The sequence below is a fragment of the Mobula hypostoma genome, chromosome 23 (assembly GCF_963921235.1).
Source record: "Mobula hypostoma chromosome 23, sMobHyp1.1, whole genome shotgun sequence".
In the NCBI taxonomy this organism is placed as follows: domain Eukaryota; kingdom Metazoa; phylum Chordata; class Chondrichthyes; order Myliobatiformes; family Myliobatidae; genus Mobula; species Mobula hypostoma.
The window spans coordinates 14,269,751-14,480,141 of record NC_086119.1 but is presented as its reverse complement, the minus strand read 5'-3'; the positions used below and the strand labels follow the sequence as shown (position 1 = coordinate 14,480,141).

General features: G+C 44.2%; 1 protein-coding gene across 1 annotated transcript; it reads left to right on the top strand.

Annotated features, from left to right (window-relative positions):
• The first annotated feature begins 24,095 nt into the window (after window positions 1-24,095).
• mnta (MAX network transcriptional repressor a) lies at window positions 24,096-197,479 on the top strand. Its single transcript, XM_063031597.1, has 6 exons — window positions 24,096-25,059; window positions 44,902-45,385; window positions 58,094-58,135; window positions 58,248-58,359; window positions 182,516-182,708; window positions 196,297-197,479. The coding sequence occupies exons 1-6, from the start codon at window positions 24,990-24,992 to the stop codon at window positions 196,998-197,000; spliced, it is 1,605 nt and encodes a 534-aa protein (XP_062887667.1). The 5' UTR covers window positions 24,096-24,989; the 3' UTR covers window positions 197,001-197,479.
• Window positions 197,480-210,391: the final 12,912 nt, after the last annotated feature.

Genomic DNA, 210,391 nt, shown 5'->3' with positions numbered 1-210,391 from the left:
GATGGAAATGGCTAATATGAGGTGGCACAATTTTAAGATGATTGGAGGAGAGTTTCGGGAGTGGGGGTTAGAGGTAGTTGTTTTCTAACGCGAAAAAAAAACTGGTAAATGGGTGGAACACACTGTCTTGGTGGTAGAGGTAGATACATTAGGGACGTTTAAGAATCTCTTGGGTAGGTGTGTGAATGAAAGAAAACTGGAGGGCTATGTGGGAAAGAAGTGTTAGATTGTCTTAGAACAGCTTAAAAGGTTGGCACAACATTATAATCCGAGAGGCCTGTGTTATTTTCTGTTCTAACATAACGTGCGGTAATTTATTGCAGGGCTCCAATGGGCTCCTGTGTTTTATCAGGTCTAGGATCTAAAGACAGTAGAAGATTAAACACATTGGCTGAATGTTTTCTGATGAGAAGTTGTTTTGTAACAAGACTGCTGTTAATGGCTTTAGCAGTATAAAAGGTGCTTGTAAAACTGTGGGATCACAAAAGTAATTATAACTAAAATTAGCTGAATTTAATGGAAAGGAAGATTGGCAAATATATAACTGAAGGTAGATCTAATACCGCTAGTGTTGACGTTGCCAGAACTGGAAATTATTTCGACATAGATGTGTCAGCACAATCATTTCTAGTAATAGCCAGATGGTGGCGCCATATCCTCAAGTTTCAAGCCTGCAGAATGCTGCAGTTTTCAAAGAAATTTCTTCTCTGCCTTCATCGTGAGATTAAACAGAAGAACAAAACACATCAGCAGGAAAATGCGAAGTGAGTAAACACAGACAGCACTGCAAGCACACCCTGCCTAAACTCAGGAGCAATTTTGTTGCATAATAAGTGCTTCCACAGTCTAAATTAAGTTTGCCCAATTGGTCTCCGCTTTCTCTGCAGGGAAGCCAATTCCAACCACTTTGAAGAGCCTCAGACGAGGTTCATTTTTAGCTCTCGATAACCAGAATCTCGGTACTTTAGTCATTTTATAGACCAATGACACTGGTTTCATAGCTCCCTGTGTAGAAGGCTGGACCTGGACACAGACTCAGGAGATCGAGTCAGTCCTAACAGATCCCGCACTCAGGCAGACGAGGACGTGTCAAGTCCTACCTTGGGTCTTCATCCACTTTGACTGGAGTATCGTGTTCAGTTCTGGTTGCCTCATTACATGTAGGATGTGGAAGCACCAGGATTCTGCTTGGATTGGAGACCATGTCTTATGAGCAAAGGTTCAGTGAACTAGAGCTTTTCTCTTTGGAGAGGAGGAGGAGGAGGAGAGGTGACTTGATAGAGGTGTATAAGATAATAAGAGCCATAGATAGAGTGGACATTCTTGTGGGCATACAAAGAAATACAATGGAATCAATGTAAAGTTATACACAAAGATAGACAGACAACCAATATGCAAAAGGAGACAAACTCTGCAAACATTAAATAAATAGATAATCTGAACACGAGTTATGCTTGTATCCCCCAGCTGACATGGTGGGATTTGAATTCATGTCTCAGGATCCATGGTTGAGAACTTTTGCATACTGGGCTAACCACCCAGTCACCACGTTAAACACACCCACATGCTTCCCCAAAGACATCGCAGGCTGCACCTTTAAATGGTATCCTCAGGATTCCTAGAGATTATTGGCAAGTCTACAGCTGGAGCTGTTAGCAGGGAGTGCAGCCAAATGGAATGGAGCTGGGGCTGTGAGCAGGGCGACTGGAAGGGAGACAACCATATCCAGACCAGATGTTGAGCGCCACGGTCTTAGCACACTGTTTTCAGGTACAGTGACATTCTATAGGGGCTTCTATTGTTATAGAAGTGTGGAAAGCCCTGGGGAGGAGAAGGGCGTGGGTCCACATTGACTGACTCAAACATAGTCGCTGCCCTGGTGCATTTCTGTGAATAGGGATTAAGCTGCCTTAAAACTCTCATCATCTTGCTGGGATCTGCCGTTTGAAGCTGGTATATGTTGTGCCACCTTCTGCCCTTTGGTATCATTGACCCTTCCCCGACCCTCCTTCCCCCACCCCCCCCCACCCCAGCTCCCTTTTACTGCCTTGCATTTCTCTATGGAAATGTCAGAATATGGACTGAAAAGGGGAAAAAAGTGTTTGAAAATCAAGATTCAGATTTATCATGTGTACATCAAAACATATATGTGCTAACTGGCAGAACCTATGAATGTGCTGGGGACAGCCCATGAATGTTTTGCCACACATTCTAGTGCCCACGATGCTCGGCAGAACACAACAAGCCGCAAAATGATGACAGCAAAACAGGCCCTGATCCTCCCTCCATTCTCCGGACAAGGCTGTTTTCAGCCTCCAACCTCCAGCAGTCACGGCCTCAGACTCATAGGCATTGGGCCTTCCAGTTTCCAGCAGACTCGCAGAGATTCACAAACGTGGACTCCAGCCAACAAGCCTTGACTTCCAGGCGTCCAATTCGACCATCAAGCTTCAAGCCTCAATCCTCAACATCAACCCCAGAACCTGCCAATCATTGAACTCTAGGCCTCAAACTCCAGACTTACCAATGACAGGATCCCCCAACACTAGGCCTCAAATTTTGGTTAAACCCAGCTCAAAATCCATCGTCTGCTGGGCTGCTATGATCCCTACTCTTCTGAATGCTACTGACTTTAGATTATGAGGACACTCAGTGCTCGTTTATTGTCATTTAGAAATGCATGTATTAAAAAATGATACAATGTTCCTCCAGCAAGATATCACAGAAACACAGGACAAACCAAGACTAAAACTGACAAAACCACATAATTATAACATATAGTTACAACAGTGCAAAGCAATACCATAATTTGATAAAGAGCAGACCATGGGCATAGTAAAAAAAAAGTCTCAAGTCCCGATAGCCCCATCATCTCACGCAGACAGTAGAAGCAAGAAACTCTCCCTGCCATGAACCTCCAAGCACTGCAAACTTGCCGATGCAGCACCATTAGAAGCACCCAACCGCAGTGGACTCTGAGTCTGTCTGAAAACTTCGAGCCTCCAAGTACCATCCTCTGCCAAGCACTTCGACCCCGTCCCGGCCGCCGAGCAAAAAGCAAAGCCGAGGACTCGGGGCCTTCCCCTCCGGAGATTCTGGATTACACAGTAGCAGCGGCAGTGAAGCAGGCATTTCAGAAGTTTCACCAGATGTTCCTCCATGCTCTCACGTCTATCTCCATCAAATCAGGATTGTGCACGGCACCCTACTTGACAAATAACAGACATCACCACCGGAGTGGCTGCTGCGAGCTGCATTGCACTGCCATCTTCTCCTCCTGCCGTTGTTGTATACGACTGTAGAAAACATCTCAAAGCACTGGACAAACACCACCAAGGGACTGCACAAAATCCTCCCAATTCACTGGCAGGATATGCAAGCCAACTTCAGATCTCTCTGCTAGATTAGCATCACCAACAAACAGGTTCTAATCACACTCAATTGTCTCCACATCTTCGACTACAAATGTTCCCCTAAACGGACACCACAAGCTCCATGGTGGCAAAATTCCAATATCCTTCTCAAAGCCACCTTCTTTGAGAACGTCTTCCTAGCATGTTCTCAAAGCTTCCTTTAAAAAGTGTAAGATCCCCACCAATTGTGGGAGTCCTGACACATTGACATTCAAAATGCTGAAGCAGCCATGGCGTTCTACTGAGAACTTCAGAGTAGAAGCCCAATTGTAAATGGCAGAAGCATCACCCCACTTACAAACTGCACACTGACCTGCTACCTCAAGCACCTCCCACTCTATTTATTAGCGACACAGTAGTGTAGCAGTTAGCTCAAATCTTTACAGCGCCAGTGATATGAGGTTCAGTTCCTACTGCTGTCTATAAGGAGTTTGTACGTTCTCCCTGTGACCATGTGGTTTTCCTCCACATGTTCCAGTTTCCTCTCACAGTCCAAAGACGTATGGATTGGTGAGGGTTAGTAAGTTGGCCCTGGAAGTCTGGCAACAACTGCAGGCTGCCCCCAGCACATCCTCAATTTGTATTGGTCGTTGACACAAACAAAAACTTTCACTATGTTTCGATGTGCACGTGACAAATAGAACTAAACAATCTTCTTTAGCAGCATGCAGGATCCTTCAGTGACCCTAAAACCCACAGAAATGGAGTGGGAGAAAGTCGTCTTCAACACCAAGGGATGATATAAGAAGAAGAGAAGACTAAGAAATGTACCGACAAAGGTGTAATCCAGATGTAGTGTAATCTTAGAGAGACAAGAGACGGCAGACACTGGAACAAGGAGCAACAAACAATCTGCTGGAGGAATTCTGTGGGTTAAGTGCCTTCTATAAAAAAAATTATTTTTTGTCTCAGGTTGGAAACCCTTCATCCATGTTTGGTTTTTAAACCTGAAATGTTGACAAATTGTTTTCCTTCCACGGGTACTGCTTGACCCACAGAATTCCCTGGCAGATTGTTCAATGCTGCAGGTAGTATAATCTTAGATTGTCTGCCAGCTGCAAAATTCCCAAGTTTCCTTTTCATTGAAGTTATTTCATTATTGTTGTGGTTTAAAAAGGTCAAAATCAGAACATTAGTAAACTCACACATTATGGTTCCTCTCTCCTTGCCTTCTGCTTTTATTTGTGGAATAAAGGGACTGAGCAAATGCCTATTGTTTCTCATAATGAGTATTTTCTGAAATGATTAATTGGAATATTGGGTTACCATCACATGTTTTGATGCAGATTTCATCAACACTCTGTAAACCACCTGAAGAAGGCTTTCCCACATTAGGATCAGGTTTAATATCACAGGTATATGTCGTGAAATTTGTTGTTTTGCGACTACAGTACATTGCAATACATAGCAATAAAAACTATAAATTACAATAAGAACCATAATAAAAAATAGGTAGTGCAAAAACAAAGGGGAAAAAATACTGAGGAAGTGTTCATTGTCTATTCGGAAATCCGATGGTGGAGGGGAGGAAGCTGTTCCTGAAACATTCAGTGTGTGTCTTCAGGCTCCTGTAGCTCCTCCGTGATGGTAGCAAAGAGAAGAGGGCATGTCCTGGTTGATGGGGGTGCTTAATAATGGATGCCACCTTTTTCAGGCATCGCCTTTTGAAGGTTTCCTGGATGCTGGGGAGGTTAGTGCCCATGCCAGAGTTGGCTGAGTTTACAACTTCCTGCAGCTTTTTCCCGATCCTGTGCGGTGGCCCCTCCGTACCAGACGGTGATGCAACCAGTTAGAATGCTCTCCATGCTACATCTGTAGAAATTTACGAGTGTCTTTGGTGATGTATCAAATCTCCTCAAACTCCTAATGAAATATAGCTGCTGTAGTGCCTTCTTTGTAATTGCATCAATATGTTGGGGCCCAGGATAGATCCTGAGAGATGTTGGCACCCAGGAACTTGAACATTAACAAGACATTGCAGTGCATTGCTGCCTGCAAAATTCCAGAGCCCTGGCATTTTTCCCAACACTACCCCTCGTCTGACTGCTTCTTGTGAGGCTTAATGAATAAAATGGGAAAACCTTTATAACTTGGATCCATTTGCTCAACTTTCCAATAGGTTCCTAACAGGAAGTATGAAAACAGAACTAGAATATGTTTGTTCATTACTTTGCCATGTCACATTTCCCTATTATACATGCAGTGGTCACTTTACCTCCTGTACCTAATAAACTGGCACTGAGTGTACGTCTGTGGTCTTCTGCTGCTATGTCCCGTCCACTTTGGCATGATGTGCATTCAGAGTTGCTTTTCTGCATACCACTGGTTGTAATGCGTGGTTATTTGAGATACTGTCGTCGTCTTGTTGGCTCAGACCAGTCAAACCATTCTCCTCTGAGCTCTCTCATTAACAAGGTGTTTTTTTGCCCACAGAGCTGCCGCTCACTGGATGGGTTATGTGTCTCGCACCATCCTTTGTAAACTCTGGGGACTGTTGTGCGTGAAAATCCCAGAAGATAAATTTCTGAGATTATCAAACCACCCAATCTGACACCATCAAGTCACTTAGATCACATTTCTTCCCCTTTATGGTGTTTGGTCTGAACAACAACTGAACCTCTTGACCATGTCTGCATGCTTTTATGCATTGAGTTGCTGCCACATGATTGGCTGATTAGAAATTTGTATTAATGAGCAGGTATACCTACCACTGTGGGTAAGTTTCCTGTTGATTCAGATTGTAGAAGATCTACATTTGACTTCACTATTTTGTATTCTTGCTGTTTCCATGCTATAACAGTCAATGACTTAAACTTCCCTGGTCAGGTTTGAATTAGTTTCTGCGAATCAATAGTCTTAGTGTCTTAATGTGGATCAGGAACTTAACTAATCACTATGCTATATTATAATAACCATAAGACATAGGAGCAGAATCAAGCCATTGGGCACATCAACTCTGCTATTCCATCATGGCTGATGTATTATCCATCTTAACCCCATTCTCCTGCCTTCTCCCCGTAATCTCTGATGCTTTTGCTAATCAAAAACTTACCAACCTGATGACTTGTCCTCCACAGCCATCTGTGGTAATGAAGTCCATAGCCTTACCACCCACTGGCTAAAATACCTCCACATCTCTGTTCTAAAGGGAAGTTGTTCTAATCTGAGGCTGTGCTCTGTGGTACTAAACTCTCGTGCTATTGGAAGCATCCTCTCCACTTTCTTCTAAACTCCACCAAGTACACACTCAGAGCCATCAAACGCTCCCCCTACATTAACCCATTCATTCCTGTGATAATTCTTGTGAACCTCTCGTGGACCCTCTCCAATGCCAGCACGTATGTTCAAGTTGCTGGATGAGTCATCCTTGTTAAGAAATTAAATAAACTTTAATTTTTAGAAGTAAAAGAAGGCAAGACATTGGAATAATTAAACATGCAAATAGATGCTTAAGTGTGTTGCAGGTTTTGAAAGGCTGAAATTTGTCACCTTGGAACAGCCTGTGCTATTCCAGATTTCCTTTGAGAGGCTTCTGGTCATCTATCAGGGGGGTAGATTTGGCAGAGAAACACATACACAAAATGCTGGAGGAACTCAGCAGGTCAGGCAGCATCTATGGAGGGGAATAAACAGTCAATATTTTGGATCGAGACTCCTCATCAGCACTGCAAAGAAAGGGGGAAAGAAGCCAGAATAAGAGGTGGGGGGTGGGAAAGAAGTACAAGATGGATGGAGATAGATGAAGCCGGGTGAGGGGGCGGGGGATGAAGTGAGAAGGTAGGAAGGGATAGGTGGAAGAGGTAAAGGCAGAAGAAGGAGGAATCTGACAGGAGAGGAGAGGAGGGTGGACAGTGGGAGAAAGGGAAGGAGGAGGGGCACCAGATCGAGTTGACTGACAGGTGAGGAGAAGAGAAGGGGTGAGAGGGGAGTCAAAATGGGGAATGGCAGAAGAGAGAAGGGATGGTGGGGAGACATTGTTTTGTAGCTATTGATCCACAGTGTTGTGTCTTCTGGTAAAATGGCAGCATGCTCGATCACACCGACTTCTAATGGGGTGAACCAAAGGTGTTATTATCTTTTTTAAACATACTTTTCATGATTGCAAGACCCAGCTAGACATTAAGAACTTGAAGTACTGCAGGTCTACCCCCATCAGTGAATTGCTCGTCAACAGAAAAACTGAAAGAGCTGGACTCGGTGCAGATCGTGCTGCTTCCTGCCTCGGAGGAGTTGGTGCATGAACGCGGTGCGCAGTTTAGAAGAGCGAGTCATCGTCTTCATTGTCGTCCTTGGAATTGCAAGACTCTGTTGGACGTTGTTAATGTTGAATGTTTCAAGTCCACTTCACTGATTTACTGGCAGATTTGGGGGGGTGGGGGGTGGATGGCGCGGGGGAGTTGCTTAGCCTCAGTCATAGCGAGGACCAGGCCTCAAGCCGCAGTGCCGCTTGTTTACAGCTGCCCGGAAGAGAGGTGTTGAAGTCGGTGCTCTGAACCAGAGGCGGTGTGCCATGGCATCCGTGCTGAAGTCAGTGCGGCTCCCCAGTGTTCACTTGGCAGAAGACAAGACATATTGCATTGGACTGCAGATTGCTGCCATGTCTATGGACTCAGGGTCTTGGACTATGTTTTTTTCTGTGATACTGTATTTTACTAATGTATCATATGTGCTTGCTTTCTTTATTGTGCCTTGTGCTGTGTGTCAATACTGGTAATGTGTTTTGCATCTTAGCCCCAGAGTAACTCTGTTTCATTTGGCTGCATTCGTGTATGGTTGAATGACAATTAAATGCTGTGAGACGGGGACAACTCTTTTTCCCTCAGGGGGAGAGAGAGAGCCTATGGTATGTCAAGTTACCGGGTGAATGAGTCGTCTTTGGGGTACTACAAATCTGTGTCTTCACTGATGCTTTGCTGCATGCTTGAGTGCTCGGTGGAGGGCGCTGATGCTTTTTTGCTGATGAGGAAGGGGGGCATTGTTGACTTGCTACTGCTTGTGTGTGGGGGGGAGCTGGGGGGGACTTTGGGGGTGTAACGTTTAACTAATTCATTCATTCTTTGGGCACTCCTGTTTTCATGGATGTTTGTGAAGAGCGAGAATTTGAGGATGTATATTGTATACATTTCTCTGACATTAAATGTATCAATTGAAGTTGAACTTGACTTCAGGAGATTTAGGTCATTGAGAGAAATGAGTGAGTAAAACAGATTTTATTTTTGGCACAACATTTCAGAATTACTCCACTGGTTACGTAGTGCAGGGGGAGAAAAAACAGGTCATTAACAACATTCCACATGATAGGTAAATCATCAAACACCGACTATAAATCAATACCGTGTGGTGAAGGAACAATTCCTGTCAGATTATTCCTTCCATATGGTTTCAGTCAATGATAGCTCAATGGCATTCTTAGATAATACTCAGGAACATTTGACAGAGCCCAGTGAGAGAATGAAGTCAAGAGCTAACAGCAAATCTTCAGACCTAGAGACTGATGTTGCTGTGTTTGCACAGTGATGTCTGACAGTATAATCCTTTTATCCTGGAGTTGAACCACAAGCTGATTCTGCTGCTAAAATTGACGTTTGCATAAATACTTGTTTTGTGGTCAGTTGAGATGCCCACTCTGTGATAATCCTGACCTGTGGAACAAATCAGTTCATTCATCAGAGTAGGATTTATTTTTGTTGAACTGCCCATTGAACAAAATTGAGCCATTAAAGATCAAAATACTCTCTGGCTCAATTTCCAGTTTATGTTGTATGGTATTAACTGATCTCCTGGCTAAGACATTGGCAGCAATATTGAAATTAACCTGAGAAGCTAGTATTGGCAAAAGGTCCATTCTGATGCAAACAGACAAATTGTGTTACCTAAAATGGTTGAACTTGACATTGAGGCCAGAGGGTGCAACATATCTCCATATTCAACTCCTCACCTGGATTCCCATTATAATTCTACACTTCACGGTTCAAATCATCTTCTTCTTGGGCCTTTAGCTCTCATTGATGACCTGCCATCTGCATCATCCAAAGTTGATGGTATAGGTGGAGTTTATCAATGTCTCTGCAATTCATTGCATCCACTGTACAGGGGGTTGGCCTGTACAGCTTCACCAGAGCCCTGTTGGCCAGCTTTGGCTGTTCCCACCTCTCATGATGGGGATGTAAGATTGGACTTTGAGAAGCAGAATTCAAATCTAAGACAGGTTTATGCGAACAGTTCTGTGTTCTCAGTCGGCGCACACAAAATGCTGGAGGAGCTCAGCAGGTTAGGCAGCACCAATGGAGAAAGGGGAAGATGGCGGCGCGACGCAGCTCGCAGCGGCCACTCCGGTGGTGATGTCTGTTATCTGTCAAGTAGGGGGCCGTGCACAATCCTGATTTGATGGAGACGGACGTTAGAGCACGGAGGAACATCTGGTGAAACTTCTGAAATGCCTGCTTCGCTGCTGCTGCTACTGTGTGGTCCAGAATCTCCACAGGGGAAGGCCCCGAGTCCTCGGCTTTGCTTGTTGCTCGGCAGCTGGGGCAGGGTCGAAGCGCTCGGCAGAGGATGGTGCTCGGAGAGGCTGTGTCGGAGGGGCTGGTCGGAGGCTCGAAGTTTTCGGACGGACTCAGAGTCCGCTGCGGTCGGCTGCTTCCAATGGTGCTGCATTGGCAAGTTGGCGGCGCTTGGAGGTTCATGGCAGGGAGAGTTCCTCCCTTTTGCTGCCTGCGTGAGATGATGAGTCTATTGGGACTTTGAGACTTTTTTTTACCGTGCCCATGGTTTGCTCTTTATCAAATTATGGTATTGCTTTGTACTGTTGTGACTATATGTTATAATTATGTGGTTTTGTCAGTTTTAGTCTTGGTTTGTCCTGTGTTTTCTTGTGATATCATTCTGGAGGAACGTTGTATCATTTTTTTAATGCATGCATTTCTAAATGACAATAAATGAGGACTGAGTGTCCTCATAATCTAATCTAATCTAATAATGAACTGGCGATTCGGGCCGAGACCTTTCATTAGTGTTCTCAAGTCACTGTTCGCATTAGACCCTAATCTATGCTTAATGCCAACCAACAGCACATGCACACTAGTGATCTTTCCAGCATCTGCAATTTTGTTTTTGATTTTCATTTGCTTTTGGCTATTGACCTGGAAGGATAACCACAATGCCAGATTAACCCTATGTTACATGTCCAAGAAATGTTCCACTTATGAAAAACAATACCTGTCCCAACAAAAAAGTGCATGTGCTTCAAAGCAGATGCATCATCAGAATCATGGAGTTTTGCCTCAACTGGTTATGCCGATCAAGAATCCCATCTGAGCTAGTCCCACTTGCCTGTGTTTGGCCCATCTCCATCAAAACCTTTCCAGTCCATGTGCCAGTCCAAGTACCTTTTAAATGTTGTTAATGTACGTGCCTCAACCCACTTGCTCTGGCAGCTCGTTCCAGGTAGCAACCACCCTTCTGAGTGAAAAAGTGACCCTTCAGAATTCTATTGAATCTCTTTCCTCTCCCCTCTGCCTTTAGTCCTCGGTGAGTACAGCCTAGTCCATCACAGGCAAAGCAACCCTGAGCACATCTATAAGGAGTGCTGTCACAAGAAAGCAACATCCATCATCCAGGCCATGCTCTCTTCTTGCTGCTATCATTAGGCCAAGGGTAGAGGAGCCTTAGGATTCCACACTACTAGGTTCAGGAACAGTTACTACCCTACAACCACCAGGCTCCTGAACCAGCGTGAATAATTTCACTCACCTCAATAATGAACTGACTCCACAACCTACAAACTCACTTTCGAGGACTGCATCTCGGTATTATTTGTTTTATTGTTTCATTATTTGCACAATTTGTCTTCTTTTGCACATTGGTTGTTTGTCAGTTTTTCATAAATTTAATTGTACTTCTTTATTGTCTTGTAAGTGCCTGGAAAAAAAAAGATCTTAAAGGTAGTATACAGTGACAGATATGTACTTTGATAATACATTTACTTTGAACTTTGATTCCTGAACCTGAGGAAAAAGATTGTGTGCCTTCACCCTATCTACACCCTCATAGATATATACAAACGTACATCTCTATAAGATCACTTTCATTCTCCTTTGCTCCAAAGAAAAAAGTCCCAACCCGCTCAACCTCTCTCAATACCCCAATTCTTTGCATCGTGTCAAGATCCTCCTAAGTCTCTTCTGCACTCTTACCAGCTTTCCTCAGCACCTTTCCTATACCAGCTTGACTGAAACGGAACATAATATTCCAAATGTGACCTCACCAATGTCTTGTACAACTGCAACATTACATCTCAATTTTGGCAGGACAAGAGTCTTGGCCGGAAACGTCGACTGTACTTTTTTCCATTGATGCTGTCTGGCCTGCTGAGTTCCTCCAGCATTTTGTGTGTGTTGCTTAGATTTCCAGCATCTGCAGATTGTCTCTTGTTTGTGATCTCAATTTCTATAATTAAGTTCCTCACTGATGAAGGCCAGTGTGTCAGAAACTCTCTTCACCACCTTGTCTACTTGTGACAGCACTTTCAGAGGAACGTGTACTTCCAGGTATCTCTGCTCTAAGCACTCCCTAGGGTGCTACCATTCATTGTGAAAGTCCTACCCTCATTTATTTCTCAAAGTGGAAAACCTGAATTAAAAATCACTTGCCGTTCCTCAGCCCACTTACACAGCTGATCTGGATTTCTCTGTATATCGCAATAATTATCTTCACTTATTTCCATGTCATCTACAAACCTGCTAACCGTCCTTCCAGTTACATTGATTTGATTTATTGAGAGCACAATTGAAAGAATTATGTAGATTTACCTGCCTCTTCCTCCCTCAATGATATGACACTCTATACATCTACAGTTAAATTAGTTAACTCACTCTAACTCAGATCCAGTTTTAAATCCAATTCAATATTATTGCCAATGTATATAACACATTGGTGGCAGTATTATCCAAGAAGGGCTGCCAAAATAATTGTGTTTAGCCTTGGACACTTCTGACAATCATGAAGTTGTTTTTGTTAAATATCCTCAGTGGCTACTTTATTATACAGGAGTGGCCTCCTGTTCATAATAAGGTGGATGCTGAGTGTATGTTCATGGTCTTCTGCTGCTGTAGCCCATCCACTTCAAGGTTTGACGTGCTGTGCATTCAGAGATGCTCTTCTGCACACCACTGTTGTAATCCATAGTTATTTGAGTTACCGTTGCCTTCCTGTCAGCTTCAACCAATCTGGCCATTCTCCTCTGACCTCACTCATTAACTAGACATTTTTGCCCACAGATCTGCCACTCACCAGATGTTTTTTTTTTGTTTTTTTGGAGACTGTTGCATGTGAGAATTGCAGGACATCAGCGGTTTCTGAGATACTCAAACCGCCCTGTCTGCACCACAGTCATCCCACAGCCAAAGTCACATTTCTTCCCCGTACTTGTATTTGGTCTGAACAACAACTTTTGATCATGTCTGCATGCTTTTGTACGTTGAGTAACTGCCAGATGATTGGCTGATTAGGTATTTGCACTAATGAGCAGGTGTACCTAATAAAGTGGCCACTGAATGTCTATTACTAATGTTTCAGTGTCAGTGCGTGAACTGCTTAGAATTTTCATGCCAATCTTCTGATGTGAAGGAAAATCAAGGTTAATATAACCAATTTTTATACAATTTTTTTTTCATTGGATCATATTTTTAGAACAAAATTATCCTCATTTTTGTAATTTTCTCCCTATTTTTCTTTGTTCATTTCATCTGAATTCTACCATTTAGCATGATCACTCAGGTTAAAGATTCCAAGGCCCCTCAAACCAAGTACCTCCTGAGTATAAATCTTCTTTAGCCTTCTAGTCCCTGCTGAGAATATCGTTTAGATTCCCAACCTTGTTGGGTTCCTGTTAGCAAAAAATAGCACTGTGGATATGTGATGAGTTGATCTACATCTCCAAGCTAAGAAGAAAGCTAAGAGGAGACCTATACATGTACATTCTTGTGATAGTAGTATAGCGTGATTACTCAAGTTGGGTATGATGTTCTCCTGAGGGGTTCTTTTCCAAGATGTTAGGGTGGATTCCCGTAATAGAGAATGGAGAACGCCTGTGTTTGATTTTGTTTAATGTGGGGAAGCTGATGCACAGACAGCCATCACATGTTCCTTGACAGATCTGGGTCAGGGTCCAGTGCCATGGAATGCAAAACAACTGGGGACCCTTCACTGCTGCAGCTTTCCTCCATCTTCACCACTGTTGTGATGTGTCATCATCTTCTGCCAGTTCCATCGCTGAGGTGTTGGTTGGATCACTCTTTGTCTGAAACCTCACCCTTGACCTTACCACAATGGACCTTACCATGAGCCCTTGACCTTACCACCATGGACCCTACCATGAGCCCTTGACCTTACCAACATGGACCCTACCATGAGCCCTTGACCTTACCACTATGGACCCTACCATGTGCCCTTGACCTTATCACCATGGACCCTACCATGAGCCCTTGACCTTACCACCATGGACGCTACCATGAGCTAAGTTCTAGATGGCATCACTCTCAGGGTCGGAGGATCTCACAAGCTTCTCCACTACTCAAGGTGAAGATCCTTGGAGAAGGATTCCTGGGGTATATTGTTCCAATGTACCATTTTCTCTCTCAACTACTGAATCAACTTGCAGTTACACTTGATAAATAAATATGAATAAAGATGAGTCCACTTCCCTGTTTCTAAACTCCAACCCTCTCACAATAAATGCCAACACACCATTTGCCTTCCTAACCACCTGCCTGCTAACTTTTATATTTCATCAAAGGAACACCTACAACACTGTAGTTCACTCCTCTGCAATTTTTCTCTACTTAAATAATAGTCTGTCAGCAGATTCTTCTCACCAAAGTAGAGAAGCCTCACACTTTCCCACATTAAACTCCAACGTGTGACTATGATTTCACTGCCCCATAGGAAGGTGCTTGACTTTGTTTTGAGAAAACAACTTTGCTTATTATATTAATGAACATAATGTAGGAACCAGCTCCTGAGTGTTGCAGCTACTGACAGGATGTGATTCTGCAAGGTAATCCCTTCTAATGAAAGAAAAATTGAAGTGTTTGCACATACTAAAATCCTGAGTATAGTCACCCCACCAATTTCTGTGTAAAAATCATACCTTAGAACATTTCATATCATTATGTGCCGTGTCATATGACATGGGCGGTCATGGTCTTTGACCATGATTGTTCTTGGCAAATTTTTCTGTCAAAGTGGTTTGCCATTGCCTTCTTCTGGGCAGTGTCTTTACAAGACGGGTGACCCCGGCCATTATCAATATTCTTGAGAGACTGTCTGCCTGGCATCGATGGTCATATAACCAGGACTTATGATATGCACCAGCTGCTCATTCGACCATCCACCACCTGTCCTCGTGGCTTCATGTGACCCCGATCGGGGGGAAAGCGGGTGTTACATCTTGTCCAAGGGTGACCTGCAGGCTAGCGGAGGGAAGGAGTGCCTTACACCTGCTTTGGTGAAGACTTATCTCCATCCCACCACCCAATTATAACATTTGGGAATGTGGAAAAAATTATTTTCAGTATAACATTGTTCCATATTGCAAACGCTACACAATCTCTTGAGCATTTTTTTTTCAGGCATTAGATTCGGATTTATTTCAAGATTCAAGATTGTTTATTGCTACAAGAGTAAAGGAGAAGAAATGATTGTTATTCTGGATCTGATGCAGCATTAAAAAAAGTATAAAGAATACAATAAAAACACACACATTAAATATAAATATGAAAGCAATCCTATAAAACCCAAAGTATAACGGGATACATAGAGTGATCACATAGAATTCTATTTGCATGACTTAATATGTTGCAACACAACAGGCGCTGGAGTCATAAATATTCTAAATTAAATTTCTATGAGTAAAGGGTTTGAATATTTTAATAAACAAGGAACGGTGGTGGTTGGGAGGGGTGTAACACCTGAAAGCCATAAGACCATAAGGAATATGAGCAGAATTAGCCTATTTGGCCCATTGAGTCTGTTCCGCCATTCCAACATGGCTGTTTTATTATCCCTCAATCTCGTTCTCCTGCCTTCTCCCTGTAACCATTGATGCCACTTACTAATCAAGAACCTATTAACCTCTGCTTTAAATACACCCAATAACTTGGCCTCCGCAGCTGCCTATGGCAATGAATTCCACAGTTTCACCACCCTCTGACTAAAGAAATTCTTCCTCATCTCTGACCTGTGGAGACAACCTTCTATTTTGAGGCTGTACCATCCGGTCCTAGATGCCCCCAGTGTAGGAAATATTCTCTCCACATCCACTCCAACCAGACCTTACAATATTCGATAGGATTCAATGAGATCCCCCCTCTTTCTTCTAAACTCCAGTGAGTACAGGCACAGAACTATCAAATGCTCCTCGTATGTTAACCCTTTCATTCCTGGAATTATTCTCGTGAAACCATCCTTCGGACCCTTGTTTGAAATAATATTTTCATCCATGGAGGAGTTACGTTTTCATTCATTTTTCTTTGATGCCATGCCTGGCTTTCCCAACGTCCATAGACTACCTGCCCCATTCCATCTGCACATGGGATACACTAGGCAGTGAAGTGACTGACAGTGGTGTATAATATCAGAGGTGCAAATGCACTGAGGGAATGGGGTGAAAGTCAAAAAGAGTTTCTGATTGCAAAGAAGAAAATGATGATTTTTTTTCAAAGAAATAACTTACAAGGTCAACAAATTTCTCATCATATAAGTCAGTGGTAATAAATCTCGTTGTGATTCTGAACTACTCCATGATTGTTATTGGTATTGATTCCAATTTAACAATTCCAATTCAATGATTCAAGAACAGCTTCTTATCCTCCGCCATCAGATTTCTTAATGGTCCATGAACTTCATTATTTCTGTTTTCTTTGCACTATTTGTTTTTGTAATTTGTAGTAATTTTATGTATTTACATTGTACTGCTGCTGTAAAACAGCAAACTTCACATCATGTACTGTAAGTTGATGATAACAGACCCGGCTCTGATATAGTTTTATAGAGACTGAAAGATGATTCAACGTGAGTATTTTTTTAAAGAATCTAAAAATACACTATTTTGTCAAACACTTAAAAAAAACAGAAAACAACCATGAACACATCTAAAATGAGAAAATAAGAATATTGCAGCCTTTTCTGCATGGTATAAATTGGGCAAGAAGTTAATATGTGTCATGATATTACTAAGGACGGGTTATTTAACTGATGTAGACAGACTTGTAAGATTTCTGACAAACTTTGCTTGAAATCCTACTTGCCAAGCAATTTCAGTATTCTAATTCTCTGCATTTTACAGCTGGGACTGTAAAGGTAGTTGTTTTGACCTGTTAATTCAGTGTTTGCTGTACAACATTTACTACTAGCTGCAGTGAGTATAAGGAGGTCACATGGGGTTGCATGAAAGGGAGTGTCTTTCTACAGTAGCCAAAAAAAAAAGATGCAGATTGTAGAGCATAATTCACTTCTGGAAGCTGTTACATAGAATTACAGTACAGCATGGAAACATGTCATTAGACGCAACATGTTGGCATTCCTGTTTCAGATGAACCTCCTCCCACTCTGCAACATCCTACTCAATTTACATAAACCATTCCTTTCTCTTTATCTCATTATCCAGGGATCCTTTCAATGCAAAATGCTCTATGGCACTCTGTGCAGAGTCAGCCCTATGTTCTACCTACCCTGATAATAGCATTTCTCCTGATTCTTTATCCATGGGCATGGCTTCCATTTGTGGATGACTCCTATCTTCTCTATGTCTACTATAAGATCATAAGACATAGGAGCAGAATTAGGCCATTTGGCCCATCAAGTCTGCTCCACCATTCCATCATGGCTGATTTATTAGCCCTCTCAATCCCATTCTCCTGCCCTCTTCCCATAACCATTGACACCTTTACTAATCAAGAACCTATCAGCCTCCACTTCAAATATACCCGATGACAGCCGTCTGTGGCAATGTATTCCATAGATTCACCACCCTTGGGCTAATCAAATCCCATTCATAACATTGACCTCTGAAGGTTGACCCCCTCGGCCTTCTCTTAAGAGAAAATGCCTTCTGTCTGGTCATCCTTCCCAACAAATACAACCTCTCATTTGTTGCATCATTCTCAGAAGTTAATTTCTGCTTCTTCTCCAGGACCTTATGGTTAGAAGCTCTTCTAATATCTTGACTCATGAAAAAATGATCATATGGTCAATGTTGCTTGTGGGAAAGAACTCACAGTGTGACCAGCCAATTCATCCGTTGCAGGTACATTTCCAACACTCAAGTGGGTTTGGGGCCATGGCTGTGGATGGTTGGTGTCTCTCAGCTGCAACTGATAACATGGAATGAGAATTGGGGTTCCACAGTGGAATTGGAGGGTGTATCAAAAAAATCAGACAGTGCAGGAGGTATGATAATACCCATTTGAGCTTAGACTGAGCTATTAAATTAGTGATATACCTACAGGAAAGTTATCAAGAAGAATACAGAGATAACTTACAAGGGTGCCACCAGGACTCGAGGATCTGAGTTACTGGGAAAGACTGAATAACTTAGGACTTTATTCCCTGGAGCCCAGGAGAATGAGGGGAGATTTGACAGACGTATGCTAAATTATGAGGGGTATAGATAGGATAAGTGCAAGTAGGCTTTTTCCACTGAGGTTGAGTGAGGCTAGAACTAGAGGTCATTGGTTAAGGGTGAAAGGTGAAATGTTTAAGGGGGAACATTAGGGGTAATTTCTTCTTCACTCAGAGGGTGGAATGAGCTGCCAGCAGAAGTGGCGAATGTGGGCTCGATTTCAACATGTAAGGGAAATCAAGGTACGTGGATGGGAGAGGTGTGGGGACAATGCAGAATAATAGCAACACACACAAAATGCTGATGGAACGCAACAGGCCAGAGGAAGAGGTACAGTCGACGTTTCGGGCCGAGACCCTTCGTCAGGACTAACTGAAAGAAGAGCTAGTAAGAGATTTGAAAGTGGGAGGGGGAGGGGGAGATCCAAAATGATAGAAGAAGACAGGAGGGGCAGGGATGAAGCTAAGGGTTGGAAAGTTGATTGGCAAAAGGGATACAAGGCTGGAGAAGGGAGAGGATCATGGGATGGGAGGCCTAGGGAGAAAGAAAGGGGGAGGGGAGCACCAGAGGAAGATGGAGAGCAGGCAAGGGGTTATTGTGAGAGGGACAGAAAGAGAAAAAAGAGAGAGGGGAAAAAAAAAGGGGGGGAATTAATTAATTAATTAAGGGATGGGATAAGAAGGGGAGGAGGGGCATTCTGCAGATTTCCTTGTGTAGGCAGAATAATAGTTTGGCACAGAGCAGATAGGCCAAAGGGCCTATTTCTGTGCTGTAGTGTTCTACGTATAACTCTAGTCCTCTCCAGTATGCCAACCAAGAATGACCAGCTTACCTGTCAAACCAATCATCTTTCACGCATGCAATGCTGTCTCAAGCAACCCTAACCTTATACAGAGATAGAGCCGCACAGAAATTTAAAATGGTATTGGGGAAATTCTATTTCAGTATTTCGTTCTCTCAGCTTGCAACTCAAATTTCTGGTCGTGTATGAGGTTAGCTTTATTTGTCACCTGTACATTGAAACACCGGAAGATGCAGTGAGATGCGTTATTTGCGTCAGCAGCCATCACAGTCTGATGATTGTGCTGGGGGCAGCCCGCAAGTACCACTGTGCTTCCGGCACCAAAGTGACATGCCCACATTTCGCCAGCCCTCACCTGTTACTTTTTACTGGAGGGTGTGACCGAACTGGAGCACCCAGAGGAAACCCACGCGGTCACGGGGAGGACGTCACAGACAGCAGCAGGAACTGAACCCTGATGGCTAGTGCTGAAACGCATTACGCTACTGTGCAATGCCGGCCCTAACCCTCAGCAAGTATCGTGTCTTGAAAGTGGTTATTGCTGACACATCAGATAGCATCAGCAAGTTGTGTAAAATCAAGGCTCTACCTATCACTTTACAGCCTCCGCCACACCCGCAAGAGAATCGGCAGATGCTGGAAATCAAGACTAACACACACACACACAAAATGCTGGAGGAACTCAGCATGTCAGGCAACAGCTATGGAGAGGAATAAACAGTCAACGTTTCGGGTCGAGACCCTTCATCAGAACTCAGACTCCACCACGCTCCATCTTTCCCTCCATCTGTCCATCAACCCCCCTCATCACCAATCACCCACTAGATACTGCACCACCCCTCCCCCTCACTTCTTTTTAATTGGATATCTCCCCTCTACCTGGACCTGAAACATGGTCTCAACACACATCAAAGTTGCTGGTGAACGCAGCAGGCCAAGCAGCATCTGTAGGAAGAGGTGCAGTTGACGTTTCAGGCCGAGACCCTTTGTCAGGACTAACTGAAGGAAGAGTGAGTAAGAGATTTGAAAGTGGGAGGGGGAGGGGGAGATACAAAATGATAGGAGAAGACAGGAGGGGGAGGGATGGAGCCAAGAGCTGCTCAGTTGATTGGCAAAAGGGATATGAGAGGATCATGGGACATGGTCTGTTCAATTTCCTCCACACCTGCTGTCTCATCCATTGAGTTACTCCAGCAGCTCATTTTATTTTTACTGCCAGATTCCAGCATCTGCAGTCTTTTATGTGTCTCTATGGAAATTAAGTGAATGGTTTGATTCAGAAGGCCAATTGTTACTTTGCCAAACTACAACATAAATCCAAAAAATAAAGTCTGGAAATACTTGGGTCCGAGAGCCTCTGTAGAGAAGCCGTTTATATTTCAGGTTGTTGACCTTTCATTAGAACAGTGAAAGGATAGAGATCAAAGCAACACACACAAAATGCTGGAGGAACTCAGCAAGACAGGCAGCATCTATGGAAAAGAGTACAGTCGACATTTCAAACCAAGACCCTTCAGCAGGACTGGAGAAAAAAAGCTGGAGAGGAGTAGATTTAAAAGGTGGGGAGGAGGGGAGAGAGAAAGACAATATGATTGGTGAAATTGGGAGGGGGAGGGGTGAAGTAAAGAGCTGGGATGTTGATTGGTGAACGAGATACAGGGCTGGAGACGGAGGGATCTGTTAGGAGGGGACAGAAGGAAAGAGGGGAGGAGCACCAGAGGGAGGTGATGGGTAGGCAAGGAGATGAGGTGAGAGAGGGAATAGATAGAAATCAAGTTTGAGCCACACTGGAGGAACTCAGCAGGCCAGGGTGCAGTAAACAGTCAACCTTTTGGGTGGAGACCCTTCATCAGGATTGGAAAGGAAGGGGGCAGAAACCAGAATGAGGAGATACGGTGCAGGGAAGGAGTACAGCTGGCAGGTGATAGGTGGCTGGGGAGCAGGGGTTGAAGTGAGGAGCTGAGAGGTGATAGGTAGAAAAGGTAAAGGGTTGAAGAAGAAGGAATCTGATAGGACAGGAGAGTGGACAATGGGAGAAAGGCAAGGTGGGGCACCAGGGGAAGGCGATAGGCAGAAGGGAAGGACTAAGAGGGGAGCCAAAGAGGGGAATGGAAAAAGAGTGAAGGAGGAGGGAGAGGAATTACCAGAAGTGTGAGAAATCGATAGTCATGCTGTCAAAATCAAACTTGCTTTTTGGTTGTGGAGAAGTGGGTGAAGAGAAAAGGGAAATGTCTGTGATAGGTCGCAGACCAAGAGAGACTGAATGATGTGAAAGGTAGTGTGGTCGCTGGAGTGGCAAAGGCTTGTTCAATGCATGTGACCTGACTGAGAAGCTGTAAATATAAGGAAATCAATGTCCAAAGAACAGAGGGAGGCAGAGAGAGAAGAAATACTGGATCTGTGGGTTTACTAGAAAAACTTTTATCAGAATTCCAAGCCAATTACCTCTTTCACATCCCCATCCCAATGGCACTGCATTGTTTTCAGACCCTTAATTCTCCCTCTTCCATTGCCAATGAACTTTTCTTTCTGTATTACTGCAGTTTCCTCCACTGTACTTCACACAATTCCCTGCTTTGCACACCTTGTTCTATTTATTTTCACTGTGTACAGTCCACACTCACACACATATACACACAGTGGATTCTGGTTAACTGGGGAAGCTGCTTATTTGGGAAAAAGCTTAAGGAACAAAAACTAAATTGAGAAAACAGCCAGGATTCCCTTCATTTATTTGAGTCACTGTGCCATTTTATTGGGACAGGAGACTGTTGCTGAACAGCTTCCAACTAGTGTCAGCCACGTGCACTTGTGTGGTCTTTAGACACTACGTAGTGCTCAGAGCAATCAGTTTTTAAATACAGTAGTATCAGTTGCACGTGCTTATGTACAAAAAGCAGTCAGTTTGGTCACTGATAGTTGATGAGACAGGTATATGGAGGAATTTAAGGTGGGGGCTTATATGGGAGGCAGGGTTTGAGGGTCGGCACAACATTGTGGGCCGAAGGGCCTGTACTGTGCTGTACTGTTCTATGTTCTAGAAATAAGCAGTAGATAATTTGGAATAGTTTTATTCACCTCAGTTTCAATTATTCAGATGCCAGAAATGGCCGGGAGTGAAAATGAAACGATTTCACTTCTTCAGCAAATTAGGAATTACGAAGGCATTAACAATTATCTTGAATGTTACAATGAAAATAAAGATTTGGAGGATGCAATCGTCTAACCTATTTCATTGAAGTCCCTAAGTTGTTACACAGTTAAATGGTAAGTTGTCTTTTTTTAAGCTTTTTAACTATTTCCATGAAACTGTGGTTAACTGGAGCACACACTTAATTGGGCTAAAATGTGCTGGGCCTGATCTGTCCCAATTAATCAGAATTGTGTGTGTGTGTGTGTGTCCCCACTGGGTTCCTCTCCCGTACCTAATGAAGCTACACACACACAGCACTGAGCAAAAGCCTTAGGCACATATACTGTATATAGCGAGGGTGCCTCAGACTTTTCCACAGTACTGTATTTGCACAGACAATGTGCAGCAGACAGCGAGTCTGTAAATCTGGCAGGGGCAAGGGATGTTGAGAATGGTGAGGGTGGAGTGCCACAGTAGGGGAGTCGGGTGGGTGACAGAGAAGGAACTGCCAGGGGCAGAGATTGTACTGGTGCAGGCACACCCAGCACTGAGACACCAGGCAAAGTCACTTTATTCCAAAGAGTTGGTTTATTGATCAATACAGAATGTCTCTTTGGTGCTTCCTGCTCCCTCCCCTCTCCCTTCCCCCTTTCCCAGGCTCAGTCCACGAGAGAGACCCAGATCAGACTCGGGTTTAACATCACTCGCATATGTCATGATTTTTTTTTGTGGCAGCAGTACAGTGCAATACGTAAAATTATTACAGAACTATGCAAAAGTCTTAGGCACCCTACCTATATCTATGTGTCTAAGATTCTTTGCACAGTACTGTATAAAAAAGATTGACAAACTTCCAGTGTACACAAATCACATCAATAATATATTTAAAAAGTAACTAAATAATATTAAGAACATGAGTTGTAGAGTCCTTGAAAGCTTTTGCACAGTACTGTATATAAATATACATTCATGGCCACTTTATTAGGATGGGATACAGCAGCAAAAGACCACACTGGGTCCCACCCCGTTCCTAATAAAGTGGCCACTGTGTGTGTATATACATATACTGTATACACATAGACACGTTGTATATACAATATATACTATGCATACTATACATAATGTATTTGTCCGTGTATGTGTAAACAGAAACTTCACGTTAGCAAGGAATTCCATTGTATCCTAAACTACCCAAAACGCTGCAGATACTGGAAATTGATATAAAAACAGAATGCTGGAAATACCTATCAAATTAGACAGCCGCTACAGAAGGAGACAAACAATGTTACAATTCGACATTCCTGCTTTAACTCTGGTAGTTCCCACGCAAACTGCTTAGCGTGTTCATCTAAGGCTGTGAAGCTCAATTTTCGATTATCATTACGCCATCACCGTCGCAAGATTTTGGTTCCTCGGTAACCCTCTTTCAGCTGAGGGAGCTCTGGAATTTCCGGAAGCGGCTGAAATAATCCTCTCGCCACTTATTGAACCCAGGGTTCTTCCTGGGGCGAACCATATTTGGATGCAAAACAGGGCATTTTTGCTCAAACCTGCAATCTGACTCACCGCAAACTATAATTTATCGCGATCACTCCCCTTTAAGAATCAGTCGTGCCTGGCCCTTTGCCATATTTAGATATTGTGAGGTGTGTGTTGATCGCGGGGCAGCAATGAACACTACGCTGGGTGGAAATGTTTCTTTTCCTCGTTCTAAACATCCTATACTACAGCGTCTAAACGTGGAGAGGTGGAGTTTGAGACGGCTGGTTTAAAATCATCCCTTTCGTTCTGAGCTTTTATCCTTTCGCAGTCATGTATTTAGTAAAACTCACATCACATAAAAAAAAACACTGTGGCATGGCCGAGCAAATCGTTAGAAGCCGGCAAAAACTTGAAGTCGAGCCGACCCGTAATTGTCCATGGCCGCAAGCCAGACCCAGAACCCGCCCCTTTAAATATCACGCGTCCCGTTTCACCCAAGCCCCGCCTTCACCACGTTGTTCCGTTTCTGTTTTGTCCAAACACTATTTTACTCTCTTCCGCAACCTCTGTCTCCTGATCACCACACCCTCCCTAGCCCGAGTCGCCACCATTTTGTACGTTTCCTACAAAAATATTGCACCTAGCGTCGTAATCCCCGTGCACAAACCAGCCTCGGGAAATAGCCTTCCTCGACCTGTGGCACGGAGGGAGTAACGTGCCGATTGCAGAACGTACAGCGGAAATAACATTTTAAAAACCGCTACAATAAAATCTACAATAAACATCCAGCAAAAGATTTCACTAGAACTCATAAAGGTTCGCAATCGTTCTGTATTTTCGTTGACCGTGTTGCTTTATTTTAATGGAAACCTCCCCCAGATTAACGCAGATGGGCGTCCATGTGAAAATACTACTGTTAAGCCTTCTCCAGCCCGATTGGTGTGATTGTCAGGGCGGATCGAATGAGATGCAAATGAGCACGGCGATCAGTGCCGTGTCGGTTGTTTGCAAAGACTGGTGAATTTCCACCGAACGTTGTAGCTCAGTTGGATACATTTTAGCCTCCGGATTGTTACATAGTGTTCGATTGTGGAATTCGATCGCGGATTGTTTCCATGTGGCGCTGCAACCCGGTTCTATGAAAAGAGGCGCCAGCAATCAGGGAGCTTTTGTGTTGAATCGGAATTGTACTGAAACATCGCCCGCCTGGCAGGAAGATCTGGGACGTGGTTTGCATCGGACTGTTAGTGGGCAGTGTTACCGCTTGTTGTGATTGCTGGATTTTGGGGCTGTGTACTGCGCCATCTTGAGACTTTCCCCCCCACCCCCCTCTTTTCCCTCCCTCCCCCCTCCCTCCCTCATCTGGAAGATTCCGGGGGCTTAAAGGATATTTCGTTGTCCTCTTGATCTGGTCTAGTGGGCCTGTTTAAGGCAACCAAATTAAAACTTAACGCATTTGCCCCCCTGTGCTGGTGTCTCACTGCAAGAGAAGAAAAATCGCCCAGTGTTTTTTTTTTCAAGTGATTGATAGGATCGAGTATGAGTATCGAAACACTGCTGGAAGCTGCGAGGTTTTTGGAAATGCAGGCGCAACAACAGAAAACACGTGGTAAGCGAGCGCGTGGATGTAACATTTCTCTTTCCTCTGACCAATGCGGATGCTTGTCTCTTGCACTGACTCGAGCCCAGACAATCCATGTAGCCTTTCATATATTGCACGAGCCGCTTTAAGTGTAGCAGGGCGAATGTTACATTTTATTGTTACAAATGATAATGCTATTACAATTTGAAATAATGTTTCGGAGACCACAGAACGCGTTTAATTTAAATCATTTTATACGATATGTAGCTATTGCAGTAAAAACCCTACAACTACTCGAGATAAATTACTACTCGATATTATTTAAGGAATTGTTGCATACGACAGGCAAATGTATTTTTACATGCAAGACCGCATACATTAAAATTGACACGTGGAGATGTTCTGATGTTGGGCAACGCCGACAGACCCAAGTACTACAAAACAGCAATTTGAGGGTGTTTGAGGGGTTTTTTTTCGGAGACAGGGCGGAGACAGACGTGCGAAAATACTGTAGTCTGTTTGCATAATGACGCATGGTGGCGAGGGGAGGAGGATGTCATTCGATAGTTTTTTTTATAATAAATTGTCGCTGCGATGTTCCTCTGTCGTGATTTTTTTTTGGAAATGGAGCGGGACCGGGTGTGATTGTTAGATTGCGCGCACGGCGAGAGGCGCAGAGTTGCGAGGTCGGGGTACATGGCAGTCGGCGGTGCCGCAGAGCAGAGGCTCTGGCAGCCCGGAGCCGTGTCTCCACGAGCTTTTGTTAATAATAGTATCAGTGGTGACGTGTCTGACTCCGCCCCGCTACCACGTGCGCCGGGGCAAGCCTGTCTCCCGTACATTTCAGCCCAGTTACCCCGTCTGACGATTATATATTTACATGTGGCGGCAGGATTTGTTCCAACTGCCGATTGATTCCGTTTAAAGACCCTCCCTCCCTTCCCTCTCCCGGCATTTAAACACGCTGCCATCTTCTTCTTTGAAATTCCAGCTTTCTGTCATTGCATTTCCTTCTCTAGGAGGGCAGTGATTAGATTGGTCAAATCTCTTTGCAAATGCCACTCCACCCCCCCCAAATAAGAAACAACGGTTACATCTAATCCTAAAATGGAATTATTAATGAAGGCTGTAAAATTGTAGATAATTCCTCTTAAAGGCTTAAAATAAGTGACGTGCTCCCTGTTTGAAGTCAATTCATGGATTTTTCCCTCTAAATTTTTGCTATACTGAATGCACGGAGGTTCCTGCTTCTTGTAACATCAAAAACCTGAAGTGATTTTGTTTTCCCCATTTGTTATTCTAAGTAGTCCTCTTGTTATTGATAGCAATTTGTTCTATTCTAGTAGTTTTCCAGATCGGGTGGATGATAAGAGAAGAGGTCATTGAGGTTCAGTATTTTGATAGATGACTAACCGAATCAATAATTGAAAACACCTTTCAGAGAGCAGGGACATGCCCCAGCCAGACATGCGATTGCACTTACACACACACACACACACACACACACACACAAACTCGGCAGGTCAGGCAGCATCTACAGAGAAGGATAAAGAGCCAATGTTTCGGGCTGAGACCCTTCATCAGGACTGGAAAGGAAGGGAGAAGAAGGTGGGGGCTTGGGGGAGAAAGGAGTTCAAGCTGGAAAATGATAGGTGAAAGCAGGTGAGGGGAAAGGTAGGTGGTTAGGAGAGGGGGGATGAAGTGAAAGTGTTACCCCCTTCTTCCCCTCCACCCCTCCTCCCCCCAGTTGACTGCAGTGTTAATAAGCAGGGGTCAAAAACTGAGTTACTTTCAGGTATTGTACCAGATCAAAGAGCCTGGACTGTGATCCAGAAATCTGGGGCAACAAACTGGCAAATGTTAGTTCAAATCCCACCCAGGGGAGAAATATCAAATGATTAAACAAATCTGGAATAAAAAGATGGTGTTATTAATAGTTATTGAAACTATGACAGCTGACTGGTTCACTAATTAGTGGAAGCCAATTGTCGGTGTCTTTCAGCAATGTTATTGTTACCAATGCACTCAGTTGTACAGTAATGTGGTTGATTTAGCAGTTTCCTTAAATAGCCACCAAGTCACTTACCTCCGGCAATTCAGGAGAATCGATAGGTGCTGGCCTTAACAGCAACTCCTAAACGTGATGAGTATAAGAGAATTTTCTCTTGTCTTTTTTGGAAAGATTATAAAGAGATTGGCTTTCGTCATCACGTGTACGTCAAAACATACAATGAGACGTGCCATTTGCGCCAGTGACCAGCACGGTCTAAAGATGTGCGGTAGCGCAGTGGTCAGCGCTTCGCTTTACTGTATCAGCGACCTGGGCTCAGTTCCTGGGGCTGTCTGTAAGGAGTTTGCACGTTCTCCCGGTGACCCCGTGGCATTCATCTGGGTGCTCCCGTCTCCTCCCGCGTTCCAGAGACGCACCGGTCGGTGGGTCATTGGAAGTTGTCCCATGGTTAGGCTAGGATTGAATTTGGGGTTGCCAGGTGGTGCGGCTTGAAGGGCTGGGGGAGCCTGTCCCGTGCTGTTTCTCACTAAATAAATAGATGTTCCGTGGGGGGCGGGGGGGGGCAGCGTGCAGCCTTCCCACACTTCTGGTGGCAACGTAGCACGCTCACAACTTACTCACCTCAACTCGTATGTCTTTGGACTATGGGAGGAAACCGGTGCGTCCGGAGGAAACCCACGCGGACACAGGGAGAGCTTGCAAACTCCTTACAGACAGCGGTGGGAGTTGGGCTCTGGTTGCTGGCGCTCGCTGTAAAGTATTAAGCTAGCTGCTGAGCGAGTGGTACTGTCTTCAAAGGAGGAGACATGACGTGTAATCGGTGTTAGCTTGCTCTCTTTGCTGGTCGTCGTCAGTGAGGAGCTAGATTGGAGGAATGGTCAATCAAAGTTTATTTATTTACTGAGAGATACAGAGTGGATCTGGCCCTTTCAGCCCAATGAGCCGCACCACACAGCAACCCACTTATCTTAACACCAGCATAATCCCAGGATCATTAACCTACTATCCCCCTCCGTCTTTGGAATGTGGGAGGAAACAGGAGCATCCGGAGGAAACCCATGTGCTTCACAGGGAGAATGTACGCACACTCCTTGCAGGTGGCACCGGAACTGAACTCCGGAATGCCCTGAGATGTTAGTGCACTGCTCTCACCGCTACACTCCCACGGCGTTACATTCGCACGTCTGAAGAGGCAGTGAGACACTCAGATTTGCACGCCCTCGTATATCAAACGTAAGCACAGTCGAGGTGGTGCTAAAGGGAAAACAATAACAGACTGCAGAATAGTGTGTTACAGGCACAGAGAAAATGCAGGACAGGCAGACAACAAGGTAAAAGGCCACAGTAAGGGAGATTGCGAGAACAAGAGTTTATTTTATAACAGGAGGGTGGAAGATGCCCTTGACCCTGGTGGTGTATGTTTTCCAGTCTCTTGTATCCTCTGCCTGATGGAAGGGGGTAGGAGAGAGATGGGAGGGGTCTTTCATTATTTTGGCTGAGATAGCGGGAGGTGTAGACGGAGACGGTGGATGGGAGGGCTGGTTTTCCTGACAGACTGAACTGTGCCCACAACCCCTTTTGGTCCAGGGTCGAGCGGGTTGTCCTACCAAGCTGTGTACTGTATCAGGACAGAATGTTTTCAGTGGCACCATCTGTAAAAAATGGTGAAGGTCATTGGGGATGTACCGAATTTCCTTAGTTTTCTAAAGAAGTAGAGGCGTTCAAGTGCTTTCTTGGCCGTAGCGTCTGTGTGGTTGTGCCAGGACCAGCTGTTGGTGATGTTTACATCCAGACCCGCTGTGTACCATCGGTCCACACAGAAATGCCCTGCTTCTGAAGTTAATAGTGACCACGTCTTTAATTTTGCTGACTGTTAGGGGAAGGCTGCTGTTTTGCTACCACTCTATCTCCTCCCTGTACTCTGCCTCGACGCCGCTCACTATGGTGGTGTCATTGTAAACGTGGAAGTGGAGCTGGGGCACGACCTGGCCGCGCTTTGTGAGAGCATGGGGCATAAAGTGAGAGGTCGAGGGCACACCAGTGAAATGCGTGGTTTTGCGTCAATGACCGGCACGTTTTGAGGATGCGCTGGGGTCAGTCTGCAGGTGTGGCCACGCTCCTGGTGCCAACAAAGCATGTCCACAACCTCACTACCCCTAACCCTAATCCATGCATCTTCAGAGTGTGGGAGGGAGCCGGAACACCCAGCGGAAACACGCGCCGTCACGGGGAGAACATACAAGCTCCTTACAGACAGCAGCGGGAATTGAATCCTGATTTAAACCTGACACTTCAAAGCACTGCGCTAACTGTTACTCTGCTGTCCTGTCCTGGTTGTGGTCTGTCGGTCAGGAAGTCGAGGGTCCTGCTGCAGAGGAATGTGCTGAGCCCGATGTCGAGGAGTTAGGGGGTGGAGAGTGATGACTATTTTGCATAAACATTTCAACCATGATAAACATCTATCTGACAAAGAATACCTCAGCCCCAAAGAGTAAAAGAAGAAATAAGTTTCGAAAACAGCTACTTCCCCCCAAGCTGTCAGGCTGACCAACACCCTCACCCATTAACCCATCCCACGACTTCCCACCACCGCTATGTACACATCACCAAGCAGCATTTATCTACATACATTCAGTCTATGTATAGAACGGTTACTTGCGTTTTATAGGATTGCTTTCAGATTTTTTTTATTATGTTCTTTATGCTAATTGTGGTTTTTTTGTGCTGCATTGGACCTGGGGTAACAATCGTGTACTGAAGAATGACAGTCAACAATCTTGAATCTTGCAGAACGTTCTTGCCATGTAATAGAGGATATGAAACACAGCCTACTTGCTGCCTGAGTGGATGTTACTTTGACACAAGCCAGGGCCTGATCAACCCCGGGAGGGTCGCCTGGGCGAGGGGCCCCGATGTTGAAAGACCCAAACACACCCGATGACCCCAGGTTACATCACTGCTGATGTGCCCCGGTGCATCTTGGGATGCATCTCAACATCATAACTGAAACAATGCTAACTGTTGACTTACATGAAATAGTGTCAACTTACAAGAGTTTGGCCTGTGGTACTCTAAACTTCTCCTATCCTTGCATTTACTTAGATGGCTCTTAACTGTCACCTACATACCCATCTCAACCACTATTTTTGGCCGCTCATTCCAAATTCGCACCTCCCTTTGTGTGAAGAAGCTGCCCCAGTTTCCATTTTAAATCACTTTCCTTTGATCTTAAACCTACATCCTCTTGTTTCTATCAGCCCCTCACTGGGGGAAAAACACTATATGCTCTCACCCTGTCTATACGCCTCATGATCTTATATACCTCTATCGGGTCACCCCTCAATCCCCTACATGACAGGCAATAAAGACGTGGTCCACACAACCTCTCCTTGTGAATCAAGGCCCCAAGTCCAAGGCAAATCATTTCTGCATTGGTGCATTCTTCAGTACACGATTGTTACCCCAGGTCCAATGCAGCACAAAAAAAACCACAAGAAGCGTAAAGAATATAATTTTAAAAAATCCGAAAGCAATCCTATAAAATGCAATGAACAAGTAACCGTTCTATACATAGACTGAATGTATGTAGATAAATGCTGCTTGGTGATGTGTACGTAGTGGTGGTGGGAAGTCGTGGGGTGGGTTAATGGGTGAAGGTGTTGGTCAGCCTGACAGCATGGGGGGGGGGAAGTAGCTGTTTTCAAAACTTATTTCTTCTTTGGAGCTGAAGTATTCTTTGTCAGATAGTCTAATAGCATCTTTCCAAAGCTTTACATGAAAAGGAATTGTGCTGCAAATATTTGTTAGATATGGGGGTTATGACCCAAGGGGAAAAAATGGCTAGAGTCGCTTAGCACTTTAGTGCAAGGGTATTTATTAGGTACGTCAAAATCAATTTTACAAAAATTAGTGAAAATACTGAAAAGGGAACTGCCAATATTTGCAAAAAGACACCTATCAGAAAACAGAATGATAGCTCTGTACTATTTTGTCCAGTGTGAACGCTGGCAGTGCCAATCTCCCTCCTGCTGAGGGCAAAGAGCCCTGTTTTATTAGGCACAGGACGTACAATTTTCAATTACCCACAAAGTTAATTAAAAAATGCACACAAATTAGAACATGATGCACCGCAGAATGTAGATAAAATCATATTACAAATAAATAGAAGTATTTACCTAAACACAGTATACAAACAATATACTCACATCTCCATTACTGAAGAAGTGGAATATTCTGCTGTGTACGGTGGGAAAGGCACCAGAAAGCCAATCTGATTGCATCAGCTCAGTGTAGAACCCATTATGAGAATATCCCGGGGAAGACATTGAATTGCATGCAGTCAGCGCAATGACGTCTGTGTGTGTGTGTGTGTGTGTGTGTGTGGAATGCATTTACCGAAAGTTGTCCATCATAATATTCAAGGCCCAATAGCAGAGAGAGGGAAGTGACAAGTTCAAAGTGATGTATTTTCGAAGGTCAACTAAGGTGAAATAAAGGTAGAGCAACAGAGCAATGGACACAGTAATGTACATAGCTAACATTGAAAGTAAAAGCAACACACATCAAAGTTGCTGGTGAACGCAGCAGGCCAGGCAGCATCTCTAGGAAGAGGTGCAGTCGACGTTTCAGGCCGAGACCCTTCGTCAGGTAAAAAGTAAAATGGCATTTTTGAAGAAAGGGTGTGATATACGCCCTGTGGCCACTTTATTAGGTACACCTGTACTCCTGCTCATTAATGCAAGTATCTAATCAGCCAAGAGTTTATGGAGAATGGTGGGAGAATGGGTTACTCCCTAGATAAATCTGTCAAAGGTTCTTTGAATTTCTTTCTTTTGTTTGCTTTGTAAGGTGTGAAGTATCACTTTTCCTTAAATCTCCTTTGGTCAAGATACAGATTTCTTAGAGCGAGATGCTGTGTGGTAAGAATGAGAATAGGCGGAGGCCATTGGCTCCTTGGATTTGCTCTTTCATCCATTAGATCAAGGTAGACCATGGGTTCTGTCTACCTTCGTGTCTGGTTCCCATCTTCAGAATTCCTCTGTGTGCAAAAAACAAAGTGATTAAAGACTTTGGGGATCCCACAGGTTTCCAGCTCCTTCTCCATTCTAAATAGGTCCCTCATTCTCATTGTGCTCCTATTTTGGGGGGAGGAGTGTGGGGGTGGGGGAGCACACTCCAGCGAGAGGAAGAAAACTCCATCCTGTCAGTTGCTCACAGAAATTTGCAACTCATCACTTTGGCTGGTGTGAAACACGCTGTTTTGATTCACATCCTGCGAGAACAAAAGCTGACTGTCTCCCCATTCTCCCTCCCCCTCACTGCCCCTCCCCCTCAATGCCCTTCTCCCCTCAACAGACCCCTCCCCCTCTCCAGCCCCTCACCCCTCAACACACCCCTCCCCCTCCCCATCCCCTCTCCCATTCACAGTCTCTCTCTCTCTGTCTCTCTCTCTCTCTCTCTCTCTCTCTCACACACACTTGTTTCAAAATTAGAAATTACCTGAGTGGGAGCGAAAACTGGTGGCAGAGGAAATAAATGATTTTTTTTTGTCATCAGTGCAACATGTTGCAGTTTGCTCTCTCCTTATTGAATGATCTGATATGACTCATTGACAAGTTGCAATTGTACACATCTCCTTTGATTGTAGGAAAGTGCGATCGGCAGAGGCAAGTGGAAAATAGACGTTGAGCCCTAGGCACTGTTAGAAGGAATAATCAAAAACAATCGAGTAAAGGATTTGGGTCTTGAAGGAATGAGTTTATTAACTGGATGGGTTCTGGTCAGCAGTTCCAAGCCACGGGCCGTTGTTGACTGAAAACTCAGCAGCCAGAGGTGGGAGCTTCTTGGCAGCCGGTGGAACAGATGAGTATGCAGAGATGTAGGAGTGGACAAAATTATAAAGGTAAAGCCGATACAGATTTAAAATAGGATATGAGAGATTCAAATTCACTATTCCTTTCTCAGACTTAGGCCCAGATTTGTGAGCACTTATTATTTGCAACATACAGTGAAATGTTTTATTCGCGTCAACGACCAACGCAGTCTGACGATTGTGCAAGGGGCAGCTGGCAAGCGTCGCCACACTTCTGACAAGCCCACAGCTCACTGACCCTAATCCATACGTCTTTGGAATGTGCGAGGAAACTGGGCAACCCTGAGGAAACCCGCACGGTCACAGGGAGAAGGTACAAGCTCTAGAAGCAACAGGAATTGAACCGGATTGGTGATTGCTGCTATATGTTATAAAAAATAATGTTTTTAAAAAGATTTATTCTTTCGTAGTAGTGGTTAAGGCAACACTTTCACCAATTGGGGTTGAATAACTTAGTGCTGCTAGTTAAATGAAAACTAAATCATAGTTGACTAGGAGCACTAACACATTTCCTATGATGTTAGTTTTTTTTAAATGTTTTTTTCTATATTCGAAATAAAAAGTTGAACGTGGGAGGTAGAAATTTATTCTTTATGCTAATGACTTGGTTTGGGTTTCTCGCTGAATCCTGTTGTTATCTGTCGAGCCATTTGGTTTATTTGCAGAGCGGTGGAAACGTTATTTTGCATCTTGAGCTGAGAGCGACCTTTAGCCATGCTTTACTCAACAGTTGATGTATAGGTGATAATGCTCTGGTTTACAGCCAAGTGGGGATATTTTATGGCGTTTTATTTGCTCTGTGCAACAACCAAGGCAGCACTGCGACCTGTTGCCACCACAGTCAGCAGTTGCTTCATCCATTCTACCAGGTGCCCATCTTTGTCCAGTTGGGGAATACAATGTATGTGAAAGTCCAGGTCAAAGTAAATATACACTGAGTGGCCACTTTATTAGATACAGGAGTGGAAACTGGTGTGGTCTTCTCTTGTTGTAGCCCAACCTCTTTGAGGTTTGACATGTTGTGCATTCAGAGATGCTTTTCTGCACGCCACTGTTGTAACGCGTGGTTATTTGAGTTACTGTTGCCTTCCTGTCAGCTTGAACCAGTCTGGTCATTCTCCTCTGACCTCTCTCATTAACAAGACACTTTCACCCACAGAACTGCTGCTCACTGGATGTTTTTGTTTCTCGCACCATTCCCTGTAACCTCCAGAGGCTGTTCTGTGTGAAAACTCCACGCAGAGGGATCCCTGCTCTTTACTATCGTCTGGTGATGGGAAGCGGGATTAGGAACGTCCCCAGGCTCAGCCATGAGGTCACGCCCTGTCGACTGTCTTGTCGCTGTCTACGATGTTCATTCAGCGATGGCCTGAAGTGTGCACAGGGGAACAGTTCACCACAGGTCAACGCTCCCGAAAAGAGAATTAAACACACAGATGACAGTGAATGAATGGATCACTTGTTTTACACCGAGCTTCAAAAACACATCCCCAATCTCTACATCCAGCTCTCATGTTGAGGGGTTTCTCATGCAGGTAGCTGGGGAGGAGATGGTAGCTGATACAAATAGTCTTAATTTCACAGGAGTAAGGAAGGGGAAATTAGCGGTGGCTGCTGATCTCTCTTGCTGGCCATTAAGCATCAATGACCTGAAGTGTTAGCTCCTTTACCTCTTCCCACATATGTGCCCTGACGAGCTGAGTATTTCTAGCATTTTCTGTTTTTATTTTGGGCTTCCAGCATGCGTAGCTCTTCGCAGTTTCCTGACAGGAATCCAAGTATCAGCTACGATATAAACTGATCTGAAAGTCAACGTTTACTGAAGTGGTAATTAGAGAGCCACCTCTGCTTCAGGAAGATCTCGAGCTACGAGTCAGAGCTGTCCTAATTGATTCATTATGATAAAGTGATACACAAAAATGAACACTCCCACCTCATTCCTGCCATTGATTTGCCCCCAACACCGTGGCTGGTCTGTGATTCTGATCCACTTTCACTTGCCTGTACATTTTCATCCAGTGACAGGCACGTTACAAGCTCCTCGTGTTTAATCGTAAGGCAGGTCTGCAGTGGCCGATAGTCATGTCATGATTGAAGGGTTGCCTCTTTAACCTTGTGCATGGCTATAACTGGATAAAAATCCATTGAAGACTAACCCAGCTGAGAGATGCGTATGGAGGTGGATACTGTGCCAACCTCCTAATTCCTGATGAAGGGTTTCAGCCCAAAGTGTCGACTGTTCATTCCTCTCCGTGGATGCTGCCTGACCTGCTGAATTCCTCCAGAATTTTGCGTGCGTTGCTCTGGGTTTCCAGCATCTGCAGATTCTGTGTTTGTGCTGTGCCAACTTTTCTAACACAGATGGTGACTGTCAGAAGAAAAGCACTACAAATCTGGTACAAAAACAGAGAGAAAAAAAAGAAAATGCACAGGGCAAAGAGAGAAATAAATGGTACAAAATGTACTTTTTGTACTTGTTTTGACTGAGCTGTCTTGCATTTTATTTTCGGTGGTGTGTTGCTTGTGGCTTATGCAGGGGAAGCAGGTGCCGTTAAGAGTTCAGAGGACCTCTGCCCATCTGATAACCAATGGAGAAAAGCTGCAGATATGGAAAGGAAATTGGAAAGATTAGTTTTTGCAGTGCAGGAGCTTTCCTGGGATTGAGTTTCGGGCGCAGAGGAGAGGGAGCCTTACTCACCATTTAGCCTGTGGACAGGAGGGGACTGACACCAATACTGCACAGTAGAAGTGTGATTGAGATTCCCCTTCTCATTTGAGGCGCCCCTCATTCACAGAAATAGAAGAATCATAGTCTGAATGAATACTATCATGTTCTTGTTTCCTCTGTTTGAATAGATGTGAAAGTTCAAAGTAAATTTATTATCAGAGTACGTATATGTCACCATATACTGCCCTGAGATTCATTTTCTTGCAGGCATTCACAGTAGATGCAAAGAAACACAATGGAACCAATGAAAAACTACACACAAACGACCACTGTGCAAATACAGAAAAAGCAAACAATAATAAATAAATAAATAAACAAATAATGTTGAGATCATGAGTCCTTGAAAGTAGGTTGTGGAATCATGGAATTTACCCATGCTAGTTCAGGAGCCTGATGGTTGTAAGGTGATAACTGTTTCTGAACCTGGTGGAACAGTTATATGGATTCTGAACACAAGGAATTCTGCAGATGCTGGAAATTCAAGCAACACACATCAAAGTTGCTGGTGAATGCAGCAGGCCAGGCAGCATCTCTAGGAAGAGGTACAGTTGACGTTTCGGGCCGAGACCCTTCGTCAGGACTAACTGAAGGAAGAGCTAGTAAGAGATTTGAAAGGGGGAGGGGGAGATCCGAAATGATAGGAGAAGGCAGGAGGGGGAGGGATGGAGCCAAGAGCTACCCCTCATACCCCATCTGTTATTTATTTATTTATATACACACATTCTTTCTCTCTCCTTTTTCTCTCTCTGTCCCTCTCACTATACCCCTTGCCCATCCTCTGGGTTTTTTTCCCCCCTCCCCCTTTTCCTTCTCCCTGGGCCTCCTGTCCCATGATCCTCTCATATCCCTTTTTGCCAATCACCTGTCCAGCTCTTGGCTCCATCCCTCCCCCTCCTGTCTTCTATCATTTCGGATCTCCCCCTCCCCCTCCCACTTTCAAATCTCTTACTATCCCTTCTTTCAGTTAGTCCTGACGAAGGGTCTTGGCCCGAAACATCAACTGTACCTCTTCCTAGAGATGCTGCCTGGCCTGCTGCGTTCACCAGCGACTTTGATGTGTGTTATATGGATACTGAAGTGTGCAACTATTTGTAGGCCAAGTGATTTTTTTTTGTTTCTGAGCATTTCACTTTTTTTGGTGGTGGGGGGGGGTGGGGTCTTTGAACCACGTCCTAAATGCATGATGAACGCACTATGGAAGGTCAGGAGAATTTCAAAACAACAGGACAGGCATTTGAGGTGACGCGGGAAAGTTTAAAGTGAATGGGTGTGGTATTTTTGCTTTAACACAGAGAGTGGTGGGTGCCTGCAATGGGCTGGTGTCTGTAGTGGTAGAAACAGGAGTAACGCAGCAGCGCGGTGGCTAACGTGATGCTCCACGCTGCCAGCGATCGGGGTTCAATTCCCGCCGTGCTCTGTAAGGAGTTTGTACATTCTCCCCATGACCGCGTGACCACCAGGTATTCCAATTTCTTCCCCCGTTCCAAAATTGTACGGGTTACAGTTAGTAGGTTGCGGGTATGCTGTCTTGGCGCTGGAAACATTGGAGCTGATCCCAGCACATATTCGGACTGTGTTGGTCATCAGCGCAAGTGACACATTCCACCTTATGTTTCAATGTACATGTGGTAAACTGAGCTAATATTTCTTACCTTTCTGTAAGTGCGTACAAGAGGCTGTTGGATATAAAGGAAATAGACAGAAAGGATCATGAAGAGGATTGGGTCGGTTTGGCATTGTGTCAGTGCAGATGCAAGGACGGGCCTGTTCTCTTTTGTTCTGTGTTCCAAGACCTACCGGTAAATTGGTTTCTAATTGTCACATGTACGAGGTAGAGTGAAAAACCATCCATATAGATCAATTTGTCACAATGGCGCGTTGAGGTGGTATGAGGCAAAACTGTACCAGGATGCATAATGGTGACACAGTCTAGAGAAAGTGAAGCGCTGGTGAAAAACGTCCAGTAGCACTCCCGCCAGCTGATCTGCGCAGGGTCGAAGGACATGGCTAGGGGCACCATCTGGACCAGTTGCTTTCTGAGGGTTCACTCTCTGGAAGACTGATCTTACATCTGCGATAGTAACTGTGGGTTCAGGTGCACTGCTGGGTGGAGACACTCTGTTCAAATTAATTACAGAACTATTCCGGGTACTTTAGTACAGACGTTCTTGGGGCTTGAATGAGACTGATAGTATTGAGTGTATGCTCTGTCTATGTGAATTCCACATTTACTTGTGCACTAGACTTGCATTATCAACCCAGTTCAGGCGCAATTGGTAATTGTCAGATCATTATAAAAAGTAGGACATACTGGTTTCTTCTGTCAATTTACAAACACCTGCTAAATTACAAACTGACAACAATTCCTCTCCAACAGCCTCCAGATGATCTGCCTTCAGTAACGAAATGTTACAGGTACAGAACTCTTTAGGCACAGTTTTAGTGAGCATAGAGGCAGAATTATGCACCTGCGTACATTCACTACTCGGCCAGCAAGTAACTTCTCTGCAAGTCGCTCTGGGAAACTGCATCCCTGGAAGGAAAAAGGAGTGATTTTATGCACAAAATTTATATCTGACTATCCTCCACTCACTGTATTTTGGTGAAGAAATCAACAAGGATCCCTTAGAAGGTATTTTGTGTGTGTGTTGCCCCAAATCAGAGGTTCCCAGCCTCTTTTATGCCATGGACCCCTACCATTAACCAAGGGGTCTGTGGACACCAGGTTGGGAACCCCTTCTCCAAATAAATGGTGCAGCAGGTTTTTCGGGGACAGATGGCCGACTCCTGCTCTTGTTTCATGTTACCTTGTCACATTAAATTCCCCGTTACATAGTGCGTTTGAACTGAAGCATTACGCTACCTTCCCATTAATAACCGCCATACCTTTGCACCCGGGGAAGATTTTTCTTCCTCTTGAGGAAGCCTGGCAAATTCAAAATTCAAAGTCACTTTACAATCAAAGTACATGTACAACCCTGAGCTTTGTTTTTTTTAACAGGAAAAAGAAATACTTCACAATTCTGTGAGAAACTACATCCCCAGGCAAAGACTGACAATCAACCAACGTAGTCAAACTGTACAAATAAAATAATACCGAGAACAAGAGCTGTAAAGGGTCTCGGAAAGCGGGTCTGCAGTTGAGGAATCAGTTACACTACTAATTCTTCTATAAAGCCATTGAGAGATCACAAGGAAGGCCAGAGAGTCACTTTGGGGATTTCCAATGGTTGGCAGCAGAAGAGATTGTGAAGCAAATTGTACTCTTAATCCTGTGACACCAGTGTTGGGTTTAAATTGAAAGCAAACTCAGACTGAGAGCAGTAAGTGAAAAAGGAAAGTTATCCTGCATCACTGTTTGCTGTCCAAAACACTCCATGGACTGCAGGGTCCTTTGGACGCCCTGAGATCATGTAGGGTGCGTTGCTTCTTTATAGTTGAAAGATTGACCTTTTTTGGGACTAAATTCAAGTTAATGAGCGGAGCTTATGCATTAAGAACAAAAACGGGGAAGTGTCTGAATGTCAGAATAACAGTGGCATAAACAAGGCAGCAGACACAAACGTAACCACATTGCCTTTCAGTTTCAGTCACATTGTCGGCTCTGTTAATGAAAAACGCCCAGAGCCACCCGTGAGATTTGATAAAGCTTTTTTGAACCCACCCGAATGAGTCTGCTCACCGGGCCTTAGAAGCTCAGTTTACAAAGGGGAAAAGGCCTGTTTTCATCATCAATTACGTAAATTAAAAAAAAACTATTTTGTTGGTCATAGACTTCTTAGTCATGTTTGTTCTCTGCTTGATTTTCTAAGTAAGAGAAACCTGGGAAAGTGCCCGGGCTCATCTTGTAGCATACCATCAAAGTTCCAAAGAGAATTAAAACAAGAAGCTGAGGTTATGTGAGTCTAGGCAGAAACTTTAAGACTGTCCATTTTGAAGAAGAATAATTTACTTCAATAGCATATCATATCATTTGAATACTGTAAAGAAACTTTAAATCCTTTGAATTGCTTTTATATACAATATATGCGCAGGGGCCACTTTATTAGGTACACCTGTACACCTGCTCGTTAATGCAAATATCTAATCAGCCAATCTTGTGGCAGCAACTCAGTGCATAAACACATACAGGCATGGTCATATTGTTGTTCAGAGCAAACATCAGAATGGGAAAGAAATGTGATCTAAGTGACTTTGACCGTGGAATGATTGTTGGTGCCAGAAGGGGTGGTTTGCGTAGTTCAGAAACTGCTGATCTCCTGGGATTTTCGCGCACAACAGTTTCTAAAGTTTACAGAGAATGGTGCAAAAACCATCCAGTGAGCAACAGTTCTGTGGGTGAAAATGCCTCGTTAATGAGAAGGGTCAGAGGAGAATGGCCAGACTGGTTCAAGCTGACAGGAAGGCGACTGTAACTCAAATAACCACGTGTTATGACAGTGGTGTTCAGAAGAGCTTCTCTGAACCATGTCAAATCTTGAAGCGGACGGACTACAGCAGCAGAAGACCATGAACATACACTCAATAGCCACTTTACTAGGTACAGGAGGCACCTAATCAAGTGGCCACTACATGTATATGTCACTGTAGTCCAACTATAATTTTTAGATTGACTGAAGGGTTAATACTGGACTATTGGACTCCTGGAAAAGTTTGCCTTTTCCTTGATTCCATTACGGCCTGGGTTCCTCTACATCCTTCAGGGAGGCTAGATGGGGCCTTGGCCGAACGACATATCTGAAAGTCAGCATCACTGAGAGTGTGTGACATTCCCCACCTCCCTCCCGTTCAGCATTGCTGTATTAGCCTGCACTTTGATGCTTAATTGGGGCTCGGGCTACAGCCTTATGATTTCCAATGCTCTCCGTTGATGCTAGAGCAGGGACGAGCTGAGTGGTGGTAGCTGAGAGGATTGAATCGGTGACCACTAGAGTCAGAGCATCAATTGCGACCAACTGCGGATGTCACAGGAATAAAGAGCTCACTCTGCTGTTTAAAGATCCAGGTAAAAAAAAGATTAAATCAAAAGATTCCTTATTTGATGGCTAAACTAGAGAGCCAATCTAAGTTATTAAATATTTAAGCTTTTTAAGTCTGAAAGTAGGACATGTATTCTGTTACAATCTGAGCTCAAGTGAAGATGCATTCAGGTCAAAGTACGTATTTGCCTAATACCCAGGATAATCTACTTAAGAGTGTACCTAATATGATTTGTATTCATGTTTTCCTAATTATTTTGAGGAAGAAGGTTATTATTAGCAACACTGTGCCATTCAGTTAGTTGATAGTTGGGCTTGGTCATTGTTGAACTTATCACTCAGAGCATTCTATGAATACAATGCCAAATTAGCCAGCAAAAAAAAGGTTTAAAGATTGGGAAGATAAACTGCAGCAGCTTCTCCTGGTAACAGAAGGATAATTATCTTTGGGAAAGGGTAATGATTGACCGATGGTGACGTATGTTATGCCTGTAAAATTATTGACTCTCAGCTAAACCATCGGTGTGAACTTGAAAGCCTGCGTGTGCTTCCCGTTTGATCTTGAATATTTGATTGCAGAAATGTCTGAAAGGTCTTTCAGTTTCATTCTGTGGACTTTACTGGATGTATTGGGAACTCGAGTTACGGCCTTGCACTTTTTTCTGTATGTAGTGTGGTAGGAGCACAGGAGGAGGCTCTTTGGCTCACAATGTCGATGTAAAGCATAGTGCCAGATTAAACTCAATCTCTCCTGCATGCACGTTCTTCCATCCCTGTATATTCGTCTGCCTATTTAAAAGCCTTTTACACATCACTGTTATATCTACTGTCAGCTGGTTACAGGCACCCACCACTCTCTGTGTTTAGAAAAAACACTTGCCCCACATATCTTCTTCAAGCTGTCCCCCCACCTTAATGCTACAGTTCCTCCCTGCGCCTTGTCTGGTGCGTCGGGCGGCAACTTTGCTGTTTCTTTAGCGCTCGTCTGGTTTACGAGGCCGAGTTGCCAGCTCGACGCTCAGCCCAGCGCAGATTGAAAGCGCGCAAGGAGCCAGTCAGATTCGAACCCGGGACCATTCGTCTCAAAGTCCAGTGGAGACGCCACTACACCACCAGCAACTATATCCACTGGCATTCAACATATCTACCTTAGGAAAGATATTCTAGGGCCGGCTGGTGGCACAACGATGTCAGCTCCGGACCCGGGAGTGGAGGTTCCCGGGTTTGAAACCAGTTGGGTCTGCTCCCGAGTACGCTCTCCGTCTGTGCCGGGTTGAGTGTCGAGATCGCAACTCAACCTCGTAAAATAAAGGGAAAATACTGCGAAAATGTCTGTGTGGGGAGTGGCGCGCCACACAGTCTCTCTCTCTCTCGCTCGCTCTCTCGTTCCGCGCCTTGTAAAAAAGCCATGAAAAAGATATCATCACGGACGCACACACACAGACTCGCACGCATGCAGGCACACGCCAAAAAAAATGGAAAGGTAATTCTATCTATCCTGTTTCTGCCTCTCATAATTTTATAAACCTCTGTCAGCTCTCTCCAGAGAAGACAGCCCAAGTTTTCCCATCGTTTCACGTCTCCAGGTAGCATCCTGGTAAACCTCTTGTGTGCCCTTTCCAAACCTCCGCTTCCTTCCTGTAGTGAGGCGGCCGGAATTGCACATGTGGCATAGGCACAGTGCCTTGTGTTGACTGCTGACTGAATTGACGGAGCAGATTTATGTCAGTTCTGAGTCTCCCACACGACGTACTGGAGGGACTGACCTGGGCAGGGAGCATGTATGGAAAGGAATAAGCAGCTGATATTTTGGGGCCAAGATGCCTTAATCAGGGTTGAAAGGAAGGAGGAAGAAGTCAGAATATGAAGGTCAGGGGAGGGGAAGGAGTACAGGCTGAAAGGTGCTAGGTGAAGACAGGTGGGTGTTGGGATGGGGCTGAAATAGGAAGCTGAGAGGGGATAGGTGGTAAAGGGCTGAAGAAGAAGGAATCAGATTGGAGAGGAGAGTGGACCATGGGAGAAAGAAGATGACGAGGACCCCTTTGGGGAGGTAATAGGCAGGTTGAGGAGAAGAGAAGAGGTAAAAGGGGAGCTAGAGTGAGGAATGGAAAGGATTTACGGGATGTTCATGTCATCAGGTTGGAGGCTACCCAGATGGAATATGAAGTCTTGCCCCTCCAACCTGAAAATATCCTCATGGTGGCTGTAGAGGAGGCCATGGACTGGATGGGAAATGCAATTAAATTGGTTGACCACCAGGAAGCCCTGCTTGTTGTGGACGGAGTGAAGGTGCTCGATGAAGCTGTCCCCCAATTCATGCCGGCTCTCACCAATCTAGAGGAGGTTGCATCGGAAGCACTGGGTACAGTAGTCGACCCCAACAGATTTGCAGGTGATGAAAGCAGAGAGTGGGGTGGGAGGTGATGATGTGTTTGGTTATTTTTATGTCAGTCCCAGTGACTCAGATTTGCTCAACATTTCTGTATTGGCCCCGGACTTTTGAATTACCCTAATGAGGGAGGTTGACGTTCCTCTCATACGGGTTGGCAGATTAAGGTGACGTCTAAAACTGGAGAATGTGGGTTTAAGGTGAGAGAGAGAAGGCTTAAATGTGTTATTTCTTGAGACAATGTGTAGTTAGTATCTGCAATGATCTGCCAGAGGAGGTGGTGGAGGGAGGAGCAAGAGTCATTTTGACAGGTACTTGAATGAGCAAGGCATAGAAGGATATGGAATTAATATAGGAAGTGGTGTTAGTTTAGATTGGCGTGACGGTTGGTATAGACACGATGGGCTGAAGGGCCTGTTTCTATGCATAATAAAACTGTTGCACATTCTACTGCATCACCCAATGCAATAAATACAAAATACTGGAGGAACTTGGGCCAGGCACCATGTACAGAAAGAAATAAACAGTTGACATTTCGGCCCGAGACACGTCACCCAATGTTGTGAGGTAGCTGTGAAACAACCACTTTTGATTTGCGCACCTGTGAGCTTGTCCGCCTGTCCTCAGATTGAGCTTGGGTGGAAATGGCATGCAGTTATTCAATTTAAACACAAAATACATCTTGTCCCATAACACGCCTCATACCTTCTTTCCTTTGAAATACATTTTCCTGGAAAATTAGTTGTGGACAGTAAACCCCGGCCGTGCCTTGGGCGCCCGTCCCTCTCCGACAGTGAAAAGGAAACGGAGATCCACTTCAATCACGTTATCAAATTTGTGAGCTTAGTTAACTTCAAATCAAACCTGCTTGTTCCTGAACTGCAAGGCTTATTGATTATCATCGCAGCTGTGGTTTGAATACATTTGCCCTCATTTTCAAGGTTCAAAGTTAATTTATTATGAAAGAACATACATGAGGCATTGAGGGAGGTCGAGCAGGTTGGGACTTTTTTCTTTGGAGCATCGGGGAATGAGAGTGATCTTCTGGAGCTGCCTGTATCTATGGGGCTTGGCTGGGGTGAAAGTGCTCCCATCTTTTTCCTAGGGTTGAGGAATCAAAGTTCAGAGTAAATTTATTATCGAAGTACATATATGTCACCATATACAACCCTGTGATTCATTTTCCTGCAGGTTATTTACAGGAAAATAAAGAAATATAATAGAACTTGTGAAAAAAAACTATACAGAAATAAAGACCGACAAGCAAGCAGTGAGGCTGTGGTGCAAAGTGGGGACCTCACCATTCAGGCCATGGTCCCTTCTCATTGCTGCCTTCGGGAAGGAAGTCCAGGAGCCCTGGGTCCCACACCACCAAGTTCAAGACAGTTATTACCCTTCAACCATCAGGCTCCTGAACCCGTGTGGATAACTCACTCACTTCCACTCTGAACTGATTGCACAACCTGCAGAGTCACTATCAAGGACTTTGCAACTCATGTTCTCTGTTGTATCTCTCGATCTTTGTATTTGCACATTGTCTCCTTTTGCAGACTGGTTATTTGTCAGTCTTTGCATGTAGATTTTTTTCAGTGATTCTATTGTGTTTCTTTGTTGTACTGTAAACGCCTGCAAGAAAATCCATATGGTGATATTTATATATTTTGTTTAACAAATTTACTTTGAACTTTGATTATCTTTAGTCAACTGATGCTAATTTTCATGTTTATTGATCTGGTAGACTGAGGACATTCAGTCAATTGAATGTTCCACCATTCAATCCTAGCTGATTTTTTAATTTCCACCCCATTCTCCCCACAAACCCTTAAGCTTTAGTCCCCTTATCAAAGTCATCTTGTGCCATGCTTTAATTTGTCTGTCTTTGATTTGCAGATGAGCATGAGAAACGGGACACCCTCCTGTTGGAGAGAGAGCCAGAGCGCAGCAAGGTCAACCACGAGGTCAAGCCCGAGCTGCGAGCTGCCCCCACGCTCCTGGTGCAGAAGCCATTGCCGCCTCCAGCCTCCGCCGCCACCACCGTCGTCGTGTCGCACGTGGTCAGCCCCTCGCTGGCTCCGTCCCCGCTCCCGCCGCAGGTCGTGCAGCATCACCAGCCGGCACAGAGCCCCACCAGCAACGCCAGAGAGGTTTCGCCGAGCCCACCTGTGCTTCACCCCTCTCCGATGCCTGCCTTCCCTGACCTCCACCCCGGTCCAACTGTGGTGAGCAGTACTCCCCAGCAGCTCCCAGGGTCGGTACTGGCAATCCCACCGCATCATCTCATCCAGCAGTCGCCCCTGCCACAGCAGCCAGGGGGGCTTAAGTCGAGCCCCCTGGACGATGGAAAGCCTCACGATCAAAAGCGAAGACCTGGGGGGTAAGTGCCGATGATACTGTAGAGTACCTCATCAATTGCCACTGGCAACCATTAACTTTCCTCTCCTACCGATCTTTCCGCTTAGCCTACACCAAACTTTAAACACTAACCTGGCTTGCTAGCAGCTAATTTCCGACAGTTTATGGGTGGAGGATGAAATGGAGTGTATTACAGGTTATCCCCACTGGGTTCTGTTCCTCAGAATCGTTTGTAAGGTGAACTGTACGTAAGTCAGAACTGAACACAATCGGTGCGTGGGAGAGGATCAGGGAAGAGCTCGCATGCCTGGGATGGGTTGGCCTTGCTCACTCAACGAGTGAGAGAGGCCATTGGGGTTCTCATCCTAGCACCCCTCTCCCCCAAATCTAGCAGGGTCCTGATAAAGGGTCTCGGCCCGAAACGGCAACTGTTTACTTTTTTCCGTAGATGCTGCCTGGCCTGCTGAGTTCCTCCAGCATTGTGTGTGTGTGTGTGTGTGTGTGTGTGTGTGTGTGTGTGTTACTTGGATTTCCAGCATCTGCAGATTTTCTCTTGTTCCCAATTGTTTTGGTTCAAAGTTCAAAGTAAAATTTATTATCAGAGTGCATACATGTCACCGCATACAACCCTGAGATTGTTTTTCCTGTGGGCATATTAGCAAATCTAAAGGAATGTAACTGTAAACAGGATCAATGAAAGAGCAAGAGCATAGGAGACAACAAACTGTGCAAATATAAATAAATAGCAATAAATAACAAGAGCATGAATTAACACGATAAAGAGTCCTTAAAATGAGATCATTGGCTATGGGAACATCTCAATAGGTGGGTGTAATTATCCTGTTTTGTTCAAGAGCCTGATGGTTGAGGGATAGTAACTGTTCTTGAATCTGGTGGTGCGAGTCCTGAGGTTCTTGTACCTTCTGCCTGACAGTAACAGCGGGAAAAGGGCATGGCCTGGGCGGTGAGGATCTCTGATGGTGGTGGATGGTTGGGGAGGGAAGGCATATAGAAACAAGGTAAAAGATACCTGCGGCAGTGGGCAAGTCCAGCCCCCATCCGTCCCACCGGTCTCCCATACGCTGCTTCGTATGTAAAGTGTGTCCATAAATTGGACTTCATGTAGCCCAGTGCCAAACCATTGTGGGTCTGTACAAGGAGCAAATCTTACAGCAGTCTGAGAAGTTTTAACTGGATTGTCCTTTACTGGTGCAGTGACATCATCAGAATCTCTGGAGTCATACGTTTAATGATGGAATCGTGGCGCAGTGGTTAGCGCAGAGCTCTATGGCACCAATGTCAGGGTTCAATTCCCGCTACTGTTTGTGAAGAGTTTGTGTATTCTCTCTGTGACCATGTGGGTTTCCTTCGGGCGCTCCAGTTTCCCCCCACATTCAAAAGTCGTACCAGTTAGGTTAGTGAGTTGTGGACGTGCAAGTTGGCACAGGAAATTGGTCAAAACTTTTAAATTGGTCAACACTTCATCATTATGTACCCATCACTCCCTCCTTCAATTTAAAGTGGTCCATAGGGCCCATATGACTAAGGATAAGTTGTCTCGTTTTTATTTAGATATATCTCTGTATTGTGATAAATGTAATAATGGACATGTCCAAGTCTTGGAAAACATTGGAAAGAAGTATTTCAAACATTTTCAATACTTTTTAAAGTAAATTTCAAGCTTAATCCTTTGACTGCTTTATTTGGTATTGTTGGAGGAAAGGATATTATTTTGGAGCCATCTGATTTGCACAGTTTGGCTGTTATTTCTCTCATGGCCAGAAGGTCACTTTTGTTTAACTGGAAAGATGTGGCCCATCCTATTCACACCCAATGGTTATGTGATGTGATGTCATGTTTAAATTTAGAGAAGATTTGATGTTCAATCTTTGAATCTAATCAAGACTTTCAAACATTGTGAGGACCTTTTCTGAATTATTTTAAAAACCTTTGATTTGCTGTTAAAGCACAGATGATGACTAACAATCTATTTTCTTTTTTTTCTACTAATCAGCTTCAGTCTTGGTAGTGGGTTAGATTTATTTTATATAATAAAATTATTATTTTTCAATGTTACGAACTAATTGACTTGTATGAATATAGGGTAAGGAGTCTTTAGATGCGATTTAGCTTAATGTATTGATATTTTTTTTCCTGTACTCTGTATTTTTATATATTAATTAATAAAAAATATTGAAAGAGAAAGTCGTACCAGTTAGGTTAGGTTAGTAAGTTGTGGACGTGCTATGTTGGCACAGGAAGCGTGGCCTCACATGTGGGCTGCCCCCAGCTCATCCTCGAACTGCGTTGGTCATTAGTGCAAACAATCCATTTCAGTGAATGTTGTGATGCTCAGTGGACATGTGGCAAATAAATCTAAATTATCTTTGATCTGTTTATCTGTCTCGAGTATAATGTATTGTTTTTGAAATTAGACCCAGGTGACTTCCATGTTCTAGCAGTTGGGGCAACAGAAATTCACCCTTATGGAACAATAAATCATTGCCAAAATGTCTGGTGTTCAGAATAAAGTTCTTCTCTTCTTCTTCTTCTTGAGCCCCATCACCCATACTGTGGCAAGGCGACCGACAGTAGCTGGCCAGAGTTCTCTGTCCTGCGCCAGTCTATCAAGTTGTCCCCTGGTGTAGCCCATCTCCATGGTGTATCCTTCCTCTCCCAGGGATGAGGTCTTTGGAGCTTCTGTTGGCATCTCTGTAGCTCTGGGTTTTTATGGGATGGGGTTACTAGCCCCATGTCCAACCCTCCTCATTTTGCAGCCGGGCTTGGGAACCATCCATGGTGGAGTTAATAAAAATTTCCTTTTACAAAATTTATGTGGGGAAAAAATACACGCACACACATAAATAACAATCACAGCATTACACTTTTTTTTCACTTCTTGACACATGCAGAAAACATTGCTTTACATAGCAGTGAATTGTGCCAGGGCCCACTTTCTAGGAATGCGACCCCCTGTAGCATGGGTAGATGAGGTCCCCCTGTGTAGGAGGTTGTTATTTCCTGGTTTTGTTTCACTGTAATTGTGTTGGTGAAGGCAGCAGTGTGGGTAGGTTTAGATTTGGATTCAGATTTATTTATCACATGTACAAAGTATATTTATTTTCAAAGTACGTTTACGTTATACAATCTTGAGATTTGTCTCCAAACAGACAGCCACCAAACAAAGAAACCCCAAAGTTCCCATGTAAAAAAAAATCACGGAACACCCAATGTGCAGAGAATAGAAAACATCATGCTAACAAGGAGAACCGTTAAAAAAGACCTTTAAAAAAAGGCTGTCGAACACCCAATGTGCAGAGAGAGAAAACACACATTATGTAGACGACAACCACAAGTAAGTAGCGCTCTGAACTGAAGCCCACAAAGAGAGTCCCACAGTTTGGCGTAGGTCAGCGCAGAGCCGAGTAAACGTCACGGAGCAGTGATCTGAACCAGACCATCCCTCACCTCGGGCCCTGACGCCCTGACCTTTTCGATCTGGTCCAGTGCCTAAATCGATGTCCAAGCATCAGGTTCCAACGCCTCTCCATGCTCTGAGGCCAGGAGCTCACCGCCTCAATTCGGTCTGTAGCTGACCTCTCCGTTACAGCCCTATGCTCAAGTCTCCGCCCAGACAAACATCAAAACATACAGTGAAACGCACCACTTGCATTAACACCCAACACACCCAAGGATTGTGCCAGGGGCAGCCTGCAAATATCACCACGCATTCCAGCCCCAGTTAAGCAGATTCTACGTTTAAGCTATTTATTGGAATGGGCAGACTGTGGAGGGTGACTTTTCAGGTAGACAGCTTGTCCTCTGAATGGTCTCCTTTCTCTACAGTTTGCAGTTTTTCCACAAACCCCTCAGTTAATGTGGGGTTCCACGGCATAAAAGAAGTTTGGGAAGCCCTGGTTTAGAAGAATAGGAAGTGATCTCATTAAAGGTTCCAGAATAGTTCAATAGGGTAGGTAGATGCAGGGAGGGTGCTTCGCTTTGCCGAGGAGGCTGGAACCAGAGGTTTTAGTCCCAGAATAAGAGAGCACTTCGGACTGAGGTGATGAGACAACTCTTCACTCAGAGAATGGAGAATCTTTGGAACTCTCTCTCCAGGTGACCGAGGAGGCCCCACCACTGTGATTGATCAGATATCTGGGTGTAAAGGAACCCAGAGACATGGTGCCCATGGGGGGAAAATGGTGCTGAGGTAGATGAGCCATGCTCAAGGGGCCAGATGTTCTACTCATCGTACATTATCACTACTGGTGTACATTCTGACGACTAGTGAACTTTCCCACTGCCTCATTTATCCAGGAACTTTAAGGCTCGGTGTTTGCCTAACTTGTAGAAAAGCTGGGTGACACAATTCTGTATTGTTGTGTTGTTATATTCAATTATTGTGTTATTTTACACATATATAAAAGGGGTGGCGGGATGGAGATACGTCTCTACCAAAGGAGGTGTGAGGTGCTCCTTCCCTCCACTAGCCTGCAGGTCACCCTTGGGCGAGGTGTAGCACCTAGTCTGCCCCCCAGTCAGGATCACGTGAAGCCATGAGAGCAGGTGGTGGCTGGTCGTACGAGCAGCCGGTGCATATCACAAGTCCTGGTTCATGCGACCACTGGCGCCAGGCAGGCCATCTCTGAAGAGTGTTGAAAATGGCTGGGGTCACCCATCTTGTAAAGACACTGCCCAGAAGAAGGCAATGGCAAACCACTTCTGTAGAAAAATTTGCCAAGAGCAATCATGGTCAAGACCATGATTACCCAATGTCATGGTCATGGAAAGACCGCGATCACCCACATCATACGACATGGCACACAACGAACAAACGATATAAAAGCAAGAATGTGGCTAGATACATTGAGGAGTTAAGAAATGGAAAAGCAAACAAAATACTCTATGTGTCAATTGTTAAAATTAACCCATTCCAGTCATATATTCTGTCAATTATCTTATACCAACCCAGGTACAGTGGCATTGTAGTTAAATTAGTGGCAAATTACAAAAAAAAAAGGATGCTGGAAATCTGGAATGTTCAAGTCATCAATGGGGCAAGAAGCAGAACTAATGTTTCAAGTCAAACACCTCTCCAACTGAGCAATTCCAACATTTTCTGTTTTGATTATAGTTGTTAAGTAACAGGGCTAGCATTTCAAATTCTAGGACTGACGATGGACTATACATTTAAATGCGGTGAATGAAATAAATCTAAATGAGGAAGCAAGTTTCCATAAGGCATAGGAGCAGAATTAGGCCATTTGGCCCATTGGGTCTGCTCCACCATTCAATCATGGATGATCCTTCCTTTTCCCCCTCTTCAGCCCCATTCCCCAGCCTTCTCCCTGTAACCTTTGATGCTGTGTCCAACCACGAACCTATCAAGCTCTGCCTTAAATACACCCAACAACCTGTCCTCCACAGCTGCCTGTGGTAATAAATTTCACAAATACACCACCCTCTGGCTAAAGAAATTCCTCTGCATCTGTTTTAAATGGCCGCCTGAGGCTGTGCCCTCTTGTCCTTGACTGTCCCACCATGGGAAACATCCTTTCCATATTGACTCTGTCTAGGCCTTTCAACATTCGAAAGGTTTCAATGAAATCCCCCCCTCATCCTTCTAAATTCCAGCAAATACAGACCCAGAACCATCAAACATTCCTCGTATGATAACCCTTTCATTTCCGGAATCATCCTTGTGAACCTCCTCTGAACCCTCTCCAATGCCAGCGCATAGTTTCTTAGATGAGGAGCCCAGAACTGTTCACAATACCCAAGGTGAGGCCTCACCAGTGCCTTATAAAGCCTCAGCATCACATCCCTGCTCTTGCATCCTAGACCTCTTGAAATAAATGCTAACATTGCATTCGCCTTCCTCACCACCGACTCAACCTGCAAGTTAACTTTTTGGGTGTTCTAATAGTTTCATGTATCTATTAGGTTGTCAGTGATGGGGTGGGCTCTACTTGTTTTAGCCTAAGAGCCTTCAGACTCACCAGTGTGACTGAGTCTTGATCCTCTTAAATGGCCCGGCAGGTAAAACTCCATCTTTAAACTGAGTGTTACCTGCTGGGTAAATATCTGATCAGCCAATCCTGTGACAGCAATTCAGTGCATTAAAGCATGCAGACATGGTCAAGAGGTTCTGTTGTTGTTCAGGCCAAACATCAGAATGGGGAAGAAATGTGACCTTAGTGACTTTGACCATGGAGTGATTGTTGGTGCCAGACCGGGTGGTTTGAGGATACTGCTGATTTTCACCACAACGGTCTCTAGCATTTACAGAGAATGGAGTGAAAAACAAAAAAAAATCCAGTGAGTGGCAGTTCAGTGGACAAAAACGCCTTTTTAATGATAGAGGTCAGAGGAGAATGGCCAGACTGGTTCTAGCTGTCAGGAAGGTGACAGTAACTCAAATAGCCAGGTATTACAACAGTGGTGTGCAGAAGAGATCTCTGAAAGCACAACACATTGAACCTAGAAGTAAATAAGCTACAGCAACGGAAGATCAGGAACATACACTCCGAGGCCACTTTATTAGGTGAAGCAGGTACATAATTAAGTGGCCACTGGGTGTATAGTACACTCATTCATTGAGTCAATCCAGCATTAACCCCATAATTTTCTTTCATTAGGAAAGAAAGCCCAAAATAACCTTTTATATTAAAGTCGGTCAGTTACATAATGATGATGAGGATTAAAGATCTGCTTTGTAGTCTTGGTCACAATTAAATCTTTGACAGCTTTGAGTATAAATAGCTGCAGGCTGCTTTAATGCTACATCTTAATAAATTAAAATGAGAAGGTTTAAGCAGTGGTTTGATCAAAGCCTGTATCCTGCCAATTGCTCTGAGTCAGGTGTATTTCTGAACGTTTGGAATTTCTCTGCTTTTGATACAGAAAGCCTTGTCGTTTTTCGATGTCTTCTGAGAAAGGGGTTAACCCTTACACTTTAGATATATTTTTTAAAAGTGTTGGGAATTTTTTTTTTGGAGTAGAGCTCACATTTTGAATGACTTCTGCAGAGTCTTAACAGTGATTTTGTTAAATGCCATAACAAAATGTTTTGCATATCCAGGAATTTAAACCATCAGCCACATGTATATATATATTTTTTAAATCTCCATTTTTCCGAATTAATTTTTATGTCTCTGGCACGAAAGGTAGCGTCACACCTTGGCCAACAGATATTTTGAGCAATTTATTGCACAAGATTTCTTCAATATGAATAGAACAAAGACCCTCTACCTGTTGGAAGCAAATATGGATCTTAATTCACAAACGAGAAAATCTGCAGATGCTGGAAATCCAAGCAACACACACAAAATGCTGGAAGAACTCAGCAGGCCAGGCAGCATCTTTGATCAAAGATGCTGCCTGGCCTGATGGATCTTTATTCATTTGGAATAAGGCAGTGGAGTGTACTGAATGAACCCCAAGGAAAATACAAAAGCAATTAGTGATTTGATGTTTTGACTGCAGCCTTTTTCCACACTACTGAGATGAAATATCATATTCCCATGACATCATTGGGAATATCAGTAGAAAGAACAGGTCAGAATTATGTTCCTGAAGAATTTGGATTTCTTCTTGTCCTTGGGAAGGCCGGAATCTTTGTTGTTATGGAATGTCTAAAGACCTTAGCTCTCTAGGTCAATACATTTTTTAGAGCAGGGTTTACCAACCTTTTATATGTCGTGGACCAATACCATTAAACAAGGGGTCCGTGGATCTCCAGTTTGGGAACCCCTGCTTTAAAGTCTTTGCATAATACGGCATGGAAACTGGCCTTTTGGCACATTTTGTCCAGGCCAATCAAAATGCCCATCGAAACCAGTCCCAATTGCCCACTTTTGGTCCATGTCCCTCTAAACCTTTCCCATCCGTGTACATGTCTAAATATCTCGTAAGTATTATTATTGCACAGCACAGTACAGGTCCTGCAGTCCATGATGCTGTGCCAACTAATATAAACCTACTTCACGCTCAATCTAACTCTTCCCTCCTACACAGCCCACAACCTGTAATTTTCCTTACATCTACTTGCCTCAGAATCTTACCAGCAGTGCAGTCGGACACCAAAATGCCTACTCTGACATTTCTTCCAAACCTTCCTCCACTCAGCAGATGTCATCTGGTGTTGGCCATTGTGGCCTTGCAGCCTAGGAGCTGGCTGTTCCCTTTACCTAGGCCTCTCATAATCTTAAAACGCCTCTAGCAAATCTGTCAACTTATTCTCCCATTGGCTCCAAATGTGTTTAGATGATAAGGCTCTAAACATGTCGGAGCAATTTTATTGCCATACGTTTCTGTCTCCCAGTTTTATTGTTGAGGCAGGTCCTGGACTATTGTGTGCAGTCACTTTGGTTACTGATGCATAGAGGCTCTGCTATTGCCTCTCTGTAAAGAACCACTTGGCTCTGCTTGGCACAGTGCATTGGGTGAACTCACATTTCACAAAGTAGTGATGTATTGTGTTTTTACAAGGGTTTATTCACCCAGAATACGCTATTCAATTAATCTGGGCTTCAGACGCCATTGGCAATTTCAAATTAAAATTCGATTATTACTCTCAGAACCCATTTCTCAGAAATCCACCCTTTTACGGATAGAGCCCGCATGCTCCTTCTCGTAGGACACCCGGGCACGGATGTAACTGTGGACGAGAAGCAGGCAAGCAGCTCGGGTAGCACCTTTGACTTCCCACCATCTGGACCCGTAACAGGCCAGGTTGGCCAAGTGATTCACTAGTCACAGCATGAAGCAATTCAACAAAGAACCGACAAGGCCAGTAACTTACATAGTTTCTTTGATTGTTCCGTTAATCAATGAACTCTTAGAATTTTTTTTTGTTTTAAAGCAACACATCGATATTCCTTTTCTATTCTTAATTAGGCTAGTTTCTTTAACATATTATCTGGAAGGTTTAGCTCTAAGTACACCCTCAGAAGAAGAATCTCAGGGTTGTATGTGCAAACACGAGGAATTCTGCAGATGCTGGAAATTCAAGCAACACACATCAAAGTTGCTGGTGAACGCAGCAGGCCAGGCAGCATCTCTAGGAAGAGGTACAGTGGACGGTTCGGGCTGAGACCCTTCGTCCCGAAGTTGCTGCGTTCACCAGCAACTTTGATGTATGTTGTCAGGGTTGTATGTGGTGGCATGTATGTACTCCGATAATAAATGTTGCTTTGAACTTCCATTCAATGTCAGTAATTACTGATGAACTATGGATCTACTTAAGCCCTGCTAGAAATAAACTGGCAGTTACAAGTAAATTTGCTATCAAAGTAAGAGTGTGTGTGTGTGTGTGTGTGTGTGTGTGTGTGTATACGTACATCCCTGAGAATTATTTTCTTGCGGGCATTCTCAATAAACCCATAGAATAATAACCATAACAGAATCAATGAAAAACTGCGCCAACAAAGACAACAAACTGTGCAAATACAAAAAGAAAGAAATAATAACAATAAATAAATAAGCAATAAATATCAAGAGCATGAGATGAAGAGTCCTTGAAAGTGAGTCGATGGGCTGTGGGAACATTTCAATGATGGGGCGAGTGAAGTTGAGTGAAGTTATCCCCTTTGGTTCAGGAGTCTGATGTTTGAGGGGTAATAACTGTTCCTGAACCTGGGTGGTGTGAGTGCTAAGGCTTCTGTATCCTGATGGCAGCAGAGAGAAGAGAGCCCATCCTGGGTGGTGCTGCTTTCCTGAGACAGCATTTTATGTAGACAGGCTCAATGGTTGGGAGGGCTTTACCCATGATGGACTGGGCTGTATCTACTACTCTTGGTAGGCTTTTCCATAGTTGGGCACTGGCGTTTCCATACCAGGCTGTGACGCAGTCAGTCAATATACTCTCCACTACACATCTATAGAAGTTCGTCAAGGTTTTAGATGACATGCTGGATCTTCATAAAGTCCTAAGGAAGCAGAGATGCTGCTATGCTTTCTTTGTAATGGCTCTTACTTGCTGGATCCAGGACAGGTCTTCCAAAATAATAACACAGAGGAATTTAAAGTTGCTGACCCTCTCCACCTCCGATGAGGACTGGCTCAGGGACCTGTGGTTCCCTTCTCCAGAAGTCAATCATCAGCTCCTCGGTCTTGCCGACATTCTGTTAATATTTGAGAATCAAAAGTGAAACCCTCACCTTTCAAAAGACAACTGTTCCAGTCATTCTAAATCTGAAAGGAAGACCCCTTACTTTCCTGACATCAATTACAATAGCCCAGTAAGTTTAGATTCTGAACTTTTATCTTGGAAATTAATTTCTGGTCACATTTATGGAGGAGGCAGATCTTTACAAAAACAATTGCCCCAGACACAATGTAGTGGGCAGCTGACGAGCTGTTCTGTTCATCACTGTACCTCAGCAGTAAAGAAGTCTCCTGTGAAGTCGATGTTTAGTTTGTGTTGAAGGTCAGATAATGATGAATACTAACATAAAGTCTGTGAATTAAAGTAAGAAAGACAGGTAACACGGGCATCCTCACTCAGTTAATTCCCTTTCCTGTCAATTTTTTTCCCCATTGATTGTGCCTTTTTTATACTAATTCCAACATTGACATTGATGGCTCTTAACAATTTCCTCGTGACTTGGAGAACCTAATAAATTTTTCATGTTTTCCTTTTCACTTCTTGCCTTAAAAAAACATCAAATCTAAGTGTTTTGTGGAATACCTTGCAATATATTCAGGCATGAATATACACTCAATGGCTGCTTTATTAAGTACCTCCTGTGCCTACTAAAATGGCCACTGAGTGTGTGTTTGTAGTCTTCTGCTGCTGTAGCCCATCCACTTCAAAGTTCAGTGTGTTGTGCGATCACAGATGCTCTTCTGCACACTACCATTGTAATGCGTCGTTGTCTGAGTTACTGTCGCCTTCCTGTCAGCTTGAACCAGTCTGGCTATTCCCCTCTGACCTCTCTCATTAGCCTCCATCTTGGAGGGGAGGAGTAGATAGCGGCGCGACACAGCGCGCGTGGCCGCTCCGAAATGATATCGGTATTTGTTAAGTAGGTACCGTGCACAATCCTGATTTGATGGAGACAGATGTGAGAAGCACGGAGGAACACCTGGAGAAACTGCTGAAATGCCTGCTTTGCTGCCGCTGCTACTGTGCGATCGAGAATCTCCAGAGGGGAAGGCCCCAAATCCTCGGCTTTGCCTATTGCCTGTTGCCGGGGCCAGGGTCGAAGCGCTCAGCAGAGATGGTGCTCGGTGCTTGGTGTCAGAGGGCTGGTCGGAGGCTTGAAGTTTTCGGACAGACTCAAAAGTCGGCTGTGGTCGGGTGCTTCCAGGGTGCTGCATCGGCAAGTTTGTGGCGCTGGAGGTTCATGGCAGGAAGAGTTTTCTTCCTTCTGCCGTCTGCGTGAGATGATGGGACTTTGGAGAGACTTTGAGACTTTTTTTTTTACCGTGCCCATGGTCTGTTCTTTATCAAATTATGGTATTGCTTTACGGTATGTTATAATTATGTGGTTTTTGTCAGTTTTTTTAGTCTTGATTTGTCTTGTGTTTCTGTGATATCATACTGGAGGAACATTGTATCATTTCTTAATGCATGCATTACTAAATGACGACAAAAGAGGACTGCGTGTCCTCATAATCTAATCTAATCTAATTAACAAGGTATTTTCACCAACAGAACTGCCGCTCACTGGATTTTGGTTTTTTGCACCATTCTCTGTAAACTCCAGAGACCGTTGTGCATGAAAATCATGGGTCAGCATTTTCTGAGATACTCAAATCACCCCGTCTGGCACCAACATCATTCCACAGTCAAAATCACTTAGATCTTCCAGACTCTGATGTTTGGTCTCATTAACAAGGCGTTTTTGCCCACAGAACTGCCACTCACTAGATGATTTTTGCTTTTCGCACCATTCTCTGTAAACTCTAGAATCACATCTGAGGAATTCATTGCCATGGACGGCTGTGGAGGCCAAGTCACTGGGTATATTTAAAGCAGAGGTTGATAGATTCTTGATTAGTAAGGACGTCAGAGGTTACGGGGAGAAGGCAGGAGGATTGGATTGGGAGGGAAAATAAATCAGCCATGATTGAATGGCGGAGCAGACTCACTGGACTAAATGGCCAAATTCTGCTCGTTTGTCTTATGGTCTTATGAACCTTAGTCTGCAAAGTGCTAGTTGAGCTAAAAGTAACTTCAGAAAAAATTATAGACTAAGGATTCCTCAAGGTTATTATTACCCAGAATCAGGTTGGTCATAATGTAACCCGTAATCAAATTGGTGGTAAAGATTTGTTGCCTTGGAATAGTTTTAAAAACAGGTACAGTGGTGGGAGGGGCTGAGGCAGGGGGCTTCCAGTACTCGTGGAGTGGCACCTCGATGTGACTCATCAAGTTTAGTGGACAGGGTTAAGATAATGAAGATACTGAGGGTACTCAGTTTTGAAACCATTGGAGTCATAATCTGCCCTAGGGCAGCACCCAATATTGATGTCAAAGTCTTCAGACTGAAATGGATTTTGCAAGAAATATTGAAGGGTGCCAGCCAATTCACAGGCCATGCAGAGAGTCAGAGTGATTGAAATGCAGAATACACCATCTCAGTGGGTTCTTGGAGCTGTTGTAACTGTGTTAGGGTGAAAATGACAGTGCGACTTTACACTTTGTCTCATTACATTCATTTTTTGTGACATTTACTTGAGTGACCAGAACAATATGTGAACAATTCGTTCTTTTTAATTTCAGGGCAGGGACGCGGGAAGTGCACAACAAACTGGAGAAGAATAGGTGAGTACTGTCTGATATCGGTGTTCTGTCTGGATGGAAGATGGCGGAAATGGCTCTTTTTTTTAAAACAGCTAGAGTTTAAACTGTTCCCTTTGCATTCCTTGATTCACAGGCGCGCTCATTTAAAAGAATGTTTCGAAACATTGAAAAAGAACATTTCCAATCTGGATGATAAGAAAACATCAAACCTAAGCGTTTTGCGGAGTGCCTTGCGATATATTCAGGTATGAATATCTAAGAAAGATTTTAGTAACTTTTATAGAGCTTCAAGGGAACTTGAGCATTCAGACTGCTGTGTCTCCTTGTATTTTGCAATGTTGTGGCATTTTTGTGGAAAGTATTTCAGAACAAGCAGTTATATTTGTAGCTAATACAATTTTCTTTGGGAAGGTTTATTTAAAACTTTCCATTTTCTGATTTCTAAAATTTCATGGTCTGGTTGAGGCTGCATTAATTTTGTTTTGTTACTCTAGAAAAGAAACTTTGTTTTGGAAAATACGTGATTAAATGAAACTCCTCAGTCTTTGTGATAAATAAATGATACTACAATTTTCCAGAAAGTAACTCAATGGCATCCATGCAGGATTTGAATAAAAGCTGAGACAGTTTTCGACATGACCAAGTAAAATATTGGAATTAAGCTCCAGGAAATCAATAACAGGAATATCAGAAAGTATACATGTGTGTAAGGTGTTACTCAAAGTTAATGAGGTTACATAATCATATTATGAAGAATTGAGATGAGTAAGTGTGCTCTTAATAAGTCTGTCATTATATTGCAAATAAATTTTAAATGGTGAAGGTCAGTAAGATTTTCAGTGAGAAAGGCACAAAGGTTGGCATGGCTGTAATGGGCCGAAGGTCCTGTTTCTGTGACTCTACTGTGTTAGGGTGATGTTACTGTTTCAAAACCTGGTATCCAGTTTATTTCTGAGATTTCTTGTGACGTCCGTTTTGGTGAACATTCTCAAACGTTCTAAGGTTCATTTTTATTGCCAAAGTATGCATGTACAATACAACTCTGATATTTGTATTCTCCAGATAGTCATGAATACACACAAAAAAGGAAAAGAAACAAAACTTGCCGATCCCAAAATCTTCCACCACTCCCCTGCAGAGAAAAAAGACCAACAATAGCAACAAATCTTCACCCTTCCCCCACAGGAAAAAAACTCTGACAATAACAATCCCCCCACCTCCTCACCCGCAGAAAGAAAGTCGGCGACAATACAACCATCAACCCCCTCACTCACAGAAAACAGCGACAGTAGCATCAAAATCCGTGAACCCTCCACTCACACACAAAGAACTAACAGATCACCCACCTGCCAATCGGCCGCAAGAAAGAAAACTCCGAAAAATTTAAGGAGACCAATATAAAGTACAGACCGATCGCATAAATCTCAGAACATCAAACTTTCTAAATTTACATTCTCAGAATATTATCTAATGCTGACTGATTTTGTTTCTGCTGTGTCATTGGGTGTCTTCTAAGTGGCTACGATGAAGGCCATTGAGTCATAAAGAACCACAGCACAGAAACAGGCCCTTTGGCCCATCTAGTCCATGCCAAACTATTATTCTGCCTAGCCCCATCATCCTGCACCTGGACCGAATTTCTCCATGCCCCTCCCATCCATCTACTGAGCCAAACTTCACTTAAGTGTTACAATCAAACTACATGCACCACTTGGAATGGTACCTCGTTCCACACTCCTAGTGAAGAATTTTCCCCCTCTGGTTCCCCTTAAATGTTTCACCTTTCACCCTTAACTGAGAGTTCTAGTCTCACCCAACCTCAGTGGGAGTGGAAAAAGACTGCTTGCATTTACCCTATCTATACCCCTCATAATTTTGTATACCTTTATCAAGTCTTCCCTTATTCTCCTGCGCTCCAAGAAATAAAGTCCTCACCTTTCCTTGTAGTTCAGGTCCAAGCTCTAGTGCCATCATGTTTAGATTGAGGTTGAGTTTAGCCAGCTCATGCTTTGTTAAACTCACCATTCAAAGAACTCAGTAACAGGGCCGGGGTATAACAATGTATCAGAGTTATATCGTGTGATGCACTGTAGTTCTCAAAGCCACCTCACCTGATTTAGGTGTACACCAGACAACCCCAATAGGCGGACCGCGAGAACCAAATGTCTGGACCGCACCGACCCATTGGCACTCACGTGAATGCACCTGTCATAACATGTAAATAAAGCGCGCGCTGCTCTAATTTATTTTAACCTCATCCCACACCGTACACTTGACCTATGCCCCCCTTAGAGCGCGTGACCTACTGCGCGCTCTCTACGGTCCTTGACTGGACAGTGGCACGCACGTATGAGGTGACTGAAGCTTTCCGGTCAAAGCAAAACCTTTTGGAGAGAGACATTCATGGGAGAAAGTTGCACTTTCCATGTCTGCGGGAGCATCACGAGAAGAACGAAATGCGGGAGGATCCAGTGATGAAGGATTTCGTAACAAGCCTGGCAGAAAACTTCAGGGAATGATTTGAAAGCTCCCCTAAACTCTCAGGTGACATCCTCCTCTTCCTGAGACAGCCATTCTCTGTTTCGGCTGACGGCCAGTGGACTGCAGAGGCCAAAAGGCTGGTGCCTTCCATAGATGAGGCAGCTCTTCAGATGGAGGTCTTGGAAATGGGAACGTCTGATTTGCTCAAAGCACAACACAAGGACGTTGGAGTGAGTGACTTTTGGATCAACGTGGTTCCCCAAGCTCAATTCAAAAACACGAGAGCTATTGCAATGCTCCTACCCACACTGTTCCCCTCCATGTACATATGTGAGTCACCGTTTCCTTCAATGAACTCTGTCAAGAACCAGGACAGAAACAGACTCTCCAATGCATATCTTGGCCAGTGCCTCAGGATTGTCACAACAGAATACAGGCCCAACATCAGAAGGATTGCCTCACCCCGTCGCTGTCACTTCTCTCACTAATTGGTGAGTGAATCAATTTATTTTTGTCCATTTGTCAATCTTATTGTGGTAAAATAATATTACAACAACAATAGTACTGATAATTTTATTTATAGCTACACTTCATACTTCAGATGCTGCATAGCTTAATTAAAAAGAACAAATAGATTAAATGAGAGAACAGAAACAGTGGAAAAGGCAGTACTGCTAAAACTCTTTGTGTGGAAGGAAAGTGGTGAAGACTACCATGTTTACAGTATGTGTGTGTGTATTTTAAGTCCCAGATGACTTCTCAGTTTGACAGCTGACAGTTGTGATAGCTAGAGTCATAATTAAATGGTTGGTTTTGGACTTATTTTGTTTCAAGAGTGCATTTTTTTTTTCTTGTGTGACCCACAACACAGGCTTTGAGAATCCCAGGCCCAAGTTATTACTACTACTTGTTTAGACATCCGTTAGTCTCGTGAGACCATGGATTTGTGCCTTGGAAGGTTTCCAGGGCGCAGGCCTGGGCAAGGTTGTATGGAATACCAGCAGTTGCCCATGCTGCAAGTCTCCTCTCTCCACACCACCGATGTTGACCAAGGGAAGGGCATTAGGACCCAAACAGCTTGGCACTGGTGTCGTCGCAGAGCAATGTGTGGTTAAGTGCCTTGCTCAAGGACACACACACTGCCTCAGCCAAGGCTCGAACTAGCGACCTTCAGATCACTAGACGAACGCCTTAACCACTTGGCCACACGCCAACACTACTACTACTACTAATAATAATGGTAATAGCAGCAACAACAACATCTGCCCATAAAACAACTTACTGGTGCAATAAAGAAAAACCCTGGACGTTTTGGCCCTTGGCTTAACGTGCTTGACATAATTTGGCCCTTGTGGAAAACTAATTGGGGAACCCTGGTGTACACAATGAAAAGAGACTCCGATTGACTAGATACGCAGAGACATTTCCCCCAAGAATGGAAGGAGTTAATAACAGGAGGGCATAATTTTAGGGTGTTCGGAGGGGAGTATAGGGGTGATGTCAGAGGTATGTTCTTTACACAGAGAGTGGTGGGTGTGTGGAACATCCTGGCAGAGCTGGTGGTAGAGACTGAGATATTAGGGACATTTAAAAAAACCTCCTACATAGAGACATAGATGAAAGAAAAATGGAGGGCTATATGGGAGGGAAGGGTTAGATTGATCTTATATATATAGGCATCCGTTAGTCTCGTGAGACCATGGATTTGTGCCTTGGAAGGTTTCCAGGGCGCAGGCCTGGGCAAGGTTGTATGGAAGGCCGGCAGTTGCCCATGCTGCAAGTCTCCCCTCTCCATGCCACTGATGTTGTCCAAGGGAAGGGCACTAGGGCCAATACAGCTTGGCACTGGTGTCGTCGCAGAGCAATGTGTGGTTAAGCGCCTTGCTCAAGGACACACACGCTGCCTCAGCTGAGGCTCGAACTAGCGACCTTCAGGTCACTGGACGAACGCCTTAACCACTTGGCCACGCGTCAACATGATTGATCTTACAGCAGATTAAAAGGTCTGTGGGCCAAATGGCCTGCACTGTGCTGTAATCTTCTATGTTCGTACATATGTTCACCACTTGCCCTTCAAATGGTACTAGAACCATATAATTAGCTTAATGATTTATGTATGTGAAACTATATAGTCAATTATTTACACATATGTGCATTTATAAGTTCAAATGGTCATCTTGATCTTAGCTTCGGAAGAGTTTTTAACTTTAGTTTTGCAAGTAACATAACATGTAGCCCACCCTATCATGGGGTGTTGTATATTTAATATTTGAGTAATCTTGTGTGTAAGCATTCTTGTTTATTTAGATAATTCATTACGAATTATATGTACAAATACATGAATTGCAGAAGTCATGCTATCATGTGATACACGGCTGCTTGCTTAAAGTAAATATGGAGTTAGATTCACATTTTGTACTCCTGTGTCTTCCTTTTGATTAGTTTAATGTTTTGAAGTTACAAAACATGACCGAGGTTATCTCCTAGAGAGGTTGTAGGGAGGGTATCAGGTTTATTATCACTGCATTATATGAGGTAAGATTCATTGTTTTGCAGCAGCAATACACTAGAAAGGCATAAAATTACTATGAATTCTAAAATAAATAGTTCACAATAGAAAAATAACAAGATACTGTTCATGGAATCTGATGGTGGGGAGAAGGAAGCTGTTTCTGAGCCAGTGAGAGCAAGTCTAGCTCCTCTACCTCCCCCTTGATGGTAGTAATGAGGAGATGGCAGGTAAACATTTCTTCTTTATTGTTTCTGTCAATATCAACATAAACATTATTCAGAGTAAACTCCTCAAGGCAGAACTAGTTTATCTATTCATTTTGGATCTCCCCCTCCCCCTCCAACTTTCAAATCCCTTACTCACTCTTCCTTCAGTTAGTCCTGACGAAGGGTCTCGGCCTGAAACGTTGACTGCACCTCTTCCTAGAGATGCTGCCTGGCCTGCTGTGTTCACCAGCAACTTTTATGTGTGTTGCTTGAATTTCCAGCATCTGCAGAATTCCTGTTGTTTATCTATTTATTGAGACTTATGGTCCTTCCAGCTGTACCTGGGCAAGTTCTTCCAGCTGTACCTTCCACCAGGTGCTCCAGCAATCCCTGATTTAACCCTAGCCTGATCACAGGACAATTTACACTGACCAATTAACCTAGCAACTGGTATGGCGATGGACTGCAGGAGAGAACTAGAGCACCTGGCGGAAACCCCGTGCGGTCATAGGGAGAATATACAAACTCCTTAAAGACAGTGGTGGGAATTGAACCTGGGTCGCTAACCACTACCCTACTGTGCATCCCCCCCCCCACTGTACATTGTATACATTATCCTCCTTGTAGAAAAACAAATAATACTTCTTCAATGTATAGACTGCCCCTGTACATTCGTTGAGTGGACTTTCATCCATCTTGGTTAGTCTCGTGTCCCTCCTGTCTGTAGTGAGCCCCAGTTGAATGGATTTAGCCACTGTCAAATTGGCTTCCAGAAGTCACTTGGTACAAAGCCCAGAAATGTCCAAATTTTAGTACAAGGAAGAAAGCCCAATGATGATTGTGAGAACTATGAGTGGTGATTGATAAGTTCGTGGCCTAAGGTAGAACCAGTCAATTTTTAGAAAACCTAGCACATTTATTTCTCAAAATCGTCCCCTCCTACATTCACACACTTAGTCCAGCAGTCGTGGAGCATACGGATCCCTTCTTTGTAGAAGTGGTCCACGGCAGGGGTGATTGATAAGTTTGTGGCCTAAGGTAGAAGGAGATGAGTTATTAACTTCGAACTCTCTGCATCATCACTTAAAGAGCTGAACTGCACGTCCATGTAATGAGAGAATCTTGGACATCCAGAAAGTGGTCCACAGCAGGGGTGATTGCTAAGTTCATGGCCTAAAGTAGAAGGAGATGAGTTATACAGCTCTCATTACATGCACATGCAGTTCAACTCTTTGACTGAAAATGCGGAAAGTCTGAAGTTAATAACTCATCTCCTTCTACCTTAGGCCACAAACTTGTCAATCACCCCTGGTGTGGACCACTACTGGAGGTCCAAGACGCCGACTTCTACAAAGAAGGGATCCGTATGCTCCACGACCGCTGGACTAAGTGTGTAAATATTGGAAAAATAAATGTGCCTAGGTTTTCTATAATTGACTCCTTCTACCTTAGGCCACGAACTTATCAATCACTGCTCCTGAAGCTAAGGGATCTAGACAATTGACCACAAGATTATTGTTATGGTAACTGTTTAGTTGGTAGCACTGTTAGCTCTCATTGAGAAGACGGTGCTTTCAACTCCTACAGAAGAGAATTGGGCACCATTTTTTATTGGCACAAAAAGCATCACTTTATCTCCAGTGCAGTACAGAGGAAAGATGCATTCTCAGAAACGTTACCTTGTAGTTGGCATGTTATCTTAATATCATCCATTCAGAAGGATACTAATGTCAAAGGACAAGGAAGTTGTTACCCTGCATCCATATATCTTCCAGCTCCAAGCCAAAGAAAACAGACTAAGCTGTTGTCACGTTGTGGTTGCCGTAAGCAAGTTGGCTGCTGTGTTTTGCACATTACCGCAGCTCCTAACAGTTGACAGTTTATGAGGGGAAAATGTTTCTGGACATCCTGAAAGTTACATGAAATATGTTGTATAACTGCAAGTCCTTTCCTTCAAGATAATTGTTTTCTTGTGCTGAGGTAACAGAGGGTCGGGGATGTGGGAAGGCAGTAATTCACGGCATCAAATCACCCACCTCGCTAAGCTTCTAAGAAAAGGAAAATTTTCTAAGGCGTCTTGCATTATTGTTAAATAAGTGCGGTAAATTGTCCAATATCAACCCAGTTTCTGCATGCAGGGGTTCAAGAATACGTAGTTTGGAAATGAATGGTCCATTTCATCAACTTAAACATAAAAAGAATGCACTGGCATTTAGAAAGTATCTATCCTCCTCCTTGGGATACCCCGAGTGCTTAGCAGTCACTACAGTACTTCTTGAATAAGTAATTGGTTTCTTATTATCACGTGTACCAGAGTACAGTGAAAAATTGTTCTCTTGTGTTATATAAAAATGTATTATTTTAGGTTGATCCAATACCACTTTGGATCGTGCTGTATTAGAAGCAGTTACACTTTTTTTGACTTTTTAAGATCTTCATTATGACCAACCTTAAGTTGTTCTTAAAATAATTTGCATCTTGAATGGTGTAATGTTTTCTAATATCCTGGTGTGCAATTTCCTTTTTTTGCTGTTTATCCATTGCTGTTCTTTTAATTAAAATATTAAAATCTTCTAAGGCAGATAAACTGGGGTTTAATTTTGAACTACAATAAGTCCCAAATTATCACAGAAGTCAAAAATGGAAATGATTTTTTCACATTTCCCATCGAAGAACTCGCAACTGGTCATTCATTATGCGCCAAGTCGTAAGACGTGGTTGATCATGGTTCTTCTATGACCATGATTGTTTCTGGCAAATTTTTCTACAGAAGTGGTTTGCCAACGCCTTCTTCTGGGCAGTGTCTTTACAAGACGGGTGACCCCAGCTATCATCAATACTCTTCAGAGATTGTCTGCCTGGTGTCAGTGGTCACATAACCAGGACTTGTGATGTGCACCAGCCGCTCATACGACCATCCACCACCTGCTCCCGTGGCTTCGCATGACCCTGATCAAAGGACTAAAGCAGGTGCTATACCTGGCCCAAGGGTGACCTGCAGACTAGCGGTGAGAAGGAGTGCCTTACACCTCCTTTGGTAGAGACGTATCTCCACCCCACCACCCCAGTGCAGTAGCTGCTGTTATGTGCAATCATGGTGGTCAATTTGCTTATGGCAAGCACAATATGACAAACCCACAATAAAACAGCAACTATTGTAATTTCTTTGTAATATTTCCTCACATTTTCTTTCGTAATCAGTGTTTTTTCGAAATCCTGAAACACTATTTCACCTTCATTTCTGATGTCATTACCCTAACTCACAATAATTTTAGCTCAACTCAGTGGTAACTTTGTTGTCTTAGAAGCTTTTGTGTTCTGGCAGCACTTTGGGGCTTCGGTATGTAATCTAGACACATTGTTGAAGGTGTCTATGATGTTACCTATGCTTCCTCCTGCACACACCTGGCCTGACTTGCACAGGGAGTATTTTTGGCACTCTCTCTTTTTATCTGTCTTCTTTTGTGCTCCACAAATGATGTACTGAGAAACACCAAAATGTGCGGAATAGAGAGCATAGGATTGAGATCAGAGGTGAGAGATTTAAAAGGGCATCACGGGCAGCTTCATTCAAAGGACGTGCTTTAGAATGAGCAGGCAGAAACAGTGGTTGCAGTTGGCACATTAACATCATTTTGAAAATCTATCATGGAGGGGAGAGGTGTCATGGACAGGAGGTGTCGTAGAGAGAAGGGGAGAGGTGTCATGGGGAGGAGAGGTGTCATAGAGAGGAGGGGAGAGGTGTCATAGAGAGGAGGGGAGAGGTGTCATGGAGAGGAGAGGTGTCGTAGAGTGGAAGGGAGAGGTGTCGTAGAGAGGAGGGGAGAGGTGTTGTAAAGAGAGGAGGGGAGAGGTGTTGTAAAGAGAGGAGGGGAGAGGTGTCATGGAGAGGAGAGGTGTCGTAGAGAGGAAGGGAGAGGTGTCATGAGGGGAGAGGTGTTGTAGAGAGGAGGGGAGAGGTGTCGTAGAAAAGAGGGGAGAGGTGTCGTAGAGAGAAGGGGAGAGGTGTCATGGAGAGGAGAGATGTAGAGAGGAGGGGAGAGTTGTCGTAAAGAGAGGGAGGTGTCATGGAGAGGAGAGATGTAGAGAGGAGGGGAGAGTTGTCGTAAAGAGAGGGGAGGTGTCATGGAGAGGAAGTGTCGTAGAGAGGAGGGGAGAGGTATCGTGGAGAGGAGGGGAGAGGTGTAGAGAGGAGGGGAGAGGTGTCATGGAGAGAAGGGGAGAGGCTTCATGGGGAGGAGGGGAGAGATTTCATGGAAAGGAGAAGAGGTTTCGTGGACGAGACAGGAGAGGAGAGGTTTCATGGATTGGCAAAGAGAGCTTTCATGATCAGAAGAAGTTTAGGGGTTATGGGTCAAACGTGGACAGATGGGACTAGCTCACTGGGCATTGACAAGATGGACCAAAGGGCCTTTTTCCATGTCCATGACCTATGACTCTGAGAATAAATTCTTTCTTTTACTTGGTTATTGCGCAGTGTAACTTTATTGTGTTATTATCCTTTATCTGCTTTACAATCTTCAGGTGCCTGACACATTGTCAGTGTGAATCATGCTAGTCAGACTAAAGATTGTAACTGTGTGCTGGTGAGTGGTGTTATTTGCAAGAGCTTGAACCAGATGTTGATAAAGTGTGCTTGGTCTTGCTTCAGAGCAAATCACAAGTTTAAATAATTTTTCAAATCAATAGTTATCTCTTAAAACCATGAAAAATGCGATTAGATTTTAATTTGTATGCTTTGGAATACATAGCTAGTGTTTATTTCACTTCCCCTTACTGCCCTCAAACTGAGGAGCTTGCTAATCATTTTCAGTCTCTGTCATGTGTATGTGTGGAGTCACGTATGGACCAGATTAGCCTGCCTAATGGACATGAATGAACCACGTATGTTCTTAATGAAAATCTGGGAGTTTCAGGGTCACCTTTGCTTATACAGTGGATTCTGGTCAATTGGGCCTTTGGTTAATTGGGGCAGCCACTTATTTGGGACAACTCTTAAAGAACAAAACCGAATTGAGAAAATAGCCAGGATTCCCTTTGTTTATTTGGGACACTATGCTACTTAACTGCTACAATTCAATGCTCGATATGTCAGCAAGGTAAACTACAAGGCAAATGGTGAACCACATTCTCGAAGCAATTGAGGAAAATCTACTCACTTTTTCAATTTTCGACAGCCGATGAGATGAGGGCAAAGGTTAACCTGTTAGAGGCAGTACAATTTGTCATTGATAGTTGTTGAAAAATAAGCAGCAAGACAATTCAGAGCAACACACACAAAATGCTGAAAGAACTCAACAGCTCAAGCAGCATTTTGTGTGTGTTGCTCTGGACTTCCAGCATTTGCAGAATCTCTTGTGTTTTAAGACAATTCAGAACTGTTCAAGCATTCAGTCTAGGAGATGCCAGAAACAGCTGGGCGTGAAAATGAAACAATTTCACTACTTCAATCACTTCGGAACTACAAAGAATTTGAGAGTATCAATAATCATCTTAAATGTTACAATGAAAATGAAGATATGGAGGATCCAATCATTGAAGCATTGTTTCAAAACACCAAGGCAGGAAATAGGAAGACGAGAAAAATGATGAAGATAACACATCTGATCTTGAGCTAGTGACTACTCAGGATGCCAGGAAATTTATTATTGGATTACAACACTACTTCATGTAGGAAGGCAATGAAGGCAGTCTGTTACAGTCAATCAAAAGAATATGGCAGCATACACTGAATGGATTCCTCCGTCAATAACTATTAGGAACTAATACATAGTTTTATAGTACTGTCATAGATTGGTATTGCTTTAATTTGTTCTATATTTCATTTAATTACATCAATTATTATTCAGTTAAACAATAGTTTGTATGTTTTTATTAATACCTCTTTAACTATTTCCTTGAAACTTTGGCCAATTGGGGCAGCCACTTAATTGGGCTAAAATGTACCGTTTCCGTGGTTTGGATGGAACCAAGTTTCCCTTCCCACAAAAGACAAGTAAACAAACATCTGACTTTGCTTTAAGTACTGGTCTTTAAGTAGTAGTTTGTTCCTTATCCAGTGTTTGATGGGCCAGTACTCTCTGGAGTTTAGAAGAATGAGGAGGTATCTCATTGAAGCCTCTCAAATATTGAAAGGCCCAGATAGATCGATGTGGAGAGGATATTTCCAGTAGTGTAGGAGTCCAGGACCAGACAGAACAATCTCAGAAGCAAGGCTGGCCCTTTAGAACAGAAATGAGGAGGAACTTGTTTAGCCAGACAGTGGTGAATCTGTGGAATTCATTGCCACGGATGGCTGTGGAGGCCAAGTTATTGGGTATATTTAAAGTGGAGGTTGTTAGTTCTTGATTAATAAGGGCATCAAAGGTTATGGGGAGAAGGCGAGAGAATGCGGCTGAGAGAGATGATAAATCGGCCATGATGGAATGGCCTAGGTATGCTCCTATGTCTTATGCAGAGACCGTTGCAAAAAGGGGGCCGATTGCATTTCAGCATGGTTATTCCATGGGTAACTGGCAGCTTTCAAACTGCATGCTCTTGGATTTTGTTTCTGTTTGTGTTTTCAATAGGACTTGGCATATTTCCTGGGATGCCTCAAGTTCGAAGATCGAAATGGAATTTTTTTAAGTTATTGTACAGTGATTCCTTTTTATTCTCATCTTCTCTTCGCCCAACCCCTTCCCCCACTAGATAAAACTTGTGTTTCAGTTTCGCTTGGCTATGTTGATCTCCTACCTTTTAACTCTTCAAATTAATTCAATTTGCTCACAGATCGGTTTGTTGGCAGACAGACAGCACCAATTTACAGATTTTATATAAATTTCATGATTGCTACAAATCCCTTTTAACATGCCAGTCTTTTGACTCCTTTGCAGTATCAAGACTGAACATTGGGTACAATATTATTATATAGAAAGAACTTCCATTTGTAAGTTCTGTTCATGACTTTGAGGGGTCCCAAGTGCATTAAAGCCAGTGAAGTAATTAATAGAAGTGTGGCCATGGCTGTGTTGATAGGAACACAGAAAACTATTTCAGAAACTGAATCAGAATGAGGTTTAGTATCACTGGTATATGTTGTGAAATTTGGTGTTTTGTGGCTGCAGTACATTGCAATATTTAATAATAAAAACTTGTAAATTACAAGAAATATATATTAAAAATTAAAGTAGTGCAAAACGAGAGTAAAAAAGAAAAAAATTAGTTCAGAAATCTGATGGTGGAACATTACTAAAAAGTAGAGTGTGTGTCTTCAGAGTCCTGTAACTCTTCCTTGAAACTGTCATAGAGAAGAGGGCATGCCTTGGGCGATGGGAGTCCTTAACGATAGACGGTGCCTTTTTGAGGCATCGCCTTTTGATGACTCAGAAAGAGCCTTTCAATGCTTTGTGATAAACTGTGCTTATGATGTGCCTGAGTGATTTAACAATCAGGCATGACTGCGATAACAGTTCAGTGAAATCCTCCTTGTCTTTCCAGCCGAGAAGCCGGGTGAGACCTTGGCTAAATATCTCATTTGAAAGACTGTGTAGAACATCCTTAGATCTGCACTAGTGCAGCTGGATGGATTCTGTGCTCAAGTCTTTGGAATAGAACTCAATGCTGTACACTTTGGACTTGGACTCTGTCTAAGCTGGGGTTCCATAAAGTCAGAGTGACATTGTACTATCTCAGTCAACAAATGCCACTATAATCTTGTCCTAACCATTGTGCAATGCAGTCATACAAGAGGCCGCAGGAATGGCTGTATGACAGACTCTATCTGAATGCTTTTCCTGTCGATTTAATTTCATTTCTAGGGCAGCAACCAATCTGTGGGTATGGGACAGAGTTCAATTCTGTTTTGAAGTGCAGTAAAAGTTGGATTAATGTTGAAATACAAAAAAAAATTGGATTAGTATTAATCCTGATAGCAATTTAGCCTACTGAGTGTTACATAACATTAGCAATACGCTGCTGTCTGTAAGAAGTTTGTACATTCTACCTGTGATCACGTGGGTTGTCTCTAGGTCCTCTGGCTTCATCCCACATTGCAAAGACATACAGATAGGATTAGTGAGTTGGGGGCATGCTTTTTTGGAACCAGAAACACGACGACACTTCCTGGATGCCCAACACAATCCTCACTGATTTGATTTGAAGCAAACAGTGCAATTCGCTGTATGCTTCAATGTACAAGGAACACATAAAGCCAATCTATCTGTCTGTCAACACAGAAACAGGCCATGTCCTGCATTTAATGTGCTTGTGATGATGGTTTCAGTTCTGTTTACACCAGAAGTTTAGACAGAAAACAGTTCTGGACAAGAATTGAACTACAAATCTCTCTCATTGCACAGGAATGGAATTTTTATTCTCTTAACACACATCAAAGTTGCTGGTGAACACAGCAGGCCAGGCAGCATCTCTAGGAAGAGGTACAGTCGATGTTTCGGGCCGAGACCCTTCGGAGTCCCGAGGAAGGGTCTCGGCCCGAAACGTCGACTGTACCTCTTCCTAGAGATGCTGCCTGGCCTGCTGCGTTCACCAGCAACTTTTATGTGTGTTGCTTGAATTTCCAGCACCTGCAGAATTCCTCGTGTTTGCTTTTTTATTCTCTTCTTTTTTTAGGTTCTTTTGTTTATTAGACAATTTGTTTGTGTGTTATTTACTTAATTGATTTGTGCCTTGAAACCATCTCCACAGCTAATTCATTATGTTGAACACCAGCACGTCAAACCCCCTACCCCCTGATTTTTGGTATTGTTAATTTCAGTTGCCTGGGTCTCGCTGTCTGGAATTTCTTATCCAATCTCATCACTGTCCTGTCTCCATTTTTGCGCGGACCTGCACTAGCGCACGGTTGCTTCATGTCTTCTTGACTTACTTTGTGTTTACTTCCTCTATAACATTTCATAACATTTCAGAATGCATTTCTGTCGCTATATCTTAAAATGATTTCTGTTGTTCCTTAGATTGAAATTTAAAGCGTCCCCTGGCTTTTCAGTTGGCAGACTACAGACTAGTCTCCGAGTTCACTGGTCGGAAGTGCGGACCAGTCTGCTGGAATACTGGCTGCACTCTGTAGAGCAGTGTGAACAGCGCTCTCTGAGGCAATACATTTTGAATAAGATTAACTTCAACCTCTGCAACATGTAATGTGGAATGTGCTTCTGAAGTCGATCGCAGTTCTGACCGCTTCGAACTCCAGTTCAGGCCTAGGTGTGTGTTATTGTTCTAGCCGCCCCGACAACCTCCGGTCTACGCTCTATTCAGCTTTCACCTTCTTCCGGTGGGGACCATGGGGCTTCTGTGGCAGAATCTCTGGCCGACCGTCACATGGGGGACGTAGAAACATTGTGAAGAATCTACTGGAGACGCAAGAGACAGCAGATGCTGGAATATGGAGCAACAATCGGCAGGAGAGACTCAGTGGGTCGAGCAGCGTCTGTGAGGGAATTGTCAACATTTTGAGTCTAAACACTCCTGTTGCAGAGAGTCAACATGGAGTCATAGAGCATTACAGCACAGAAGCAGGCCCATCTAGGCCATGCCAAATCATTAATCTGCCTAGTTCCATCGACCTGCACCCACACCATAGTTCTCCATACCCCTCACATCCACGTATCCATCCAAATGTTAAAACCGACCCTGCATCCACCACTTGAGCTGGCAGCCCGTTCCACATTCTCACCACCCTCTGAGTGAAGAAGTTCCCCCTTAGACATTTCACCTTTCACCCTTAACCCATGACCTCAAGCCGTGCTGCTGGGCCCACTGAGTTCCTCTAACAGGTTGTTTATTGCTCAGTGAAGATTCTTCTCTCAGCTCGGTGGAAATGAGCTAAGTCAGCACTGGCTCAGGGTCGAATGTGAGACTTTCCAAGTCTCTACAGCTGCGGCACAAACTTGCTGAATCATTTAGAAAGTTGCGTTATGGAAAGAGACCAGTATCGGTTGAAAATGCTGCTATTTCTAGTCAGGATGTTGCTGTGTTTTGCAGCAACAACCAGCATTAGTTTACAACTTTACTTCCAGATTGCTTCCATCAGGCAGTGTGGGTGTAGAGCTATGTGCAAAAACATGATCACCATATGAGATAACAAGTGTATTTTCCTTTTGTGTGTGGCTCTGCTAAATGAGGGACTGGTTTCTTGTAAACAGCATATAATATAGGTATGTACTAACTTCCTTTATTTCAAAAATTGATTCATTCAGATCCAGAGAATAAAATAAAGTTAGGTCAACAAGAGTTCTTCCTACCCCTAACCTCCCCCAACACAAACAAAAACACACACACACACACACACACACACACACATTATAATAATAGCTTTATTTATGTATTACCTTTCATACATTAAGATGGCCTGGCCAGTGGTGTAGTGGCATCCATACTGGGCTTGGAGCCATGTGGTCCCCGGTTCGAATCCGGCCGGCTCCTGGCACGCTTTCCATCCGTGCTGGGTTGAGCATCGAGCTCGCAACTCGGCCTCATAAAAAATGAAGATGCTTTAAAAAAAAAATGGCAAAGTTGCTGCCCAATGCACCACAGATCAGGGAGAGGAACAACAACAAATCATTACGATGCAAGCTCAAAGGGTTTAATGTAGATTATAGGGATGAATCAATACAGTCTTAAAACTACAAGACAAAATTAAATTAAAAATCATTAGTAAATACGAACATTATACAGAATAAATTGTAATCAAATATACCAAATTATATAAATGTAATCAATATCTCCAGGCAATAAGTAATTTTATAAGTATGCCAAATTTTTTTTTTAAAGTAGGTTTTTAGAAGTGGTTTTTTTTAGATGATGAAGACACGCAGTCCTCTTTTATTGTCATTTAGTAATGCATGCATTAAGAAATGATACAATATTTCCTCCGGTGTGATATCACAAAACACAGGACAGACCAAGACTGAAAAAAACTAACAAATCCACATAATTATAACATATAGTTACAACAGTGCAACAATACCATAACCTGATGAAGAAGTCCGTGAGCACAGTAAAGTTTAAAGTCTCTCAAATGTCCCACATCTCACGCAGATGGGAGGAGGAAGAAAAACTCTCCCTGCCATGCTGACCACATGTTTTTGAAACATTTCACAACACTAGCCTGGCATATCACAGTCAGTCAGATATTCCAGGATTTTGGTGCATAAGAGCAAAACGCTGCATCACCAGTTCTTATATACTGGAATCTAGGAACACTAAGCAAACCAGTATTCGCGTATCGGATCAAAGATTACGATTAAGGATGTAAGGGAATAGACACTCCAAAACATGTTGCCTTTCAACCACGAGGTGAGGTCATTTGGATAGATAGCACTGTAGAGCAGCTGTTAGCAAAACACTATTACAGCGCCAGTGACCTGGGTTCAATTCCGGCGCTGTCTTAAGGAGTCTGTACGTTCTCCCTGTGACCGCGTGGCTTTCCTTTCGGTCCTCCAGCTTCCTCCCACATTCGAAGTCGGACGGGTTAGGGTTAGTACGTTGTGGGGAGTGGAAGCATGCCAACGCTTGCAGGCGGACCCCAGCGCAATCCCAGAATGTGCTGGTCATTGACATAGACAATGCTTTTCACTTCATGCTTCGATGTACTGTAGATGTGGAACTCTATTTTATCTTTTTAAAGTTTTTCTTTATTTATTGAGATACAGCATACCCTTTGGCCCTTTGAGACTTGCACCGATTTAATCCTGGTGTTGGAAGAACCCAGAGGAAGCACACGCTGTCCCGGGAGAACCTTATAACTCCCTACAGGCAGTGGCGGGAATTGAACCAGGGTCGCCTGTAGTGTAAAGCATTGTGCTGACCACTACACTACCACGCCACCAGGCGACTCCCGATTGTTTGTGGAGTATCATGCCAAGTGCACGCACATGTTTTGTGTATATCAGTAGGTGTCCACACTCAAGTGACCAATCTCTTCAAAGCTCATGATGTGTCCTGAATGCACATGATGGCCTGGATATTGGTACTAATTAAGCATAATTAGGACATCATTGTTGGGACATTTGGCCCAGGAGAGGATTCTAATAGCTGGTTTATGAATTTGGAGGACTTTGAGGAGATCAGGTTGATGGTATCTCTCCATTAGATCTAAACAGAAAGCCAGGGATCATAGTTGCCACGTCCCAGGCCAAAAGTGTTGACCCTCAAGCCTGTGTTGGCTTACTGAGACAGCGACAATTTCATCATTGATTAGACTCCTTTACTGGGAAATTTGGCCAAGTCTCTGTCTTCCAGTATCTCATGGAACATAGAACAGTACTACACAGTATAGGCCCTTTAGCCCACAATGTTTTAACCTACTCCCAAGATCAATCTAACCCTTCCCTTCCTCGTACCCTCCATTTTTCTTTCATCCATGTGCCCATCTAAGAGTCTCTTAGATCTCCCTAATGTATCTGCCTCCATCATCACCTCTGGCAGTGCCTTCCACACACCTACCACTCTGTGAAAAAAACAAAACCTACCCCTGATAGCCCCACCCCAATAATTTTCTCTGGTCATCTTAAAATTATGCCCCTCATATTAGCCATTTCCATCCTGGGAAAATGTGTCTGGCTGTCCACTCGATATCTCTTATTATCTTGTACATCTCTATCAAGTTACCTCTCATCCTTCTTCGCTCCAAAGAGAAAAGCCCTAACTCAGACAATCTATCCCCTTAAGACATGTTCTTTAATCGAGGTAGCATCCTGGTAAATCTCCCCTGCAGGCTCTCTAAACAGCCGGCCGGCGGTGTAGTGTCTTTGCACTCTTTCTGTCCATGCTGGGTTGAGCGTCAAGCTAGCAACTCGGCCTTGTAAAAACAGACAAGTGCTAAAGGATGCACCACAAGACTTGGAGGGGAACTCAACAACACCCTCTCTAAAGCTCCCACGTGCTTCCTATACTGATGTGACCAGAAGTGCACACAGTACTCCATGTGTGGACTAACCAGGGTCTTACAACATTACCCCACAGCTCTTGAACTCAATTCCCTGAATAATGAAGACCAACACACTATACACCACCTTAACCACCCTTTCTGCTTTGAGGGATTGATGAGCGTGGTCTTGTTCTGGATCTTTTATTGTTAAGAGCGTGGTTTCTATAGAAGATTCAGCTTGCCTAAGGAACAACTTTAGCATATTTGTGTTTAAGGCCTGTTGTCTGACATGGTATTGAAACTTGTCTGATACAGTATAACCTAATTGCCAGCCAGAATTGTGTTGTGTTTTCTGAACAAAAAGTGGTGCTGTGGAGAGGCTGCACTCCTGGATCCTGGTGTCAGTGCTGATGCAAGTGTACTTTTGCAATAAGCCCTCTAAGTAAGTAATATTTAGAGTGCGCAACTTTGTTACTGGAGTGATGACGGTGCTCTTTTATGTAGAAAGAAGTAGATGTAAAATAGGAAATGAACTGTCTCTGGAGAGTGCAGACAACAGAGCTTAAGGCAATTACTTCTTTTGTGTCTTCGGGCCAGTTTTGAAAGTAGTGTTGAGTGGGGGTTGGTGCTAAGGGTACGGACTCGAGTTCCAGAGCTGGGTGAAAGTGAATTATTGATTGTTGGTGCAGCTGTAGGGCCAGCCTTTTGTGTAGTCATGATTTCAGCCCCCATTGTGCTTTCACTGTGTCAACCAGATTAACAGAGGAGGATTCTTCCAGTGGATACTCAAATTTGCAACTTAATAGGTGAAAGTCAAACATGAAGATCTGCACATTAGCTCAAGCAAGTTAAGAAAGGGGGTTGTTATCCAGGGGCAATGCTCCCCCGCCCCCCAGATACAACAAATGCTTTTGTTTTAACTTTTAAAAAAATATTTTCTGTTTTATGGTATTACACAAATACCTCTCAATATATTAGAAAAGTGCACAATTATTATGTGAAATCAGCGATTCAGTTAAGCAATATTTTTGTTAAGGGATTCCACATGTTAACAGGCCCTTCTGGACCAATGAGCTGTCTGTTTGCACTCGTGTGACCAATTGACCTACTAACCTCTCCATCTTCAGAATCTGTGAGGAAACCGGAGTGCCCAGAGGAAAACCACACAGCCACAGGGAGAATGTAAACTCCTTACTGACAGCCCAGGTGGCTGCTGCTGTAACCCTTTGCACTAACCATCACGCCGCTGTGCTGACCAAACAGTTGGCAGATGATGATTTGAAAGCATTAATTCTGTCCCTGCTATAATCTTCTTCTTATGTAGCTCTATTTTCATGCTTAAAACATCCCTGTGTAAGCACGAGGAAATCTGCAGGTGCTGGAAATTCAAGCAACACACACAAAATGCTGGTGGAACGCAGCAGACCAGGCAGTATCTATAGGAACACCTCATATACCGTCCAAGTAGTCTCCAGCCCCTTGGTATGAACATAGAATTCTCCAACTTCTGGTAATTCCCTCCCCCTCCCTTCCCCTATCCCTATTTCACTCTGCTCCCTCCCCCAGCTGCCTATCACTTCCCTCATGGTTCCTCCTCCTTCTACGACCCATTGTGTTTTCCCCTATTCTTTCTTCACCTTTCCTGCCTATCCCCTCCCTGGCTCCCCTCCCCCACCCCTTTATCTTTCCCCTTACTGGTTTTTCACCTGGAACCTACCAGCCTTCTCCTTCCCACCCTCCCCCCACCTTTATAGGGCCTCTGCCCCTTCCCTCTTCAGTCCTGATGAAGGGTTCCAGCCCGAAACGTTGACTGATCGTTTCCACGGATGCTGCCCGACCTGCTGAGTTCCTCCAGCATCTTGTTGAGTGCAGCATCTATAGGAAGAAGCACAGTCAACGTTTCGGGCCGAGACCCTTTGTCAGGACTAACCTGACGTCAGGACCATGTAATGGTGTCAGAAAAGGGTTGTGTAGCAGTTAGCATCACACCGTTAGAGCACCAGCGACCCAGGTACAAGTGCACTGCTGTCTGCAAGGAGCTTTTGTGTTACCCCCATGAATGTGTGGCTTTCCTCAATGTGCTCCTGTTTCCTCCACACTCCAATGATGTACCAACGAGGTTAATTGGTCATATGGAGTAATGATAATACCTAAATATTTAAAAGAATTCACAATTCTAAATGGAATATCGTTATATATATAAAAACAGGAGCATTTAATGGGAACAATTCACTTTTATTTAAGTTAAGTTTATATCCTGAAAATATTCCAAAATCATTTAATATTTCCAAAAGATCAGGAATAGATTCTTCAGGGTTCGAAATATAAACCAAAAGATCATCTGTGTAAAGAGAAATCGTATGTATGGTCCCATTTATAGAGATACCATGAATGTTTTTAGCTTCATGGAGTATTATAGCCAAAGGCTCCAGTACAAGATTAAATAATAAAGGACTTAATGGATATCCCTATCTAGTACCTCGTGAGAGTGGAAAAAAAAAGGGGACCTGAAATTACTAGTAATAACAGTAGCAATAGGATTCTTATAGATCATTTGAATCCACTTATTAAAATTACTAACAAAGCCAAATTTTTCTAATACATTAAACAGATATGTCCATTCAACTCTATCAAATGCCTTTTCTGCGTCAAAAGAAATAACACATTGGGGTATCTTGGGCCTGTTACTGTGCTGCATCTCTAAATAAAGAAAAATATAACAATAACATCCTTTCCTGAAGCAGAAAAAAATTAGTGATGGCGAAATCTCTCAATTACCATTCCCTAACCTTTTCTTTAAAATCTGCATGCACTTACAAATATTCACAACATTGATCTGTTTTTACTGACTAAACAGCCTTTATTAAGTTCCACAGGGGTCAATGTTGGGATTGCTCCTTTTTACGTTGTGTGTCAATGATTTGGGATGATGGAATTGATGGAAGTTTGCTGACAATATGAAGAAAGATAGGTGGAGGGCCAGGTTGCGTTGAGCAAGCAGGGGAGCTGCAGAAGGTCTTGGACAGATTAGGAGAATGGGCAAAGAATACGGTGTCAGGAAGCGTGTGGTCATGCACTTCAGTAGAAGGAATAAAAGCGTAGAGCATTTTCTAAACAGGAGAAAATTCAAAAATCCGAGGTGCAAAAAGACTTGCGGGTCCTTTTGCAGGATTCCCTAAAGGTTAATTTGAGGTTGAGTCTGGTGAGGAAGGCAAATGCAATGTCAGCAACACACACAAAATGCTGGAGGAACTCAGCAGGCCAAACAGCATCTACAGAAAAAACTACAATTGACGTTTCAGGCTGAGACCATTTGGCAGGCATTTTGAGAGGACTAGAATATAAAAGCAAAGATGTAACGCCGAGGCTTTATAAGGCATTGATCAGACTGCACTTGGAGTATTGTGAGCAGTTTTGGGCCCCTTATCTAAGAAAGGATATGCTGACATTGGAGAGGGTTCAGAGGAGGTTCACGAGAATGATTCTAGGAATAAAAGAGTTACCATATGAAGAGCGTTTGATGGCTCTGGGCCTGTACTCACTGGAATTTAGAAGAATGAGGTGGGAATCTCATTGAAACCTATTGAATGTTGAAAGGCCTGGGTAGAATGGATATGGAGAGAAAGTTTCAGAAAGTAGTGGAGCCTAGGACTAGAGGGCACAACCTCAGAAAAGGGGGGCGTACATTTAGAATGGAGATGAGGAGGAATTTCTTCAGCCAGAGAGTGGAGAATCTGTGGAAATTGTTGTCACGGATGGCAGTGGAGGTCAGGTTACTGGGTATATTTAAGGTAGAGGTTGATATGTCCCTGATTAGTCAAGGCATGAAAGGTTACAGGGAGAAGGCAGGTGAATGGAATTCAGAGGGAAATGGTGCAGCAGACTCGATGTGCAGAATGGCTTAATTCTGTTCCTACGTCTTATGGCCTTATTAGAAGAATCCACCCATGATATACACATTCAGAGCATTTTTGGACCTTTCCCCTATTTTAAATTGGGCGCAGTTGTTGAAATAAATATTTAATGAGAATGAGCTTACTTTTAATGCAATGTCATTTTATTTGTGTTATTTTTGGCAAAGGAGCACCTTAGACTTTAATTATTTGGCAAGTGTAAAGAGCCAGTACACATACTTGTCAACTGATCTCAAGAAACCAGGGCAATGTGTTTGTCATTAAATCAAAGAACATTATTTCATGATTATAATGCTCCTTTACAATTTGGTACTGTTATTTTTTTTTTAAAAATGCACCTGTTAGCATTTCTTACAACTTACTTTTACCTTTGTTCTGAATACTTAGAAGAGATTGGCATTGAATGGTTTGCATCTAAATGTGAGTTGTGCAACTGACTCAGTGGGTACTGCTATTGCCTGAGTCAGACAGGTCAAAGTCCAAAGTAAATTTAGTATCAAAGTACGTATATGTCACCATATACTACCTTGAGATTCATTTTCTTGCAGGCATTTATAGGAAAATAAATACAGTAGAACTTATAAGAACTGTAAAGACTGACAAATAATGTGAAAAAGAAGACAAATTGTGCAAATAATAAATAAAGAATTAACACTGAGAAGGTGAGTTGGAGGTCTGTTCGAGTCCCTAAGTTGAGCATTGAAGGTGTAACCTGTGATCTGTGAGTCCTGGGGTGGTCCGAAGTTGAAGGGCCGATGTCTGTGAGTTTGAGTGTCCTGGGGCTATGGACTGGAGGGACGGAGGCAGTCTGTCCTGGTTTGGAGGCCTGTCTGTGTGAGTGATGGGGTGGATGGGAAAGTGGCTTGTTTTCCTGTTTTATTCTGTTGTCGTCGCTTGAGTAGCTGTGCTGAACGTTGTGGGTATGCTGTGTTGGCACCAGGATATGTGGAGACACTTGAGGACTCCCCCCCCCCCCCACCCCCCCAGCACATCCTCGGGTGTGCCGGTTGTTAATACAAACAGCGCATTTCACCACACGTTTCGACTCACATTTGATAAGTTAATCTGAGTTGCTGAGGTCCTGTGATGAATCCTCTCCTTTCAAGATGACCGTGCATTCATGAGCTCTATGCTTCTGAGTTTTGGAACTTCACTGGGGATACCATCCACTCCCGAGGGCTTGCTGTTCTCTTAATTTGCGCATGGCCTCTCCAGCTTAGCTCAGTCAGGAATGGCAGTGAAATCTGCAGTGCTCTGGAATAAAGAACGAGTCACAATTGAGATTTTTGAACAGTTTCTTCTATTCTTGGCTCTCAGTGGGGTGTGACTTTGTATTACAGATGGCTTTGACAACTGCACAAATAACTCCTGATTAGCAAGAATTCGGGCTGAAAACCGTCATGAAGATGTAAAAGTGAAGTGAATTTATCAGCTGATTAATTTTCAGGCTAACGAATTCCCTGATCCCAATGTGCCATGATCGCAGAACAGCTACTCGCTGCTTGAAATGGATTGTGATGTGTAGGGTTTAAGATGCGGGTTTGGAACTATTATTGTGTAATGTGAGCGGCGCCTAGTATAGGATGTCAGTGCTAGTGACCCAGGTTCAGTCCCACTGCTGGGTGTGTAAGGAGCTTGTTCCTTCTCCCCGTGGTCGCGTGGGTTTCCTCCGGGTGCTCTCGTTTCCTCCCACGGTCCGAAGATGTACAGGTCCGTAGGTTAATTGGTCACTTGGGTGTGATTGGGTGGTGCAGGGCTCATTGGGTTGGAAGGGGCCTGTTACCTTACTGTATCTCCAAATAAATATGCTGGGAAAAGTCTTTGCATTTTGACAATGGTTATCCATGGACCTGAAACATTAGCTCTTTATTCCTGTTCACTGCCTGACTTGTTGAATGCTTTCAGTATTTGTTGTTCTGATATTGCGAATTTGGAATTGCCTGTAACAGGTTACAAACCGAGTGTCCCTGATTCTGTCTCTCAGCAACAGGATAACTGAACTGGCTGCTTCCAATAAAAGTCACTCCTGTCACTGCACTAATACAAAATGTTCTTGGAATGGGTTACTGTATATAATAAAGTTTATTGTCCTGAGAGTTGCCAAATGCCACTGGAGTTTCCCGACATTTCTGATACAAAAAATAACCCCCTGGATATTCTGCTAAAGGGCTTGTAGAGATTGTAACTAATTGCTTATTTTTTCCCTCTGAAACTCCAAGTGTGTATTGTTACTGTTGCAGAGAACAGCTCCATTGTAGACCGCATCTTCTTTCTTATACTCCAGTCAGTCAGAAAATGGTAAGTTAGGGTGCGACATCCAAACAGAGAAACGCCGAGTATAAATTTAGTACGCGTTCCAGACCAGAATAAAAGCGCAAAATTATCTTCCGGGAAGTAAAGCCTTTTTTTTCTGTTTGCTCCTTTTGTAATTGCCAACAAGACTGGTTCCAAGAACAAACAAAACGTTTTTTTAAGAGGAGGTTGGTTTCCAAAGTTCAAATTCTGAAGGTAAATACAGATTTTAAAAACAGAGGGGGCAGACATTCCCTCAGTTCTTTCGTACGCGTCAGCTGAAATAAAGACAGAAAGGAAAGTATTCTACCCGCACAGTCGCTAGTAGATCTTTTAAATTGCATTTGTCACGCAAGCGATGTAGTAGGCAGGCGGAGGCGGTCAGGTACCAGTCCTTCCCTTCCCTGGATCACGGCTAAATCTACCGCCATTTTGTTCCTTAACACTAGCTGTTATTTTCCATCTCCCTTTGCAAAGTTGGCTTCAAAATTGACAAACTGAGCTCTTAAAAAAAAATGTTCGAAGCAATAGCCTGTCTGGCGTTTTAATTATTATGAGGAAGGACTTCCCTGGATTGATCAATGATGCAGCTTTCAGGGGGAGATATCCACATTGCAGGTGCATGTTCTAATATTTTAATCTGTCGACAAAAAGCGTAGTAGTGAGAGCGATCTGCTCTCTCTCCCCCCGTCACCCCGCTGATCTGCTACTCCCGCGGCGAGAGCCCCAGCTGGAGCCTCCGCCACGTGAACACCGAGCACATGGCTACTCCGGCCCGTGACGTCACCGGCCCCGCCCTCCGACCACGTGACCCCCGCCGCACCAGCTGGCGGGCTGCTGACACGTCGCTCGCTCGGGGGAGCGGTGCGGGAGCGCCGTCCCGCACACTCCCGCACCCATTCCGGTTAAGCTGATTATTTACCAGGATTTCCAGTTTTCCCATAAACGGGCTTCACTGTGAGCCAGAACTATTGCTGCTATTTTTTTTTACCCCCCCGGTTTATAATGCATCATTTACGAATGAATTACATTTGCCGAGAGCGCGCTTGCATGGCATGGATCGGGAGAATTACTTCATAGAATTTTATTTCCCTGCTTCTGTCTTCTCCTCTTCAATGACGCTTGGTTGTCTGGGGATTTCCACGATTTTTACCCCCTTTCCTACCTCTTGAGCGCCCTTTCTCCCACACGGCCATTTCTCGCTTTCAAATTCAGATTTTTAGATGCGTTGGTTCGTCACGTGGACATCGAAACATTCAATTAAATTCGCCGTTTGTGTTAACACAACCTGAGGATGTGCTGGGGGAATGTGAGAACATGTCGTCTGGCAGTCCAGTGTCAACATAGCGTGCCCATCACGTTCACAGAACAATAGCAAGACAGGTCCTTTCACCCTCCCACCGTCCCACCCACACATACAGACAGTGCCCTAACCCCAAGACCTCCAGCCCTCAATGGACGCGCACAGTTGCATTATTGGGCCTTTGACTTCCCGGGTAGACATGCAGACCCAGGGGTCTCCGCAGTTGTGCCTCGTCATCTGGACTTTCGATATGCCGATGATGAGGATCCCAACCTTCAGGCCTCAAACTCTGGTCTTGCCGACTGGCGCACCTAAGGGACCACCGGCCTTTCGTGCCACCTGCCCTCGCAGAACACCTGTCCCGGGACCCTCTGACATGGCAGGGAGGGGTTTCCCAGCCCTCATCCTTATCCACAGTGCTCGCCGGCCCGACACCCACGGATGTCCTCCATGTCAATGGCCTTCGAGCACGGACCAGAGGCCTAGGCTCCTGCCTGGCCTCTAACTCCGCATAACCCTGTACCTAAATGTGAACCTAGGCCCCAACTCCCCTCTTTGGCCCCAAAACCATTCTACGAACCTAGACAATTGAGCCACAATTACAGCGGAGACTGCGGCTCATCGCCATATTGACGTGATTGAAGGCTTTCCTCGCCTTGTTCAGTGTTTGCTATCATAAGTATGCCAGCACATCACAGATGGATAATGGTGGCAAGGGTTCGGTCAGAGCCCCAGCCGAGTGCGGTGTGGGGTGGGGGGGAGGGAGGATGGAGGTTGAAGCCTGAGTCACATGTAAGACTCGCGGTAGTGGTGGTACACTGTTTTGTACCCTTCGCCTGCCTAACTCGCGTCTCCCCAAACACACCCTTTACTCCAGGTTGAAGGAAGGTCAGTGAGCGACTGGTGGGCAAAGGAAACACTTTAAAGATAACATCGAAATCAGCCTGAAGAAAGTCAACATTACGTTTAAAAACTGGGAAGACATCGCACTCAGTAGATACACCCGGAGGAATCTATTCAAGAGGGAGCTGCGCTACGTGAGAGCCTTCACGCTGTGCCGCTGAGAACAAGTGATAGTTGTGACAATCAAAAGATCCAGCCACTAATCACAGCCACTAACTCTTGCCCTCACTGCACCAGAGTATGTGGATCCTGGGTCAGCCTCTACAGACCCACCAATAGACAACCCCTGAGGAGAACGTCATACCCAACTGGAGTTATTGTACTGATACGACCCTTCTCCAGATTTCACTGAACTGACACGAACTTGCGTGACTTCCAGGTGTAAGATGCTCAAAGCGTTAAGCATAGTTGCTTGAAGTAGACGTGACATTTTCATGGTGCACTGCTTAGCTCCCCGCGGTCATGTGGTAGAGACGAACGCGGTGGGAGGGGCATGGTAGCGTAACGCTGTTACAGCACCTGCGACCCGGGTTCATTTCCCACCGCTGCCTGTAAGGAGCTTGTACATTCTCCCCGCGACCGTGCGGCTTCTGGGCACTCCCAATTTCCCTCCCACACTCCAAAGACTTTTGGGTTGGTATGCTAGATGGTCGCATGGGTATAATTGGGCGGCGTGGCCTCGCCGCACCGAAACGACTCATTACAATGCTGTCTCTCTAAATACATTTTTAAAAAAATGACAATCATCAGTCTGCAGCTTAAAACACTATTTTAAAGTTATCTAAGCACAACAGCCGGGAAAGAAGTGTCAAAAAGGAAGTGTCAAGAAATAAATGTATTTAGTTGTAATTAACCACAGGCACTTGAAGAGCTTATTTTTATATTTAATGGTGTTCGGAGAATTCTGAAACTTACTGCCTTGTTTCACATGATGATCAAAACTTGTTCAAAGTTCAAGTACACTTTATTATCAGAGTCCATGCATGTCACCACATACAACCCTGAGATTCTTTTTCTGCAGGCGTACTCAGCAAATCTATAGAACAGTAAACTGTAACCATCAGGAATTCTAATCTGTAAACAGACTGTGCAAATGCAGGTATAAATAAAAAACAATAAATGCCGAGCTTGAAATAACAATATAACAAAGTCCTTAAATGAGTGTAGTTATCCACTTTTATTCGAGAATCTGATGGTTGAAGGGTAGTAACTGTTCTGGTACCTGGTGCTGCGAGTCCTGAGGCTCCTGTACCTTTTACCTGAAGGCAGGAGTGAGAAAAGACCATGATCTGGGTGGCAAGGATCTTTGAAGATGGATTCTGCTTTTCTACAGCCCCTATCCAGGAATAGACTATGTTTTGGGTCAAGACCCTTCATTAAGACTCATGATGGGTCCCTATGAAAGGTGTCGGGCCACAACAACGCCTCTTTGTTCCTCTCCATAGATGCTGCCTGATTGGCTAAGTTCCTCTGGCATTTTGTATGTGTCTTTTACAAGTTAATTGTACCCACCCCTACCACTTCCATATACAGCTCATCCCCTCACCCACCACACTGTGAAAAATTTACCCCTCAGGTCTCTTAAATCTTTCCACTCTCATTGTAAATCTACACTCTGTTTTTTGGTTCCTATTTCCTGGGAAAAAGACTGTGTGTTCACTCTATGTCTATTTTGGGCATTTTGCAGTATGTGAAATGAAGTGTGGGATTCATAGAATGAGTAGGAATTGAAACGGTCGTAAGCTAACTAAACAAATTTATGTTGGATAACTTTAAAAGAATTTACATGTAATAATTTGGGGAAACGACAATCCACGCATGATTAAATAGCCGTAGTGTCAGAGAAAGTTTTGTCAACATAATGTGAAATTCTCACCTACACATAAGGCAATGAAGCTTGTCATTTTTTTTAGATCAAAATTGCAGATGCTGCAAATCTGAAACAAAATCAGAAAATGGCTGCAGGACCTGCTACACCTGTGGAAGCAGAAACAAGGGTCGATATGGCAGATTGGCAAGGGACAAAAGGAGTTTGTTAAGCTGGAGGGAGGATGGGGATGACCGTGGGGACCAGTTGTAAAGCAGGTCATCTGGTCAGTCAGTGAATGGGAGCAGTTAGAGAGTGAGAATATAGTTAAGAGAGTGTGGCATTTGCAAAATGCAGAGTGGGAAGATGTACCTCGAGGGTCAGGATGGACGTGCCCTGCACTCCCAGAAGAAGGGGAAAATAAAACAGGTTGAATTCAGATGGAAGCCTGATACAGACTGGAATATCAAGTTAGAACATAAGGCACAGAACATAGAGAGCATTGCAAGCCCTTCGGTCCATGATGTTTTAAACCTTCTATAACCATATAACAATAACAGCACGGAAACAGGCCATCCCGGCCCTTCTAGTCCGTGCCGAACTCTTACTCTCACCTAGTCCCACCGACCCGCACTCAGCCCATAACCCTCCATTCCTTTCCTGTCCATATAGCTGTCCAATTTAACTTTAAATGACAGCATTGAACTTGCCTCCACCACTTCTGCTGGAAGCTTGTTCCACACAGCTACCACTCTCTGAGTAAAGAAGTTCCCCCTCATGTTACTCCTAAACTTTTGCCCTTTAACTCTCAACTCATGTCCTCTTGTTTGAATCTCCCCCACTCGCAATGGAAAAAGCCTATCCACGTCAACTCTATCTATCCCCCTCATAATTTTAAATATCTCTATCAAGTCCCCCCTCAACCTTCTACGTTCCAAAGAATAAAGACCCAACTTGTTTAACCTTTCTCTGTAACTGAAGTGATGAAACCCAGGTAACATTCTAGTAAATCTTCTCTGTACTTTCTCTATTTTGTTGACATCTTTCCTGTAATTTAGTGACCAAAACTGTATGCAATACTCCAAATCTGGCCTCACCAACGTCTTGTATAATTTCAACATTACATCTCAACTCCTATACTCAGTGCTCTGATTTATAAAGGCCAGCATACCAAAAGCTTTCTTCACCACCCTATCCACATGAGATTCCACCTTCAGGGAACCATGCACCGTTACTCATAGATCCCTCTGTTCTACTGCATTCTTCATTGCCCAACCATTTACCATGTATGTCCTATTTTGATTAGTCCTACCAAAATGTAGCGCCTCACATTTATCAGCATTAAACTCCATCTGCCATCTTTCAGCTCACACTTCTAACTGGCCTAAATCTCTCTGCAAGCTTTGAAAACCTACTTCATTATCCACAACTCCACCTATCTTAGTATTATCTGCATGCTTACTCATCCAATTTACTACCCCATCATCCCGATCATTAGTCTAACCTTTCCCTCCCACATAACCCTCTATTATTATTTCAATCCATGTGCCTGTGGCCATCAAACTTTACAACTCCTCCCTTGGAGGGCTAGACACCCTGAGCCAATAGGCTGGTCCTGGACTTATTTCCTGGCATAATTTACATATTACTATTTAACTATTTATGGTTTTATTACTATTTATTTATGGTGCAACTGTAACGAAAACCAGTTCCCCCCGGGATCAATAAAGTATGACTATGACTATCAAAGAATCTCTTGTATTCTCATAAGACATGCTCTCTAATCCGGGCAGCATCTTGGTAAACCTCCTCAACGCCCTCTCTATAGCTTCTGCATTCTTCCTATGATGAGGTGACTAGAACTGAAGACAATATTCCAGTTGTGGTCTAACCAGGGCTTTATAGAGCTACAACATTGCCTCACGTCTCTTGAGCTCAATCCCCTGACTAATGAAGGACAATGCACCATACACCTCTTAACCACCTTATCAACTTGCACAGCAGCTTTGAGAGATCTAGGACATGGACCCAAAGATCCATAAGAACACAAGAAGTAGGAGCAGGAGTCGGCCATCTGGCCCGTCGAGCCTGCTCCGCCATTCAATAAGATCATGGCTGATCTGGCCATGGACTCATCTCCACCTACCTGCCTTTTCCCCATAACCCTTAATTCTTCAACTGTGCAAAACTCTATCCAGTCTTGTCTTAAATATATTTACTGAGGTAGCCTCCACTGCTTCATTGGAGCTTCATCCCTCTGCTCCAAAAGAAAATCTGCTAAGAATGTTGTCATTAACCCTGTATACTCTGCCTTCAAATTTGACCTTTCAAAGTGTGTCACTTCACACTTTTCCAGATAGAACTACACTTGGCCATTTCTCAGCCCAGCTCTGCATCCTAACAATGTTCCTTATGACCAGTGACTACCATCTACGCTGCCCACAACAGTACCAGTCTTCATGTGACCAGCTTCACATGAAATTGTTGAGTTCTGTGTGAGTACAGGAGGCAACACCAATGCAGTTGTTAGTTTACCTGAAAAAGAGTTGAGGGGCCTGGGTAGGACTGAAATTAATACTATTCCACATATCCCACCAAGAGAGAGGTGTAATGCGGGGCCCGTGTGAGGACCCCAAGCTGCATCTCTGAACCTGAGGAAGTGAGTGGAGCTAAAGGAGAAGTTGTTTAATGTGAGAACACATTCAGCCTGGCAAATGAATGCATTGGTGGAGAGGAACTGGTTGTGCCTGTTCTCGAGGAAAAAGCAGAAGGCCCCAAGGCCATCTTGCTGTCAGAGGAGATTGTATATCCAAGGTAGAGATGAGTCTGTTGGGACCAGGGAACTGGAGACAGTAAATGCGGTGGAGGGCATTGGAGGTATCATGGACACAAATGGGACGGGGACTGGACTAGAAGACAAAGGGTAGAGATGAGGTGGAAAGACATCAAGAGCAGGGTGAATCAGTTGTCTGAGTGTGGATTTAGGCCAGGAGATAGAAGTGGTTCTGTGGAGCAGGGACATTTTGTGACTGAAAGCTGTTGAAGTTAAATCTCCTGAGGAAATTAGGTGCATAGCTGTCTGGATAATCATGGCCTGACATTCTGTAGTGGGACCGTAATCTAAAGGATGGTATAAGGAGGTGACTTAGAACAGTACATTGAACCTCTAAGCGATAGAGGTCAGGTTGGCAGACCACAACAGCAACATTTATATCAGCAGGTTTGATATAATATCTTCCATTTTACCTTCTCTATCTAGTTTTGGGAGTGCAGACCATATCCAGCCTGACCTGCCGGGCTTGTCCTCATGCTCTGCCTTTTGCAACACCCACATTTTTTATCTCCTTTCTTTTGCCCCCGAGCTGCTCCCATTGGCCAGACAACCTTGACTATAGTCTATTCCTGGTTTTGTCCTATCAGAGACAGCCATTGCCCCACTCTCCCTACAGTTGACATCTTCCTTTTGTCTCCTTTACAGTTCTGAAGTAAGGTCTCCAAACTGAAATCTACATTTAATTTTAAAATCATTTAGAGGTACAGCACGGTAACAGGCCCGTGTGTCCAATTAACCTACTGACCAGTACATCAATGTGGGAGGAAACCAGAGCACCTGGAGGAAACCCATGCGGCCACAGGGAGAACATACAAACTCCTTACAGGCAGTGGCGGGAATTGAACCCAGGTTGCTGGTGCTGTCATAGCATTACGCTAACCGCAGCGCTCTAGTGCCACCCAAATGTTAACTGTTTCTCCTTCCACAGACACTGCCTGACTTACTGAGAGCTTGCAGCATTTTCTGCTTTAGTGTTACCTTGCAGGGGGAGTAGTTCGTCCCAGGTTTTGAAGTTCTGGAGAAGCTGCAGCAGTGTGCGTCGTGGGTTGAAGGGGGTGGGAAATCAGCATTTCCACTTTTAACTCTGTATACTGCCACGCGATCGGCACCTATGAATATATCGAGTCAGGATTTATAAACAAACAAGCATTTATTAAACCCTGATAAACAATGAAAAAAAAACGAAAACCCTAACCAGAAGTAAACGGCTATGCAGCCATTCAGTAAACCGCTACTCAGTACTAGCTCTTAAAGCGATAAATTCAAACACAGTTCTTCGAATGGTAAATTTTAAAGTCCAAGAGATTTATATAGTCAATTAGGAGAGACTTTCATGAAGTAGCGAATTCCTCGAAGACACAACATCACTGCCGCTCCCAGCCAAATCCTGCCTTGTCCACAGGAATCACGACAATGGAAATAAAATGGTTTTAAGGCACTGACTTTCCTCCTCCTATAGAATAGATCCTGCACAGCCTTTTGTACCACTTTTAACAGAGGCTATCTCATCCAGATCACTCTTTCTTGAATGAATTCAATAATGGTCGATCCTTTCCAAACCCGTCGAACGTTTCCTTCAGGGTCACGTCTTCACTCTCCAATGTTACTGAAAAGATACATTAACAAACCTGGCAGCGATTGGTTAAACTGCCGGCCCAGTACTTCTGTACCTTACATTAGAACATAAAACTCCGTTTAAAATCAAAACCGCGTCATAATGCAAGTACGCAGCGGAGAGGAGTATCTCATTGACGTTCTAACTACAAAACTAACTGCATCACCAGGGGTCTTCCCTTTTATACCCATGGTGAACATTTCATCACGTGACCTCACATCGGTGGGAAAATTACATCAGGTGACCTCCAAAAGACCATTACATCATTCTCACAAGAAAGTCACAAGATCTCCATGAGGTATGTAACAATACAGACTCCAGCAGTTGTGGTTACATTTACAATCTGACAGTGGATGCTGATGATTTCACACAAATCGGCAAAATCTGGATCAAGGAAGCAGTTCACCAAAGAGTTGCATTCTAAATATTCACTGGAATGTTTATAATGTTATAAAATAGGAAAAGTGCATTAAATGGACTATTGGTTTTATCACTGGATTTATTGTCCACATTCTAGCATGTTTTCTTTTTGTACAATAAAATAATATTTCTCATTCTATCTGGTTCCCACTGGTGGAGGAAGGCATTTTGACTGTAGTTTGTGGATTAAGTAACTATAAGTTGCGGTTGCCATTGCACCAGTCTCCGAGCAGAGTAATATTTCCAGAAGTGGTATTACTCAACAACAATGTGCTGGTTAGCTGACACAGGATTACTTGAGGCAAGCAGAGGAATCAGTATCAGAATCAGGTTTATTATCACTGGCACGTGATGTGAAATTTGTTAACTTGGTTCAATGCAGTACATAATATAGAAGAGGAAAAATAATTAAAATAAAAAATAATAATACTACTAATAAATAAGTAAATCAATTACAGTATAGGCATCAGTGAGTCTCATGAGACCATGGATTTGCGCCTTGGAAGGTTTCCAGGGCGCAGGCCTGGGCAAGGTTGTATGGAAGACCGGCAGTTGCCCATGCTGCAAGTCTCCTCTCTCCACGCCACCGATGTTGTCTAAGGGAAGGGCACAAGGGTCGATACAGCTTGACACCGGTGTCGTCGCAGAGCAATGTGTGGTTAAGTGCCTTGCTCAAGGACACAACACGCTGCCTCAGCTGAGGCTCGAACTAGCGACCTTCAGATCACTAGACCGACTCCTTACAGTATGCATATATTGAATAAATTTTAAAAAGTGCAAAAAACAGAAATACTGTATATTTAAAAAAAGTGAGGTAGTGTCCAGTGATTCAATGTCCATTTAGGAATCGGATGACAGAGTGGAAGAAGCCGTTCCTGAATCGCTGAGTGTGTGCCTTCAGGCTTCTGTATTTCCTACCTGATGGTAACAGTGAGAAAAGGGCATGCCCTGGGTGCTGGAGGTCCTTAATAATGGACGCTGCCTTTCTGAGACACCGCTCCCTGAAGATGTCTTGGGTACTTTGTAGGCTAGTACCCAAGATGGAGCTGACTAGATTTACAACCCTCTGCAGCTTCTTTCGGTCCATGGCAGGCTATCACAGAGCTATCTGTGGCACACATGCAAATTTGCAACTTTCCTTTTTTTCACGCTTTGCCCAATACCTCTCAATCAAAAAGAAATGATTGTAGTCAGTTCTCCCTTCACGTTGTAAACCAGTCACCTGAGAGCACCGCCTCTCTGTTCTTCTTTAAGTTAATGCCGTGTGATGATACTTTGAGGTGGCAGGGTAATGTAGTGGTTGGAGCAGTCGCTGTATAGTGCCTGCAATCTCCGACTGGGGTTCGATTCCCATAGCCGGTAAAAACAAACCGTGCAAATACAAAAAGAAAGAAAAAATATAAACCAATAAATAAATAAGCAATAAATATTGAGAACAGGAGACGAAGAGTCCTTGAAAGTGAGTCCATAGGTTGTGGGAACAATTCAGTGAAGTTACCCCCTCTGGTTCCTGCCACATTCCAAAGATGTACAGTTATGGTTGGGGTTGGTAAGTGTGGCCATGCCGTGAGGACACTGGAGGAATGATAAGCCTCGCTGATTAGATTTGACACTAACAACGCATTTCACGGTATGTTTCAATGCACATGTGACAAATAGAGCTAATCTTTATCTTTGTCTTCCCTTTGGATGCAGGTTAGGCGTGGGTTTAAGGTCTCAACTGAAAGGTAGCATTGCCAATGCTGAAGGTGTCAGCCTGCACCAAGTGACCAGGGAGGGGCTTCAAACCTCAGGCTTCTGACTCAGAGCCCACCTCTAAAGCAAGCTGACTCCAAATGATCTACAACATACTCTCAGTGGCCACTTTATTAGTGAAAGCCCCCGGTTCCTTGGGTCTGCGTAGGTCTGGGGAATACGCACTCAGTCCGGCCAAACGCATGAGATTGGGACAGCTTTCCCACCTCAAACCCTGGTTTGTGCGAAGGCTATGTAAGTTACTACCCCGTTACAACACAGTGCCAAGAAATAACAGACAGCGCACTGCGTATGATTAAAGGAATTATACTTATGAATCTTAACTGAACCAAAGGGTTATTAAAGAAAAGGAAGCAAAAACCAAAAAGGGCCCATTATAATTAAAGAGCCAAATGTGCGCAAGTTGGAGCTCAGCTCTTCCGACGGGCATATTTTCTGATCCTCAGCAGATCTCAGCACCGTGCTCCATTGAATCACCGTCCCTCACTGGGTCAAATCCTACGACCGGGTCTCTCCAGCGTCTTCTCTCTTCACCTTTCGCTGAACAAAGGGCCCCAGCTCACACCGGTGTCAGGCACTTAACTTAAAAACCTTCTCCCCGATTGGATGGCTCACATTCCAAAGCACCCGTTATCTCTAACCATAACCCAAACACTGCTTCTACAGAAAGACCATTACGTTAGCAGGGAAACTTTTTCCAGGGTGTTACATTAGGTACACCTGAACCCATGCTTGTTATTGTAAATATCTAATCAGCCAATCATGTGGCAGCAACTCTATGCGTAAAGAACGCAGACATGGTCAAGAGGTTCAGTTGTTGTTCAGACCAAACATCAGAATGGGGAAGAAATATGATCTAAGTGACTTTGACTGTTGAATGATTGTTGGTGCCAGACGGGGTAGATTGAGTATCTCAGACACTGCTGATCTCCTGGGATTTTCATATGCAACAATCTCTAGAGTTTAAAGAGAACAGTGCAAAAACAAAGAACTTCTAGTTAGTGGCAGTATGTGGGTGAAAGTGTGAGAGAGGTCAGAGGAGAATAGCCAGACTGGTTAAAGTGGACAGGAAGACTCAAATAGCCATGTGTTAAAACAGTGGCATGCAGAAGAGCATTTCTGAATGCACAGCACATCAAACGTGGAAGTGGATGGGTTACAGCAGCAGAAGACTATGATCATACAGTCAGTATTAGGAGGTGCCTAATAAACTGATCACTGAGTGTATATTCAAAAGCACAGTGCTGTCTGTGCCCCCTCGCCGCCTCTGATACTGCAAACAATCATGCCTGTTGCATTACTCACAACACGCTGGAGGAACTCAGCAGGTCGGGCAGCATCCGTTAAAACGATCAGTCAACATTTCGGGCCAGAACCCTTCGTCAAGACTGAAGAGGGAAGGGGCAGAGGCCTTATAAAGAAGGTGGGGGGAGGGTGGGAAGGAGAAGGCTGGTAGGTTCCAGGTGAAAAACCAGTAAGGGGAAAGATAAAGGGGTGGGGGAGGGGATAGGCAGGAAAGGTGAAGAAGGAATAGGGGAAAACACAATGGGTAGTAGAAGGAGGCGGAACCATGAGGGACGTGATAGGCAGCTGGGGGAGAGGGGGCAGAGTGACATAGGAATAGAGGAAGGGAGGGGGAGGGAATTACCGAAAGTTGGAGAATTCTATGTTCATACCAAGGGGCTGGAGACTACCTAGACAGTAAATGAGGTGTTGCACCTCCAGCCTGAGTTTAGCCTCATCATGGCAGTAGAGGAGGCCATATATGGACATATCTGAATGGCAGTGGGAAGCAGAGTTGAAGTGGGTGGCTACTGGGAGATCCTGTCTGTTGTGGTGGACGGAGCGGAGGTGCTCGACGAAGCGGTCCCCCAATCTGCGTCGGGTTTCACCGATGTAGAGGAGGCCGCACCGGGAGCACCGGATGCAATAGATGACCCCCAACAGACTCACAAGTGAAGTGTTGCCTCACTTGGAAGGACTGTTTGGGGCCTTGAATGGTGTTGAGGGGGGTGAGAACGCTGGTGGCTTTAACAGCTCCTTTGACGTGTTCTTGGGAGGTGCATTTTTGTCGTTTTGAGTAATTATGCAGCGGTAATCTGGAGCAGTTCAGGCGATGTAATGAATCACTTGCAAGTTGGCACTTCCTCGCTGTGGTCGATTATTGTCAGGATATCACTTCCAAACAATCAATTAATTATTATTGGTGAGTTTGTGAGAGGAGATTTGGGTGAAATCTTTAATTCTGTACCTCTTGCTTTCACTGCTTGAGGACTAACATTTAACTAACATTTAAAAAAAATATTTTGCAGGAGGTGACACGGTGATTTTATTTTGATCTTACACAGGAGGAGGCTGAAGATTGCTGGGTTTGGTCATTTGTACAGACAGTACAGGCTAAGTGATTTATTAATGTGACAGGAATATTCCAGGGCTGTTAGTTACTTAAGAAATACAGAGCAAATTGTGAGTCCTGATGAAGGGACCCAACCCGAAACATCGACTGTTAATTCCCCTCTTTCGATGCTGTCTGATCTACTGAGTTCCTCCAGCATATTGTGTGTGTTAATACAGAGCAAAGATATGTGGTTGCTGGATATACAAAATAAAATGTGAAATGCAGAAAGATAGTATCCATGGAGAGAGAACAGTTAATCTTTCTGGTTGTTGATCTTTCATCAGAACTAAGGACTTGTCCAGAGGCATCTAGAAAAGGTAACTTTCATCAGACCTAAAGACTTGTCCAATTGCATCTATAAAGGGTAACTTTCATCAGAACTAAAGACTTACCCAGATGCAGCTAGACAGGGGAACTGTCAGGGTAACTTTCAGCAGATTTAAAGATTTATCCAGTTGTATCTAGACAGGGGGACTGTAAGGGTAACTTTCATCAGAACTAAGTACTTACCCAGGTATATCTAGGTAGGGGAACTTAAACTGGGGCTCAAGGACACAAAAGTCCTTAAATGTTTCACTTGTACGTCATTGAGTTGCAATTTTCTGTATATGCTCCAGTGGATGCCTCTGCATGTGTGTGTGTGTGGATGCTTGTGTGGCTAAGCACAGCTCCAGTGCCATATTCAAGTTTGCTGATGACCCCACTCTCATAGGCCGAATCAAAGGTGGTGATGAATCAGATAGAGGAGGGAGCTTGAAAACTCGGCTGAGTGGTGCCACAACAACAACCTCTCACTCAATGTCGGCAAGGCCAAGGAGCTGATTATTGACTTCAGGAGGAGAAGAAGCCAGATGTCCATGAGCCAGTCCTCACTGGAGGATCAGAGGTGGAGAGAGTCAGCAACTTTAAATTCCTCGGTGTTATTATTTTGGAGGACTTGTGCCAGGCCCAGCATGTAAGTGCATTTACGAAGAAAGCACGGCAGTGGCTCTATTTTCCTTCGGACCTTGTGACGATCCAGCATGACATCTGAAACTATGGCAAATTTCTATAGTTGTGTAGTGAAAAGTATATTGACTGGTTGCATCACAGCCTGGAATGGAAACACCAATGCCCTTGAATGGAAAATCCTACAAATAATAGTGGATATGGGCCAGTCCATCACCATTAAAACCATCCCCATCTACACAAAGTGCTGTCACAAGAAAGCAGCATCCATCATTAGGGACCCACATCACCTAGGGTATGCTGTCTTCTTGCTGCTGTCATCAGGAAGAGGTACATGAGCCTCAGGACTCACTACCTGGTTCAGGAACAGTTATAAGCCCTCAGCCATCTTGAACCAGAGGGGATAACTTCACTCAACTGCACTTGCTCCATCATTGAAATGTTCCCACAACGAATGGACTCACTTTCAAGGACTCTTCATCTCATGTACTCGATATTCATTGCTTATTTTTTTTATCATTTCTTCCTTTTTGATTTGTACAGTTTGTTGTCTTTTGCACACACTGAATGAACACCCAAGTTGGTGCGGTCTTTCATGTTATGGTTATTACTCTTTTATGGATTTATTGAGTGTTCCTGCAAGAAAATGAATCTCCCGAGTTGTTTATGTGGACATGTATGTACTTTGGTGATACATTTACTCTGAACTCTGAGCTTTGTATAAGTTACAGTGACTGCTAAAGTGATGAGGCTTGTTCATCTGCTTTAATACACCCAATGACTTGGCCTCTGCAGCCATCTGTGGCAATGAATTCCACAGATTCACCACTCTCTGGTCAAAGAAATTCCTCCTCTGCTCGGTTCAAAAATGATGTCCTTGTATGCTGAGGCAGTGCCCTTGGTTCTAGCCTCTCCCAGGACAGGAGACATCCTCACCGTGGAGGCTTTGGAGAGGAAGCAGAAGAGGGTTACCAGGATGCTGTCTAGATTAGAGGGCCTGTGATATCTGGAGAAGTTGGAAAATTTAGGCTGTTTTCTCTGGAGTGGAGGAGACTGAGGGGATATTTGATTGAGGTTTATAAGATTATGGGTGGGAAAGATAGACAACCAGTATCTTGTTTCCAGGGTTATATGTCCTCATTTACCACAAGGTATATTCATAACACTTCTATAGATGTGAGGTGGAAGGTGTACTGACTGGCTGCATTATGGCCTGGTATGCGGACATCAATGCCTTTGTGCAGAAAATCCTACGAAAGGTAGTGGATTTGCTCCCAACCATTGAGCACATCTACATGAAACGTTGCCATAGAAAAGCAGCATCCATCATCAAAGATCCTCACCACCCAGGCCATGCTCTTTTTCTCGCTCCTGCCATCAGGTAGGAGGTACAGGACTCGCGCCACCAGGTTCAAGAACAGTTACCACCCCTCAACCATTGGTCTCTTGAACAAAAGGGGATAGCTGCACTCAATTAAGGACTCTTTTATCTTGTTATTTCATGCTTGTTATTTATTGCGATTTATTTATATCTGCATTTGCACAGTTCATTTACAGATTAGTTCCTGATGTTTACAGTTTACAGTTACTGTTCTAGAGATTTGCTAAGTATACCCACAGAAAAAGAATCTGAGGGTTGAATGTCGTGACATGTATGTACTTTGATAATAAATTTTACTTTGAACTTTGAAGTTTGAAGCATGAGGTGTTCTCTCCACATGTAAGCAACCAGTACAAAGTGGCATGAGGTGCCAACCATAATAACTTTTAAGCTTTGGCTGCTACTTAGTAAGTTATCGGAGCTAATTTTCCCTCCAAATGCCGCATACTTGTTTGATAACCCCCATTGTACTGTGCAGCTTCCATGGAAACTAAGTCTTTTTTAAGCAGTGGAGCTGGGATTGAGCATAGTTTACTGAGTTGGTCAGTCCTCAGTTTACATGGAGTGGGCTTGGAGTGATCTCAGTTTGTGCAATCCATTAATGGTGGCCGTTAATTTTGTTTTGTACATGGTGCAGCTTCGCTGTAGATGTAGATGGAACCAGCTGATTGCTTGATGCCATTCATCGACCATGTTGTCCTCATTGTGAATGGGCGTTGTCGTGCCAACATCACATAGTCCAGTTCACCTTTCCTCACTACTTATCATGCCATGAGCTCAAAGAGCAAATGAAGTGAACGTGTTTCAAAAATATGACTCATCAAATGTTGAAGAACTGTTGGCTTTAGTACAGAAAATGGCATTGTTGATTGTTTTTCTCCACACACAAGAGATTCTGCAGGTGCTGGAAATCCAGAGGAACAAACACAAAATGCTGGAGCAACTCAGCAGGTCAGGCAGCATCTATGGAGGGAAAGTTCAGACATGGCCATTCCAGGTGAAGGGTCTTGGTCTGAAACATTGACATTTCTCTCTTTAGATGCAGCCTAACCTGCTAGGTTCCTCCAGTGATTAGTGTGCCCCGATTAACTGATGGCCCAGTTAACAGAATCCGTTGTGTGTAAATTAGTGCAAAAAGAGAGCAAATTCGTGAGGTAGTGTTTATGGGTTTATGGACCATTCAGAAATCTGATGGCAGCTGTTCCTAAAACGATGAGTATGTGCCTTCATCCTCCTGTCCCTCCTCTCTGATGGTAGTAATGGTAAGAGTCACAGAAAAATATGGCCCAGAAACAGGCCCTTCGGCCCATCTAGTCCTTGCTGAAACCATTTAAACTGCAGACAAGAGGACATATCTGGGGTAGTAGGGGTCCTTAATGATGAATGTTGCCTTCTTGAGTCATCACCTTTTGAACATTTCCTCATCATTGAGGAGGCCAGTGCCCGTGATGGAGCTGGCTGCGTTATCAACCCTCTGCAGCCTTTTCTCATCCCGTACGTTGCCCCCTCCACACCAGACAGTGATGTAACCAATTAGACTGTTCTCCACAGTACATCTGTAGAAATTTGCTTGAGTCTTTGGTGATTTACCAAATCTGCTCAAACTCCTAGTGAAGTGTAGGCCCAGGTGTGCCCAGTTCGTGATTAGATCAGTACGTTGGGCCCAGGTGCTATCCTTGTCGTCCATGTTGCACAGTAGTTAGTGCTGCTGCCGCACTGCTCTGGTGGCCTGGGTTCAGTCCTGACCTCCAGTACTGTATGCCGTTTGCATGGTCTCCCTGAGACCGTGTCCATGTCACTTGGTGCGTGCCAAAGACCTGATGGGGTTGGTGGGTGAATTCCCACTCTTACCCTTGATGTAGGTGAATGGTAGAAGGATACTTACCTACTGTCCATCACACCGCTGGGGTTAAGGGTAGCAGTGAAGGTCCTCTATCTCTGGTCAACACACACAAAATGTTGGAGGAACTCAGCAGGCCAGGCAGCATCTATGGAAAAGAGTACGGTCGAGAGTTTGGGCCGAGAGTCTTCGGCAGGACAGGAGAGGAAAGGTGAGTGGATTTAAAAGGTGGGGGGAGGGGAGGGAGGAACAGGAGGTGATAGGTGAAATTGGGAGGGGGAGGAGTGAAGTAAAGAGCTGGGGGAAGTTGATTGGTGAAAGAGATACCGAGTAGGAGAAGGGGAAATCTGATGGGAGAGGTCAGAGGGCCGTGGAAGAAGGAAAAAGGAGGAGCACCAGAGAGAGGTGATGGGCAGGCAAGGAGATAAGGTGAGAGAGGGAAAAGGGGATGGCAAATGGTGAGGGGGGGTGGGGCATTATCGGAAGTTCAAGAAATCAGTTGTCATACCATCAGGTTGGAGGCTACCCAGACAGAATATAAGGTGTTGTTCCTCCACCCTGATTGTGGCTCATTGTGACAGTAGGTGAGGCCATGTATTGACACAGTATGGGAATGGGAAGTGGAATTAAAATGTGTGGCCTCTGGGAGATCCCTTTTCTTCTGGCGGTCAGAGTGTAGGTGCTCGGCGAAGCGGTCTCCCAATCTACATCAGGTCTCACTGATATACAGGAGGCCACACCGGGAGCACCGGACACAGTATACGATCCCAACAAATTCACAGGTGATGTGTTGCCTCACCTGGAAGGACTGTTTGGGGCTCTGAATGGTAGTGAGGGAGGAGGTGTAGGGCAGGTGTAGCACTTGTTCCATTTGCAAGGATAAATACCAGGAGTTAGATCAGTGGGGAGGGACAAATGGACATGGAAGTCACTTGGGGAGCAATCCCTGCGGAAAGCAGTAAGTGTTGCGGGGGTGGGGGGAGGAAATGGCACGCTTGGTGGTGGGATACTGTTGGAGGTGGTGGAAGATTCGGAGAATTATGTGCTGGACGCGGAGGCTGGTGAGATGGTAGGTGAGGACAAGAGGAACCCTATCCCTGGTAGGGTGGTGGAAGGATGGGGTGAGAGCAGACGTGCATGAAATGGAAGAGATGCGGTTAAGGGCAGCGTTGATGGTGGAGGAAGTGTTCAGGGCTTCATTCATTGTGTCAGTAGCTTATTCTCTGTTTTCACTGCTGTCACTCATCCACGCTCCTGTGGAGACTCAGGAATACCATCGCACTCAGATGTAGAAGGGTTCTCCATTGCTGTTTCCATAACATCTTTGTTTTAGGAGTCAGGCTTGTTAGCCCTGAGCTGAACCCCACAAACCTGGAGGACTGGTGGACCACCATCAGTATGACCTCTAACCTTTGACCTGCTTGGTATGGGTGACCCTTCCAAGAGCCAAAGCATAGAGCCCTGACTCCAGCCAACGTAGCTCTCTGGGTCACTGAGGCACGCCGGCCTCCAAACCACAAAAAGGTTGTGGTCCTCTTCGAGGGGTAGGAGGATAAATAGTGAGTTTATGGGCATGTGAGAAAGAACAGGTAATCAGGAAGTAAGTTAGAGAATGAGATTGATGGGATAGGCCCGAGAGCTGTCATTGAGTCAAAGGGCCAAATGGCGACATCCTATGTCACAGCGATATACGAGTATGAGAAGGCTACGATTTTGGAAAATAGCATATGTCACTACTCCAGTGATAACATCTTGTGGTTAAATTGATGAGAAGAGAGTTTGACTGCGAAATTGTTCCACTGGACATAATACAGCAATGTTCAGTGAAATGTTTTCACAGTATTCATATACTATTAAGGAACTTTATCTTTGTCCATTCTGTGGAATGTTGTTGTACAATCGTTGCATATTTGCCCACAAAGCAGCAGACGAAAGGGGCCTATGCATAACTTTGAGATGTTTGAAAATTATTAAGCCTCGTGTGCTAAGTGATTTTATTTCTTAAATAAGTCACGTTTTTTTTCCTCTCTGTATTTTTCCTCCTTTTCGTAATGAGTTGATTTGCTTCTGGGTGATGAGGTTTCTGACAAGCTACCCAAGAAAGATTTATGAGTCTGAGCTGTGACATTGTGCCAGCCGATACCACAGCTGAGCTGGATGCTGTTTGCCTACAGTGCTCTCACCCTGTTAGTGAGGTTTATTGCTCAGTGAGATGTAGCAAGAACTCTACTTAACTTCCTCCTCTTCTTCTGGACACACATAATTGAGATCAAACAGCACATATGGCCTGGGACTTTCCTACTTTTTGGTGAAGTTGTATGGGAATTCATAGAACATACTTTATACTTTATTGTCGCCAAACAATTGATACTAGAACGTACAATCATCACAGCGATATTTGGTTCTGCTCTTCATGCTCCCTGGAGTACAAATCAATAGTAAATGTTAAAAATTTAAATTATAGATCATAAATAGAAAATAGAAAAGGGAAAATAAGGTAGTGCAAAAAAACCGAGAGGCAGGTCCGGATATTTGGAGGGTACGGCCCAGATCCGGGTCAGGATCCGTTCAGCAGTCTTATCACAGTTGGAAAGAAGCTGTTCCCAAATCTGGCCGTACGAGTCTTCAAGCTCCTGAGCCTTCTCCTGGAGGGAAGAGAGACGAAAGGTGTGTTGGCTGGGTGGGTCGTGTCCTTGATTATCCTGGCAGCACTGCTCCAACAGCGTGCGGTGTGAAGTGAGTCCAAGGACGGAAGATTAGTTTGTGTGATGTGCTGGGCTATGTTTATGATCTTCTGCAGCTTCTTCCGGTCTTGAACAGGACAACTTCCATACCAGGTTGTGACGCACCCCATAAGAATGCTTTCTATGGTGCATCTATAAAAATTAGTGAGGGTTTTAGGGGACAGGCCAGATTTCCTTAGCTTCCTCAGGAGGTAAAGGCGCTGGTGGGCCTTCTTGGCAGTGAACTCTGCTTGGTTGGACCAAGTCAAACCAAGGTTGTAAATCTAGTCTGCTCCATCTTGGGCACTAGCCTACGAAGTGCCCAGGACATCTTTAGAACAATAAATGGCTCAGCTTGGTCTAGATGGGCCAAAGAGTCTGTCTTTGCTGTACTTATGACTCTAGTGCAGTACACTAGAGGCCATTCATCACACAATGTTGTTCTGACCTTTTAGACTACTCCAAGAACAATCTAACCCTTCCCTCCTGCCTAGTTGTCCATTTTTCTTCCATCCACTTGCCTATTTAAGAACCTCTTAAATGTTTCTGTTGTGGTAGTCAATGGGTAAATCCAATGCAACCAGATAGCCGCTCCCACATGGGAGTTCACAACATATTGTACAAACACTGGTATCAATAAAGTTCAGTTGGACAGCCTGCATGCTGCCATCTGGGTGTGCTGTGCACCCTCCCCCAATATCGAAAGCAACGTCTGGTATGGAGGGGCTACTGCACAGGACCGAAAGAAGTTGTAAATCTAGTCTGCTCCATCTTGGGCACTAGCCTACGAAGTGCCCAGGACATCATTAGGAAGCCGTGTTTCAGAAAGGCAGCGTCCATTATTAAAGACCTCCAGCACCCAGGGCATACCCTTTTCTGTATCTCAGGTAGGGGATACAGAAGCCTGAAGACACACACTCAGCGATTCAGGAACGGTTTCTTCCCCTCTGCTGTCCAATTCCTAAATGGACATTGATGCTTTGGACACTACCTCACTTTTTTTAAATATACAGTATTTCCATTTTTGCACGTTTTAAAAAATCTATTCAATATATGTAATTGATTTAGTTGTTTATTTATTATTATTATTATTTTTTTCCTCTACTAGATTATGTATTGCATTGAACTGCTGCTGCTAAGTTAACAAATTTTATGTCACATGCCAGTGATAATAAACCTGATTCTGATTTTAAGTTTGTAAGTTAAGCCTCAACTACCACACCTGGCAGCATACTTCATGCTCCCGTTTATGTTCACTGCATTCAAACTCAGGGATTGAGGATGCACAAGACGAGGGAGAAGGTGATTTCGCAATCAGCTTGAGCGTTGCTACTTTAGCGAGAAGATACCATAAATGGCCACTGAAGCATGCAAAATATGCGTGCATAATGTATCCAAAGTAAAAACAGAAAATGATGGAAACACCCAGCAGATTAAACAGCATCTGTGTAAAGTGAAGCAGAGTTAATGTTTCTGATCCAAGCTGCTGGAGAAAAGAAAACAAGTTAGTTTTAATATGCAAAGAGGATGGGGTGGAAAAGGTAGGAGAAAGGGAATCTCTCTGATGAGGTTAAGCCAAGGCTACCATAGGGATAAGTTGTAGAAATCATCTGGTTGAAAGACTAAAGGGAGAAATTAGGAGAATTCATGTTGGAATGTATTATGTGGATTTAATCAACTCTCTGGCCTCTAATCAAGCCGAAGTCTAAATGACATTCGTTGTAGGTTTGTCAACAGATCAGAACATAGAACAGTACTGCACAGGAGCAGGCTGTGTTCATCCCACAGTGTTGTGACAAACCAACAAAACCATAAATCAAACCCCCCCCCCCCAAAACTAATCCCTCCTACCTACACAATGTCCATATCCCTCCATCTTCCTCACATTCTTGCATATATCTAAACCCCTCTTGTAATTGCCTCTACCACCATACCAGGCAGCACATTCCAGCCATCCACCACCCTCTGAGTGAAAAAACTTACGACCCCTCACATCCCGCTCTCACCTTTAATGCACGCCCTCTGGAATTAGACATTTCTGCCCTGGAAAAATGATACTCACTGTCTATCTATGCCTCTCCTAATCTTATAAACCTCTCTCAGATCTCCCCTCGGCCCCCACCACTGCAGAGAAAACAACTCAAATTTGTCCAGCCTCTCATTGTGGTAAATGCCCTCTAATGCAGGCAGCATTCTGGTAAACCTCTTCTGCACTCTCTCTTAAAGCCTCAACATCCTTCCTATAGTAGGGTGACCAGAACTGTATTCCCTCTAACTCAATCATATTTTCACGTACCTCTCTTCCACGATTGGCTGGCTGGTGGTGTAGTGGCATCAGCACCGGAGAAGGCTCCCGAGTTCGAACCCAGCCGGCTCCCCAGCACGCTTTCCATCCGTGCTGGGATGAGCGTCGAGCTAGCAACTCGACCTCGTAAAAAAAGAAATTGCCTGCTACAGAAACATCAACAGCAAAAAGTTGATGGCCTATGCTCTCTCGTGAGTTTAGAAGGCAATATCCTTCCACAATTGGAACCATGGAGCTCCGTGGCCCACTTACTCTGTGTGGAATATTATTCTGCCTAATCTCTTTGACCCACACTTGGGCCATAGTCCTTCATACCTTTCCCGTCACGTACCTATCCAAAGGTCTCTTAAACGTTGCATTCAATCCCACATCCTCTTGTGATGGCAGCTCCATAAAATAAGGCTTTGTTTTACTTGGTGCTGTGGTTGTAATCACCGGCTGCATTGCAACTGAGGGCTGGTTCTCTCAGGAGTGTTTGATGGCTCGGGGCCTGTACTCTCTGGAGATTAGAAGAATGAGGGGGCACGGGAATCTCATTGAATCCTATCAAATATTGAAAATCTTTTAGAGAGAGTAGACGCAAGGAGGTTCTTTCCTATAGTGGGAGAGTCTAGGACCAGAAGCCACAGCCTTAGAATACAAGGATGCCACTTTAGAACAGCGAAGAGGAGGAATTTCTTCAGGAAGGGGTGGTGAATCTGTTGAATTTATTGCCACAGGCGGCTGGTGAGGCCAAGTCATTGGGATATTTACAGCGGAAGCTGATAGGTTCTTGTTTAGTTAGGGGATCAAGAATTAGGGGGAGAAGGCAGGAGAATGGAGTTGGGAGGGAAAATAAATCAGCCATAGTGGAATGGTGGAGTGGACCTGGTGTGTTGAATGCCCTAATTTTGCTCCTGTGTCTTATTAGAAAAATGCCTTCTTATCATGCAATAACATAGATTGCGTTATTGCAAGATAAGAAGAAATATTTTTTAAATAAATATTCCTTCTGATGCTATAATCAGTCATCTGGTAAGCTCATTTTTAATGAAGTGGGATAAGTGGGGTCTTCGCAATAAAGTGTGGGTGTTCATCAGCTACTTTGTAGAAATTTTTAAAATGCAGAGCTATAGAGAACGAGGAGTCAGAGCTGTTCCTCGTTAATGAACTGTGGAAAATGACGAGACAATTCCCAATGAGGCCAGAAAGGAAATCTGGAATTCTACACGTGTGGAGCAGCTTGTGTTTTCAAACGAGGTGTATCAGAAGCCAGGTTTGCAAGGCAAATGCACATTAAACTGTTGATCAGACTACTACTTTATCACACTGACAGATTCTAACATTTTAGGAGCTCTTGATTTGGAAATAATTTGCAAATTCATGGCAGTATGAGGGATTTTTTTTAGCGTCCATTATTCAATCTCATTTCATTTTACACTTGAACCCATTTTTACCCTGGAGGACTGAACCTATTTAATTAGGAATCTACTGGCATTGGGAACAGTTCAAGGAATGTCCAAGCCCCTGTTGGACATTGGTAATACAAAATACTGTATGGCCAGTTCATTAGTTCACTGACAGGGGAGCTACATGCCCTCGGAATGCCCGCATGCCGTGGCGTCACCTGTTGCAGCCAGCCAGGGGAGATGGTGCCAGAGGGTGTGTGGGAGGGGACAGAGGTGGAATCTGTGCTGGGTTGGGGGCTAGCCTCGGCAGGCAGGCTCTCACCATTGGCGCTGCCCTCCAGTGTTCGCTCCCTGGATTGCCTTCAGTCTGCAACTGACCCAGCGCGAGATGAGGGACTGCTGCATGCTTGTTCTCGTGGAAACATGGCTCTGTGCACCATCAATCTTCAGATAATGCCACTTAAGGGCTTGTGCTAATATAATTTTGTGACTGTATGTGCTGGTTAGTAACTATATGTGCCGTGTGTCACCGCATGTATTGTATGTTGTACCTTGACCGCAGAGGAATGGTGTTTCGTTTAACTGTGTATGGATGGCTGACAGTAAACTTGAAATTGATCTCTGGAATGAAGGAGTTGTCATATAAGGATCGGTTGAGAGATAGACCATCAGATAGAGGAGCAGAATTAGGCCATTCAGCCCATGGAGTCTGCTCCACCATTCCATTACGGCTGGTTTTTTAATCCTCTCAACCCCATTCTCCTGCCTTCTCCCCTTAACCCTGACCCCTTACTAATCAAGAACCTATCAACCTTTGCTTTAAATCTGTATCTTGTATCAGATTGTATCTGTACTCGCTGCTGTTTAGCGAGATCTTTCTGAAACATAACTCTTCGAACTGAGCTTGACAAGATAAAGGATGAGAATGTGCTCCCTCCCCTCCCACTATGGTTTGTATAATTACACCTTCTTAACTAAATTATCACTGTCGGCTCAGTCTGAAATTCCAGGGCCCAAGTCAGCTTGTTTTGAATGTGGTTTTGTGCACAGAAACTGGGAAAAGGAGGTAGGAGGTTGAAGAACAATGTTTTGTTCATTCATATTGTTTCACACTGGCAGCTTGCCACATTAACTCCCTCCTGTGGGACGGGTAAGTTCTCCAGCCATGCAAGTCACATGGTGGCACCTGCTGGTTTTTAACATTTGACTTTTCCCTTGGCCCGTTGACTTGTCTTTTGAATCAGAATCAGGTTTCGACCAACTCTCAACTCGTTTGCAGGAACACAAACTGGCGGTACAGAAACACGATCCATTCTCACTGATTTCGGCACTTTAACTGGGACACCATGGAGGTTCTGGCGCAGGCAAACACGGGGCAGGGAGGAGAATTTTTAGAAGCGTGGTCCTATTCTGATAACCCCGTAAACAAACATATTGAAATAGATGCCATCTATGAACCCCCTAAGAGCCAAAGAAACACAAACCAATAGAATTCAAAGGTCAACTGAGGGGTAGCCAATCAGGACTGAGGCAATCAAACGGGGGCCTGAATAAACGCAGGCACTCCCAGAGAAAAACACCAACAGCTATACACTGAGAATGTCCCTCGACTGGTGATGAAACATCTGAAAGCTAATTGCCAAGATTGGCGAATGTCACAACATCAATCATTGACATATGTTGTGAAATTTGTTGTTTTGCAGCAGCAGTACAGTGTGACATGTAATGAAAAAAGCTTTGAATTGCAATTCTTTGGAGCGTAGAAGGTTGAGGGGGGACTTGATAGAGGTATTTAAAATTATGAGGGGGATTGATAGAGTTGACGTGGATAGGCTTTTTCCATTGAGAGTGGGGGAGATTCAAACAAGAGGACATGAGTTGAGAATTAAAGGGCAAAAGTTTAGGGGTAACACGAGGGGGAACTTCTTTACTCAGAGAGTGGTGGCTGTGTGGAATGAGCTTCCAGCAGAAGTGGTTGAGGCAGGTTCGATGTTGTTATTTAAAGTAAAATTGGACAGCTATATGGACAGGAAAGGAATGGAGGGTTATGGGCTGAGTGCGGGTCGGTGGGACTAGGTGAGAGTAAGAGTTCGGCATGGACTAGAAGGGCCGAGATGGACTGTTTCTGTGCTGTAATTGTTATATGGTTAATAAGAAATATATATATTTAAATTAAATAGTGCAAAAAGAGAAGGAAAGTATTCTGAGGTAGTGTCCATTGGGTTCATTGTCCATTCAAAACTCTGATGGCAGAGGGGAAGAAGCTGTTCCTGAAACACTGAGTGTGTGTCTTCAGGCTTCCCCCTGATGGTAGTAATGAGAAAAGGGCATATCCTGAGTGATGGAGGCCATTAATGCTATCTTTTTGAGGCATTGCCTTTTTGAAGATATCCTTGTTGCTGGGGAGGCCAGCTCTGGCTGAGTTTGGAACTTTCTGTAGGTTTATCCGATCCTGTTAAACATATAGGATTTCACAGTGCAGGATGGGGTGGGAGGTGGTGGGAGTCTTGACCCTTTGTCGTGCAGAAGAGGGACAATAGTTGTACTGGGTGGCAGAAACTTCCACCACCTCTTTAAAAAGTAGCTGATAGAGGCCTTCAAAAGCCCAAATCTACATGGCGCCAACCCACTGGGAGGGGTGAGTAACCTAAATGGCCAGCATGGATGGGATGAGAAGAGGTGCAACACCCTGGGCATAATTTTTGTGTTCTTATAGCCATTGTAGTCCATCTCCAGTCTTCAAGAAAAGTGATCGAATTACTGTCAGTAACTAGAACCCTGTATGATGATTCACCTTAGCTACAGTAGAGACCAATTAAGACCATAAGACATAGGAGCAAAATCAAGCAATCTGACCCATCAAGCCTGCTCCATATGTGATCATGGCTGATTTAATATCCCTCTCAACCCCATTCTCCTGCCTTCCCCCTGTAACCTTTGACACCCTTGCTAACCAAGAACCTATCGACCTCCACTTTAAATATCCTCGACGACTTGGCCTCCACAGCCGCCTGTGCTGATTAATTCCATAGATTTACCATAATCTGGCTAAAGAAATTCCTCCTCATCTCTATTCTAAAGGGACGTCCTTCTATTTTGAGACTGTGTCCTCTGGTCTTAGACTCACCCACTGTAGGAAACATCTCTCCACGCCCGCTCTATCTAGGCCATTCAATATTCGAAAGGTTTATTCTTCATTCTTCTAAACTCCTGTGGGTACAGGCCCAGAGCCAGCAAATGCTCCTTATACATTAACCCTTTAATTCCAGGGATTATTCTCATTCAAATGTAGCATCTCAGCAGTGGACACAGTCTAGAACAACTAGTTACACACTGAAAGCGAATTAAAGCTGGACTTCTGGGGCTCTACCATTGTGACCAATCGCTTATTTCGCTCACTTAAATGAACTCATGATTTACAAAGGTGATTTACTGCATATCGTTATTTTTTTCCTCCCTACCACATTGAATATCCTGTGGTTCCAAGTTTTGTCAACACACCTCTGCCTAAAATCAAAATCAAAACCAAAAAGTTTTCCTTTTTTTTTACTAGTCAGAGATTGTACCTCTGTTCTATTTATTGTTTTGTTTGAACAAGCTGACTTTAACGTAGAGCGAATTGCTTGGGGATGAATTGGCTGCACTGCCACCCAATTGGAACATCAACTCACAAATAGGGTGGGGAATTTGGCACGTTGCTAGGAGCACGCCGGGGTGCCTGGAAGGCATGTTGAGGCTGGGCTGCGTGTTGTGAATGCAGTCCTGGCTCCTTCCTCATCTGACCTGGCAACACCTCTCCCCATCGCTCTCAGGAGTAGGGCTGTATTCAGGAGATGGCATTCACACTCTCTCTCTCTCTCTCTCTTTCTCTTCTCTCGCTCTCTTTCTCACTTACTGATACTCTCACTCTCTCACACACTGTTTCTCTTTCTCTCCCTCCCCTGTCTTTCTCTCCCTCTCTCTTTCTCTGTTTTGCTCTGACTCTTTCTTTCTCTGTCTGTCTGTCTGTCTCTCACGCTTTCTGCTGTCTGCAGCTGAAGTTGAAACCTCAATGTGGATGCTGTGGGACTGGGTCTGAGAACACTGTGCTCTGGTGTAAGATACTGTTTTGTCTTCAGTGTCTCTTTAACTTGCACCTTCCTCCTCTTGCTTTCACTTTGCACACTGCCTGTGATGTACAATGCTAACCTTCTCTTCATGGATAAGTGCAGGCATGCAACTAACTAACTGCCAGCCAGACACAGAGTGCTTGGCAACCTCCTGCCACCAGGCAGTATACAATAGTGTTTCACTTGCACCCTCAGAGAAGGGAGCTGTATTATATCAGTTCAGAAGCCCCCCGATAGGGCCTCTCACATTACTGTACTTCCCCCACCCCTCAGAGAGAGACAAAAATTCAATGGTCTAGAAAGTTCCAGGACAGTGTGAAGAGTTAACGACCTGACTGTATTTAAATATAGTATAAATCCCAAATTACAAGAATTACTAATGAAATATGGCCTAGTTCTAAATGCAGTCATTATAAAGCCTGACAGATTGTTACTGCATTCTGCCCTTTGAATTTTTGTTTTGTTTTTTAAAAATATGGTTTGAAATAGAATTTTTAGATATGGCCACTCTTTGAAGTGTCTCACATTTTGTCGCCTCTATTAAATTTCTTCTCAAATGTATAAGCATCAGACTTGCAGTATAAATTTTTGATGATCTGGTCAGTTGTTCTTTGCAACTGATTAGTATTGCCATTGTGTTTGCTTTCAACAGAGAGAAAAATTAATTTGCAGACTTGAAAGCAGCGAATTTCCTCCCTACAATTTCACAGGCAATTAGTTTTGGGGTTTTTTTTTGCATCTTCTGCAATCAGAGTGGCAGAGACTCGCTCGAACTGCAAGGTGGAATTATCTCACGCTGTTGCTGTCATATTCAATCAGCGAGACCTTGGCGTGTGGTTCCATCGCCGCAGCTACATCATAACATCACTGTGCTGTTGCCATGGTGACAGGTGCAGATGGATGCATGTACTTTAATGGGAGGAGACGGGATGAAATAGGTGCTTTCACAGTTAGATGTTTCTTTGTCAGTTCTGGTGGAAAGAAGAAACACAAGTGGGTACATTGCGAACTGTAATTTGGTTTAACGATTTTGTAAGTGGTTGAGCACTGCAAACTACACGCCTCATTCAACATGTCTAGACGAAACTTCATGGCTCAGTCATGATTGTCAACCTGTGGCTCAAAGGTAGCAGCATTCTCTCCATGGTACAAAAACCTGGGCTGGCCATTGCAATGTCTTTCTAGACATTCCAGGGACTCCCAGCCGTTGTTATGCCAATGCCCAACACCAGTAAGCAAGGGGTTCATGGACCCCAGGTTGGGAACCCCTGTTAGATCAAGATCTTCCCTCCCAAACTCGGGTGAGTGATCCTGTGGTAGTTAACAGAAGAGCAAGGACTTCTTCCAAGTATTGTGGTAAGTGCTGGTTGAAGGATTAGACCAAAAGTATCGCTATTTTGTCAGCAAAATTCGATGCCTTTTTTTTTAGATTATGAGGACACTTTTATTGTCATTTAGTAATGCATGCATTAAGAAATGATACAATGTTTTTCCAGAATGATATCACGGAACACATGACAAAACTAGCAAAACATATAATTATAACATATAGTTACAACAGTGCAAACAATACTGTAATTTGATAAGAACAGACCATGGCACGGTAATAGTCTCAAAGTCTCTCGGAAGTCCCGTCATCTCACGCAACAGTGCCTTACAAAGTCGATGGTACGGTTGGAGTTCATCAATGTTTCTGTAATCCGTTGCGTCCACTGTACGGGGCATTGGCCTGTACAGCTTCACCAGATCCCTGTTGGCCGGCCTTACCCATTTCCACCTCTCCCGACAGGGACTTTTGAGAGGCAATGGATGGGTGTTCACCGGCAGAAACAGCCATTGCTTTTCCTTCTTTGCAACAGTGATTACAGTAAATCATCCAACCTGATGGCACGAACATTGATTTCTCAAACTTCTGGTAATGCCCCCCCCCCTTCAGTATTCCCCATTGCTGTTTCCCTCTCTCACCTAATCTCCTTACCTGCCTATCACCTCCCTGTGATGCTCCTCCTCCTCCCCTTTCTTCCATGGTCTTCTATCCTTTCCTTCAGCCCTTTATCTCTTTCACCAATCAATTTCCCAGCTCTATCACCCCTTCCCCGTCTCCCAGTTCCATGTCCATGTCGTCCACTTGTCCACGCAGACTGCAGTGTCCAGCAAGCTAGTCCCATCTGCTTGATTTGGCCGTTAGATACCTTTAGATTTCTTCTATCCGCGTACCTATCTGTGTGGCTTTTAAATGCTGCTAATGTGCCGGCCTCGACTCACTATTTCTGGCAGCTCAGTTCAAATAAGCACCATCCTGTCTGTGAAGAAGCCGCCCTTGTGTCCCTTTTAAATCTCTCACCTCTGATCTTATTTTTAGCACCCCCGCCCCAGGGAAAAAGACTCCGAGCTCTCACCCTGCCTCGGTCCCTCATGATCTTATTCAGGATTCAAGACTGTTTATTATCATTCTACAGGGCATGAGTGTGAAGGAATACAAAATGATTGTTTCACCAGATCCGGTGCAGCATTTAAAAGAACACAGTAAGCATAAAAACACATTTAATATAAAAGCAATCCTATAAAACACAACGCACAAGCAGCTTTTGAGCATAGCCACTCAAAAGTTGACAGATAGTACATAAAAGTGATTCTAGGTGCAGGAGTATCTGGACATAAGATAACTCTGACAGGAAATGAGAGAGTGAGTGACAAGGTGACTCTAGGCAAGAGGAACTCTTCAAGGTAGCAGCAGGGCATGTGAAAGCACAGTAGGGCAGTGGCTGTGTCAGTGTAGATATGAGCAGTGGAGTGTAAGCATGAAGTATCAGAGTGTAGCCACTTGTTCCTCTTGTCACCCCAAATTCCAGGGAATATAGTCCTAGTCTATCAAACCTCTCTGTGTAAATCAGGCTCCAAAGTCAGTGTATCAGGTTAGGAAATGTTCTGCATGCTTTCTAGTTTAGTAGCATCTTTTCTATAACTGAGTGAACAAAACTATGCATCCAGGGTGTGATGAAAGCTGTAAGGATGTTAGCTAGTTTTGGTCAGGTTGGTGTGAAGGATTCCTCGTTTGGCTTCCAAGAGTCTGTGCCTGAAAGTGAGGAAGCGGTTAGGTTCGCACTGCATGCACTGGCCAGTTCCAACATTGTGTCCAGGAGCTCAGATAGGATGGGTATTCTGCCAGCTCTTGTCAGGTCAGTGTGGAGCTGGAGCCCAGCCTTGTGTAGGGAGGCAGAGGGTGACAGATGCACGCAGAGTTTGCACTGCGTTGTGTGTGAATGAGGTGGGCAGGAAAATAAAAACCACTCGCAGAAAGACTGTACAAAAACTTCCTTCTTTTGACGGTGAATTGTATTTGTGTTTTTTTTTAATTCCACCTATTCTAAGGCTCTTTAAATTGAAGCCAGTGCTTTTAAATGAGAACAATTTTCTTGGAGCTTTTAGCTAAAACATATATTAATATAAAATGCCTTTTAATTAAATAATTTAAGCCATTTTATGTTTAATGGATGATTTCTCTTCTTCTTGGGCCCTTAACTCCCAGTGGAGAATTGGCCTTCAATGACCTCGTATCTCCATTGTCCTTACAAAGTCGATGGTAAGGTTGGAGTTCATCAATGTTTCTGTAATCGGTTGTGTCTGCTGTACGGGGCATTGGCCTGTACAGCTTCAGCAGAGCCCTGTCGGCCGGCCTTACCCATTTCCGCCTCTCCCGATGGGGACTTTTGAGAGGCAATGGATGGGTGTTCACCGGCAGAAACAGCCATTGCTTAGCACGCAGGGTGACCTTCCAGGATTGAGGAACAACAGTTGAAGGGTCTATTAATACACTATGCATACAGTGGTGTGTTACTGAGTATGCCCTGCAGTGAAACCTGGTGCAGACCCTTGCCTTTCCCCCTGCAGATGCAGACATCCCACCTCGCCCGGAAGTTCCGGGAGTCTCCCGCATATTGATAGTGGCTTCCTGATGCCCGCAAATTATATACAATATCCCGGAAATCGATTATTTTGAGAGTGAGCGAGAGAGCTCGTGAGAGAGTGAGAGAGAGGGAGGGAAGAGAACGCTATGGCAGAGTGTTCCAAAAAATGAAAATATAAAACGTACGTCACCCCAGACTGCACTAAAGTGTACCCCTGCCTAATAGGGGTCAAAAATAATGACAGTGTTGCTCGCTGCACTGTTTGCAACAGTGACTTTTCTATAGCCCATGGTGGGTTAAGACTGTAAAAGACATGTTGAGGTGAGTTTAACAGGTGTCATTCATTCATTAGCATAGCTAATGTTATTTAAACTAGCTGGCTAGCTGCTAAGGAGCTACTCTATTGCAGACATCCCACCTCTCCTGGAAGTTCCGGGAGTCTCCCGCAAATTGATGGTGCTACCTCCCTGAAATGAGTTTTTGCAGGGCGGGATGTCTGCAGATGCAAATACGACAATGAGCCCCACCCGTCACCTCGGGGTTGCAAGCGGTTTACCTGCTCAGTATGCCTTTGCTGGGGGTTCACAATGGCTGTTCCCTGTACACCCAGATCCGATCGTTTCTTGCACCTGTAGCATGTGATGCATGCTGTTGGCATCCCCCTCATAAGTGAACTTGTTACCACGGAGAAATTCCTGAGCCAAGGAGAGTGGGCCAGCGATACCTGAAACTGTTCTGAGCACTGCAGAAGAGTTGTAGAATCATACAGCATAGACGCAGACCCTTCCAGTCCATGCTGACCAAAAAGGTGCCATTAGACTGCATTTGGTCCACATGCTTCTAGATTAGATTAGATTAGATTATGAGGACTCTTTTATTGTCATTTAGTAATGCATGCATTAAGAAATGATACAATGTTCCTCCAGAATGATATCACAGAAACACAAGACAAACCAAGACTGAAAAACTGACAAAAACCACATAATTATAACATATAGTTACAACAGTGCAAAGCAATACCGTAACTTGATAAAGAACAGACCATGGGCACGGTTAAAAAAAAGTCTCAAAGTCTCTCGAAAGTCTCATCATCTCACGCAGATGGTAGAAGGAAGAAAAACTCTTCCTGCCTTGAACCTCCAGCGCCGCAAACTTGCCGATGCAGCACCCTGGAAGCACCCGACCACAGCCGACTCTGAGTCCACCCGAAAACTTCGAGCCTCTGACCAGCCCTCCGACACCAAGCACCGAGCACCATCTCTGCCGAGCGCTTCGACCCCGGCCCCGGCAACAGGCAATAGGCAAAGCCGAGGATTTGGGGCCTTCCTCTCCGGAGATTCTCGATCGCACAGTAGCAGCGGCAGCGAAGCGGGCATTTCAGAAGTTACTCCAGGTGTTCCTCCGTGCTTCTCACGTCCGTCTCCCATCAAATCAGGACTGTGCATGGTACCTACTTAACAAATACCGATATCATTCCGGAGTGGCCGCACGCGCTGCGTCACGCTGCCATCTTCTCCTCCCCTCCTGGAGCTGGAAATTAGGGTTTCCCAGCCTGGGGTCCATGGACCCCTCAGGTAATGGTAAAGGTCCATGGCGGAAATCCCTGTTCTAAACTCATGCTGTCCATGTACCTGACTAAGTGCCTTCTGCCTCAACCACTTCCTGTGACAGCTCATTCCATATATAGACCACCCCCCGGGTGGGAAAGAAAACTCCCCCCAGGTTCCTATTAAATCTTTCCCCTCTCACCTTGAACCTGTTGCCTCTAGTTTCTTGATTCCCCGACCTAAGGAAAAAGAATGTGCACATTCACTCTGTCTGTGCCCCTCGTGAATCAGTGCCCTGTATGTCAGCACTAAGCCGGGTAGCAGTTTAGATAGTCCTCGCTTGCATTGTCCCTTTACATTGGTGATATACCTCGGCTGAGTGATTACCTCTAAATCATGCTCAGGGTAGCCAAAGAGGAACGTTTCTTATCTTTCAAGATCTGTTGTTCTTCATAAATGCTTTTAAAAATTGAGATCGCTGGTGCCAGAAAAAAACAGTGGCCATTTGTACACACCAAGATTCCATAACCAGTAAAAAAATTTACAAGAAACGGATGCCTGTATAATTTGTTTAATTATTGACCAGAGAGCCAAGGAATTTCATTTGCTTCTCCTTGAATGGTGCCTTATAATTTTTTTTGTATATTCACCTGTGGGACAGGTTTGATTAAGCAAACTACTCCAGTCCCTTCTGAAGCTACACAGCAGCTGGTGAAAGCTTGGGTGTGGCCCCACAAGTGCTCTTATTTAGTAACAATTTCCCTGCAATTAATATTGCAATGACTCAAGTATATCAGTGTCTTGTTTCTGTTTTTTAAACCAGATGTATGAAAAGAGATTAGGACACCATTCTCAAGAGTTTTGAATAGGTTATTGAATTGCCAAAAACATTGTTAGTGTTTCCTTGGTGAATTTTGGGGGCTGAGGAGGAGGGACTGAGGTTATTCAAATCTTACATCCACCCCACAACATGAGGGAGTAAAAATCTTTGCGTTATGACTGTGTTGCAACGTATAGACCTGTGAATTTATAAGTCTAATGGCTTGTAGAAAGAAGCTGTCCCGTAGCCTGTTGGTCCTGGCTTTAATGCTGTGGTAGTGTTTGCCAGACGGAAGCAACTGGAACAGTTTGTGGTTGGGGTGACTGGTGTCCCCAATGATCGTCCAGGCCTTCTTAACACACCTGCTGCTATAAATGTCCTCAGTGGAGGGAAATTCATGTCCACAGATGTGTTGGGCTGTCTGTACCACTCTCTGTAGTGCCCGGCGATCAAGGTTGGTGCAGTCCCCATACCAGGCGGCGATACAGCAGTCAGGATGCTCTCAGTTGTGCCCCTGTAGAAGATCTTGAGGATTTGGGGGCTCATGCTGAACTTCTTCAGTTGCCTGAGGTGAAAGAAAGGCTTTTGTGCTTTTTTTCTGCCACAATGCCGGAGTGTACAGTCCAGGTGAAATCATCGGTGATGTGTGCACTGAGAAACTACTCAACCTCTCGCCTGCAGACCAATTGATGTTGATGGGGCCAAGCATGTCTCTGTTCCGTAAAAGGAATTTAAAGGACTCTCCTGCCGCCCCAGCTACTTGGGATGGCATGGCAGCGTAGAGGTTAGCTTTGACACTATTACAGTTCAGGGCGTCAGAGTTTGGAGTTCAATTCGGGTGCCGCCTGCAAGGCATCTGCACATCCTCCCCGTGAATGTGTGGGTCTCCTCTGCGTGCTCCGATTTCCTCCCACGTACCAAAGACATACTGTTAGTAGGGTAATTGGTCATTGTAAATTGTCTTGTGCTTAAGTATGGTGAAATAGATATGTTGCTGGTCGGTGTGGCTTGTTGGGCTGGAAGAGCCTGTTCCTTGCTGTATTTCTAAATAAATAGATAAATACATAAATTAATGAGTGCTTACTAAATGAAAACCTCTGTTAATTGACATGTGGGAAGTGTTCATATGACAATTTAATAATCTTTGACTCAAATAAGTAATCAGTATATACCTGGCACAAAATTGTACACTGTTCTGTGCAGGCAGTAGAAGATTCTGTAATTATCAGATAATCCTACCAGCTCCGGTGGTTTGGCTGCAGCGGTAATATTAGGCAACAATTCAAAGTCAAAGTAAATTTATTATCAAACTACGTAATGTCACCATATACTACCCCGAGATTAATTTTCTTGCGGGCATTTACTGGAAAATAAAGAAATACAATCGGATTTATGAAAACTATTCCCCAACTGCTCCCATGGGAGGGGTGGGGTTGGGGGGCTAAGCAGGTGCTACACCTTGCCCAAGGGTAACCTGCAGGTTAGCAGAGGGAGGGAATGCCCTGCGCCTCCTTTGGTAGAGACATATCTCTATCCCACCACCCATACCGGATATTTAGGTATTTGGATAGACAGGAACTGATTAGGGATAGTCAACGTGGGTTTGTGCGTGACAGGTCATGTCTGACCAATCTTATAGAGCCTCTCGAGAAGTTCCTAGAAAAACTGATGAAGGCAATGCAGTGGATGTTGTCTACATGGACTTTAGCGAGGCCTTTGACAAGGTCCCTCATGGGAGCGGGTTCAAGGAAGAAGTCAGAGAGCGGTTGGAGATGGTTGCCTCTCTGACTAGAGGCCTATGACTGGTGGTGTGCTGCAGGGATCGGTGCTGGCTCCATTGTTGTTTGTCACCTATAGCAGTGGTCCCCAACCACTGGGCCGCAAAGCATGTGCCACCGGGCCGTGAGGGAACAATACGAGTCAGCTGCACCTTTCCTCATTCCCTGTCACGCACTGTTGAACTTGAACATAGGGTTGCCAACTGTCCCGTATTGCCGGGACATCCCGTATGTTGGGCTAAATTGGTTTGTCCCATACGGGACTGCCCTTGTCCCATATTTCCCCCGCTAAGGTAGAGCGTGCCTATGAAACCTTTCGTGCCGAAATGGCATAAAGCGCAGAAGTAATTACCATTAATTTATATGGGAAAAATTTTTGAGTGTTCCCAGACCCAAAAAAATACCCTACCAAATCATACCAAATAACACATAAAACCGAAAATAACACTAACATATAGTAAAAGCAGGAACGATATGATAAATACACAGCCTATGTAAAGTAGAAATAATGTATGTACAGTATAGTTGGGAGGATTAAGCCAAAACTGATTAGTGGAAAAAAAATCGGCACGTACACGCGTACGCACATAGGTGCCCACTCAAGGCTTCATGGTCGTGGTAGTCTTTCCTGGGGTAAACACAAGTGTCCTGGGTTGGGGACCCCTGATCTATATCAGGTGATCTCAATGATAACGTGGTAAACTGGATTGGCAAATTTGCGATGACATCATGATTGGGGGAGTAGTGAACAGTGAGGAAGACTGTCAAAGCTCGCAGTGGGACCTGGACCAGCTGGTGAAATGGGATGAAAGATGGCAGATGTAATTTAATGCAGACACATGTCAGGGATGCTTGGAATGCACAGTCGAGGGTGGTGACAGAGCCAGATCCATTAGGGGCATTTAACAGACTCTTGGATAGGCACATGGGTGAAAGAAAAATGGGCCAGGTGGGAGAGAAGAGTTTTGGAGTAGGTTAAAAGGTCAGCACAACATTGTGGGCTGAAGGGCCTGAACTGTGCTGTAGTGTTCGATATTCTGCGACCTAGGCTAATTCTACTGAGGCTAATTTTAGTTTTTTAAAAATTGGTCAAAATAGATCGAGAAGAAGGGATATTTGGTTGCAAAGGTGCATTTATTTTAATTTAACAACTTGTGCGTGCCTTGATTTTTTAAAAAGTAATATGCAACTTCAGATTTGCATATTTTAAATTGAGATAGTTGCTGTGCCCACGGAGTGTATTTATCCACTGAGTCATTGAGGTAAGAAGTAAGAATCATGTCCATGTGTGGGAGACTGAGTCACATAGATTAGAAGGCCTCAGGTACCCTGGTCTGCCCCGAGATGAAATCGATTCATTTGGACATAAGAATCGGTTTCAAGCTTGATCTACAGTTGTACAACACTGAAACAGAACCGTCATCCCACTGATTCCATGCCAACCGACAGGCACCTTATACTGAAAACCAGAATGATGCCTCATCTGTCTAAACTTGCTGGTTTTGCAGCAACTGAATAACCATGGATCATGGTTTATGTTTGCATTTGTGCAGCATTGTTCATAAACATGATTGCTCCAAGATTCCCTGAAGGTTAACTTGTAGGTTGAGTCGCTGGTGAGGAAGGCAAATACAATGTTAGCATTCATTTCGAGAGGACTAGAATATAAACGTGAGGATGTAATGCTGAGGCTTTATAAGGCACTGGTCATACCACACTTGCAGTATTGAGAGCAGTTTTGGGCCCCTTGTCTAAGAAGAGATATGCTGGCATTGGAGAGGGTCTACAGGAGGTTCTTGAGAATGATTCTGGGAATGAAATGGTTAATGTATGAGGAGCGTTTGATACCTCTGGGCCTATACTCACTGGAGTTTATAAGAGGGGGGAGAACCTCATTGAATCCTATTGAATATTGAAAGGCCTAGATAAAGTGGATATGCAGAGAATGATTCCTATAGTGGGGGAGTGAGTGTAGGACCAGAGGGCACAGCCTCAGAATAGATGGATACGTGTTTAGAACAGAGATTGGTTAAAGAATTTCCTCTTAGAGGGTAGTTAACCTGTGGAATTCATTGCCACAGACAGCTGTGGCTACAAGTCACTGGAAATATTTAAAGCTGAGGTTGATAGGTTCTTGATTAGTCAAAGTGTCAAAGATTATGAGGAGAATGGGGATGAGAGGGAGAATAAATCAAGCATGATAGAATGGCAGAGCAGAATTGATGGGCCGAATGTCTTAATTCTGCTCTTATGTTTTATGGTCAAAGATACTTCACAGTCAATTAGCTACTTTTGAAATCCACTTGCTCTTGTGATAAAGGGGAATTAAAACGAGGAACTATTTCACCAAGTTTACATACTATATTTTCCAGACGACTTGTTGCAGTGACACACCATCAGTAAGTGCTGGAGCTACTCAGCAGGTCAAGCCATTCTCGTGATAATTGACTGAGGGATAAATTTTGCCCAGGCCACTCCTCTGATCGTTGTGAATAACATACCATTGTTTATCTGTATCTGAGACTGCGGATAAGTTCTTGGCTTAATATTTCAGCTGTCTGCTCTGACAATGCAGTACCGCTCTGTTCCACCAATATCCCAGTGTGACCATCTGCTTAAATCTCTGGCACGGGGCTTGAACTCAACTTTCTGACCCCTGCTGACGCCTGAAATGAGCCGCGAGCTAAGTTATCTGCAATGGTCTTTTGCGGTCGCCAAAATTTAGCAAAGCACTGAAGCTGGAGTAATTGACCAGATACCACAATGCCCATAATGGAGACACCAGAGACTGCAATTGCTGTAACCTGGAGGGGAAAAGCAAACAGGGGGTCGAGCAGTATCTCTTGGGGCGATGGTGGGGAGGAGAGGGAATTGTCAGTGTTTTGGATCAAGAGATTCCATCGGTCATTTTTAGTTTGCTGCTATAGATATAATTGATAGATGCAACCAGACACTTGTCTAATGGTAGGCTGATGCAACTCTTTCAAGCGAGTGGTCCACCCCCTTGAGAAGATGGTGGTTGAACCACCACCCCAGACCGCTGCGGTCCTTCTCGTGACGGGACGCTGCCATCAGTGATGTACTTCCCAACGGTTTAAACCCTGCAGATAACAAAATGCTTCCACGTCAGAATGGTGTGCGACTTGGAGTGTGGCCATTGGACGGTGATGTTTCTGTGCATCTTCTGATGGTAGATGTCATGGATTCGAGAGATGCTTGCCCTTGAGGAAGTACAGGACATCTCCTTGATGGTACACAGTTAGCCACTATTTGATGGTGATGGAGCATAAGATGTTATTGGTGGGATCTCTTCCAAAAGTCCACCCATTATAATACACTGAGAAAAAGAGACATTACATTCAAATGGCTTTTCTTATTCTGTCGTGTTCCCCTTTCTTTCCAGTCCTGAAGAAAGGTGTTGGCCCAAAACTTCGACAGCTTATTCATTTCCATAGATGCTGCCTTTCCTGCTGAGTTCCTCCAGCATTTTGCGTTTGTTGATCTAAATGCGGGGATACGGTAGCTTATTGATTAGCATAATACTATTACAATGCCAGTGAACTGGGTACAATTCCTGACTCTGGGTGTACTTTCTCCCTTTAACCACAGGAGTTTCCTTTGGGTGTTCCAGTTTCCTCCTATAGACAGATTAGTAGGTTGGTTGATCACATGGGTACAATTGGATAGCATCAGCCCAATAGAATTTCATGTTCCTACGATTCCCAAAGTGAATTATGATCAGTAAAGTACATCCATAGTGTTGTCTCGTTCTGTCTCTTGAAATAAGGATGACTTGTTCCTCTCCAAGATGAACGGTTTTTGAAATGGGTAATGAGGCCAGTGTAGGAAATGCAGACTCCTCCACAGATGGGACAGTTGGTGGCTGAAGGGTTGGGTAGCTTAGTCCAGTCCTTCTGACACTTCCCTCCCTGTACTTTCAATGAGGGATTTGAAGTTGTCAATACCATCCTGACTTGACGATGTCATATCAGAGGATTGGTCCTGAGGTCAGTATGTAAATGCCGTCACAAAAAATACGCAACAGCACTTCTGCTTTCTTCGAAGCAGGCATAGATCCGACGTATCACCTAAATCCTTCTACAGAGGCACGTGGAGACTAACCTGACTGTTTGCATCACGACCAGGAATGGAAATTCTACAAAAAGCAGTGGATACAACCCACACAAAGCCCTCCACACCATTGAGCACATTTACAAGGAGGCAGCATCCATTGCCAAGACCCCGTATCATCCAAGCCAGGTGCACTGTTTGCTACTACCGTTGGTTACAAGAGCCTTAGGTCCCACACCACCAAGTTCAGAAAGTGTTACTACCCTACAACTATCAGGCTCCTGAACCAGTATGGATAACTTCACTCACCACAATGCTGAACTGGCTTCACAACCTACAGACTCACTTTCAAGAACCCTAAGTATTACTTATTTGTTTTTTAAAAATTAATGTATTTCCACAATTTGCCTTCTTTTGCACAATGGTTGTTTGTCAGTCTTGTTATGTATAGTCTTTCATAAATTCCACTGTATTTCTGTAAATTCCTGCAAGGAAAATGAATCTCAAGGTAGTAGATGGTGACGTATATGTACGTTAATAGTAAATTTACTTTGGTTTTCAAGATTTAAGATTGTTTAATGTCATTTCCAGGACACAAGTGTAAAAGGAGAATGAAATCATTGTTACTCCAGATCCAATGCAGCACAAACCACCCCCCCCACAAAAGATAAAGAACACAATAATAATAAAAAACACAATAATTATAGTTTATATACATAGATTGATTTATGTCCATAAAGCAATGCTAGGCACAGGAGTCTGTACAAAAGGTGACTCGAACAGGAAATGATAAAGTAGTGGTGATTGGGAGTGTGGTAGGGTGGGTCAGTGGGTGAAGATGTTGATCAGCCTTATGGCTTGGGGAAAGTAACTGTTTTTGAATCTGGTGGCCCTGTCGTGGATGTCACGTAGCCTCGTCCGTGATGGGGGTGGGACAAACAGTCCATGAGCCGGGTGGATGGGATCCTGGCCCTTTTCTGGCACCTTTCTGTATACACATAATGCCCCTGATGGTTGGTAGGCTGGTGCTGGTGATGCATTGGACAGTTTTGACTACACGTTGTTGAGCCTTCCTGTCTGTCACAGTCCAGTTGTTTGAGTTTGACTTAACTTTGACTGTGCCTTCTCCACCTTGAGAGGTCGTGGTCCAGTGGAGATGCACATTTCTTCAGCCTCTGAGTACACCTTCAATCTTTTTAAAGTGTAATTATCTTCTTAAAATGAAAGTAACCCCACAGATAGCACCCTTTGATGATCTGTTGCCAGGCAATGCCTTGAGAACTGATTTAACATACACAAAATACTGGAGGAACTCAGCAGATCAGGCAGCGTCTACAAAGAGGAATGAGCAGTCAATGTTTTCGGCTGGGACCCTTTAATAGGACTGGAAAGAAAAGGTGGGGAAGCTGGAATAAGAAGGAGGCGGGAGGGGATGCAGTACAACCCTTGTAGCATTGGAAAGCATCGGGGATCACAGAGAGGCCTCACTGAACTCCCGTCAAAGAGAAGACTTAAACATCTTCAGATAGGCATACCTTACAGAAGATACCTTACAGATTAGTTGTTAACCAATGCGAGTCTGTAAGTTAGAAAATAGATAACGTGGGAGGGCTCAAGCACCATTTGGCATTCAAAGTCAAAGTAAGTTTACTATCGAAGTACGTATATGTCACAATATACTACCCTGAGATTCTTACGGGGGTTCACTGTAGAATAAAGATATACAACAGAATCAATGAAAAACAACACACAAAGACTGAAAAAGTATCAATGTGCAAAGGACAAACTGCAAATACTTTACAGATATAAATAATAACAAATAATAGTTATTATTAAGACTTGGAGACCTTGTCCCAGAAACAAAGGGGCTCCTCGTGGTATTGCAGAAGCAGGTGGTTAACACAAAAATTTATCAAAAATATATAATAAAAGACCAAAAAGTACAAGATGATGAATGTAGAAAATGCCAAGAGAAAGCAGAAACAGTCCAGCACATTACAGGATCCTGCAGCGGTTTAACTCAATCTGATTACTTACACAGACGCAATCAAGAGGTAAACATCATTCACAAAATCTTGCTTTAAAACACAACCTCATAAAAGACACCATGCTTTAGTATAAATACAATCCTGAACCAGTTTTAGAGTCCTACAAATTATATTATGACCGATCCGTTATTACAGATAGGATAATCTACAGTAACCATCCAGATAACAATACAGGATAAACAAGCAAGAACAACTTGCTTAATAGATAAAACTATTCCAAACACATACAACATCCAGAAATCAATAAGTGAAAAACACCGGAAATATGATGAATTAAAAGGAAATTGAAATGAACATGAACATGAACAAGGTTATCATTGTCCCAATAGTAATATCTACAACTGGTATCATCCCTGAAGGCTGATTTATACTTCTGCATCAAATAGACGCCGTAACCTACGCGCGTTGTGAGCATTTATACTTGTGCGTTGGTGTGTCTGCGTCGCTCTGCAATTCGGGCATGTCGTGCATGCGCACACACCTGCCCGCGCAAGGCTTCATGGTCATGGTAGTCTTTCTCGGGGTAAACAAGTTTAAAGCGAGCGTCTTTTCTCGTAAAAGCGAAATGTGCCCTCCATAATTTCAGAGGTCTGTAAAGCTTTATGGAAAGCATTGCAGCCAGAGTTCCTTCCCTGCCTTTCAGTCAGCCAATGGGAAGCTTTTGCAGCGTAGGAGGAAATGCGATGCTACCAATCTGACCAGTCACATTTGTTGCGGTTTGTGTTGCCGCGACACGTAGTTACATTTTGGGAGAAGTGCGCGTCAGGCTACGGCGTAGGGATCTGCGTAGGATTCACAGCTACGCTGTACGTATGGCATCAATTTGACGCAAAAGTATAAATCAGCCGTAAGTCACTACACAATTGCATTAAACAATTAGGCCTACACAGCAATATTTTTGTAAATCTCCAGCAAGCCACAATGCTAAACGCTACTAGAATAATCTGAAAGTTTCTAGCAACTGAGAAATGAGTATGCCTGGCTATACCTCAGGTTTTACCAGCTTGAACTGAGAAAAGGATGCAATTTTAATAATAAATAAGTAAATAAATAATACCGGGAACATGAATTGTAGAATCCTTGAAAGTGAGTCCATAGGTTGTAGAATCAGTTCAGTGTTGGGGTGAGTGAAGTTATCCATATTGGTTCAGGAGCCTGATGGTTGTAGGGTAATAACTGTCCCTGATCCTGGTGGTGTGGGACCTAAGGCATCTCCTTCCCAATGGCGGCAGTAAGAAGAGAGCATGGCCCAGATGGTGGGGGTCCTTGATGATGGATGCTGTTTCCTTGTGGCAGGGCTCCTTATAGATGTGCTCAGTAGTTGGGATGGTTTCTCCTCTGATGGGCTGGGCTGCATCCACTATTTTTGTATTGGGCATTGGTATTTCCATTCCCGGCCATAATGCAACCAGCCAGGATATTCTCCAAGGTGCATCTATAAGGTGTTTGTCAAGGTTTTAAATGACATGCTGAATCCGTGCAAATTTCTCAGAAAAAAATAGGCGTCACCGTGCCTTCTTTACAATGGCACTTACATCCCGGTCCCAGTATAGACCCTTTGAAATGATAACGCCAAGGGATTTAAAGTTATTGACTCTCTCCACCTTCGATCTCTGCCTTGCTCTTTTACCGAGCTCTTTCACCTCTGAGGATTTCCATCAGGCAATTCTTTGGCCCTATAGATGTTGCAATGATAGACAAAGCATAAAATTATGGGGGGTGGGCTAGCTGAACAGTTGGCTAACCTGAAAATCAGCCAGTAGAGAAATAAAGTGAGAAAGGATGATATGAGCTGATCATATTGATGAATAGCAGAAAGGCAGAGTGGGAGGTTTCCTCATTTACCCGGAGTAGCACAACAGGCTTAGATAAGTATGCAGTCATCGCTTTGTTTTGGCTCGAGTGCAAGAATGCTGCAAATGGAAGCTTGTGCTATGACAGTGCGTCATGATTCAAATGCACAAATGGGACCACTGCCAATGGCAACTTTACAAGCTACACAGCGGGTAGGCAGCTAAACCCAGAGCATTACTTCAGGTTCACCTAAGTTCCAGGATTGGAGAGGATCATGGGGTCGTGGAAATGTACTACATAGAAGAGGCCGTTTGGCCCGTTGTGCTTGTAGATTGCCAGGTAATTGCTCTGGAAATTCCAGCTCATGATCTACGGGGGTGGGGGGGTGGTGTTGGGTTATATTGCACCAAATGTCTATCTAGCCACTTTTTAAACGTGACAGAGGTCTCTGTCTCCCATCAGCCTCCCAGGAAATGAGTTCCAGACCTCCACCATTCATAGAGTCATAGAGCTCTACTATACAGAAACAGGCCTTTCAGCCCGTCTAGTACTTGCTGTTTTGCCCAGTCCCATCGATCCACACTTGAACCATAGGCCTCAATATCCCTCCCATCCATGCGCCTGCCCAGACTTCTCTTAAGTGCTACATTTGAAGCTGTATCCACCGCTTCGATCTGAGTGGTTTCCCCTCAGAATCCCATTAAATATTTCTCCTTTCACCTTTAACTCATGATCTTTAGTTCTAGTTGTATCCCTCAAATATTCACCCTATACCACTCATGATTTTGTATATCTCTATAAGATTTTCCCTCATTCTCCTATGCTCCAGGGAATGAAGTCCTCACCTATTCAACCCTTATCTATAACTCTGGACTCCAAGTCCGGACAAATCCTTTTATAAATCTGCTGCTGTGTGAAATAGGTTCTTTATCTCGACCAGATTATTGCTTTGTTCATGTTAACTAAAACGTCCCTCTAATGAGGACAACCCCAGTCAAGCCAATCTTTTCACAAGTATAGTTCTTCAGACTGGGCATTGTAAATCTTTTCTCAACCTCTCCAGTCTTGTTGCATCTTCTTTGTAAAGCAGTGACCGGAACTGTACACAGTACACTGGCTTAGCATTAACTGGTGTTTTGTAACATTCTGGCAAGTCTCTCCCTGCTTTTGTATTCCACACGTTGATAGCAAAGGGAAACATTGCCGCAAGTCTTTTAAATCATACCTGCCCTACTGCATTCAGGAACATACTGTTCCCGTACACTGGCCATTATCCTTGTACTTGTGCAGATGGTTGCCTGTTTTTGCCAGGAAGTGTTTTTTCCCCACAGTGAGTAGCCATGGAGGAAAGCTGGAAAGAAGATTTGAAGGCAGAACTTTGTTCTGAATATTCCTTTAAATTGTTAGTTTTTTTCAAGATTGTTTAATGTCATTTCCTGTACACAGGTATAAAGGAGAACGAAATAATTGTTACCCAAATTTGATGCAGCACGAATAACACAATAAGATAAAGAACGTAATAATAAAAAACCGATAAGGGTTAATACATAAGAATGCTTAAATACGTACGTTGATTGTATGTCCATTAAGTGACACTAGGTACAGTAGTGTCCATACAAAGGTGACTAAAAAGAAATGATGAAGTATTGGTGGTGTGTGGTGTGGAGCGGTGCATTACCTGGTGGACATGTTGATCAGTCTTACTACTTGGGGAAAGTACTGTTTTTGAGTCTGGTGGTCCTGGTGTGGATCCTACATAGCCTGCTCCCTGATGGGATTGGGACAAACAGTCCATGAGTGGGGTGGGGGCAGGGGAATCTTTCACGATGGCTCTGGCCCTTTTCTGTTTGACATCTTTAACGTTGTCCTGAGTTTAAACATTGAGTTTCGCACAGCTCAGTTCTCTGAAATTAAATATTATGTTAAGTCTTATAGAGTATATTTTAGTAAGGTCATGGTTTGATCAGGACCTCTATTCAAAGACAAAGCTGTATCTAGGGATGGACCATGGAACTGTAGTGTGTAGTTTGTGACTGTGCGTCCACCCTGATCATTGGGGATTTGGGAATAGATGAATGTGGCTTTTCGTTTTAGTTGTGGCTTTTCAGTGGAAGGACTCTATACAGCAAATATCAAAGATTTGTTTTGTTTTATTTCATAGGAAAGTTGACATGTATTGGATGGAATTTCATTAACTGTCGATTACATCACACACTTCTGATTTGCAAATAGATGAAATGCCTTTTTCCTCTCGCTCTCAGATATCATCTTTCTGGTTTGGTATTTACATCTATAAGCCTCACTCAATGGCCACTTTATTAGATTGTTGTTCCTTTCCGCTTTGTGGTGCATCAGGCAACAGCCTTGGCTGTTTCTTTAGCATTATGACTGGTTTTTTTTTACGAGGCCGAGTTGCTAGCTCGACACTCAACCCAGCACGGATGGAAAGCGTGCAAGGAGCCAGCCGGACTTGAACCCGGGACCTCTTGCCTCGAAGTCCAGTGTGGATGCTGCTACACCACCAGCCAATTAACTTCATTAGGTACAGGAGTGGAACTCAGTCTGCTGCTGCAGCTCATCACTTCAAGGTTTGACATGTTGTGCATTCAGAGATGCCCTTCTGTACACCACTGTTGTAACGCGTGGTTATTTGAGTTACTGTCATCTTCCTGTCAGCTTAAACCAGTCTGGCCATTCTCCTCTGACCTCTCTCATTAACAAGGCAATTTCGCCCACAGAACTACCACTCACTGGATTTTTTTTCCCTGCACTGTTCTCTGTAAACTCTAGAGACAGTTGTGTGTGAAAACCCCAGGAGGTCGGCAGTTTCTGAGATACTCAAACCACCCTGTCTGGCACTTACAATCAGTCCGCAGTCAAAGTCACTTAGGTTCTGATGTTTGGTCTGAACAACAACTGAGCCTTTTGACCATGCCCGCATGCTTTTATCGTGCTGCCACATGATTGGCTGATCAGATATTTGCATTACGGGTAGGTGTACAATGCACCAAATAAAGTGATCAATGACTGCAGATTCTGTTTAAGGAATTTAATGGATTTTCTTTTACCGTTCGATCCTAAAACTTCACCAGGCTCTTGGGCAGCAAGTATCCCTCCTTGGAGGGGAATGAACAAGTGATGTTTTGGGCCAATACCCTTCATCTGGACCCGATGAAGGGTCTCGGCTTGAAACATTGACTCTTTATTCCCCTCCATAGATGCCGCCTGACCTGCTGAGTTCCTCCAGCATTTAGTGTGTGCTGCTTTGGATTTCCAGTATCTGCAGAATCACTTGTGTTTATAAGCATCTCATCTTCCGGCCCCCAACAGTGGCTTGCTACGCCATACTTCTGACTTTTAAAAGAAAATCAAAAAACACAGGTGCTAGTAATTTGAAATGAAAATATAGAATGCTGAAAAATATAAAGTCAATTGAAAAGAAGGGGAGTGAACATCTCAGGATCACAAACATAAGAGGGAGGAGAAGATGGCGGCGCGATGCAGCGCGCGCGGCCTCTCTGGTGAAATTATATCGTATTTGTTAAATAGGGGCTGAGCACAATCCTGATTTGATGGAGACAGCCGGGAGAAGGCACAGAGGAACATCTGGAGAAACTTCTGAAATGCCCGGTTCGCTGCCGCTGCTACTGTGCGATCGAGAATCTCCAGAAGGAAGGCCCCAAATCCTCGGCTTTGGCTGTTGCTTGGCGGCTGGTGCTGGGGTCGAAGCGCTCGGCAGAGATGGTGCTCAGTGCTTGGTGTCGGAGGGCTGGTTGGAGGCTCGAAGTTTTTGGACGGAGTGAGAGTCAGACTGTGGTCAGGTGCTTCCAGGATGCTGTATTGGCAAGTTGGCGGCGCTGGAAGTTCATGGCAGGGGGAGTTTTCTTCCTTCTACCGTCTGCGTGTGATGTTGGGACTTTCGAGAGACTTTGAGACTTTTTTTTACCGTGCCCATGGTCTGTTCTTTATCAAATTACAGTATTGCTTGCACTGTTGTAACTATATGTTATAATTATGTGTTTTTTGTCAGTTTTTCAGTCTCGGTCTGTCCTGTGTTTCTGTGATATCACACTGGAGGAACATTGTATCATTTTTTAATGCGTGCATTACTAAATGACAATAAAAGAGGACTGCGTGTCCTCATAATCTAAAAAAAAGCGAGGTTCTGCAGATGCTGGAAATCCAGAGAAACGCACACAAAATGCTGGAGGAGCTCAGCAGGTCGGGCGGCATTGGTGGAAATGAATAAACAGTCAGCATATTGGGCTGAAACCCTTCATCAGGTCTGGAAAGCACGGAGGAAGAAACTAGAATAAGAAGGTGGGGGGGCGGGGAGGGGGAGGAGAAGAGGTGAGAAGTGAAACCAGGGTGGGTGGGGGAGAGGAGGGGGCGATGAAGTAAGAGGCTGGGAGGTGATAGTTGGAAAGGGCAAAGGGCTGGAGAAGAAGGAATCTGATAGGAGAGGAGAGTGGGCCATGGGAGAAAGGGAAGGAGGAGGGGCGCCAGAGGGAGGTGATGGGCGGGTGAGGAGAAGAGAAGGAGTAAAAGGGGAGCCAGAATGGGAAATGGGAGCCGGAAGGAGGTGATAGACAGGTGAGGAGAAGAGACCAGAGTGGAAATAGAAGAAGAGGGAAGGGGGAGGGAAGAAAATTACTGGAAGTTGGAGAAATCGATGTTCATGCCATTAGGTTGGAGACTACCTAGAAAGGGGGAAAGAAGCCAGAATATGAAATAACATTTTAGACTGCAGACCCTTTGACAGAGCTGGGAATGAGTGAAAACGTTAGTTTTCACTGTTAATGCTTAAAAACGTGATTTATCTCTTTCCCAACTCTAAAGTCATCTTTGACCTGGACCATTACCTCAGATTCTCTATCCAGAGATGCTGACTGGCCTGCTGAGTGTTTCCAACCTTCCTTGTTTTGAATTCCATCTTTTAAGCCATGGAAGTCCTTGACATCGACTTTGAACGCCTATCTCCTGTCGTTTGTCTTCCAGAGGAAGAGTTGTGATCACGTCAGCCCCAGGTGTCGCCAAGCTCTTCTTTGGTTGCATGTTTTACTTCCTGTGTCTTCACTTTAATGTGGCAATTCGCAGATGCATGTTGAGTGTTTGAAGAGGGGGGGAAATTGCACAAGAGGAGAAGCGAATAGGAGCAGGAGATTGGGCCCCTCAAACATGCCAGGCCATTCAGTGTGATCATGGCTGATCTGCCCAGGCCTCAGCCTCTGTGACAACCCCCTCATGGCATTATTGTGTCAATCAATAGACTGAAGCTGGGGGATAACTTACGGCAACGGCTTTTCGATTATGTAGCACTTTATTAAAGCAAAGTGCCGAGAAACGGGGGAGGTTTATTTTATTTATTTAGAGCTACAGTACGGTAACAGACCCTTTCAGCCCAACGAGCCTGTGTTGCCCACGTGACCAATTGGTCTACAAACCCGAATGCCTTTTGAAGGTAGGAGGAAACCGGACCGCCTGGATCAGACCCATGTGGTGATGAAGTGAGGATGCAAACTCCTTACAGAGGGAGGCAGGGATTGAACCGGGGTCGTTGGCGCTGTGATAGGGTTATGCTAACCGCTTTGCTCCCGTGCCACCCCTTTTCTACCTCGTCTGTAAATGCTTGCACTGATCTCGCCTTCGCTGCTGTCCAGGGTTAAGAATTCCAAAGATTCACTACCTGCGGTTCTGTGGGACAAATACAGAATGAAAGAACCAAACTCAAGTTTGTGGTCATGTCCACAAGTACACGGTACACACCAGCTGTGAAGCAGAAAAAGCATAACAGCATCTCTTCCACCTCAGGCAACTGAAGAAGTTTGGCATGAGCCCCCAAATCCTCAAGACCTTCTACAGGGGCACCATTGAGAGCATCCTGACCGGCTATATCACCACCTGGTGTGGGAACTGCACCAACCTTGGTCGCTGGGCACTGCAGAGAGTGGGACGGACAGCCCAGTGCATCTGTGGATGTGATCTTCCCTCCACTGAGGACATTTACAACAGCAGGTTCAGAAAGAAGGCCTGGAAGATCACCGGGGGCACCAGTCACCCCAACCATAAATTGTTTCAGCTGGTTCCGTCTGGCGGACTCTACCGCAGCATAACAGCCAGGACCAACAGGCTACTGGACAGCTTCCTCCACTGGAAGACAAACGGCAGGAGATAGGCCATTAGATTTATAAGTTCACATATCTGTTCATTGTGATGGAGACATAACTCTGAAAGATGTTTACTCCCTCGTGTTGCGGGATGGCTGTAAAATTTAAATCAATTCAATTCAATTGAGATGCAGTGAGAAGCTTATTTGCGGTGGCATCACAGGAACAATATTCACAAGACAAAAAACATAGATTACATACACACTATTTTTACAGCTAGAACAAAAAGAACCAAAGTCCCATTGTAATGCAAAGTGTTGCTATCCTGAGACAGTGATTAGGATTAAGCAGGTTGATGGAAGAACCAAATGGTTGAAAGGAAGTAACTGCTCTTGAACCTGGTGGTGTGGGACTTCAGGCTTCTGCACCTCCTACCCCCTGGTGTGGCCTGGATGTTTGATAGATGTTGCCTTCCACAAGTGAGCATGGTTAGTAGTAAAGAGGCAACATAGACACAGGAGAGGCTAATTGGCCTCCTTCCTTCGCTGTGATGCAGTGATTAATTAGCTATGGCACGTCATAATCTTGAAGATGACCTGATGTGAGATGGAGAATAAATTGGGGTGATAAGGCTGTGTAAACCGGACAGAGTTATTAAATGTTCAACCCTGTATTTGGATAACGTGCGGAACTTTTCTTTGGAGGAACTGAGCTCACTCTAACAGCTGTAGATGAAAAGGGTGCTTTACAGATGAAAAGCAGTCTTTTCAGGAATTTCAAACCGTGCTGTCTGTGCTCGTGACTAAGTGGGAGAGGAAGGGCTGTCTGTATGTAATTAATGAACCCATCAACCTTTCAATTCTTATTACATGAAATCAAAGCCAGTACCTGCCACTTGGCCCATAAATCTCCCATACAGGTTAAAACTTGTTTCACTAATCTAAGATCAAACCAAGAAACATTAGAACATCTTGAAAGTTGTTTTGATTAAAACTCCTCAAAAGAAAGCAGCTGTGTTGTTTATTAATTCAGGATGTTTAATCTGAAAGCTGAAATGAAGAGGGAGAGCAGCTTAATTTCTCGCCAGAGTGGAAGTTATGATGTTACAGTAAAGTTGTGTTGTCTGACAGCATCCAAAACCTGCCACAAAGTTCAAGCATTCTGAACTCCATCTGAAACCCGAGAAGGTGCTGAACTAACGCTCCAGACGATAATGATTTTCTGTTAACTTGCAGATTTGTTTATGCTACAGAGAACCAATTCTTCAAACGGCAGCAGTTCGATAACCACAGTTATAGAATTTGCAGAGGTACCCTAGGAAACCTTTACAAGTGTTAGCCTTGCATCGAGTTGCACTGTTCTGTTTAATTGCCACCGTCTTTCGTCTAATTCTTCCTCTCTCCCAATTGAAAAGACTTTGCAGCCCAGCCATGCTGTACGTTGAGACGGGACAGTTAGGTAGCGTTGCCCTATTACAGTGGCAACAATCCGGATTCAATTCCTGCTGCCGTCTGTAAGGAGTTTGTACGTTCTCCCTGTGACCGTGGGTTTCCTCTGGGTGTTCCGGTTCCTCCCACATTCCAAAGACGTACAGGTTAGGAGGTTAATTGGTCACATGGGTGTAATTGGGCAGCGTGGATTTGTTGACTTGTTACCATGCTGTATCTCTTAAAAAAAAGTTTTACTTCACCTTTGAGTAGAAGAAACAAGAGAATCTGCAGATGCTGGAAATCTGGAGCAACACACACAAAACGCTGGAAGACCTGGGCGGGTCAGGCAGTGTCCCGTGAAGGTATGGGCTTCAGATGGTTTGGATTGCTCAACTCTAGTTCGTGGAGCTAAATTGCAAACCGGCTTGCCCGTCAGAGACTGTGCTTGTGTAGTTCCCCAGCCAACTTTTGATGGGGCTGAGTGCACTGTCGAATCCGTGACCTTGCCCTCTGACCTGCCTGCCTGTCTGCACCTGTGTGTGTATGTGAAATCATACGTTCTACCTATGACCACTTGGGTGCACGTTCCAAAGACCTATGGGTCAGAGCGTGTAAGCTGTGGGCATATCATGTTGGCAGCATAAGCACGGCAAAAACGGGTGGGGGGGCTGTTCGCAGTACGATCCTCAGAATGTGTTGATTGTTGACGCAAATGACACGTTTCTTGATGTACGTGTGACAAAGCTAATCTTAATCTTTTAAGTGACTTTGAGTGAATATTGGCTACAACACCAGGGATAACCCCCTTGTCCTGCTTTGAGGTAATGGTTCATAGTGAGAAAGCAAAGGCAAGATTGACTTTAGCATGAGAAAGGTACCTCCAGTCAGACTACACCACACTAAGGGGTGAGTGAGGCTCTCAGTAACTGTGTCTGTCACCTAGTATGCACTGTGGTTTAAAATAAGTTCAAGTTTATTGTCGCTCCGCCACACACATCTATACAGCTAAATGAAACAATATTCCCTCTAATTTTTTTTCAAACAGCTGCGCGGAACAATCATTTCCCTGGGCAGGAAATTTTCACGTGGCCTACAAGCTGCATGGCACTTCAAGAGTTTGTTTATATAAAAGGAAATTCCAGCTGTGCAGCAACAAGAGCTATGTGCGCGGGAGCATTTCAGTTACTGTGCGGCCGCGCACCTGCGCAGCTTAGGCAGAAGTGTCTGGGACCAAGGCGCAGAAAAAAGTACGTATATCACATGCAGCACATAAAATAATATTAACACAATAATATTGACAGATAATTAAAAATTTTACAGATGTACAAGTTGACATAAAGTGCACATATGATATATATTTAATATACAACTACTGGCTAGTTGTATATTTAACTACGTCGTATATGTCTATTGGCCCAGTCATAAGTAGTAAAGTGTACTGGATGGTCAAAACCTTATGCTTGAAGACAGTTAGATATTTGTTTGGTTTGAAGATAAAGGGGTTTTTTTGTAAAAAGCCACATGGAGATTTTTCTCCCTTCTATCTCACTGTACGGACAACCTCAGGGTGATGCAAGCCAATATCGCAGCGTTGTGGTGATTGCACGTTAATGTCATTCAACATGACACATTTATGGCCACAGAGAGCCATACTCCTAGCCATTTATACTCGGCAGCTTTCATTAGCTGCCGTTTCCAAGTGAGATTTGCAGGAAAGTCTCTTAAGAAATTTCTTTCTGATATCTAATTGCAATCATCCTCCATAATGCAGTTGTACAGCTTACCAGTTGATAAATGGGAGTCAGCTGAAGATTGTGGTCTTGTGCATAACCATGATTCAGTGCATTGTTTGTCTTTGCTGTTTGCAATCATTGCCTGAAGCATTTTGTAGTTAGCAAAACTGAAAATGACTGCGTGTAATTTACTGTGACCTGCCTTTGTAGATTAACAGAATCTTCTATTTACAATGTTAAACTGAAGCCAACTGCAATATGTGACAATCAGATGGGGCCATTCCTGCTGTAATCTCTCAACAGTTTTAAGGAGATTGTTGCAAGAAATCTTAATTACTTTAGGCAAAAGTTCCACCCTGTTCAGTATGAATGGGACTTTTTGTGTGGTTTTATTGAACTGTGGTGCTTTTATGCATTTTCCCAAAATTCGATTGACATAATTTGGTCAAAATTGTTAGAAGCTGAGATGTTGCTGAAATTGCTTATTTTTAAAGAGAATCAATAATTTTTTTATAATTCATTGTGTCATTGCAGGAAAAGGTTTCTATAAAAAGTATCAGATTGAAAGTTTAGGTTTCAGTTTCACTGTCTCTGTATTGGGCATGGTAGTGCTGATTCCTATCTGAATTCTGTAGATGTTAGGGTCTACCAAGCTAGTAGCTTACTAGCGTAATAATCAAGATGTTGACTGTTATACAGATCCTGATTAAGTGTCTCAGCCTGAAACGTTGACTGTTTGTTCCCCTCCACTGATGCTGCCTGACCTGCTGAGTTCCTCCAGCATTTTGTGTGTGTGTGTGTGTGTGTGTGTGTGTGTGTGTTGCTTTAGATTTCCAGCACCTGCAGTATCTCCTGTTTCTTCTACAGATGGTGCTGACTTTATTGCACCCTGTGATTCCACCCTGCTTCCACTGCAACTTTTTAAGGCACCGGGCTTGTGAGAAAGAGCAGGCTACAGGGAAAGAAGTGCGGAATCGGATTGATGGGAATGCTGTGAGAGCTAGCAGATACTTACTGGGCAGAATGGCCACGAAGGAAAAAGAATGGTGAATGTAATTCGTAATTGTTTGTTTTTGTCGCATGTACCGAGTAACAGTTTTGCATGTCATCCGGACAGATCATTTACCATATCAATACATTGAGGTAGTACAAGGGAAAGCAATGTCAGAATGCAGAATGTAGTGTTACAGTTACTGAGAAAGTGCAGAGCAGGCAGACAAATAAAGATGCAAGGACGAGGTAGATCGTGAGGTCAAAAGGTCTGATTAATACTCTTTTATCAGTGGGATAGAGGCTGTCCTTAAGCCTGGTGGTACGTGCTTTCGTGCATTTGTATCTTCTGCCCAGATTGGGGCGGGGGGGCGGGGAGAGAGAATTGCCATGTTTTGTAACTTCTAAACATTAAAGTAATTCAAAGGATAACATGGGAGACCGAAATGCGGGCCTAACTTCGAGTTTGCTTTAAGCGAGGCGTGCACGTATCACATGGTAGCATGATGATGTATGCAGTTCACGTATTTATACCTATGAGTTATTTAAACGAACAAGAATGTTTAATTCTTGGGAGTTTTGCACCTCAATCTCAGACGTTTGGTGGGGCCAGAGATTGTCTTCCCTGGACTTAAGCAGCTGACAGAACCGGAGTGATTCACAAATAATACATACAGAAGATTACACAAATATTACTAAAATATCAAATACACAACAAGACTGTCTGCGCTGGGTGGGGTATTTGATTAAGCTGGCTGCTTTTCTAGGCAGCGGGATGTGTAGACAGAATCTGTGGCACAGGGGCTGGTTTCAGTGATGTGCTGAGCCGTGTCCACAACTTCCTGTAGCTTCTTGCAGTCCTGTGCAGAGAAGTTGAGAAGCCAAATGGGACACGAAAGGCACTTTACTCTTAACACTTTGACGCCCTAAGGTTTTCTATAATCTGTCAGCACTTATTTTGACGTGTGATTATTCCTCAGTTAATTAGTTGTCTTAACTGCTGGGGAATCCCGTCCATGAAAGAGTCTGTACTGAAAGGACACTCCATTTTGAGATCTCCTTGAACCCCTTGCTTCAATTTTCATTTCTGCCTGTCACAAAGAGTCCTCTCTTAAGTAAGAGCCATGCATCCTTTGTGTATTTATCATGGAAATTTAAATGAATCTTTTTTTTTTGGGCCAAAATTTCTCCTATGTCTTCGTGAAGCATCTTCTTAAAGTGCTAAAGTCCTAGTGGTGAAGATGCTTCCACAAAGCATGAACTTCTAATACCGAGCTGTTCATACAACAGTCACAAATTTACTACAGAGAAACACCTTTGCGCCAATGGTTGCATAGCGGTTAGTACAACGGACTACAGTGCTAGCCGTAAGATCAGGGTTGGATTCTCGCCACTGTCTTTATGAAGTTTGTATGTTCTTCCTGTGATTATGTGGGTTTTGTCCAGTTCCTCCAGTTTCCTCCCAGGTTCTAACGATTACAGGTTAGGGTTAGTGCGTCGTGGGCATGCTATGTTGGTGCTGGAAGCCTGGTGACACTTGCAGACTGTCCAGCATAAACCTTACTGGATTGTTTTCATGCAAATGACACATCTCCCTGTATGCTTCGAGGTACATGTGACAAATTAAGTAAATCTGTTCTTTTTGATTCTCCTTTGACTGTGGGTTCCATCAGCATGGAATGTCCTGTAGCCCCTGTGGGAGAAGGAGATAACGGATCCTTTGGGTGCACTGTTGAAGTTATTTGGCAGAATGCCTCATTGCCAGAACTCTTCAACAACAAACATAAACTCCTTTGGTCAGTAGTAAAGGTGGCCCACCCTGTCAGATTATTCCCCCACAGCCACAGACTGCCCTCGGGATTTCTGCGGTGAGGGTGGGGAAACTTTCATATAGATGTGTGGTGAAGAGTATATATTGACTGGTTGCCATGTGGTCTCGTATGGAAACACCATTGCCCTTGAACAGAAAAGCATACATAAAGCAGTGGATATGGCCCAGTTGATCGCAGGTGAAGCCCTCCCCACCATTGAGCACATCTACATAGAGCTTTGCTACAGGATAGCAATATCCATCATCAGGGACATCCACCACCCAGGCCAAGGGTTTTGGCATGAAACGTCGACTGCACTCTCTTCCATAGATGTTTCGTGGCCTGCTGAGTTCCTCCAGCGTTTTGTAAGTGTGTTGCCCACCCAGGCCATGCTCTCTTCTCACAGCTGCTATCCGGAAGAAGGTACAAGAGCCTCAGGACTCACATCACCGGGTTCAGGAACAGTTATTACCATCAGGCTCTTGAACCAAAGGGGATAACTTCACTCGACTTCACTTGCCCCATCATTGACATGTTTCCACCACCCATGGACTCACTTCCAAGGACTCTTCATCTCATGTTCGCAATATCTATTGCTTATTTATTCATTATTATTATTTATGTTTTTCTTCTATATTTGCAGTTTGTTGTCTTTTGCACACTGGTTGTCTGTCCTGTTGGGTGTGGTCTTTCATTGATTCTATTATGGTTCTTGGATTTACTGAGTATTTCTGCACAAGAAGATGAATCTCAGGGTTGTATATGGTGCCATCTATGTACTTTGTAATAAGTTTACTTTGAACTGGTCGCTCACCTCTTACGGTATGTATTATCATTAAAGTCTATACTTAGTGGTCACTTTACTAAGTACCTGCTCAATAATGCAAATATCTAATCAGCCGATCATGTGGCAGCAACTCAGTGCATAAAAGCATGCAGACATGGTCAAGAGGTTCAGCTGTTGTTTAATCATAATACATACAGGAAGTTATACCCCTCAACCATCAGCCTCTTGAAACAAAGGGGATAACTTCGTTCACCCCATCACTGAACTGATGGACTCCCTTTCAAAGACTCTTCATCTCATGTTCTCGATATTTGTTGTTTATTTATTCATTATTATTATTTGTACTTTTCTTTTGTATTTGCAGTTTGTTGTCTTTTGCACATCGGTTGTTGCTGTTGGGTATGGTCTTTCATTGATTCTATTATGACCAAACATCAGAAGGGGGAAGAATTGTGATCTAAGTGACTTTGATCATAGAATGATTGTTGGTGCCAGACGGGATGATTTGAGTATCTCAGAAGCTGCTGAACTCCTGGGATTTTCATGCATAACAGTCTACAGAGAATGGTGCGAGAAACAAAACTCATCCGGTGACCGGCCACTCTGTGGGTGTAAATGCCTTATTAATGAGAGATGCCAGAGGAGAATGGCCTGATTGGTTCAAGATGACAGGAAGACAATAGAAACCAAATAAGCATACGCTATAACAGTGGTGTTAGCTGGCCTGTGGTGTAGTGGCTGGGTTGACCATCAAGCTAGCAACTCTGTCTCATAGAAACAGTCAAGTGCTACGGAAATGGCAAAAATGCCACCCATTGCGCCACAAGGCATGAAAAAGAACAACAACAGTGATGTGTAGAAGAGCATCTCTGAACACAGAGCATGTTGAACCTTGAAGTGAGTGGGGCAACAGCAGCAGAAGGGCACCAACGTACACACAGTGCCACTTTGTTAGAGACAGGTACAGCCACTGAGTGTATTTCGGAAGTATAAAAATAAAAGAGCCATTCACATTGTAAACAGTGGAACTGCAGCACTGAAAGGCCAATTCAAGCTGTCTCTCACAGCGCTCTGCAGACGGTCTGACAAACTGCTATCATACACTCTTCTGCTGTTTGTACACTTGAAGGAGTAACCTGTGCCCAGTTCAAACGTCACATTTCTGAAAGCTGAGATTGCTTCATCTCCCTTTGGGTGGTAGAATGGAGGATGTCAATGGAAGTAGGAGAGACAAGGCATTCAATTCTGGCATCTAGACTGCCATGAATTAAAATTGTAGTGAAACCATCGTGTTGGTGCGTGGCCAAGTGGTTAAGGAGTCGGTCTAGTGATCTGAAGGTCGCTAGTTCAAGCCTCAGCTGAGGCAGCGTGTTGTGTCCTTGAGCAAGGCATTTAACCACACATTGCTCTGCGACGACACTGGTGCCAAGCTGTATCGACCCTAGTGCCCTTCCCTTGGACAACATTGGTGGTGTGGAGAGGGCGGGACTTGCAGCATGGGCAACTGCCGGTCTTCCATACAACCTTGCCCAGGCCCAGGCCTGCACCCTGGAAATCCATGGTCTCACGAGACTAACGGATGCCTATTAGTGAAACCATTACCTTCCTATCCTCTCCCCTTAATCCATTGATTCGTTTTGATATCCAAAAGCAACTGTAACCCCAGCAGCTTCTGGTTTGGAGAATTCTAAATATTAACAATTGCAAATGGAAATATTCCTCCATGGGTCCATGCTTGGCTAAAGAAATTAATTGCATTTAAGTAGCACCTTTCCTGTGCTCTTCTCAGCTTCCCAAAGTTCCCTTCATCGAGGACCCCCAACATCCAGGCCATGCTCTCTTCTCGCTGCTGGCATCAGGAAGGTAGTACAAGAGCCTTCCCATGTCACCAGGTTCAGGAACAGGTATTAACCCTCCTGAACTAGTGCGAGTAAGCTCATTCACCTCAACTCTCAGCCGAACTCCAGATTCTGTGGGCTCACTTTCAAGGACTCTACATGTCCTCAATATTATTTGTTACTTATTTATCAATTATTATTATTTTACTTTTCTTTTTGTATTTGCACAACCTGTTGTCTTTTGCACATTGGCTGTTTAGCCATCTTTGTGGGGTGTAGTTTTTCAATGATTCCATTGTGTTTCTTTGTATTTTCTATGAATGCCCACAAGAAAATGAATCTCAGGGTAGGGATATAGTGATGTAAATGTACCTTTACTTTGATTTTGAAAGCGGTTTACAGACGGTGCAGTGTTTCTGAAGCGTATTTACAGCTGTAATTTAGTAGATGTAACAGCAAATGCACACTGCAAGCTCCCACAGAGAGCAATGTGATAGAAATCAAATAAAGTTTTCAGTAATATTGATTGTAAGGGTATGTTTCTAGGTTCACACTATAGATATAATTTGAAGGGTTTATTAAGTATAGTTGTCTCCTTGGAGTTGAAGAACTGGAATAATAATGAAAGACAAACACAGAAATTTGTGCAGTAATTTCTTTACCCCAGTGTTCATAAAACACTGAAATAGGCCATTCAGCCCAACTGTTCCATGCTGGCTGAGATTCCCATTTAAGATAGTCCTATTTACCTGCATTTGGTCAATTTCCCTGTAAATCTTTCCCATCCATGTACTTGTCCAAGTATTTTTTAAATGTTGTTAATGTACCTGTTTCAAACAATTCCTCTGGCAACTCATTCTATATACTGGCCACTCTGTAGGACTAAAGGTTACCATTAAATCTTAGACTCCCATTAAATCTCTCCCCTCTCACTTTAAACCCATGGCCTCTATTTCTTGATTCCCCAACCCTGGAGAAAAAACCCCAGGAGAATTCCCCAACCCTGCCATAGTCTGGAACTCTGAATATAATAATTAAAGTGCTTTGTGGTCCTGAGGAACATTGTTTCATTTGGTTGTATATATGACAATGAACTTGAATTTGAATCTGAAAGTTCAAGACCAAAGTCATCCATGCCAGGGAAATTAATTTGCTGCAGTCTGACAAACTGTGGTAAATCCCGTTAATTTCCACACATGGGGTATACAATATTATGAGTAACTTCACAATTAAAACGTCAGCATTTATTTGACGAATTGTTGTAAGTCCCAAGCTTCACTCAGTACAACAGACTCTCAAAGTTACGCTACCGGATATGAAGTGCTTCAGGATGTTTTGAAAGGGATGTGAAAGGTGCTATATAAGTGGAAACCTTGTGTTTTTGTCAATAAAGCAGTTGTGTGTTTTGAGCGTGCTGGGAATCTGATACTTCCAGTGCCATGCTCTTGATTTCTGAATGGCACTGCAAGAACTACTTCACAAAGAAATTATATGATTCATATCGAAGGTTGATTGTTCTCCTTCGCTCCCTGGTGGTACTGAAAAGAAATGGCTTCTTCCACTTCAATTCACAATGTTTTTTTATCACTGCCAAAGATGCCATTGAGCTGGCAGCAAAACCTGTGTCTTAAAGGGAGTCGCTTATCCTGTATTGACAGAGAAGAGGCATCATCGGAGGTTGAATTTTGTCCAGAAGCTCTAGTCACAGAGGGTATTGAAGGAGGACGAGTAGAGGGCAGCTGTAAACTGGTCAAACTTGGTGTTAAAAACATACACTTAGTGACCACATTATTAGGTACTGGGTGTATCTAATAAAGTGGCAACTGAGTGTATGTTCATGGTCTTCTGCACACCACTGTTGTCACACCTTCCTGTCAGCTTGAACCAGTCTGGCCATTCTCCTCTGACCTCCCTCATTAACAAGGTCTTTTCTCCCACAGAATTGCTGCTCACTGGATTTTTTGGGGTTTTTTTTGCACCATTCTCTGTAAACTCCAGAGACTGTTGTGTGTGAAAATCCCACGAGATCTGCAGCTTCTGAGATACTCAAACCAACCCTGTGGGGCCCCAACAATCATTCCATGATCAAAGTCACTTAGATCACAGTTCTTCCCTATTCTGAACAACTAAACCCCTTGACCATGCCTCCAAAAGGCGTCGTCCATCATTAAGGACCACCATCACCCAGGACATGCCCTCTTCTTATTGCTACTGGTAGGAGATGGATGTGCCTGAAGGCATACATTCAACAATTCAGGAATAGCTTCTATCCCCTTGCCATCAGATTTCTGAATGGACATTGAACCCTTGAACACAACCTCACTACTTTTTTTTTCTCTCTTTTTGCAGTCTCTCTTTTTAGTTTAACTTTTTAACTGCATATATACTTACTGTAATTGACAGATTGTATTATTATGCATTGCAATGTATTGTGAAAATTCTGTGGTACAGTCTTGATGGCATATTGTACAAAATCTGCCGAGTGTAAATACAAACCTCAAGTTTTCTGCAAAACAGTTGACTCATGCTGGTATGTGATTAGCTGATTAACTATAAATCTGCTGGATACTTCGAAAATAGTACATGCAGTTTCAGAGCTTCCCTGGAATCCTTGAAAGTCTTGTGAGACTGCTTAATAACCAGGAACTTTCCATTATTGTACAGTGAAAGATTTTTCAAAAAATATGGTGGTCCTTCCTTTTAGACAGCAGAGTCTGTACAGTTTGTCCACACAATTGACCTGGTATTGGCAGGGCACCCCCAGTCTTTAACGATACAAGATGTCTGAGCATGCACAAAACATTTCAGGAAGTCAGGAAGTTCAAAATTAGGATCAGGTTTATTTTCACTGACATACACTTAAATAATTCTTACTTTCCTAAGTTATTGTGTGTTATGTGTACAACACCCTGGTCCAGAGAAACGTCTCATTTAGCGGTATACATGACAGTAAACTTGATGTGACAATGAAGTGTATTATTTTTCAACAGCAGAACAGTGCAACACATAAAATTTACTATAAATTACAAATTAACATTTATGAAAAAGAGCAAAAAGGGAACAAAATAGTGAGGCAGTGTTCATAGGTTCCAGGACTGTTCAGAAATCTGATGGGGGAGGGGAAGAAGCTCCTCCTCAAACACTGAGTGTGGGTCTTCAGGCTCCTGTACCTGCTCCTCGATGGTTGTAATGAGCAGGTTTAGAGGGCTGATTTAGCTGATCTTGGTCAGATCACCAATGTTTCCTTTTGCTGACTGCAGCTATGGAGTGTGCTGTGACTGTGTGCACAGGTCTGGTGAGATGTGGGTTGGTTGGTGTTAACCCACATGGTTATTGAGACCGTCTGACCTCTGAATGAACAAGTTACACAACAAGGAAATAGGCCATTTGGCCCAACTCGGTCATGCTGACCACTGTGCCTGCCTAAGCTAGACCTACTTTTATTTTTGACTGCTATCCTCTAAACCTTTTCTCTAGGTTTAATAATAGTTACATGTGAAAAGTTGCTAAGGACTCTCTGCCAATTACTGTGGATAAATGTATACATAGATGTCAGTGCCTTAACTTCCCAGCAGCTGTGAATCCTGGAAGAATATTCCTTAAAAAGAATTTGCAATTAGCCACACAAATGCTTACCAATGAAAATTAATTTCTGCCTGCAAACATATTGGAATTGTAACCAACTGGAATGAGTGTGTACCTTTGCTATTGAATGAGATTATGTCTCCATGTTCTCCATGCGATTGGGTCTCCGATGTTGTCTGGCAACATTAGTGAATGAACATTATGTTTAATTTAATTATAATTGCCCCCAAAATTCAAAGCTCAAAGTTAATTTATTATTAAAGCACATACTGTATATTCACCATATACAACCCTGAGATTCGTTTTCTTGCAGGCATACACAGTAAAGAAACACAATAGGACCAATGAAAGACTGCACCCACAGGACGGACAAACAAGCAATGTGCAAAAGACAACAGACTGTGCAGATACTAGAGAAAAATAAGTAATAATAAGTGATAAATTAATAAGCGACAAGTATCAAGAACACAAGATGAAGAGTCCATAGGTTGTGGGAACAGTTCAGTGATGGAGTGAGTGAAGTTACCCACTCTGGTTCAAGACCCTGATGGTTGAAGGCTAATAACGGTTCCTGAACCTGATCGTAGGGTCCTGAGAGACTCCTGTACCTTCTTCCTGATGTCAGCAATAAGAAGAGAGCGTGGCCTGGATGGTGGGAGTCCTTGATGATGGATGTTGCTGTATGTTGATGTGCTCAGTAGTGGGGAAGGTTCTACCTGTGATGGGCTGGGCCATATCCACTACCTTTTGTAGGATTTTCCGTTCAAGGGCATTGGTGTTTCCATACCAGGCCATGATGCGACAAATCAATATACTCTCAACCATCTATAGGAGTTTTTCAAAGTTTTAGATATCATGCTGAATCTTGGCAAATTTGTAAGGAAGTAGAGCTGGCTGCCATGCTGTCTTCATAACAGCACTTATGTATTTACAGATCCTCTGAAGTGATAACACCGAATAATTTAAAGTTGCTGATCCTCTCCACCTCTGATCCCCTGACGAGGACTAGCTCATGGACCTCTGGTTTCCTCCTTGTGAAGTCAATAATCAGCTCCTTGGTCTTGCTGATATTTGTATCCCACCAACCTCCATAACTTCCGCCATCTCCAGTGGGATCCCACTGCCAAGCACACCTCCCCCTGCCCGTCCCCACTTTCTGCTTTCTGCACAACTACACAACTCCCTTGTCCATTTGTCCCTCTCCATTGATCTCCCTCCTGGTGCTTTTCCCTTGCAAGCGGAACAAGTGCTACACCTGCCCCTACACCTCCGCCCCTCACTACCATCCAGAACCCCAAAACAGGCCTCCCAGGTGAGGCGACACTTCACCTGTGAGTCTGTTGGGGTTGTATTCAGTGCTCCCAGTGCAGCCTCCTGTATATCGGTGAGACCCGACGTCGAGTGGGAGACCCAGCTTCATCGGGCACCTACGCTTTGTCTGCCAGAAGAAGCAGGATCTCCCAGTGGCCACCCATTTTAATTCCACTTCCCATTCCCATTCTAGTATGTCTATCCACGGCCTCCTCCACTGTCGTGATGAGGCCACACTTAGGTTGGAGGAACAACACCTTGTATTCCATCTGGTAGCCTTCAACCTGATGGCATGAACATTGACTTCTCGAACTTCTGGTAATGCCCCTCCCCCTTCACCATTCCTCATCCCCTTTTCCCTCTCTCACATCTCCTTGCCTGCCCACTACCTCCCTCTGGTGCTCCTCCCCCTCCCCCTTTTCTTTCTTCCATGGCCTTCTGTCCTCTCCCATCAGACTTCCCTTTTTCCAGCCCTAAATGTCTTTCACCAGTCAACTTCCCAGCTTTTTGCTTCATCCCTCCCCCTCCCGGTTTTGCCTACCACCTGGTGTTTCTCTCTCCCCTCCCCCACCTTTTAAGTCAACTCATCTTTTTTCCCTTCAGTCCTGCCGACGGCTCTTGCCGCTAAAAGTCGACTGTGCTCTTTTCCACAGATGCTGCCTGGCCTGCTGAGTGCCTCCAGCATTTTGTGTGCGTTGCTCGGATTTCCAGCGTCGGCAGATTTTCTCTTGTTTTTGTTGAGTGAGAGGTGGTTGTTGTGGCACCCCTTAGCCAGATTTTCAATTCCCCTCCTATATGCTAAGTGCCATGGAATCAGTTCTGCATTGAGGGTGAGTGGTTCAGAAGTCTGACGTTTGAAGGGTAATAGTTGTCCCTGAACCTGGTAGTGTGGACCCAAATTAAAGCAATGGGTTGATGTCTGATGCTACTGGTAGGGCATAGTGCCAAATCCTCGCCCCATGTCCGAGAGCTTGGTTGCATTGTGAGTCCTGCTAAGTCTTTTTTATGGGCACCATTGGGTGTGAAACCTTTGAAGCCACTTCAGCCGTCTTGAGAGTTTTTTAGGGGCCTGTTGTGCTCAGCCAGTGACAACTTGGACTTCAACCCAGAGTAAGTTGGTTGTGAGGTGGTGTCATGACAATGCAATGCTGTCTAATCAGTCAGCCACTCTGTACATTTTTATATGTGTGCGTGTGTGTGTGTGTGTGTGTGTGTGTGTGTGTGTGTGTGTGTGCATATGATATGGGCAGGCTGTGTGTCACTCTGCCAGGAATATGATGCTTGGCACTTACACTGGCATCTTGAAGTCATTATGAAGGCAAGCTGCTTGTTCTGAATAGGAGTGCCACTTACTTGTGAGACCTGGCCGTGCAGGTAGATGGTCAGTAGCCCTGTTGTACTGGGGAGCTGATAAAATTAATAAAAGGAATTGTGAGAGAAAATCTAGTGTACTGCTGGACAAAAGAAATGCAGGGGCGTGTGTGCTATTGCAGGGAGAAGTCTATATTTTTATGAAAAACAATTCTTGTTATTTTCCCCCCTCCCCCTTTCTTTCTCCCTAGGCCTCCCGTCCGTCCCATGATCCTCTCATATCCCTTTTGGCAATCAACCTTCCAGCTCTTGGCTCCATCCCTCCCCCCTCCTGTCTTCTCCTATCATTTTGGATCTCCCCCTCCCACTTTCAAATCTCTTACTAACTCTTCCTTCAGTTAGTCCTGACGAAGGGTCTCGGCCCGAAACGTCGACTGTATCTCTTCCTAGAGATGCTGCCTGGCCTGCTGCATTCACCAGCAATTTTTATGTGTGTCGCTTGTTATTTTTCTAGCAAGTTGAGTTCTTAGTATGACAAAGTTATCAGCTTTTTAATTGCGCTATAATTATCCTTGGAACTGGGGAGATTGGATAAGCTCAGTCAGACATTCTCTGAAAAGAAAACCAGAAGTTTCATAGACGATGACTCAGAATTCTGTCTTTACAAGCAGCCTCTCTCAGAATGCTCTTCAGGGGCACCTGTATGCCTAGTGGTTGCTGTGCTGTGTGCAGTTGAAGCGTGCTCAGGAACGCACGTTTAAATGCAGAAAATTCACAGACATCGGCAAAGTTTTAAAAAACGGCTTCAAGGGTTGATGCTTTCGATTTGAGATTTAGATTTAGAGATACAAACATGGTAACAGACCCTCCCTTCCAAATGAGCCCAGGCTGCCCAATTGCACGTGACCAATTAACCTACCAACCCCTATGACTTTGGGATGTGGGAGGAAACCAGAGCACCCGGAGGAAACCCACGCGGTCACAGGGAGAATGTATAACCTCCTTAGAGACAGTAGCGGGAATTGAACCTGGGTCGTGGATTCTGTAATAGCGTTATACTAACTGCAACCATGCCAGCTGTTTATGAAATTAAAGGTAAACCACCTGAAAATGCTGAATACTCCCATTCTATTGAACATCTGTTAATGTAGTCCCTGTGGGGAGTAGGTTCGTTTGCAGATCCACAAGGAAAAATAAGTTTGGGAGGTTGTTTGCCCATCCTGGTACGTGAATCTAGCTGTTTCTGACGTGCACTGCTTATTATTTCAATTTATGTGATGTGTGGGATTTACTCCGGCATGAGATCATGAAGCTGTGACCTTTGCAAGTTGTAAAAAACCACAAAAAGACAGCAGGCTTACACGAGCAGTTTTAACAGAGGGCAGATGGTTTAGTCATGTCATATGATACCAATGGCAAGAGGTCAGAATTACTAGCTTAGCAAAAATTTGGAAAAATTAGTCAGCTCCATCATGGGTACTAGCTTCCGCAGTATCCCAGATTATCTTCAAGGAGCCACAGAAAGGCGGCATCCATTATTAAGGACCTCCACTACCCAGGACATGCCTTCTTCGCTTTGTAACCGTCAGGAAGGAGGTACAGAAGCCCAAAGACGCACACTCAGCAATTCAGGAACAGTTTCTTCCCCTCTGCCATCCGATTCCTAAATGGACATTGAATCCTCAAACACTCACTACTTTTTAATTTCTGTTTTTGCACTAATTATTTATTTTTTCTATTTGTTATATTTTTTAACTGTAATTGACTTTTTAAATATATTATTTCTGTTTTGCATTATTTTTCATTTAACTATTTAATATACATATTTATACTTCTTGTAATTGGTTTATTTATTTTTTCTACATTGTCATGTATTTCATTGTACTGCTGCTGCTACGTTAACAAATTTCACGACACATGCCGTTGATGTTAAACCTAATTCTGATTCTGAATAACCAAGCAGCCGTTGGGGAAAAGAAGTTGACGATGATCTGGAAGTTTGCTGATCTCTTGAAGAGACTGAACTCAGTTTCTGAGCTGTGAGTCATTGGTTGCCACGCTATTGAGCAGGATAATGCCTGGTCACCTTGCATGACCCCGCAAAGTGCAAACAGCCATAAATTAAGAAGTCGCAGAGAATATAAGGCATTACTTGTGCTAAAATGGCTGTAGCCAGTAGGGAAGCATTTCAATTGACTGGGGCAGCACGGTACTGCTAGGGGCGTAGAATTTGGAGTTCAATTCTAGCTCTGTCTGCAAGGAGTTTGTATGTTCTCCCCATGACCGCGTGGATTTGCTTCACGTGCTCCTGTTTCTTCCCACAACCCAAAGACAAACTGCTTGGTAGCTTAATTGGTCATTGTAAATTGTCCCGTGATTAGGCCAGGAGGACAGACAACTTGGGTACATTTCCCGTTGCTGCCTTTAAGGAGTTTGTACGTTCTCACCGTGACGCGTGGGTTTTCTCCGGGTGCTCTGGTTTCCTCCCACAGTCTAAAGACATACTGGTTGGTGGGTTAATTGGTCATTGTAAACTGTCCCGTGATTAGGCTAGGGTTAAACTGGGGGATTGCTGGGTGGTGTGGCTCATTTGTCTGGAAGGGCCTGGTCCACATTGTATCTCTAAATAAATAAATATCCCAGTTTTCAATACTTTCTTTTTGTTTTCCTGAGATACAGAGCAGAATAGGCTCTTACGGCCCTTCAAGCTGCCCCACCCTACAACCCCTGATTTAATCCTAACCTAATCACAGGACAATTTACAATGACCGGTTAACCCACCAACCAGTGGGATGGTGTGGGAGGAAACCAGAGCCACCAGCAGAAACCCACACTCCTTACAGGAAGCGGCGGGAATTGAACCCGGGTCGCTGGTACTGTGAAGCGTTGTGCTGGCCACTACACCACCGTAATTTGTTTTTATGTTTCTTTGGTGGCATCAGAATCAGGTTTACTATCACCGGCATGTGACGTGAAATTTGTTAACTTGGCAGCAGCAGTTCAATGCAATACATAATCTAGCAGAGAGAAAAAAAGTAATAAATACAATAAAAATAATAAATAAACAAGTAAATCAATTACAGTATATATATATTGAATAGATTTTTAAAAACGTGCAAAAACATAAATACTGTGTATTAAAAAATGTGAGGTAGTGTCAGGAGTCGCTTGGCAGAGGGGAAGAAACTGTTCCCCATGGCTGAACTTGTGCAGATTGCCTGTAGTAACTACCCTGCTGATGTATCTGACCCCCTGTTCCTGTAGACATTTCAGCTCACCTGATGTTTGGAGGCTACAAGGATCAAAGTTAAAGGATTTTTTTCCCGTCGCTCCCGGAGCTCGGGATTACACTGAATAACAGGATGGGACTGAGGAGTAGGATTTGTTACGGCAGCAGAATTTCGCCTGCTTCTGTTTAGATTGACGCAGCAGCAACCGAGATAAATGGCTATTAGCCGAAACTTGAAAGGAGTAAGCCTGCGTAAAGGCACTTAATTAGCAGGCTGGTCTGGCTGGGAGGCTGGTTTTCAGAGACGTTGTAAACATGCAATGGTCTCTGTCTCCTTGAATGCAGCTAGTAACTGCATAACATTCTTCAGCTAGAAGGACTTCCCCTTGGACAGGACGCAGGCTGCAGATTAAGCCTGGTCACGCAATGTTGGTTTGCAAGCAGCCTGCCTCTGATACAGGAGGTAAATTCTCAAGTAATTGAAGTCTTTGTGTTTTTTCCCCCTCCTCTGACCTGATCCCTGGGGTTCAGTTAAAATGAAGATACAATGTTTGGTTGTGGCGGTCCAATCAGAAGCTGAGTAAATTAATTTACTTGAGGGTAATTAATTAATTGCCTGATGAAGGTGGGAGGGGGTTGGGGGAGAATCATAAACTAGATATTCCCTGCTTTATACTTGTCCTTATTATGCATAGCAGCCCCTTTTCAAATGCTCAAGGACACAGTGAGCTTGGTGCTATTTTCCCTGTTCATCTCAATTTCCATAAGATGTTGTCCTCACTTTTACTGTGACCCTGACAAATGTTGCACAAACGCACAAGATTCTGGAATTAAAATCAAGTGGAGACATGACCTTCAGCCATTCAAGTGGCACAAGTTTATCATCATAACGAGAAGAAATTTGGAAATGGGTTCCCTCAGACCTATCTTGCCATCGTAAGGTGGTTGTCACTTATTCATTAGGTTTTACTTAGAGATGCAGTGCGGAGGTAGAACAGGTCCTTCCAGCTCGACAACCGCACTGCCCGGCTACCCACCTACTTAAACCTAGCCTAATCGCCGGGCAATTTACAAAGACCAATTAAGCTACTAATTCATATGCCTTTGGAATGTGGGAGGAAACCCAGGCATCTCATGGGGAGAACGCACAAACACCTTACAGACAGTGTCGGAATTGAACTAACTCTGACACCCTGAGCTGTAAGAACGTCGGGCCAACCGCTATGCTACCGTGGTGCCCTCGGTTGATCGGATTTTGTCCTCAACTATACTACCCTGTTCTATATCCACAACCTTTGCTTATACTCCAAAAATGTATCTACCTCCACCTGGAACCTGCTCAGCAGCTCAGCATATAGAACTCCCCAGGGCTGAGAATTTAAATATTCACAGCTTTCTGAGATGAGAAATTCTTCCTTATGTAATTCAGCCTGGCCGTCAGAAGAATTATCCCCACAGTAGCTTGTAATATCATCTCAGAATTTTATTTTTCTTTGTAATCACCTCTTACGTTCTGGATCTATACAGTGCGCAGGCTCAATCTGCTGATCACTCATCACAGGTGGCCCATTCATCCCAGGAACCTTCACTACACCGCGTCCAACCTAGTGAGCCTTCACTACACCGCATCCAACCTAGTGAGCCTTCACTACACCGCGTCCAACCTAGTGAACCTTCACTACACCGCGTCCAACCTAGTGAGCCTTCACTACACCGCGTCCAACCTAGTGAACCTTCACTACACCGCGTCCAACCTAGTGAACCTTCAATGCACCGCGTCCAACCTAGTGAGCCTTCACTACACCGCGTCCAACCTAGTGAGCTTTCACTACACCGTGTCCAACCTAGTGAACCTTCACTGCACCACGTCCAACCTAGTGAGCTTTCACTACACCGCGTCCAACCTAGTGAACCTTCACTACACCGCGTCCAACCTAGTGAGCCTTCACTACACCGCGTCCAATCTAGTGAGCCTTCACTACACCGCGTCCAACCTAGTGAACCTTCACTACATCGCGTCCAATCTAGTGAACCTTCAATGCACCGTGTCCAACCTAGTGAACCTTCACTACACCGCGTCCAACCTAGTGAACCTTCACTACACCACGTCCAACCTAGTGAACCTTCACTACACCGCGTCCAACCTAGTGAACCTTCAATGCACCGCGTCCAACCTAGTGAACCTTCACTACACCGCGTCCAACCTAGTGAACCTTCACTACACCGCGTCCAACCTAGTGAACCTTCAATGCACCGCGTCCAACCTAGTGAACCTTCACTACACCGCGTCCAACCTAGTGAACCTTCAATGCACTGCGTCCAACCTAGTGAACCTTCAATGCACTGCATCCAACCTAGTGAACCTTCACTACACCACGTCCAACCTAGTGAACCTTCAATGCACCGCGTCCAACCTAGTGAACCTTCACTACATCGCGTCCAACCTAGTGAGCCTTCACTACACCGCGTCCAATCTAGTGAACCTTCAATTCACCGCGTCCAACTGAGTGAACCCTCACTACACTGCGTCCGAGACAATTATCTGTCTGTCTGTCTAGGGACCATATCCGATGCGGACGTTGGTGACCATGGTTTTCCATATAGATCTATCCTTCGTTTTTTGGATGACTTCCATTTCCTCGATGTGTAGCCACCTGGCTATGCTTTTGATGTACATAAGCCAAGACAATTATATACTTCCTAAATAAGCAGATCAGAACTGGTCACACTAAATCCCTGTGCAGTTGTAGTAAGGGTTTTGTACTTTTACTATGCTCAGTGTCTGATAAATGCCAACACTCTGTTGGCTGATTTTATTATTGTCTAAAACTTCATGCTTTCTGCTGTTTTAATAACTTTCTCTTCTAAGACGGCACAGTAGGGTAGTGGTTAGCACATCACTTTATAGTACAGGCCATCCGGGTTCAATTCCCACCGCTGCCTGTAAGGAGTCTGTACGTTCTCCCCGTGGTGACCATGTGGGTTTCCTCCCACAATCCAAAGATGTACTGGTTGGTAGGTAAATTGGTCATTGCATGATTAGGCTAGGGTTAAATTGAGAGTTGCTGGGCGGCGTGCTTGAAGGGCCTGTTTAATGTTGTATCTCAATAAATGTATAAATAAATATTTGCCAAACTGGACGATCTCACTCTTCACCGTATTATACATATGCATATGCTATTTTTATGTCCACTCCCTTAATACAGGTCTTCCCCCGACTTACAGAACGTAGCACGGCACAGAACAGGCCCTTCGGCCCACAATGTTGTACTGACTTTATAACTTACTCTAAGATCAATCTAACCCATCCCTCTTACATAGCCCTCCTTATTTTTTTATATACTACTCATTGATAAACATGTGCTTTGGAGACTGGTGGGACAAATTTGCAGGCTGCTACAGAGCTGTAGGCATTTTCTGTTGTATGGGGATTTGGTGTGTGGCCCCACACTTCTGATTGGATTGCTGACAGTTCACAGAAATGGAACTCTGCCATAACTTTGGGAAGAACCTGTCTGTTTCTATTCTCTAATTAGTTATTTAAATGAATCCAGTGTTTTGAATATGCGCTTCCTTTTGATATTTGGTTTGTTCTTGCAGTGAGGAGGGAACCCACTCTGTGTTTGTCCTTATGCTAGTGTGAAACTTAGTGTCTATGTCTTAGTCCTGCAAACACAAACTGAAATACAAGAGATTCTGCAAATTTTGGAAATCCAGAGGAAATAATGCAAAATGCTAGAGGGACTCAGCAGCTCAGGCAGCATCGATGGAGAGGAGCAAACAGGTAACGTTTCAGAGTGAGACCCTTCATCGGGACTGGAAAGGAAGGGGTTAGAAGCAAGAATGAGAAGGTGGGAGGAGGGAAGGGAAGGAGTAGAAGCTGGCAGGTGATAGGTGAAGCCAGGTGAAGGGTCAAGTCAGTTGGTGAGAGGAAGTGAGAAACTGGGAGGTGACAGGTAGAAGAGGTAAAGAGTTGATGAAGAAGAAATGGAATTTAATGCAGAGAAATGTGAGGTTTTGCAATTGGGTTGGTCTTACACAGTGAACGGTAGGGCACTGAGGAGTGCGGTAGAACAAAAGTATCTGGGAATACAGGTCCCATAATTCGTTGAAAGTGGTGTCACAGATAGATAGGGTCATAAAGAAGGCTTTTGGCACATTGGCCTTCATAAATCAATCTACTGCATACAAGAGATGTAATACTTTTTTGAAGTTGTGTAAGACATTGGTGAGACCTAATTTGGAGTATTGTGTGCAGTTTTGGTCACCTACCTTAAAGAAAGATGTAAATAAGGTTTAAAATGTAAAGAGAAAATTTACAAGGATGTTGCCAAGTCTGGAGGACTTGAGTTATAAGGAAAGATTGAATTGGTTAGGACCGTATTTCTTAGAATGTAGAAGATTGAGAGGAGCTTCGATAGAGATATACAGAATTATGAAGGCATACATAGTGTAAATGCAAGCAGGCTTTTTCCACTGAGGTTGGGTGGGACTACAACCAGAGGTCATGGGTTAAGGGTAAAAGGTGAAAAACTTAAGGGGAATATGAGAGGAAAATTTTTTTTACTCAGATGGTCATGAGAGTGTGGAATGAGCTGCCAGCACAAGTGGTGCATGCGAGGACGATTTCATCGTTTAAGAGAAGTTTGGATAGGTATATGGATGGCGGGAGTATGGAGGGCTATGGTCCGGGGTGCAGGTGGATGGGAGTAGGCAGTTTAAATGACTTTGACATGGACTAGATGGGCTGAAGGGTCTGTTTCTGTGCTGGTATTCTCTATGACTCTCAGGGATCTGATAGGAAAGTGGAAATTCGGAGAAAAGGAAGGAGGAGGGGCACCAGGGGGAGGTAATGGGTGGGTGAGGAATATTTGTTCTTGGAATGTGAGTGTTGTAATCTCCTCACGTGCATGTTGAAGGACGGTTGTATATCGTTATAGAGGTAGAAGTTTATATGTAAGGCAGAACATTTAACCTCTGTACAAACTGAGCCGTCGGGCTGCAGCTGCAGACTGAGTCAGTGCTGCGTTGTGACACAACATGAACCTCCTGCCCAATGGGTTCGCAGTGTGAAACAGCCACGCTTTAGTTCCTAATATCCCTCTGCAGCAGCGTGGACACGCTCTGTCGCAAAGCTGTCCACACCTGCAGTTCCAATTTGTCCATTTACCACATTCGGCGCTTCAGCTAAAGCCTTCCTTTTGAGCCATCTAATATCACCACCTCTTCAGTTCGCCTGATCCCTCTCTCTTTTCACCTTCTTACAGTCTTGTCTCCTCCCCCAGTCCCATTCCTTGCTTCACTTTCACTATCTCTTCCCTGGAAGAGATCAAGGACAGAAACTGCCCTTGATCCCAGTGGTACGTGCTTCCTGGCATTTTTATCTGCTGCCCGATGGGACAGGAGAGAAGGGGTGGGTTGTGCTGGCTGCTTTACTGAGGCAGAGAGGTGTAGCCAGAGTCCACAGAGAAGAGGCTGGAGGCACGACCCACTTGTTAGCTAAGCACTTCTGTACAGTAATTAAAAGTCACACTTAGTCCAGAACAGATAGACACAGCAGATTCTCTGAAAGACATTTTTGAATTATTCAGGTTTATCTGACAAACATTGTTATTATTAAGGATGGCATGTATTTCATTCAGTTTTTCAGCATCCCTGGTTGGATTTGAACGTGCTCACCTGCTCCAAATAGACACATATGGCAGTGAGAGAGCGTTGCCAGAAGAGGCTTTCATCTCAATCAGACTTTAGCTGGACTCTCCATTTGTCCTCTAATATGAATGTCAGTGATCCCAGGACATTGGGTGAAGAAGCGTAGCAGTTATCCCCAGTGCTTTGACACGTGTTTATCCTCCAATCATTATTTCTAAAACAATACCTGGTTAAAAAAGGACCTAGTACTCTCCCAGCATATATGATGAATGAACGGGTTTCTAGCCGGGTACAGGTATCGATTTTAACCAACATTTCGATGACAGACTCTGCCATCTTCATCAAGGATGATGCCTGGACATGTCTAGTCCGGTGGTATTTATACCCCTGTTGTCCGCCCCTTTTGATTGGTTAGTCCTCAACCAATTAGGTTTCCGCTCTCCCACCTTGTTAACAATCGAATTCCAGTTCTTACTTAGAGCGAGACCTTTGCCTTTGTTAAACTTATTTTCCTCTAGTTTTATTTCCATGGCTCTTTCACCAAGCAGACCTAAAAGCCATTTGTTGTTGTTCAGTTGTTAAGTTGAGTCCAACTCCTCATGACCTCATGGACTCCTGCACACCAAGCCTTCATGTTGGAAACTGCCTCTCTAAGATCCCCCAAGGTCATTGTCTGAGTGATATTATCTATCCATCATAGCCTCTGTCGTCCTCTCCTTCTTTTTCCTTCTGTTTTACCCAACAAAAGCCGTAATACCTGGTTATTATAATGATGTACACTGCCATGCACTCTGAGGTGGAGCACTTGGGCAAACATCAGCATTAGAAGAATGCAACGTCTAGAAAGGGTTGCGGTGGGGACTTTGCACATTCCTCTGTCTACATCAGTGGCATTGAGGTTGAGAGGGCTGTGAGCTTCATGTTCCTAGGTGTGAACGTCAACAACAGTCTGTCCTTGTCCAACCACAGCCAGGAAAGCTCACCAACACCTCCATTTCCTCAAGAGGTTAAAGAACTACAGCACATTTCCATCGACTCTTACCAGTTTTTACTGATGTGCATTCTGTCTGGATGCACAATGGCTTGGTACGGCAACTCTTCTGCACCTTCACCGCAGGAAACTGCAGAGAGTTGTGGACGCGGTTCTGCGCATCCCGTGAACCAGCCTCCTCCTCCGTGATCTCTGTCGATACTTCTCCTCAGTAAAGCAGCCAGAGTAATCAAAGAGCCCTCCAATCCGTGGCATTCTCTCTTCTCCCTCTTCCCATCGGGCATGCGACACTGAAATCACATACCACCAGGCTCAAGGACAGATTCTGTCCCAGTGCTTTCAGTCTCTTGTACAATAAGATGGAGTCTTGGCCTCCCAGTTATGATGTTGCAGTTTATTGTTTACCTGCACTGCACTTTTTCAGCAGCTTTTACACTTTTTTCTGTATTGTTATTGTTTTACCGTATTCCAGCTCAATGTACTGTGTAATGATTTGATCAGTGTGCAAGACAAGCTTTTCACTGTACCTTGGTGATGTGACAGTAACAAACTAATACCAATACCTACTGCAGGTGAATGGGATCGGTGTAGATTGGCAAAAGGGCTAGGATTGATGCAGTGGGCCGAAGCGCTCACTTCTGTGCTGTGTGATTCGGTGATTTTAAGGCTACTGGCAAGTGAATGTCTTCCTTTCAGTCTGGACAGATTGGAGGCAGGAGTCACTGAGGAATGTCCACCAGTGGGATCTTCACTACCTTTGTTCTCTTTCTTTCTATTCCTGAGAGAGTATCAGCAGGTAATCCCCCAAGACGTTTGCAGAATTAGATTAGATTATGAGGACATGCAGTCCTCTTTTATTGTCATTTAGTAATGCATGCATTAAGAAATGATGAAATATTCCTCCGGTGACCAAGACTGAAAAAACTAACGAAACCACATAATTATAACATATAGTTACAACAGTGCAACAATGCCATAACTTGGCACAGTAAAAGTTCAAAGTCTCTCGAATGTCCCACATCTCATGCAGACGGGAGAAGGAAGAAAACTCTCCCTGCCATGCCCGACCACAGTCCGACTCTGAGTCGTCCGAAAACTTCGAGCGTCCGACACCGAGTACCGAGCACCATCTCTATCCGAGCGATTCGACCTCAGTCTCGGTCGTCAGCAGCAGGCAAAGCCGGGGATTTTGAGGCCTTCCCTCCAGAAGATTCTCGATCGCCCAGTAACAGCGGCAGTGAACTGGCGTTTCAGAAATTTCTCCAGGATATTCCTCTGTGCTTTCACGTCTGTCTCCAACAAATCAGAATTGTCCACAGCCCCTATTTAACGGATACGATATCATTTTCACTGGAGAGCGCGCGCGTGGCACACTGCTATCTCCTCCTCCTCATACCATTTTAGAATGATGTCTAAAATAGAGGGCCATATTTTAGACAGGGTGTGTTGTAAGATAGAACACTTCATTGTTGATGATGGAATTGTCAGTATTTTGCTGGAAGCCAGATTTGGAGCAACAAATGATCCGCAGGTGGAACCCAGCGGGTTGAACAGCATCTTCAGGAGGAAGGGAGTTGTCAGGGCTTCGGGTCAAAGCCATGCACTTGGAGTTCCGGGTGGGACAGTAGTGTAGGGGCTAGCGCGACACTTTCCAGTGCCAGCGATCACTGATCCGGGTTCAGTTCCTCTGCGTTCTTCCTGTGTGGGTTTCCCCCAGGTGCTCTGGTTTCAACCGGCACTCCGAAGACGTACAGGTTAGGTTCAGTAAGCTGTGGGCCAGCTAGGCTGGCGTCGGAGGCATGACAACACTTGCGGGCTGCCCCCCCCCCCCAGCAGATTCTCAGACTGTGTTTGATGTCGGCGCAAACAGCACATTTCACTCTACACCTCGATGTACATGGAACAAATAAAGCTAGTCTTTAAATCTCCGTAGCTGGACAATACGAGCTGAAACAAGGAGCAACGATTTGCTGCAAGGAATTCCCTTGACGTGTGCAAAATTCTTTCTGGAATCCAGTACGTTGCCCCTTTAATCTGGAGGCCTGGTGTGCCTATAACTTTCTGATCCCAGAAGCAAGCCTGGTACCTTTGCAAAGTGCAGCCACAGACTGTACACACTTCTCTGGTTAAATAGTGCAGACAGTATAATTGACCTTTCCCAGACGAGGCTGAAAACCCTTTTAGCGCTCAGCATTAGATTTCTGATCGAGGATGGCATGGCAACCGAGAACGACAGTGGGTCGCGGTGTGCTTCTGGAAGCCAGGGAGTACTTGCTGTTTATTGATTAGCACCATGGCAACATTTTTGTTTCCCCGAAGCCCAGCTCTTGAAAACAAAGTGCATAGGTGGAATGGTCGCTTCTTAAAGCAGGCGGCTCGTACTGCTGTCCGCAGCTCAGTAAATAACAACTTGTTCTGCTTGGCTTGGGGGAGGGGGGGTTTTGTGGAGGAAATGGATGTGGGGCACAAACAGTCCATGAGCACGGTGTGTGGGATCCTTCATGATGTTTCCGGCTCCTTTCTGTATACATGTCCTCGATGGTAGGTAGGCTGGTGCCAGTGATGCATTGGGCAGCCTTGACTACCTCTTGTAGAGCTTTCTTGTCCACCGCAGTGCAGTTTCCGTACCAAGCAGTGATGCGGTTTGTTAGGATGCTCTCTACTGTGAATTTGTAGGAGGACGTGAGTATTGATGTGCATTGCTTGGCTCTCTTCAGCACCTCAGAAATTAAAGGCACTGGTGAGCTTTCTGGACTGTGTAGGTTGTGTTCTGGGACCCCGAGAGGTTGTGTGTAGTGTGCACTGTCAGGAGCTTGGAACTGCCCTCAGTTTCTACTGCTGTGCCGCTGATGGAAAGAGGGATGTGAGTGGTACGAGTTCTCCTGAAGTTGATAACCATCTCCTTTGTCTTGTTGACGTTAAAGAAGAGGTTACTTGCCCGGCACCAGGCCTCGAGCTCATCCACCTCCTCTCTGTAGGCCCTCTTGTCATTGTTGGTGATGTATCATGTCATCGGCGAACTTAACAATGTGATTGCCTGGGTGTATGACCATGCAGTCACGTGTGAGCAGGGTGTACTGCAATAGGCTCAGCACACAGCCCTGGGGGTCGGGGGGGGAGCCCATGTTGAGGATGATGGGAAGGAAGGAGCCATTGTGCATCCTGACTGTCTGAGATCTGTTGGTTAGGAAGTCCAACACCCATCAGCGCCGGCCCTGGGAGCGGAGGTTCCCGGGTTCGAAACCAGTCGGGTCCGCTCCCAAGTACGCTTTCCATCCGTGCCGGGTTGAGTGTCGAGATCGCAACTTGACCTTGTAAAATAAAGGGAAAATACTGTGAAAATGTCCGTGTGAGGAGTGACGTGTCACACAGTCTCTCTCTCGCTCCGCGCCTTGTAAAACCCATGAAAAAGACATCATCACGGACGCACGCATGCAGGCACACGCCAGAAAAAAGGAAGTCCAACACCCAGTTTCACAGTGGTGTGTTCAGACCGAGGAGTAGGAGTTCGTTCACCGAGGTCTGTGGGGCGATAGTGTTGAATGCCGAACTGAAGTCCAGAAACAGCATACTGACATAAAAGTGTCCTTGTTTTCTAGGTGTGTCAGGGCCAGGTGAATGGCATTTGAAATAGATCAGTTTTGTCGGTAAGCCAGTGTGGCAGGAATGGTGTTTGTGATGTGTTATTACCAGTGGTTCAGAGCACTGAACCACTGCCGCTGGGCAGTAGTCGTTAAGTTGTGAAGGTGTAGTTCTTTGGTACAGGGATGATGGTGGCTGATTTGAAGCAGTCTCGCAAAAGTATGCATACCAATGAACGGAGGACAGGAGACTGCAGAAGCTGGAATCTGGAATTAAAAAGAAACACCGTTGGAGATATTCAGGTCAGACAGCATCTGTGGACAGCCAGTGTTTCAGGTTGGGATCTTTCATCTGGATTGAGAGCACATATAAAATGCTGGAAAGGAATAAAGTCAACTTTTCGGGTCCCGAAGAAGGAGTCTCGGCCCGAAACGTCGACTATATCTTCATTTCCGTAGATGTTGCCTGACCTGCTGAGTTGCTCCAGCATTTTGGGTGTGTGTGTGTATGTCACTCTGGATTTCCAGCATCTCTCGTGCCTAACATTAGAGGGAAGGCAGCCGGCATAAAGAGGTGAGGGAAAGGGGCCGGAGCAAAAGCTGGCAAGCGATAGGTGGATCCAGGTGAGAATGAGTGATAGGCAGGTGGAGAAGGGAAGAGTGGAAATAGCCACAGAGGCTGGGGAGGGGGCAACAGAGTGGTGCAGGTGATGGAATCCAATAGATGATCAGTAGCAGTTTCCTAGGGCCTGCACATTTGTACAACATAGCATGCATTACATTAAGGATAAAATTCCCAGCATTTTTTTTTAGATTATGAGGACACACAGTCCTCTTTCATTGTCATTTAGTAATGCATGCATTAAGAAATAATACAATATTTCCTCCAGTGTGATATCACAAAACACAGGACAGACAAAGACTGAAAAAACTAACAGAACCACATAAATATAACATATAGTTACAACAGTGCAACAATACCATAACTTGCCAATTTGCCAATTAATCGTTCTCACTAAGCTGTCACGTTTCCTGACCATCATTTTATTCTGAAGCACTATGTTGTCACTGTTACGGCAGTCCAAATGATCCCTAGTCCACAAATTAGTTATCCGCAGAAGACTGTCTAATAAACCAGAGATTAAGATTTAAAATCAAAATCCCACCATTGTGAATTATGAAATTGAATTTAATAAAACCGGTAATGGATCGTTTGGCTTCTGAAGAATGACCATGAAAGCCACAGGGATGTTTAATTGTATGACTGGGCTATGATAACATAATAGGCCTGGATTGTCCCAGAGGTGTGAGATTTGAATCCGGTCACAAGCAGCAAAATGTAACTATATAATTAAATAAATCAGGAATGAAAAGCTAATATCAATACTGGGGACTATGAGACGACCAGAATATCACTAATGGTTAGTAAAGTTGATTAGTGTCTGTAAGGGAAGAAAATTTACCATTTTTACCTGATGAGGTCTCTGTGTGATTCCAGACAATCCAAGGTTGTTGACTTTTATTGGCCTGCGAGATAGGCCAATCAGCTGGGAGAGTGAGTGCCAGCCTTGCTGTGAGGGGAACAGGCCTCTAATAAATAATTCTGAGAATGACCCATCAATGTTATTTATGTGTCTGCCTGAATGCCTCTTAAACACTCACTGGCTTTCCTCTGGCAGTCTGTTCTCTGTGTTAAAATAAAACAAAACTCTTATTTTTGATTCCACAACCATGGGATAAAATTTTATATACTGCCACAGGTTCGAGGACAGTTGGACAGGTACATGGATAACTCTCCTCTCTTATCAGATTCCTTCTTCTCCAACAACACACATAAAAGTTGCTGGTGAACGCAGCAGGCCAGGCAGCATCTCTAGGAAGAGGTACGGTCGACGTTTCGGGCCGAGACCCTTCGTCAGGACTAACTGAAAGAAGAGCTAGTAAGAGATTTGAAAGTGCGAGGGGGAGGGGGAGATTCGAAATGATGGGAGAAGACAGGAGGGGGAGGGATGGAGCCAAGAGCTGGGCAGGTGATTGGCAAAAGGGATATGAGAGGATCATGGGACAGGAGTCCTAGGGAGAAAGAAAAGGGGGAGGGGGAAAGCCCAGAGGATGGGCAAGGGGTATAGTGAGAGAGATAGAGGGAGAAAAAGGAGAGAGAGAGAAAAAGAATATATAAATAAATAACGGATGGGGTACGAGGTTCTCCAACTCTTTTCCCACCCACCTGGCTTCCCCAATTACCTTCCAGCTAGCCTCCTTCCCCTCCCCCCCACCTTCTTATTCTGGCATCTTCCCCCTTCCTTCTCGGCCCCGAAGAAGAGTCTCGGCCTGAAATGTCGATTGTTTATTCACTTCTCGTAAATGCTGCCTGACCTGCTGAGTTCCTCCAGCATTTTGTGTGTGGTGCTTTGGATTTCCAACATCTGCAGATTTTCTCATGTTTGAGGTACAGGTGTCCCTCGCTTTTCGAACGTTCGCTTTATGAAACCTCGCTATTACGAAAGACCTACATTAGTTACCTGTTTTCGCTAACAGGTGTTTTCATGTTACGAAAAAAGGCAGCACGCGCCCCGAGCAGCCAAGCTCCTCCCCCGGAACTGCATTCTAGCCGGCATTGCTTAAACATATGCCTGTGAGCAGCCGTTAGCAAGATGAGTTCTAATGTATTGGAAAAGCCTAAAAGAGCTCATAAAGGTGTTACACTTAGCGTAAAACTGGACATAATTAAGCGTTTCGATCGTGGTGAATGAAGTAAGGACAAAGTAAGTTTGGCTTGTGGAAGTTGACGAAGATGATGTTGAAGAGGTTTTTGCATCCCATGACCAAGAACTGATCGATGGAGCTGATGCAATTGGAAGAGGAAAGGATAACTATCAAAACCGAATGCAGTAGCGAACGGACCGAAAGTGAAGTCGTCCAGGAACTGCACATGAAGCAGCTGAGTGGGATTTTCACTGCAATGATTGTAGAAAAGTACGACTTCAATTTTGAAAGGGTACCTCGGTTTAGGGTATATTTGCAGGATGGTTTGAGTGCGTACAAAGAACTGTATGATAGAAAAATGCGTGAGGCTAAGCAGTCAAGCATACTGTCGTTTTTCAAGCCTTCCACATCAGCCACAGCAGACGACGAACCTTGACCTCGACATCGAGGCAGGCAGACATAGAAGAAGGTGACCTACCTGCCCTGATGGAAACAGACAATGGTGAGATGACACCCCCGTGTCCCACCACCCCAACCCCCGGGCCGCGGACCGATACAATGCTGCGGAGAATGGGGCTGTAGCCAGGACACACCCAACACATCTTTAATTTAAAAAAAGCTGAAATAAACAAGCTAATTAATTAGGTGCCACCTGGCACGTAAATGTCGGCCCAGATCAGAGGCGATTGCCGATTGCGTCGCCTCTGATCTGGGCCGATATTTACGTGCTGGGCGGCATCTAATTAATTAGCTTGTTTATTTCGGCTTTTTTCTTAAAGATGTGCTGGGTGTGTCCCGGCTACCGCTGCACCCCTTCATGCTTCGCGGATCAGTATCGGTCGGCAGCCCAGAGGTTGGGGACCACTGCACCACCCCAGCCTCCGACAACTCAGCCTAACACACCATCATCAGTGTGCTCAGTCTTCCCGATTCCGGTAAGTGATACTACACTGTACATACATTATTTCTACTTTATATAGGCTGTGTATTTTTATGTGTTATTTGGTATGATTTGGCAGCTTCATAGCTTAAAGGTTACTGGAGAGAGTGTTTCTGCCGAGAGCGCTTGCGTGAGATTTTCGCTACGGTGGACAGTGCGGCAATGATTGTAGAAAAGTATTTCTACTTTATATAGGCTGTGTATTTATCATATCATTCCTGCTTTTACTATATGTTAGTGTTATTTTAGGTTTTATGTGTTATATTTGGCATGACTTGGAGGTTTTTTTGGGTCTGCGAACGCTCACAAATTTTTCCCATATAAATAAATGGTAATTGCTTCTTCGCTTTACGATATTCTGGCTTACGAATTGTTTCATAGGAATGCTCTACCTTCGGATGGTGGGGGAAACCTGTATTTAATTTATTTATTTTTGCGTTTGCACATTTGGTTGTCTTTTGCACTCCAGTTGTCTGCCCAGTTAATGCAGCCTTTCATTGATTCCATTATGGTTTTGGATTTACTGTGTGTGCCCACAAGATGAATCTCAGGGCTGTATATGGTGACAATTATGTGCTTTGATAATAAATTTACTTTGAAACATGAGCTAATGGGGCTAGCTTAGACGGGCATCTTGGTCAGTATGGACTAGTTGGGCTGAAGGGCCTGTTTCTAAGGAAGAATGAGCATAAAACAGAACAGTACAGCATAATACAGGCCGTTCGGCCCATAATATTGTGCCAGCTTTCCAACTTACTCCAAAATCAGTCCAACCCTTCGCTCCAACGTAGCCCTTTATTTTTCTATCATCCATGTGCCCATCCAAGAGTCTCTTAAATGTCCCTAATGTATCTGCCTCGATCACTACCTTTGGCAGGGCATTCAACGCATCCACCACACTCTGTGTAAAAAAAACTTACCTCAGAAATCACCTTAACATTATGCCCCTTCATGCTATCCATTTCTGTCTAGGGAGAAAGTGTCTGGATGTCCACTCTGTCTGTGCCTCTATCTTGTACACCAATATCAAGTCACCTCTCATCCTCCTTTGCTCACTAAGCCTATCCTCATGAGATATAATCCAGCTAGCATTCTAAAGGTAGGGAGGTATAGTTTCTTGCCTAAACTTAGGTCCCACTCAACATCATTATAACATGGCTGGATTGCTGGTAACAGAAATTTACTTTTTCTAAATATCCTGGTGACTATTCTGAGATGTATCTCCCAGCCTGTGAAGTGCACTGGTATGCCATGTAAAGGTGCTGCAGTAATGGAAGTCTGGCTTTCTTGTCGGAGGCCCCATGGGCACATCCAGCGTTGTGAGGAGCTAAATCTGAAAGTTTGCCGAGCGAGGGAAGGCGTACAGCTTCTCCTGCCGTCAGTCTGGAGAACCCACCAAGCCAGTAAGGTGACATTCTTGTGAAGAACCAGGACTCGCTACCTTGTACTGTGAAGTAGGTGCGCTTTCTGTGTTCAAAGTGCAGCAGCGTGGTCGGGTGACAGAGGAAATCCGCAGTCCAGGCCTCCGCTCTGCACGAAGGCCGGCAGGCAGGAGGCACGAGGGCCGGCCAGTAGGCGTGCCTGGAGCTCAGCCTTGGAGGCTGGGGTCTTATCATTGGCTAGTCCAGCGTCGATCCCGAAGATTGGACACCGAAGGTGGATCGGATGTCTGGGAGTTGAAGCCCAAACATCATGGAGTTGGAGGACTGTTTGTGTGGGTGGGAGGAAAGAGGCGTGTTTTGTTGCTTGCTGTGTCCTGTTTTGTTGTGTTATGGGTTGGTCTGCCGGGCGATGCGAGCATGCTACATTGGAGTCAGTATGCGTGGTGACGTTTGTGGGCTGCCCCCAACGCATCCCTAGGCCGCGTTCGTCATTGATGCCAACAGCTCATTTCACAGTATTTTTCTATGCTCACATGATAAATAAATCAAGACCTGAATCTGATTTTCCTAGTTTGCTCAGGTCATGGCTTTCCTAAGGACACTCAAACTCACATTGGCACCATGCCCAGAGAGTAGATATATGTGTGCACAGCGCCCCAGTGATTTCCTCGTTTCTGGCTTTGTGTGAAAGTTTAACTTCTGGCAACCCCTCGGTAACAGCCACTGTGGAACCTCAGGGCAGCCAAGGGCAGAAAGGAACTTATACCCCCACTGGGGAAGCTGTTGTACCTAGGCACTACTACAGTTGGCAAATGCAGCTTCTCTTCACTGGCTCTGCGAACATGCTAGTGCAGGAATGGATGTTGTAGTAATGTGTGCAGGCTTGCTGGAGGAGTGTAAAGTCATTGTGCGCTGGCAGCTGGCCAAGTGGTTTCCTGTAAGAGCCGATCTGAACGGCTGCCACATGTGTTGTAAGCTCTCGCAGCCCGTGGGAGGGAGGGGAGGGGAGGAACTCCAGTCATTACTGTGTGTGTCATATTGAAAGTGCAAGAGGTTCTTGGCATCTCGTGGACCAGGACGAGGGCCAGTGCAACTTGCGGAAAAAAAAGGAAATGCTGCCTATCGGAAAGACTTCGCTGTCACTTTGTGCTTTGGCTTAAATTTTCTCTTCCTGGCCAGAGTGGATATAGAGAGTCTAGGATCTGAGGGCACAACTGCAGAATAAAGGGACGTCCTTTTGGAACTGAAATAAGGAGCAATTTCTTCAGCCACAGGGTGTTGAATCTGTGAAATTCACTGCCACAGAGGGCTGTGGAGGTCATGTCACTGGGTATATTTAAGACAGAGATTGATAGGTTCTTGATTGGTAAGGGAGTTAAGGTTTCCAGGGAGAGTGGAGTTGAATTTTTTTTAAAAATCAGCCACGATTAAAGGACAGATTTAATGGGCCGAGTAGCCTGATTTTGCTCTTAAATCTTACAGTCTTCCTTTCATAATAGGCATATCAATTCCCACATGCTGTCCTGTTTACTTCCTGTCCATAGTGCTGTCGCCTGTTGTTGACAGGAATTTTGCTGATAGTTGGTACCTCGGACAAGTAACTGCTGTGTGAAGGCTGGGCGGTGAACCGTGGTGACCTGGCCGTGTACGTACGCTTGTCTGCACACTGCAATGAAAGTAAAACAGCTGTTTTCCCAACGACCGCGTGACACTGAAGGGCACAGCACGGATTAACTCTTCGAGAGCTGCGTCGCATGGCCGTTTGTCCCCAGCCCCAAAGAAAAACCCTATTTTGATTTAAGACCCAAGAAATGCAGGTGGTGGAGATCTGAAATAAAAGCAAAAGTTTTTGGAGATGCTCAGTGAGTCAGGTGGCAGCTGTGGAGACAGAAACAGTTAATGCTTCAGGACTTTAGTTTTATTTGTCTCTAATCAATAAAGTGAGTGCCAGGTTCTCCCTGCCCTTTGTCTTGAAAATTAATTTATATTCATAGGTTACAGACATTACTAACAAGGCTGGCGTTTATTTGCAGGCACTGATAACCCCTTGAAATGACATTACTTGCTCTGGCAATTCTGAGGAATTTAAGGGACAACCTAGAGCTAGTGTTGAAGGACTGTTAGCCGATTTACTTCCCAGGGAGACGCTAATGTTTGGATTTTTTTCTTAATGACAATCGATTATTACTACTATTTTTTTCATTGCAGGTTTCTTTAGTTTATGGAGGTTATATTTTAAACTCTTGCGTGAGTCAAAAAGCAAAGCGTGTACATACCAGCCCATCCCAAAGTGATGCAAAATCTAAAACAATAAAAGCTCAGGCATTAACAGAGAGCTTTGATAGAACTCATATCCTGAATATTATTAAATAGTTATTTATTTATTATATTTGCACAGTTTGTCATCTTTTGCATGTTGGCTTTATTTATTAGGCAATAAAGCACAGGGTCCATCCTTCTGGCCCATTGAGCCACAGCCCCCCAACAACCCAATTTAACCCTAACCTACGCACGGGACAGTTAATCTACCTGATGCGTCTTTGGACTGTGGGAGGAAACTGGAGCACTGGGGAAAACCCACACGTTCCACAGGAAGAGACTGCTCACAGGGGATGCGAAGATCGAACTCCGAGCTCCAGTGCCCCCAGCTTTGATAGTGTCGCGCTAACACTACGCTACCATTGCAATCAATTTTGACCGTTGTGTTTGTGTGTAGTCTTTTTTCATTGATTCAATTGTGCTTCTTTCCATGTACTGTGAACGCCTGCAAGAAACAGAATCTCAGGGCTGTATCTGGTGACATATACGTACTTGGATAACAAAATTACTTCGAACTTTGAAACAAGATGGCACAACAAGCAATAGCCCGTTCTACAACATAAGGAAAAGCAGCAGGAGTGGGTCTGTTAAGCTCCTTAAATCCGCTCTGTCATTCACCAAGATTATGATTGATCTGATCTTTTCTATACTCCATTCTCCTGGCTGACACCCGTTTCCCTGTTGTCGAAAAAAAAACATTAATCTATATAGCCTTAACTTATTGAACAAGTCAGCTCCCATAGTTCTCTGGCAGGAGGGAATTTCAGCTGGTTGCTACCCTGTAAGAAATACTTTATCATCTTGTTCTTAAGCAGCTGATCCCTTAAATTGAGATCACCTCCCATCATCTGCCCTGTCAGGTCTCCTCAGAGACCCTTAGATTGGAAATACCTCCCATTCGTCCAAACCCCAGAGTCTCAAACGCTATGTGCTGCAAGTAAGTTTTCCATTGCACCTGTGCGTACATGTACTTGTGCATGTAACAATAAACTTGACTTGAGTGCAGGCCGTTTCTAAAGATTAGCGTTATTTGTTACATGGGCCTGGAACCGTACAGTGAAATGCAACGTTTCCTGTGCCAACGACCAACACAGTCCAAGGATTGTGCAGGGAGGATCCCGCAAGTGTTGTAACTCCCCCCCCCCATGAAAATATCGTGTGCCATTCATTCGGTTGATTGGAGATGGTGGGGGGGTGTGAATCACACATTTTTTATAGATCAGGGCTTCCCGACCTGAATCCATGTAACCCTTGCTGAGTGGTATTGGTCCATGGCATAATAAAACTTGGGAACTCCTGCTCTAGATAGTGTTAAGAAACCTTTAAGGTTTTAGTGTACAAACAATATCTTAACTTAATATTCCATCCAGATTGTTGTAGCAACTGCTTCATACTTCTTCTTGCAGAAACGTGGCTCCAGGACAACATCCATGTAACATCAATTATCAGGTCATGTCACTCAGGGACTTCTGCTAATATTATTATTTTGTGACTGTATGCACAATAGTAACAATATATATTGTGTACGGCTGTAAGTACCGTGCTTTGCACCACATCCCAGAGGAACAATGCTTTGTTTAGCTGTATACATGTTTGAATGACGACTAAACTTGAACTTGGCAATAGAACTCCATACATCACTGAAATACCTGCTGAAGGGTTGGACTCACAGCTTTGCGTCTTTGAAACGTGATTGGCTGAACCGTCGAAGGATTACCTTATGAGGATCCGTTCTCTTGAACTTGGTAGTCTGTGGTCTCCAGGTTGGATTGGTGGGGACCAGTGCTTGAAAGTAAGGGTGGGGGTGGGGGAATGCATTAATTATCATCACTACCATTGGGGGGCAGTATAACAATTGAATGTACCCATTTTTCAGGTGGTTGAAACAGCGTCTACCCCTTGGCTAATTCACCTGCTCTATTAGTCAGAAGACCATAAGACATAGAAGCACAGTTGGCCATTTGGACCACCGAGTCCACCATTTCAGCATGGCCAGTTTATTTCCCCTCTCAACCCCATTCTCCTGCCTTCTCCCCGTAACCTTTGACCCACCAACCTCCACTTTAAATATACCCTTTATATAGAGCTTACCTCTCTTCAGTTGATTGGTATGAGTCTAAACCCTGATGCTTCTAATTGGTCCAGAAATTCTGTTACTCATACACTGAAGCACTATGTACCTGAATCTCCACCACTCAATGGCCTGTCTCCCTCTGTGAGTGACTTTTGTTCCCAGTCGTTCTTTTCCTTTGATCTGCTAAAGGTTCCACTGCTGATTTTAATTCACAAGCTGATCCTTCTCCGGGCACACTTTGTGACTGTGTGCTGTGTGACCTGAGTGAAGGCACGCAGTATATTTGCATGGGATGGCAGTCTGCAGAATATATATGTGCGGGCCTCGCTAGCAAATGTTTGTCATCTGCTCTCTTAAAGACCAAAGGATTCAAAAAAAAATTGATCCCTGGCATCTCTCAGCCCACAGGAGGATTGCACATATGTGGTGTCTTTCATGTTCTTTCAGGCTGTTGAAATCCTTTTGAACTCCAGTTGCTGTTCTGTATTAGAAATGTCATTTAATGTCATTCAGATTTATTTATCACATGTACTTTGAAATATACAGTGAAATGCGTCATTGGTGTTAACAACAAACACGGCTAAGGGTGTGCAAGGGGGCAGCCCACAGGTGTTGGCACATACCCCAAGATAGCATGTCCACAACGCTCAGTGGACAACACCAAACACAAGCATCAAAACGTTAACAGCAAAGCAAGCTGCCTTTCTCCCTTCCACCTTGCGTCTAACCAACCCGCACAGACAGACCTCCCGTCTGCAGGCTTGAGCCACTGGGATTCGAACCGACCTTTCAGTGAGAGGCCCCGGATTAGCTGATGACAGCAGCCTGGATTCCAGGCTCAAACTCCGGGCCTGCCAACTGACCGGCCCTCGTGCCTCCTGTGCGCACAGACATCCGATGTCAGGAACACACGCAAATTGTTGGAGGAACTCAGCAGGCCAGGCAGCATCTAGGAAAAGAGTACACAGTCAACGTTTCGGGCCGTAGGGTTTCGACTCGAAACGTCGACTCCACTCTTTTCCTAGATGCTGCCTGGCCTGCTGAGTTCCTCCAGCATTTTGCACGCGTTGCTCGGATTTCCACCATCTGCAGACTTTCTCTTGTTTGAGGACTCACCAATCTGGGACTGCTGGACATCCACTGATGCCCTTCGTCGCCAGTCCATGCATTCCTTTGAATAAAGACATCTGGTGTGATCGCAAAGCAAGGTGCCTTGCAAGGGAGTCAAAACTTCAGGTCATATTAAACCAATTTCTGCTTTCCCAGGCTTATGTCACAGCCTTGAAATTGCCTTGTGTGTCTTGCAGGTCTAATGTATCCTCTCCTCGTTAGAAGAGTGGGTTAATTTAGTTTCAATGCCTACTCTGCTGCTCTCAAGTGTTCTTTTGGCATCATTACACCACATGAACTTCTCCATTGTATGAAGCCGATCCTCAGGAAGTTCAAAGTTCAAAACAGGTTTTTTATTTATCTGAGAGACCGCAAAGGGCCCTTCGAGCCGCGCCACACAGCACCCCCCCGATTTAACGCGAGCCTCATCACAGGACAATTTACGATGACCAATGAACCTACCACGCTGGCCGGTGGTGTAGTGGCACCCGCGCTGGACTTAGAGGCGAGTGGTCCCTGGGTTCGAATCCAGCCGGCTCCTGCACGCTTTCCATCCCCGCTGGGTTGAGCGCCGAGCTAGCGACACGGCCTTGTAAAAAAAAAACAGGCATAATGCTAAAGAAGCAGCAACATTCCCGCCCAATGCACCACAAGGCGTGGAGAGGAATAACAACGACAGTTAACCTACCAATCTGTACGTCTTTGGACTGCGGGAAGGACTGTTATTAAAGTATACATATGTCTCCAGACACTGAGATTCATTTTTTTGCAGGCATTCATGAGAACAGAGATGCGGTAGAGTCAGTGAAAACCTTCACCCAAAGTCTTAACGAGCAACAACAAAGTTTGACGATCAAGTTGAGAAGGTATTTGGATCAGGTCTGTTTCCTGAGACCATCAGAAAGAAATGTTGAACTTGGTGATTTTACTCTGCCGTTTGTTATACTATGTTGGTGCGGGATTGTGTGGTAACACTTGCAGGCTGCAAATGGCACATTTCACTGTATGTTTCGTTATTTCAATGAATCTGAAAATAATTCTTTAGAATCAGCATTTGGAACTGCGTAGAAGTTATCCCAGTTTCAAATTAGTTCCACTCTCCTTCCTGGCCTTTCTTTCAAGTACAAGTCCCGTTGTTCTGTGGAAAGTTGTTATTGAATCCGCTTTCACTCTTTCCAGTTCTTAGGCAACTCCCCCAGGATCGAAGGTGACTCGCTTCCACTCTGGTTTAGTCAGTCCTGGGATGAAGAACAAGTAATTTGCAATGTCGTGTGCACCTTCTGACATCTGCACCGAGCTTCTGTGTCCTCCCAAGGTGCTGACTTGAATTTTTCAGTGGCATCCTGGATGCTCCTTCTCCACTTGGATCCGTCGTGGGTCAGGGATTCCCAGGAGGCTGAGGGGATGTTGCTTTTTTTTTTCCCACAGGGAAGCTTTGAGCCTGTTCTTCCATTTGCCCGGTAACACCTTTCTGGGATGGGGCTTGGAATAGAGTGCGCGTTTTTGGGAGTCTGATTTTGGGCATGTGAGACTCCTGGAGCCAAAGGAGAATGCAGATGCTGGGATCTGAGCAGGAAGCAATATATTGGAGGAAAAGCTGCCACCATAATCAAAGACCCCATCCACCCTAGACATTGTCTCTTCTTGTCTCTGTCACTGGGCAGAAGATATAAAACCCTAAAATCACTTATTGCCAGGCTCAAGAACTGCTTCTAGCCTGCTGTTGAATGAAGACTATCGAATGGATTTTTTGTAGGATAACAAGAGCACACCAAAGTTCCGAAGGCATCAGCTTCCAGACTCTCGACCACTACCAGCTAGAGGGACGAGAACAGCAGATACCTGGGAACACCTCCACTTGGAAATCCCCCTCCAAGTCACTTACCAACCTGACTTCGAAACATATCACCGATCCTTCATTGTCGCTGGGTCAAAATCATGGAATTCCCTCCCTAACAGCACTGTGGGTGTACCTACACCTCAGGGACTGCAGTGGTTCCAGAAGGCAGCTCATCACCACCTCCTCGAGGGCAACTAGGGATGGGCAACAAATGCTGACTTAGCTGGCGACGCCCACGTCCTGTAAAAGAGTAAATAAAAAGAAAATAAGATGATCTCTTGACCTCATAATCTATCTCATCATTGTCTTGAACCCTACTGTCTACCTAAACTGAACTTTCTCTGTAACACTCCCTTGATGCAGAGATGCGTGTAAGATGATCTGCATGGATAGCGTGCAGATATAAGTTTTTTACTGTACCTTGCTGCATATGACATAATAAACCAAAGACCAAGTCCCAGTACAACAGAAATAAAAGTACACTGTGAATCCATCGGAGTGGCCATCTGTGAGATATCTCTGGGTGGTAGGGTTAGCGCAACGCTTTACAGCAAGTTCAGGATTCAATTCCCGCTGCTGTCCGTGGGGAGTTTCTATGCTCTCCCCGTGACCATGTGGGTTTCCTCCGGGTGCTCCGGTTTCCTCCCACAGTCCAAAGACGTACCAGTTGTGGTTAGCGAGCTGTCGGCTTGCTAAGTCAGCGCTGGAAGCATGGCGGCACTTGCAGGCTGCCCCAGCACAGCCTCGAACCGTGCTGGTCGTTGGCGCAAACACTGCGTTTCACTGTATGTTTCAATGTACACATGATAAGTAAAGATAATCTCTTTAAAAAAAAATGAGTGGCAAGTGGGTCCTCCTTGCATTCTACGTTTGCAAATAGGTTTTGTCTTTCCATAAATGAACAGATAGCCAAACAGTGGCTGTTCCATTTGAAATGCGTGTAGCCGTATAACCATCATGAGGCTTGAACATGTTTATTCCCGGTGCAAACTGTACCTCTCATCATAAACTCCATGTTGAGCCAAGTCACTTGCGTGAAAGTGACTATAATGGATGTTTGAGATCACTTCCAAAAACTCACAGAAGTAGGTGCTTATTTTTACAGTTGTCACTCCTTAATTTTCAGGAATAAGTAGTTAATACTTCCCCTTGGCAGCTTTAAACACCATTTCCACTCTTTGCAAACTAAGCCCTAATACAGTGAGAGCTCTCCTCACTGCTCAATCAGTTTTTGCACGTGCTGTTGTGTGTATTAGTAAGCAGGGAGAATTAAGTCACCTTTGGCTTTCTTTTAGAAGGATCTTATGCACTTTTTGTATATGGTGAAAGCTACTCTATGTAATACAAAACCATCATACGTGCATCCCCAGTGACACCAAGTTCAGGAACTGTTAATTTCCCTCAATCATCAGGCTCTTGAACCAAAGGGGATAACTTCACTCAACTTCTCTTGCTCCATCATTGAAATATTCCCACCATCTATGGGCTCGCTTTTAAGGATTCTTCATCTCATGTTCTATCTATCTATCCTATCTATTTATTTATTTATTTTTCTTTCTTTCTTTTTGTATTTGCATAGTTTATTGCCTTTTGTGCACTGGTTGAATGCCCAAGTTGGTGCAGCCTGTCATTGATTCTGTTATGGATTTATTGAGTGTGCCTGCAAGAAAATTAATGTCAGGGTTGTATACGTATGTACTTTTAACTTTTGCACTTTAAATTGTGCCACCTAGTCCAAGAATACATCAGGCACAATCCCAGGACAGCAGATTCGATGAATAGGGATACCAGTAAATTGTAAGGGGAGCAAATTGGCCAACACTCCCCTTCTAATTGCATCAGGTTACTGCCGCTGGGGAGAATTAGATGCTGCATCTGTGCACAATGATGCTTATCTTTGTGACTGACCAAAACTGAGCCGCAAGGAAATACACAAGTTTTCATGCAGCGTTTTATACAATGTTTTATACTTCTTCAACACAAAGATAACAAACGATTAACTACAGATTTCAATTGCTAACATTTTGAATACGGTGGATTGTGGTTAATTGGGCCATCAGTCAATCAGAGCAGTAACTTCTTTGGGGCAACTGTCAACTCATTGAGAAAATTGCTGGGATTCCCTTCATTTATTTGGGACACTATGTTGCTTAATTGGGACAGGAGACTGTCGCCAAACAGGTTCTAACTAGCATCATTTGTGTGCACTTATTAGCCAGTTGATGCTACACTGTGCTGAGAGCGAAAAGTTTTTAAATAGTGCCAGTTGCATGTGCTTTTGTTCAAAAAGCAGTGATTGTTGTCACAGATAGTGGTGAGAAATAAATAATAAGACAATTCAGAACTGTTTTGCTCACTGCAATTTCAAGCATTCTGGCTTGGAGATGCCAGAATTGGCCAAGAGTGAACATGAAATGATTTCACTACTTCATCAAGTTACGACCTTCGAAGAATTTGAAGGTATTGACAATCTCCTTGAATGTTATAATGAAAATGAAGATTTGGAGGATGCAATAATCAATAGCATTGTATGAAGGCAGTCCATATCTACACTAGATGTCTCTGCTGATTTTGTTCACTGTGTACACTGGATGAATTCCTCTGTCAACAACTACCAAAAATTAATACTCAGTTTTATGGTACTCTAGTACTGTTGGTAGTGTAGTAATTTGTTCTGTATTTTATTTAAATACCTAATTTGTTACTCAGTTTTATACTTTTCTAACTATTTCTATGAAACTTTGGCTGATTGGGGTAGCCATTTAAGTGGGCCAAAATGGACTGCTCCCAGTGTGGCCCAATTAACCAGAATCCACTGTATTGTCAAGTACGTTTACAGAATTACATATTTACAGTGGTAGCACATCCCAACTAGTAGAACCTCTTTGAATATTCAATACTGGTGTCTGTTTGAAAAGCCTCTGAGTACAAATTCCACACATCGAGAATGTATCTCTTGTGTGACAGTGTTGAATTATGGCTCCATGAATATATAACTAACCAGATGATTAAGTGACAAAATGGATCTGTCTGAACTGTAGCTTCTGTGTCAGGGATGCACCTTTAATAATATACTAACAGCAGGAACATTCATCTATTGTCTTTCATAGAGTTCTGGAATACTACGGCACAGAAACAGGCCCTTCGGCCCATCTTGTCCATACTGAAATATCATGCTGCTAGGTAGTTTCAATGGGACAGAATCAGAATATCCCACAGCCAATGATTGGTTTCACTAGCTACAGAGTATCGGTTGACAATTAAATTGTGTGCTGGTTTTATTTCTTGAAGTCTGGTTCTCATTTTAGTTAATGTATAATTATGTTACCCATGATGTCGTAACTCCAAACTTATCCATAGCATTCTTTGTTAATTCAAATTGCTGTCAAATTTCCTACAGTAAATGGTGATTACTCTTCTAAATTACATCATTGTTTGGATGTCCTTTGGATGTCCGGAGGTCATGAAAAGTATTTACTAAATACAAGGCCACTGTTGTCTGTTCGATCCATTTGCTGTGGTAACTCTCCTGACTATTATTCACAGTCCCACCGGTGTTTATGACAGTCTCCGCAGGACCCTAAAGCCCAATCTGGCTGCCAGGTTGCACCAACCAATGGGAGGCCAACGAGGAGTAGTTCTTCCTCTCACACTGTGCAAAAGGCATCTGTTTACATTTTTGTTGCATCCTGGTATTGCTGGTTACCCGTCCACCACCCTAAACTTTCATTTCCTCCAGCAGCATCGTGTGTCTATATTTACACCACCGTTGCCTCCCTGGACTACTTCAGCAGCATCTACCAAACCCACAGGCTCAACGATCAAGCAGGTAGATGCGTGAAAACACCATCCAGTGTAGGTGACTCTCCAAGATGCACGCCAACTTGACTTGGAAAATGCATCGTAAGGACTGCAGCAATTCCTCAAGGAATATCAGCCTCCCTGAAGAAAACCAACATCCCATTGGCTCCTGGGAACTTTTGGCCCTTGCCCCTCAAAATGGAGGAAAAGCATTAAGGATGGTATCAATGTCAAGGTCAAATTAAACTTATCATCAAAGTACTTAAATTTCACCACTTGCTACCTTGAGTTTCACTTTCTTGCAGGCATTTACTGGAAAATAAATAAATACAATAGAGTTTATGGGAAAACTATACATGAAGACTGACAACCAATGTGTGAAAGATAAATTGTGCAAATAAAAGAATGATACTGAGAACATGAGTTGTAAAGAGTCCTTGAAAGTGAGTCCGTAGGTTGTGAAATAATTTCAGTGTTGAGATGAGTGACGTTATCCACACTAGTTCAGGAGCCTGATGATTGAAAGGTACTAACTGCTCCTGAACCTGGTGGCATGTGACCTAAGGCTCTTGTGCCTCCCACCAGATGTTAGCAGAGAGGAGCAAGCATGGCCTGGCTGGTGGGGGTCCTTAATGATGGATGCTGCTTTCTCGTGGCAATGCCCCACGTACAGTTCCTATAAAAAGCATTCACCCCCCGGGAAGTTTTCATGTTTTATTATTTTACAACATTGAATCAGAATGGATTTAATTTGGCTTTTTTTTGACACTGATCAACAGAAAAGATGCTTTCATGTCAAAGTGAAAACAGATCTCTACAAAGTGATCTAAATTAATTACAAATATAAAACAGAAAATAATTGATTGCATAAGTATTCACCCCCTTCAAGTCAGTATTTAGTAGATGCACATTTGGCAGCATTTACAGCCTTGAGTCTGTGTGGATAGGTCTCTATCAGCTTTGCACATCTGGAAACTGCAATTTTTCCCCCATTCTTCTTTACAAAACTGCGCAAGCTCTGTTAGATTGCATGGGGATCGTGAGTGAACAGCCCTTTTCAAGTCCAGCCACAAATTCTCAATTGGATTGAGGTCTGGACTCTGACTTGGCCACTCCAGGTTGTTAACTTTGTTGTTTTTAAGCTTTGGCTTTATGCTTGGGGTCATTGTCTTGCAGGAAAACAAATCTCTTCCCAAGTTGCAATTCTCTTGCAGACTGCATCAGGTTTTCCTCCAGGAATTCCCTGTATTTTGCCCTCTATCTTCCAGAGCCTACTGCAGTGAAGCATCCCCACAGCATGATGCAGTCACCGCCATGCTTCCCTCCTGGTGACCTCCCTCACTAGTCCCCTTCTAGCACGGATGGAGGATGGAGGATGGCCTGCTCTGGGCGGATTTACAACTGTGTCATATTCTTTCCATTTCTTGATGATTGACTTAACTGCACTCCGAGGGATATTCAGTGACTTGGAAATTTTCTTCTATCCATCTCCTGACCCGTGCTTTTCAATAACCTTTTCACGGAGTTGCTTGGAGTGTTTTTTTTTGTCCCAGGATACTGACTCACCAGCAGGTGGACATTCCAGATATAGGTGTATTTTACCACTATCAATTGAAACACCTTGACTGTACATACTGATCTCTATTTAACTAATTAAGTGACTCTTAAAACCAATTGGCTGCATCAGTGATGATTTGGTGTATTAAAGGGGGTGAATACTTATGCAATCAATTATTTTGTGTTTTATATTTATAATTAATTGAGATCACGTTGTAGAGATCTGTTTTCACTTTGACACGGAAGAGTCTTTTTCTGTTAATCAGTGTCAAAAAAAAGGCAAATTAAATCCACTGTGATTCAATATTATAAAGCAATAAAACATGAAAACTTCTGGGGGTAGGGGGACTATTTTTTATAGGCTCTGTAGATGTGCTCAGTGGAGGGGAGGGGTTTGCCTGTGAGGGACTGGGCTGCATTCACCACTTTCTGTAGACTTTTCTGTTCCTGCGCATTGGTGTTTCCATATCGGGCCGTCATGCAACCAGTTAGGATACTCACCCTTGTGCATCTATAGAAGTTTGGCAAAGTTTTAAATGTCATGCCAAATCTATGCAAACTTCTTAAAAAGAAAGGGAGCTGTTGTACCTTCTTTGTAATGCCAATTTTGTGCTGGTCCCAGGACAGGCTGAGCATCTCAAGATCACACAAGGCCCTGAATAAGTGCCAGCGGGAGTTCAACTCTTGCTCATTAGGCACCTCTAGTAAAAGAACGTTGTTCCCACATTAGTCTTGTCAGCCGCCTCTGACTTCACAAAGCTGTACTGAGTTCCAGCCATCTTCATCCAGAGGCACCACTAAGAGATAAAGCTGAAGCAAGATCTTCTCACATTTGTTCTCTGACATCCTTGAAATTGGATTGGAGGTGGATCAGAATCGGGTTTAATATCACTGATGTATGGCATGAACTTTGTTGTTTTGTGACAGCAGTACAGTACAATTCATTAGATAAAAACTACTGTAAGTTATAGTAGGAAATATATAACTAAAAAATAAACAGGTAGTACAGAAAGAGAGCAAAATAGTGACGTGTCATAAACACGAGAGATTCTGCAGACACTGGAAATCCAGAGCAACTCGCACAGGATGCTGGAGGGGCTCAGCAGGTCAGGCAGCATCTGTGGCAATGTTTCAGTCCGAGACCCTGAAGTCCTGAAGAAAACTAGTGACGTGATCTTCATGGGTTCAGAATGTTGAGGGCAGTCCTGGGCTTGGAAGCCAGCCTGTCCTTGTGGGACCAGAGGGAGGGAGCAGAGGTGATGTGGTTATGTTGCTTGTGTTCTGTTTTGTTTAGCTGTGTTCTGTATTGTACTGCCCAGCTTTGTGAACATGCTGTTTTGGTGCCAGAATGTCTGATCTGAACCCCCAGCACATCCTTCGCTGTGTTGGTTGTTACTGTATTTCATTGTACAGCTTCATGTACTGTACTTGTGACAATTAAATCTGGATCTGAGTGTGTGCGTTCAGGCTCCTGTATCTGCTCCCTGATGGTAGTAATGAGAAGAGGGCATGTCCTAGGTGGTGAGGGTCATTAGTGATAGATGCTGCCTCCTGAGGCATCACCTTTGATACATTGGGATTGCATGGTCTGTATTTAATGCAAGAAGCTGTCAGAATGAGAATAGTGTGAAGGACAGTTATACGAGCACAGTGTGCTGGTATTGAAGTGGTGTGTATATATATTATCAGCTGTTATGTAATTTTCAAAAGCAGTAGATTGCATCTCCTTTAGCTGAGATTATATTCACAGCACACAGAGTGAGCATGCAAAGTGAAATAGAAGACACCAATCCATAACACAATGTAATGGCTCCATCTGTCTAAGTAGACAATGGATGCGCCCGGTTCTCTGGGTCACAGACCTGGGCGATGAATATGGAGATCCTGGGCTGCCCAGACGTCAAGATCCCCCTCTCGGCCTCGCGGATGTGATCCAAAGGAATGCGAAGCAGTACATTTGGCATCAGCTTGGCTGCAGGAGCTGCCGGGAGGTGATGTGATATGTCATCCAACCGCCTTCAGGGCTCCACTCCGGGTTTGTGTAGAGTTTACTCCTCAGCCTTCTCTTCTCCCGAAGATACCCACAAGGCAGTGGGGTCCGTAACCCTGGCTAGGGGCCAATAACAGCATCAAGAATAATTGGACAAGCAAATGAGCTGTGTGGGGCTTAGAGGAGAAGAGTCCAGTTGCTCGACTCAGTCTGCCACGTCTTTCTGTTATCAACCCAATTGGAAATAGAAATGTAGCAATTGGTGATGAGTCAACTGTACTTTGTATGGATGACATAAGTGTTCATTTTGAAGGAATTTGCTGAAGAGAGCCTAACCATGTTCAAGTGTGGGTTCATCAACCAGCAATGGGTTGGTAGTTCAGTAGGAGGTATAGGAATTGGTCCAGTCACGTACACGATTCGGAATTGGTCCAATCATGTACACAATTAGGGATTGGTCCAGTCACGTACACAGTTGAACTAATTCCTGTACTCCCCTCTCCCACCTAGCTCCAACACTTTCCGAAAATCATTGTGGAAGGGAAGGGTTTAGATCGGTGTGGGGGGGGGGGGTGGGGGGGTTCTCAAGGTTTTTTATGCTATGGGCCCCTACCATTAACCAAGGGGTGCGTGGACCCCAGATTGGAAGTCCCTGGTTTAGAGGGTATATGGGGCAGGCAAATCGGAGAAGATTTGATGGGCATCTTGTCAATATGGTTGAGTTGCACCAACAGGCTCATTTAAGAAATCGGAATCAGCTTTATTATCACTGGCATATGTTGTGAAATGTGTTGTTTTGTGGCAGCTGTATAGTGCAGGACTTAAAAATTACTGTTAAGTTACAATAAACAGTGTAAAAGAGAGATAGCGATTCAGTGTTTATGAGTTGGTTATGGACAGTTCTGAAATCCATTGCAGTGGGGAAGCAGCTGTTCCTGAAGCATCTCCAGGCTCGTGGTACCAATGTCCTGGGTGGTGAGGGTCATTAATGATGGATGCCATCTCCTTCACTTCTTCCATATGTTTTATTCTGTAAACGTGAGAAAGTCAGCAGATGCTGGAAATCCAGAGCAACTGACACAAAATGTGGAGGAACTCAGCAGGTCAGACAGCATCTATGGAAATGAATAAACAGTCGACGATGCTAGAATAAAAAGGTAGGGGGAGGGGAATCTATTCATTTCCGTATATTCATTTCCATAGATACTGCCTGACCTGCTGAATTCCTCCGGCACTTTGTGTGTTTTATTCTATGTCTCAATGCTATAAGGCTGCACCAACCCTAACCCCATTGTCGAGTCTTATTGTGCTCATGTAGAAGTGTTTGAAAATGAATGGCTTTTATCCTTCCTGTCTGCTGTTGGCTTTATTGATTCAGATATATCCAGGGTTTGAATCTTTCTGTTCTTGTTTTTTTTTTGGGGGGGGTGTGGCTTGGTTTATTCTTGAAGATTTGCAGCAAAACCAGGAATTTTGTTTGTTTAATGGATGATCAAGATGCATTGACCTTCAGACTCCAGGAAGCACGACTTAATTCGAATTGTAGAAACGAACACATACAAACCACTTCAGACTTTACCTTTAATTAAGTCTCAATTTATTCATGCAGTTGCAAACATATTTTAGTCTTTCACCCAATTTCTAGCCGCAATTTTTCTCTCCACTGTCAAAGCATTGATCACAGATTGGTAACATTGGCTAGTTGTCTCGTGTATTTAATGTTTCAGTAGTATTTGAGTAATTTTGTAAATGTATTGTTTGATTCAGCATTCTTCTTCATTTAAATAATTAATTATGGTGTTATATGTAAAAATAATGAATTGCATTCGTGATATGTGTGCTCCTCGCTTAAAGTGAACACGAAATTAGACTCACATTTCGACTCTTTTGTTTTCCTTTCAATTAGTGTAATGTTTCAGAGTTACAAAATGTAACAGGTTGTCTGTTTGGGCACTCTGAGACGTGTGCATGGCAGTCTTAAAACAAAATGCAAATTCCACATAATTGACATTTATAGTCAGTACTGTGTTTTACTGCTGGGGTAAAATAAGATCCAGTTTAAACTTTGGAAGGATACAGAGTTCTTTAGATTGTTGCTTATCAGTTAAAACTGAAAATTTAAACCCTGGGTGTAATCCAGGTTTTCTGGCCGCCCTCGTACTGAAGGAGGGTTTCTCATTCTTCCAGACTTGGCCAACGTCCCATTTCTCCCAGCTTAGAGAGGCTAATGCCGGCGCTCTGGAGTGATGAGTTCAGGTAGAGAAAAGCCACCTTCATTTGAACCCATCTCACCAGTCCTTGGCTTGTTCCATCTTGAGTAAGCACATCGTGTGACCCTTCTTATCTGATTTGTTTCTAGACTTTAAAAAGGAAAGAGAAGGAATATGAGCACGAGATGGAGCGCCTTGCAAGAGAGAAGATTGCCTACCAGCACCAATTAGCAGAATTGAAGAAGGAACTAAGCCAACGGATGGACATTCTTGAAATTGATCGCATCCTCCGCCAAACTGTGCAACTGGAGGACGACCAGGGTTCTACCTCAACCGCGTCCGGTAAGACATGGGTCAAGGGATGAAATGTCACGGTAGGCATTTCGTGTGGGCCTGCTGAGTCAACGCTGACCTCGCAAAGCTGTTATAATAGGCTTTGCTTCCAAGTTCCCGCAGTCGTACAGGGCAATTAGCTGCCAGAACGTGAATGAATGCTGGAAATCAGAAATAAGTATGGAAGGTTCTGCAGATCAAGTGGCTTCTGAGGGAAAAGATACAGCTGACATTTCAAATCCCGGGCCTGAAATCTTCTGCTTCTCTTTCCACAGATGCTGCCTGACCTGTTGAGTGTTTCCAGCGCTTTCTGTTTGTTTACTAGTTTCTGGTTTAAGGAGAGGCAGTACATGTAGCCCTTCCCCCACCCACCCATCTTCCCCTCACCCTGCCAGCTTGTACACTTTCCCCTTTCCCCACCTTCTTTTCCTGGCTTCTGTCTCCTTCCATTCCAGTCCTGATGAAGGGTCTCGGCCTGAGACGTCGACTGTTTATTCCTCTCCCTAAAGGAGCTCCTGCAGCATTTTGTGTGTGCTGCTGTACGAGCAGATAGGATGACAAAGAAGAGATGCAGCATGCCTGCCTTCATCATTTGGGGGCATTGAGTATCAATATTGGGAAGTAGGATTGCAGTTGTAGAAAGCTTTAGTCGGGCCACATTTGGAATACTACGTGCAAATCTGGTTACTACACTGCAGAGGAGATGTGGAGGCTTTGGAGAGGAGACAGAAAAGGTCCACCATGATGTTGTCTGAACTTGAGGGTATTAGTTACTGTATAAGGTTGTTACAGCCAGGGGCGGTAATGAGGACGAGCTCCCATTACCTATGAAATGCTCCCGATGGCGTGCGCCTCAAATAGCCTCTGACAACCAAGTCTAGATCCTGGCCTTCGCGTGTGGCTTAGCTACTCAGCCCAGCAGAACTGTTTCTACTGACAGGAGAAGGGCCAAAGGTGGGCTACTGGCACCTTAAAACCAGTTGCTTTGGGCAGATGGGGCTCGTCAGCTGTAGTTGGCAGCTCATCTAGGAGAAGGAAATCTCTGATCTCAAACCTCCACTGCCTTGTGGCTGTACCCACTCATGGGGAAGGCTTTGGGAGTAAACCACAAAGAAAAAATCCAGAGCAGGAGTCCCTAAAGCAGTCCTACATTGAGTTCCACACTGACTGGCAATTCTACAACGAAGCTGGTACCAAACTGTATCAGTCTCTGCCGTTCCTTTGGGTTCATCAGATGCATGTGGAGGGGGAGCTTGCTACATGGGCAACAGCTTGCTCTCCATATTGCACTGCCTTGGCTTGCATATCTAGGGAGCTAGGATACAGCATCCACGATCGACCCTGACTGACGGAGGCCTGCGGATAAACCTCGGCTACTTTCTCTGGAGTGTCAGAGTCTGAGGGGCGACCTGATAGAAGTATATGAGATTATGAAAGCTTTTCGATAGATCGATAGTCAGAATCTTTTTCCAAGGGTGGAAATGTCAGATAGTAGAGGCCATAAGTTTAAGTTAAGAGGGAAAAGATTTAAGTGGGATCTAAGAGCCAAGTTTTATCATGCAGAGGGTGATGGGTCTATGGGATGAGTTACAGAGGGTGGTGGGTCTGCAGGATGAGTTGCAGAGGGTAGTGGTTCTATGGGATGAGTTGCAGAGGGTGGTGGGTCTATGGGATGAGTTGCAGAGCGTGGTGGGTCTGCGGGATGAGTTGCAGAGGGTGGTGGTCCTATGGGATGAGTTGCAGAGGGTGGTGGGTCTATGGGATGAGTTGCAGAGGGTGGTGGTCCTATGGGATGAGTTGCAGAGGGTGGTGGGTCTATGGGATGAGTTGCAGAGGGTGGTGGGTCTATGGGATGAGTTGCAGAGGGTGGTGGGTCTATGGGATGAGTTGCAGAGGGTGGTGGGTCTATGGGATGAGTTGCAGAGGAAGTGTTAGAGTTAGGTGTGGTTGCAATGTTTAAATGACAGGTACATCGATGGGAAAGGTTTTAAACAGGAGTTCCCAACCTGGGGTCCATAGACCCCTCCGATAATGGTAGGGGTCCATGGCATGAAAAGGGTTGGGCATCCCCGGTTTAGATGGATATGGGCTAAGTGCAGGCAAATTAAGTCTCAGGGATCAGGGATCAACTTTATTTGCCATATATTTACACATATGAGGAACTAGCCAGGGTGCGTTGGTCAGGGTGTGACATGCAACAAAAAATCAACATTCAACTATTATAAAGAAGATAAAAAAATACAGGTTTAAGACAGGAATATGGAATAAAATGTGCATAAACACATAACTGCCAGCAATACCAGTATTTATAATGTCAACAGCATTATAAAAAGTGGTTTCAAGTGTTTACACAGCAGTGTAATGATGGAGTGTAAGAAGTAGAGGGGGACTAACTAGAATAGTTGATTAGATTAACTGGGGGGGGGGGTAGAAACTTTTCAGGTGGTGGGAAGTTTTTGCTTTAATAGCTCTATAGTGTTTTCCAGAAGAGAGCTTTTGGAAAAGGTAGCTTGCAGGGTGGATAGTGTCTCCAGTGATTTTTTTTTCCTGCGTGATTCTTTGTTCTGGACACACACCAGTCCTGCAATGATAGTCGATTCCAGCCAATGACCTTTTCTGCTGAGCTGACAGTTCACTGTAGTTTTCATAAATTGTGAGGGGATGCTGCGCCAAACGAGGCATTAACGGCTGATTTCAAATTTCACGACATATGCCCGTGATATTAAGCCTGTTCTGATGTGCCAATGCTCTCTATGAAGGCAGTGTAGACTTGCGCCAATATGTTTTGGGGAAGGTGGAACTTTGCCAACGGGAACGCACCTTGGTTAGCATGGATGAGTTGGACCGAAGGCCCTTTTTCCACACTCTATAATTCTGAATGCTATTTCCATGAGGGTGCAACAATAAATTCAGCATTTTCAGAATACCAGCCTTTCCTACTTGTATTAGACCTGGCCAGTTCTAATGAGTCCTCAAACTGTAGCAGTCATTGTCCATGGGTACTGCCTGACCAACTGAGTATTTTTAGCGTTCCCATTTAGATTTTCTGTGCTTTGTATCTCTCATTGCCCAGCAGCACACACACAAAATGCTGGTGGAACTCAGTAGGCCAGTCAGCATCTATAGACCATAAGACCATAAGACAAAGGAGCAGAAGTCGGCCATTCGGCCCATTGAGTCTGCTCCGCCATTTTATCATGAGCTGATCCATTCTCCCATTTAGTCCCACTCCCCCGCCTTCTCACCATAACCTTTGATGCCCTGGCTACTCAGATACCTATCAATCTCTGCCTTAAATACACCCAATGACTTGACCTCCACTGCTGCCCATGGCAACAAATTCCATAGATTCACCACCCTCTGACTAACGCATTTCTGTTCTGAATGGGCGCCCTTCAATCCTTAAGTCATGTCCTCTCGTACTAGAAAAGGGATAAACAGAAAGGGATAAACAGTCGACGTTTCTGGCTGAGACCCTTCATCGGGTCTCTGGCTACCTATCTCTGGCTCTCATAATTTTATATTCTTCTATCGGGTCACCCCTCAGCGTCTGGCACTCCAGAGGAAACTATTCAAGTTTGTCCAACCTTGCCTTGTGGCTGATGCTCTCTAATCCAGGCAACGTCGTGGTGAACCTTTGTTGTCTGTTCTCTAAAGCTATAGTGTGGCAACAAGATTTGCACGCAATACTCCAAATGTGGCCCAACGGAAGGTTTATATAGCTGCAATCTTACTTCCTAATGTTAATACTCAAATGCCCCCAAGTGCTGAAGGCAAGCATGGCATTATTTCTTCTTTACCACCCTGAATACTTCCTCTTGCTCTTTTCTGTCGCCTCTTCCTGCCTGTATCTTCCCCAGGCAGTTCGGCTATGACTAACAATCCATCGCCACCCTCTGTCAGCCCCATCACCACTTTTGTGCATCACTTGGCCTCAAGGTCTCCACCCTATTACAGACTTCCCCTCTGTTCTCTACACCACGCCCTCTCCATGTTTGTTTTCTGACTTTCAGGTGCGAGGCCATCAACCCAAAACATTAATTCTGTTTTTTTTTTGTCCACAGATGCTGAGTATTTCCAGCATTTTCTGTTTCTACCATTAGTATACTTCCACTTTCAATTACAGATAGTAAGATAAAGAACAGAAAAGAGCCTTTCGACCCACTGGGTCTGCACTAACCACTGAGCACCCACCTACACTAATCCCAGTTTTATTCCCCTCCCCCGTCCACTTCCCCATCAACTACCCATGGGTCCTACCACTTATTTACAAACTAGGGATAATATCCAGGAACCAGTTAACCTTCCCTCTTGCATTGTCTTTGGGATTGGGGGAGGAAACCAGGGCATTCGGAAGAGACACACGTAGTCACAGGGAGAATATGCACCCAAGGTCAGAACTGAACCAGGGTCACCACTGCTGTGTGAGGTGGTAACTAAACTCACTGCACCACTGAACCGGTTGTGAATGCAATTAGATTCAGTCTCTTTTGAGGAGCAATGAAGGTTACTTAAATTTAAAGAAGCACTAGTCAAGTTTGTTAGAAAGGTGGCAGGGGCCAGAACTGACATCATGTAAGTATACAAAGCTAGTTGCCTCCTTTTTTTTTATTGACATGATGTGCCTTTTGTGGAGATTGTCATGACAACCAGCTTGGATGACTTGGAAACAGCGGAAGATTTTTAAATGAGTTTTCCTGAAGGTTATTTATTAATGTATTGTGCTGCAATTGTGCTGTTCTTTATTTGCTAACAGGGTGTGGAATTTATTTTTATATCTCTTTTATTATGGAAGGGATGACTCTATGGAATGTATACACATTGCCTTTTATATTAAGCATTCAATTGTACAATTATCAATATGGTGTCTTGCAGGTACTTATTATAAAATCTTGGAAATGAATTATAATTATAATTCACATCCTTCCCTTAACCTGTGGTTTCCCTGATATGTGAGTGATGTCCACAATTCTCAGCAACTCCTTGCTGCTTTGGGCAAAGCAGTTGCCATATCAAGCTGTGAAAATGAATTATAATTTCCTTCATTCATTCCTATAATTCATAAAAATTATACTAATTTAATAATTTAATCATATAATTTGTATGATTTAAGAAAGGAATTTATATTATAAAATTTCTATATTAGGAATTTCAATAAACAATAAATATGCAAGATTTTCATAAAAAGAAATATTCAATAAACAAAAAATGAATTGTGGAATTTTTAATTTCTAATTGGGATTTTAAAATTCTGTAATTCATTTTTTAAAGCATTAGTAACTGTATATTGGATCTTAAAAAAATTATTTCTCCTTTCCTTTCATTAAGGAAAGTATTTATAGTTTATTGACATACAGAGTGGAACAGGCCCTTCTAGCTCTTCGAGCCACGTTACCCTGCAGCCCCCCAATTTAACCCAATGACCAATTAACCTACTGACCTCTGCATCTTTGGACTGTGGGAGGAAACTGGCGCACCCGGAGGAAACCCAAAGGGAGAATATTCAAACTCCTTACAGTCAGCAGCGGGAATTGAACCCAGGTCGCTGGTACTGTAAAGTGTTGTGTTAACTACTTCGCTACCGTGCCACCCTATAATTGCGGTTTTAGTCCTCACACCTGTTCATTCATTCAGTGAGATCCCGACTGATTGACGGTTAACTCTATCTTCCTATTCCACCCCTTCCCCCCTTTTTCCTTGATACCTTTCGATTATACAAAAAATGATCACCTTTCGATTTCAAATTAACAATCCCACCTATCATGAGATGTCCCAAGTTTCTGCCACATTATGTGAGTGGATATCAGAATCTGGCCACCTATGCCAGGCCCAGGGGGATCAAACTCTGTTTGTTGGGTGTGGGTTGGCTTGTGTGTATATGCTGGTCAGAGTAGATCGTGTTCTATTGAGATAGCTCAGTACGTTGTCCAGATCAGAATGCTAAATTGCATATTCAAAATGCTCATATTCATGGTGTTGAACAGGTCAGGTCAGGAAATGATCTCAAGCCCTTGGGCTGAAGTCAGGTTAGGATTGGCTAAGGTCATGTTGGGTCGGATGGTAGACTCTGCTTCCTAGTCTTGCCTATATTGCAAGAAAAGATGTGATAAAAGAAATATGAGACGGGGGAAATAATTTCCCTCATATTTCTCATTGGATATGTCCTTGCAGCGTAAAAGGAGATTTTGGAAACATTGTTCACATCCCTCTGGTTTCCATGACATGCTGAGCAATGTTCAGAGTTCTCAGCAATTTCTGGCTGCTTTGGGCAAAGCGGTTGCTGTACCTAGCTGTGATGCATCCTGATAGGATGCTTCCTGTTGTGCATCGACAAAAATTAGCAAGAGTCAACAGGGACGTGCCTGCACGGGAATAGCACAGTGCGAGGCCTTTAGGCTCAGTTGATTCCTGTTAATCCCATGAATCAGTACAACTTGCTCTCTTCCCCTGCTCCCACCAATAAACCGACCATCACATCATTGTGATGTGGGAGGGAGCCGGGGACTTGGGGGGGGGGGTACCCTCGCTGTCACTGGAACAATGTACCTACAGACAACGTGTGAAGTCGGGATTGAACCGCAGACCCCTGGAGTTGTGAGACCACAGCACCGTCTGCTGTGCCCCTTTCACAGATTGTGGATGTTCATTATTATGATTCTCTGTTCCTGATTCAACAGCACGTCAGACCAATTCCTGCAGGCAACTTGGATGGGTATTTCCATTGGAAATGTTTGAGAAGGCATGAGAAGAACATAGAGTTATAACACAGAAACAGACCCTTTGTCCCAACTCATCCATGTTGATAACCTGAGCTAGTTTTGAACCCTTCTAAACCTTTCTCATGCATGTCTTTGTCTAAATGCCTTTTAAACATTATAATTGTACCTGCCTCTCTCACTTTGTTTGGCAGCTTGTGGCACACACATACCGCCTTCTGTGTGATGTGGTGGCCCTGTTTTTCATCTGTATCTACCCCCTCAACACCTCTCATCCTTTACAACCTTTGCAGAGGAAGCTTCTCCCAGAGAGACTAACCCAAATGCAGCGCCCTGAGTTCATTTATTCATAATGTGCCCTGCCATATGATGCTGGGTAGTCATGGTCTTGGCCAAGAAAGTTCTTGACAGTTTTTTTTACAGAAGTGGTTTACCATTTCCTGCTTTACTTTATACTTTATTGTCACCAAACAATTGTTACTAGAACGTACAATCATCACAGCGATATTTGATTCTGTGCTTCCCGCTCCCTGGGTTACAAATACTAAATATTAAAAATAGTAAAAATAGTAAAAGTTAGTAAATATTAAAAATTTAAATTATAAATCATAAATAGAAAATACAAAAATAAAAAGTAAGGTAGTGCAAAAAAACCGAGAGGCAGGTCTGGATATTTGAAGGGTACAGCCCAGATCCGGGTCAGGATCCGTTCAGCAGTCTTATCACAGTTGGAAAGAAGCTGTTCCCAAATCTGGCCGTACGACTCTTCAAGCTCCAGAGCCTTCTCCCGGAGGGAAGAGGGACGGAAAGTGTGTTGGCTGGGTGGGTCGTGTCCTTGATTATCCTGGCAGCACTGCTCTGACAGCGTGCAGTGTAAGGTGAGTCCAAGGACGGAAGATTGGTTTGTGTGATGTGCTGCGCCGAGTTCTCGATCTTCTGCAGCTTCTTCCGGTCTTGGACAGGACAACTTCCATACCAGGTTGTGATGCACCCTAGGAGAATTCTTTCTACGGTGCATCTATAAAAAGTAGTGAGGGTTTTAGGGGACAGGCCAAATTTCTCTAGTTTTCTCAGGAAGTAAAGGCGCTGGTGGGCCTTCTTGGCAGTGAACTCTGCTTGGTTGGATCAAGTCAGGTCATTTGTGATATTGACCCCGAAGAACTTAAAGCTTTTGACCTGTTCCACTTGCACACCACCGATGTAAATGGGGTCGTGCGGTCCGCTACTCCTTCTGAAGTCAACAACCAATTCCTTCGTCTTGCTGACATTGAGGGATAGGTTATTGTCTTCGCACCATGCCACCAGGTTCTTAATTTCCTCTGTGTACTCAAACTCATCATTACCTGAGATACGGACTACAATTGTTGTGTCATCAGCCAATGGTGGCCAGTGCTATCATGTTTGCTGTTGTGTGCTGGGGCAGCAGGCTGAGGGTAGCAGACACCAACAGAATCAACAAACTCATTCGTAAGGCCAGTGATGTTGTGGGGATGGAATTGGACTCTCTCACGGTCTGAAAAGAGGATGCTGTCTAAGTTGCATGCCATCTTGGTCAATGTCTCCCATCCACTACATAATGTACTGGGTGGGCACAGGAGTACATTCAGCCAGAGACTCATTCCACCGAGATGCAGCACGGAGCGTCATAGGAAGTCATTCCTGCCTGTGGCCATTAAACTTTACAACTCCTCCCTTGGAGGGTCAGACACCCTGAGCCAATAGGCTGGTCCTGGACTTATTTCATAATTTACTGGCATAATTTACATATTACTATTTAACTATTTATAGAAACATAGAAACATAGAAAATAGTTGCAGGAGTAGGCCATTCGGCCCTTCGAGCCTGCACCGCCATTTATTATGATCATGGCTGATCATCCAACTCAGAACCCCGCCCCAGCCTTCCCTCCATACCCCCTGACCCCTGTAGCCACAAGCGCCATATCTAACTCCCTCTTAAACATAGCCAATGAACTGGCCTCAACAGTTTGCTGTGGCAGAGAATTCCACAGATTCACCACTCTCTGTGTGAAGAAGTTTTTCCTAATCTCGGTCCTAGAAGGCTTCCCCTCCATCCTCAAACTGTGACCCCTCGTTCTGGACTTCCCCAACATCGGGAACAATCTTCCTGCATCTAGCCTGTCCAATCCCTTTAGGATCTTATACGTTTCAATCAGATCCCCCCTCAATCTTCTAAATTCCAACGAGTACAAGCCCAGTTCATCCAGTCTTTCTTCATATGAAAGTCCTGCCATCCCAGGAATCAATCTGGTGAACCTTCTTTGTACTCCCTCTATGGCAAAGATGTCTTTCCTCAGATTAGGGGACCAAAACTGCACACAATACTCCAGGTGTGGTCTCACCAAGGCCTTGTACAACTGCAGTAGTACCTCCCTGCTCCTGTACTCGAATCCTCTCGCTATAAATGCCAGCATACCATTCGCCTTTTTCACCGCCTGCTGTACCTGCATGCCCACTTTCAATGACTGGTGTATAATGACACCCAGGTCTCGTTGCACCTCCCCTTTTCCTAATCGGCCACCATTCAGATAATAATCTGTTTTCCTATTTTTGCCACCAAAGTGGATAACTTCACATTTATCCACATTAAATTGCATCTGCCATGAGTTTGCCCACTCACCCAACCTATCCAAGTCACCCTGCATCCTCTTAGCATCCTCCTCACTGCTAACACTGCCACCCAACTTCGTGTCATCCGCAAACTTGGAGATGCTGCATTTAATTCCCTCATCCAAGTCATTAATATATATTGTAAACAACTGGGGTCCCAGCACTGAGCCTTGCGGTACCCCACTAGTCACCGCCTGCCATTCTGAAAAGGTCCCGTTTATTCCCACTCTTTGCTTCCTGTCTGCTAACCAATTCTCCACCCACACCAATACCTTACCCCCAATACCGTGTGCTTTAAGTTTGCACACTAATCTCCTGTGTGGGACCTTGTCAAAAGCCTTTTGAAAATCCAAATATACCACATCCACTGGTTCTCCCCTATCGACTCTACTAGTTACATCCTCAAAAAATTCTATGAGATTCGTCAGACATGATTTTCCTTTCACAAATCCATGCTGACTTTGTCCGATCATTTCTCCGCTTTCCAAATGTGCTGTTATCACATCCTTGATAACTGACTCCAGCAGTTTCCCCACCACCGACGTTAGGCTGACCGGTCTATAATTCCCCGGTTTCTCTCTCCCTCCTTTTTTAAAAATTGGGGTTACATTAGCCACCCTCCAATCCTCAGGAACTAGTCCAGAATCTAACGAGTTTTGAAAAATTATCACTAATGCATCCACTATTTCTTGGGCTACTTCCTTAAGCACTCTAGGATGCAGACCATCTGGCCCTGGGGATTTATCTGCCTTCAATCCCTTCAATTTACCTAACACCACTTCCCTACTAACATGTATTTCACTCAGTTCCTCCATCTCACTGGACCCTCTGTCCCTTACTATTTCTGGAAGATTATTTATGTCCTCCTTAGTGAAGACAGAACCAAAGTAATTATTCAATTGGTCTGCCATGTCCTTGCTCCCCATAATCAATTCACCTGTTTCTGTCTGCAGGGGACCTACACTTGTCTTTACCAGTCTTTTCCTTTTTACATATCTATAAAAGCTTTTACAGTCCGTTTTTATGTTCTCTGCCAGTTTTCTCTCATAATCTTTTTTCCCCTTCCGAATTAAGCCCTTTGTCCTCCTCTGCTGAACTCTGAATTTCTCCCAGTCCTCAGGTGAGCCACTTTCTCTGGCTAATTTGTATGCTACTTCTTTGGAATTGATACTATCCCTAATTTCTCTTGTCAGCCACGGGTGCACTACCTTCCTTGATTTATTCTTTTGCCAAACTGGGATGAACAATTGTTGTAGTTCATCCATGCAACCTATAAATGCTTGCCATTGCATATCCACCGTCAATCCTTTAAGTGTCATTTGCCAGTCTATCTTAGCTAATTCACGTCTCATACCTTCAAAGTTACCCCTCTTTAAGTTCAGAACCTTTGTTTCTGAATTAACTATGTCACTCTCCATATTAATGAAGAATTCCACCATATTATGGTCACTCTTACCCAAGGGGCCTCTCACGACAAGATCGCTAATTAACCCTTCCTCATTGCTCAAAACCCAGTCCAGAATAGCCTGCTGTCTAGTCGGTTCCTCGACATGTTGGTTCAAAAAACCATCCCGCATACATTCCAAGAAATCCTCTTCCTCAGCACCTTTACCAATTTGGTTCACCCAGTCTACATGTAGATTGAAGTCACCCATTATAACTGCTGTTCCTTTATTGCACACATTTCTAATTTCCTGTTTAATACCATCTCCGACCTCACTACTACTGTTAGGTGGCCTGTACACAACTCCCACCAGCGTCTTCTGCCCCTTAGTGTTACGCAGCTCTACCCATATCGATTCCACATCTTCCCGGCTTATGTCCTTCCTTTCTATTGCGTTAATCTCTTCTTTAACCAGCAACGCCACCCCACCTCCCCTTCCTTCATGTCTATCCCTCCTGAATATTGAATATCCCTGAACGTTGAGCTCCCATCCCTGGTCACCCTGGAGCCATGTCTCTGTGATCCCAACTATATCATAATCATTAATAACAATCTGCACTTTCAATTCATCCACCTTATTACGAATGCTCCTTGCATTGACACATAAAGCCTTCAGGCGCTCTTTTACAACTCTCTTAGCCCTTGTACAATTATGTTGAAAAGTGGCCCTTTTTAATGCTTGCCCTGGGTTTGTCGGCCTGCCACTTTTACTTTTCTCCTTTGTACTTTTTGCTTCTACGCTCACTTTACACCCCTCTGTCTCTCTGCACTGGTTCCCATCCCTCTGTTGTGAACTAACCTCCTCACGCCTAGCCTCTTTAATTTGATTCCCACCCCCCAACCATTCTAGTTTAAAGTCACCTCAGTAGCCCCCGCTAATCTCCCCGCCAGGATATTGGTCCCCCTAGGATTCAAGTGTAACCCGTCCTTTTTGTACAGGTCACGCCTGCGCCAAAAGAGGTCCCAATGATCCAAAAACTTGAATCCCTGCCCCCTGCTCCAATCCCTCAGCCACGCATTTATCCTCCACCTCAGCGCATTCCTACTCTCACGGTCGCGTGGCACAGGCAGTAATCCTGAGATTACTACCTTTGCGGTCCTTTTTCTCAACTCCCTTCCTAGCTCCCTATATTCTCCTTTCAGGACCTCATCCCTTTTCCTACCTATGTCATTGGTACCTATATGTACCACGACCTCTGGCTCCTCACCCTCCCACTTCAGGATATCTTGGACACGATCAGAAATATCCCGGACCCTGGCACCAGGGAGGCAAACTACCATCCGGGTCTCTGGACTGCGTCCACAGAATCGCCTATCTGACCCCCTTACTATCGAGTCCCCTATCACAACTGCCCTCCTCTTCCTTGCCCTACCCTTCTGAGCTACAGGGCCAGACTCTGTGCCGGAGGCACGGCCACTGTCGCTTCCCCTGGGTAAGCTGTCCCCCCCAACAGTACTCAAACATTTATGGTTCTGTTACTTTTTATTATTTATGGTGCAACCGTAATGAAAACCAATTTCCCCTGGGATCAATAAGGTATGACTATGACTATCTGCAAACTTATATATTGAGTTTGATGGAAACTTGGCTACACAATCATGGGTGTACAGTGAGTACAGCAGGGGGCTGAGTACACAGCCTTGTGGGGCACCGGTGCTCAGAGTGATTGTAGAGGAGAGCTTGTCCCCTATTTTTACAGCCTGGGTCCTGTCTGTGAGGAAGTTGAGGATCCAGCTGCAGATCTGAGTGCTGAGGTCCAGGTTCCGGAGCTTAGGAATCAGTTTATTTGGAATGATGGTATTAAAGACAGAGCTTCTCTTTCTTTTTCAATCTTTTTATTAAGTTTCAAAATTAAACATAACAATAATAGTAATGATACGTAGAGATCGGGATTACAATATCAACAGTTAGCAGGAACAAGCACAGATTCCAAGTAACAAATATAGTTTAGCCTCCCAATCTCAAGTAACTGACCATGAAAAAGATATTTTATAAAGAGAAAAGAGAGAAAAAAAAGAAAACCCCTAAAGAAAAATAACTTAAAAAAACAACAAAGCTTGGGCTACATCGGCTAAAATTATTATTTGTCATTAACTCCGCTCCTCTATACATGAACAAAAAAATTACTACGAAGGTTTCAGAAAGGGTCAGCTTACATCGAATGTAAATATTGAATAAATGGCCTCCAAGTTTCTTCAAATTTAACCGAAGGATCCAGAGTACCACTCCTAATTTTTTCCAAGTTTAGGCATGCCATTTCCTCTTTCTGGGCGGTGTTTTTACAAGATGGGTGACCCCAGCCATTGTCAATACTCCTCAGAGCCCGGTGTCAGGGGTCACATAACCAGGACTTGTGATATGCACTGACTGCTCACACGACCATTCACCACCTGCTCCCATGGCCTCGCCTGACCCTGATCAGGGGGCTAGGCAGGTGTTACACCTTGCCCAAGGGTGACCTGCAGGCTAGCAGAGGGAAGGAGCACCTTACACCTCCACCCTGTCACCAACAAGCATTGGGGGGGGTGGGGGGGTGAAAATTCGTGGGGTTTCTGATTTGCAGCCAGTAGCCCATTGCTTTAGATCTGGTTGGTGCATCCACAAGTTGACTAAGAGAACAGCACACCACAACCAAATGTGGTCCTGTTGTAATTATTATGTGTGTGTGTGTGTGGGGCCTTCTTTTAAAAAAAGATTATTTGGCTGAGGAGGACGTCCCATCATCAGGAGAGTAGTGCTTAAAATTGATAGCTTATTTTTTTCCTTTAAGAATGATTGTTTTAACTTTTTCTTTCATCCATTTCAGAGGGTGAAGATAACGTCGCTGATGATATCGAAGACACAAGGCCCATTAACACTCTCACGAGAACATCACACCATGAGCTACTCAAGGCCGCCTCTTCTGCTGGCGCCCACCAGCCGTCACTGCTACCCCAGTGCGTGTCTGTCCCTCATCAGAAGCAACCTCAGGCCCAGGCGCAGCTACAGGTCCAACCACAGGCTTTAATTCCGCCTCAGACGATAGTACCAGCACAGACTCACCTCGTGACCGCATCGGCGCTGCAGCCGACGGTTATCGCCCACGCCGCGCCGGCCTCCCACGCCTCGGTGATCCACACAGCTGTCAATCACGCCAGTCAGGCAAAGCACGTCGCCCACATCGCGCCGGCCACCAGCAGCTCCGTGCAGCTGACCACCGCTGCTCAGCCCATCGGGCATATCACTGTGCACCCCGCCTCCTTAGGTCACGTGGCACACCTGGGACGGCAGCTGCCCCCCATGTACCCGCAGCCGATGACCGTCAACCAGCCGGTCGTGAGCCATTTGACGCACACCATCACCCACCAGCAAGTGAACGGCACCGCACCTGTTGGCCAGCAGACCGTTGTGACAAAGCAGTCGGTGGGTCCCCAGGTCGTACACCAGCAGATAGTCGGCCAGACCGTCCTGAACCCAGTCACCATGGTAACCATGCCATCTTTCCCTGTGAGCACTTTGAAGCTGGCCTGAACCTGGAGGAGGACCAGGCCTCGAAGAAGCAGGAATTTCAATCTGAGAGAGAAAAGACAAACACCACACGTTTTCCTTGTTACTGCAGTACATTCCTGACAGCATGGGTATGGGTGGGGGAAAAAAGTCGATCGGAGAGGGATGGTGTAGTCAGAGTGTCGAACGTCACCAGACTGGCACAGTACAGGCTGCTGATCAGAGGACTCTGATTAACAGCTGTCCTTAGCAACCTTCCTGTATGTACGTGTGTGTGTGTGTGTGTGTATGCGTGTGTGTGTGTGTGTGTGTGTGTGTGTGTGCGCGTGCGCGCACATATATGTGGGTGTGTGATTTGTTGGTGAATTTACAGAAAGACATTAGTAAGACTTCTGTGTTCTTTTTCCTCCCTTCCCTGCAACTCAACTCCCTTCTCTCCAGAGATAAAATCTGGGTGGATGTCACCGTGTTTGGACGAGGCATTGAAATGGAGAAAGGGGAGGCGGTTGGGGGGGGCGGTGGGGGGAGGTAGTTGTATGAAGGAGGCCTTAGTGGAGTTGAGCTTCACTGGATAGGGTTGGTACACAAGGTAATCAGTAGCAAGAAGATGTTAATTCTTCCCAATTAGGTGCCTGTGTGTGTGCGTGTGTCTGCGTGTACAAAGTGAAATGCATGGCCTGGTATAGCCGTGGGGCAGGCCCAGATGTGTCACAGGTCAGAGACCAAACCAGGGTCCATGCCCCCCAGCTTCCTGAATTTATTTTTAAAGTTACTTTATGAGGACCAATTTTTAAAAAATCATTGCGGTCTTTGCTTTAAGTGCACCTTCTGGAAAATTGACTGCAACGATGGCAACAAACAAACCCACCCAGAATCTGTTAAAAGCCCTGGGCAAGATGACTAGATACTGGCTGGGGGGTGTAGGGGGGAGGGAGACAAAGTTAATCATATTGTTACAGTCCTGTTGTAGCTGTGTCTGTAGGACTGAGTGGCTTCCTAAGCTTAAAGTGAGTTTGTGTCAATGAACTGTTTAAGGCTGGCATCATTACTGTGTGTGTTATAAATGCAGTGTCTGTCATATGGGGAACTTCTTATTTAAAAAAAAAATCAACTTTTTTTTTGCAATAAAGATTTCTGCTTTCTTTGATTTAGGCCCAGAATTAGGGTCTGATTTGACTAAAGCCCAATAAATGAATTATCATAGGCCCTTGCCCAATGATTCTTTCTGAAGATTCTGCAGTGATGAAGCCATCATGTTTAAGTATTGTGGGGTATGCTTTACCAAGAGCGTTCAGGTAAATAAAATCCTGTAACTATACTGGAGAGCTTTGTACCCGTACTTCGATTTACGTCATTCACACAAAACAGAACCCCAAGTTTAAAGTGAATATGTTATAAATAGACGTCTCAGGTATTTTCATGAATTTCTCAGATTAATTTTTTAAAATCATGGTGAAAATACTCGGAAACGATCTGCTGTGCACTAATCTCATCAAGGGACACAGTGCAGCACTTCAAAATCAGAGCTCGTCTCCTCAGAGTTAATCTTCACAGGATTCTGAATCGGGAGCTCATGATACTCAGTACATTCCGGTGCTGCTGATTTGCTTGCACAGGAGGGATCCTGATGTTGTTGAGGAAAGTTGACATGGAAGATCTGTCACTGCTGTATTCTAGTGATCGGTTTTCTTGGTGCTAGCTCTGGCCCAGATGCCAGTCCTTTTGTTCCTTTTCTCTAAGATGATGGTTGTGTACCCAGTCCTTAGTTCCACTTACAAAGGCGGCATCTGCTCCAGTTACTCATGGAGTGTTTACTTAATGTAATAGTTAAACTAAACACTCTAATTTTAGCTATTTCTAACTATCACTGGTTAAAATAGTTAAAAACAACTCAGGATGCTGAGATACAGTGCAGGTCGCTGCCAGAGTAGTACACCAAAGCCATAATGTTCCCTGCTACATTAAACTGATGCTTTTTAAATACACACACTGAGTGGCCACTTTATTGGGGACACCTGCTCATTAATGCAATTATCTAATCAGCTAATCATATGGCAGCAACTCAGTGCTTAAAAGCATGCAGACATGGTCAAGAGGTTCAGTTGTTGTTCAGACCAAACATCAGAATGGGGAGGAAATGTGATCTAAGTGACTTTGACCATGGAATGATTGTTGGTGCCAGATGGGGTGGTTTGAGTATCTCACAAGCTGCTGACCTCCTGGGATTCTTACGCACAACGGTCTCTAGATTTTACAGAGGATGGTGCGAAAAGCAAAAAAAAATCATCCAGTGAGTGACAGTTCTGTGGGTGCAAATGCCTTGTCAATGAGAGAGGTCGGAGGAGAATGGCCAGACTGGTTCAAGCTGACAGGAAGGCGACAGTAACTCAAATAACCACGCGTTACAACAGTGGTGTGCAAACAGAGCATCTCTGAACACACAACGCGTCAAACCTTGAAGTGGATGGGCTACAGCAGCAGAAGACCACGAACATAAACTCAGTGGCCACTTTATTAGATACGGGAGGTACCTAATTAAAACGGTCACTGAGTGTTCATATAATTTGTGCACCTCCTTTAATTCCAGACCATCAGTAACACCACTAGTGTAGGAATTGTTTTCATGATTTTTTAATGTCTTTTACAGAGTAGTCGTACAATCACGGCAGTGGTGTCTCCCTTGATGGTCTTTGCACTTACTCCACGCCTCTCATAGATAGGAGGTAGGACAGAGGGGATCTCATTCCTCCATTTATACAGGTCACTAGTGAAATGTCGAGACACTTGACCACTGACTGAGACAATAATAAACTGCTTCCCATTTGAAGTTTTAAAATAGTTCATCTACAAGATTATACCTAGGATGATAAAACCAGGAATGGGTATAATAATAAAGTTAAGGAATAAAATATTTAAAAAATGCACCGGGGAGGAAACCACGCACTGAAAATTAGGATCTAGACTGTTATATGAGTTAGCTATTATATTTAAGATTATTTGATGCATTGAGCAAAAACTTATTTAAACTAAATTTATTACATTATAAATGAGCACAACTGGGAGAATAATATAAAGAAAGATACAAAACTAACCGAAAACCAGCAAAGCAAATATACATTTCCTTAAGAAGCTGAAATATTACTGGTACTTATGAGTGTGGTTCTGGCAAAGAAGGCCTTGTAATTAATTCCACATCCCATTCCCATTCTGATATGTCTATCCACGGCCTCCTCTACTGTAAAGATGAAGCCACACACAGGTTGGAGGAACAACACCTTATATTCCATCTGTGTAGCCTCCAACCAAATGGTATGAACATTGACTTCTCAAACTTCTGCTAATGCCCCACCTGCCCCTCGTACCCCATCCGTTATTTATTTATTTATTTATATACACACATTCTTTTTCTTTTTCTCTCTCTCCTTTTTCTCCCTCTGTCCCTCTCACTATACCCCTTGCCCATCCTCTGGGTTCCCCCCCACCTTTTCTTTCTCCCCGGGCCTCCTGTCGCATGATCCTCTCATATCCCTTTTGCCAATCACCTGTCCAGCTCTTGGCTCCATCCCTCCCCCTCCTGTCTTCTCCTATCATTTTGTATCTCCCCCTCCCCCTCCCACTTTCAAATCTCTTACTAACTCTTCCTTCAGTTAGTCCTGACGAAGGGTCTCGGCCCAAAACGTCAACTGTACCTCTTCCTAGAGATGCTGCCTGGCCTGCTGCATTCACCAGCAACTTTGATGTGTTTTGCTTGTAATTAATAATCAGAAGGCAATCTGGTGCACGCGTTAGTTTTTGGTAAACAAATCCCTTGGGCGTCTAATGATGAATCCTAGCAAAGCGATTGTAGCAACACCACAAGTGGGCTTGATGGTCTTTTCCAAATATCAGTACTTGTTAGATTTTGTAGTGCCAAGTGATCCTGAGTCATCCCCAAGTCTCGCAGGGATATAGACGACTGTCACCTAACAATCTGATAAAAGCCGTGTCCAAGACTCAGGAGTGTCCGATTTAAAAATAATATAACTGGCAGCAGAAACAAATAACGTGACCATTCATAGTCATAGTCATACTTTATTAATCCCGGGGGAAATTGGTTTTCATTACAGTTGCTCCATAAATAATAAATAGTAATAGAACTATACAAGGATTCTACAAGTCCTTACAGTATTGGGTCTGGCAGGAGCCCAAATATGATTCATGGAAAATGTACAGTATAGTTTTCAGTCAGGGGTTCCCAACCTGAGGTCCATGGCATAAAGAAAATTGGGAAACTCTAATTAAGGGTGAGATAAACAGATTGTTTAAAAGACGTAAAACTTTTCCTTCCATCTGAGGAACTAGGAGTCATTTCACAATAAGGGACTTCAGTTTCCTGATGATCTAGCTGGGACCATGATTCCATCTCCTTCCAATTATTCTCCAAGATCATAACTTCTCCCTGGCTGAATCTATCCCTAGTCACGTTTCCACAAAAGCAAACAGTTCAAAGTAAATTGAATCATGCAGGAAAATGCAATGTTTACATAAATTGAGGTTTATATTGTAGCACGGTGGAGTCAAGCTGTTGTGTGTATTTAAGGCAGAGATTGATAAGTTCCTGTTTGGTAAGGGGATTAAGGGTAACGGGGAGAAGGCAGGAGAAATGGGGTTGAAAAGAAAAATAGCCAGGATTGATTGGTGGAGCAGCCTCAGAGGGCTGAGGGGCCAAATTCTGGTCCTATATCTTACGATCCCACAAACAGGAAACTCCCAACTCACCGATTTACCTTTAGTTTTCCCGAAGTCAGTATATTTTTAATAATAGGTGTTGGCCGTTGAGCTTCCAGTTTGGTTGGGGGGGGGGTCATAAATCCACCATCCCTAAAGAATATAAAATCCCATCATTAACATAAATAAGTAGACATAAAAAATGCCTTAATGCTGCATTTAAAATTAGTGAAAATAAAATGGGGGGGTGAAATATTTTTAATAAGTTCATCCTTCTGGATTGGTTGGAGACTTGATCGTCCCACCCCTTGCCTTGATCGTCCACTGGAGGAGCACCTGATTCATGGGTCGACCTGGCACTCGAGTACTTCTCCCATTTGCTTGGCCTTACAATTTTATCTTAGAGTTGTAGAACACTCCAGCACAGGAACAGGCCCTTCGCTATTAACTTGCCTTGTCCCGTCAACCTACACCCTCCATAACCCTCCAATCCACGTACCTGTCCTAGTTTCTCTTAAATGTTGAGATCGAACCCACATCCACCTGTTTCGATGGCAGCTGGTTCCACACTCTCATGACCCTCGGAGTGAAGGAGTTCTCCCTCTTGTTCCCCTTAAACATTTCACCTGTCACCTTTAACCTGTGACCTCTAGTTGAAGTCTCACCCAACCTCAGTGGAAAAGGCCTGCTTGCATTTACCCTATCTGTACCCCTCATAAGAACATAAGAAATAGGGGCAGGAGTCGGCCAGCTGGCCCGTCGAGCCTGCTCCACCATTCAATAAGATCATGGCTGATCTGAAAATGGACTCAACTCCACCTACCTGCCTTTTCCCCATAATCCTTAATTCCCCTACTATCCAAAAATCTATCCAACATTGTCTTAAATATATTTACTGAGGTAGCCTCCACTGCTTCATAATTTTGTATACATTCATATATCCTCTTATTAAAAAGCCAGTTATCAATAACATTAATAAAGGAAACATTGCTCTGAAAGTTATATAAAAACTTCCAGTTTTATTGGTGTCTACCTCAAGGCCAGTCTTCCTACAGAGGTATTCGGGCATCATGAGGTCCTTTGACATTCCCAGTATTTTCCAGTCAAATTATCGTCGATGGTCTGGTTGGTGATGGGATCCAGCACTTTGGATCTTGTGGAATATTCCAGCTCTACCCAGCAAAAGTAGTCAGTTCCAATATTTCTTTTAACATTTTCAGTTCGTTATCACCTCACAACAAATTTCCTGACGTGTGTCAATGATTCTGATTCTGATCCCTGATTGGTTTTGGTTGCTCACAGCTCAGCCCAACTCTGAATGCTCATAGGTTTGCAGAAGCCCTGGCCAGCAGCCAGGGGAAGGCATCCTGGAGGATGTTTTTCACTAATTTGGGAGTGATGACACAGTACAGGGATCAACATCAGACTTTGATGCTTGTCTGGTACTGTTGTGTCACCCCAGGAATTGCACTTAAAAGACTAAACTCTTGCTGGAACGTGCCTTTCGGCTTTTTCAGGCACTATTTGCAAACTGCGGGCCATGCACATTCCCAAATCTCTGTATATGTCGTCTGTTAATGCAGTCGGCCTTGTTTTGCAGCTCGCTGAAATAACACATAATATAACAGTAAGGAGCAGGTCTTACTAAATGTTTATTCTTGATGCCTGCCATTGGGGGTTCACTACTCACCCAGTCACTGTTAGCCCTGTTTTAGTTGCAACTGAGGTATTGTTTCTAAAATACTTCCGCATTGAAGTGTGGTGACATTTCAAACAGAAGAAACCATTTTGCAAAACTTATTGGCAGATTTGTTTTCACCACAGTTTCAATTCCCTTATGATCGTACCTGAACCAAATAACCTTGATTAAAGAGAGCTCAAAACGAGACGGTTGAACCCTTTTTAACTGTTTAGTGCAAGGGCCTATGGATACATAATTGTGCACATCCTATGTTTTATGTCAATGCTGTTAATGTTCAAATGCACTTATCTGGCCGGCTTTCTGTAAATCTCTGGGGTTCAAAAGTTAACTCTTCGTGGACTGAAGACATTATTTCCAAGTAGATTAATTATTCCAAATTTCCCTCTATTTTCCTTTGCAATTAAACTAAATCTTCTGACCACAATTATCAGGCAGCACTGGGGGAGTTGGGGTGAAAGTAAATGGATAAGTGTCCCTCCTCCACGTTGCCATCAGTACCCAACAGTAACGTATGTTTTGTTTGTGTCGTCCAGACACTTCAGCCGTGATATCTTCATGGTCTAGTGGTCTGTTAATGCTTTTTATCTGGGTTCAATCACATGGCGACAGGCTTTCTGAACCAAGCAAGATCTAAAATGATACAGCACCTTTGAGAAATTAGATCTACAAGTACCAGAATAGGAGAACTGATCTTTTTAAAATAAAAAAAAACATGGTTGGGGAGCTCTGTTTGGTATTTAAGGTAAAGAAATGATGATTTCATAATCCCACTTACAACATTATAAAACAATTTTACATCAAAAAGAAAATAAAATAGAACAGATGGGGGCTTTCTCACTGCAAATGGAAGTGTGGATTTCTGGTTTGTATAGTTTTGTTTGCTGTGGGAAAGGGTACCCAATGAAATGTTCTTATAGAGGAGCTTAGCACTAAAGATTCATGTTGTTAGGCCGTTGAAGGATGGCGTGGACATTGTACCCCAAAACGTTCACGTGAATTGGGTTGGAACAGCGAAGTCTGAAAATCAGAAACCATGTGGATGCTGGAAATCTGTAATGAATACAGTAAATGCTGGAGAAAGTCAGCAAGACAGGCAGGAGCTAAGAAATGAATAACGTGTCTGGCCTGCTGAGTTCCTCCAGCATGTTTATGTGTTACACACGCACAGAATGCTGTGTGTAACACACCTGCAGGTTCCAACGTCTGCAGATTTTCTCATGTTTATGTGTTACTCTGGATTTCCAGCATCTGCAGAATCTCTTGTGTTTAGGACAGGCCATGTCTGTGGAAAGAGAAACAGTCAACGTTTTTGGCCTGTGGCTGGAATTCTGTACCTGGGATCTATGGACCCCTTGGTTAGTGGTATAAAAAAGGTTGGGAACCCCTGTTTTGCCAGAACTGGGGAAGGGAGAGGTACAGATTAATTTTCAGTAGGCAGGAGGTGGTGGGGAGATGTATAGAACGAAGGTTATGTCCATGATAGAGTGAGTTGAAATGCCGGTTACCAGCACACAGAAGATTCTTGGTCTGTATAAAGTGTTGTGAAAAGAAGTCTGGCTCAGTTCAGCTGTCTATGTTATCTATCTGTGATCTCTAGGTGCTCTCCCCAGTCACGTGACTTGCACCTAAGCTCTCTATGCTTGGGTGATGATGTATTCTCTCAGTCAGAGAGCCACATGCACTGATCAGCAAAGCATAACCATCAGCTGCTTTTATTGCATTGGTCTCACCAGCTCCAAGCGCCTGGCTTTCCACAACCTGGCTGGAACTGGTCAATTATACTCACCAGAAGATGTCTACCAGGCAGACACATATATTTTTCACCAGGCTGTAGCCAACTGCCATGAGTGTTTTACTGTTCAAACCCATTTAGTACAACTCTTTATCATGATAAGCAGCTTCCACCTGTGATGGGCTTTACAGTCACTGGATTCACAGACTGTTTTGTGATGACAGAGCAGACTCAATGGGCCAAATGGCCTCATTCTGATCCTGTGTCTTAGAGTTTAATTGTCAAAGGAGTTTTTATAAAGAGTATCTGACACCAAAAGCAAACCAAAAAAAAAGAAATTGACTGGGACTTTAATTGAACAAAAAAGAAAGCAGAATAATTTCCCCCATTAGAGAGACATTACTTTTCTATCATTAATGTTTGTGGTGAATGCCTTCACTGTGCAACAGCTTTTGTTTAAAATATTGAGGGGAAAATGTTTTTAAAAAAAATCTTTCTGTGAAGATTTTTGAAGTGTTTGAATGGACCAGGTGTGTGGAAAAATATTAGTGGATTTTTGTATATAATGTATTTTTACTATTTAGCTGTAATATAATAGCTTTCGTTCAAAAAAATCTCAGTATCAATGTGTATAATATTCTCATATCCATCTATCAAGCAAGATGCACCTTGCCCCAGATACTATAAAATAAAGATACACCTGCACTGACCTGGCTTCTGCAAGTTTGATTCATTTCCGAAGTATGAGGTGATACTAGGATCTTTGCCCTTGCTTTTCTCCATGTCTCTGATTCTATTCAGTCTTTTCTCACAGAGTCATGGTTAATACAGTGAAAACTGGCCCTTCTGCCCTACTCATCCATGCTGAGCCCCTAAGCTAGTCCCGTTTATCCGTGTTTGGTTCTCCAAACCTACCCCACCCATCTACTTATTCAAGTGTCTTTTAAATGTTGTTCTGTACCTGCCTCTCTGGTAGCTTGTTCCACTTACCCACCACCCTCTGCATGTAGAAGTTAGGGTCACCATGGTAATGTTGTGGTTAGTCATAGTCATACTTTATTGATCCCGGGGGGGGGGATTGGTTTTTGTTACAGTTGCACCATAAATAATAAATAGTAATAGAACCATAAATAGTTAAATAGTAATATGTAAATTATGCCTGTAAATTATGAAATAGGTCCAGGACCAGCCTATCGGCTCCGGGTGTCTGACCCACCCGCGACGTGATTACAGCTCAGAGTGTCAGAGTTCAATTCCAACACCGTCTGAAAGGAGTTTGTATGTCTTCCCTGTGAATGTATGTGTTTCCTAAAATAGTCCAAAGTTGTACTGGTTAGTAGGTTAATTGGTCATTGTATATTGCCCTGTGATTGATTACTTACTGCCCATTATGCTGCTGGTGTTAGGGCAGCAATGAAGGTCCTCCATCTCCGGGGGTATTCAGGGCTTCCTTCATCATGTCAGTAGCTCCTCTTGGTTTTCACTACTGTCAGACATTCAAGTCCCGGGTGGAGACTCAGGAATACCGTCGCACTCAGATGTAGAAGGATTCTTCATTGCTGTTTCTGTAGCAGTTTTGTTTGACCAGTCAGGGTTTTTTCGCCTGAGCTGAACCCCCACCCCCGAAACCTGGAGGACCGGTGGACCACTCTTAGTCTGACCTCCACCCTTTGACCTGCTTGACCCGGGTGAACCTACCATAAAGCCCTGACTCCATCCGACATAGCTCTCCGGGTCATCGAGGCATGCAAGACTCTGAACCCAATGGCAAGGTTGTGGTCCTCTTGGAGGTGTCCTGCGATTAGGCTAGTATCAAACAGGTGGGGTGCTAGGCAGTGTGGCTTGTTAGGCCAGAAGCGCTTGTTCCACATTGTATCTCGAAATAAATAAAATCAAGTTGCCTTTCAGGTCCTTTTTAAATCTTTTCTCTCACTTTAAACCTCTGCCCTTTATCTTGGTTTCCTTTTGCCCTAACTCTGTCCCTCATGTTTGATACAGCTTTATAACATCATGCCTCGGTCTCCTACTTCCCAAGGAATAAACTCCTAGCTTGCTCAATGGCTCCCTATGACTCAGGAGCTTGAATCCTTGTAACATTGTTCTAGATCTTTGCTGCACTCTTTCCAGTTTAACGGTGGGTCCTCTATAATAGTTACCAAAATATCTTGACCATCTCTCATGGTCAGGCATGGAATGATGTGAACCTAATGATGTGTGAAGTTTTGGGCTCCTTATTTTAGGAAGGATATACTGACATTGGAGAGGGTTCAGAGAAGATTTGTGAGAATGATTGCAGGAATGGAAGGGTTACCGTATGAGGAACGTCTGGCAGCTCTTGGGCTGTATTCCCTGGAGCTCAGGAGAATGAGGGAGGATCTCATAGAAACATTCTGAATGTTAAAAGGCTGGAACAGATTAGATAGGCAAAGTTATTTCCCATGTTAGTAGATTCTAGGACAAGAGGGCAACTTCAGGATTGAAGGACGTCCATTTAGAACTGAGATGTGGAGAAATTACTTTAGTCAGAGGGTGGTAAATCTGTGGAATTTGTTGCCATGAGCGGCTGTGGAGGCCAAGTCATTGGGTGTATTTAAGGCAGAGATAGATAGGTTCTTGATTAGCCAGGGCATCAAAGGGTATGGGGAGAAGGCAGGGGAGTGGGGATGACTGGAAGAATTGGATCAGCCCATGATTACCATGAATGGGCTGAATGGCCTACTTCTGCTCCAATGTCTTATGGTCTAATGCAGGTAAGTGGGATTAGTACCGGTGGGCAACAAAAGCTGCCATGAACTCTGATGATGAGACTACTAGCTGCTTGCTGAAGGGTTAATGAAAAAGTGAGGTGAGTGGATGCAGAAGGGTATCTGGCATTACATCTAGCAATGTTATAAGGGACCTCACAGATGTGAGTGGGTTTACATACTGAGCAAGTTAGAAAACATTTACATATCTTTATAGCTGAGTGTGTGCCTTCAGGCTTCTGTACCTCCTACCTGAATGATCCATACATATCTTTTGGTGTTTAAAGATAGAAGGGCCTCGGCCCGAAATGTCAACTGTTTATTCACTTCCATTGATGTTACCTGATCTCCTGAGCTCCTCCAGCAGTTTGTGTGTGTTGCTTTGGATTTCCAGCATCTGCAGAATTTCTTGTGTTTATTTGTCATGCACATCGAAGCATACAGTGAAATGCGCCGTTTTGCGTCAATGACCAACGCAGCCCAAAGATGTGCTGGGAGAAGGCCGCAGGTGTCGCCATGCATCTAATGCCAACGTAGGATGCCCACAACTCACTAACCTAGTCTCGTGCGGTACGTCTTTGGGATGTGGGAGGGGGTAGACCCCAGCGCTTGCCAGGGACAGCCCGCGAGTGTTGTCATGCCTCCAGTGCCAACACAGCTCACGAACCCTGTCTTATACAGTCTGTCTTTGGAACGTGGCAGGAAACTGGAGCAAACCCACGCGATTGCCGGGAGAATATTCAAACTCCTCATAGACAGCAGCGGGAATTGAACCCTGGCGGTTGTAAAACATTACACTAATCGCTACACTTGGATGCTGCCAGAGTTTCAAAAGCACATTAGGAAATGAAATTTGACACTGAACCATATGAGATAATAGTAGGACAGGTGAAAAAGGGTTCAAAAAGAACGAGAGGAGTTTATGTGAGGGGTCGCCGGAGGAAGACCTGCACGGTGGTCAGGAGTGTAGGAATTTCTTCCCACAGATGGTTGGTGGATCTCTGGTCTTCTCTACCCAGGAGGGTTGTAGATGCTAGATAACAGGATATTTTTAAAGTGGAGGTAATTAATTTTTGGGTAGATGAGGGTTGTGTGGAACTGGTACAGAAAAAGAGTTGAAGCCTGTGGCAAATCAGCTGTGATCATGCTGAATGTCAGGGCCAAGTGGCCAACTCCTGCTTTTTTTCTCTGATTAGAAGTCAGAAGTGTCACTCTGAAAGCAGAACATAGATTCAGAATGGTTGTCAGTTATTGTTGGTGCAGCGTTTGATGGTGCCTTTTTCCCAGTAGGTTTTGGGTTTTTTTTGTCAAAACGCTAATCATGTGTTACAGGTGAGTTTCCCTTGCTTGGCTCTGTGCTGTGCTGTTGGTATTGGCTTATTGTCACATGTACCGAGCGAGATACAGTGTATACTGTATCTTGTACACTGTTCAGAGAGATCATTGTGCACTGAGGTAGAACAAGGTAAAGTAATAACAATGCAGAATAAAGTGTAAAAGTGCAGGTAAACAATAAGGTGCAAGATCATAATGAGGTCAATTGTGAGGTCAAGGGTCCATCTTATGATACAAGAGGTCCAATCAAATCTGGTAACAGCAGCATAGAAGATGTCCTTGAGCCTGGTGGTAAGTGTTTTCAACTTTTGTATCTTCTGCCCAATGGGAGAAGGGAGAAGAGGGAATGTTTGGGGCGGGTGGAGTCTTTGATTATGCTGGCTGCTTCAATGAGGCAGCGAGAAGTATGGACAGAGTTCGTAGAGAGGAGGTTGATTTCCATGATGTGCTGAGCTGCGTCCACAACTCTGCGGTTTCTTGCAGACAATGTAGGTTTAAAATGACACTTGCGATGCTCAGCCTATTGTTCGTTCAGTATGTGCCGTGTCATATGACGGGGTGGGGGATGGTGTGATCATGGTCTTTCCATGACTAAGATTTTTCTTGGGCAAATTTTTCTACAGAAGTGGCTGCCTTTGGGCAGTGTCTTTACGAGGTGGTTGACCCCAGCCATTATCAATACTCTTCAGAGACTGTCTGTTTGGCATCAGTAGTTCATTAACCAGGACTTGTGATATGCACCAGCTGCTCAAACAACCATGACCCTGACTGGGGGGTAAGCAGGTGCTACCCCTTGCCCAAGGGTGACCTGTAGGATAGCAGAGGGGAGGAGCCCCTTACACCTGCTTTGGTAGAGACGTATCTCCACCCTGCTGCCCAACTAAATCTGAATGCTCTCAGACAGAACTCTTTCTGTGGTAGCATTGTTAAAAAATTGGTAAGGGTCACTGGGGACGTGCCTGATTCCTTTAGTCTTCTGAAGAAGTTGAGGTGTCAGTGAGCTTTTTTTGGCCATGACATGAGTGTGGTTGGACTTGGACACCCTATTGGTGATGATCACACCTAACAACCTGACACTCTCAACTCTGTTGTATAGACAAAAGCGTGAGCCTCAGGGTGAGTATTCCACAAATTGTCCCCCTACTATAGCAGTATGGCACTTTCTTTTCCCATTCTCCCATTAATTCAGCTACAT

Coding starts and splice junctions, on each gene's coding strand:
- mnta (XM_063031597.1), top strand. CDS start 24,990: ATGAGTATCGAAACACTGCTGGAAGCTGCGAGGTTTTTGGAAATGCAG. Junction 45,386..58,093: donor CAAAAGCGAAGACCTGGGGG/GTAAGTGCCGAT, acceptor TTTTAATTTCAG/GGCAGGGACGCGGGAAGTGC. Junction 58,360..182,515: donor GTGCCTTGCGATATATTCAG/GTATGAATATCT, acceptor ATTTGTTTCTAG/ACTTTAAAAAGGAAAGAGAA.